Consider the following 222,500-nt stretch of genomic DNA (forward strand, 5'->3'; position numbering starts at 1 on the left):
CTTTGCGTGAATGTTGCAAGGAGTAAAGTAATGCATGTTTAGTGAAAGGAGACGGAATTACTTGATTTTGCAGCACCCCTCGGAGTGTGTAGGCCAATTATAGGAATAGGATATAGTTGTGAATTAAGCTAGGGAAGGGGTAAAATGGTAGAGAAATTAAATATATAGGAACAGCTCTGTCCAAGTAAGGGAGAGGAAGAAAGTAGAAGTGGAACTGCTATCATCATCAGCTATTTTAGTCTATTCAAGCTGATGCCTTGTCAGTGTTTGCCAGACCTCTCCTGACTGGCTGGCTTCTCTTACTCTTATGTCTGTCAATAACACATGCTCTTGTGCTCCATGTTTGTGTTATTTGCCATGGCACACTTCTTGTAAAAATATAGCACCGAGTTCAACATGAAGTCTCGGTAAATCTCATGCCATATTTAGCCCCAGCAGACTGATAGAATTTTTTCCAGCATGATTTCCATCATATATATATATATATATATATATATATATATATATATATATATATATATATATATATATATATATATATATATATATATATATATATATATATATATATATATATATATATATATATATATATATATATATATATATATATATATATATATATATATATATATATATATATATATATATATATATATATATATATATATATATATATATATATATATATATATACATACATATATATAAGACCATACATATTAATAAGATGGGCTAATACGAGTAATGAAGAGGTGTATAGCTGTGAGAGAATGACTAAAGAATAATTCATTCAGATAGTTAGCGAGAAAGCAATATGTTAATCTTGGGAATCTTGCAATAAAGAAGTTCCATTTATTCACCAAGAGGCAAACATAATTTTCAATCCCATTTATAGGGAAGCAAAATTAATTTAATTATTCAGTATTGTCAGAGCATGCATTTAGATTGCTACCAGAAATTTCTTTGCACTGCTGTTGAAAACATACTAATCATTCCAAGTCATTTCCATCTTTACCTTTTCCCCTCATGGACGCCAATCCTGCATGATCCAGTGCTTCATTAAACACTTTCCTCATGCGTACTTTACATCATCCATTCGCCTTGACGACACCTTCAGACTATACTTACCTTCCCTTTTCTCTTGTTCTGATGTTCCAAAACCAATTCATCACAGTGTCTATTTCTTTACTTTTCTTTTGTCATGTTGAAGTGAGATAAAAATCTTTAACACCATTATTCCTTGCCATAAGCTCAGTTGACATATTGTTGGAGATCCTAAGTGTCATGGAATTGCAAATAACTATCATCCTACTGTTATAAAGAATTCTAGTGAATGGAGTCGCCTCTTGAAAGGATGATGTTATCTCTGAGACAAGGTTTTTGAATAGGCCACCCATGCACCACGTAAAAAATTGAGCAGATAATAATCAGGATTACTGTTTACCAAACAAGAGTATTTTCAAGATATTTTTATTATAATCTGACTGTAACAAAATATACAAGTCATATCTAAATGCATTCCTAGACCTAGATAATTGCCAAATTATAAATATTAACTTATGAGACATGGCATCTAACTCTCCTCATTCTTGTTGTCAGTTCTTATAAGCAGCTTTATCACGTAAGTATTTATATTTACATTTCTCCTCAGTTAAAAACACATGGTTGTGCAGCCCATTGACAAGTTTTATAATTGTATGTACTGTTTGGTGTTGAAACTCCATTTCTACAAGCCACTGATATACTTTTAACGTGTATCCATATTCAAGAAATATCATCCTTAATAACTTTTAAACTCCTGTGTGTGCATGATTGTATTTTAGATGTTCCTTTTATTTTGAGTTTTCCATTTGCTGAACAGAATGAAGGCTCACATCCCAACAAGAAAGAGTAGTGTGGCAGCCTAGCAAGCTGTCAGTGACCCCTCCAGAAGAAAAGACAAAACTGGCTACTGGCAAGGAGAATCGTCGAATGGATCCAGAGAATGGGAAAATAAGAGGTGATGTGTACTGCATGTTTTGATGTAGCTGGAAGAAGGAATAGTAGAGAAAGGAGATGATTTCAAGAGAGGGAGGTTGGATATCAAAGACTTACTCAGTACAAGGTGTGATGGTAGGAATAAGTTTGATTTTAGTTGAAGTATTTGACATTCAGTTTGTGCAGGAATGGATGAAATGTACACTAGGAAGGGTTACAGGGAGGGGTGGCATTTTCAGTATCCCTTAGAGTGTGTATGACAGACCTGAAAGATAGTGTTACACTAACTTCTTCAATGACATACTAAAATGTATGATTAAGATTTTAGTAAACATCATCAAACAAAGGAAAGACAGATCATCGGGGGTCATCTAAATTTTTCTTTTTTGGGGAAAGTTTGAGTAGAGCCAATCACACAACAATCTGTCTTATTGTGATGGTTGCCTGTACAGTACCCTCTCAAGTTTCACGCTCGCTTCATTCCGAAGGTATAACACTAAACTTGAGGTACTGATAACACTGAAAAAGCGCTCATCTGTTCCGACCCGTGGAGATTTTTTTTTTTTTTTCATGTAGGCTATGGTGCCGGTAGACTATCCATCTGGGCCTGATGGTCGGCCCCAAGCCCGTCATGGCGCAGGTAACTGTTTATAGTGGCGTCATTATAATTGGCTCATGCTGCCCCTCGGAGCTCACTTTTTTCCTCCTTTACTCCCTTGTTATCTCAAAATACGTACCTTGGAAGAAAATAGGAAGAGAGAACAGGTCGTTTTAAAGACACAGATGAAGCCTTACGATTGGCTGAGCTCTGAAAACACGCTTGTGATTTGCTGGGAGTCCGATGACGTCATCGCCGGCGCTCACCAAGTCAGCGGCCTCACTGCCTTAAGGCCACACTGGCCGTTTTCCTCTATCCGTTGTGGCTATTGTCAACGCCTGTGCGCCCATCCAGGAGTGAGTTGTCGATTGTCCGTAACCTGGTGTCACATTGGGCCTTATTCTTCCCACCGCGTTGGCGGCAGCTTGGGCAACCGCCAAATCCCACTATTCCGGGTGTGCGTCACACACGGCCAAGGTCGGTTGCCCGTATCCACATGCACTTGGGTAATGGCAGCACAAGCCGCGACAGCCCTTACTTTAGCAGACGACGCCATGTTGAAACAGGGCATGTGCTTTGTTTATGTTGTGGATGTGGATACGGGTAACCAACCTTGGCCGTGTGTGACGCACACCAGGAAAAGTTGGATTTGCCAATTGGCCTAGCTGGTGCCAACATGGTGGGAAGAAAAAAAGCCCTGTGTGATACCAGCTTACGGATAACCGTGAACTCGCTCCCGGTTGGGCATACAGGCGTTGCCCATAGCCCCAACGGTTGGACGAAAACGGCCATTGTGACACCGCCTTAATGCAGTGAAGCCGCTGATAGGGTGAGCGTCGGCGATGACGTCATCAAACTCCCAGTGAATCACAAGCGAGTTTTCATAACTGCCAGCCAATCGTAAGGTAGCCGCCTTCAACTGCGGCTTCAAAACGACTGTGTGTGTGGTTCGTTATGAGCCTCTCTCCACAAAGTTTGGAGGAAAACGTCCAGTGTGATACTGCTACCTTTAAAGGTAGCGTGCGTGACGCGGATGGTAAGTAGACGTGACCCGTACGTGTCAAAGCAGCGCGAAACTCGGGGTGATAAGAATTTAGGACTAACCGCAAAACTCGGATACCGCGAAACTCGAGAGGTACTGTACTTTGTAAATGCAGTTTAACTTTTAAGTATTTAAGTCTGGAATGTTTATAAGCCTTTTCTGCAACTAAAAGCAAATGCTGACTTACAATGTGCTGATGATTCTTTGGGGTACTAAGTAACTTAAGAGTATATTGCACATAGTCTAGACTGTCACAATCAATAAATGGCAGCATACACCGGGGTATGCATTGCCTCACCTACCCTACATTTCTATTCCCAAGGATTCCTCCAAGCAAGTTTTCATGCAGGCACCTTTCTGATACCAAGTATCTCCCAACAAGATCCAGTGATTTTCTCTTTTCTACTATTCTCTCGGCCCCACACGTCCTCTGCGTGTACCAAAACACATAAGAATTTAATCAAGACAAGGAGAGGGTATTCGCCGGCTGCCTGGGATTGAGAACCCACGACCAGCGTGACAGGAGAGCCACTCCTTACCGAGTCAGCCAAAGAAGTACCCCACTCGCCAAGTGGGTTATGGGAGGCTCCCTTGTCAGGCCTAGTCGCCGCACTACAATAGGTGCCCCCTTGACCTCTTCATTAAAGGTTGTCCCTTACAGAAACAACCAGACAGGGTCGGCTTCTGGGTAGCGTTCCACATGCCCAAAAGGCACATATTACCAAAAGCATCAATATGCTTCAAGTCAATATTTTGTTTGTCTCCCAGCTATAGAGTAAGAGCACAACTGACTGGGCAATCGCAATCTTTGTCCTTCTACTTAGGTATTCACTGTACCATGTTGAATGAGTGAGTGAGCTAATTTCTTGGTAGTCTTCTTGACATGACCTGCCTTTATTCTGCCCTACACTACCTAGGTATGTGAAATTTTCCAAGATTTCAATGTCCTTGCCACACACATTAAGAAAATGTATTGGTTCATCAAGTAAGCCTCCAAACTGGCCCAGGAGCCCTTAGTCTCAATGGTGGTGGTACTTCAGGAGCCACCAGCAAAAACAAGGTCAATGACTTTGGTCTGCCTTATACCCAGTCCATGCAAATGCTAAAAGGTGATGGCACAGGGTCACAGCCCTGTCCCACTCTCATGTTCATATGAACAGAGTTGGATACCACTCCACCCCCAGCACACACTTTGCAGCACTCTAAGTTCCTGAGTACAGGCACAGGACCATCAATCCTTATAGGAATCCTACAAGTCACTTGAAATCTACAAGTATCTTACGATGCACCAAATCAAATTCCTTGAGAGTGATGTAGGTTGCAAGGATCACTTGTTAAAATTCACGCTAACACTACATCACTATGCAAAGTACTCGGATATGATCATTGTCGAACCTGGAATGTAGTGTTTAAAAAACATGAAAAGAAGCATTCTATACGTCACACTAAGTGGTTTTCATACATTCCCAGATTAGCTGGTAATGGAACCAAAGTACCCTCTCCGTATTTTTCTTGTCATAAACTATAAAAATGACACCTCTCCATAACTGATGATAAAAAATGTCTATTTTAACAGAACTTAAAAGCAGGAAGATGAAAATAATGAACTGGCACATTTCATGACTTACAAAGGTTAGTCATTTCATGACTTACAAAGGTTAGTCTCTTACCAATTACTAAATAAAATTGACACCTTACAATTACCTTTGTAAACAATGCAATATGAAAAGGTACTATGATAGATGAATTCAATGATGCCCTTAACCAAAATTAAATAGGTTGTTATTATGGAAGGGGTTCCTGAAGGTGCTCTGGCTTGGTGGTTGTCTGAAGTTTGTTCTCCCACCGTGCTTGGCCACCTCGCACCTCACCAGCACCACTCCTGATGGGTTGACGTCCACCTTGAACCGTTTGTCCGGGAGGACAGTGCCGTAGTGAACACCGTCAAAGAGGTCCGTGATTGCATATCCCTCTGGGCTAGCAAGACCAAGCTCCCTCAGTGTAACAGAAATCTGCAATGAAAAGATATAATACTGAATGAGCCCATGTATTTGTGTTGTACTACTTGCCTATGGGCACACCCTTCTGCTGTAGTTCATGAAAAAGTGGCACAAACAGCATATGTATGTATATGAAAAGAGAGGCACTTCATTACTGAACAGTCTTGGATAAAAAATGATATTCAAAAATCTTTGAAAAGATTATAGAGGTAAAGAGAAGAGCTAACTTGTTTTTTATAACCTCATAAATTTTCTTTAAAATTGGTACAAATCTTGGTAGAAGATAAACAAACCAAATGATACTGAAAGCTAGAACTTATGTATAACTTAACTTCCTAAACTCAACATCCATACCATACCTCCTTAATGAGGGCAATAATATTAATAACTTGCATTAAGGAGAAAACATAATCCATAAAATGACACAGTGGTGAAACAGGAAGGCAAACACAAACTTGCCTCTGAGGGTGTTCCATCAGTCCGCCGGTTGAGAAAAGCAATGGCGTAGGAATAATGGATGCCAGAAATTGGGGTGATGGGACGGGCCCAAATCTCAATTCCTTTATCCTGAAAGAAAGAAAGTAGAACTTGAATTTCTTTTCACTAGCACAAGGAAATTAAATATTACATCAAGCCTGATATATATAAAGACTTGCCTTATAGATTCGTTTGCCCTGCAGGCCAAGTGGGTCTTGGTTCACAGCAATAACTGCTTTGTTCTGCAGGATGGCCTTATACTCTGGCCGGATTGTTCTCAGGTCCACTGACATCAGTAGAGGAGCTGCAAATATCGTCCACATGGCCATTTGGGACTTGGACTGTTCATAACTCAGTCCAAAGTTTCCTATGATCAGCTGCAAGAAAATAATTCCCCAACGTAAACGCTAAGAAGGCACTGTGCACTAAGTTCTGGAGATGGTACTAACGAAACGGCAATTCAACTTATGATGACCGGTTATTTCAGACTTAACTACAAATTTGAACACCCAATGTAAAGTCATACCATGTCAGGATCATTCCAGTGTCCTGGGCCAGCATTGGGAACTATGTCATCCTGATTGTCCCCGTAATAGTCAATGATTCGCTGAACTGATTCCCAGGAGTCCTGGATGTCATCAAAGTTTCTCCACAGGTTGCATGTGTTGATAATTGCTGTGTAGTTTGGCTGGAATGCACAAGATTTTTTAATTAATTTTTTTCCCCACACAATTATAGAATGCAGTTCATGTGCCGTTTTAAAACAAACACTTTGCTTCGGCATTCTCATATTTGTTTAAGAAAGATTTACGATACTCTGGATGCAAGGAGAAAATACTCTTAATTTGCAGGCTTAAGAAGGACAAATTTAAGCTATAACATATATGCTAGTAACATTCTTTGATGTCCAGTTCTCCCATGAAATTTCTGCAAGGAAATGGAGATGTAATAGTATATATAAGCCCACATATTAAGTAAATTTCTTAACTAGGAACCTTGTTAAACTGCAATATAGCACAAGTTAAGTACGACTGAGATACATTACAGGGTAGCCAATAACAGTAAGAGGAAAGAGCACAACTCCAAATGCATGTTATTAGATATGACGTCAGTATAATTCAGGACATTCCAGTACCCTGGCCAACAACAAATTTATCGTCTAAGTTTTTTTTTGCTGATTTAGGACAATATTGATGTGCTGAATGCAAAAATCACATTGGTTTTGCTCAATCAGGTCAACTTTTTTATCGATCGCCACATACTGTTTTTTACATTTTTACACGTACGGGTATTTTCTGTTTATATGAGGCAAAATTCTTTCTTATTTCTTTAAATAAACGAATTCTGAAGAGTTTACATGCGCCATTTTTTTACTAACTGGTATTTTTCTTTTGCAGGTGAATGAAATGGATTCGGCCAGAAGATCTTGCAAAAATAAGCCCAAAGTATTCTGCTACATCTGCGGCGAATACACCGTTGTTCCTAACAGGAATCCAGTCACAATTTTCATAAAGCATGCTTACCATGCTTATTTTGGTATGAAACTTGGGGACCAAGATAAAGCTTGGGCACCACACATGGTTTGCAAGACATGCATCAAGTATCTGTGTCATTGGACCAAGGGCAAAAAGAGTTGTCTTAAGTTTGGAATTCCCATGGTTTGGAGGGAGCCGACAAACCATGGCACTGACTGCTACTTCTGCGTTATTGATTTGACTGGGATCAACAGAAAGAACCGGAGCAGCCTCAAGTATCCTGATTTTGAATCAGCACGTAACCCTGTAGCTCATTGTGATGAAATTCCAGTACTTATATTTGAAGAACTTCCGGACATTAGTGACGAAGATTCCTCCAGTGTTGAAGAAAAGGAAGAAGAAGTGGTTCTTGACGATGATGCTCCACATCCTTTTTCCTAAAGGGAGCTAAATGATTTAGTTTGCGATCTCGGCTTGTCAAAGTCCTCTGCTGAACTGTTGGCATCCAGATTGAAGGAAAGAAAGTTCCTCTCTGACAGTGCTCGCATCACCTTCTACCACAACAGACATCAAGAGTGCCTCCATTTTTTCTCTGAAGAGAAGGACTTGGTGTACTGTACAGATATTGCGCAGCTTCTGCACAAGCTTGGAGTGCCACAGTACCAACGCAAAGATTGGAGACTGTTCATTGACAGCAGTAAGCGATCACTGAAAAGTGTTCTGCTGCACAATGGCAACCAGTTTGCCTCTGTACCCCTCGCTCACTCGACAACACTGAAGGAGAAGTATGAAGCAGTGAAGTACGTGCTGGAGAAAATTTGTTATGATCAGCATGAGTGGTTGATTTGTGTTGACCTGAAGATGGTGAGCTTTTTGTTGGGACATCAGTCTGGATTCACCAAGTACCCGTGCTTTCTGTGCATGTGGGATAGTAGGGACAAAGCTCAGCATGACACGAAGAAGGACTGGCCTGTACGGGAGGAACTGGTGCCTTGCAGAGCAAGGAGACAGGATACTCTTCCTACTGCTGCACATCAAGCTCAGCTTGATCAAACAGTTCACCAAACTTTGGACAAGGATGGTGGCTGCTTCACTTACTTGTGCCACGGTTTTCCAGGATTGAAAATGGAGAAATTGAAAGCTGGCATCTTTGACGGTCAGCAGAGCTAATGGAGTTTGAAAACTCAATGAACGAAGTAGAACTGGAAATGTGGAAGGCTTTTGTTCTTGTCGTGAAGAACTTTATTGGCAACAAGAAGGCCAGGCAGGAACTACGCAGAACTTGTCACCAATATGCTGACTGCTTTCAGAAACCTCGGATGCAACATGAGCATCAAAATGCATTACTTATTCTCACCTATGGATCGGTTTCCTGAAAATCTGGGATCAATGAGCAATGATCAGGGGAAGAGATTCCATCAGGACATAAAAGAGATGGAGACCAGGTATCAGGGACACTGGGATGCAGTCATGATGGCTGATTACTGTTGGACAACATCCCTACCGCTGAGCATTCTAGTAGTTCGAAGAAATGGAAGTTCATGCTCTGAATTTTGAACAATGATGACCTAATATCCAATTTACAATGTACTGACCTTTATCAATGTCTACTATTCAATGTACACTTATCAATTTTTGTAACATTTAATTAATGAATTGTTACAAAATTATTTTTTTATCTTAAAAACCTATTTTGGATGAGAAATATAAACAAAAATCAACCGAATGTCAAAAAAAATGTAATCAATTTAGTTAAAAGATTGGGTAACATAAAAATCGATCTAGAACAAACACCTAACCTGATTGAGAGAAACTGGTGTCATTTTCGGATTCAGCGGTGCAAATTTGTCCTAAATCAGTTGAAAAAAAACTTAATCTTTTTTTTTTTGGAACCCAGTGTTATAATTCATATAAAAATAGATGGACTATTTTTTCAACTATCACATATATTAATAATAACAGTTGTTCTCTTAACTTGTAGCAAAATTCTCTATATACCATTGTCCTTACAGCTACAGTCCTTTCCTCCTTCCACATTCCCTCTAATACATTCCAAAACTTTCCTTTCGCTGAGTAAGGGGCAATCCTTCCAGACATGCACCATCCACTTCTGCTAACCTTCAAACTCGTACATCTAAGCATGGGTCACACATTCTACCTTATAAGCTTATTTCTGTGAGTTAGTTTTTATATTTTTCAGGTCCACTATTTGTCAATATTCTGTCATTACATGGTACCACTTTCTTGGGTACCAACAACTTCAAATTTACCAGTTTGCTATTCACGTTTCCACTTGTACACATGCCATCGACCATTGACCACTTTACAATGATGGATGAGCAGCCATGTGAGCAGTGTACCACCTCTCCCTACCCATAACAGATTCATCGGGCAAACAAAGAAGTACCTAAAATATATAAGTAACCATGGTGAGGTGGATTTATCTAGGTTCATGACTGCCTGAATAGTCATCATCATTTCATTTAACGTCCGTTTTCACTCTTCCTGAGTGGTTGGACACTTTATAGCTCTCCTCCATTCTACTCTGTCTTCTGCCCGATGTTCATCCAATCCCATCAATGCCAAGTCTTCCTGTATACACCTTCTCCACATATTCCTAGGTCTGTCAACTGGTCTCCTTCCTTCTACCTCTAATCTCTCCACAACTCTTAGCACTGTATCCTCACCTGCTCTCTTTCCACGTCCAAACCATCGGTGTCTTTCCCTTCTGAGCACTATTTCCAGGTCCTCTACTCCACATCCGTTAGCTACATCTGCACTGGACACCCTATCTTGCCACCTGATCCCCACCATATACCTCAGCATTCTGCGATCACTTGCTCTCAATACCTCCATCAATTTTCTAGTTAGAGCCCATGTTTCTGCTCCATACAACATCACTGATCTAATACATGCTTGGTACACCCTTGCTCTGCTCTTTAGAGGGATGCTACAATTCACAAGCAGACTAGCCACCTCCCTCCACTTTAACCACGTTGCTGCCACTCTCACTGTCCTCTCCACTCCTGCCTTACAGTCCAGAAAATCTCCCAAATAACAGAAATGTTCTACCTCATCTAGCTTTCCTCCATTCACGTCTAGTTCATCCCTCTCAGTTTCTTGTCCTTGCTGTCTCCTTACGCAAGCTGGGCATGTAAAATTCTGCACTCCTCTTACCTTTCTGAGGCCTGAGCATCTAAGGTGGCACCACTGCCTGCAAAATGCACACAAGACAGAATTTACACCTATTCCCTTCCCACACCATCCACATGGATATTTTCCTGATTTAATCTTTTCTCTTGCTTCTTTTCCAGTCACCATATACTTTGTTTTTTCCATATTAATTTTCAAACCTCTCTCCTCCATTCCTTCCTTCCATTTATTAAACTTTTCTTTCACTTCTTCTGCTGTCTCTGCACATTTTTTTCATTTACTACCAAGTCATCTGCATACAGCAGCTCCCATGGTGCCTCTCCTCTTGCTTACTTTGTTGCCTCCTCCATTACTATTATAAACAGGAGCAGGCTAAGGGCAGATCCCTGGTGAACCCCCACTCCAATTTCGAACTCATCTGATGTTCCCACCACTGTTTTCATTCTCGATTTTGTACCTTCATATAGTCCCATCACTGATTCAACCAATCTTTCTGGTACTCTTTGCCTTCTCAATGCCCATCTTATAATTTCCCTCAGTACTCTGTCAAATGCTTTCTCAAGATCTATAAAAACATGATACAAACTCCTCCCCTTCTCCATAAACCTTTCCTGATGCCCTCTCATAGTATATATTGCTTCAGTTGTTGATCTCCCAGGGCAAAAGTCAAACTGACATTTATCAATTCTTATTATCCTTCTCAGCCTCTTCTCCAGGACTTTTTCATATACCTTCATGCCATGCTCCTGTAACCTTTTCCCCCTATGCCTGAATAGTGATCATATATACAGCACAAAGTGACAAAAATGTTGCCTGCAATCATGTCTCCTAATCCAGTTGACGCACACTACCACATCCATGTCTTGTCACTCAGTCAGCCCTTCTTACCTGCATACGAGAGTGGATCTGGTAGAAGGGCCAAGAACATGAGAACACCATTGGTCTCCCAGTCTTGTTCATAAAATAACCAAATTCAGGATAACCTGTGTAACAAATTCAGGTTGTGGTGACCCAGTATCCTGAAGTATGTACTTAGAGGCAGCAGTGCTTCTGATAGACCAACATTTTCTTTGATATTAAGTTGTCAGTGATAATGACATGAGAAGTAATAGGATAGGTCAGGAAGTGCCTAAAAGTCAAGTCTGTTTTAGATTGTCCTGTAGTTTTCCATAGTGAATCTAACCTTACCAAGACCAACTACTGTCTTTGTGAAGTTTATATGCTTATTGTGTGTAAAGTCTTGTCTTATACAGTTTCAAACCTATCATTTTGTTCTTCATTTATGATCACCTATGGTCCAGAAGTATATATAGTGAAAAAAAAATACTAGCTCCACTGAACACTTAGCCTAATGCTTCAAAGTTTCCCATGGCAGGGTTGACTCTAAACTGACTTCAAACCTAAAAAAGTACAAGATGCATCAGGTACTCCTATTCCCTAGTTATAGAAATTCTTTTTTTATTTTTCCTACTCCAAAACACTAGTTAAATCTTTAAAACAAAACCAGACCATCAGTACAGTGAGAAATATGATTTGTATGTAAATACCTGTACAAACGGCCCTATTCAGTCTCTACAAGCAGCAGTATTATGTCCTGCTCTCAACACCCGAACAACAACTAAACTTCAACACACAAACAACAACTAAACTTCAACACACAAACAACAACTAAACTTCAACACACAAACAACTAAACTTCAATTTTTCTACTCCTCATTCTCTTCATGTTTTCAGACACAAGGTCTGTTGAAAAAGTATATCAACAGAAAAACAAACCTAGCAAGTAAGCAAAGGCACCAGGGAGTGGGGAGCACAGTTAAACTGCATCAGCATACAGAAGAACATTGGCATGGACAGTCACAAACCATTCCTCATTCTATGCAACTTAAAAAAATTCCTTAAGGCAGCATGGAGCTGACCTTAAGGAAGTGATAATTTACTTGAATCTTTCCGTTGCTAAACTTGGATTGGGTCAGTGACCAAAGGATTCCTCTCATTGGATCAGAAGTAATATGACCAAACAAACAGCTCAAGCCACACTAATCAGATTATAAAGAAATCATGACCGGTCAGGAAAATGTGGTCATATTGAGGCAGCTTTTGACACACAATTGTTATTTTAAATAGCAAAAACTCCACTAGCTGAAAACATATGGAATCTGCACAACCTCAATACGTACATCAAAGTGCATAAAAAAGTCTTGGGGGCATTAACGCCTATTTTCCAGACATTAGTGAAAGTCTTGTGAAGATCCCCTTGTATAACTTTGCAACAACAAAATGTTAGTGGGAAAATGTTAGTATATATAGATAGATATATATATATATATATATATATATATATATATATATATATATATATATATATATATATATATATATATATATATATATATATATATATATATATATATATATATATATATATATATATATATATATATATATATATATATATATATATATATATATATATATATATATATATATATATATATATATATATATATATATATATATATATATATATATATAATAATAATGGGATGCCCCATTACAGAAAGGCAAGGGAGTAAGTGAAACAGGCAAACAGAGAGCCCTGAGCCACAAGGGCAGGCCCAACCACAAACTGAACAAGGAAAAAAATAGGTTGCTGTAAGCACCAGAAAAAAACAAACAGCAAATTAAAATAAAGGAAAGGCACAATATATCTCTGAAAGAATATACATGTACGTAGAAAAGAATAAATGAAAATATGCCATGATAAGGGTGGATAAGGATGGTTGCAATGCAAAATGGGCCACAAGTGAACCCAACCAGAAACTGTACCACAGTTAAGGGAAAACACTCTTTCTAGGTACCAAAACAGGTTAACAAAGAGAAAAGGTTGACACATCATTGCCACAGAAAAAGAAATAGAAAACAAAAAGCACTGAAGTAAGTGTTACTGTTAAGCCGATGAAACAGCCGCAGCAGTGCTGAGAATGGGTCAGCAGGGTCAGAATGAACAGCTTGCTCAGCGGCTCACGGCACGCTCTTCAGGCCAATTGACACCTCAGAATTTTTGAGGTTGAAGTTAAGAATAGGAAGTTTAGTTATGAAATATTAAGGATTCCTTGAGAATAGGGATCTTTAAATAGCACTGTATAGAATTGAGACTGTTAATAAGCCTGTTTGAAAAATGCATTGAGCCTTTGTATGCAGTCAAATGGGTTTGTGTCAATACAAGGACAGCTCGTAAATGCAATGCTGAAAGTGTAAGTAGACGAATCTTAACTTATTTTGTATTTATTGCTTTATAAAATTTACTTACCTTTTATTTACTGTGCATTTATATTAAAACATTTCCTCATCCACTTATTCTCACCTTCATGCGTGCTTTCAATTGGTACCAAGCCCATTCGCAAGAGTAGACCATTGGCAGGCCAGTCTTGTTCAGATAATAGCCAAACTCTGGGAATCCTGTACGACAAACGTGACTAGCGCTAGGCCAAAAATCTTACTTTTGAAGATACAAATCAAATTTCCTGTATATGTACTGACTAGTCAATGCTTTCCTTATAAAACTAAAAAATAGCACCTAAAAATAAAATGCAAAACAACAAGAAATTCATTGACCAATAGCACATCTTTTTTCTCATCAACTCTATCTGTGACAAGAAGTATTAGTGGCTTCTGATTGTGTGTGACACTAAAGAAAAAAAAACAAGTGAGGTCCAGAATGATGAATGTTACATGTAATCCAGCCATCCAGCCCACGTAAATGTCAACAGCTTCCAAAATCCAAAACAGCACAAAATCAAAATCTGGTTCACACTCCCACAACCATCAGCAATAGTGTAATTCTGATACACTAAAATCAGGGCATAAAACCAATCTAATAATGAATTTATTGATACCACTTAACCTTTCCACTTTGGCCAGCTTGAAGTGATGCATGGTTGAGAAACAACTAAATATTTAATGATTATGAGGGCAGCAAAGCAGTCTGGGGTGTGCACTAGCATGTTCCTCTCCTATCCATATACGTAGCCAGTTTTTTTTATTTTTGCACTAAAAAATCATTGTTATCAGCCATTTTTTGTTATGAAATAAACCCATTTGGGACAGCTGTCATTCAGCTCTAATGCTCCTGCAGTCAACTGACCCGAGAGTAACCTACTGATTGCCACATATCACCATGGCCTCCAATTAACTCAACTATGGGGCCATGCGCATTGGACAATACTGGCTGTACTAACTCAGTGACACTAAACATATTTGAGTGGTTGTGTTTGCCACCGGTGGCAACCACAAAATGTAGAGCTGCTCGTCATGATACCTGCCATTCAATTGTAGCTTTCACGCATAGCTGCAGTCACGCCACTATCTTAGCAGTGCGTATATACATGGCATGATGTAGAGCTGTTGACACTACACTCCCTATCCCAACACTGCCAGTCTGGGCATGAAAGTCAATGAGGGTGGTTCTAGAAAGGTAAGCAGAGCTTCAAACATACAGCGACACCACCACCAATGTTTGTGTGAAGAGCTACAAACACACATTAGAAATTTCAGCAGCGCCACCGATGCTCGTGAGTAGCACTGCTGAAGTGCTACCAACAAACCACACAGCAGCGCTTATAAGTAAGCTCGTCTGAATGGGGTGTCATTTTTGGACATTGTCACTCTCGGGAAAAGATGTGAGAAAAAACAGAGGCAAAAGACAAGCTACCATACTGATTCCCCTCCTTAATCGAAATTTCACCTAGAATAATTTCCTTGATATTCCTACCCTCTGTGCTGACTATTTGTGTATTTTCAAAGTCAGGTTTGACAATGTATTCCAACTATCAAACATTCTTCTCTGTAAAGCAAAATCCCAATGGAACACAAGCCCTAGTGGCCAACCGAGCCAACCATCATCATAATCTCACCGTTAGCCCTGAATACGTCTGGTAAACTGGCCATGAGCAGGAGTACACCATGGGACGTAGCGTCTGGTTGAGGTAATAGCCAAATAAGGGGTAGCCTGAGAGAAAAGTGGGCAGAAACATGGACATTATAGCTAAAAAAACACTCTACACACAGGTAGCACACAATATGTAGGACAGAAGTAGTAAGAGGAGTTAAGGTTTGCTGTGCTTAGACTAAAGCTGAAAAACTCTACAGACTTGCAAGATTTGTCTGAAAACAAATTGGACAAAAGCTTAGCAGTTCAGACACAACAAAACATAAGAAAAGGAAAAGATGCAACAACTGAAAGAACATTTGGTGAAAAATCTATTAAACTGAATATATGAAGCCACACACAACAGCAGCAAAGTGTTGGAACAACTGTTAATCTCAAACTCCTGTATCTTGGATGCTGCGTTCCTTTAGTTACCTCTGTAATTCATTAAAATAGAGATGTGTAGAGGGCCTTGTACTTATATTCTTTGATGCATGACTTAGCAGCAATGTAGCTCATTGGAAAAAGCTACAGCTATGTAATAAAAGGTGGTATATGGGTATTTTGAAATAATTAATATCTTCCATTAGCATATATAAGTATTTCAATATCCTACACCATAGTCATAACAATAAGGCACCATATTTTCCATTTACATGCATAAGCAAAGTCAATATCCCAACATACTTAGCAGCATAAGCATATGGTGTGTGTGTGTGTGTGTGTGTGTGTGTGTGTGTGTGTGTGTGTGTGTGTGTGTGTGTGTGTGTGTGTGTGTGTGTGTGTGTGTGTGTAATTCACCTCTTGGTCTGCTGTGGGTCTCTCTTGAGACAGCCAGCCGTTTTCCTACGGAATGAGCTCAGAGCTCAGTGACCGATTTTTGGGGAGGACTGAGACCACTCACACACAACACACCGCGATAATGAGGTCATAACTCCTCATCTTACGTCGCATACCTTCTCACTGCTAGGTGAACAGGGGCACGTGAAAGAAGATAAACCCAACTTATCTTCACCCAGTCAGGGAATCGAACCCTGGTCCTTCTGGTTGTGAGGCAGACAATCTAACCACTGAGCTCTGTGTGTGTGTGTGTGTGTGTGTGTGTGTGTGTGCATGCACACAAGCAAATTTATGTGGGCAGGTTAGAATGTGGTAGGAAACAAGCAAATGAGAGCCAATATTTGAACTTTGCATCTAAATGTCAGGTTGAATTACTTATCATGAAGGGCAAACAAGAAGAGCTTCCCAGATTCCCAGAGGAATGTGTGAATCAGAAAAGATGAACAATATAAGGGAAACAAATAATTAAGAGGAATTTCACTAAAAAAGGAGGAAAGTATGAGAAGAGAATCATCTGTACAGGCTCTGAAGGACAGACACCTAGCATTCACACTGGACACTCATATACATGTCTGTTCAATGAAGAGTATTGACAAGACACTCAAATTTTTTATGCAGTCTTGATATTATTTATAAATAGGTTGAGAGTAAATGTGGACTGTATCACTTTCAGAAACACTGCTCCTTCTAGCTGCATATTATTGCATGTAAAAAATTTTAGCAAGCAAATCATAAAATAATTCAATATAAAATTTATATCATTAGAATTATTCAATAAACATTGAAATCATATTGAAGTTCATAAACTAGTAAATATTACTGATATATATATTTTGCAATATTAATGTAGCAACCCCAATCCTACATGCATGACAAACACACACACACACGTGGAGCTCACCTCGGTCCATATCTGTGGGGTGAGAGTAGCAGCCGTCCAGCTTCACGTAGTCCACCCCCCAGTCAGCAAAGGTGAGAGCATCGGTCTGCAGGTGCCCCAGGATGCCAGGGTACCCAGCACAGGTGTAGTTGCCATAGTCTTCATAAATTCCAAACTTCAGGCCTCGCTTGTGCATCTGAAATATGTGGCCGAGGTTTACTTTATGAATCATTGTGTCCCTATAGTACAATTAACTTTCATAATGGGTAAGAAAATGTGAAAAAAAAAATCTAAATAGTTTTCCACTTGTAATGTGACAAATTACTCTATTTCACTAATTATGCAATATCAGTGCTACCGAAATATTTGGTATTTAGAATAAATTTCTCATGTGTTTCAAGAAATGGTAGTGTTCATCACACTTAACAAGGCTGCCATAAGATGCTTACATATTCACTCAGTGCTGCTATGCCCGAGGGGAAACGGTGAGGGTCTGGCTGAAGGCGACCGCGGGAGTCACGGTCCCGGGCCATCCAGCAGTCGTCGAGGGAGATTAAGTTGTAGCCAGCGTCACTGTAGCCTTCGTGCACTAGGATGTCTGCCATTTGCATGAACAGGGACTCACTGGGAAGACAACAGAATATATTTGAATGACACAGGCAGGATTGAATAGAACACATACGTACACACCTTAGTGCACTATGAATAATAGTGTCTTCTCCACTAATATAAGTTCATGTCTGTATTTCAAAACTCGAACATGATTAATAAATAAGTGCACACATATATACACCTCTGTGTACTCATTAGCGATGCAAATTCGGTTGATCAGTTACATGGAAATTTTAATGGCAGGTTGTTTCTTCAGGGAACTTCCTTGATGAGAAAAATAAAGAACAAACCTGATGCAGTTGTGTGGGTCATTGACGCAGTCAGTGTTGCACCTGAACCGCTGCCACGCCAACCAGCCCATGGGCGGGGTGCGGGCCAGGCCATTCTCCAGGCACTCGACGCCCACCACAGACAACACGACACCCAACACCCACAATAAACTCCCCCTCATCCTGAAAAGAAAAAGAATTTTTTTCTTTTTTTTAAACATAGATACATATATACTATTTACAAACCCAAAGGTGCACTGTCGCGTGCTGCCTATTCAAAGGGCAGAATAAAATCTATATAAAAAAATAACTACATAAACTATAAAAAATATATATACAAAAAAAACATACAATACAAAATTCTCTCTCTCTCTCTCTCTCTCTCTCTCTCTCTCTCTCTCTCTCTCTCACACACACACACACGTAACACAGTTTGGGGAATGTTCGCCTGGGAACGGTGATGAGGTTTTCGCTGCTCTCAAAACAACAATTAGGTTTTTCCTCAATAACAGTCAGCTTTCTAAGTCCATCAATGTAATAATAGTCAGCGGCGGGCGGCAGCACCGCGGCGACGCTCACAGACACCCTGTAACAACCCGACGCTGGCATGCCATCCCCGACCCCGGGGAGGGTGACGCACACACACAAGACATGCAACAGGAGGGCCAGCACTCCTCGAGAACCATCAGAAGCAATAAAGTAATAAATGCTGGTGATAAAAACGGCCGTGGAGGGTCAGCAACATGATTCTATATTAAAAATATCACTTGTCAATTAGGTGCGCCACTTACGTCATTATCACTGCAACTATATATTAATTTTAGTATTTTCCTCATGGCTCTGAATTCACACGGTGCCATATCTTGTAAGTGTTATACAATTCTTAACCCTTAAAGTGAATTTGCATGAAAGAAAACCTTCTTTGCATAACCAAATGGCCGAGACACACGATCCGCTATTTTCCATGCTTTTTTAGGATTCTGAATATTGAAGCATCAGCGAAAAGCCTGTGTGAATCATCAAACGCACCTCTCAGATTAACCAAACAAACAAACAAACAACCAATACAGAAAAAGCGAATCGGAATTACTCACTTGCGATTCATAGGAAAAATTTATAGGTGAGTCAAGTGCTCGGGGTGAGGGGGAATAGCAGGTGTTTCTATACATATAACATCTGTCCGTACACACACACACAAGACGTGGCACTTTCCTCTTTCACGCACACACTCCCACACGGCTAAGCGGTGCGTGGCGGGGAGAGAGAGAGAGAGAGAGAGAGCCAAGGGTCGGGATGGGAGGAGGGGCTCTCGTGAGGGATGCTCAAGAAAGCTTACTCGTCCGCCACTCAGGAAAGAAAAGTGGTCAGTCTGTCGAACAGGGAAAGTGTCCAGGCCACAGACAATTACAGATTTTCCCTCTCCCCTCCTTCCCCCAACAAGAGTAGGCTACGTCACCAAATGCAGCCGTGTGATAAATGAAGTAACACTTGTTTCAACTCCCCAATAATTATCTTTCGTGTGTGTATGTGTGTGTGTGTGTGTGTAATTTTCAGGTTATATAACTTGAGTGCTTTGGGTCTTGGAGCAAATGAAGACTAGCAAAACATCTGCCTGACTCGGTAATTTCATATACAACAAAGTCCAAGCGAAATCTGGCATATCATTGGAATTTACGATAACTTATACGCTTGTCATTTCTTTAGTTTGATCCATGAATTGTTACACACTTGATGATGCTCTGTCAAAAATTAGGCAAAATACTGCAGGGGCCTCTCAATACTAAAAGAAGTAGAAATAAAAGAATATGTGGCGAATTGAAAGGTTTTAAGTTCGAGTCCCTGAGTAAAGTGTAAAAATCTAACTGGGTTCTTGTGGGCCTCGTTAGCTTAGGACTTTGGGGCAGACTGAGGAAAGCTTGTTCACTCTGCTTCATATATTAGGCTTTAAAAAGAGAATAAGTGAGGCTGTATTCCCTCTGCTTCATATATTAAGACTTCTAAGGAATAATAAAAAAAGTGAGGCTAATGCACTCCGCTTCATAAATCAAGCTAGAAATTAAAAGGTGAGGCCGTATTCCCTCTGCTTCATATATAAGGCTTCTACGGAATAAAAAAAAGTGAGATTATATGCGCTCCGCTTCATTAATCAAACTTAAAAAGAAAATAAGTGAGGCCGTATTCCCTCTGCTTCATATATAAGGCTTCAAAGAAATAAAAAAAAGTGAGATTATATGCGCTCCGCTTCATTAATCAAACTTAAAAAGAAAATAAGTGAGGCCGTATTCCCTCTGCTTCATATATAAGGCTTCTAAGGGGGGGAAAAAAAGTGAGGCTAATGCACTCCGCTTCATAAATCAAGCAAAAAAGAATAAAATAAAGTAAATCTGCATTCATTCTGCTTCATAAACAAGACAAAAAAGAATAAAAACGTGAGACTATATGCTCTGCTTCGTAAACCAAGATAAAAAGGAAAAAAAAAAGTAAGGCTATACTCATTCTGCTTCATAAACTAGGGTAAAAGGAAGAAAAATAAAAGGGGAGGCGTTTCCATGATGTGTCCGGGTGTGATGCGTGCAGGCAAGGGCGCTTCAAGGTTAGACTACGATCGTGAATAATAATAATAATAATAATAATAATAATAATAATAATAATAATAATAATAATAATAATAATAATAATAATAAACCCTTTCTAGCACAATTTCTGACTAGTATCGTCAATTAGTGTCAAAGAGGTGGTACGACTCGGTGTGGTGCGTCAAGAAGAGAGCAAATTGTTCTCATAAATCTCTCTCTCTCTCTCTCTCTCTCTCTCTCTCTCTCAACCTTATTCATTCTCTTCATCTTGTTTCTTATTTGTTTCTTTTTGCCGAGTCATTTCTTGGGCGTTTTCTTTTTTATATTTCAGTGGGTTTTTCTTTCCATCGTTTTTGTTTGTTCCTTTTAATATATACTATCTTAGTGTAATCTCTCTCTCTCTCTCTCTCTCTCTCTCTCTCTCTCTCTCTCTCTCTCTCTCTCTCTCTCTCTCTCTCTCTCTCTCGAACCACTGTCAGGGCCAAATACCTCATGACACGTCCGGGTAGGCTAACCCTCGCACCTCATGGCCTGGGAGGGAGGGAGAGAACGCCCACTAATAAACGGTAGGAAGGGGCTGTTAGTCATTCATTCGTTTGGACCCTCTGCCCTTCACCCCGCCCCTCCCCTTGAACGATGGGGATTGATGGCGGGGAGAAAGAGAGGATGTGGGACCCATGTAATGCCACAATACCCAACAGAGTACCCATTCGTCTGGTGAACAGTTATACCTCCTCTCACCTTACCTATTTTTTTTTTTTGCCAATGTATGTTGCCGTGAATATACATGATAGAGGGTGTGCTTACTATACGGCAGAATCACACGCAAGCAAAATTACAAATATATGCCACGACAAAAAAATACTACTCTTACAAATTGTTTAGTAGTAGTAGTAGCAATAGCAGTAGTAGTAATATTCGTTGTTGTTCCAAGCCTTATACAACATACTACAAAAAAGAAAGGAGGGAGCAGTGGGGAGAGGAGGGGGGGTAGTGCAGAGGCGTCCCTAGAGCTTCACACTTTCACCTGCCCGCCACGCCCCCTCTGGGATTCAAGAACGACCCCCCGTCACGCCACCACCCATGCCATGCCCTGCTGGCCGCAAAGATTAAATGTTACGGCCAGGATGATATAACTCTCGATGGATTGTTTTTTGTTTGTTTTTTACCGTTTCGCAAGCTTTTTTTTCACTTCGGCATTACGAGCGCTATTTTCATTTCTGCATTATGTAGCAACAACAAATTGGTAAGGTAAGGTCAGTCCTCGAGCAAAGGGTGGATGGGGAAAGTGCGTGTGTGTGTGTGTGTGTGTGTGTGTGTGTGTGTGTGTGTGTGTGTGTGTGTGTGTGTGTGTGTGTGTGTGTGTGTGTGTTCTTGTTTTCCGGATTTAAGAAAATGTTCTCACTTTCGGAAGTTTGCCTTTCACTGGACACGGTACGAAGGAAAGGCAAAACAAAAACAGGTTTTCGTTGGGAAACGGCGAAGCAGGAAACCCGTCTAATAAGGCACAGGTATATGGGAATTTGATTAACTGTAACAAATATCAAACTCTTATATTATTTGTTTCGTCCGTTGCTATTTACGTTTTCGCACACAAAGATGTTCGGTTATCATAAAGCTTAAAGAGAAAATATAAAACTACAAGCTCGATTTTTCCGCCTTTTCCAAAGTGAACATAAACACACACACACAGACACGATGGGTTCGATGACCGCCGGGCGAACAAGACAACCTTTATATGACGCTATCCACTGACCAACTTATGCATGCATTTGATATATATTACCAAGCTGTGATTTTAAACTCCAAATAAAACGTGGGATATTCTGTCGTGTGTGTGCCTGTGTGTGTGTGTGTGTGTGTGTGTGTGTGTGTATGAGAGAGAGAGAGCGTATGCAGTGAATGTGATCTAACAGCGGCAAAATATCGAACATTTTTGCCTTTTTTATACAACAATTGACCTTTCGCAACATTGCACTCTCTCTCTCTCTCTCTCGGTTACGTAACTTAGCATCTGTCCGCTCAGGTCAACGCGCCGATAAATAAACAATAACAATGATATGCTACATCCCATGCTCACCATCACCACCGCAGCCACTCACCACCGTCACCATTATCTCCTTCACCCATCACCATCACCTATTCCCCACCAACCAGATGACCATCACTACCTCCACATCACTCTTATTCTCATTTCCAACAACTACCCACCCTCATCACCACCACTATCACAACCACCCACTAGCAACACCTCACAACACTATCACCATCTCCACCACCCACTCCCAACACATACCTTTCCACTAATGAGCCGCCAGGTGGCATGCTAACCTAGAATTACCGACTCGCTACCGGTACTCAGGAACCAATCACATTCAAAAATAGATTAGATAAATTCATAGACAGCGATATTAGGTGGGGTTAGCTTTCCCTCTCATATCGAACACCTCCCTCCCATCCTTTCATTCCCCCTGCCTCCCTCCTCTCCCTCTATCAGCTGTTCGTTTCCCACCCCAAGCATGTGACGAAACTATATTACTATCGCTACTGCTTTCTAATTCCCTAGAGAACTTACTCACACCAGATCAACCCCCCTTGAAGATGAAAAAAAAAGAAAAAAAAGGTGAATGCTTCTGATGCAAAGGAGAGTAGTAGTAAGTGTGAACAGTTTGAAGCCTCAGTAGTAAATATTAATTAAAAACGTCTCTCTCTCTCTCTCTCTCTCTCTCTCTCTCTCTCTCTCTCTCTCTCTCTCTCTCTCTCTCTCTCTCTCTCTCTCACACACACACACACACACACACACACACATCGTGCTATATTTCGTTCTCGCCAGTACAGCACAAAGAATCTTGCTAAAAGAGGAGGAGGAGGAGGAGGAGGAAGCGTCTGATGGAGCACGCAAATGAGAACAATAAGAACTAAATGAAGACAATTAGCTTGAATATGATCATTAGGGAAAAAAAATACAAGAAAGTGTGGTGGTATAATATCCAGGTAGCCTCTAGAAAGCGAATCAAGAACCTGGACGAGAGCATGATTAAAGAAAATGAGAGGAAAGCAAAACATTATATTCTCAAGAACTCGGAAGATAATATTTGAAGCAATTGACGAAAAAAATAAAAAAATAACCTGAGAGAGAGAGAGAGAGAGAGAGAGAGAGAGAGAGAGAGAGAGAGAGAGAGAGAGAGAGAGAGAGAGAGAGAGAGAATGAAAAAACAGAGCAAGAAGGAATGAAAAAGTAAAAGAAACACTAATCAATTCTTCCTTACCTAAGTGATGACTATACAGCAGGGAGGAGGACGAGGACGAGATGACACGAGCCGATCCTGTAGCGAGAAAGGACAGCACTAGCGGGCACTCCCCATACTCTGGCACCCGGCTTGGCACTTTGGGGAGGGGGAGGAGGAAGAGAAGTAGGAGAGGGAGGACGAAGAGAAGGCAAGTCAATTACGTGCCTAACTTCACTACACCAGGAAAGAAGTTAGAGAGGCAGCAAAGTGCGTGAGAGAGAGGACGTGTGATCATGGGCGTGGGGGTGAAGGGACAAGGGAGAGGGTGGGGATAGGGAAGCCGCGTAGGTGGTGGTGGTGGTGGAGGGGGTCTTGGGTGCGGTTGCAGCTCCACAAGTCAACAACGGCCGAGTCTGTAGAAGAGAGACGTGAAAATTATGATGATGGATGTTGTTTTGAGTAAGGACGAGTCGCAGTGATGATGATTGTAGGGCGTGAGGGGAACGGGGACGAGAGAGAGAGAGAGAGAGAGAGAGAGAGAGAGAGAGAGAGAGAGAGAGAGAGAGAGAGAGAGAGAGAGAGAGAGAGAGAGAGAGAATACTGAACTTTTGTAAATAAAAAAAAAGAAAATTGTGGTAACACGAAGAACAATAACACTTAAAAATATATATAATACAGACTAATGCAACACACACACACACACACACACGCACACTTTCCCTTTTATGCACTGACAAGGCTTGACAAGGCTGTTATCATTATGCCTGGTATTGCACTGTTATTGTATGTTATACGCATGGTGTGTGTGTGTGTGTGTGTGTGTGTGTGTGTGTGTGTGTGTGTGTGTGTGTGTGTGTGTGATATTCAACAGTACCTTTTTTTTATTATGCAATGGACTGTAAAACCGAGAGAAGTCATATGCGGTCTTTTCACTCACGGCTGGACAGAAGACAGACTGACCAGGGAGGAGGAGGAGGAGGAGGAGGATAATGAGGCGTGCGTGGTGTACCTGCGGCAGGAGGGAGAAAGTAAGAGTGAACCAAAACAGAAGAAGGAGGAGGAGGAGGAGGAGGAGGGGGAGGAGGAGGCGACAGAACACCAGAGGGTAATCAGGGAAAGTCGTAAAAAATTATCACCACTCTTCGTAGCCAGCACGTGAGCCGCGACCACCACGCCTCCTCCACTGGCCTGCCCCTGCCGACACCCACGCAACCCACGCACGCACGCACGAAGCCTCCCAAACCAATGCATGTAATGTTCCTCCCAAACCCATGGACGAATTCTTGCCTCCCAGATTCAAGCACGAAATTCTTCACCAAACCATTACGCTCCAGCCCTCTATTATGTCATCTCGGCTCTCTCCTCCCCAGCCATGCATACTGAGGTCGGTATTTTAAGACCGTTTCGCGTCTCACATCAACTATTTATAAAGGTCAAAGAGCGCATCAATCGGGTTCTAATGAGTGTTTCTTTAGGTTCACGGTACAGAAGAAGGGTCAAACTACCACCAGGGTCATAAAACTACTCCTGGAAATGCCCCAAACTCCTATGAAAGCCTTGTCAAATAGGTGAACTTGGGCGCCGAAATGATTTAAAATACGGCCCTTTAAAGGCAATACAACGATCCTATGCACGTAATGTTCTTGCCCAATACATGAACGAAATCTTCCCTCCCACACTCAAGCACGCAACCTTTCACCCACACCAGTACACTCCTGTTATCCATGTGTCCTACCTGTACTCTCTCCTTCACAACCATGCATACAAAGCCTCTATCACAATCCTATGCACGTAATCTTTCTCCTAAAACTATACAAACGAACTCTTGCCCTCCACACTCAAGCACGCAGCCTTTCACCCACACCAGTACACTCCTGTTATCCATGTGTCCAACCTGTACTCTCTCCTTCACAACCATGCATACAAAGTCTCTATCACAATCCTATGCACGTAATCTTTCTCCTAAAACTATACAAACGAACTCTTGCCTTCCACACTCAAGCAAGTACTCTTTCACCCACATGCTCCAGTCCTCCATTGTGTCCTGTCTGCCCTTCTCTCTTCCCACATCCATGCATACAAAGCCTCTACAACAATCCTATGCACGTAATCTTTCTCCTAAACCTATGAACGAACTCTTGCCTTCCACACTCAAGCACGTATTCTTTCACCCACATGCTCCAGTCCTCCAATGTGTCCTGTCTGCCCTTCTCTCTTCCCACATCCATGCACACAAAGCCTCTACCACAATGCCTCCACCTGCTCCACCCTTTCACTATCAACACGCTCTCCTCCATGTGTTTGTTTGCAGTTCGGAAGCTAATCCTTTGGCTCAACGCATTTCCCCAATCGTATAAGGGAAAGCCGCAGACGTATAGCAACATCATGGAACAACAAAAGAGAAGAGAGAAAATACTGATATCACTTCCACAGAGAGTTTTAATGATAGAGCAGAGCCTCGGGGCGTGACGTCACTACCCACAGACAACAGTAGTGTGTCTGTCCGGTCTGTCAACCACTCCCTCCTTCCCCCTCTCCCTTATTCCCATGACAACTTCATTACCACTCTTGCATGCATCTCACTCGCTCACTCCCCACCTTCCCACACCATTTATATTCAATTAGCATGATTATCTTTGCTCCTCTCTCTCTCTCTCTCTCTCTCTCTCTCTCTCTCTCTCTCTCTCTCTCTCTCTCTCTCTCTCTCTCTCTCTCTCTCTCTCTCTCTCTCTCTCTCTCTCTCTCTCTCTCTCTCTCTCTCTCTCTCTCTCTCGATGAAAGTGAAAACAATGACATGACGCTATGAATTTTCTCACCTCCTCTTCCAAGTATATATTCGTCCATTCAATTTCTTCGCCAAACGCTTCTTCACTTTCTGGACGCAGCTCCCTCTAATTTTGGTCTTCGGTGGATATACTAGATTTCCTTTCTCCGAGCTCTAGGTACTATTATTATTTCTATTTGATCTCACGTTCTACTACTACAAATGTGTACACGCTATGGGCATACTAAGTTACAGACATAGCATTTAGTTTACAAAAGTCCTCCTTGAGTTAAATAGTTACCAACCATCCCACAAGAAAGTAGAGAGCCATTACCATCACTACGTATAGGAAACTAACAAATGAAAAAAGAAACATGATCACGTGGATCTAGAATAAAATCGCTCTCTAACACGTACACTGGAAGGAGAAAAACACTCGGTTGTATAATTTCTTATTGCATAGCGACCGTTCACGACTCCCGGAACACGAACGCGGACGCTAAAACACCCTTGAGGCAAGAGGAACACAACCACCAACACCACCGCCGCCGCCCCGGGCCTCCGCCAGGTGCCACGAGAGGAAAGTGAAGCTTCTACCCTCCTTCCCCTCCTCCCCTTCCTCCGTGACCACAACCACCCACGGCGCCCGACATCTGGTGGTGGTGGTGGTGGTGATGGTGACGCCCCTACCCTGGCTTACACTTTAGTATGATGGGTGTATTACTGTGTGTGTGTGTGTGTGTGTGTGTGTGTGTGTGTGTGTGTGTTGCTTCGGGTGATGGTGGTGGTGGTCGTTGGTGTATTCAGTGTTATAGCGTGTGTCAGCAACTTCCATCCCTCACCAAGACGCTCAAGCAGTATGTTCAGTAGGCACACGTCAGTCGGCTTCTGTCACCAAGGGCTCACACACTCACACACCCCACCATGCAGCTACTGTGGCGGCGAACATACGACAGCAGCAGCATATACAGCCAAAGCATCCTGTCACTACCCAGCGATGGTTACTCAACACACACACACACACACACACACACACACACATCAGATATCAACAAAGGAAGCACAATATGTCAGTTTACGTCCTTTATTGACTGTCAGTTTTCTATATAGCAATCTAGTAGTAATAACAATAATCATGACGAAAATAACAATAATGATTTTAGTGCGGATAAACCCACAATAGCAAATATAAAGCAAAATAAGGTGAAGGTCAACACACACACACACACACACACACACACACACACACACACACACACACTACATATCAACAAAGGAAGCACAACATTTCATCAGTTTACGTCCTTTGTTGACTATTATTGGCTGTCTGTTTCCTATGTAGCAATCTAATAGTAATAACAATGATCATGACAAAAATAACTAATGATTTTACTACGGATAAACCTACAATAGCGAATGTAAAGCAAAATAAGGTGAAGGTCAACACACACACACACACACACACACACACACACACACACACACACATACACACACGTGACGGCCTATTTCCTGCCTGATGACACTTTCAGTACTGACGACCTTGTATACTACCCATCCTCCTCCTCCTCCTATCACGTCCTTAACGCCCCGCCCTTCCTCTTTCCTATTCTTCTCGACGTTTGCATACACGAATAAGTTGTGTGTCACCCTGACCTGATTGTTTCCTCTTTTCTTTTACTTTCCGGTGCTTGGTTAAATTTAAGGATGAGTGACGTTATATAGCAAGACGTTAAGAATTGCTATAATTAAATACAGACAGGCATCTTGCTAAGTTTTTGTCTGTGTGTATGCTAGGGGCCAAATAGTAGCGTATTTAGTCTTATAACCAAGTTTCCCTACACTCTTATCACTGACCTTTTCCTACTTATCTCCATTCCCCGCTTCTGCTCTTGCGTCCCTCACTAACCTCCTCGTTTACCATACACTCTCGCCACAACCGGCAAGGAGAGGGCGCCATACGTTATCTTTGTACTCGAAAACCCAACACAGGGGGACGGTAAAGATAATATTGAACGGTGGAGCGTCGCCGAGCAGAGGCCAATGGCTGGGTTATCTCGTACGCTATAATACTAAAATAGGGGCGTTTAATTAAGGGGACAGCCGGCGGTAGGGGAGTTGTGGGTATGTTATGCACATTACCATAGCACTAATCAGGACTTAGGAAAGGTAGAAGAAGTGAAGAGAGGCAGTGCGGGGGTAGGAGGCGTTGGAAAGTGGTGGGTACATAATGACTAGGTATTCACTCGATCCTACGTCTGCTTTCTATACACAAAGTTGAGGGAACATTCTGCTTTCCTTACACAGAGCTGAGGGAACAGAGTCCACATTCTCAAACGCATCGAACCCCCATCACGACTACCTCCCCAGCCCACAGAGAAGAGTCACCGGGTTTTGATGAGTGATTTTTCCCGCTCATGGTGTGGATGTCCTTTAGAGCCATCACTAGGATCACAAAATGCTCCATGAATATGCCAGCAACTTCTGCGAGAGGCTTTTTGACAGGCGAACTGAGGTGCAGATACGTTTATGAATATGGGCCAGAGCTAAACAGTGGCGGGGTGAGGGCGGGGAAGAGACCACATAATTAATCTCTGACGCTTCGGCTCACAACTTACTTCCAAAGGCCACAAAGTAAATCAATTGGGTTCCCATGAGTGTTTTTCATGTTCACGGTGCAGAAGCCTTATCAAACTAACACTAGGCTCATAAAACTACCCATGGAAATACTCACAACCTCTACGAAAACCTCAGGATGTTTGTGGACCCGATGGAGTACCTCTTGTTGTCCTTAAAAACCGTGCCACCGTACTTAACAAATGTGTGTGTGTGTGTGTGTGTGTGTGTGTGTGTGTGTGTGTGTGTGTGTGTGTGTAAGCCCAGAAAGGTTTGAGAATAGGGGCCTTAAAGGAAGCATGGTTGAGTGTAGAGCATGGAAGGGTGCCAATAGGGAGGGGAAGGGACGGGTGGGTGTTCATGCATGGGGAGGGGCGGGGAGGGGCGGGGAGGGGAAGGGAGGGTGGGTAATGTAATGAATGGTATTTAGGGCGTATAGCGAGTGTTGCATCATTCTACTACGCCCGTCTTACTCTATTAAATACTCGCTTCCTATGTTTTGTTTTCTCTCTCTCTCTCTCTCTCTCTCTCTCTCTCTCTCTCTCTCTCTCTCCCCCTTTTTTCTCTATTTCATTGTTTCATTCATCCAACCATTCATTCTTTTTCTTTCTTTTCTTCTCTCTTCCATTCTTTTTTTTCTTTTCTCTTCCTTTTTCTCTTTTTTTGCTTCCTACTTCATTCGTTCACTCTCTTCCCCCCCCCCCCCCCCTCCTCACACCTCTAAAACACACCTTTCAGCCCCTAGCTCTTGGCCCTTGCAGCAACAACATCGAGTCCATCAACAACAAAAAGCAGACAAGGAACAAGAAAGTCATTCCCGCGCGATGAAACACTGGCCAGAAAAAGTAATAATCTGGAGGAACCGCCGCGGCCAGACGATCCAGTGTATTCTCCTCCTCGTCCTTTCACCATTATAAATATAGGTCCTCGCCTCGCCACCCTTCCTCCACCTCCTCACCTTTTCTTCACTTTTCCTCGCCACACTCCACAGCCACTTTCGTTACCCTCTCACCTTAACACCACCACCACCACCACCACCTAGTCCTCCTCCTCCTCCTCCTCCTCCTTCTCCTCCTCCTCCCACCTCTAATGACCTCCAGCACACCTTCGCCTTGGTGATAATTGTGATGATCAGTGAAAACAAAAGGAATTATTTTTTTTCTTTTCTACACCATTCCCCCACAAACTACGAACATGTATTGTGTAGAAAGGAGAAGGAGAAAACAAAAGTTCGAAACGCTGGAACAATACTCGCTTAAATTGGAGAAAACATACCGAATGAAAATTGTATAAGAAGACAAATGATATATATATATATATATATATATATATATATATATATATATATATATATATATATATATATATATATATATATATATATATATATATATATATATATATATATATATATATATATATATATATATATATATATATATATATATATATATATATATATATATATATATATATATATATATATATATATATATATATATATATATATATACACACACACACACACACACACACACACACACACACACACACACAGAGAGAGAGAGAGAGAGAGAGAGAGAGAGAGAGATCGAGAGAGAGAGAGAGAGAATTTTCTCAAACCAGTCACGCCTCGTCTTTGTATGCTAGCAAATATAATAATAATAATAATAATGATAATGATAATAATAATAATAATGATAATATAATAATAATATGACGACAATCTCTCTCTCTCTCTCTCTCTCTCTCTCTCTCTCTCTCTCTTTTCTGCAGTATAAGCGAGTACTTTTCATTTCCGGCCCACTTATTTCCCTTTCGCCTTTACACACACACACAAAAAGTTACTACAATCACTATTACGGCTCCAGTCACTCTTACTTCTATTACTATTACTACTAAAATTCGTACAGTTTGCTACTACTGCTACTACTACATAAACACACACACACACACACACACACACACACACAACCTTACATAACGAAAAGAAAGTCAGTCTTGCCACTACTAAATTTACCCACCGGAAACTTCCACACCCTTACCCACCCACCCTTACCTCCCCACCCATCCCCCCTTCATCCCCACCCACTACGCAATGAGGCAATACCCCCCTCCCCCTCCCTCCCTCTCACCTCTACCTTCTTACTGTCACGTCCCCCCTTCCCCCTCTCACTGCCCTCCTCCCCCTAGCTGTCACGCCCCCCCCCTCCTTTTAGACCCACCCCAACGTTGCCCCAAAACAAGGGATCATTAGTCAAATTGCGAGTAACCTTCCACCTCCCCGAACACCCTCCCCCGCCACCATCACCCCGCTCTTCACCCCAGTTCCAATTCCCACGTGACGTCCAGGTGAGGAAACACAGGTGGGTGGTGGTGATGGGTGGTGATGATAGATGATAGAAGTATAGTAGTAGAGGTAGTGGTGGTGGTAATAATGATGATGATGATGATTATTTAGGTAGTGAAGGATGTGGAATAGGTGGAGGTGGTGGTGGTGATGACAACCAAACACCAATACAGAATAAGTGGTGTTGAGGGAGACAGTGACGAAGGAGAGGTGACAGGTTACGATACCACCACCACCACTACCACCACCACCACCACTACCACCACCACCACTATCACCACCATTACGGCTCCCACCACCATTACTACAGCCATCACCGTCATCACCAAGGCAATCACAGCAACCACAACCACCGCCATCGATCAGTATAATAACAAGGCAGTGAAGGGAAAAAGGAGTACAAGGGGAGTTTTAGATTCGTCGCATCCAGAAAAAAGTACTGAAATAGTAAAAAAAAAAAAAAAAAAGTCAATCTAAACCTTTGTAAGAACTCAAACATCGGACAAAAACAATAAAAAGTAATAAAAAAACATTCGTCGCAGTTAAGTTTAAAGGAATACTTATAAATGATCCAGAAAAAAAGTATTGAAATAGTAAAAGAAATTATTCGTCACAGTAAACGTTTATAAGAACTCATATTAAAGGTGAGACAAAAACAATAGAATAAAGTAGAGGAAAAAAAAAAACATTCGCCGCAGTTAAGTTTACGAATACTTATAAATGATCCAGGAAAAAAGCATTGAAACAGTAAACCAATAAAATAATTCGTCACACTAAACATTTATAAGAACTCGTATTAAAGGTCAGACAAAACAATAAAATAAAGTAAAAAAAAAGAAGAAAAAAAACATTCATCCCGAACTCAGAAGGGTAAAAAAAATAACCAGTACATAAAATCAGTAAAAAAAAAAATTACAATAAAAAAGTCAGAAAAAAAACCTGACGAGGGAATTTCTACACAACGAGTATGATTCAGGATGACGACACGACCCGATGCATACTTCATCATTTGCATCCACAAGAATTTCCCAATGACTCTCTCTCTCTCTCTCTCTCTCTCTCTCTCTCTCTCTCTCTCTCTCTCTCTCTCTCTCTCTCTCTCTCTCTCTCTCTCTCTCTCTCTCTCTCATGCAGGTAAACTAACTCATTCTTTGACATATTACTTGACTATCATCATCATCGTCATTAGTAGTAGTAGTAGTAGTAGTAGTAGTAATAGTGAAAACAGTAGCATCACACAACATCCTCCCCCTTCCTCTCCCACGCCTCACGCCACTTCCCTCCTCCCATTCTTCTTTCCCACCTCAGCCTTACTTCCCTCCCCTTCACCCTCCCTTCTCTTCCCTTCCCATTCTTCTCCTTCCCCCTCTCCTTCAGCGTCACCATTACGTCACGTCGTCCGTCCCGTTCCGCCGCAGATCCCGCCCCCTTACCCCCCTTCCCTCTATACTGCGGCCGAGGGATTGTCAAGGTTCCGTGTGGCTTGCTGACACACACACACACACACACACACACACACACACACACACACACACACACACACACACACACACAGATTAAATAAATACGTAAATATATATGAAAAACACCAAAAAGGGACAAGAATTTTTAGTGTCAGTAGTCCAAATAACACACACACACACACACACACACACACACACACACACACACACACACACACTCAATTTAATCTTAATGATTCGATTATAATTTTTTTTTACTATGGCGCCGGTAGGTTTTCTTGAGTGGCCTGGTTGGTCGTCGGCCCCAGCCCGTCATGGCGCAGGCAGTTGCTTTATAGTGGCGCCATCTTTTCTCGGCTCATGCTGCCCCCCCGGAGCTCGTTTTTTATTTACTTGGACGGTTTTCTCTAGAGTCTGGGTTGATGAGTGGTCTTCAGGAGAGCATGTGGGTAGTCTTTAGGCCACTCGGCGGTGAATGAAAAATCCCAGGTGGTAGCAGCGGATTCGAACCCACGTCGTCCAGCATGCGGTGAATGTGAGGCCCGCACACTAACCACTCAGCCACCGGAAAAATCTCCAATATTTTTTTCTATATTTTTCTTATACCTCGAGAGAGAGAGAGAGAGAGAGAGAGAGAGAGAGAGAGAGAGAGAGAGAGAGAGAGAGAGAGAGAGAGAGCGCATTACACATTTGCATCATCTTTGCGTCTTGCAGCCTCCCTCTACCTCATCCTCCCTTACCTGTGTCAATCCACGTTGCCTAAGACACAACCTCGACCCCCTCCACCCCCTCCCTTCACCCTCAAAACCATATCCTTGGCTACCGACATCACCCTCTCCTCTTCTTGCAGTACTCGTGTATACAAGAAAAAAAAAAATACCCCAGTGGTTTTGAATTGAGGGGAATATCTGACACACACACACACACACACACACCACACAATCCCCCCCAACCCCCGCCCCACCACACACACAAACGTACTGCACGGCCTTGTCACTCGAGTAATCAAAAGGAAAGACGTTAGATATGCTACAGATCCAAGGAGGTGGCGGCGTGAAGAGTGGGCGAGCCAGGCACGGAGGTGAGGGAGGGTGCATGAGGGTGAAGAGGAAGTTGCCGAATGGCGTGTGCTCTATCGAAGTGTGTCAGGAGCATCGCGTGTTGCAGATTGTGCGCATGTGTTGGGGGAAGTGATGCAGAGATAGATAGATAGATATAGATAGGTGTAGAAAGATAAATAGATAGGTAGGGAGAATTATAGATGGATTAATAAATAGATGAGTAAAAATGCAATCATACTTCCCTTCGTTCTTTAACCTTATCGTGTCCTTGGATACTGACTGCGCCACACACACACACAGACACACATATGCACGGACACCCACCCATCCACACCCACACACAATATTCCGTTTTCATGACAACACAATCAACGACTTCCCAACGCCAACCTTCCAGCCATCACCGTGAATGCCTATAGTTCTTAGCTTTACCAAAGTGACCAACATGCAGCGGTAACGTAACCCCCAATACTTTCCTACAATACACACTAAGACGTGGTCCGGCTATACCCAATGTTACAACTTACAGGCTGGTATTACAAGACACTTTCGCTTCTCACATTATCTATTTCTAAAGGTCAAAGAGGGAGTCAATTGGGTTCTAATGAGTGTTTCTAAAGGGTTCACGGTACACTATCACCAGGGTCATAGAACTACCCCTGGAAATGCCCACAACTCCTACGAAAGCCTTGTCAAATTAGTGTTCTTGGGCGATGAAATGTCTTAAAATACGACCCTTATAATTTTTTGTTAACACAATCATAGAAACATAGACAAATCAGGTATAGGTAGTAGGCATGCGACGTTGACTCTGGTTTCTGGCTTAAGACAATTCAAAGATCTATAATCCATATGTGCACCCAGGAAATCACTCTTATTCTTTACTATATGACACAACAAAGGTTTCCGAGCGCAGTAAGCAAGTGATGTTGACTCTTGTTTCTGGCTTAAGACAATTCAAAGATCTATAATCCATATGTGCACCCAGGAAATCACTCTTATTCTTTACTATATGACACAACAAAGGTTTCCGAGCGCAGTAAGCAAGTGGTGTTGACTCTTGTTTCTGGATTAAGACACAATTCAAAGATCTATAAACCATGTCATGCGCAGCCAAGAAATTACTATCTTTATTTACTACGACACAACAACAAAGGTTTCCAAGCGCGGTAAGCAAGTGGTGTTGACTCTTGTTTCTGGATTAAGACACAATTCAAAGATCTATATAAACCATGTCATGCGCAGCCAAGAAATCACTATCATTATTTACTATGACACAACAACAAAGGTTTCCGAGCCCAGTAAAGTAATGCGGACTCGTTTCTGAATGGCTGACCACATAAGGAAATAGACAAACCATGGACGGAACGCATGTAATATGAATTATTTGCCTTATCACGACAACAGCATGGGTCTCTATACCAAACAAGCAATCTTAAGAAATCTGTCTTCGAGTGCAGTAAGCAAGCAATGTTGACTCGGCATCTGACTGGCTGAAAACACGAGGAAATATAGACAAACCAGGGACGGAGCGCACGTAATATCAACGACTTGCCTTGGCAAAACAAAAGTTCCTGAATCAAAACAAACTCCTCAGGAATATATAAATAAAATTACTGAGCGGAATAAGCACAATCTAACTAAGATATATACAAATCAGGCATCGGGCGCAATACCCAAGCAAGTATTGTTAACTGTTTTCCAATGCAATAACAATGGCTTCAGGTCCAAAACACATTTTTTAAGCAAATGGATGCAGCTTAAGGGCAAAAAAAAAAGTGTAGAAAAAAAACGCTAATCGCTACTCCTAAAAATGATAAAAGTTAAGAGTGGCCAAGAGGTTAATTTCGGGTGGAGAGGTGTCTTGATATATGGATGAATATGACAACAAATATGAATAAATCAGAAAGGGCAGCAGTAAGCAAGCGATAACGACTCCACACTGAGCCTTGTGTATCGTCACCAGGGCAACACGAAAACACGGTCAGAAGAGAAATCACAAAAAATCACGCTGCACGAAATCACGAAAGAACCACTCCGCCAGTTCTCTCGTGTCTGGATTTCCTCGCCAGTCACGGAAATAGTTGCGCAGAAAAAGAAAAAAATATTGTTCTTTAAAGACAGCAGGATGTATATATAAAGAATTGCTTCTCCTTAAACTACTCAAGCACGTGTGACAGAAGAAGTAGGTGCATGGGCGTTCATCTCTTGCCATGTCATTGGGGTGAACGTAACAAAAAATCAAACCAAAAATATTAGCTTAGGTAAAAGAAAGTCCCAAAAGACGCAACACCCCCAAGAAACGCATTTTATTCATGGCATTATATATATACACGTGACCGAAGAAGTAAGCGACTGTTCCTCTATCGCTTGTATCACTGAGAAGAAGACAATAAAACAAAATAGTAAAAAAAAAGTTTCCAAAAGACACAACACCCTCAGGAGACTCATTTTATTCTTGACGTTATTATATTTACACACGTGACCGAAGAAGTAAGCCATCGAAGAAGTAAGACATCGAAGAAGTAAGCCACTGTTCCTCTATTGCCTGTATCACTGAGAATACAATAACACAAAATAGTAGAATAAAAAAAGTTTCCAAAAGACACAACACCCTCAGTAAACTCATTTTATTCTTGATATTACATTTACACACGTGACCGAAGAAGTAAGTGACTGTTTCTCTATCGCCTGTATCACTGAGAATACAATAAAACAAAATATTAAAAAAAGGTTCCAAAAGACGCAATACCCTCCTAGAGACGCAGCGTCCACAGGAAACTTACTATTTTTTTCTTGACGTTATTCATGAGCGCGTGATCGAACACACACACACACACACACACACACACACACACACACACACACACACACACACACACACACACACACTATCGCCTGGGTTATTGGGAAGAGGGTAACACTACAAAACAAAATAAGATGGTAAAATAAAAAGGAGGCTTCCAAAGACACAGCACCAACAGGAAACTTTTTTTAAACATTATTCTCCCGCTCACTGACGCATAAACCTTAGACTTAGCGGCCCGAGTTTAGTCACTACAAGGGAACACCACAACACGCCCACTGCACCTCCGTCTCCATTACCTCGACACGCCCCCCGCGGCTGACTGCGGTGACACCAGAAAACTGCCTCAACCCAAAACCTGTACTACAAGAGCTACGGTGAAAGCATCGATCGTAGGGAGACAAAAAGAGTTGAACCTTCGTCCCAAAATGATCTGAACCACTCACAGGGCTAACTAATACATTTTCGAGTTCAGTGTGTGTGTGTGTGTGTGTGTGTGTGTAGCTAGTAAGGAGGAAGTCGGTGTGTATGTGTATTTCCAAAAGCTATCTCACCTCATCTCCTGTTCGTCACAAGGGGCCATCTGACTCGCCTAACCGCACGCACCTAATACTCATCACGCACCTGCCACACGCGGAAACAGGCGGAGTGTAAATGAGACCGCCTGACAGTCTGAGTAACTGCCCAACTACGGACGAGCCACTCACTCATACAACCCCTCCCTTCCTCCTTTTCCCCTCCCCTCCCAGCCAATCTTTACCTTTGATTGCTTGTTATGATGTTATCTCACGATTCTCACCCAACCACAGCCTCCTAGCACCAGTTATTTATAGTCGTCCGATAAAGTTCCGTCTTTTTTTTAATCGTTCCACTCACTCGTGTCGTTATCTTTTGCTTATCAAGGGTTAGGTTGTATGGGGTTGTTGTTGTTACTGCTATCATATTCTCTCTCTCTCTCTCTCTCTCTCTCTCTCTCTCTCTCACTAACTACAACAACTGACAAGAACAATAGCAACAAAACCATTCTCCTTCGCTACCACGACACAAACCATCACCTTGCCGACCATTCCACTAACAAACAACAAACAAAACCTCACCTTACAACCTAACCACGCGACTCACCTGTCTGGATTCAATCGTCCGCCACCAGGTATGACAAGCAGAATAAGTAACGCGAATGATCAGAGTCCCCAGGCAGCGGTGAGACAGAAGGAGGAGGAAGCCTTCGGGAGGTATATGTCAGTGAGTGAGGCAGCCGCAGCAATACTACAACTATCACTCGTCAAGCGAACAGAGAGCGAGAGTGAAGCACCTTCCGTCCACTACGCCAGCCACCGGCACACTGAGAGGGAGACTGACTGGGTTGGGACTTGGGAGAGCCGGAGAGGGAGGTAATGGAGAGGACGATGGCCCGGCGGAGTGGTCGTGGTTGTAGTGGAGGGAGTGCTGGAGCTGTGTAACCTTTACCGATAAGCTTCCCTTTCCGATGATTACACAACAGAAAAAAAGTAAAACAGCTACGTGACTTAGCATGAAACTTCCTCCCCGCCACGTGCTCCCTCGCCTTGGCTCACCTGAGTGTTTGTTTCTTGGCGGCTTGTTTACAGTTACGGCTGACTGCTTAGTATTCGGTGTGTGCAATTCCCCACTGTCTGACCACGCGATAGACTCGTGATCGCGAACCCTCCCCGACTGAGACCGGAATTCACTAGTGACGGATCTCTGGGTAGCCTGCGGATGAAACCTCACACCCACACCCCCCCGGGCGGCGGGACACAACCCACGACTGACACCGGACACCTAGTATTCAATCTGTAGAGTGGACAAGGGGCACGGATTAAAAGAGACTCCCCATCCGTCTCCACTTCGCCCGGGAATCGAATCCGTGACCTCCTGGTTGTGAGGTGAGCGCGCTAACCACAGCACCAATGAGAAATATCTTTTTGTGCATGTGTGTGTGTGTATCGTACTTTGCTGCACCCCACATCGAAACCACAAAGAGGAGGAGCCTTGAAGAAAGGGACAAGGCCACTCAATAAACTGAAGGCATCAAGGGCGTGACGCTTAAGGGGGAGGAGAATGGGGAGAGGGCCAAGGGGAGGAGAAGGGGGAGAGGAGGGGACAGGGGGCAGAGGGGAGGGGAGTGGAGGCAGAGGAGGGGGAGGGGAAGAATAATTACAGTTTCCTTGGCGTCTTTTCACATCCGTACACACCCCATCCTTGAAAGTAAACCAATCTAACACGAAAAATAATAAAACACTGGGGGCACCGGCAAGTGTGCAGTATATGCACCTCACTTAATACAACCAAAACTCGTGTTTGCAGAAAATCTGGGCAACAAGTGAGATTTCTTTCTTCACACGGGCGTGCATTCCGCCAGTCACGCCACGTTTTCTCATAACTTTTCCCTGGTTTGTGATGGAGCGGCAATATGTTGCTCACATTTTTTCGCTCGATTCGCTCTATTCTGAAATCAATGCACACTGGGAGCTCAGAATCATCAGTTATATCAAGGACACGACCGACAGCAAGAGAGCTTCTGTGACAAGAGCGGGTGTACCCAGTGACAGATCAGCAACTGCTTAAGTGTTGTGACTAGTTGGTGTGGCAAGTGTTGAAATCCCCGCACAACTCCGCAGTTACTAGTACTTTTACTCGTTAGCATACGTTTGTACTTTATCCCGAGTGAGCCAACATTGCATTAGCTTGGCGTGTGAAGCTAAGTGACGGGAACTACAATTATCTTTTATTCGATCAAACATAAGCTGAATGCCATTAAATCCATTGCTTTGAGAGAGAGAGAGAGAGAGAGAGAGAGAGAGAGAGAGAGAGAGAGAGAGAGAGAGAGAGAGAGAGAGAGAGAGAGAGAGAGAGAGAGAGAGAGAGAGAGAGAGAGAGAGAAGTTACAATAAGATAGTATTTAAAGGAACAAACAAAAACGATGGAAAGAAAACCCCACTGAAATATAAAAAAGAAAACACCCAAGAAAAGACTCAGCAAAAAGAAACAAATAAAAAATAAGATATAGAGAATGAATAAGGTTGAGAGAGAGAGAGAGAGAGAGAGAGAGAGAGAGCGCAAGTGAAAAGCAAAAATTGGCAAATAAAAAATAACACCGTGAATATGCAAGATATAAAAAAGAAACAAAAAATAAAGATGGAATAACAAGTGGAAAGTAAAATTGGTCAACAAATGAAGACAACAGCGTGAACAGGCGAGATCTACAACATGGCGGGTCAGGTCACTGGCTGGGAGGTTGCAAAATGACCTGCACGGCGCCCGCTCCAGGTGTGACGGTGGGAAGGAAAGTAAATTATTTCCCTGGCACACCCATGACCTCTGCCACGACGCGGGAGAAGAGAAAAAGAAACGGATAAAAAGAGGAAAAAGCAGAACGCATTACTTCACACACTCCTCCATGACTTGACCATCTCTCTCGTTGGCACATACTTTAACAACTGCATGGGAATTTTAAAAGTCATTTATTTTTCTTATTTTATTAGCTGAGAGCCCCCTTTATTATGTTTCAAGGCTCATTCTTTAACAACTGGATGGCATATTTGGGTGTAACATATTTTTTCTTATATTTTAGCTCAGAGCCACCTTTAGTATATTTCAAGGCTCATTCTTTAACAACTGGATGGGAAATTTTGAAGTAATTTATTTTTCTTAGTTTTTAGCTCAGAGCCCCCTTTAGTATGTTTCAAGGCGCATTCTTAAACAACGGGATGGGAATTTTACAAGTCATTTATTTTTCTTATTTTTTTTAGCAGAGAGCCCCCTTTATTATGTTTCAAGGCTCATTCTTTAACAACTGGATGGCATATTTGGGTGTAATTTATTGTTTCTTATATTTTAGCTCAGAGCCACCTTTGGTATGTTTCAAGGCTCATTCTTAATTAAACAACGGGATGGGAATATCCCCAACGAAAAAAAAAAAAAAAACGGGATGGGAAATTTTACGTAATTTATTATTTTTTTTCTTTTCTTAGCTGAGTGCTCCCTTTAACATGCTTCAAGGTTCATTCTTTTAATCAACCTGGATGGCATATTTGGGTGTAATTTATTATTGTTATTTTATTTTATTTTTAGCTCAGAGCCCTCTTAAGTATATTTCAAGGCTCATTCTTTAACGGCTGATTCTTTAACAACTGGATGGCATATTTGGGTGTAGTTTATTTTTCTTATTTTTTAGCTCAGAGCCCCCTTTAGTATGTTTCAAGGTTCATTCTTTTAATCAACTACATGGGAAATTTAGAAGTCCTTTATTTTTCTTATTTTTTAGCTGAGTGCCCCCTTTAGTATACTTCAAGGCTCATTCTTTAACAACTGCATGGGAATTTTAGAAGTCATTTATTTTTCTTATTTTTTAGCAGAGTCCCCCTTCAATCGATATGTTTCAAGGCTCATTCTTTAACTGGATGGGAAATTTGTAAGTCATTTATTTTCTTATTTTTTAGCAGAGTCCCCCCTTCAATTAATATGTTTCAAGGCTCATTTTTTAACAACTGGATGGCATATTTGAATGTAATTTATTTTTCTTGTTTTTAGCTCAGTGTCCCCTTTAATACGTTTCAAAAAGTCAGTCAATTAAAGAAAACACGGCTTATTTTGCGGAAGGGGGGAGGGGGACGGGGAGGGGAAGACGAGGGCGTTGTGTGATGTAATTAGGTTTGTTTTTCACCTTTCCTGAGGAGTGTCTCAAGAAGCCTTGCCTTTTACAGACACGGCAAAAAACTTTATTACACACACACACACACACACACACACACACACACACACACACACACACACACACACACACGGGCGCAACTGAAACTTACATAATGCGACAGAAACTTGAAATGAATGAATGAACAGAATAAAAATAAATTAATAAGGAAACGAAGCATATAAGGCAAGTAAAAAAATACACAAACAACAAACTGAATGGATAATAAACTAAGTAAACAAACAAATGAATAAATATATGAGTAAGGAAAACAAAAAAACAAACAAACAAAAAAAAGATAAATTAATAAAAAAAATTTAAAAAGATCTCCAGAATTCACTTTCCTTCCCATCGTCATTATTGCCCCGTCACCACAATCACCACCACCACCTCTAATTGATGTTCTCTCTTTTTTTAAGGGTGCTTCCCACCCAGCCAACCAGCACCAGGATGAATCACCACATTTCTCCAAAGCCCCTCTGGAACAAAATATTACGAAACCCTTCTTCATATTTTCTGTCATCCGCGTGCCTTCTTTTCACCAACGTCCTCTGTCACCCATACCACCCGGCCCCTATGCAAATTCCCTCTTATATTCTTACACATTCTCTCGCCATCCCACTAAGTCATACCAAGGAGGCGCCTATCCATATGGACGGTCGTCATTAGCAAGAACGAGTGATTTTGGTCATTAGCACTGGAGTTGCCACATTACCTCAATAATTACCAACTTATTACGATTATAACTACCCCATGTAACTCACCTCTCATATCCCCCATCAGCTGCCCGTATACTTAATCTAGTCCGAACGTAATTAATCTACGTCTTTCTCTCTCACGTAGATTATAATGCCTTCTATAACTAGTTTGCTCCCATAGTTAAAAATCACCTTCAAACCTAGACTCTAACTGGAACGTGACTTCCACTCCGTGTCTCTCGGTGGTCCCTCACTTCCTTCTCTCGATAACTCGCTTGCTCTCTCATGCTTGCAGTCCTTCAACGCCTCGCTGGCTCCCTCTATGACTCAAGTTCGCCGTGTGTATATAGTAATATGCTGTTTGATGACTGGCTAACACAGATTCTGCTCTCGCTGTGTCAATCGCAATTAACTTCTATCTATCCACCAGTCTCCTTAACCTCGCCACAGCTTTTTTTTTTTTTTTTTTTTTACAAACCTGCTTCCATGACCTCGCTCTCGTCTAGATAACATTAACAATAACATTTAACTGGGCTGAAAATTATGATGATGATGATGATGAATATAATAATAATAATAATAATAATAATAATAATAATAATAATAATATGTGCGATTCCTTCATTGCCTTTCCTTAACTCGTGTGTATTCCCGCGTAACCAAACACATGCAAATTTAGAGCCTGAAGGAAAAAACACTAAGCTTGCGAAACGCCTCTTATTCTGCTTCGATGGTCTCCGCATATCAAGACAAAAACATAATCAACAACAAACACTTCCACACTGCACTGGCCTTCATAACCGCTAACCATGCTGTCTGTTCCCACCACGCAACACACAAACGAGACACACAACGCCACCCCGAGCACAGTCTATAGCTCACACGAGGCACTAACGAAACAAAACCTGACTTTGTAACCTGCTGGCATCTTGACCTCGATCTAGTACACTTCCCTACGCCGCCAACTATTGAAAGCGAAGTCATTGCTGGCGTCGGTCGGTGTTTGCCTTTCTCTCCTCTCCTCTCCCTTTCAGAGCGGCTTTTTATACAACCTTCATAAACCTGTTCGATCTGACTCAGTTTTGGCCAAGCACCACGCAGCGTTCACTTGGTCTACCGGAGGGAAGGGAGTAGGTCATGAACAGTCTCTGCAGCTTCACTCTGTTCTCTCGTGCACAAGCAAGCAACGATAAACGTCTGTTGAGATTTCGGGGACTCCGGTAACTAATTTCTTGCTATCGTGTATAGAGACAAAAACGTTTCTTGAGGGTTTCAGGGCTCTGTTTTCCAGCTAATTGAAGTAAATAAAAAATACAGCTCTTTCTACACTTTTCATTCCATCTCTCACGCCCCCTCTCATCACTTTGACCTGCATAGCCTTGTATAGTGCGGTTAATGAGACATCACCCTTCTATAAAACATCTACCTTGTATTAAACCTCGAGTGAACCAATTAATGAAAAAATATTACGGAGGCTAATAACTTTCCTCCACCATATATAAAAAAAATATTACGGTGGATAACTTTCATCATATTTCTTCGTTAGTCTGCACCACGTGACTATTATATGGAAAATCACTAATAAGCTTAAGTATCAACGGCGCCGCGGAGGGAAGAGAAAGGCGTGGCGTCGCTGCACCCGCGCGCTGCCTCGCCCCCTGTAGCCATCACAGCTTGGCGGGGAGGCGGAGCAAGAAACACAACCCATCAAGTGTACCCGACGCTCCACTCACCGCCGCAGCTTCAGGGAAATGTGACCAACGTTTTGACGCTCTGACCTTTTTAATGCAGGTCAAGAATTATCTTCCCCATCTCCCTTGTCCACCTCCTCTTCGTACTCGTTCCCGCTCTCCCATTACTCATTCTAGGGTATTTTCTAAGCGTCTGGAATAAACTCATCTCACTTGGAGGGACATGAAGAGAGTGTCATCTTCCTTGCAGTATACTGGTTGACGGAAATCCGTGGAGTCAAAATGAGAGGACATCAGTAATATGGAAAATATGTAATAAGCTTATCGAAAATAATTATTAATGTATAACCTCAAATACTTTGTGTAGTTTCTTTTAAAAAAAAAAGCGCATACATAATTATTATTCGTAAGGTCAAAATAATAAGCTTGGAAAAAAAGACTGACGAAGGGGCCTCTCGACAGTGAAGCTGAAACAGACAAAGCACAGGACGAGTATTCTCGATTTCACGATTTCGCCTATCATCGATGTCCCAGCTCATGACGTCACATACGAGCGGCGTTCTAGTGATCGCTGGAGAATAATATATTTTATCCATATGAAAATACCTTTTTTTTTTTTTACGTTCGGCCTGTAGTGCCTTCTAGCATCTAGCTATAAACCTCTAACAATTTTATTGCTTCATTTTACCCAACCCTCCTTAATCCTGATGGTTCTGCAGCTGTCACATCTGTCTCTATAACTGAGCTCTTCATTCAAACTTTCTCTGAAAATTCCATTCGCGACAATTCTGGGCATATTCCTCCTAGCTACTCATGCCACCTCTGACTTCAATGCCTGTTATTAAAATTCTTAAGAATGATGTTTTCTAAGCCCTTTGTGGCTCAATCCTCAGAAAGCTAATGGACCCAATGGAGTGCCTCCTATTGTCCTTAAAAACTATTCTTCTGTGCTGACACCCTGGCTGGTCAAACTATTTTTCTCTGCTTTTCAACATGTATCTTTCTTTCCTGCTGTAAGTATGCCTACATACAACCTGTACGTAAGAAGTGACTGCTCTAAACCTACAAACTACCCTACTCCGCAGTATTCAACATCATTTAACACACGACCCTCCTAACAGGAACTAAAGGTCTCAAGGCTGAACACTACAGAACACTTAACCTCTGACCTTGCTATCATATCTAAATGGAGCAAAAGACACTTTTGTGTCCTTCAATGCCTTAAAAATTCCATTTCTCCACTTGACAACTTGACGCAATCTTCCAAACATTTATCTATTATTTTTCAATGACACAGCTGTCCCCTTCGCTATATTAAACATTCTCAGTCTATCCTAAACTTAAAATCTTCACTGAAAACTATATATCTCATCCTTTGCTAAATGTTTCCTCACAGTTAGGCATTTTGTATTGTCTCTACCAATTCTTTTCACCCTTCCAGTTGCTAACCTTATAGAAGAGCCTTGTCTGCCCTCGTATGAAGTATGCGTTTCGTGTGTGGGGGGCTACACATACACTGCCCTTTTGGACAGAGCAGAGTAAAGACTTTTAGCTTCATCAGTTCCCCTCCTCTCATTAGACTCTCTTCTACCTCTTAAATTTTGCTGCAATGCTGCATCTCTTTCTATCATCCTGCTGCTATTTTCATGGTGACTGCTCCTCTGAACTTACAAACTATATACCTCCACTCATCCTGCTGCCCCGCTCCACATGACTATCTACTCTAGCTCATCCATATTGTTTAAATCTCTTATCCAAGAGTTGACCAACATCTTCATTCTTTCATCCCTTTCACTGGCAAACTCTTGGTCTGTATTTTCTCCTGCCTATGACAAACTTTTCAATGCCAAGGTGCTTGCCTATCTATTACTCATGCACATTCACAGCCAGCTGCTGAAGTGCAAAGAACTAAGTAGTCAGGTTTCACACCTGGTAAGCCAACTAACAGTATTTAGCGCTTCGTGTACCGGTGGAGTGCTTAGATGAATTTCAACAAAGGAGTCTTATTGGATGACAAGGTAAAGTCTTTTCAAGGGAAGGCAGTGGCTGAGTGGTCAGGGTGTGGGCATGACATCCTAGAGGTTACAGGTTCAAGTCCTGCCTGCTCCCACATGCTGACAATTTTCAGTCACACCAAGGATAAAAAATGTGTTTCAGGGGGCAGCATGAGCCAAGCAAGATAGCACTACTTAATTCACTTGACTATACTATATCAGGCTGGGGCTGACAATCAGGCCCCATCAAAAGAACCCACCAGTGCCATAGGCAGAACATAAAAAAAAGTGTGGCAGGAATATGATGTCTGAAAATTTCACATACCTTTATAGAGTAATACAGAACAACAGCAAGTCTTGTCAAAAAGTCTTACAGCAGATCAGCTTGATCCACGGTGTTATGGACTCACTCAACGAGTATGTGGCGTCGTCGATACCTGTGTAGAAAGACAAAAAATTGGATCATCAACTTTATAGTTTGTGTTCACTTTCTTACTTCAAGGTTGAGACATGGACATTGAATAGTGAATTGAGACAAAATGATGCCTTTCATAGTAATTGTTTATGCAGAATAGTGAAATATTCCAGGAATGATTTTTTGTTAAATTGGCACTTACTCCACGAAACAGTATTGATGGCTATTAACTATATAGTCAGTGAATGCCAACTCCAGTTTTACAGGCACATGGCATGCTACCCAGAAGTCAACCCTGCTCATTGAGTTGTCTGTGTATGAGGCAATCCCAACTGGAGGCCACAGTTAAAGTAAAGTTTGGTGCACATGCTAAAGCTGCACATGACCTCAGTGCTCAGCTCAATGACATCTGCCCTTGAGCTAGTGGTGAGTAATAAACCATTGCCCTGGGACACAGGTAAAGTGAGACATTCAGGTTACCACATTTTTTTCCCAGGTTTCCCCAGGTATATATCTATTAATCAACTAGCCCAAAAGGGAGGATATACAGCTGTGTACACGGCGCGTTGACTGACTTGGCCGGGATTCAAACCCAGGCCTGCATAGGTATTCGTAGCTAGACATGCTGACCACTTCAGTTTTGAGTACCAAAGGGACAGACACAAAGCTCATGGATTGAACAAATAAATGAATCCTGCCATAATGTAAATGGGATGGGTGAGAGGCCTCCATATACTTGCTCAAAGAGACCCCCAGGACTGGCATTGAAGGGGAATGAGCCGCTTGCATATGCTCCCATTGAATGATTTATTATATTGAAAAATAAAAGTCTGCAACAGAAACAACTATCTGTTGAATACCACATGAAAATCTAGTGGAAAAAAAAATATCAACCAACTGGTTGTGAGCAGGGTGTAATTCTGTAACAATATTCTACCTCTGCAGCAATAAGTTACCAACACTATCACATGTAATGTAAATTAAGTAGGAAGGGAGGTATGATTTCAAAATAAGGTAAAACTCCATAATAACACCCAATACATGCCTGTGGACCAAGCCACCACCAAACCAGTGTGTTGTCACCCCACCTCATGTTAGACCAACATAACCCCACATCAACCTGCCGCCAATAAAGTAGTAACCTATCGCCATTGTGAACAGGAAAATATCGACGTTAAGAATAGTAACCCACCCCTACTAAGCACAGCACCCAGCCCACAGCCGCTACCCTAACCCATCACCGCTCAGGCAGGCGTTCAAGTCTTACTAACGAGTAACTTATGACGGAAACTGTTTACAGAGATTGTTCCAGTTAGGTTGGCGGGAATGTTATAATAGTTCGTCTGTTTCCACGAGTTCATTCAAATTCACCACACTCCAAGAGCTTACCAAGTTACCATGGCCAGACCCCGCTGCCACTGGTGTCCTGGGCTGCCTGTGTGCCCCTCCCTCCCTGCCCAGTGTCTCTCGTCCCCCAGACTAATAAGGTAGGTCTTAAATAACTGCCCACCCTGTACTCACCTGCGCCACCACCTGTCAGTGTTGTGGCCGGTGCCGTGAGGTGAGGTGACTCAGGTGAGGCAGCCCTTGGGACGGCCGTTTTCTTCCTCACTGAACTGACACTGTGCAGGGAAGGCTGGTCTAGAATAGGTAATAGGCAGGGAGGAGTGGGCTAGGAGATTGATTGATTGATTGATTGATTGATACTTTATTGTTGCAAGTAAACAACAAAGGAGAAGGGAGGAGCATGCCATCCCAACCCCCAGGCAGTACAGAGTGTGATTATACAATTAAGGATACATGTGGAAGTAGCACCAGGAAACTAAAAAGATACAATGGATTAGAGGAGGACAACGGGGCGATCTGCACGGTGCTGGGGCTGTATGGAGACAAAAAGGAAACAGAGAGGAAAATCGTAAAGCTGGCAAAAGTGTTCCTCGCGCAGTGCTGGAAGAAAGGGCACAAATGATTGAATAAGTGAAAATAAGTGACTATTTCAGTTAAGAAAGTATACGTAATACTGAAAAGGAAAGTGTGTAAATAAGAAGAAAAGAGGAACGAGAGGAGGAGGACCTATAAGAAGCGATACAGGTCAAAAGAAGAAAAAGAAGAACACACACACACACACACACACACACACACACACACACACACACTATACTCGACATAAGGCAGTCTGTCATTGAGCCTGAGTGAAGCTATATAAAATCAAACGGCCACCATTTCTACCTGCCTTTCTGCTTCACCAAATATTATATATGGTGGGAAGACAATGGCAGCTCGCATGCCAGATCTTTCAGCAGAATGACAGTGGGTACCCAAAGGTGCAGCCTCGTAAGTTTTTGACGGAAAGAGGTAACTTTGAACTATTTTGAGAGTACAAATCAAATCATTACTTCCCAGCACAAAGTTACATACAACTCTGGGCCGTATTACTAAACATTTCGTCGCCCAAGTACACAAGGCTTTCGTATATATAGACCACCTAGTCTGGACCATGGGGTCTGTGTGGTCTGATTTTCTATGTAATTCTATGTAATTCTCTCTCTCTCCCTCTCTTGTTTCTTTTATTTATTTTTTTTGTTATATAAAAGCAACATGACACGAGTATGATGTCATTCCGGCTCACATTGTCAAAACTATTCTTGAGCTCCTGCCTGTTTACTGAGGCTGCTCTGTCCTCGGTGTCATGTATATTATAACGCCTTTACATTGGTAAAAATAAAAATAAAAGAGCATGGACGATTCAGTCATTTATTCAATAATGTACAAAACTCTTAATTAAATCCATAAAGAATGTACAATGTGCAGATTTTGCTTACCAACTAATTTGACACTAAGGTATAGACTAAATAACAAAACATTATGTTAATCTAGAGTTGAATTCCTTGAGCATATTTAAATATGTTGTTTTGTCAATGGAAGATCAGCATGAAGTGTGTGTGTGTAGGGGGGGGGTCCGGCCAGCTGACAGCCATAATGCATATACAGTGGCGTTCCTGAGGGGGGGGGCGAGGGGGGGCTGTTTGAAATCGCCCCCCGGGCCCCAAAGTGAGGGGGGCCCCAAAATGCGAAATTTAACCATTGCTGCTATGGCAGGAGGACAAGCTAAATTCAGTGGCCCCAAAATGGTCAAGGGCCCCATTTATATTTGGACCCGAAAGACAAATTTGGGTCTCACTAAAGGGCCCCAATTTTCAATTTTGTAAACAAAAAAATTTACAAGTGCCTTTAAAATGATTCTACAATTGCTCATATTCTAAAAAATTTCCCGGGGTGGGGGGGTGGGGGCTAACAGCACCCCACTAAACCCCGCAGCTGCTTTGGCTCATTGTGCTCGCCTCTCACCCCATAAGAGGGGCCCCAAATGGGAATGAGCCCCCCGGGCCCCAAAATGTCTAGGAACGCCCCTGTGCATATACACATTTACCCCAACAACCGGTCAGCCCATCACCAACGCTGGGTGACAGGCCGTGGCTGCTTCTCACGATGGTGGGCTCCGAGAGGATGGACTTGGTGCAGACCAGTGAGCTCTATTATATTAGAGATCAGTGGTGCAGGCCAGTGCTAAGTAAACCTCTACAAAGGAAGGCACCTCACCCCTTGGCCCTTGAGTTGATGCCGTGACGATACAAGTCCGAATACAGTTTTGGCAGAGACTTCCAACTTTCTGAGGGGCTATATATCATTAATGAGGCTCTGGGCTATGAACTCATAGCTTTGTACAAAACAGTATGGAAAGGAGAGGGTTAAAAGTTGTTGCTTATTATATCCTATAACCCGCAATCATGTGCATCATGAACAATGGATGTAAAGTCAATTAAATTGCCATCTAAACGTTCAGAAAGAACACTCTCTTCCCTATCCCACACTTTCACTGCTGACTCTCTCTGGACGAGCCTTTCAGCGCCACTCGGCAGTACCCACAAAGGGGGCACAACACCTGTCTGGCTCAGGCTTAAGCCTCACACCCTGTATTTCCTGTTTTTAGTACTCCTGATTACTATAGTTTACTCATAAAGCTCAACTAACATTTAATTTACATTCAATATAGGAATGGTAGCTGATCTTATTAGTATTTTATAATCTAAACCTATTTGTCAAGTTTCCAGAACAAAAATAAATTAATCAATAAATATGAAACTACAACGCAGCCGTCGTAACTACCCAAAAGTTTTCATAAGTTACTTTTAAGAAACTAAATGACTTTAAAGATGATCTGTTAAGCGCTGATTAACACACACACACACACACACACACACACACACACTACAACTAAGTACAGCCCAGTATACAGTGAGTGAGCCAATGGACAGAGGCTCCTACGTACATGCTGCGCCATTCACATGCAGAAGGAAATTAAATGAAATCACTTAAAATTATGAAAATTCTTAAATGAAAATTATTTGAAGACTGTTCCGTCATTGAAGCTATTCATAAGCTGTCTCTTATCTGTTTGGTAACATGAAATTTTGAATACTGAATGAATTTGTAATGTTCTAAGAATTCAGGGCATTTGACGCATGCTTGTTGAGCGCTCGAGCATGTTGTTTATGACCTTAATGCAGGATTGCAACAATAAGATGTATTTTTTGTTCGCAATCTGCTTATGACCCGTAACGTTATTTGTTGTGAACCTAAACCAAGTTGGTTATGGCCCTAAAATGTATTGCCTACGACCATGAACAAGTTATAACATACTGCCGAAGACGTGTATGCTGTGAACGCTTCGCCGCCACAAGGGAGGACACGGGCAGGTGAGGTAAGGCTGCGTGACTGAAGCATGTCAAGTGCTACCAACAATTAAATATATAATAAATAAATAAATAAATATATAAATAAAACATGGAAGACAATGACATTATTGTAGCTAACTGTGTGTGTGTGTGTGTGTGTGTGTGTGTGTGTGTGTGTGTAACTGAGATATATATATATATATATATATATATATATATATATATATATATATATATATATATATATATATATATATATATATATATATATATATATATATATATATATATATATATATATATATATATATATATATATATATATATATATATATATATATATATATATATATATATATATATATATATATATATATATATATATATATAAATATATATATATATATATATATATATATATTCCACACGTCATAGGTGAATTTGAACACAGTAAATAAATACAACAGGGACATACGCATATAGTAACCACAACAACAATAACAAACATGTGATTACATTAAATAATACATGTAACGCGTCATAACAATAATGCGTGAGACACTTCATGGCTTCCGTTAATATAAGTTGCCATATTGATAGTTTCTTCTCTGAAAGAAAATCACACAAGCTCTTCACCTGGATGCAACTTTTCTCCAGAGTTAAAACAAATGCGGAAATATAGTTATATACATAGGCAACGGCAATCCCATCTACACACACACACACACACACACACACACACACACACACACACACACACACACACACACGTAAACAAGGGACCACCATTCAGCACAGCGGGTCGCCGGGCGGTGTGTGGCAGACAAGAGGCACCACCAAAGAAATCACGGACGATCACTACAAATATGCTAATATAACAATAGCAATGACAGCAGTTTCCTAAATAATTCATGCTAAAAACATTGATATCAACATGAAAAGGCAAAAGGATCTCCCTGGCGATCGCCAACACTCAACTCTCACTCATTTGAATCTCACACGCCCTCCGACACCTCTCTCCCACATGCCACCTCACGCTGACACTCCTTTAATTACTTGTATCTGTTCCCGTGGCCACGATCACCACCCACAAGGCCAGCATGCGGCGGCTCATCGGTTCCCAGGTGTCGCTGCGTTCGCTCATGCGTAAGGGATCGGCGTAGGCACCCCCCAGTCTGCTTTGATCATGTCCGCGGCCTTCTCGGCGATCATGATGACGGGGGCGTTGGTGTTGCCCGTGGTGACCAGCGGCATGATGGAGGCGTCGATCACCCTCAGGCCCTTGACATTGCGCACCCTGCAGGAGGAAGGGAGTGTGAGGACAAGAACAGCAGCAGCATTAGCCATATTATTAGTTTTGTTAATACCATCATAATCATTACCACGTCTATGGCATATATAACCTGATCTCCTTCCCTCTCTGCCTCTCTCACCCCACCCCCCCAACACACACGCATGCACGCACTTGAGGGTATGATCCACCACGCTGAGCTTGTCGGAGGCGGGGCCCATTTTGCATGTCCCTGTGGGGTGGTAGGTGGTACCGGTGAGGGCGCGGGCGAAGCACTCAAGGTAGGGGTCGCTGAGGGGCTTGAATTCCTCGCACCCGGGGAGGATGACGTCGTGGAAGCGAGCCTCGAAGTCTTTTTTCAGAGCAGGCATCTCCGCGAGCTTGAGGGCCATCTTCATTCCTGCGGCGGGAGGGAGAAATGAGTGGGAGGATTGAGTGGGAGGGTTGAGTGGGAAGAATGAGTGGGAGGAATGAATCGGAGGAATGAGTGAGTGGGAGGAGTGAGTGGGAAGGAGACTGCGGGTTGGGAAAAACGAAGTGACGGTGACCTGCCTGTGGAAATCTTATTTACGGGTAAGAAAGTGTAGAGCGTTTTGTTTTTGCTTATTTACTCACTTATTTCTCTGTCTGTCTATTCATCTATTTATGTCTAGTATCCATTCACTCATTTGCCTTTATTCTTATTTTCGTTTTTCCTCTGCAGGGACAAGGATAAACAAAAGTACTACTGCAAGAGAAGAAGAAAAAGTCGCTCTATCCCACTCCTTTTCGTATCTTAGTTATATTAACGACTCTGTGTGAGAGGAAAGAACAAGAAAGTAGATCCTCGCTCACCCCCCAGGAAGGCTCTCATGTCGTCGGGGTGTTCGAAGAAGTTGGCGTCGATGATGGGGTGGTCGTAGGGGTTAGAGGAGGCCAGGGTCACGCTGCCTTTGCTCTTCGGCCTGGTGAGGAACAGCCCGACGGAGAAGCCTTCCCGCATCCCCAAGTGCCGGAAGTAGTCGTTATAGAACTGGAAATGGAATAAACAGATGTAAAGAAGCACACATAGACACGAACACTCTCTCTCTCTCTCTCTCTCTCTCTCTCTCTCTCTCTCTCTCTCTCTCTCTCTCTCTCTCTCTCTCTCTCTCTCTCTCTCTCTCTCTCTCTCTCTCTCTCTCTCTCTCTCTGTACTTAATGGAATAAAGCATTCTGATTCTGATTCTGATTCTCTCTCTCTCTCGCAGAAGTTATTTCAATAATAGAGTCGTCGAGCACTGGAATAGACTCCCGCTGTCAGTAGATAGCTCACAGAGTATCAATAGCTTTAAGTCTTCATTAGATAATTACTTCAGGGATATAGGATTTTCCTGACCCTTTTCGTATTTTCAGGCACACTGCAGCACGGCTCCAACCTGAAAACTTTGTGTTAATAATTTTCCCCGCAGCTTAGGTCACCAGTAGCGTCAATTAAGGGTAGTAATTTCCTCTTATTTCTCTCTTTACTGTAAAATTCCCATGTCCCTTTCTTCCTTAAAGGCACATGGTGCTCTCTTCTAACTATTTCCTGCCGGCACGTTGACGGAGGGAGAGGTGGGTGGTGAGGAGCCTTCATCTATTCTATTCTGTCCTACTACATGTAGATTACTAGTAGTAGCGGTAGTAGACAGACACCCTCGCCATAGACCGCCAGGTCTTCTGGTGACTGTTCTTCCTATGTATTCCAATGTATTCCTTCGCTGACGTGCTTTGTATGGATGAGGGTCTTGAAACAGAGCGGGTTTTCTAACTACACCGAATAAACAAAAGTAATACGTTCTTAACAAAAGTAATCAACATGTCTACTTTCTAAACAAAAGGAATCAACATATATACGTAACTAAACACATGACCCCCCCACCCCACACACACACACACACACGCACACATAAACCCTTACCCTCTTGTCGATACCAAGCACGTAGGAGGTAATGAGGCCGTAGTCGTTGCCAACAGTGAAAGGCGTGAAGGCAAGCTGGACTTCTGGCCAGTTCGGATCGCCTTGCTCAGCGTAGGGCCACGCATACGCCTCCACGGAGATGCTCCCGGTCAGGCGGCCTGCGGAGGAAGGTACGGTGAAACAACGGAGAAAGGGAGGGTCGAGGAAAGGTTTCTAGTATGGTCTGAAATATGCGGGGGAATGAAATGAAGAGAGAAGAGGGGGCATACGGAGGAAGGAGAGTAATGAATGGCCGAAATGGTTAAACAACGATAGAGGGGAGATGAAAGGCGAGATTAATAATAATGATGAGGTCTGATATGCGTGGAAGAATGGTGGCACGAGAGAGGAGAAAACTAAATGGCAAAAGGTCACAGATAAAGAAAGAGAACTAAGAAATGGCTGAGGACTTGACCGGATGACCTCATGGAAGGTTAAGGACGACAGCAAAGATATAGAGGAAAGAGGTCAGTGAAATTTGCGAGATATAAGAAAGAAGGAAAGAGGAAGACTCATCCAATCACACCCATGTCGTGCGAGTCACCGCTCAATAAAAAGAAAAAGAGCCTCGTCATGAAAAGAAAAACACGGTGATTGAGTTTAACAGACACGTTGAGAGATAAATTAATAGAAATTAGATAACAAACGAGTCCTACTGAACAATGTCTCGAAAGGCTATAGAGTGGACTGGCTTCTGAGAACATTGTAATATATTAGGGTACCACCACCAGGGTCAGCTACATCATTGCTGACTGCGGGAGACAGGAGCTCGCGATGGATGTGTTGTGTAAAAAACCCCACCTCCTGGCCATATTTTTAAACATTTTAGAGCGAAGGGACACTCATTTGACAAGGCTTTCGTAGGAGTTGGGTGTCTATCCATGAGTAGTTTTATGGGAAGCGTTTAAGGCCATATTTTTAAACATTTTAGAGCGAAGGGACACTCATTTGACAAGGCTTTCGTAGGAGTTGGGTGTCTTTCCATGAGTAGTTTAAGCGGGAAAAGTTTACATATTTTAAACATTTTAGAGCGAAGAGGACTCATTTGACACAAGCTTTTCAGGAGTTGGGTGTCTATCCATGAGTAGTTTTATGGGAAGCGTTTAAGGCCATATTTTTAAACATTTTAGAGCGAAGGGACACTCATTTGACAAGGCTTTCGTAAGAGCTGGGTGCCTATCCATGAGTAGTTTTATGACCCTGGTGGTAGTTTGGCAAATCTATTGTATCTTGAAAGTGAAAAAAACACTCATGAAAACTCGATTACTCTCATTTTACACCTTGAAAATAGCTGATGTAAGAAAATAGCTGATGAAAGAAAATAGCTGATGTAAGAAAATAGCTGATGAAAGAAAATAGCTGATGTAAGAAAATAGCTGATGAAAGAAAATAGCTGATGTAAGAAAATAGCTGATGAAAGAAAATAGCTGTGGAAGAAGCGGAAGCGTTTGAAAATACCGGTTTAAATGTCTGAAATCTATGAATAAGTAGTTTTACGTATAGATAGATAAATCGATAGATAGATAGAGCGAGAGAAAGAGAGGAGATGAATCATTGAAGAAAGTAAAACAATGTGCCCGTTACTAAAATCTACACGTAATGTTAGGTCAAAAAATCCGCTTGAGAGAGAGAGAGAGAGGACCCGAACCAAACAGCAAAATAAAATAAAACGAGTTCGTAACCAATGTATACTTATGTCACTCAAAAAAAAAAAAAAATATCCGCTGTCTTTCCTCCCCACGCTATTTTCTCCCCCGATCACTGACTTTTCACGCGAGGAAGACTGACAACCCACGGCCCAGGGGGAAACTACTATCATTACTCGCAAACCCAAAGCTGCAGGAACCCGACAAGTCACGACTTCGCTATCAGTTCATGCCGTGAACTTTTATGCACCTCCAGGAAGTTGAATTATTTCCCAGCTGGCAACACTGCACGCACGCTCCTTGGACCACTCACGCAGGACCCATATTTGCAAACATTTCGGGTTCACACACCTTCATTTGATAAGGCTTTCTCAGAGGTTGTGTAGTATGAGTAGTTTTATGAGCCTAGGGGCAGTTTGACATGGCCTCTGCACATTGAAAAAACACTCATGAGGACCCGACTGATATCCTTTGTGACCTTTGGAAATAGTTTGTTGTGAGAGTCGAAAGCGTCACAGAATACGCATCCAGGTTACTAGTCCTTGAGGGGGTGGGGGGGAAGGTGAGTTTTCAGTCTGTTCAGCGACCTTATAACACGGAAGCCAAGAAGAACAGTTAAATGAGATGAACAGGCGAAGAATGAAGGATGCGAGGTGACCATCAATTCACGCTACGAGTCATGTTTTTAGGCGTTTAGCGATCTTATGACACGAGAGCCAAGGAAAAACAGTTGAGAAAGATGAATCGGCGAAGAAAGAAGGATGCGAGGTGACGACTAATCCAGGTTTCATGTGCTCAAGAGTCGCGATTTCCGTTTCCCGTTAGTTGAGCGACCTTATTGTCAAACGCAAGTTAAGAAGAACAATGAAAACGGATGAATAAGCGATCAAAAAGAATGCGAGGTGACGATTTATCCAGGTAACGAGTGCTCAAGATTCGCAATTTCCGTTTTCCGTTAGTTGAGCGACCTTATTGTCAAACGCAAGTTAAGAAGAACAATGAAAACGGATGAATAAGCTATCAGAAAGAATGCGAGGTGACGATTTATCCAGGTAACGGGTGCTCAAGAGTCGCAATTTCCGTTTTCCGTTAGTTGAGCGACCTTATTATCACACCCAAGTTGAAAAAAAATGAATAAGCGATCTAAAAAAATGCAAGGTGACGATTTACCCATCCGAAACTGACACACTCTCGCTTTGGCCTCGTGTTCTACTTTTTTTTAGAGGAGCAGCACCTGACGAACTTATTTTTTTGGTTGTTTGGTTTTGCCCTGGAGCTGCTTCCTCTGCTGTAAAAAAATAAAAGGTTACGGGTGTTTTTATCCAGTTTAGCCAGTTTTTAACACGCATATCTAGATAAAACTAGGAAACGAGATGACAGTCGAGGGTGAAAGGAGGACGATAGGCGAGGGCTGATCCGTTCAAGCTGCCCCATTACTCCATCACTCCCCTCATGAACTTGCTCCCACGGAAATGCTATAACTGAGTGAGGCCACGCGTTAAAGGACTTGGTGGTATTCATAACTTTCACTTTGATAAGTTAATATAGTTTTTTTTTCTGCTTATTCTTTCTCATTATCTCTAACACCCAAAAATAAAAATAAATTTGGCTGTATTCAAACAAAGGAATAAAGACTGTAGGAGGGCTTTATCTCTCTCTCTCTCTCTCTCTCTCTCTCTCTCTCTCTCTCTCTCTCTCTCTCTCTCTCTCTCTCTCTCTCTCTCTCTCTCTCTCTCTCTCTCTTTGTCTTTGTCTATTTATCTATCTATCTATCTATTTGAGTCTACATGATTTTTTTTTTGAGTGTGTGCGCAAGTCTCTCTTTGTCTCCGTGTTTATCATATTAAGTAAGACGCAACACATTCATCATTCAATTAATCATTCAGTTAATCATCCCGATCAATAAATATACCAAACACTTGATTTGATATTACTGTCCATCTTTCTGTCATCGATGCCATAGAAATAATAACGATAATAGCAAGAAACACTATCAATAATAATAAAACAATCGCGACAACAGCAGAGCAGAAACTAGAAGCGGGGGGCAACAAAAATCAACATCACATCAATAGTCGAAAAAATAATTATACCAAACCACTGACACTCTAGCAAAAGTAATAGTGGGAAAAAATAGTAGTAAAAAATGATCAGAAAAACGAGTTCAAACTTGCTGATTCGCTCTTTCTTAGAACTGGACAAACTAGAAACCGAATTGATGTGGTCTATAATGCTTACTGATACAAATAAATGCACATAGGTATCCGTGTGTGTGTGTGTGTGTGTGTGTGTGTGTGTGTGTGTGTGTGTGTGTGTGTGTCTCTCTCTCTCTCTCTCTCTCTCTCTCTCTCTCTCTCTCTCTCTCTCTCTCTCTCTCTCTCTCTCTCTCTCTCTCTCTCTCTCTCTCTCTCTCTCTCTCTCTCTCTCCTTCTATTCAACCAGTTATCTCTCCCTTTTCCTCTCCGTCCTCTTTGTCTTGAACCCCGCGGTCTGTTCATCCCACATAAACCTCTCCTCCTTTCACCCGAAGCACGGTAAAACTCGTAGAGAAAGCTAGCCATAGAGTCTGACCTCCCCGTCCAGTTTGGTAATAGAGAGGTTGCAGATTCTTCGCTTGTCTACCCGCAACAAAAACCAACACTCGCGCGGACACCCACTCAACGCCCTTTTATCCTACATACTCCTGTTTAAATCCTCCTCCTTCGCCCACTCACCACCTCCACTCACACACACACATATTCAAAGTTCACTCCTGTATCACCTCACTTCTCCAATCTCCTCCCTCTCTGCCTCCTCCTCCTCTTCCATCTCTCTCTCTCTCTCTCTCTCTCTCTCTCTCTCTCTCTCCGACTCCCCTCCTACGCACTCATGTTTAAATCCTTCTCCTGACCCTGCATTCGCCCACTCATGATCCCCACTCACACACATATTCAGAGTTCACTCCTGTAACACCTTCTAACCTCTCAACTCTCCTCCCTCTCTTCCGCTTCCTCTTTTTCTCTCTCTACCCTCCGACTCTCCCTCTTCCTCCCAGCCACGCCGTCGCCCACTGACTCGTCACCCAGTTCATTAGAAGTGGAACAGGAAACAAAGAAAAAAAATAATATACATCTCTTAGGTTTTCCAGGTGGCTGTGTGTGTGTGTCAGTGTCAGTGTGTGTGTGTGTGTGTGTGTGTCTCCCCTACGCTTTCTTCGACACCCCAACCCACCCGTTTTAGATGGAAATGCTCGATGCTAACACTGAAGAAGAAGAAGAAGAAAAAAAAAAAGAGAAAATAAACCGGATAAAGATAAGGGGAAAACTATACACCCGTAGAACAATTTTTTTTCTCTTTCTCTCTCTCTCTCTTTTCGCACATAAAACCTTACATATATTTCTTATAGAGAGAGAGAGAGAGAGAGAGAGAGAGAGAGATCTTTCAGAGAGAGAGAGAGAGAGAGAGAGAGAGAGAGAGAGAGAGAGAGAGAGAGAGAGAGAGAGAGAGAGAGAGAGAGAGAGAGAGAGAGAGAGAGAGAGAGAGAGAGAGAGAGAGAGAGAAAGGTAAAAAAAGTATGGAGAGTTTCTGAAGAGGAATATTAGAGACTCATGACTAATCTTTTTCAGTTCCGTCACCATCATCCATTCAAGGGGCGTCATCAAAGGTGCAATTCTTGTCAGCATCGATAAAAATATCTTGCCGGTCTGACGTGCGGAGCCAATCGAGAAATCTAATCTTCCTTTCGCGATGGTGAAAGAAAATGGAGATTAATGGGATTTAAAGAAAGTTTCACCCATGATGCTACTACTAACACTACTACTATATACTGCTGCTCTTCCTCCTCCTCCTCCTTCTCCTCCTCCTCCTCCTCCTCCTTCTCGTCCTCTTCTTCCTCTACTTCCTCCTACTCGTCTTCCGCCTCCTTCTCCTCCTCCTTCTCCTTCTACTTCTTCTCCTCTTCCTCCTCCTCCTTTTACTACTACTACTACTACTACTACTACTACTACTACTACTACTACTACTACTACTACTGCAACTATTACTCTTACTACTTTTTTATTTTTTACTACGACGGGCCTCCATCCATTAGAGTTGCGTTGTGAGCGGTATCTTTTCTCATATCCTTTCACGCAGCAATTCTTTGACCTACTACTATCCAACATCCTGCACCCCGAGGCAACTCATTTACAGGCCACCCTAAAAAGAAAAAAAACTCAACAGGTGAACAATGAAAGAAAAAAGAATAAAAAAAATGATGAGCGTAATTTGCAGGGCGAGCGTCCGGAGTGGAAAAAATGCAAAGGTAACCACGAAGGCACGAGGGCAGAGCTTGACTTCAGGAAAGGAACCGCAAAGAAAGTGTGAGCCAAGACAAGGAAGTGGGGTGGACCAGGGCGGGCTGACGGACGGACTGACCCAGGCGACCCTCATCTAATACGCGGAGAAAGCAAAGGGCAAGGAAGGCAGGAATGTGACAGAGGAAGAGAAGAGAAGGGGAAACAAAAAGAGTGCATGCGTATAACTGGTGGTGGAGATGACCATTGCAGATCTACGAAAGAGGGTAATGGTGGTGACTTTTGCATACTCGTGAGAACTAATGGAAAAATTATACAGCTGATAAGATAAGAGAGAGAGAGAGAGAGAGAGAGAGAGAGAGAGAGAGAGAGAGAGAGAGAGAGAGAGAGAGAGAGAGAGAGAGAGAGAGAGAGAGAGAGAGAGAGAGAGAGAGAGAGAGAGAGAGAGAGAGAGCGTGTGCGTGTGCGTGTGCGTGTATGTGTGTGTGTGTGTGTGTGTGTGTGTGTGAACGTGCACGTGCGTGTGTGTATGTATTCTCGCGATAATAGCCGGGGAAAATGTTAATAGGCCAGAAGTGTGAAAGCCAGAGAACTTGCGTATAAAAATCAACTCCAACACGGACGCCAAGACCAAATAGGGACCGGGACCAGAGGCGTGTTTAATGTCACGCGCCGCCAATGGACTTCACAAACACCCGCCACCGTGACGAAAGAGGGAGAAAAATAAACTCCAAGTGATGTTAGTCTGTGTGTATAGTAATGATACTATTAATAAAAAAATATTAGTAATAATGAAAAGAAGAAAGAGGAGAAGAAGAAGAAGAAGAAAAAGAAGAAGAAGAAGAAGAAGAAGAAGAAGAAGAAGAAGAAGAAGAAGAAGAAGAAGAAGAAGAAGAAGAAGAAAAAGAAGAAGAAGAAGAAGAAGAAGAAGAAGCGGATAAAAAAGAAGACGAAGAAGGAGAAAACAAGAACTAAAAGAAGAAGAACAAGAACAACAAAAAGAAGTAGAGGAAGAACAAGAACAAGGCGAACAAGATGAAAAAAAAGAAGATAAAGAAGACAAAAAAGATATATATGCATGTATGAATGAATGAATGTACGAGTATGTATATATGCATGTATGAATATATGTATGTATGTATGTGAATGTGTGCTGTATCAGGCTTCAACAGGACCAAAGTACTACCGAACTCTACGTTATAAGTGGTAGTCGTTTTTATTCCCCTCCCTCGGTCCGCTGTTTTCACCACAAGTGTGACTCGTGCGTAAGACGTGACTTTACAAACCAGCTGCCGCGTTTCCCGACGGTTCACTTTTTCTTCTTGTTTTTTTATTTCTTTTCACACTTTCCCGATACGTATGTTCTTCTTCAGCCATCACCCCCAGTATCAAGGTCTCTTTTTCGTATTTAATTGACTAGAACACATATATAGACGACCTGGTTGGCTGAGTTTTAGTGGGAGTGGTATAAGACATTGTAGCTTTTTTTTTTTTTTGTCTTTCTCTCTCTATTAATCCTTTTTTTACTTCCCAAACCATGTCTTTTAACCCCTCACGTCAGATTGCAGTCTCATCTGATTTACCCAACTGCCGAGTGTTTCTTTTACTGTGTTTTTAAAAGTAGCATTCACCTCCCTTCTCGTGTTTACCGTTTGGCCGAAATTTTATGGTGCAGTGAAAACCTCGAAATGTGCACCACTGAATTCCGGGAGTCGAGGTCAGGCCTTTAGAATAGCAGTCAGAGCAGCATACCAACTGAGGCACTGATGAGCTAAAGGGTCACCGTGCTCGTCAGCGGCCCAGTTGGTATGCCGCCCTGACTCTGGTGGCCGCGTTAATTTCCCGGCCCTCAGGTGTGTACATTTCTGAAGAACGTTTGGAAATACTTGATGAACCTTCCGTTTTACTGCCAAAAGCGAAAGTAAGTACACTGTGGATTTTATTGCTCACTGTTGTTGGCGAGAGGCTATGTAACGAGACAAATGTACGTGTTTGTCTCCATAAATCCAGACATAAAAAAATGCCCTTAAACAACCACGACTTTTTAGACGGAAAAAAGGATACAGGAGAGACAACACAAAACGGAAATAAACATGAAAATATCTAAAAAATACGAATGAATAAATACATAAATAAATGAACAAATCCACATCAACTGATATACAAGAGCGTGTTTCACCCAAAGCTTTCTACTAAAGACAGACAGACAGACAGACAGACAGACAGACAGAGAGAGAGAGAGAGAGAGAGAGAGAGAGAGAGAGAGAGAGAGAGAGAGAGAGAGAGAGAGAGAGAGAGAGAGAGAGAGAGAGAGAGAGAGAGAGAGAGAGAGAGAATGTCTGTGCGAAATTTTAATTAAAAGTCAGATCAAGTCACGCATTCTCGAACGAAATGAATACTAGACCTAGACAAGTTCGGCAACAATTAATAATTTCTTTTTCCGTTGTTTTTGCGACACGACAGATGGTCATGACTCGTCTGGCCTGGCGAAGATATTTCAAGGGGACATGGTGGACGCGAGTTGGGTCATACAAGAGCTGGTTTCGACTGCGGGTGCTGGAGAGAGCGAGCCACGGAAACGCGATGACCAGCAGGTTTAGGGAAGAGCTGTCGAGAGGCGGGGCGTGCAGGACTGGGTGTGGGGTCATCTTTTAACCTTGTGTGGCAGTAGAGTGCAAAAGGCGAGACACCAGATGACGGCAGAGAATATCAGCTTGAGGGTAGAGATGGCCCTTACGTGTGTGTGGTAGTGGTAGGGTTGACAATATTACTACTACCGCTGATGCGATTACTATTACTACTGATACTACTACGGACAACATATATTACTCCTCTTCTTCCTTTTTTTCTCGTCCTGCTGATCTTCTTTTGCCACTACCGCCATCACCACCACAGCCACTACTCACCTTCTCTGTTGTACACGTAGTCGTAGATGACGTCCGGGTTGGCGGAGTGGAGGATGTGGAAGGAGGAGTTCCGGCGCGTGGTGAAGGGGAAGCCGGTGAGGTAAGGGTGGTCGTTGAGGTTCTTTCCCACGCCGGGGAGATCCACTAAGACGGGGACCTGCAAGAATGAGGAGGAGGAGGAAAAGGAGGAGGAGGAGGAGGAGGAGGAGAGGAGGGAAGACAAATAAGGGAGAATAAATAAGGTGATTAGACAAGTGAATAAAGAAAATATAGAAAATTAATTAAAAAGAACATGTGGATAAAAAATAAAAATAAAGTAGGGATGAATCAGGCGTCTAACTATTTTTTTATAACTAATAACTAGCTAACTAACTACATAAATTACCTATCTATTATTTTACAGCAAGGGGGGCAGCTCAAGGGCAAAAAACAAAAAGAGAAAATTATCAAATATAGTTACTAAGTAATAAATTAAAAACTAGCTGAATACCAAATAACTGATAAAATAGCTGCTCAGACTACGTAACTACCAAATTAACTCATCAAACTACTCCACGGCACTAACAATATTTCCTTCAGATTAACACAGCAAACTAGCTCCCCCCCTTATCCCATTCCCTGGATATTACTGGCTGATCAACAAGCAGGTCACGCCTCCTCTCCATCCCAGGCCGCATGTGATTGGTGGATGCGGGGACAAGTTAAATTTTACTGGTGGCTGCAGGGCTGGAGTGGGAGGGGCTTAATTATCAGGTTAGTATGAACAGAGCACAGTGCCTTCACATACCCCCTGTGAGTTGAGGTGGGCTGCGGGTCCAATGCCAGACAACATGAGGATCTGAGGAGAAGCAATCGCACCGCCCGCAAGCAAAACCTCCCTTCGTGCGTACACACTCTTCATCTGCAAGGGTTTAAGCGGGTGATGATGGTGGTCGTGGTGATGGTGGTGGTGGGGGGGGGGGGGGGCAGTGATGGTGGTGATAGTGGCAATGTGGAAATGATGAGAGTGGGAGTAGTGCTGGTAGTGATGATAGTAGTAGTAGTAGTAGTAGTAGTAGTAGTAGTAGTAGTAGTTTGCAGTGTGTGTGTGTGTGTGTGTGTGTGTGTGTGTGTGTGTGTGTGTGTGCATGACTTGGCAAATTTTTATATCAATGTTAATAATATCTTCTTTTGGATGAGTTGATCAGTTTATAATTTCGCAAGATAATTTTTTTGGTAAATTTTATTTTCTTCAAGTGCTTGTTGTTATTGCTGTTGTTGTAATTATTGTTGTTGTTGTTGTTGTTGTTGGTGGTGGTGGTATCTTTATAATTGAACTCAATCTTCCTCCTCCTCATACTTATTTTGCTCCTACAATTATTTTCTTGTTCTTCTTGTTCTTCTTCTTGTTCTTCTTATTGTCCTTCTCTTCTTCTTCTTCTTCTTCTTCTTCTTCTTCTTCTTCTTCTTCTTCTTCTTCTTCTTTGTTGTAGTCTTTTCTACTTGTATTTTGGGTGCATTTACAGAGAAAAAGTTAGGTGTAGGAGAAGGAAAAGGAAGAGAAGGACCAGGACGAGGACGAGGAAATGTCAAGCTGTGGAATGAACAGGTAATCAAGGAGAGAGAGGAATGTGAGTGAGCTACAAGTGGATGAGTTGATATGCAAAGGTGTGTGGTGGTGGTGGTGGTGATGGTGTAGCCTTTACCTTTTAAATAGTACAAGGGTAAAAAAAATCATGAACAATTACCCTAAACACGTCCAGGAACGCTATAATTCTGTATTCTTACGACTTACATTAAAGGCTATAAATATACTTAATTAAATGCCACACAAAAAGAACCGCTTCATTTTGGACACATTCCGAAACCTAATTATTACTTTTGTCCTATTTACAATTAACTTAGAAGGTTTTTAGGGGACGGTCAAAGTTGAAAGGTATAAGCAGAGACGAGTAAATGCTACAGAACTAGGGCAGCAAAGGCGTAAAAAGTCGTGATGTAGTGCGATAATTGTCAAGGTCGAACATTCATGCTCTACTCAAATAGCGAATTCGACACATCTGAGTTTAGAATACTTTCACTAAATAAAAACTGAAGACAATCATTAGTCCCTCGCCCTGACCTTCTTGGAGCACGAAGCAGCAGTGAAAGTAAACTGGCACAGGGACCTTCAAAAACACTGCCTTCCTCTGTTAGCCCGTACTTACCAAGCATATGAACCTGATTTGCTGTAAGTACACGTATTAGGTGCAAACGGGTCCATTAGGCTGCCGTGGGTCTGCTCTTTCCCTCTTAGTAGCAGGACACACGGTTAAGGAGGATGACATAACTAGCAAAGAAGGAGAACAGTAAAGAACATTGCTATGAGAGAGAACTAAGAACAGAGAGAGAGAGAGAGAGAGAGAGAGAGAGAGAGAGAGATACATACATACAGACAGACAGACAGACAGACAGAGAGAAAGAGAGTGCTTGCTAATAACGAGTCTGCCTGCTGGAGTGATCTGACCTATTTCTCGGGAAGTTTTGTGGCCGACAGACTGACCTGGAACTCTTGCTGTAGACCGGTAAGGTGATGCGCAATTAATTCCTCTCTCAACAAGGTAACGAACGAAGATATTTTTGATCACTATATATTTTTCGAGGAGGCGAAGTAAAAAGAAAATGATAAGAAGAGGAGGAGGAGGAAGAGAAGGAGAAGAGAAGGAGTCATATGAAGAAGAGAAGAGAAGGAGGAGGAGTCATAAGAGAAGAGAAGGAGGAGAAGGAGAAGAGGAGATAGAGGAAAAGGAGGAGGACTTACCTTCTTCTGGTGTTGGAATCTGACCCCTATGGCCCGCCTGTTACCGTCAAAAATGATCTGCGAGAGAGAGTGAGTGAGTGTGAGTGAGAGAGACATAAAAGGGGCGAAGCACATATAAAAAAAAACAACACGTGAAGTTAAAAAACATGATCTAAAAACAACAAGGCAACCACAATCATCTTGCCTAACCTCAAAATTACACCGCATCTAAAGGTTAACTTGCAGGAGGTGAATTAAATCTGTCTCAAGGGCGTTTCAAGAGTCTCAGAAGAGTGTTGGTCATTGTTGTAGTCGTAACGAAGGACGATGGCAATAATAGATGGCAGTGAGGGAAGGTATAGTGACGGGGGGGGGGATGAGTAATGGTGAAGAGGGTGGTGATGTTTGAGTTATGGTGATGGTAGGTGCAAGGTGGTAATGGGGGGTCGCAAGGCCGAATAATGATGTTAGAGGTTTGTGATGACGTAAATGGGTGACGGTGGTGTAAATATTATTGATGGCATACAGGTGTTGACAAGGGGGAATGGTAATGGTGGTGGTGGTGGTGGTGGTGAGTAATTGGAGCAAACTGAGCTACGATATTATTGAGTCCTAGTTTGTGGTGGTGGTGGTGGTGATGGTGAATGGTGGGACTTGTGAGGTGGGGCAGACTGGGCTACGATATAATTGAGTCATAGTTTCTTGAGAGCGGCCTTCATTGTGTTTTTTTTTTTGTGTGTGTGTGTGTGTGTGTGTGTGTGTGTGTGTGTGTGTGTGTGTGTGTGTGTGTGTGTTTGTGAGTGCGTCTGGGTTCTGGATACGGGAGGTGGGAGGGCAGGGTCGCGTTGGCATTCGCGTCGGGAGAAACTTTCAATAGCCAGGTTTTTCTTTAGAGTTTTTCGGTGAACTTTCTAATTTCTGGTTTCGTTAGGTAACAGAGGAATTCATTACGACACGAGAATGACCGATGTGACGTCCCATGCGATAATAAGCGTGAGTTCCTTTGTTGAATGGAGGAAACACTCACACATGTGCTTGATATCCTTCCCTTTCTGCTTGGGCGGGCTAACAGAGGCGATGAGTATTACTATTATCATGTCCTTCGCTCAAACAAGTTCTCGATAAATCAGGTCACCTTCACATTTACTGGAGGTTCGAAGAAGTTTACTTTTCATAATAAATGGGGACAAGAGAGACTCGACAAGCAAGGTATAAATAAGTAACCTCGTTCCTTTTCTTCCTATTATGCACGGCGACATTATAGAAAAGAAAAAATAACTTTCTCGCTACCTGAGGATTATTTTTTACCTTTTATGATAGCAACATGATGGCCCGTGCATTATAATAACCTTTAACTAAAACTTTCTTGCATATTCATCAGTGCTTATCTTTGCTGTTGGAGAGAAAGCAGGAGACGAGGGAGTAAACAACCCTCTGTTTGATCATGTTCTCCTCCAAAAACTTCCGCATATATTCATCAGGATTTCTTCTTACTCTTAGGGAGAAAGCACGAGGGAGTGACCATGAAACAAGCCTTTGAAATATAGCGTCCCACTATCATCTGATCCTCGCAATGTAAAAACGTTTCTCTTTTTCGCTGTCCCTCTTAGAGAACGCACGAGGGAGTGGCCACAATCCTTTGCAAAATATCCTACTCATATTAATTTTGTTCCTTGCAATGTGTAAATGCTTCTCTTATTTTCATGTCAAAGAGAAAGCTAGAGGAAGGGGCAACAAGACAGTTCTTTCCATTATAACTTCCCACTCCTATCTAATCATCGCATTCATCATCGCTTCTCTTGTTATAGTGATAGACAGAAAGCACGAGGGAGTCGAAACAATCCTTTGCAATGTAACGTCCCACTCTTATCTGATCCTCGCAATGTATAAACGTTACTCTTTTTCGCTGTCCCTCTTAGAGAAAGCACGAGGGAGTGGCCACAATCCTTTGAAATATTATATCCTACTCTTATCTGATCTTTGCAATCTATAAATGCTTCTCTTATTTTCATGTCAAAGAGAAAGCTCGAGGAAGGGGCAACAAGACATTTTTTTTCCATTATAACTTCCCACTCCTATCTAACCATCGCATTCATCATCACTTCTCTTTTTATAGTGATAGACAGAAAGCACGAGGGAGTGACCATGAAACAAGCCTTTGAAATATAGCGTCCCACTCTCATCTGATCCTCGCAATGTAAAAACGTTTCTCTTTTTCGATGTCCCTCTTAGAGAAAGCACGAGGGAGTGGCCACAATCCTTTGAAATATTATATCCTACTCTTATCTGATCTTTGCAATCTATAAATGCTTCTCTTATTTTCATGTCAAAGAGAAAGCTAGAGGAAGGGGTAACAAGACAGTTCTTTCCATTATAACTTCCCACTCCTATCTAACCATCGCATTCATCATCGCTTCTCTTTTTATAGTGATAGACAGAAAGCACGAGGGAGTGACCATGAAACAAGCCTTTGAAATATAGCGTCCCACTCTCATCTGATCCTCGCAATGTATAAACGTTACTCTTTTTCGCTGTCCCTCTTAGAGAAAGCACGAGGGAGTGGCCACAATCCTTTGAAATATTATATCCTACTCTTATCTGATCTTTGCAATCTATAAATGCTTCTCTTATTTTCATGTCAAAGAGAAAGCTCGAGGAAGGGGCAACAAGACATTTTTTTTCCATTATAACTTCCCACTCCTATCTAGTCATCGCATACGTCATCGCTTCTCTTTTTATAGTCATAGACATAAAGCAGGAGGGAGTGACCACAAGAAAATCCTTAGCATTATATATAATATCCTACTCTTACCTGTTCCTTGCAATGTAGAAATGTTTATCTTTTTTTTCCTTGTGTGAGAGAGAAAGCTCATTAAAACATTCCTTCCCATCTAATCCTCGGACTGTATGAACACTTCCCTTTTTTTTGTTCTGAGTTATGAGAGAAAGCTCGAGGAAGGGGCAACAAGACAGTTCTTTCCATTATAACTTCCGACTCCATCTAATCCTTACATTCATCAACGCTTCTTTTATTTTTTTACTGTGTTAGAGAGAAAGCACGAGGGAGTGACCACAAGACAATCATTTCCAATATAACATCCCATTCCTCTCTGTTCCTTGTAATATATAAATTCTTCTCTTTTTCCTTGTGTGAGAGAGAAAACTCATTAAAACATCCCTTCCATCTAATCCTCGCACAGTATGAACACTTCCCTTTTTTTGTCCTGAGTGATGAGAGAAAGCTCGAGGGAGAGGCCACAAGACAATCCTCTTCATCATAACATCCATGGAGGTAGCCAGGAAGGATGGAGGGGCCAGGATCCGCGCGGTTTGAAGCTAGCGAACTGTCAGTCAGCCATAGTATGATAAGTAGGAATCTATTGTCAGTTAGCACAAATGGCCCCAGTTTGACATTTCAGAAGGGTGGAACATGGGGGCAGGCTGGGGTAGTTTGGTAGGATGAGGTACTGACAACATTGCGGCGGCCGAGGTTAACAAAACTGGCTTAATTTGACTAACATTTAACAGTACAACAGGCGCGGCTCCCGGTCCCTCCATCCTTCCTACCTTCCATTATAACATCCCACTTCCATCTCTAATACTTGCACTATATGAACGCTTGTCTTCCTTCACTGTTAAAGAGAAAGCACGAGGGAGGGGAGAGAAGATAAATCATAAAAATAAAAAATAAATCCCATCCGTAACATTTTATACATTTCCCAACGCTTGTCTTTCCGCTGAGGGATGAAGAGAAAGCAACATAAAAGACGATCTCCGCATGATAATATATACCAGTCTTAACATATTTTCCTTTGCTCATGTTAGATAGAAAGAAAACAAGAGATAGTGGCAAGAGAGTCCCTTTCCTAACATTTGATCTTGTATGTATTATCTCTTCTCTTTCCTGTCAGAGAAAATAAAGAGAAGGCAGAGGAGGACACAGGGCGATCTCACTCCACAAACGTTTTCTCCAACATTTCGAGAATCACTGACTTTCATACCGTAGGAAAATTTTGCCAGGAAATAGCGCAGTGCATTTCTCTTTTTTTCTTTTCTTTTTTTCTCTCTCACTTTTTTTCTCTCTTTCTTTCTCAATTTGATTTTTTGATTGTTTGTTTCTTTCCTTCTTTCTATCTCTTGTTTTCTTTTCTTTTTTTGCCTACTTTTTTTCTTTTCTTTTTCCCTTTCTTCCTTTTTTTCTTTCCTTCCTTTCTTTCTTTCTTTCTTTCTTTCTTTCTTTCTTTCTTTCTTTCTTCCTCCCTTCCTTTTTTCTTTCCTTCTTTCTTTTTTCCCCTCTCTTTTCTTTATTTTTTCAATTAATTTATTTAGAGAGAAATATAAAGCGAGAATAAATGAACGAATGCATGAATGAAGGAATATATGAATAAATGAATAAATAAATGAATGAATGTATGTATGAATGCATGGAAAGAGGAGGAGGACACACCCACCTTGGTCACGTGGGCGTTGAGGACCACGTGCAGGTTAGGGCGGTAGGCGTTGGGCTTGATGTAGGCCTCGGCCGTCGACCACCTGATGCCGTTCCTCACAGACAGATCAACAATGGAGAAGCCTGGCGAGGGGAGGAGGTAGTGGCAAGTTAGTTTGTGGTGGGTGGGTGGGGGGTGGGGGGGGGGAGGCATGTGGGGATGTCTGCGTGTACATGTGTGCGTGTGTGTATACGTGTGTTTGTGTGTGGTGGCCGCCTAACCTCAGAGTAACCCCGTTTTGAGCATTGTTCCCTTTTACCAGCAGAGAATATTAACAGGATGACTAAGGCTTTTATTTATTTCTATTATCGAAGAGGAACGCCATCATTATTATTCCTACAACTCCTACTACTACTACTACTACTACTACTACCACTACTACTACTACTACTACTACTACTACTTTTACGGCGAAGGAAGTAGGCCAAGGGCAAAATTAATCGCAAGCCAACAACGCGCCGCTCCTTCACACACAAAAACTGGATATAAAAAAATTCTAGTTACCAAATATAACCACAGAGGCATCTCGATACGCCCCTTTTGAAAGAGTTTATGCTCAGTGGCGGTATTTGTCATCGTCACCGCCATCGTAGTAGTAGAGGCAGAAGCAGAAACAAAAACATCAGCAGTAGAAGTGTCGGCGCGTGGTAACACCTGACCCGTTCTCACCTATTTGATCAGGGTCGCTGGGGTCCACCTTGCCGTAGCCTATCTGCTCTCCCGCCTTCATGAAGCCGCCCACCACAGGGGTCGTCCACTTCTTGTTCTCCACCGTCAAGGGTCCCCCGAAGCCGTGGAAGGCCGCTTTAGGGGGGGAGACAAGAATTTAGAGAAATGTAGTAGGGAGTTGGAGAAAGGAGGAAGGAAGGACAGAGGATGAGAGGTGAAAAATACGAAAAGGGAAATTAGTTACCGGAAAAAGATTGGCGGGGTGGAGAGGAACACGAATAGAACAGTGAGAACAGTGAACGAATAGAATAGACGAAAGATGTGGCAGAGGTAGAGAACATGTGAGAAAAGTTAGCGGGGAGAGAGAAGAGGCAGTTGGTGTTGAAATCAAAGGAGCCAGGAAAGGAACAGAGAAAGGACAAAAGGTTAGTGGGTTAGAAGTAGCGTGGGAGAGAAAGACTGTAACCATGAAGGAGGAAAAGGTGAGAGGGACGGAAGGTAACAGGATAAAAGGACTGAGGAGTTGGTAAAAGATAAGGATGAGTGTGAAGTGGAAGAGGATAAGAAGACGAGTAGGAAGAAAGAAAGAGATAAGTAAATGTTAGAGGGCAAGGACAGAGGAGAGAGGAAGAAGAACACTTGGAAGAGAAAGGAGAAACTGAGAAGAGAATAATAAAGAAACAAAGAGAAAGAATAAAGAAAAAACGTCGCTATAAAATGGAAGAATGAAAAAGAAAGTTACATATAAATAAAGAAATTGAAGGCTTATAGGAGAAAAGAAAATAAGACAGAAAACAAAGAAAGAAGAATAAGAGAAACGTGGGGGTACTGAAGGAATATAGAAGAAAAACAATAGATATGATAAAAGAAAGAAACAGAAAAGACTGGTGGGACATTAAAGGCTTACAGGAGAAAAGACTTTAAGTAGAAAAAAAAGGGGTGGAACATGAGAAAAAAAAAATAGTAGGTCAAGGATGGAGACAGACGCAACAAAATAACAAGAAGAAAAACAGGAAAAGGAGAAAGAGAAGGGAAGAAACGAGTGAGAGAGTTATGCAGGGGATTACACGCCAAGAAAAAGACAAAAAAGAAAGCTAAGAGAAAAGAGGGAAAGTCTTTATAAAACACTTTCAATGAGTACAATTTGGAGGTAAGTACTGAGTGAACATGAACAAGTTTGGACCGACATAAAAAAAAATAGAAACCTCAAACCTTAAAAATCATAAAAATAACTTACCATGACTTGAAAAAAAAAAAAAACATCCACCTGTCTAGAAATATACACACGAAAAATCAAGAAAGAAAGAATGAAAGGAAAACAAGAAAAAAAGAATAAAGAAAAGAAAAAAGATAAAAAAAGGATAAAAACAAAAGAAAATCAAAACATCAGTATTCTCCGCGCCGACCACTCTCTCCCTGACCTCACAAAAACAAGCAACAGACAATAAATTAAGTGTTGTGCTATTTTTATTTATCGATATTTGCGTTTCTACACCATCTCTCTCTCTCTCTCTCTCTCTCTCTCTCTCTCTCTCTCTCTCTCTCGGCCTATCTATCTATCTATCTATCTCCTCACACACGTCTGTCCTTTTCTTTATCCTGTATTTTCGGAGAGTTCTAACGCCAAATCTTCTCCCCCTGACCTTACAAGACAAGCAACTAGCAATAAATAAGGCTTCATATTTGTTTATTATTCGCGTCTCTACAGATTTTCATGCCCCCCTTCCTCCCTTCCTCTCACTCCCTCTCTCACGCACACACCTGTCCTCGGGGTCGTCTCGCCGCGGTAGTCCTCCAGCTTCTTGAAGTATGGCTCCACCGAGTTGTAGTCCCAGCCGGGGTTGCCCATGTCCGCCCAGTTGTCGTAGTCCCGTCTGTTGCCTCGCACCCAGAACAAGGAGTTGATGACCGACGAGCCTCCGATGGCGAATCCTCTCGGGTAGGGTATGCGCTGCAGGGTGGAGGGAAGGAGAGAGGGAGGGAGGAAGGGAATTATTTTTTTTTTTATCGAGGCTTGGTAAAGTGGAAAGGTCGTAAGAATAGGTGCAGTGGGAAGGAAGAAAGAGATAGATAGATAGATAGAGAGAGAGAGAGAGAGAGAGAGAGAGAGAGAGAGAGAGAGAGAGAGAGAGAGAGAGAGAGAGAGAGAGAGAGAGAGAGAGAGAGAGAGAGAGAGAGAGAGACAGGATGGGAAGGAATACTTATTTTAAGCTGAGGGAAGGAGGAAAAAAAGAGGGAGGCAGGGAGGGTAGAAGGAATTATCTTACGCATCGGTGGTTGGTGAGGTGGCGAGGTTAGGTGAGGGAGGAGCAAGGTGCAGGTTAAAGGAAAAAAAAAAAGGGAGGCAGGGAGAAACGGGAGGAGAAGTTATTTTTTGCATCGGTGGTTGTCAAAGTGCTAAGGTAAGATAAGGAAGGAAGTATATGTAGGGGGAAAGGGAAGAAGAAAGAGAGGGAGGGAGGGAAAAGGGAAGGAGGGAGGGAGGGAGTACTTATGTATGTGCGGCTAGTTGGGTTTGTTTGGGTAATGCAAGGAAGGTAAAGAGAAAGTTAAGTAAGTAAGGCTTGTTATGGTAAGGTAAGGAAAGTAAGGTAAGCTGTGATGAGGAGGAACGTGTGGGTGGAGGATGTTGTTACAGGAGGAGTGAAAATGAATGATGACGATGATGAGGAGGAGGAGAAGGAGGAGGAGGAGGAGGAGGATGAAACCAGTTGCGTTGACGAAGAATGGGTGGGTAAGTGTTTGTGGCGAGGGGGGAAGAGGGTTTTGGTATGTGGCTATGAATGAAAGTTAATGAATAGAAGATGCATAGTACATGAATGAAGCTAATGATGATATTGTTGATGTTTTTGAGAAGAGAGATAAACAGAGATAAATAGAGACAGACAAAGAGATAAGCAGACAACAACACAGGGACTACAAGAAATGAAGAGAAAGAGAGAAAAGTAGGTATACAGAGAGAGAGAGAGAGAGAGAGAGAGAGAGAGAGAGAGAGAGAGAGAGAGAGAGAGAGAGAGAGAGAGAGAGAGACGCCACAAGAGGGAGAGGAGGGGGGTGCAAATATGTATACGGTCCACAGAGTAATGAGGGAATGAAAAAGAAAGTTAAAAGAATGGGGTCAAAGGAACAGAGGGGAGAGAGAGAGAGAGAGTGGTGGGCAGGGAGGGAAGACGCGGGAGGTATGAGACATATGTTTTCGGGGGGGGAAAGCCAGACGCACACACACAGGGAGAGGGGACAAAAAAAAAAAGAGAGAGAGAGAAAGGTCAGCTCGTGCACATAAAACAGCATTAAGTTTTGGAGGTTTTAAGAGAGAAAGATAGATAGATAGAAAGATAGATAGATAAATATATATATATATATATATATATATATATATATATATATATATATAGAGAGAGAGAGAGAGAGAGAGAGAGAGAGAAGGGAAAATGGGGAAAACAGACACATTGATATGCAGACAGACAGGCAGACAGACAGACAGACAGATAGGGTTGAGGCTGAGATAAGAGGAGAGGAAAGTGGGCAGAATCAACACAAAAAAGAGACAAGACGAAAACTCCAATCTGAGCAAAGAACAAATACTGCCTTCTTCTGCTCATGATTACTCTCTCTCTCTCTCTCTCTCTCTCTCTCTCTCTCTCTCTCTCTCTCTCTCTCTCTCTCTCTCTCTAATTCTTCCTCTCTTTTCTCCGTCTCTTCCGTTACTCATTTCCTCTTTCTCACCTGCCGCAATTTTTTACTCATAATTCCTTTTTTTTTTAAGCTGCCTAAACGTATTTACATTTACATTTGCATTCAGTTTTATCTTTCCTCAAGTTTATTGCCTCAACCGTCGTTTACCATTTATCAGCTTTTTTTTCTTTACATCCTGCTTTCTTTTAACCTTACATTCTCCTCCTCCATGACCTCCCTTACCCACCTTTGTTTTTCCTTCTCCTGGTCATCTCTTCGTCGCCTCTTCACCCCTCTAAGATACTCACCCTGCCATATAAGTCCTTGAACCCGTTTTTATTGGCTCAGTGTAATAAGCATGTAGCACCCTAAATCCCTACCTCTCCAATACTTCCTTTACCTTTTCCTCTTCTTGCTTCACCTTCAGTAAGTACCGAAAATTTCAGTCAGTAAGTGATATAAAGGCTTTTTTTTCCCCCGGCTCTGTGTAAAACTACCCCGCCTTTCCTTACTTCTGTACTTCACTTTTTCCTTTTCTTCTGCCTCACCGCCCTCTAAGAATGCCTACAATGCCTGTAAATGATAAGGCGTTTTCTCCAGTTCAGTGTTGAAATTACCTGCTGGCCTCCTTCCCCACTTCTACACTCCCCTTTCATCTTCTTGTCTTTCGCCGTCTCACCCTTTCAAAACACTTACGTTGCCTGAAAATGCTGTGAAGGCGTTTTTCTCCGGCTCAGTGTAATAGTTCCAGTCCGCATCGCCTCGTAACAGCAGCTGATTGTAACCCGGCACGACACTCTCCGGCGGCGGCTTCCCTCCAGCCTCCAGCAGCAGCACCTTCCACCCCGGCACCTCCGACAGCCTCGCCGCCAAGACACATCCGGCAGACCCGCCGCCGACTGAAACAGAGAGGCGTGGTGCTGACTGGCGTGATGATGACCGCCTCGCTGACTGATTGTTTGACCCACTAACTTACTACCCATTGAATCTTGACCCACTGCCTTGCTGACTGACTGATTGGCTGCCTTAATGCCTAGACTAACTGGGTCAAATAAAGACGCCGTGTTTGTTGATCTATACAAATATTAGTACTAGTAAAAGTTCTTAATTTTATTCCCAGATAAATATGTGTCAACGTGTGTGAAGGAAATGCCACTGACTAATGACACTGCTTGGTAAGGGAGACACGGAAAGTGATTGACCACACACTGAATATAATACGAGACGCCTCTTGGCCTCTGATAATGTGAAAGCAAGACACATGTGAGAAAGAGCAAGGGAAATAAATATTTGAATTGATAATAGTATTCCTAACTTAAACAGAAAAATGGTATCTGCAAACAAGACGAAGAAAACATTAAAAAAAATCAATTAATGGTCTTGCAATACCCTTTAGCCTGACGACAGATATGTAAGTCGAAAAACAGGCATCAACAACAAGAAAACGAATCCTTTACTAATCACATAACTAAAGTGAAAAAGAATACTACGAACAATAAAAATCCCGCTCAATCGAAACAAAGAAGAATCAAGACGCCAGAGACCGGACCAAGGGCGCCACTTACTGATAATAAAGTCGTACTGCTGCAGGAGCTTGCCGCCGGCGTCGTAGTCGTGGTGGGAGGCCTCGCGGACCAGCGCCACGATCAGTATTCTCAGCAGGGCCAGCGGGATGGCACGGAGCAGACGCATGTGGGTGCCTACAAAATCCATCTTTCCTTTCTCGTCAGGGCAGGCGCGTGTAGCTCTAAGTCAAGGTTTTCTTCTTCACCACGTGCTTCGTAGTTTTCTTGGTCGTACGAGCCTTGCTTCAGTGTTTCCAGCGAGTGGATGTAATGGCAAGCAATGACGAAGGTGAATTAATTGCCCTATTTATTATTAAGATCACCGGTCAACTTGTACTTTCCCACTCAGTAAGTTTGCTATTCAGTTCACTCGTCAAACAATAATTTATCACTCAGTAGGTAAAGTGTACCTTCGCACTCGGTAGGCAGTTCACTGGTCACTCAGTCTTTTAGTCATCCACTTTTATCACTGCGTCATTAATCAGAGGAGCCTCCGGGCATGACACTCGGTTCTTGACATTGTTTCTGTGCGGTACACCCTATATCACAATCCAGTGGGCTGCGTCAGGTCTGAAACGGATAAAAAAAAATCATGATAATATTACAGAATTAAAGCACTGAGAAAACTAAAGAAAATGCAGACCAGTGACAATAGGAATACTGGGAGCAAAGAGAAGCAAACCTACACATGACATGATCCGAAGGCGATGAAACAAGTTGAGTGACTTCATCGATCGTGCGGCGACAGGTCAAAGGTCAAGGATGAAGGGAGAGTGGGCTGAAAGGTCAAGGGAGGGTGAAGAGGAGTAGAAGGAGGAGGAGGAGGAGGAGGAGGAGGACGAGGAGGAGGAGGAGGAGGAGGAGGAGGAAGAAGAAGAAGAAGAAGAAGAAGAAGAAGAAGAACAACAACAACAACAACAACAACAACAACAACAACAACAACAACAACAACAACAACAACAATAAAAAGATATAGAAGTATAATAAAGTATTGTGGATGATGGTGATGATGATGATGATGATGATGATGATGATAATGATGAAGAAGAAAAAGAAAAAAAAAAGAAACAAGGGAATTAGTGGAAAATGTAAGGTTCTCTGTTGCCTTCAATTACATGGCAAATATTGTTCTTGCTTGCTTGCTTGATGATGATGATGATGATGATGACGCCAATTTTGACCAGTCTGCCCATCGCCTTTCTCCCTCTATTTTTCTATCCATCGCTGAGTACAATAATTATTAGGACCATCCCTGATTCAAGTTCCCACTATTTGCTCACTACCTAAGGCTGCGTTAAAATTACTCTTCTCTCGCATTTTCATCTATGCACATATCTTCAACAATAGTGTCAACAACTTAATATTTTGGGCCACAAGGAAAGAAGCAATGTCATATTTAGTCATTAGCGGTGTGTGTGTGTGTGTGTGTGTGTGTGTGTGTGTGTGTGTGTGTGTGTGTGTGTGTGTGTGTGTGTGTGTAAGCATTGCAATCTTTCACCGTCTCTTATTTCAGTCAGACGATAAATTTACACCACCATTCCTTCTCTTCTTCAGTTTGAAGCTCCTCTTCTTTCACACACACACACACACACACACACACACACACACACACACACACAGGAACCTTCTCTATCATACGTCTTCATTATTTCCTTTTCCTTACTTTCTGGCATTTCCAATTTCCACAGAAGTCCACACATACACACCTTTGCTATCATATGTCTTCATCAATCCCTTTCCCTTCCACTACTCCCCTGCCCCTTACCCTCCCTACACGCACAAACACACACACCCCTGACCCATCACACACCACACCTCTCCCTTACTCTCTCTAGATCAGTGATTCCAAAACTTTTTTGCATTACGCCCCCTAATGATTTCTAAGAAATCGTCACGCCCCCACATCCCTCGTTCATATATATATATATATATATATATATATATATATATATATATATATATATATATATATATATATATATATATATATATATATATATATATATATATGTAGGTAGGAATAACCCCTCACGCAATTACTCCTTAAATGACACTCCTTTAAGCAGGTCTGGACGTGAGAGAGACTTAGGAGTCCTAGTGACCGCTGACCTCCGTCCTAGGGCTCAATGCATTCAGGCTAAAAATCGGGCAAACAGAGTACTTGGTTTCATCTCAAGGAGCGTAAGCAATAGGAGCGCTGAAGTCATCCTCGAACTTTACTTAGCACTAGTTAGACCTCATCTCGATTATGCAGTTCAGTTCTGGTTATCCTACTATAGAATGGATATCAAGATGTTAGAATCTGTGCAGAGGAGAATGACAAAGATGATTCAGGGGGTGAGAAACTTGCCTTATGAAGACAGGCTGAAGCATTTAAATCTACACTCTTTAGAAAGGCGAAGGTTGCGAGGAGACTTGATCGAAGTCTATAAATGGATGAAGGGCTTTAATAAAGGGGATGTCAATAAGATTTTGATAGTAAAAGAGCCAGGTAGGACGCGTACCAATGGTTTTAAGTTAGACAAATTCAAATTCAACAAAGACATAGGCAAGAATTGGTTCACCAATAGAGTGGTGAACGAATGGAACAGGCTTGGGAGCCATGTTGTGGGTGCCAATACCATAGATACATTCAAGAAGAGGTTAGATAAAGCCATGGATGGTGAGGTAAGGTGGGGTTGAATGTACAGGAGCTGCCTTGTATAGGCCGACCGGCCTCTTGCGTTACGTTCTTATGTTCTTAACTCATGTGAGGATGATTCAAACAGTGTCACTCCTTCATGTGTGTGTGTGTGTGTGTGTGTGTGTGTGTGTGTGTGTGTGTGTGTGTGTGTGTGTGTGTGTGTGTGTGTGTGTGTGTGTGTGTGTGTGTGTGTGTGTGTGTGTGTGTGTGAAGAATAGAATATATGAGTTTTGTGTGTGTGTGTGTGTGTGTGTGTGTGTGTGTGTGTGTGTGTGTGTGTGTGTGTGTGTGTGTGTGTGTGTGTGTGTGTGTGTGTGTGTGTGTGTGTGTGTGTGTGTGTGTGTGTGTGTGTGTGTGTGTGTGTGTGTGTGTGTGTGTGTGTGTGTGTGTCCTTTTCTCTTCCTTTCTAGCACTTTCTCCCTCCATGGAAGTCCCCACACCCACCTTTAGGTCCACACGTCTTCGTCAATCTCACCCTTTCCACTGTTTCCCTTCCCCTCACCCTTCCCACACACACAAACACACCAACACCCCTGACCCACCACGCACCACACCTCTCACTCACTCTACTTCATACATTCTCACTCTCTTTCCCTCCACGGCCTGTCAGTTTACTTACTCCCTGCTCTTCATTCTAACAAGCGCCTCTTCCTTCCTTTCCGAGCCTTACACACCCAGATATCATCCATTCAGCCACATCCCTGACCTCTTTCCTGCCTATATTCATCACATGTACTCCGCTTTCCAATCAATACGTGACAAGCGGGAAAAGTGTCATTCGGTGCAAAGAACCTGTTGTCGCTGAGGTGTAAAGGGAAATGAGAGCAATATAAAAGCTTTCCCAGTGCTTATTTAAGGCGAGAAAGCGAACTTACACACCTTTTACCACAGCTATCACCTCCCTCCATTCGGTGCAAAGATCCTGTTGTCGATGAAGTGTAAAGGGCAATGAGAGCAATATAAATGCTTTCCCAGTGCTCATTAAGGGCGAGAAAGCGGACCTACACACCTATTACCACAGCTATCACCTCCCTCCATCCGGTGCAAAGACCCTGATTTCAATGTAGTGTAGAGGAAAATGACAGCAATATAAGGGCTTTCCCGGTGCTTATTTAAGGCGAGAAAGCGGACCTCCACACCCTTTTCCACAACGACCATCATTACAATCACCTCCACTGCTGCTACTCCTACTACTGCTACTACTACCACCACTACTACGTCGAGGGGAGCGGTAGTGGTGGTGGTGGTGGTTTATGAAGGCGGTTGATGGGGTTCGGTATCCGTGTCTTCGGGGCTGTCACGATACGCCTTTGGGAAGCTTTCTTATTGGTGGATATTTAGTTGTCTCGTTGTGGTTCCGGTGATAAGTTAGTAGAATGTATGTGTGTGTGGGGGGGGTGGGGGGTGGAAAGGGGGCGTATGTGTGTGTGTGTGTGGGGGGGGGCGTATGTGTATGGGTGGGGGGAGGGGTATGTGGATTGGCGCGTTTTCTATTGGTTTTGAAAATAGGTAAGGGTCGCATTCCTCTTTCTCCTTCTCCCACTTCCTCCTCCTCTAACTCCTGTTCCTCCTTCCTCTCCCCTGCTCTCCACCTCCACTGCCTGCTCCTTGTCCATTTCCTCCTCCTCTAACTCCTGTTCCTCCTTCCTCTCCCCTGCTCTCCACCTCCACCGCCTGCTCCTTGTCCACTTCCTACTCCTCTAACTCCTGTTCCTCCTTTCTCTTCCCTGCTCTCCACCTCCACCGCCTGCTCCTTGTCCACTTCCTACTCGCCCCTCTCGTCACTGTCATCATATCATTATTACCATTATTGCTGTTGGGACATTTTTGCAGGTTGAAAAGAAAGTGAAAGGATACACGGCTGCCACGAGGGGAATACATTCTCAACCATTATATTCTCACTCCATTGCATGAGTTTCCTGACCCCTTTTTCCATTATTATTATCATTATTATTATTATTATTATTATTATTATTATTATTATTATTATTATTATTATTATTATTATTATTATTATTACTACTACTACTACTATTATTATTATTTGAAGTAGTAGTAGTAGTAGTAGTAGTAGTAGTAGTAGTAGTAGCACTGTTGATATATGTATTATTATCACTGTCATGTTCTCTCTCTCTCTCTCTCTCTCTCTCTCTCTCTCTCTCTCTCTCCCATATAAGCAGAAAACAGTGCCTTTAGGTATGGTTAATTAGCAAAGAGAAAGAATCAGTTAGCGAACAAAAGTTAAAACACTTCGGCAAATAAGATGTTTTGTTGACGCACTTCCCTTTCCTCATCTCCTCCCTTCCTTTCCCTACCCTTCTAACTGCATACTCGCCATTCGCTCACTTCTGCTGCATTCACTTTCAGGCTCATTTATTCTTCCTCTACACGCTTCCCTTACCCCCTTCAGAGGTAGTTAAAATCGCAAATAAATTAGTTGGGTTCATCGGACGAGTCTTAATTAAAAATAAATCGTAAAAAGTAATATTAAAACTGTATAGTTCACTGGTTCGACCCCATCTAGAGTACTGTGTACAGTTTTGCTCTCCCTATTACAGAACGGATTCAACGGAGAGTAACAAAAATTATTCCTAGGTTGAGAAATTTATCTTATGAACAAAGACTTAAAGAAGTTAATTTATTTAGCCTATCAAAACGAAGAATGCGAGGCGATCTGATAGAAGTGTTTAAAATGTTTAAAAGATTCAGTGATATTAATGCGGAAGATTACTTTACAATTGATCAATCAAATGGAACAAGAAGTAATAATAATTTCAAGATAAGTAGTAAAAGATTTTCGTCGCACGAAGCCAAAAACTTCTTCAATCAAGTCGTTAATGTTTGGAATTCTGTACCCTGTGATGTCGTTGATAATACAACAGTTACGACCTTTAAGAATAGATTAGACAAGTATTTTGAATTCAACCAGCAACTAAGATATTACTCATTGTCGTAATAACGTTAAGTTCTTTCGAATACTGGTGTCCTTGTCCGTTTTTATCGCCCGGTTAGTGGTAGCATTAATGGTAGTTCTTTCCTCTTTCCTACATAATTTCCATGCAGTTTTTCCATGCTGCATGGTTCTTTTTCCTTTCCTGCCATCTTTGGCTGGAGGGATGGGGGGTGGGGAGGAGCCTTCGCCTTTGCTGTCCTTCATCTTCCACCTTTGATTAGATAGTTAGTGTAGCTTGTCACAAACAGCCTCGTAAGGACCATCAAGTCTGCTGTTGTTCGTTCTTCCTTTGTGTTCCTTTGTGTTCTTCTTTCCTCCTTCCATTCTCATTCTTTTCTCCCTTCCACGCATTCCCCTTCTTCCTCCTTCCTTTCTCCCTCAATCTTTCCTCCCTTCTACATATTCCCTTTCTTCCTCCCTCCTTTCACCCTCATTCTTTCCTCCCTTCCACACATTCCCCTTCCTTCTCTCTCCTTCCACTCTCATTCTTTCTTCCTTTACATAGATTCACCTTCCTTCTCTCTCCTTCCACTCTCATTCTTTCCTCCCTTCCACACATTCCCCTTCCTTCTCTCTCCTTCGATTCTCATTCTTTTCTCCGTTACACAACAGATTCCCCTTCCTCCACCCTCCTTGTCTCTCCTCCCCTCTCTCTCTCCCTCTTTCCATTCTCGAGCTTGTTTTCCTTCCACACACATTCTTTCCACTTTCTGCCTCCCCTTCTTTCCAAATATCATTCCAGCAACTTTATTTTTTTTCTCGTCCAAACTCTTCATTTTCTACTTTATGTACACTCTGACTTTCTTCTCTCCTCCTCTCTCATCTTTTCCTTCTCCTCCGTCTAATTCTCATCCTTCCACTTTCCTTCCTTTATTCACGTTCCTCCTCAGATTACTTTCATTTCCCTGTCTCTATTTCATCATTCACTCACTCACTTCTGTTCTCTTCTTTTCTACGCTTCAAAATTCTCTTGCTGACTCCGTTCTGCTCTCCCTCTCATCTCCTATTCCACGCGCACTTTGCTCTCCTTAGCGTTGTCTTGGCTTTCTCCTCCTCTACGTTTCGTCTCTCACTGTCTCTTCTCTTCCCTTGCTTCCCCCCTCCACGCCGTCCTCCTCCGCCCTCCCACTTCCAGTAGCTTCATACACCGCAATTCTCTCAGATCCTTACACACTCGACCCCCCAAAAAACTTGTCGTCTGGTACACCGAAAAAAAGTTATCCAGGTGATGTTACGCGATACTCCCAGGCCTGACCACAAGACGAAATACATAAAATAATTCCTTCTGTCTCGTCGTGACTCGCTGCCAATTGGATAGACATATGACGGAAAAAAAAGGTAAAAAAAAGCGAAAGCACGATTTGGCCTTGGAAGGGAGAAGGAAAGGAAGAGGAGAGAGGCTGGCAGGGAGGACGAGAGGGAGAGTGGAAAGGTGAGGCTGTTGCGAGATGTAACATGAGATTGAAAGTTGGAAAATGAAGTAGAAAACGAAAAAAATAAAAAGATCAGTAATTTGAGTCGTACCGAAAAAACTTGCGATTCGAGATAAATTAAAAAAAAAAAGTCAAGGTGTCATTAATATCAAATTTCTAATGATGATTTTAATAATTCTTCTCCAGTAAGGTGGCGATGTGAAGCAGAAAATGAGGCAAATTCGAATGTGAACACTTTTACTTAACAAAAAAAAAAAAAATGACGTCAAGGTGTTACACAGGTTAATGGGAGGTCATTAGTTTAATCACATTTACTAGAAAATGTACAAAACAAGAAAAAGGTTAAGGGAATGGAAAAGGTCACTTGATAATAGCTGGATAATGATAGCATACAGAAAGAGAGATAGGTGTGTGTGTGTGTGTGTGTGTGTGTGTGTGTGTGTGTGTGTGTGTGTGAGAGAGAGAGAGAGAGAGAGAGAGAGAGAGAGAGAGAGAGAGAGAGAGAGAGAGAGAGAGAGAGAATAACAAAGGTCTCACTTCAGGGCTTTCATCTTTTGCTTCCTTCCTGCTCGTTAGCTTTCATGCAGCGAAGGAAGGAGGAGGAGGAGGAGGAGGAGGAAGACGAAGACATGGACAGGGAGGAGGAGGAGGAGGAGGAGGAGGACGAAGACATGGACAGGGAGGAGGAGGAGGAGGAGGAGGAGGAGGAGGAGGAGGAGGAGGAGGAGGAGGAGGAGGAGGAGGAGGAGGAGGAGGACATGGACAGGGAGGAGGAGGAGAAGGAGAAAAGGACGAGAATAAACGGAAGGAGAGGAGAAAAAAAAAGAGAGAACGGAAAGAAAAAAGAGAGGATAAAAGAAGAGAAAGGAGGAAGTAGAGAAGGAAGGATAAATAAAAGAATAAGAAACAAGCAAAAGACGAAGAACAACAAGAAGAAAGGACATGACGGAATGGAAAAAGAAGCAAGGGAAAATAACGAAGATGGAAAGTGTCAAAAAAAGAAAAAAGGAAACATAAGAAGGAGTCAGACGTTCGTTTACCTCCGTTTAACACATAACAGTGAACGAGATGCAACGTAGCTGTTTGACAAGCCTTTAGCGGGGCAACGTTTTCTCTCGCCCTCCCCCTCTCCCCCTCCCTCTCTCTCGTACGTAAGAAGAACGAGGAAGAGACGAGAGGTGAGCAGGTGAAGAGAGAATGAGGAGAAACCCGAGAGAAAGTAAACAGATGACAGAGACGACAATGAACGAATGAGAGCGAAACGGAAATGAGGTGACCACAACGATACGAGAGAGAGAGAGAGAGAGAGAGAGAGAGAGAGAGAGAGAGAGAGAGAGAGAGAGAGAGAGAGAGAGAGAGAGAGAGAGAGAGAGAGAGAGAGAGAGAGAGAGAGAGAGAAAAGGAGAGAGAAAAGGAGAGAGTAGACCCTACCTTGGTGTTCCCCTTTCCATCTTTGTCTTTTCTATGGATTACTAAGATTTACAGTCTCTCTCGCCCTCTTCTTTTTTTTACTCCCTCTGTGTGTGTGTGTGTGTGTGTGTGTGTGTGTGTGTGTGTGTGTGTGTGTGTGTGTGTGTGTGTGTGTGTGTGTGTGTGTGTGTGTGTAGCCGCGCGTGCATGTCTCTGAATACGTGGACAAACACACATAAAGACCTTCGCTCCACAACTCTATTACGAGAATTTTCCTGTTTTTTTTTCTTCATCCCGTTACCAAATTTCGTTACTCAACTCCGCGCCGCCCCTCACCGCCATCCATGTCCACCCTCCACCTCCAACCCTCCACCTCACTCACTCCCTTCTTCACTCCCTCTCTCCACCCATCCCCGTCCCCTTCTCTCATTTTTTACTCTCCCTTCCTTCCCGTTCCGCTCCTCCCTGTCCATCCTTGCGGTTACCTCATCCCCACCCTGACCTACTTATTACCTCCGTGACGGGCAGGTGTCTGTCTTTCTCACGTAACACTCAGGTGAGCTACAGGTGAGTCAGTGAGTCGTGACATGCTGAGGGATAATGTGTGTCATATTATTATTACTATTATTCTTGTTATTATGCTTTTACTCGTCATTATCTTCAGACTTTATTATTATTCCACTGCAGAATAAAGGCATTTCCCAACGTTCTCCATCACTCTTTGTCTGAGGTCAGTGTACTCCATCCTAATTATATAAATGCTGTTACTAATATTACTCCTTCTCCTACTACTATTACTACTACTACTACTTCTACTACTCCTACTACTACTACTACTACAACGACTACAATTATCAATCTTATGACTCGCATCACTATTAATATAATCAATTAGAAGGTGGATTCTTCGTGTCATTACATAGCTGTGTCTTGAGGGTGTTGAGGAGAAGATACCGGTTTGGAAAGCGGAGCGTTAAGCAGGGGAGGGCGGCACAACCGGCTGGGGCTGTGTTACCTACGCTGCGTTCATTACAGGAGGCTATGACTGTGGGAAGCAAGCACGCACACACACACACACACACACACACACACACACACACACTCTCTCTCTCTCTCTCTCTCTCTCTCTCTCTCTCTCTCTCTCTCTCTCTCTCTCTCTCTCTCTCTCTCTCTCTCTCTCTCTCTCTCTCTCTCTCTCTCTCTGCTGAAATCTCTAATCGTATCCGTGACTAAACTTTTTTTCTCTCTCCAAAAAGGGAAGGTGAGGGATGGGAAGATTGGAAGAGAAGGGGGGAGTGAGAAGGAGGAGTAGGAGGAGGAGGAGGAGTAGGAGGAGGAGGAGGAGTAGGAGGATTTAGAAGAGGAGAAGGGTAAGTAGTGAAGGGATGGAGAAATTACTGAGAATCTTTAAAAATTATCTGCCTCTTCTGACATATTAACGGCCTTGGCAAAAAAAACGAGTTAGGAAGAGGAGGAAGAGTCCACGCAAACTTGTATGAGAAAGGAAAATGAATAAGAAACGGGGACAGGGAGGAAGGTGGGGCAGGGGGACAGGGGACAGGGAAGCAGGGGTACAAGGGGGAGCAGCACGGGTGTGGAAAGGGAAGGTTTATTATCTGGGGGCAAGGAAAGCGAGTTCCGTGCACCAAGACGGGTCGTGTTCCTGTGTCCACGCGGAGCGGCTCACGCAGAACGAGCATCGCCAGACAATATCCGACACCTGACGCGTTCCACATGCCTGCCAGGGGTCTTGCTACGAGTCAGTGCTCATTCCTATACTCGGTGCTCTTTGTCTCCGTACTCTTTGTCTTTCTGTCTCTGTTTCTCTCTCATTATCTGTCTCTGTCTTTCTGTCTCTGTTCCTCTCTCATTATCTCTCTAATCTTTTCACGTATCCGCTGACCATTGACCGTGTTCTCCTTTCCTGTTATTATCGCTTAAGTGGCTTTTCTTTTCCCCGGCCTCTTGCAGACTCACGTTCTTATGTTCTTATGTTTTGTCCCTTCTTCCCTGCCGTCCTTCTTCCTTTTCCTCAATCCACCAGTGACCCAAACTTTCCTTCCCGCTCCCTTACTCCCATTACTGATCCCCTTCCCTCCTTTCCTTTCCTTATGTTCCACCGTGCATTTAGTATTTTCCCGCAACACTCCTCTTTCTCCTCGCTCTCTTCAAGTCAGGAACTTCCCCTCGCCCTTACCCCTTCCCCAGCCGTGACCTCCTTCTACCTTCCTACTGGTGTCTTCCCCCCCATTTTTCCACAGCCCCACCACCCTACTACCCGGTCCCCTGTCCTCCCCGGGGTTCTAACCATCTGTGTCGTTCCCGCCCACCTTCACCCCAAGCGGATACAGACGCGGCTGGCACGAAGATGACGTCAGTTACTTCATTAACAAGGGATATTGAGAGAGAGAGAGAGAGAGAGAGAGAGAGAGAGAGAGAGAGAGAGAGAGAGAGAGAGAGAGAGAGAGTGTGTGTGTGTGTGTGTGTGTGTGTGTGTGTGTGTGTGTGTGTGTGTGTGTGTGTGTGTGTGTGTGTGTGTGTGTGTGTGTGTGTGTGTGTTTAAGGATCTTCCCTCCCCATACATAGCCCGAGCGAGAGGATGGAGGCTAACGGTCCTTCAGTCAGACGAAAGATAAACGGCAATGTTGGCAAAATTAGAAGAGGCATTGTTATGACTAGTTCGTAGGGATGACTTTCTCTTCCTGTCTGTCTATCTATCGTTCTGTCTGCCTCCCGAGCTATCCTAAATTTTGATCAGGGAAACTGCACGGCGTCACATTATCTCAAGCAACTTCGGGCACTCACAAACGTGTTTCGAGGCCACTTTCACTGTTCTGACTCTCTACACACTTCCTACACACACACACACACACACACACACACACACACACACACACACACATCCCTTACCCTCGACACTGCTAGATCAAGACCTCTCTCCTTTTATGAAACACTTATTATGCTGCTCATACTCTTTTCCCCCCACACATTCTTCCTCCCTTCAACACACTTTTGTCCTCGTCACCGCTTTACACAACTAACTACCTACTCTTCCCTGCTATTAGGCTGTTTTTATTCGCTTGTCCCTGCGCATTCTCCTCCAACACTCATATGCCTATTTTCTCTTCACTACCAGTACAAGACTTCTATTTACCATCACACACACTTTCAAGATGTTAATATTCTTTTCTCCCTCTCATGAACATATATCTACCTCCTTAACACCAACACAATACGTTTCTCACCAGCCTAATCTTTATGTATGTGTCAAGGAAATCATCTGAAGGTCAACCAGTTCAATGAGTCCAGCTTAGGATCACACACCACAAGAACAGCATCCCATTACTTATACAAATCCGTAACAGCGAATCCAAACCAATGTATACGCTAAGATAGTATCCACACCATGCCTTCTAAACACACGGGGCTGTAAAATAGGCACCACAAAATTAGGCACTCAGATAAAGAAAAAGCAAGAGAAGATAAGGAAAAAAAATAACTGTAGCCAAGGATTGCAGTAAAGAAAAAAAGTAGCAGGGAAAGTTGTCGACACGAGCTTAGCAACGGCAGGTGTCTCGCTCTTTTTAGCGGCGTATCTTTTTGCGTTTGTTTTGTTTTTTGCACCTCGTCTTAATTCTGGTCGTCGTAACTATCAGCTAAGAGAATGCAAGTTAGCTCAGGGAAAGTGTTGTTAATATTAGTGGTGGTGGTGGTGGTGGTGATGGTGGTGATGGTGGTCATGTCCCCTGTGCTATCTTACAGGAATACGGATTTCTCCAAGGACCATACAAGCGTCCTTACTTGCTCTCTTTTAAGCATGTCACCGTCCCCTCTACCCTCACGTAATCCCTTTCATCATTATGCCTCGATAAATCCTACTCTAAATTCTTCACCTTCATCCCTCTCCATCTATCCCACTTAATCCCTTTTCCCTCCTGGCTCCAACTACCATACTTTGGGTTCCTCCATCTATATCCATCCATCTGTAATCTATACCCTTCCCCCTACCCTCAAAAACTATCAATACACAACATGCCCCCTTTTTTTTAGGAACGCGAGGAGTGAGAAGGGCAGAGAGGAAGGAAAAGGTGCCGGGAATGGTGAAGGAAAGTTGAAGGGGAAAAGCAGGTGGGTTGTCTCTATTTACCCACTCTTAGACTTCATGTTTTCTTCCCATCCCCTGTCTACCCCTTTCTCTCTCCCTTCCCCTCTCAACCCACTCACCTCCTCCATGACTAACCCCACTCCATTTTACCTGCTTCATCCCTCCTCCCTTTTCCTCAACCCCCTCAACTCTAATCAATTTTACCTTATTCATCCCTCCTCCTCCCTACCTTTCAAACCCCTCAGCCACTCACCCCCACTCCATTTTACCTCCTTCATCCCTCCTCCCTTTTCCTCAACCCCCTCAACTCTAATCAATTTTGCCTTATTCATCCCTCCTCCTCCCTTCCTTTCAAACCCCTCAGCCACTCACCCCCACTCCATTTTACCTCCTTCATCCCTCCTCCCTTTTCCTCAACCCCCTCAACTCTAATCAATTTTACCTTATTCATCCCTCCTCCTCCCTTCCTTTCAAACCCCTTAACCACTCACCCCTACTCCATTTTACCTCCTTCATCCCTCCTCCTCAACCCCTCATTTATTATATCCTCCTCCTCCTCACCTCCTCAACCCCCCTGCCCACTCACCCCTACTCCATTTTACCTCCTTCATCCCTCCTCCCTTTTCCTCAACCCCCTCAACTCTAATCAATTTTGCCTTATTCATCCCTCCTCCTCCCTTCCTTTCAAACCCCTCAGCCAGTCCCCCCCACTCCATTTTACCTCCTTCATCCATCCTCCCTTTCTCTTAACCCTCTCAGTCCCATTACGTTCCATCTGCCTCCTTTCTCCCTCCTTTCCTACTGCCCTAGAATACCAGCCGCGAAATTCTTGTTATCTGTGTACGACCTATTTTTTTTTTATGGTTGATTAGCACATTTTTGGGGTCCATCTATAGCCCTACACCTGTCCGCCCTGCTGCCGCTCCCCCCCACCCCCCCACCCCCCGAGGCTCACCTGGATTTCTCTGGTGTCTGGTTCATCTCACGGGTCCTTATGTTACCGTCCCAATTCTCTCTTTTTTCTCTCTCTCTCTCTCTCTCTCTCTCTCTCTCTCTCTCTCTCTCTCTCTCTCTCTCTCTCTCTCTCTCTCTCTCTCTCTCTCTCTCTCTCTCTCTCTCTCTCTCCGCCCATCCCCCTCCCCCTCCTCCCGGCATTAACAAGAAAGCTCAGGGCGAACCATTGAAACACGTAGTGAAAATTTGTCTCTTCGATTTTCACTCCTTTCTCTGCGCCACTCCGTCAGTTTTTTCTCTTCCCTTCTCGCGAGTGGCCGGAAGAGGATCTCGTTGTTCCTACACGTCACTTTGCGATCACTCATGCAGGTCAACGGAAGTCAACTCGCCTCACTGCGTCATCTCTATAAACGTCACTCACACACACACACACACACACACACACACACACACACACACACACACACACACACACACACACACACACACACGTTTCCCCCCTCTCCCCTTTTCTCTCTTTCGCCGGACATGTCCCACTCGCTCTCGCTCTCCCTAACAAATATTTGACCACACCACAATTTCGGAGGAGAAAGTGGAGGTATTTTCTCTCCTTCCCTCCCTCCCTCCCTCCAACCCATACTATCTCCTTTCCTTCTTCCCTCGCTTCCGGCCACTCCCTCCCTCTCAGGTAGATCAGGTGTACATACGCCAGCTTTCGTAATTTGAAGTATTACCTGTAATGTTAGGGTCCGTGGGGCTTTTGTCTCTGTGTTTGTTTGTTTGTTCGTTTATGTCGGTCTTTCTTTGCCTGTATCTATGATCTGTCTGTTTAGTTAGATATTTTTGTCCGTCTTGCTGCTGGTATTTTCTAAGGATGTCTGCCAGGAGTAAATAGACTCAACCCCACGTGACCTACCTATCTTCAGCCCTATTGCGTGTACCTCTTGGGCCACACTAGCTCTCTACCGTCTGTTGTCGCTCGCTGCCTCTCTGCGGGGCGTGCGTGCCGGCGAGGCGGGGAAGAGCATGTCAGGTATCTTATTTGTTGCACCCCACGTTTGTTGAATGACACACACACACACACACACGCATCGAACGTTAACTTGAGCGTGACGTACTACTAAAAGGGAGTTTACTTTTTTCCTCCATGTAATATGATAGCTTTACACTGGTTCTTTATTGGTGCACATGGTAAAATCTTAAAGGGAAAATTATGGCTGTAACACTGTGAAATTCTTCCTATAAAATACTACAATCTGCGCATTTGTAGAAAGCACTTTGCAGAGTTTTTAGCTTCCAGGAGTTAGATGAACACTGACATATATAATATCAGTTATTAAATTCACTCAGTTAAAGTAAAGAGACAGTCTACTTAACGAACCCAGGTTTTACCAGAAAAAAAATAACAAAATCGTGGGAATAAACAATTGCAAAATCTCACGTTCATCAACATCCAGGAAAATAAGAACGCGATCATTACCTTGCTAATAATGTACTGCGACACGAAAGTAATTACGAGGTGCAGAGCGGGGAGGTGTTAATTCTACTTTATGTTTGCTTCCGCATTCCAAACATACGATCCCCTTCCCCGTGGGCGTCCGGGTGTTCCCACGCGGCTAATTAAACGCCGCCGCCCCGCCTCGGGTACGGAAGTAGCTGTACGAGGCGGGAAAAAGAGAGGAAAGGAAAGGAGAAGCAAAATAAAGCAATGAAAGTGACGGATGTGTGCTAATGTGAGATGAGAGAGAGAGAGAGAGAGAGAGAGAGAGAAAACTGTGACGTCGTCCTACTTAGAGAAAATGAAAAGCAGATGTAATTAATCAAGTGTAATTAGTAATCGTCGGGCATGAATTAAAAATAAGAAGTGAGAAAGGTTAAGGTTTTGCTACACGCTATGGAAAAAGCCTTTCCCCCCTTTAGACTCACCCCCGGCTATAGCTAAGGGTACGAACAAAACTAAAACTCGTGTTATCATGAGGAAAGGAAAACAGTGTTTCTGAATATTTTGAAAACCAATGTTGTTGAGAAGAAGAAAAAACGCGATGATGAACGAAGCAAAAACAATAACAAAAGGAAGAACAAGAAAAACAACAAGAAAAACAAGAGCCAGAGAACATGAAACAGAAGAAAAAGAAGCATACGAAAAAAGATTTAAGGTGATCCTAAATAACAACATTACATTACAATATAAAAAAAACGGAAAAAAAAGGAAATCGAGAGATGAACCGTATAGGGTAGCGGCACTATAACCCGTTAATGGCAGCCCCGCGAAGAAAGCTCTGTCGGAATGCCTCCCTTAATAATCGGGCCGCAACATTAATCTTTTCACTCGATTCGTTTCACTTCTCGCACGCGTCCAACCCACACATGCGCGCGAGTTTCTCCCGTATCGACAACTCGGGTCTCAAAATATCTTCTTCTTCCTCTTCTTCATCCTTCCTCTCTCTCCTTGTTCTTGTTCTTGTTCTTCTTTTTCTTTTTCTACGTCTTCTTTTTTTACGCCTTCTTCTTCTTCTTCTTCTTCTTTTTCTACGTCTTCTTCTTCTCTCTCTTCTTGTTCTTGTTCTTGTTCTTGTTCTTCTTCTTAATCTTCTTCTTCTTCTTCTTCTTCTTCTTCTTCTTCTTCTTCTCTGTTGCTGACTCACTTCTGCTCACTCTCAACATTTGATTTCCTATTTTCTTTCACTATTATTGATGTGTATTGTTAGTATTATTTAGCACAACAGTAAATCTTCTTTTACTTCCTGACCTCTATTTTCATCTTATCATTCTTGTTTTTTTTATTGTTCTTATTCTTGTTTTTGTTCCTGTTCTTCTCGTAATTGTTATTGTTTCTCTCTCTAACTATCTACTTATCTGTCTGTCTATCTGCCTGTCTGTCTGTCTGTGCGCCCCTCTCTCTTGACTCTACATGCTTTGGGTACCGTGGACTGTTTGGGTAGTCGCTGACATCACTTTCGTTTTTTCTCCACTTCGTTGTCCATATTAATTTATCAGTCACATCGCTACCACAATCTCCTTTTCCTCGTCGTCCTCTTTTTCTTCTTCTTCCTTCTCCTTTTCCTTCTCCGCCTCCTCAGCGTTCTTCATTCTATTCCTCCTCCTCCTCATCTCTTTGTCTTTTTTTTCTGTGACCATCTCACCAAAACCTGAATGAAAATCCGGAATAATTTGTACGCTACCACTCTTTACTCACCCTACTTCCCTTTCCCGCTCTCTCTCGCTCTCTTCCCCCACCCTACTTCCCTCCTTTCTACTTTCATGGGTCCCTCTTTTTCTCCTACTCTTGCCTCGCCACTCCCCGAACCGACTCATAAGTGAACCAGGGCGCCCCGGCCACCTTGCCTCCCTTCCTTCCCTCGTCTGTGTCCGTTAAACTCTCCCTTCTCGTGTTAACTCTCTCCCACTCACTCACACATACACACACTCTCTCTCTCTCTCTCTCTCTCTCTCTCTCTCTCTCTCTCTCTCTCTCTCTCTCTCTCTCTCTCTCTCTCTCTCTCTCTCTCTCTCTCTCTCTCTCTCTCTCTCTCTCTCTCTCTCTCTCTCTCTCTCTCTCTCGTTCTTGCATTGCATAACACAAACAAACGCAACCTCCCTTGCCTCGCCTCTTTCCTCCATGCCTCAGTACTCCCATCCCCTTTCTCCCTTTTCACTCCCACACTCCCGTCATCCCTTCCCTTCGAGGACCATTCCAGAACCTTTCCTCCCATTACTCTCTCCCATCGCTCTCCTCTCTCCCCCTCCGGGCAAGGTGTGACCTGCATTTTGCCCGGTGCAGTTAACTCGAGCCCAGACGGGGTGACTCTGCAGTGTCAGGGTCTCTAAAGGTTGCAAGGCCAGGCAGATTACCTGACACAATTATTCGAGCCGTTTGGTCTTGTGCTTGGCAGCAGGTAACATGATAATCTACTGCTTGCGTTCAGAGAAGAGTGACTGCGCGTATATATATATATATATATATATATATATATATATATATATATATATATATATATATATATATATATATATATATATATATATATATATATATATATATATATATATATATATATATATATATATATATATATATATATATATATATATATATATATATATATATATATATATATATATATATATATATATATATATATATATATATATATATATATATATATATATATATATATATATATATATATATATATATATATATATATATATATATATATATATATATATATATATATATATATATATATATATATATATATATATATATATATATATATAGAGAGAGAGAGAGAGAGAGAGAGAGAGAGATATTACTGTTAAAACATGTCACAAATGAGGCAACTAAAAACTTGCTACAGCTTTCAACAATGACTTGCAAAACCAAAACTGCTTTTTGTAAATTATTGAAAAAAGAACAATTAGAATCTGAAAAAGAACAAGAACAAAAGCCACAAGCGCAAGAGGAACAATGACAAGAACAAGAAGAAAAAGAAAGAAAGAAAAAAATGATAATAGTAAGAAGAAGAAGAAGAAGAAGAAGAAAAAAAAAGAAGAAGAAAGAGGAGAAGAAGAAGAAGAAGAAGAAGAAGAAGAAGAAGAAGAAGAAGAAGAAGAAGAAGAAAAAAAAAAAAGTCAAGCTCGTCAAAACTTAATATAAACAAACTCACCAAAACTAAATCAATAACCTTCAAACCAATGTATTGAGTACGCACGTCAGCAATATTGAAAATGAAAATGATGATCTAAGAAAAAGATACTCTCTAAGATTTCATGATTAGGTAAGTCACTCGATCATTTATCATTCACTCGCCTGGACTTCAAACGCCTCGATGCCGGGAAGGGAAATACCACGTTCTCTTACTCTCGATTCCCTTGACACGAGGACGAAGGGAGTCCCGCTACATACTCCAGGACTCACAAACATCATACGCGAGACAAATGAGCTATTTCCTGCGGCGTTAACAGAGAGAGAGAGAGAGAGAGAGAGAGAGAGAGAGAGAGAGAGAGAGAGAGAGAGAGAGAGAGAGAGAGAGAGAGAGAGAGAGAGAGAGAGAGAGAGAGAGAGAGAGAGAGAGAGAGAGAGAGAGAGAGAGAGAGAGAGAGAGAGAGAGAGAGAGAGAGAGAGAGAGAGAGAGAGAGAGAGAGAGAGAGAGAGAGAGAGAGAGAGAGAGAGAGAGAGAGAGAGAGAGAGAGAGAGAGAGAGAGAGAGAGAGAGAGAGAGAGAGAGAGAGAGAGAGAGAGAGAGAGAGAGAGAGAGAGAGAGAGAGAGAGAGAGAGAGAGAGAGAGAGAGAGAGAGAGAGAGAGAGAGAGAGAGAGAGAGAGAGAGAGAGAGAGAGAGAGAGAGAGAGAGAGAGAGAGAGAGAGAGAGAGAGAGAGAGAGAGAGAGAGAGAGAGAGAGAGAGAGAGAGAGAGAGAGAATATGTACATGCACTCTGACCTTCCCTCCTTGCCTCCTAGCCTTCCTGTCCTGTGTAAGTGTCCTATCTCCTTTCAGCTGCCAACCTTTATCTCGTATCAGAAATTTCCCTTATGCTAATACACAGGCTTCGTAACATCGTGAAGACTGAAGTATTCTCAGAGGAAGCGGTGATAGATTGTGAGGACGGGCGGCAGTGTATATAATTAGCCGGAGCGCCTTGAGAGCATAATGGGAGTCTGGACCCATTGTCACGACCCCGAGACGAGATGTGAGGCAACATTGCGTCACTCTCAAGGATGTCCCCATACTGTGACGTGTGATGCCGCTGATGCTGCTACTGCTGACAACATCACAGCTATTTCAACTACCGCTACAAGTATCATTATCACCGGCTACTACTACCACTACTAATACTACTGTTGCTGTTACTACTACTACCCCCCCCCCCCACACACACACACACGCACACACATAAACTTCTCCACGTGTTCTCCCCCCGGGCTGGACCACTCCTGACAGCCGCCTCGGTGTGATTGCTATTTACAAACACTCAGGTGAAGGAAAGGTCGCTGCGAGGGCTCTGGGTTTTCCCTGGGTATTAATTAACTGACTGACCTTCTTTGCCTTCTGGTCGCGTCGCTGCGCCTAGTATGGTTATCAGCTGACTACGAGGACGTGTGTATAATATTATATCTTTCCTTTATATTGCTTATGCTGTTCATGACATACGAAATTTTAGATAAAAGAACAAAGCAACTGAACTAAGGCGAGAAGCGGAATGTATGAATAAGTAAACAGAATAAATTAATAAATAAATATGTAAATAAATAAAACCCTTTCCTTTCTATCGCTTGTAAAGTTTATGGCACGCGAATTTAAAGATAAAAGAAAAGTGAACAAGTAAATGTTACAGAATGGATGAACAAGTAAATAAATAAATATAATGTAAATAAATAAGGGAATGCTTTCGGAAGGCAAAACATTGAGACAAGAGAGTATAAATAAAACACGATACAGCAAACTGAATTCAAAGAGAGACTCAATTCAATTTTCTTACGCTTACACTAGGAAGAAAAAAATGAACGAGACGAGCAGCGCAAATTACAGCATGGAGACAATAGTGACTGACACGAAAAAAATCAAAACTTTCACCAACGTGCGCCTGAAGTCAATCGAAATATTTGTTCGCCAATATTGGGGTTTCATCACGGGCGAGCAAAAGGCCACTAGACGCCGGGCACCCTCCAAGGTGACTAACGAAAGACGAAAGATTCACAGAAGCACAGGATCTAGGGCAGTTACAAAATAGTCTCTTTTTACGAAACAGTGAACAGACACCTTAATAAGAGAGAGGTAAATAAGTATAGAGATAATTAGATAGACAGATATAGAGATAGTTGACAAAAAACGAGAGAATACCAGAAACACACGATCTAGAGGAGTTACAAAATAGTCTCTTTTTACGAAACAGTGAACAGACACCTTAATAAGAGAGAGGTAAATAGGTATAGAGATAATTAGATAGACAGATATAGAGATAGTTGACAAAAAAACGAGAGAATACCAGAAACACAAGATCTAGAGCAGTTACAAAATAGTCGCTTTATACGAAACAGTGAACAGAAACACCTTAATAATAATAGAGAGGTAAATAGGTACAGAGATAATTAGATAGACAGATATAGAGATAGTTGACAAAAAACGAGAGAATACCAGAAGCACACGATCTAGAGCAGTTACAAAATAGTCGCTTTATACGAAACAGTGAACAGAGACACCTTAGTAATAAAGAGAGGTAAATAGGTACAGAGATAATTAGATAGACAGATATAGAGATAGTTGACAAAAAACGAGAGAACACCAGAAACACATGATTTAGAGCAGTTGCAAAATAGTCGCTTTATACGAAACAGTGAACAGAGACACCTTAATAATAGAGAGGTAAATAGGTACAGAGATAATTAGATAGACAGATATAGAGATAGTTGACAAAAAACGAGAGAATACCAGAAACACACGATCTAGAGCAGTTGCAAAATAGTCGCTTTATACGAAACAGTGAACAGAAACACCTTAATAATAGAGAGGTAAATAGGTATAGAGATAATTAGATAGACAGATATAGAGATAGTTGACAAAAAACGAGAGAATACCAGAAACACACGATCTAGAGCAGTTGCAAAATAGTCTCTTTATACGAAACAGTGAACAGAGATACCTTAATAATAAAGAGAAATAGACAGGTGCAGAGATAGTTAGATGGATAGATATAGAGATAGCTGACAAAAGACGAATCACAGAAGAACACGATCTAGAAAAGTTACAATACAGTCAAGTTATACGAAACAGTGAACAGAGACAGCTTGACGATAGAGATGAATAGATAGATAAATGGAAGAAAAGACAGATAGATCGATAGAGAAAGAATTGAGGGAAATGACATATATGAAACAGTGAACAGAGACTTAGTAATACAGAGAGACAGATAAATACAGAGATAGATAGATAGTTGGATAGACATAGATAGAAAGAGTTAGGGCGAGGATTCATGACCTTGGTGGCTCGTTAACTTTCTGACCCTGTTAAGAATGAGTGAAAATGAGGTCTGGGTCTGGGTCGGTATTCTCAGAAGCTTTCGCCTATCACAACAACAAATTCAAAAGGCCGATAGGGAGATCAATCGAGGTCTAATGAGTCTTTTCCCACATTCATGGCACAAAGGAATGATCAAACTACCACCAGGGTCACAAAACTACCCCTGGAAATGCCCACAACTCCTACGAAAGCCTTGTCAAATGTGTGTTCCCGCGCGCCGTAAAATTTGAGAACACGGATCCTGGCTGGTCACTTTCCGCTCATCTCCAGTGTTGCCAGATTATCGTACTCATCGCATTTCATTTTCGTCGTTGCTGACCGATAACTATAACAACAAAGAACGAAAAACATCAATATTCAACAATTTTAGCACTAACTTTGATTTTCTCACGTTACTTGTGTAGGTACGAGAGTTTGAGGCATAAAAATGATAGATATGTGGTTAATACGATAATTTGGCAACGCTGCTCATCTCTCTCCCCTCTGGTCTTCCTTCCCCTGAGACATGACACGCTTCACTCCTCCGCCGCTGTTGCTGTCTAGGCTTTCTTCACCGCCGGGCTCGTGCGCTTCTCTTTAACATGAGTATTAGCGTGACTTGTTCTTGTTCCTATTTCTTTTTTTTTTTCGTCTTTTCCTTCGTGTGTACGTTATTTTGGTTTCTATTTCAGTTTTTGCTCGTTTTCGTTTCCTCCTATTTTTAGTTGTGGTCGTGTAGACTTGTTTTTTTTTCTTCTTATTCCTGTTCTTCTTCGTGTGTACGTTATTCTGATTCGTATTTCTTATTCGTATTAATATAATATACTTGTTCTATTCCTGTTACTGTTACGAATTGTTGTTGGTAGTGCTGTCATTGTTTATCATTATCGTCTTTACTACTACTACTACTACTACTACTACTACTACTACTACTACTACTAATAATAATAATAATAATAATAATAATAATAATAATAATAATAATAATAATAATAATAATAATAATAATAATAATAATAATAATAATAATAATGATAATAATAATATTACTACCACTTCTACTACTACTACTACTACTATAACTACTACTCATCATTTCTACCCCGTGCGACATGAGGATGAACAACAGAAACAGACTCCCGAATTTAACTGCACTTGTATTACGCTCGTTACCCATGGCGCCTTTTTCACTTAACACTCGCTGACGGAACAATTTTAGTCTCACACTCCGTTGCCCTTCCGCGTGGAGATGTGCCAAAAACCAGTGAATCATCGTGCATCGTGTTGGGTGCTAAACGAATCACTGTCACTCGCTCACCGCGGCACAAGGGAAGGTCTTCGCAGCTCGGGAGTCGCTCAGCACGCCGGTTTATGTACACACTCCATTTCACCCCGGTAGTCGTGAGGGTGCCGCGGCCCTGCTAACCACCGCTCTTATAGATGTTCACGCCTCGCCTCCGTAAACACACACACACACACACACACACACACACACACACACACACACACACACACACACACACACGTGGTTGAGGGGCTATAAACTTACATAGGTCCGTTGTTTGCTTGTCATGAATATGTAAACACGGATTCGCATCTCTCGTCCACTCACTTGTTTACCCAACTGATGAACACTGTGTACAAAAAGCGCACGGAAGACCACAAACCATAAACTTAAAGATAAGACTTAACAAAATAAAGGAGGTTCAAAGCACAACATACACAAGGAGGAAGCGCAGGGCGGCGGGTGTCTTGGGAGCGTTGCGGGGCTCGGACTGACGTGCAAGAGTGAGATCGAAGCAAGAGAGAGCACCAAGAGGGGGCCGTCCGCTGTACCAGGCGTGTGACCCACAGTGAGGTTGAAGCCACACTGAAAGGGAGATCGAGTAAAGTTCTGCAACAACTCTCCCCTGACTCCCTCCTCGCCGCCTCCTCCTCCTCCTCCTCCTCCTCCACCTGTGCTGCTGCTCTCCAAGACCCGACCTTGCCGTAGTCAACAAAGCCGACGCAGCATAGGCGGCGGCGTCTCTGGCCTACAGTGTCCCATGTGTACATTGTCTCATTGCCTCTCGTTAACATGACCTACATACTCCAAGGCACTGCAACCGGACTCAGGCTTATGGGAGCACTGGCAGAACACGGTCACCTGCATTTAAGACACCGCTCATCTTCACTCACCCGGAAAGACTTCGGGAAAAAAATGAAAGAAAGTGACATCATTCACACTTTTCCTCTGGCTGCCTCGTTTGTCCTGTCCAATCAAGGCACATCACCCCCGCCGGCCCACGCCCCTGCCGGCCGCCCCGCCCTGCCGCTCCCCTCCCTGTGCCACTCAACGCAGCAGGAGGCAGCATGACCTAGCTCCTACTTTATCTCTCTTTATGTTCTCTCGTGTCCGGGTGGAAAGAGGTCTAAGGGTTTCACTTTTTTTTGGCTATGGTCGGCTGGCCACTAAAACATCCAGGCGCGGCACTGTATAGGCGGCACTGCTCAACCTCCGCGTGGTTACGGTGACATCAGCCGAATTTCCGGTTTTTAATTTTTAGTTCGAGCCGGCGGTACTGCTACGCGTCTAGGCTCTCGTTTTTTGGGGGTATTTTCGTGAATTTTATGCAGCTGTGAGTTGATTATTTATCTATTATTTTCCTACCTTTTATTTAATCATTCTTCATTAGCAAACGCACAATATGTGTGTGTGTGTGTGTGTGTGTGTGTGTGTGTGTGTGTGTGTGTGTGTGTGTGTGTGTGTGTGTGTGTGTGTGTGTGTGTGAGAGAGGGACTCTGAATTGATTACTGATTTACTTATTTGCCAATTTACATTTTATTATTTTTTTAACGTAATTATTATTTATTAGCGCGTGGACACACACACACACACACACACACACACACACACACACACACACACACACACACACACACACACACACTAGCTTTGAGCTTAATACATAACAAAAAACACTAACACTATTAATAAGAAAACATCAGTATCCCACGTTAAAAATAATATCCTTACGCCATTGGAATCAAGCGTGACAACAAATTACAACCTTCTCCGTACTCTACTCTCTTCTTTTATTAACCCTACGCATCAAACCAGAAAAGCACTATGAAAAGGAGATACGAAAAAAATCGCTACCGCATGTGACTCCACCGCGTGAGCCACTAAACCGCTTATTACTGCTCGTTCATTGGCCTACTCCTCCACCGCGTCGTTCTCTCCCCTGTCCCATCTTCCTCTCTTCCTCATCTATAGCCTCTTCCTCTTCCCTTTTGCACCTGCAGCGGTCGGTTTTATGTCCTTTCCATGCTCCTCTCCCTCCCGTGTCAAGGTGGGATGATATGCGACAGAGCCAGAGCCGAGGAAGTTAATATGATCGTGGTATTTGAGTGTCTTCATAGCCTACGTGAGTGTGTCTGCGTGCAGCCATGGCGCGACCCAACCCGTGGCCGCATTGTGAAAGTTATCTGGGTGTTCCTGTCTCTCTCTCTCTCTCTCTCTCTCTCTCTCTCTCTCTCTCTCTCTCTCTCTCTCTCTGTCTGTCTGTCTGTCTGTCTGTCTGTCTGTCTGTCTGTCTGTCTGTCTGTCTGTCTGTCTGTCTGTCTCTGTCTGTCTCTCTCTCTCTCTCTCTCTCTCTCTCTCTCTCTCTCTCTCTCTCTCTCTCTCTCTCTCTCTCTCTCTCTCTCTCTCTCTCTCTCTCTCTCTCTCTCTCTCTCTCTCTCTCTCTCTCTTTTTTTATACGCCCTCCTTTTCTCTCGCTTTACTCTCCCTCACTTTCACTTCACACCGTTATCTCTCTCTCCCCGCTCTCTCTCTCTCTCTCTCTCTCTCTCTCTCTCTCTCTCTCTCTCTCTCTCTCTCTCTCTCTCTCTCTCTCTCTCTCTCTCTCTCTCTCTCTCTCTCTTATACTCACTCCTTTTCTCTCGCTTTACTCTCCCTCGCTTTCACTTCACATATCTCTCTCTCTCTCTCTCTCTCTCTCTCTCTCTCTCTCTCTCTCTCTCTCTCTCTCTCTCTCTCTCTCTCTCTCTCTCTCTCTCTCTCTCTCTCTCTAAAGTAATTAAACACTCCATTCCCGTTGTCAAGGATTGCATCACACGGATCTAACTTCTCCTACAGGAAATCACATGCAGAAGGACTGGTGAGGATGAAGGACTCTCTCTCCCTTTCTATTTCCCTCTCCCCCTCCCTCTTTCTATCTCTCACTCTCCTCCACCTCTCCACTTTATCCCCTTTCCATTCTTCCATGACCGGTTATTGAAGATTGAAAAGCGTTGAGGAGAGAGAGGGAGGGAGGGAGGCAGGAGGGAGTAGGCCTGGCTGAATATCTCGACCGACTGACCAACTAACAGAGAGGTATAAAAAAGAATTGTAGTATTAGATGGTGTTTTAACTCATTCTTCGTTTTTTTATTAGTGTTTTTTTTGTGGGGGGGGGGGGGTGCAAGTGTGTGTGTGTGTGTGTGTGTGTGTGTGTGTGTGTGTGTGTGTGTGTGTGTGTGTGTGTGTGTGTGTGTGTGTGTGTGTGTGTGTGAGAGTCAGTGTGTGTGTGTGTGTGTGTGTGTGTGTGTGTGTGTGTGTGTGTGTGTGTGTGTGTGTGTATCAGTCTCTCTCTCTCTCTCTCTCTCTCTCTCTCTCTCTCTCTCTCTCTCTCTCTCTCTCTCTCTCTCTCTCTCTCTCTCTCTCTCTCTCTCTCTCTCTCTCTCTCTCTCTCTCTCTCACACACACACACACACACACACACACACACACACACACACACACACACACATCAGGTACACAACGAGATAAACAAAGAATATAAATAATAATGAGGAGATTCTTCATGTGCCCACACTCTCTCTTTGGCACCCAAGAGGGAAAGCAAGACCAGTTGGAAGGTGAGCAACTTCAACGGAAATATTCTCCTAAACGTAATATATTCTAACGAACAAGATGATGCAATGTCTTGTGGTCTGGGAAAACAAAAATGAAAGCATCTCCTTAAACCGATATCAAGAGAGGCACAGTAAGAGGAGGAGGAGGAGGAGGAGGAGGAGGAGGAGCAGGAGGATGGGGGGGGGAAGAAGAGAAGTGAAAAGTCCGAGAATAAAGAAAACTGGAGAGAAAATGAAAAGAGAAAAAAAAGAGGCAATGAAACGACCTGAGTAATTTTTTCCCCCTTGGCGCGGCGGCGGGCATCGCTTTGCCTGCTGCTTAGCCTTCCTACCATGTTACTAGGACTATGTTATGGCATGATGATGATACACTTGCTCCTTCAATTACAGCGTTCACGCAATGTTGTCTGAGCCGGAAGAGTCGTTCGGCAGGGGCTGGTGTGACACAAACCCCGATTGGCTCCCCGCCAGCCATTTCGAGCCCGTGAGAGGGTGACAGAATGCGATTCTCAATCTGGTTTGTGTAAAGGAATGTCAAAGCTTTCTGGCATGGGAAGAAACAACTTTCCGGTAACGGTGTCACAGCGAATGGTTCCATCCTAGAGGGCTTTTGGAACTCTGACAAAGTTTGTTTTCATTGTATCAACTGAAGGAAGGCAGTTCAGAGTGTCTTATCCGCAAATATTTCTTAATCTGCCGACTCGTTCTTCAGGTGTAAGCCGCTTTGCCACAAAAACGGAGAAGTAAAAACAAAAAGCACCTGCTGGGACATATATGTAATAGGGAGTAAACCAGACACGCAGCAGCCTGGCCGTACTCATTGACCTGAGGAGGCTTTGGAAACCTGTTTGTCCACCTCTTGTTATCTAAGCTGTGCTACATTCCCTTTACATGCTGCTTGCTTCATGAAGGCACTATAACTATGTCTTGCTTTCGTGCCAGAGGCGAGAAAGAAGAGCAGCGTCCTGAGGCCCGACACCCGGACCTGTGTGTCAGCGACCTCTCGGTAAGGTTAGGTCATGAGAACTTGGACACCTTCATTCGCCTTGAACTTGAAACAATCATGGTCTGCCACCTGATTCTGGAGATAAAAAAATAAAAAATAAAAAATAAACTGGTGGACTGTAAGAAATGCTTGGGGAATATTTCTATCATCGTCAATTATGGTACCGATTAAGAAATACGTTTTGTGCCAGTCATGGTGGACGTAAACCTTGTTCCTGAAGTGTCAGAGTGAATTTTCTTCGGTGTACCTGAGACACGAAAGCAACCATCGGATTAGCTGTGGCCAGTCACTACTAGCAAGAGCGGCTATACTCTTCCAACCGCCCGCCCGTCTGTGCCACATCGAGGGGCGAGTATTCGGGCCGCCGCGCGTGACCTGTCTCGGGAAGGAGGGAAGGTTTGGGGCGGTTTTTTCCCCCTTTTTGTATTCTCGTCCGTGTGCGTTGTATTTGATGGAGAGGGGCTACTTTTGAATCTCTCTCTCTCTCTCTCTCTCTCTCTCTCTCTCTCTCTCTCTCTCTCTCTCTCTCTCTCTCTGTGAATGTGTTTGTTTATTTTTACATCTCTCTCTCTCTCTCTCTCTCTCTCTCTCTCTCTCTCTCTCTCTCTCTCTCTCTCTCTCTCTCTCTCTCTCTCTCTCTCTCTCTCCATTGCTTAATCTCAGGGACTAATGTGTTCGTGCATCTCACTAAGAAGAAGAAGAAGCATTTTTAATAAACGTGCAGTAATTATTTTCCTTATTCGAAAATATGTACTTGAGAAACTACAATGGAATGAAAACCAAAGCAAAAAAAAAATAATAATAATAATAATGATAAGCATCCTCTATGGCAATTCTTTTCTTCCTTTATTACGATGGGTCCATTTATTAGTTACTATTTTATTTATTTTGCTTGTTCTTTCTTCCTTCCCTTCTTTTCTTCATCGTGACTGCAGTAGTTCATTACTCTAACATGCATTCCAAACTATAAAAAAAGAAAAAGTAAAAAACATAAGTCGAAAGAACTTTCTCAACATTTTTTTTTTGGGGGGGTCTCATAGATTAGTGCAAGTTAAGGTCTACTTTCGTCTTGGCAGTCTATTTATATTTCCCTCGCCAAAGGCATTGCAACGTTGCTTCCTATTAATCCAATACGTTTACTTCACATATAGTAGCGTTGGGGCGTCGTGAGCCTAACTTAGACCTAGGTTCGAGTCTCACCGAAGGACGCCGACAATTTTCAACTATCGCCGTGCGGCCCAGATCTTCAGTCAACCCGAACTTATGTGACTTCCTTCAAGTGGAGCACCGGGGGGCACGGCACGGAACGGCCACTATAAATAAAATTCGCCTGCGCCACTAACGGGTCCTCAGGGTTTGTACTTCCAGTGGAAAGAAGAATTATTCAGGAGGAGGGAAAGAAGGAAGAAAACAGCTCGGGGTGGTTGAGTGCGCTGCGTTACTCATCCAGACAGGCCTGCCCCTACCCATAATAATATGTATAAAATGATATTCAGTATGACAATATGCATATAAAATTCCCTCGTTTAATCAGGCTTTCCTCGGAACACAGAGATGCAAAGGAGAAAAGGTGGCACGCGATACGACCGGCAAAGTATTCTGGCCGCGCAAAAAGAATGATCGGGTCTCTCGGCCGATTCCGATCACTGGGTGTGGCACGCTTGCTGCTGATTCTAATTCTACTTAATCAGTTGGTTAGCTACGTATTATTTTTTTCTGCGGAGTTCAACTCAAGCAATTCGGCCACTCATGTATCCAGACCCACACTGGGAGAAGTGGAACAAAGCCCATGTAGTGAAAGCCCTAATCTGAAACGTGACAAACAAAGACTACGAGCAATGAGGGAAGCGTCAAGAAATCATAACTGCGCCAATATACACACACATGGTACATACATATATTACTGTGATGCTTTTCGTCAGCCTCTCTTCATCGGTGACTTGAAAACACTAATCATCAATGTCATCAACTATCACATGACCAGTAAGTTTCATTGAGATTCATTATGAAAGTTTGCTGAGGAAACACCTGAAAAACCGCCGTCACCCTCTCACTCCCCTCCACGTGTCCTCATTTCTCCCTTTCTTTCACCTTAACTGCTATTTACTCTCCTTCATCGTTCTCCGTCTTTTTTTTTCACAATCTTGTCTCGCCGTCTCCCTCAATGATACCTTGCCTTTCTCTCATTGGCCTCCATCACGCGCCCTCCCATGGCAAGCGTGGGGCATGGTTGACGCAGGGACAGGAAGGGCATGGCACGAGGCAGGTGAAGGAAACGGAAATGGAAGGTAATGGAAGGTAAAAGTATGGGGTGATGGGACGGTGAGGGAAGACGGGGAGGGAGAGGGCAGACGGGATGATGAGGACGAGGGGGTGAGGGAGGGGAGAACGAGAGAGCTAGTGAAGAGAGACGGGAAGATAAAGAGAAGTGAGGGTGAGGGAGGTTAAAAGAGGCGACAAGGCTTGATAAATCGATCAGGTTCATCATCAAATTCCGAAAAACGTATCAGATCAGTTTTCCAATCCAGGCGTGGACGGGAATCACCTTAACTTCTTATCCTTCTAGCTTCAGCCTTAAATATGCCAACTAACTGGATATAAACAGGCACGTTATGGTTTGCCTGGAGCTACGACCTTGTATAAAAAAGTGTGGTCATTGTCGGTTTCCCTTTCACCCTAATCCCTCCCATACATGTCTGAAAAAAAGCGCCTCGCAATGGTGGGAGTGTGAGAACAGGAGGGCCACGCGTCAGCAGCCACTTTAGACCATCACGCACACAAAAAAAGGATGTCAGGGAGGGTGGCCGGGGAAAGATGACGGGCGAAAATATGGGGTTCCCTTCTAGAGGCTGGTGGGGAGGGGAGGCGGAGGAAACGAGTCCATCTTTCTAAACGTCTCGGGCTCCCACTACGACTATTTCCCAAGGCCATAGAGAAGATTAACCACAGAGAAGATTAGCCACAGAGATTAACCACAGAGAAGATTAACCACAGAGAAGATTAGCCACAGAGATTAACCACAGAGAAGATTAACCACAGAGAAGATTAGCTACAGAGAAGATTAACCACAGAGAAGATTAACCACAGAGAAGATTAGCCACAGAGAAGATTAACCGAGTTTTTATGGGTGCCTGTCCAGTCCAAGATGCAGAAGTCGTGTAAAACTATCACCGGGATCACAAGAGAGTCCATGAAAAAGCTAAGTAACTTCTACGAGCGGCTTTTGAATTTATCAGGCGAAGTGAGGGGACGATACCTTTAAAAATACGGGCTGGCAGGGACCTAAGAGAGTTTGAAACGAAGCCCAGCAGGTTACGATGTGTTTCCTCTGCGGGTAACGGAAACATATTCGTCACCCTCACAAAATAATTGCCTAAGTAATTTTTCATAGATTTCCAGGTTTTTGTCAACATCATTTTCATCATGTGACGCCCAGTTTTGTATAGTTGCCTTCGTCATTCAGGGTTTGAGTGTTCTAGAATATGCCTTTTCATTTCTGTCTAAACCTTAGGCCAAATGAGATGATGAGGGTTCTTTTCTGATTTCCTGAAAAGTAGAAAATATTGACTTAGGCGGTTTGTTTACGAAGGTGACGATATTGAGTTTGGTCTTCAACAATATTCCCGCCGGTGACATTTAATTAAAAGAACACACGCGAGCATGAGTTTTTTTTATTTTTTTTACAACAAAAGAGGCAGCTCAAAGGCACAAAAAAAGGAAACAATAATAAAAAAAAAAGCCCGCTACTCGCTGCTCCTAAAAAAGAATCAAAAGAGGTGGCCGAAAGAGAGGTCAATTTCGGGAGGAGAGGTGTCCTGATACCCTCCTCTTGAAAGAGTTCAAGTCGTAGGCAGGAAGAAATACAGATGAAGGAAGATTGTTCCAGAGTTTACCAGCGTGAGGGATGAAAGAGTGAAGATGCTGGTTAACTCTTGCATAAGGGGTTTGGACAGTATAGGGATGAGCATGAGTAGAAAGTCGTGTGCAGCGGGGCCGCGGGGCCGCGGGGCCGCGGGAGGGGGGGAGGCATGCAGTTAGCAAGTTCAGAAGAGCAGTCAGCGTGGAAATATCGATAGAAGATAGAAAGAGAGGCAACATTGCGGCGGAAATTAAGAGGTAGAAGACTATCAGTATGAGGAGGAGAGCTGATGAGACGAAGAGCCTTAGCCTCCACTCTGTCCAGAAGAGCTGTGTGAGTGGAGCCCCCCCACACATGAGATGCATACTCCATACGAGGGCGGACAAGGCCCCTGTATATGGACAGCAACTGTGCAGGGGAGAAGAACTGGCGGAGACGGTACAGAACGCCCAGCCTCGAGGAAGCTGATTTAGTAAGAGATGAGATATGAAGTTTCCAGTTGAGTGGTCAGCCAACTCAAGTTTTCTCGAGGTTCACTTCACTAAGTAATCTAAACTCTGGCCCGTCTTGCCACTCCCCCCCACCCCACCCCACCCCCCAAGCGCTTTTTTTTGTTGTTGTTATAGATGTATTACAAGAAAAAGGCCAATTTCGCTTTCATTCTTCCTTTAAGTTTTATTTATTTCCCTTATTTTCAGATAATATAAATTCGTTTCCTTCCTACTTTTTTTGTCATCCACATCTTGCAGTTGTTCTGGTCTTCCACCTATTTATTATTTTCCCACAGTGTTGATACAATTTTGAGTTTCAGATTGTCATATTCACATAATTAAAAAAAAATTTCACTCCCATTTTTTCGCCTTACAAGTTTAGGATGTTTTAGTAAATAACACTATTAAACAGCTCCCATTGTGTATCATCACACTAATCCTGCACTGCAATTCTTTTCTCTTTTTTACGAGGTCCATAGCGAAGAAGTGGATCTCGCGTGATATATAGATTTGAGTCTCGATAAAACTGCACGAATACACCTCACAACTCTCTGTATCGTAGGTCTGAATTGATAGCATTTCTGCAGTAATATAGCAATGTAGAACCTCCGGCTCAACCTCCTGCACGTTTCACAATATCTGCAGAGCATGAGGAACAAGTGGAATTCAGATCTGCAGTTTTTTTTTTTTTCCATCACCATCTTTTGCACGGTCCCTGACTCAAGAGCTTTCGCATAAAATGCTTGCAGGGTCGTATGAGACCTTAACGAAAAATTCGTGTGCACAGCAAAAATATCCTCCTCTCGCTTCGCAGTCAAACACACCTTGGCACATATGACAGGGCGCCCTCACCCGGGAACCAGGTGTCATCTCATTACACAGGCGGACCTGGCTGGCCTGGCCCCTGTGTACGTGAGGGTGGCAGTGTACCCGTGGGCCACCTTGACCGTTTTGTGAATAATATTTATCTTACACTGTTTACATACGGAAAGCTGATGAAAAGTCCATCGTCGATTTCGTAAAGTTAATATTTGTTTAAAACACGTATTTTAACGTTCTTCCGTACTGTTTGAACAAAGGCAGGCCAACTGATTTTATTTATTTTTCAACAACTGGCTGTCCCATGATATGTTGATTAACTTGGTTACACGAGAACATGTTACCGCACTCGTGTCTGCATATTTACTTTCATCACATACTATTCACAGTCCCTTTAATTTTCACTTGTGCTATCCGTCACTCCTTTTCTGGGGTTGCCTTCACAACATTACGCCCGTGAGTTTCCGCTTCGTAAGCAGAGCAAGGTTGGCGCCTGTTTGCTCTGCTGCCCTGCCATGAATCGGCTGCTGGAGGGCAAACGAAGCCGCCCCACTGTGCTACATTTTCTAAAATAGTCTGGCAACTTTGTAATCATCGGGCGTTCAGACATGTTGCACGTTTTAAGAGTAACTAGATTTCACGCATGATTTCCGCATATTTAAATATACACAATGTGATATTTTAACTGAATAACTTTTTCTCTAAGAATACCAGGTTAACTTTCCAGACCTACATCATCTCCACAAAATTGAAACTTAAACTATGATTCGAACAAAAGCAATACAAACGGTAAGCGAACATGAACAAACAGTTAAGAAGGTTGTGCCAATAAGGCTTCGCGGACGCCCTGCCGACAGTAAATACGTCTTTCTTCGCTCTCAGGTACGGTTTGGGAGGCTACATTCCTTCCTACACTTCCCACCTGAGCGGCAGGCCGCAGGGTGGGCGTGGTGCAGGTCAAGGGGTTGCCAGGTAACGCAGAGGTGCTTGTATCTACAGGTTAGAGGCGCAAGGTCAAGGTGCTACAGGGTCAGGCGGGAACGTACTGCATACATGCGTGAAACTCGTTTGTTTGGTGAAAGTCACGAAGAAAGTGAGCCACAAAACTTGGAATTCGTGTGTGTAGGTGTGTGTGTGTGTGTGTGTGTGTGTGTGTATTTACCTATATGTAGTCTACCGGGCCCGAGCTAAGCTCTAATAGTCCCGTCTCCATATCTACATTTATCCAGCCTTTCCTTCATTTGTTGGACACTGCTCCCCTCTACCACCTCTTCCCACAAGCTGTTCCATGTGTTAACACTTCTATGTGGAAAACTATACTTTTCAAGTCACTCAAACAGGTTCCTTTATTAAGTTTCTTTCCATGCCCTCTCAGCTCCTGTGTTCTCGCAGTTGAGATCATCTCTATCCACCTCATCAAACTTATTTACCAACTTATACAGCGTGATCAGATCTCCTCTCTCCCTTCTTTGTTCCAGTGTCGTCAATTTCATCTCCTTCAATCTGTCTTCATACGTCATATTCGAGAGTTCTGAGACCATTTTAGTTGCAAATCTCTGTATCCTTCCAACTTTGATATATTTCTTTTTGCGAGGCGACCATACAACTGCAGCATATTCAAGTTTTGGTCTTATCAATGTTGTTATTTTCTTCATCATTTCTTTGGCCATAAAATGGAATGATACCCTTATATTTTGCATCATCCTGTGTGTGTGTGTGTGTGTGTGTGTGTGTCAGAAGGTTGGTTTCTTCTTGACTGGCAGTCTAATGGTGAGTTTCTTCACCCTGCACGTATAGGCAACAACTCTAGCGTGCAAACACTTTCCATTTTACCCAAACGCAAACAACGCCTTCCATAGCGACCCCCTTTGATGCACAACCTACTTGGAACATGATCAGGATGAAATGGACTGGGAACGCATAACTTATCACATTTCCAGTATTACCATAAAACATAACTTACTCTCACTTAAATACCCAATGCAGTATTACAGATGTCTGGTGAATCTAACAATTATATTTTCTAAGTATTCTCATTTCAGCTTAAGACTTACTCTACAGTCTCTTATGAAACATATGAGCCCATCCGACAGCTTTCCTTCCACTCTTTTTACCTTCATTACAATGCCTTATAATTAGCTTTCAGTATTCTGACTATGCTACCTTGAGGCCATGTCCACATATATAATCACACTTTCTTTTCCTGACAATTTTCTGCAGTCATTCTGAAATTGAACATCTGATTGGTGCTACTGCTCATTAACAGAACTTTTTGTCTTCAGCTATTTGGGTATGACTGGATAGACGGATGCCATATGGGTAGCTAAAATACTTCAATCACTTGGCAAATTATTAATAACAATGAGCAACTTCTTCATAACATGTTACTAGCTCAGTTTCAGCCTATGTGCCAGAGTTTACAATTCAATGAGCATATTCTTCAACCATTTTTTTGTGCCACTACCAATTTTCCCATTCATTTATCTTCAAATCAATTGAAATATGGAGTGTATTTCCAGATGACTGTTTCTCATGTTGGCATTTTGAGAATTTTAAAGCAAAAGTCAACACCCAGCAGTTAACTCATGAAACATTGTTTTTGTCATCTCCTTTTTCATATTTACTGTCACTGTCTGTCTACTTTCAAATCTGTGTCTTCTCATTAAATGGACTTTGTTTGGGTTTGTATAATTTTTTTTTTTTTATGTTTCCTTGATGTCCTTTTATGGCTCTCCATAACAGTAATAATAATGATAAGCATTCAGAACTCAGGTGTCAAAAATGCATCAAACCTCAATTTCCCCCAGCACAGCATTAATGGAGCAAATAAAGTCAACAATGTTGGGCTTCATTAAAAGTAATTTCTCATTCAAGAATCACCAAGGCTGAGCAACAGGGTCTGTATGGTTTGAATATCTATGGAAATCACACCCATGCACACTCAGGAAGGGAAACACAGTCCCCATCTGACACCCAGAACTCTTCAATGCTGGGTGGACAGGGGCATGGATGAAAGGAGGCTGCCCCTCTCTCTCAACTCCACCTGAGAATTGAACCCAGGACCCCATGGGTGAGCTGAGTGCACTAACCACTACACTACAGGGCATGTTATATGTATGTGTGTGATATGATGATGATGACAAACTACATTTTCAGATTTACGTACATTCTGCTTTTTACTACTAAATAATGTTGCAAATGCACCTTCTGTGTAAAACTGTGGTTAAATTATGGGACATACTAAAAATACTAAATGCTGGAGGGAAAACTCACAAGACTATTATATTCACTGTATTTTTTAACAATATAAATGCATATACATCAACATCGTATTTACACCACTGAGAAACACACACACACACACACACACACACACACACACTTGCCAACACTACCCATTGTGACCAATTTGCAAAAATGTAAAATTAATGTCCCCCAAGCTGCTGTCTGAATATTTTCTTCCTGAAAAAAAATAAAAAAATAAAAAATAAAGTTTTAAGAAATAAATAAGCTACATGGAAAACTTTTCACGTGCCAACTTACAGAAATATATTATAAAGCAAATTTTGATCAAGTTTGTCTCTCAGTACCAAACAGGACCAGAACACAGTAGATTTGGGAGGAAAATACTTGATTCTCTTCTCTCTCTCTCTCTCTCATGAACGTATGCACACATGCACACATGCATGTGTGTGTGTGTGCGCGCGCACACACACACACACACACACACACACAGTATACATCCAAGCAGAAAGAAGGGAGGGTGGGCTTTGAAATAAAAAAAGTAAATGAATAGGACTGTACATGGGCATACATTAAGAGGAAAATAGCAAAGAAATATTATCCATGACTTTTCCTTTTGCACAAGGTCACTTTGGATACTGCTAGCTAATGAATTTTGACAAATGAGCTCTAAAATCTATTATATCCCTCATAAAACACTGCATTAGGTAATAATACTCTTGTTCACCACAATTTGGTATAAAACTTAAGCATCTGTATTGCTGCAAGGAGTCATGTTTGACTTCCTGCACCCAATATTCACTATCACTTGCCTTTGTTTCATGGCTTCAGGTCAGGTGCAGATTACATGTAAAGGTGAGTGTAGTATGGCCTTCCCACATCAGGATCTTGGTGCCTAAGAGCCACACTGGAGCCAAACCCACAGCAACTCAGCCTAAGTGCCTGGACACCCACCACCAATACACCACCACTGACTAGTAGGTCCTGGGACTGGCAGTGGAGATCCAAACTTTTCCTGACAGAATGAAATTACACAACCGAGTGCTAATAATGCCTTTTATGTGTAAGGAAAATGAGTATTTCGATCATTTGATAAAACATGACCAATAAGAAAGAATTTCACATAAGCATATTTTTTTATCACAATGTAGCTCCTTGCAAATAAAAAGCTGTTTGAAACCAGCCATATTAAGTTCCTAAAACAAAGCCAAAACTGAATAAATAAATTTGAATTTTATGTTCCTAATATATACAGTTTTCAATCATACACACTTGATTATCAAATTAAGACATCAGTATCAAAATCTTCACATTGAGGCATTCCAAGTTTATGAGTAATGGCAGTTGCCCGTCTAACCCTATCAACAAGTTTCCTTTTCAGTGAGTCGTGCACAAGGAAGCCCTACTTTCCATCCCTCTTTTCCCTGGTCTTTGTGCCATTAGGGCAATATGGAGTATTTATTGGTTTTCTGATCAGCCACAACTATGAACTAAGGAAGTGACTTTTCATCTGGAAATAATTATAAGACTATCTTTCATCATAAACATGAACAGCAGCAGCACAGACAACCAGCACTAAAAGAGGTTAAACTACATGGGTTAACTTTTTACTTCCCTAGAGAGCAATACTCAAAAGTATAAAAAATATAAATCAAGTAAAAAAATTACAACATAAATTTAACATATAAGATGACACATGGATATAACATAAATGTATGATTTCCATGGGCAATGTCAGACTTTATTCTGACAGAAAAAAGAACACTTGGTGAACTAAGCAACCACACTCACGGAAACGGCCTTAACCTAAAATACAGTTCTGCTTTCACCCTTAGTGCATTCATAACAAATAAGAAAAGCAATTGTGCTATTCAATGCATTGGTTATCTATAAAACTTAGAAAAATGTGTTTCTTATGCATCAAGGAAAAGACAAACAGGTCAAGAGTGAAAAATGAACTGATTAAAGGTCAGGTTGCTGCTCAGAAGGATAGGATGATGAGTGCAGCCGCTGCTTGGGTACCAACATAACTGAGCTTCAAGTGGCACTAATAGAATACAATAAAAAAAATGGTACTCATACCCAATAATATAATTACAAGACTACAAAAGTTTGGGAGTAAAAAATAGCAAAATAAGGGGAAAATCTATCATACCATGACTAGCATTAAGAAACTCTATGAGTCTCTGACCTCAGAATTCGAATTAGTCCATGTCTTTCACATCACTAGATCTTACGAGTATTCAAAATAACTAGTTTTATATAGTCAGCAAGTTTAGATTATCAAAATTTGGTAATGTACATTAGAAATGAGATTATCCCTGTGATGCTCACCTTGTGGCCAGATACAACTCTCATCTAATTCACGATGTCCTTCCTAAACTCCTAATATCCAATGAGAAGCTTTTGCTGGTAGTGACAATAACAATCACTACAAGGTACAGCATTACTGAAACTAAACCTCCTCAGCTAGGTTAACTGCTGCAACAGTGAGGAAACACCCAATGTGAGTAGCTGGGAAACTTCACTCATTCTGTGGATAGTCAGATTAGCTCTTAATAACACTGCTTCTCAAACACACTGTTATGCTCTCCTGGTCCATTAAAATTGGTTTGTACACAGCAATGGTGAGAACAGCAAGAAATGTATGCTGACAATGATGCACAGGTAAATCATCTCTAGAAAATAAACCACAAACACCTATGATAAGCAAGTAGTTAACAACATTTATAGAGTAACCATGTGACTCACACACATATTTACAATGAGACAGTTTTTAACACCATAGATCTTTATCATCCCACCTCTAAAGTTATACCTGGGAAAATACTGTACTTTGATAGAAATATTAAATGGAAATGTAAGAAAGCCAATAACAATGAAGAAACCTGTACAAGATGTTACTCATAATGTTCATGTGCTTTGCACTACTACAAAATATATAACCCAAAACTTGTACAATATATAAAAACATACACATACGAATATGAACATAAAAATGCGCAAATAGTATGACAACCATGCATCTAGATGAAAAACATTAGGAAACCAAAACTAAGTACAAGAGATATGACTAAAGGATTTTTTTTTCATAGGACATTATACCACCACGGTTTATGTGCAAACCTTAGGTGGTCTTAGAGCCACATGCAATGACAGCTGCTGTCTTGGGTGCATCCCTTCCATGACTATATGAATCGAACACAAAGAGGCGCTCTCCTTCACTTGGATACCTGCAATTACTCTACAAGGGGAGAATGTGAGAGGAGATCAATCTGAAGTAATTTGAAAAGAGTACGGTCATGGTGATCAGCACATACTTATCAAAAAATGTCTACCTTGGGTGGAAATACATTTCATAGTACTCTTACAAAACTTATTAGTTTTAACAAGTTGACTAGCCTGATTGTTAACAAAATCTTATTTGGTAGCTTTGAGATGTTGCTTAAAATAGTGACATAAGCCTCATTACTGACACCTTCAAAATGCTTTGTGGTGCAAAATGAAAATACTGTACATTTTACATGAATGACTTGCGAGTGGTCATTTGATGGAAAAAGTTTAGTAATGGGAACTCCAGAGAGCTTGAGGGTGATTGAGGCATAGGTCACACTGTCACTTTTGATGGAAAAAAAAAAAAAAAAAAAAAAAAAAAAAGTGCACACAAAACAATTTTCACTTCATAAATTTATAAATTCCTTGGTTTCCAAAGTCTTAAGCAAAGTGCTATGAATGAAACCTTTTAGTGCATAATATGAAAAAATATCAACATTCATATAAAGACCATCAGTTACTGCCAAATAATTGAAAGGTTCACTGCTGGTTGATTGCAAATTCATGTGAATCAATTAAGATTACATACAAAATACATCACTACCTCCACTTCTAGCCTTTACCAGTAGCTTTTACACTGCTTAAAGTAGAGAAGCTTAATGCAAATTTCCAGTGGAAAAATGAACAAGACACTCACACACATAAACAATGTAGGATCATTCAACGAACACATCATTAAAGAATTTTCTTCAGCTTTCATATCCAGCTTCAAATGGACTCTAAGGAGGCCTCCCTAAGAGCTACATAAACCCTCCTGCAGCCTTGAAAAGAAAAAGAAAGGAAAAAAAATCACTGCTATATCCATTTCCTAATTTTTCTTTATATGCAACTGAAATAAACACAGAATATGGAAAAGTTTTTTTGTAGATCAGTGTTTGGTAAATGTTTGGTCCCCTATACTTCATGCTTAACAAAAGTTCCATATATGTAACCAACACACACACACACACACACACACACACACACACCTACAAGCACATGCATGCACGCTTGCACACACACACACACACACACACACACACATTGGTAATAAACAAGACACTCAGTATTTACAAACAAAAACATTGACAAATCTAACTTTTGGAGCATTTAACTAAAATGATCATTATTGCTTCTACTGTGAATAATGTGGTGTACTTTGATGACAATTACATGAACAGACTGAAGAAAACACAATCATAATAATGATGAGGAACCCGATTTAGATATCTTGCACTTGATAATCATTGGTAAATAAAATAGACAAGAGAGAGAAACTGATCTTCCACAAAGCTAGAAAATGGGATCTTACAGGTGAGGCTTCACCTCTTCACTGCAGACATGACTGAATGTTTTCAATCCACTCTTTGGCTGCCTGTCCATCTGATGCGCAGAAGTTGTACAGTCGTCGCTTTGTCTGGAGCTGGAAAGAGAACACACCTATTAACAAGCGATAATCAAAACAATGACCTATCATTATTATTTTTTTTTTACAGCAAAGGAAGCAGCACAAGGGGAAAAATATCAGAAGAAAAAAAAAGCCCACTAATCACCGCCCCTTTAAAAAAGAGTTTAGAAGAGTGGCCAAACGAGAGGTCAATTTCGGAAGGAGAGGTGTCTTGATATTCTCCTCTTGAAAGAGGTCAAGTTGTAGGCAAAAGGAAATACAGACAAAGGAAGACTGTTACAGAGTTTACCAGTGTAAAGGATGAAAGAGTGAAGATGCTGGTTAACTCTTGCATAAGGGATTTGGACAGTACAGGGATGAGCAAGAGTAGAAAGTCATATGCAGATCCACAGGAGGTGGGGAGGCATGCAGTTAGCAAGTTCAAGAGGGCAGTCAGGATGACAATATTGATAGAAGATAGAAAGAGATGCAACATAGCGGCAGAAGTTTTTCTACATCAAAGCACATCGGACTCACATCAAAGAAAGCCCTCTCATCCACCTTCTTGGGGGCACCCTGCGTAGGGGTGGAGGGCACAACAGCCACCACATCAGACAGTTCTGAGGAGTTGAGGAAAATTTACATAAAAACAATTACAAGTTAAATTCTGCCCACAACTACCAGTCCATAATGTATGCTACACCTTGGATTGACATTATATTTATTGATAAATTTTGATTATTTGTATAACCACAACACTTCTAAAAGAAGTAACACTTTGACCCTTATTGTCTGAACATCCTATTTCCTACAAAGATGGAAGGATGACTCACCAATGATGCCTTTGAAGTGAGAGTCTTCCATGCCCACACTGTCATAATACCTCAGTTGATGCTTCACACTATCCAGGACAAACCATCTCTGCTTCCAGTTCTTGAGAAGAGAGCCACGCTTCCAAAGGGAGCCCTCATGTGTGCGATTTTCAGCCACATTAGAGGAGAACTGCTCATAGTACTGGTGGGATGTCGTCTGCAGGGAAGTGACACCTGAAAATGATAAAATGTCATGTCTTTGAAGATACCCAATAAACCTGATTTAACTATAGCCCAATCAGTCGTCATACTGATATACCCCAGTAATAAGACTTTATTAGAAAGTGAACTTTTTTTGTTGTTGTTGATATTCTCTTTTAAATTGCTGCCTGTCTGGTTTGATACCCTTAAACTAACCTACCTACAACCTGAATAGTCATCACAGTCATCACAGATTGATATCTGATGTGATAATACATATGTTAAAATATGAATTTCACCTGATCCCACTGATGTTGTGTCAAGACTGGTTGGCTTTGTGCTTGTTTGTATGCTGACTCCAGACTCACGAACACTCTTGAACCTTGTGCAATTCTTGGGCACAGATTCGATACACTTCTCATGGCAGTTGTATCCACAGTCCATGCATCTCATTCCAGTCTGGAAAAACAACATGACAACATATTGAAGTCAGAATACAGGATATTATATTCCTAAACTCTGAATTTGGTAAAAATAAATCAACTAAAAGCCAATACGCTTCGAGCATGACGTCTGTGATAGCAGTATTTGAGTCACTCTGATGAAAGGAATGATTTCGTGATGAAGAAGTACTTGCAACTTTTCATACTCTGTCCTTAATATTATGTTTCACCCTTAAAATATTATGCTCTTGTACCCCAGTCTTCACCTTGAGAGGCCCCCAGAGAAGAGATGTGCAGTGGTCGCAGTAGGAGGGTGTGGTGTAGTTGTACTTTTCAAAGCGGTGAGGGTGAGAGTAGCAGCCCTGAGGTGTGTCTCCACCTCCACCCCCTCCACTCCCACTGGTCTTTCCTCGAATCAAGATTTCAATTGTGCTGCGCTTGTGAACACTGCGCCCGTGATGCCGTACCATCTGGGTGGTCATGGACACTTGCCGCTGCAGGAAAAAGGACACAAACTTTAGAAAAATTAAATTATATAGTGTACCATGACCTCCTTGGTGGATGAGGTTAAAGATTTTTAAGTTTCTTGAATGAGCTTATGCTAAGGCATATTTAGCTGAGACATTGTAATGAACACAAAAAGAGTGAACAGGATGATGAGCAGGAAGAACTGGAGGATCTTATACGATAGCCTTCTGTCATGTAAATTATTTGATATTTCTCTAAGTTACATGATAACTACCAAGGCTGGCCTTTTGGACTCATGATGACAATGACTGATGCATAGGATGGGAATTGGTCAGACAGGTCTATTTTCTGTGTGAGAAATAAGGGTACAGCTCATGTGTGTGTAGTGACATATTAATGCTTCAACATGGAAAGATGAAACTTTTTGCACCATTTCATCATCTAGTCTATTTTAGCTTGCATATCCATGGAGAGTATCAAGACACCGCTCCTTTTGAAACTGACTTCATTCTGGACTCATTTTTTTTCCTTTATTGGAGCATTGACCAGCAGGGTTTTTTGTTTTTTGCCCTGGAGCTGCTGCCTCCCTTACTGTAAAGAAAAAAAAATCAATAATGCAAAGAGAATCTTATGTAGATACTGGTTTTGAACTAAGGCTTACAGTGAGTTGCTCAGGAGGTGGCAGCTCCAGCTTGTCCCAATGCACATTCCATTTCTGCGGGAGATGGCCCAGCTCCAGCTCAAGGTGGCGCAGTTCCTCAAGCTGTGCAGAGAAGGCATCCGGCTGCACGCCCCACACACAGTCATACCTGTTAAGAGTTGGTTCACTTCTCTATAGTACATTCAAGGAAACTTTGTATTTAACGTCTTTTATAAGTGTTTGTTACTGAACGTATAATTTGTGAAATTTCACTAACCCTCCATACAATATAATACCATCCATGTTATATCTTGATACAAACTCCAAATTACTGACCCACTTAAGACAATTCTACGCTGAGAGGTGTTGGTGGTGCCATCAGCGGCCTCTGCTTCCTCCTCTTGCTGGCGGTCGAGGCTCCGCACCTCTGGGTCATAGGAGGGTCCATGTCGCAGCTCCTCCCCCAGCAGGTAGCTCCATAACTGCAGGGCACTTACCTCTTTCACAGGCCGTAGCACCTTGTACAGAGAAACAAATTAGTTATTCAGCTAAAAAGTAAAGCTTACAATAAATGAAACAGGTATACACACCCACTACTTTAAAATTAATTTTAATATTTGAACACTCTTCAACCCAAGCTTGTCCCATCCTTCAATACTCAAAGTGACACTAAAATGCCACATTCTTTCATTATCCTTCCATCAACATTTTAGAATATCTCAGGAACTACAGATCCATCTTTCATATTTTTTCATACACTGTACATATATTTACTAGAGTAAAACCTGAGCATTGAAAACCCAATGTTCATATTTACCGTTGAATCGCTGATTCTATCGCCCATGTAAAGGAAATTATGAAAGACTGAAGATCGTCCGCTGAGCTTCTCTATATAATCAAAAACAGATTGTCCCAGGTGACCTGAGGATCCTGGTGACCCTATGCGACCTCCTGTTGGGAAAGCATCATAGAGCCTTTGCGTTGATTTTACTATATTCATTTGTGTATATTTAATGTATATGCATATTTATATAATATCAAATAAAAGCACTGCAAATTGAAGATCTTTTATTTCATTGGTCAATTCAATGGGGATGAAAAAAATGAGCGTTTATTTTCAAGAGAAACTTAAGCTATAACAGAGTATGTACCTCCAGGGTAAATGTCATCGTCCTGTGATGATTCAAGGCCCTTGTGGTGGCGGGAAAGTGAGCCTCTCTTGTCTTCCTCTGTCATGATGCCCAGCTCTGCCCTCTCCAACTCAGAGTCACTCAGGAAGGTTCGAAACCGAGCAGACACATAGTGGTAGGCCAGGAAACGGAGGTAGTACTCATTGAACTCAAAGGACAATGGAAACTGGCGTTGGATCTGTGGAAAGGGTTTACTGTAAATCCATGTCTGGGTATAGATGGTTAGCAGTGTCAGTCTCTTGTATTTGGAAGTTCCTTTTATGAAGAACCTGTGTGGTTAGACAAGAATGAACAGAAACACCTTCCATGAATCTTCCCTTAAAAGATATTCACATAGGTAAGAAAATGGATTGCTGCAAGACTGATGAGAGAAGAAGAGAATGAGAGTTATCATTTGAAATGTGAATGGTAAGAGATTAATTTTCATGGATAATCATAATGTTTTTGACAAAGGGTGTTTGTTGAATAAAACCTCTTGCCCAGGTTGGTCCTGGAAATGGGTTTGGACAATCATGAAGTGAAACAAATCAATTTATTTAATGAATAATCTTTTGGAATTCTCCACCACTCTTCCTTGTGGGGAGCAGTAATTCTGTAGACTTTTTTTCCCATTTGTCTGCCCTTGACTAATTCCTCCGATATAAAAAAAGGAAAAACGGAATAATATGGAATAATACAGTTCATGGATCACTGAGGCAATGTTCTATCGCAATACAGTCAGTTCCTCACCTGATGCACAGTATCCAGAAATTGCAAGAAAATTGGAGCAAATCCACTTGTTTGAGATCCTTGTAGCAAATTTGAACGGTGATTGAATCTGTGGCCAAAGGCAAGCCATTCCTTCTCCACCAACACACGGAAGCCTTCAATAGTGCGGTAGTATGGGTCTAGGCACAGCTGGGCTATACTGGTTACCTGGGGATGAAAATTAAAACATTAAAAAAAAAAATAATAATAATAATAAAAAAAAAGAAAAAAGGATGATATACACACCTGCCATACACATTCACTGACACAGAAGTCATGCAAGGTTTCAGTCATCTATCTACAGCCCTGACATCCTGTTCCCATTGGACACTGACTCCTGCAGGCAGCCGCAGCAAAAGAACATTCAGTTTTCACCATTTATACAAATAACTTTTGCTACATTAACATCACCACAAATCCAAAAATTCATGTAAACATTAAATTAATGAAAGAAATCTAAGTAACAGCTGTGAGGCAGTAGCAAATAATAGATGATACTGATGATGAGTTGAAGCTGTCAAGGTGAATCTTACCTGAGCAGTGAAGTCCCAGCCATCCTCCAGCAGCACCATGACAGAGGCACCTAACAGGTCAATGAGGTCCACTACTGCTCCAGCCACTTGCAGTAAAGATTCAATCTGGTTCAACCATTCACTGCTCTCAATAGCTCTGGAAAATTAATACATAGTTACCTTGATAGTGCAAATTATTTTATATCATTACTACTAGATAGGAGATATCTAACACACTGGTAAAAAGACAGTAAAATAGTAGATTTAGTTAAGTTTTAGTAGATTTTAGTTAAGTTTTAGTAAATTTTAGTTTAGTTTTAGTAGATTTAGTTAAGTTTTAGTGGATTTTAGTTGATTTAGTTAAGTTTTAGTAGATTTTAGTTAAGTTTTAGTAGATTTTAGTTAAGTTTTAGTAGATTTTAGTTAAATAAATACTGTGATACAAAGGAAAGTGGTGGTGACAACAAAGTGCCAGTGAAACCCACAAAAGAAACTGGTTGAGGGTAAAATCTAGCCAAAGGCTTTGTTCTTTATCAAGGTGTTATTACTATTGATTCATTGGTTAGTGGAAGAAGTAGTAATGGACTTGGGTTACTGGGGATTAAAGATCCAATTTACTTCAGATTTTAGGGTAATCTTATGCAGAGAAAATACCCTTAAGCTAACATTTTAATGGACACATTGGAGGTCTTCTTTTATGCCGTAAAATATTATAGTGAAGATGTAATAAAAGCCACCAAATGTACTGTCTTCCACTTCCACTCTACTACAAAAACTCAATAACTACCTGAAGAAGGTCTGCTCTTGCTCAGCAGCAGGTGTGGAAGGTATGCAGGCTCTCATCAACTTTTTGAAGGATGATTTTATCTGTCGCACTTCAGTGTACTCCACAGGGATGAATTCTGTCTTGTGATATGCATCGGCTTTGATGCCCTGGTACACCAACATGTGAATTAAATTAGACTTAAAATTGATTCGAGTTCAGATTATTGAAATGAAAAACATCTTTATCAACACACTAATAAAGGTTGTTCAATAAAGGCAACCACTTTTCTTAACCCTTTCAATGCTAAATACTTACAGATAAGACTAGCGTGACTTGCCGGTGGTGATAAATCCTCGCTGCGAGCGCCAGTCGCACAAAAATTTCCCCCGTATGAGTGTTCCAACACTATTTCTCACCCCCACAGCATTGCCAATTCAGTGGGTTTTCCACTAAATTTGGTGGAAAATCATATCAGTCAAGCACAGTAAAGCGCTGAAAATCTACGGACGAGTAACTGGTGGATGTTGTTGTCCAATATTGTGGCATTTTTGCATAGCTTCACCAAACACCTGACTGATTTTTTGACCAAATAGTTGTAAAGTTTGCAGTTGGCAATACTACCCTGCCAAAACCCCATCAAGAGATCTACTCAGTGGTTGCCTCAATATGGGTGACCGTCGCGCCCGCACGAATGTACGTCTTTATAGGCAACACACCACGAACGCGCCCATACGTTTGCAGAAGCTAACATAACATCTTGTAGATCTTGGCCTCCTCTTTCCAATGGAGTTTTTGTTTTTAGCTGTGATGAATAGTTTTTGAGATTCAGCGGTTAAAAGAGCGAGCACAAGTGTCACTTGCTGAATGTGCCTGTACATTCGCAGAAGATTACATAAATGAATCTTATAGATCTTGGCCACCTCTTTCCAATGGTGTTTTTGTTTTTTAGCTGTGATGAATAGTTTTTGAGATACAGAGGTTAAAAGAGCGAGCACTAGCGTGGTGGTGCTAAAAGCTCGCTGCAATCGCCAGTCGCACTCTCAGGCAACACCCCCTCAACGTGCTTATACGTTCGCAAGAGAGGCTTACATTACCAAATCTAATAGATCGTGGCCTCCTCTTTCCAATGGTGTTTTTGTTTTTTAGCTGTGATGAATAGTTTTTGAGATACAGCGGTTAAAAGAGACCCCCCTCCCCCCGCTGGGCTGCCCGAGTGCGCCTGGGGGGATAGTCTCGTTGCGAGTGATTAGCAATGAAAGGGTTAAAAGATGCTGAGATACTACTTTTAGCTACCACCCCTTGTGAAAATTTCCATTACAATGTTTATACTTGAAACTATCAAACAGACAGAATCCCTGCATTAAAATTAAGATATATGAACACATTAAGACTATAATGAGGTATCATCCTTTTGACCCCAAATGCTTAGAGCCAGTTATATAATTTTATCATATTCTAACCAAAAACAATATTTGAAAAAACACCTATTTAATATACATACTATGGCATTATCAAATGAAAATCTGATTGAAACTGTTGACTGTAATTAAAGCTTTATAAGAGAAAAATATACTTTGGGAATATTTCATTTTATCCATTTCATCACTGGATAAATAGTACTGAAAAACTTTTCATATAAATGAGAATTACAGACTACAATTTTTCACTGCACAGATACACACCTTTATTTGTGTCTTTTCACCAAATACATAGAGTGCAGCCTTGTGGAATGACTGAACAGCTTCTGAGCCTGTGTCGGAGGAGTCCACAGAGAGTCTTGGCCCCGTGCTGATACTGGAACGAAGGGCAGGGGTGGATGTGGGGTAGTGGCGGAGGGTCCCAAGGGTCCCTCCAGCACCACCCCCGGATAGAGCACCAGGCCTGGAACCCCGCATGGAGCCCCAGCGCCCCATCCTGCCAGTGCCCTTGCCCCCGCTTGTCCTGATAAAATGGGCATGGGATAGTGAGTAGAGGTGAGCAGCAGGCCACCTGGAGACCTGACTGAGTGAATGGCTGCCCAGGTGTGAGGTTTGGGAAGAGGAGACTTTGGTGGAAGTGAACATGCTGTGTGCTGTACTGTGCTGTGGTGCTAATCTGTGCCTCCTTGTGTGTCTTTGCAACATAGAGAGAGGAGTGGTCAAGGTGCTTGTGCCCAGTGGAAGATAAAAAGCATGAGGACATCTACTACTCTAACACCAGTAAAGCAGCTATAAAAAGAAACCAGTATGGAAAGGGTGGGTTATAAAATGAGTGTTTTATTCAAAGTGAAAAAAAAAAGAAAATAAAAAAGGAAATATTACAAGAAAAGAATGAGGTAAACCTTTTCAAGTTCTGTATTGTTTAGTCGTAGTCGTTCCTTGAGCCATTTAAGTTTAGGTTGCAAAGCATGCCAGATTTGTTGTGAAAGAACCTACAAAGACATTTCAGCAATTCAATATAGAGGAGAAACTTCCCACGCTAAGCAATATTAATAACTGCCGGAGTAAGTCAATAAGCCTCAAGTGAACAGTAATGACTTGGAGAGAAGGTGCTTGGTAAAGGGCTAATAAGGTACTCTCAGAATGTTTATATCAAAGGGATGTGGATTTAGGAAGCCCGTAATATTTCACTTTTGTAGCGTAAGGAAAGCAAGGGAATGCTTCTACAAAACAGAAGGTTAAGGTTTAGGAATGAGCCCTCTATTTCATCATCATCTGCCAAGTAAAAAAAAAAAAAAAATAAAATAAAAAAATAAAAAAATAAAAAAAGGCATGATGATGACATCTTCCAACACTGAAAAGTATATCACCATTATTCACTTTACTGATAAGTGCAAAGAAATTCACTTGAAACAATGCTAAATATTAGTCCCGAAAATGTGTGCATATTAAAAAAAGACACATGAGTTGCAAGGAATAAGGGAGACAGAGAAAGCAAAGTTGACCTGCTGGGGGTCAGACCAGTCTAGGGGCCTTAAGTCACTGTCAGTCTAGGAACAAGAGGTGGTACATTGAAGGGAAGGCCTAAGGTGCTGCTTCAAAACTATCTGAAAAACCTTGCTGGCAAGAATATATCAAAGAAAACCATTACATTTCTTCAAACATCCAGCTTATGTAAAAATAGTATGACAAATTCACTGAAGAAATAAAACTAAACATAGCTCAGATATACATTATATGCAAGCAAAAAAATCTATAATTTGTAATAAATAATAGTTGAGAAACACACACAAGGCTTCAATACATTCTCTATGCAAGGTTCTACAGACTAGGTGCTTTTGGGGTCACAGGCATCAATCAACATGCACTGGCAACAATGCTGAGACTGTACCTCTAATTATTTTCCCGGATGATAGATGATTACTTGAAAAATTTACACGTAGGGCTACATGGTTTCTATAGCATAATTGGGGACCATGATCAAAATCATGTATTTTTTGAAAACCGTTTTAAGTACGATTTGATCAAATCAGAGACACAGTACAGCACAGGTGGCATGCATAACATAAACATAACACGTAAAGTAATGGCCTCAGTAACTTCACATAGACAATAACTTGCAAACATAGACTAAATAATTGTTCATGCACATTTTGATGCGATAGAGACCAACTGATCATGGAAAAGTAATGATCATGAGAAAGTAATGAAAATGATATCAATTATGGTAGGTCTAAGGTGCCAACTATCACATCACACCGAACAAAAGAAAAAGCTACACCATGCCAGTACTCAGTCAGTGCTCAACAAATCGTTAGTCTACAAATGTTACATGTTGGAATGGTTACTAGCCAAGAATATTATTAGCAATGTCATTAATGAAATAACTATGCAAAATATATACAAAATACATCAAAGCAGAGACACACTTACAAGCTGGAGTTAAACAGGACACAGTACACAAGGAGCTCTGAGACAACACTACAAAAATAAAGGAAACACTACCTTCATGCACCATGCTTGCTAGGCTGCACTGCATCAGGGGCAACCGTGGTGGGGCTCCTCAGGCCTCAAGACCCAAGAAGAGCCCCACCAGGCACCACCAACAGCTGCCACCAATGTTGTTTATGGCTGAAGCTTACGGTCATGCCTCCAGATCTCAATCACTATGAGTGGGACTCTGAGAACACGGCAATGCTGCCTCCTGACAGTTACCTAGAACCCTGCTGGAGCCATGACTCTTGTCTTGTATGTATGAAATGTATTTATTTGGAGACTTTCAAATATACCTGAATTACAGCTGGAGCACGTATTTCACATAAACTTTATCTCCATATTCTCTATTACCAACACATAGCCCAATTAGAACAATTATTTTAAGGTAAATGTTTCATAACTCTGTGACAATCTTTGTTAAAACATTGGCAAACTACAAATCATATTTATTGATCATAATTATTGAAGTATTGAAGGTTTCACTTTCACTTGATGAAAGGAAATTCTTTCTACTCCTTAAAAGGTTTGTCTACTACCGTGTGTGATTGCATGACCTTATGTCTGCAATACAGTATGATAGTTTTTGAATAACCAAATACAGAGGAATATTCTAATGGCAGTATTAACCATCAGGCTATAAGTTCAACTAGCTCTGTTGGTTTCAGGCTCCTGCAAGCATGAGGTACTATTGCTTCCATACTGTCATTCAGGTTAGATTAGTATGTGTTATGAATTCAACATTACGCACTTACTCTGTCACGTTGAGGGAAGAAGCAGAAGTGTTATGGCAACACTACTTGAGCCTGTGTGGTTGAAGGGCCACACTATGGGGTTAAAAAGTCCACTGGTGTACTGGAAGAGACCAATGACCACTTACCGTAAGGTGTTCATGGCCTTTGAAAGGGGATTTGTTTTCCTGCCAACTTCAGGAGTGAGTGTAGGGTAGGAGGGGTGGTAAGGCGGGACCTCCAGAGTGGCTCCCCCTGCAGCCAGCACCAGTGAGTTGATAGACAGAGAGGAGTCGGTGAGTCGCCAGGAAGACCCGTCACGCAGGACAGATAGAGGTGTGGACTGGACAACTGCAGATAAGTACTTTTCTTGCTCCACTGAATAGGACACTTCACTGGTGTTTCCTAAGTGAATGAGAAACAGTTCATTGCTACCACATGGCAGTTCATGTGAAGCCTACTCATCTTCATCATAAGCTATTATTGGTTCCCTGCAAGAAGAAAGCTCGGACCTTCCAAAAAACAAACAGGTCTGTAGAAATCAGACAAACTCTCGTGGGTACTATTGTGTGAATAAAGTGGTCACATCATCAAACCATACCATCCAAACAATAGTCAAATACATATATATTACCAATAGTAGGTTAGGTTTTCAAAATAGTATACATGTGAGAACAATAATACAGTACCACTGCAAATGAATCATTAAAGCATTCATAGATGACCCTATTTTAATGATCACCATTTTAAGAACCTGAGTTATGAAAACTATATATCATTAAAAGTACCAGTAGTTGTGGAGGGTCCTTTCAACATACTCATGACGCTCATGGTGTGGAAGCCAGCACCTCGAAGCAGGAGAGCTTTGGTGCGTGGGTGCCGCCAGGTGATGACTGGCAGCCGGTTGTGGCGGTAACAGCGCGCTAGGCGGTGGAGGCTTTCATCCCCGGTGGGAGAGGGTACAGACAGCAGGGCTGGGTAGCTGAGGAGGGATTAGAGTTTTACTTTTACTGCTTCAAAAGAAAACTTAATCTGCAACTGTGATGACAGGCTGCAGTATTATGTGAGAGTAGCCCTGCGCAAAACAGACTTGTTGCTGTGAATTTATTTATAATTCTATTGACACACTTGTCCTCTTTCACAGATAGGGTACATAGAATTTATCAGAAAATGCGAGGGGTGAGCGAAAAGACAAGAGGGCTGCTACTGCTGCATCAAATATTAATTCCTCTTATGGCTCAGCTGTTCATTTAGGCCCTAGTCTAACAATTCTGAGAGTGAGATAACATAGAACTAATGCTGCATGATCACCATTCCAGTCTCAGCATGACCATAGAATAAGTAACAAGAATGGAGAACATAGCAAAGATGTGGAAACAACATCTCATCATTTGAGCATATTGCTGGGTACTAGGATAAGGTTGGCCGGCCATATCCAGTGTGGGGAAACTTTGGAGGCAACTCACAAGGCCATCTAGTAGTTCCCTACCCTTCACATTAAGACTGTATATTCACTTGGTACCATTTTAATGCTTCGTTTCATCTTTTAAAGGTCCTAAATAACTTATAGCCACTGTCATGAAATTTGTTCCAAGAATTCAAATGCAGTCAGCTGAACTTGAGGCCATCATTCATACCTGCAACATTTAACTCAGGACTCTACCTGGATGTTTTCTGCAAAATCTCAATAATATAAGAAAATCAGAATTATATTACGGAAAATGGGTATATAGTTTAACTTACCGGTATTATGTCACTGGTATATAATGATGCAAAACAATGAGTTTAAACACCCCTTTCTGGGATAAAAGGAGACAAAAACCTCATGATCAAATTTAATGACCTTACCTTCGACAGAGTTGATAGTTTATGTTGCAAGAAGTGATCCTGAACTCAGACTTGTTCCTTGGAGTTACGGTGGCGGTGGAGGTGCCCAGACTGCCGAGGCTCAGCCGCATGTAGTCCTTGTGGTAGCTTCGCTCAGACAATTTCTCTAAAGTCTTGTTGTCTACCTCCCGCACCCCCACCAACCCTGCCACCGACAGCTGCCCAGTGGACCCGTTGCTCAGCCCTGACGCCTCAAGCTCATCGACAACTGGAGATGTAAATTGCAGTAAATAGTCAACTCTTTTTTTTCATACTAATGCATCTGTGTACCAGCTTTTAAAAATGATCAACTGAAACACTTGTCCATTCTAATTCAAGCAAATATTTAAAAGGATATTCAGTGCACTTGCTAATTTAAGGAGTTGACATCTCCAAAAGTTTGCTAGAAACTAATGAACATTAAAAATTCTTGAAAAATCACAGGATCTTATCTTAAAATTCATCATTAATGTCAAACACTCATACAAAAATACATCTTTTTAATGGTGGACGATGCAACAGTTAATGCCAATCATGTATATATCAACACCAAAAAAACTTAGAAGTGGCAAATCCAAACCAGTATAACTGAAATAATAAACAAACTAAGTGATGCTAAACTATATTAAGAGGCCATATACAAAAGACATTAGGACTCAGGTACAAGCTGCAAAGGGAACACCAAAGAGAGGCTGATAATGTATTGCCAAACCGTAAACAGACTGCCTTAGTGTGGCACACATCCACAGCTTAAATTTTACTTCTTGGATGACAAAACATTATTGAACAAACTGGAAATGAAAACCAAACAACAAAAAATTTCATTGCATTATTTTTAAGACATTTCATTTCTTTAGTGCTGTCAAATGAAAACATTCTTAAGGGCAGGGTGTTTTTGCATTCACATTCACTAAATCACAGTGCTTACTTGAACAAAATAAACACTGAGATAATTCTATATTTATGGTAGAATTTAGTGCAAATTCAGATATTGCTAGAGAAAGACTGACACCTACCTGTTACTGCAATAACATGAAACAACCATTAATGTCAGTTTGTGTGTGTGGCAAGGATAACACCAAGTAGCCACTAACTGAACATCTAAGTAAGCTGATTCATAAACACCAGGCACAAACTAGCCTATGCCATTGCTATCAACATTAGTATATGCTGGTGTCATGATCACCCAAAATTTTCGGCATTTTGCATTCTTAAATCATAATTTTGACAAAACTCATGGCACTTCTTCTGTGGCCCCCTACTAAATGTACTTAAGTTCATATATTACATATGAAACAAATATACCATCCAAATTATTTTATGAATGTGATATTTTTATTATGGTTATAGGTTTAATGTCCAATCAGTTTTTAATCACATCCTGAAATAAAGTCATATCTTAATGTCTGGGGAGAATATATTAATACTTTGCATGGACTTCATCTATCTCCATTGCTAGGACACTCAGGAAGCTCCTCTATGGAGAAGTGCAGGGTGATCAGAGCCTCTCATCACAGGGGCAACAAAGAGCAACATCTACATTAGCACCAGCAGCACTCACTGGGGGACAGTCTACCTCCACAGTCCAATTCCTCTGAGCTGCGACTCACAGGCGATGTAATGCGCAGCAGCTTACACTGGCCTTTGTTACTGGTACCTAGGAAGCCATACCGTGCACTTGAGCCTTTCACCCAAGAATAAAGACATTGCTTGAGAAAGTTCCAGTTTGGCACCAACAGGACTACACATGTCAATAGATTATACTGAATGGAAGTTCGGTTCAATTGAGGTAAGAAAGGAGAGGCATTTACAACACCTCTGGTTATGATATGTCTGTTAAAGGGTCTTTGATCATCTCTTCAAGACACAGGTGCTGTTTGTTTAAGTTTAGAGGACAGATTAAGAAAGAAAACAATGAACATAAGCAATGATATCTATCAAAATAACTGTGCCCTTACTATGAAGTTTCTTCCTGAATCTGCCTTTGATGACTTGGTATAGTTTTAATGCAATTATGGTAATCTATAACCATTAGAGGATATAGGCAAACCAAGCAGAGATAGCTCAAGTACCAATGGCTAGAAAATAAAATGCTAGGAAAAATCAATGTATGATGGAGAAACGGATTATACAGAACAAGTTATTTGATCACAAATTCCTATTTATGTTTTACTTAAAGGCAACGTTTGAGGTGCCCCAAGCTGAATTGAGGCACGCAACACATGAGTCAGATCAGTGATAGCACCTGTCTTGTATTGCTTAACAGTTCAGGCATTTTGAGGGTGGCATTAAGGTAATTTTTTCCACACAAAACTCAATGAAAAGTTATGAAAACAGATGCAAAGCCAAACTTTGAGCAGAACTGAGGCACACAACAGTTAGTGCATGACAGATCAAGGAAACACAACCCTCCCAGCCAATCCAAGTACAGAGCAGACTTCAATGTTCCTCCTCTGACGGCAGTTACAAGTTGGATTCAATCAAACTCACAAGAAGTATCAGCCTCATTTTTGCTAACGCTGATTCAAAGGAAAGACATCCAACAACAATGACAACCCAACTTCAATCTCATTTTCTCAATTTCTTTTGCATTTCCCTTTTCTTACTTCAGCATGGAGCACCAAAATCTTTCTTGCTTTTTACTGAATAACTTAAATGGTGTCACTTCTAGCAGTAAAAGATGTGTAAAAACAGAATAGGAAAAAAATTGAATGATCACATAAAAAAAGGTCACATATAGAGTTAAAAGAACTTGCATGACTGTAGAGAGAAGAGCATGAAAAAAAATGGGTGACTCATGAAACGGAGCTCATAGAATCAATGATAGATTTGTGTTGAATATGTGGTTCACAATGGTACCTCTAGTATACCTCTACACACTTTATAAAGCACCATGCAGTAGAAGTGAGAGCTGTTGCAAAAACTGTGGTGCCAGCCACTGAATGGTGCACACAGGACAGTTTTACACATTTAATGAGATAATAGTACTTCTGATTATTGTCCAAGCCCCATCCCGGTGTAAGATACAGCAATAGCTATAGTGATCATCGTTATTTTCTCAAATAAACATAAATATACACAGTATCTGCAAGTTCAAAAAGTACTTGGTTAGTGTGAAAGTAGTGAGGCACATGTTGCTGGTACTTACTGGAGAGGTCATCGTCGAGGGGCAAGTCTTCATTACTGAGGTCCATGTTAGCCACCTGGGCAAGACTCATGCGGCCAGGCGAGGTCATTGACTTGTTGTTGCTGGGAAAGACGTATTTGTGCCTCTTTCCAGCTTTGCTTGGCTTCAGGCCGGCTGCCTTGGCTGTTTTCATCAAAGTCTTCTTCGCAAAACCACTAAAAAGTGAAACCACATTGTAGAAGGGAAAATGGAAGGTAATATCTTCTATGTCATAAACTAAGGTGATCATAACTCATAACTCTTTTTGTTACTGTTGATATATAAAGAGGACTACTACTCACCGGAGAGTACCATAACCAGGTTTGTCCTTCTGTTGCCTGCTGGGTGTCTGGGGAACATGACTGTGGCCCACAAAGGCAAACAAATGCAGGATGGTTGGTGGGTGTCGCAGGCGGTTGATCAATTTCCTCATTGCTTCTATGCTTTCCTGTGGAACTTCTTCGTCAAAGGCCACTTTGATGAGCTGGAAATAAAAGGCTCACATAACAACAAAAAGGCAAAATATTACTCTCAGACTGTGGATGTAAACTGATTAAAATAGGTAGTCATAAAATATACACTGTCAATCTACATCTCTGGCACCCCAGCCTGTCACTGGAACTTCCTCTAGCAGGATAATCATGGCAAAAGTCTTCTAGCACTCTCTCTCAACACATTCAATCCTTTGCCTGCCTACTCAGTTTCTCTGATACTCATTAATGCAGACACAAATACACATAAAAACACATACAAATGAACATAAACAAAATATATATAGCAAGAGCATCATCCTGTCATTAAACATGTCAATACTTTCAACTAGCAATGTCCTATGTAATATATGTACGATGTACAGCCTCAAAACTAGGATATGTCTTGCCTGGAAGGTGTTGGACCTGATCTGGAGTCCCTCATTGAGCCACTGGTCCATGGGTCCCGGATGCTGGTTGGCTGGGACACGCTTCTCCCGGGTGATGGATGACACAGGCATTGACCGAACCACAACCTGCTCACAGGCTACAAACAAATATGCTGCTCAGCCACTCCATATAGCACTGGCATAATATACAAATTGAATTGACATCCCTTACCTATATACAACAGATTTACGAAGAAAATGGAAAACCCACCCCACAAAATATTATGAGGAAATATAGCCCACAGTACAGAGCACCAAAAATATAAAACCCAAGCCTGCGTACCATATGGGTCAATGGGAAGACCCTTGAAGATAAGCCTGTAATTGGTGAGGAAGAGTGCACCCTCTGCAGGCAACAGGATGGGGCCTCCCACGTGTCCTCCAGTGGACTCCTCCCGACCATCAGGCAGCAGGTACACCCTCAGGCCTTCGTACACCACCTCCTCTCCCGGCACCAGTGAGGGCAGCAGAATCTTGGGCTAAAGGAGAGAGATGAGACAATTACTTATGATTTCCAGCCCACTGATTAGATGATACAAAGACTGGATAAATATTGTTCATAGTAACAGTAATACCCAGCATATAAATGATGTTCACAAATAATCCAGACTAAATGCCTGCAAACATAATTTTCGATGTATTCTTTACAAATAGGGCAACAATTTTCAGTAATCAAAATTGCCTTTTAAGCATACATGACATTCTTAGCAACTATTCACATATTTATACTCATGGATTTTCTTCATTTCCCAAACAAAATTTCCCAACATTCTTAAACAATGAGAAACATCAGTCATCATGTCCACAAAGAAATAAACAAGACAAAACATCCACAAACAGATGACTGATCAAGGACAGGAACTACACATCTGAATATTATAGAAATACAATCCCACATGAAGAAGCCCGTGTGCATAACAGACTTCCAAGACACAAACACCCCAGCCACTGCATGTGGAGCCCCACCAACAACTCAGCCCAAGCACCAGCATGTGGCCTCTCCTGACACTCACCTGGCCATACACAATCTCTGTGTACCTGGGGTCAGGCTCATATGTGCCATCTATAGTCTGCCTATATGCATCACGTCTGATGAATATTGATGACTAGGGGACCAAAACCAAACACATTAATACATGCACACAGAACTTCAATGTAAGTAAAATGTTAATTTCCTCACAAAATAAATTTTTCTTTAAATAATGAAAAAAAAAATGCTTTAATTATCAACTCAACTGAATATATGCAAAAAACAAATCTACTGCCTACTAATTTGCCAATAGATGTGTTTTTCACTAAGAAATAAAACCGGACCATGTTAAGATTTGCTTGATTTCTTTTGGTGGACACAGGGAGAACAAGCACCACAACACCCACCTTCTGAATTGGTGGCAGCCTTTTGGACTCCTTATACACAGCATCCAGTGTCTCCACATGCATGGCCACCACCCCAGGTATCATCTGGTGGAGGGACTTGATGTGCTCCTCTGTTGTGGAAAATATTAATTCAAAGAAGTATTCAAATGACAATTCTGTTGATACTTTTAATCAGTATTCAGAGTATCAACATGTATCCCCACTAGCAGTAATAACACCTGTATTTTGTTTTCCACAAATAACAGGCAACCAATCTGTGGCAACACTTTGCCTCTTTGAATAATTTGCACTCTCATGATGATTTTTTTTTTTTTAACATTAGGTGATTAAAATCAAGAAGCCTGGTTAGGGTTCAAAAGGAGCCCAACTTCTTTTCCCATGATATTATTGTCCCAGTTGCAAGCTCCTGGCCATGTGGTCATGAGGTGGGCATTGTATCAGGGGATGTCCAGAATCATACCTTTCAGCTATATTCAATCTTATGCTGTCTATTCCACTTGTCTCTATGCTTTCCTAAGTTATCAATAACATCCTGAAGGTGTTTTAATCTTACCTGTAACATTGCCCTCTGTGCAGACCTTGTCCACAAACCTGGACACAAAGCGCACCACACTTGTCTCCCTGTCACTCTGCTCTTGGTCTTCAAAGCCTGACTCGGCATCAAGACTATCACTCTCTGCCATGCTAGAACAAGATATTAGTTTGATATTACTAAGCAAACAGTTCATAAGTTGCATTGCATATATAATATTCTTGCTAACAAATATTTTATCTAAGATTGACAAGAACCTCATTAGTTACGATACTGCCACTGCGCAAAGTAAGGAGGGAGTGTTTGGATAGAGAGAGATGGAAACTCTTCTGCTGTGGTCATCCCCTGGTGGGAGCTCCTAGGAGCAGGCATCAAAGATGAATGAATGAAAAAAGATTGACGAGAATCAATTTATAAAACTGAAAAATGTTGAAGAATATGGCAGTTACCTGTTTGTTATACTGTTGCTGGCATTATCTCGTTCATTGTATGTTCGTCGATGCACGGCTGCGTTGATGTCTAAAGGTATCCTGAGGTACACCATCCTGTTAGCGTAGTGAATGGCCTGTGAGTACAGCGTTGACTCCTCCTGTTCCACCAGTTCTCGCTGCTTTTCTGTAGGACATGGTAGGATTATGGGCTTAACCCTTCAATAATAAGTGTTTATAAAAGGGATACAGCATTAACAACCTATTGTCAGTCTCTCAGTGTTATGTATTCTTACCTATAGTCTTAGAATTATATATCAGCAACAATTTTCTACATCATTCACCAAAATGAGTAAAGGTGAAAACTACAATCCTCATTACATCACTTAATTCTGAGAACAGACTGTAAAGTGCTAACTCCAGGCTTGGATGGTGAAGGGAAAGATACAATGACGGTACTGTATATAGTGTCAGAGTAATTCAGGACTAATGAGGGAAGTAAAGAAGCAAACACTGAGAAGATGCTGCACAGCTTCACTTGATAGATTAGTCCTGTTAAGTGTCATTATTGACAACTAAACTTTGATAACATCATGTAATGTCAATTTCAGTGAACCTTCTACTTCTCAGAAAGGTAAGAGGAAGCCCTGGGACTGATGGCATTGGTGAAAGAAAGTGTAAGAAAGGCAGTAGCAGGAGTAGTTTCCTGCATGTTGTGAGGATTCTGCAGGCGAACTTTGCAAAAAAAATCCTATATCAATCATATCCATTATTTTTTCATGGCATAAAAAAAATATATATAGTGTTGACAGATTTGAAAACGAAAATACAAATAAACTTTCCTTGATACAAAACACAAGCAAAAGGTTGGAAAGAAAACAAATGCAAATGGAGAAGATTTTTTGAGGGTGTATCCATCTTTCCTCTACCATGGTGCTTAGTTTCAGTTGCAAAGTGCAAGATTTATGCACGGTGGCAGGGTCTTTATATATTCCCAGTGCCAACATTTGTTTGCTTCATGCATGGACCTCACTAGTGGACTAAAAAAATCTTGTTGTGTCATTTCTTTACAATTATAACATAACTAATTTACTATCATAGAAAATTAACCCTTAGACGACGGAAGTATTCAAAGAGCAGCTCCCCCAAATCGAATTGTCTATATACAGTCACTGCTGAACTTAGGACCATAGCAAAAATATAGTTACACTGCATAGTACATGTTATAACTATCATCTATATATAGAGTCTAATGCAATCTGTAAGTCTTGTTATATTTCTGCCACACAAAACTGACTGACTGGATTTTGGACCGTCTATATCTAGCTCCACCACCGTTTAAGGGTTATTATCTATTTGGCAACTAGTGAAACTGACCATGCCTGTAGCCTTGCCCTGGTAACTAGTCCAAAATAAGTTTAGGTCTGAAATACAAACTTTAAAATCTTACTGGGGTCTATATTGGGCCACAATCTCATCTGCTCCGCTGCAATCTCCAGAGCCGACGGTTCATGCGCCCGAAGGTACGGTAATCTCCCGTCTTTCCATAGGTTTGCATCTGAGATCTGAAGGTTAAGAAATCATAATGCTATTGACATCAATATTGAGAAACTTAAAAATTTAAGAAAATAATTAAAATTAAATCAGGAAAAAACATCTCATTACTGTTATATGATGAGGTGATTAACTCTGTATAAATTGTAATACACAACTCTTATAGTACTTTCACTTCAGTGATTTATACACTATCATATATACGTATGCCTATACTACCATATTTGAGGTCATATAAGGCATGCTCTTTTTCCCTTAATGTCTGAAAATCCCCCAACTTTTTAAATGCCAATGGACAGGGTCAATGGCAGGCTTTGGATTGCCTGGAAGCAGTGGTTTGACACTGAGGTATATACCTCACAAAACTGACTCCCAGATTTCATTAACTAATTAACCTAAAGCATCAAATGATATTTTCCACCCTAGCACAAAAGACACTCATCCCTCAGGATCCTTACATCTTTGGGGTTGTTGGGGCTGAGAGTGGGGTCCTTCATGGCAGAAGTGTCTGAGGTGATTGAGGTTCTACTTGTCTGCTGGGTACGTTCTTGATATAAGCTCTTGATCTCTCTCTGTACATCCTGGTAGAAAGATGCTTCCCAGAATTGCTGATTGCCCCAAACAGTGTGATCCTGAAAGTACAGAATAAAAATTATATTTCTTCTTCAGTAATAGAAGGGAATGAACAAAGAAATGGTACTTGGGGATCAAGAAGCAGTATCATGGTCATGGTATAAATTTTTCTTTTCCTTTTATTCACTGATAACTGTGCATAAGCATTGTAAATCTGAGAGATATAACCATAAAATAGAATATCTGTACCTGTATGCAGGTGTAAGCAAACTGTATGACTCCAGTGCAAAGTTTCCGACAAAAGGCTGAGGAGAGAGGGAGCAAAGCTGCTGCAACACCGTACTCATCTAAGGGAGAGTCATCCTGGAAAGAAAATTGCAAATGAAAATATCCTCCACACTTCCTAACCTCATCATTGCTTCAACATTTGGATAGTAGTAACATATTTTAGGTTTTAGAAAGGACTTCATTCAGATAACTCACTCCCTGGTCAACTATTCTTTGGGTCAATTAACATGCTCGTCATATTCCATAACTTAAAAAAAAAAGGGGGGGGGGGGGGGGCACTTAAATTGGTTACTACATAACTGGCATTGCTCAGCCTTGTTTCATTACAATATCTGGCTGTCAAGAACAAATATACAAATTACAATTTTCCCAACCATATACAAGATTACAATGCATGTAGTGGGGTACCAAAGCTCACCTGTAGCGCACAGTTCATGAGCCGCACCACAAGATCAAACTGTTGGTGTTCTAGCACTGCCCTGTTACCCTGCACGTGATGACTCAACTCAGTACACAGGGCAAGCCGTGCTGCTTTGCTCTTCAGTGCCCGTAACACCGCAGGAAATGTCTTTCTTGCATCACTTATCTTGTTCTCAAATATACAGTTTACACAGTTCCTCATTACCTGAAACATTATTTCAGTTAACAATTCATTCATGACACACAGTACAGTCTGAATATACAATCTAAAACTTCTGATTACCTGAAACATCACTTAATATATTATTCACGATATGCAATACACTCCATCATAAGAAAAAAATCTTACGATATTAAAATAAGCCATGCATACTTACTTCTAGCCTTCTTGCAGAGCTGGATACTACTCCTCTGCCTGACTGCAAACTAGAAATGTGGGGGCCCATGGGCACTATTCTGGGCTGGCCTGCCTTCTGGGGAAGCCTGTAATGTTACCAGAGTCAGAATGCAGCTTGGTACCGTATGAAGTTTCTTGATTTCAGAAGGATTTCACTTATTAAAAATAATTCTTTATCCATATATATTTCTGAATAGGGTCATTTTGTTAGGCAAAATTTCATATGTAAGCATTTAGTTATGAAAGACCCATTGTATTTAAAATTAGGAGACTGAGTTTGTAAGATAAAATTTCATAGCATATTTAGATTTTGAGGGATAATAAATAAGGCTGAGAAAGTGTATAGAAAGAAAATTAAGTTACAAACAAAGCTATTTTCCTTATTTCCTTTCCTCTAGGAACATTTTGCCTTCACCTGCAACAGAACAGTTATACTTGCTTCATTTTCTTAGATGTGCCTTCATCAATGATATTCTGGACCTGCAGAACATCAATGTGAGGGAAGACTGGCTGGTGGATGCGAGTGAATGATCCCTCTGTTGGTTTGGGTATCTTGGGGACAAACGGCTGTGGGTTTGGGTTTTCATTGTTGTACAACTGTTGAGCAAGTTCCTGAAGAAGCAAAGGGACATATTTTTAAGATAAATTATCATCAGCAATCAATATCAAAGCTTTGAAAAGAAAAAAATAAATACTAAAAAGTATCCAAGCAATATGTTTTTGATGGGAGGAACAAATACTGGTCTTTACACTTTCACTTTCATATCACATTTTGCAGTTTTAAATTATGCATCAATACCTCAATTCTAAATGCCCATACATAGCAAGGGAGCCCTCAATTTGTCATCACTAGTTTAGATTTTCAAATGCAGTTGCTAAGTTCCCCTGGCAAATTAATAGATCAACTAATCTACAGGCATTTTATTTGTTTTGAGAAGTTTGAACTTTTGATTTCACTTAACATTAATAGAAAGGGATTAATATGATTATCAGGCATACTTAGACATTAGGAGGCTTACTGCTTCGTAGATAGTCTTACCTGAATGTTTTCGAGCAATTTTCTACTATCGTGCTGCTCCTGCCGTAGCTGATCTCCGATGCCTGCATACAGATCATCCCACAGGTCACACACCCGCCAGGGAGGCCCACGCTCCGTCACAAAGGTGGTGAAGAACATGCAGTCGAGCACTTTTCCTACATACTCATTGTCCACCATTCCCCTGTTGCCCAGGAATGATGCCTGAGGGATAAAAGAAATAATAGATATTGTCTACCCAAACCAGTCTTAAATCTTCATCTTAATAAGAATATGTGATATCAAAGCAGTAGGATATATCTGAACCTGTCTCAATAAGTAGAACATCATAAAAAAGCAAAAATCCAAAAAATAAATAGCAGAGGGCCAGTACCTAATCAATTAAGTGATTTAAGGAGCTCTTATCTGGTACCCCAAGTCACTGTAAGCGTGTAGACTACATGTGTAGATTATATGTTTACCCAATCTAAATGAGAACTGCTTTTTGGAAGTGTCAATTTCTGTGTTGATATCCATATTTGTACATCTCCACAAGATCCCTATGGCAGTGGACATGACAGAATTCTCATTTTTTACTTCATATCTATAATTTACCCATGTTTCATTATTTTTGCTGTTATATCATCAATTCCAAGTCATTCCTACTTGAAATTCTTTACTGCATCCTCAACATCCACCCTCTCCATCTTCACCTGTGGATATGGTCATCATACATTAAGTTGCTCATATCTGGCCACTTCTGCTCTCCATCCAAGACTTTCCTCTGCACATTCAATAGCTTGCCAGCCAACTCGTTCTCAAATATGAATCAACACTTTTCATAAATTTTACTGGCGGCCTCCCCATAATACCATTTCCCTCACTCTTGCACTCATACAATTGCTTCACAAAATCCCCCTCATTCATTCTTATCATCTCCAAACCATTTTAAAGTACCAATCTTCACTTCACCCACTCAACCATTCTACAATCAACTCCCTTTGTTGTTGCACCCACACTAAACTCTGAGATGCACCCTCACTGAATTCTCCAAAACATCTTGACACATCACATGTTCACCTTAAGTTGATGATGTATCGTACATGTAGGTGTGTTTGGATATGTTTCTAGATTCCATTTTGGGGTACTGGAGCTTTTGTTAATTTTTCTCTTACTTTCCACAAATCGTACTTTTTTTTCATTAAGTTCCTCATGATGGATGGCTGCTGCTGTACCTACCTTGTGAAAAGTGATTACTGGCTTGGAGTGTATCCTGATGAGGGTGAGGCAGGAACGATACCCTTGCAGCAGCTCGGCAAACATCCTCATGAACACTGCCCTGATCTCCTTGTCTACCATGACGTGTGGGGTGGCCCGGATGCCAGCGCTTGATGGGAATGCATTATCTGCAAGGCTGAGATCAGGATGCAGCACCTGAAGGAAGCAATATTAACCTAGTAAGTTTCTAAATCTGTTGGAAAGTAACAGGTTGTCTCATACACTGTCAGCAACATGTGATTCTAAAGAAGTCAAAATACTGGGATTCTTTGGTGCCTGAGTGATACCGGATTTGCAGAATAATTTGCAGTAGAGTTCCTTAATGACTTTAAACCACTGGCTAAGTTTGGCAACAACAAAATCTATTATTCCAACCTACTTATGAAGCATTCTGACACTACTTTCACCATTTTCACAAAAATACTAAAACTTTCACATTTATATACTAAGGAGTATACCCCAAAAATTCTGGCACACCTTTGAGAGTGCAGCATGTGTCTGTGACCAGAACGGCTCAGGCAGCAAGGACAGTGTGAGGCTTTCAGGCACACGGATTGCACCCCCATCCAGGTCAGCCACAATGACATCCATCTGTAAAGAATGAGCTGTACCAGTAAACAGTTCAGATGCCTAAAACTCATCCCACAAATAAAAGACACTGCAACAAGTTGGGAAAATTGTGTACATATAAGGTCATACTATTAATAATGCAGAGATGGATAAGCAGGAGGTTGTTATCATTTACAAACCTATGCTCAATTTGAAAATTTACTTGGGTTTTCAGCCTTAAAAACTGTTACCTCAGACATTGATATCATTTATAATCACAAAATCTTCAATGATTTAAGATATCCTATGAGAAATGCCGAACAGTCCACCGATATGGTTTTGTTTAACAATCTTTCCCTACAACACGTAACACATTAGCATTCTTGTATTAACTTTTCCATTCCTAAATTCCTAAAAAAATATTTCATCATATCCAAATGTTTTTTTTTATCCTTTATACAAAACATGTTTTTTCCTCACCGTGATCACAAACATCCTGGACTATATTATACCTTCATGAGTCACTTTGTGTTCAGAGAAGAGTAAGGTCAAAATGGAAACCAACAGGGACTTACTAGTTCAGCAATTTCATGTTGGTGTGCAGAATGAACCCCCATGATGAAGGGAGTAGGAGTAGAAAGAACCTCAACCAGAGAGGCAGGAAGGATTGGAATGTAAACATGAGAGTACCTGCAAGGAAATTATTCAATTTCAGTAAACTCCAAGTGCAAATTAGCTTGTTACAATTCATCAAAACTGAGTTACATCACTCAATAATTTAATATCATTGAAAAATATCATCCTGGAGAGTGAACTTACTTAAAAGGGTAGAGGAGTGCTTCAAGTGCATGACAAGACTCAGTCAGTCGACAGTAAGACTGACTGTGAAGCAGAATCTTGTGCTCGGTTAAGGCAGCACAGAATATCACCAACACGTTCTTGATGCCTGATTGAAAAAACAGAAATGATTAGCACATATGAAACAATAATGATGAAAAGCAAGGTATGTAATATGCCATCTCTATTCAACCTTATCAATAACAAACAAAAAATACTGAAACTAAATGAATAGCATATATGTATAAATAAAACTCGTTGCAGAGTATCTAATATTTTGAAAACTGTGGCAAGTTTAACAAAGATTGTCATTCTAAAGAAGAACAATAATTCCTATTTTTGAGATATATATTTACTCTAAAGAAAACTTATAGAGGGAGAAACTCACCCAGCTGATTGAAGAGGCTCAGAACGGTGGTGCTGGTGACAGGGAGGGTGGGGGAGGCTGGGGGCTGCAGGGCCTGTCTGTCTCCAGCACCAATACTGAATCGAACCTGAGGAAGTGTAAGAACCACCAGGGTAACCAATTAAGTCAAAACACTGCATATCAATTTATATTTGGTGAACACAACACATTTCCAAAATTAGAAAAGATCTATTCTCAAACTGTTGCCACAACCCATGATTTAAGATGCTCATAAAGATAGCCAAAATGCAATAGGTGAATATGAAAATAATGCATTCAGGCTTTCCATCCACATCACTCAAAATAGAAGCATCCTGAAACAAGTGTGCACTGCTCCTTAGTGTCCAGGCATCAGCACATGAAGCACGGCCCCACACTTGCCTGGAGTCCTCCCGGCGGGGGCACCTGCACGTAGCCCACCATGTTCCCAATGAGGGTTTCCATGCTCACCCCAAGTCCCTCCATGTACACTGTGTACACAATGCCCATACAGTTCTGGAAAGGGAAAAGAATTCTAAATAATTATTCATCCATACCCAAATAATTCAATAATTGCTATGGGATGTATATATGGATTAAAAATTATAAGATTTTTCTCATATGAATCATTATTTCCATTTTTATGTCAGCTGCTCCCCTTTCATGGAGTTAGATGTTCAATGACTCTCACTGTCATCACTTTTGTTGGAACGGTAGTTTTAGTGCCTTTGATGCCCTTCCCATTTATCCAGGCTTGGGACCAGCTTAGTTGGGCTGACTTGCCCTCCATATAATTGTATTTGTAAAGACTAAAGGAAAAGAATGCAGCACTCCTGGACAGATTTACCCTAAATGTTTCGAAGTAGTTGAGGTGAGAGATGAGGACGAGGCACTTGGGGGCATACATGATGGAGTGGTGGGTGATGATAGGCACCTGCGGCACCACACCCCGCACCCCACTACTGCTGAGCTCCAGCCCATCGTCCTCCTGGAGGATAAAAAGTTATTCACACTCACCAAGACACAAATACAAGGAGAGTGCCATTCGTGACTTATAAACATAGCATGATGTAGGATTTGGTATACAGTCACTCAGTACTTTTATAACACAACATATTTCTTATCATATACAGGAATTTTTAACAGAACATAATAGCTCAATAACCAAATACAATATAAGAATCTTCATTTATAATTATGCTCCACATTATAATACAAAATATATGTATATGACTGTCAAAGAAGTACAGTTAGTACACATTTTCATTAATTCTTCACCTATAAAAAAAATTTAAATGCCTTCCACAATGATAAAAACTTTTGCATGGGACATCACAAATTTCTGATCCCTTTACCTCATCTGTGGGTTTACTGGGAGTGATAGACACAGCCTCATTAAAGCACAGCACCGCACAATAGTGGCGATTGGCATCTATGTCTGTCAGCACTGAGACAAAAAACTTTGGCTCTTGGCGGTCTGTTGATAGTGCCCAACCTTGTGGCTGACAGAACTGTGAAAAAAAGACAGCATTACAATAGTAGAAAAAGTTTTAATCTCGATGCACATCAGTTCCTCCTGAAGGATGGGAGTAAGACTGAGGTTGTTGCAAAAACACTTACTTCAGCCCCTTCCTTACACAGCATCAACAGTTGCTCTGAGCTACTTGTTCTACAGCTTCTATTGAATTCATCCACTACTTTTTGCTGCTCATTCTCACTAGGCAAACTTGACAGTCTCATCCAGATACAAAAAAATACATTCGGAATAAATCAAATTATAAAAGTACATATCAACTCCGGTTAACTTACAAATCATTTTAATTTTATACACACAACAGGATTCATTTATACAAAATTTTTACTCTATGGTAGTTCAAAAAGAGACGGAAAACTGACCAGCTCAAGCCCCTCAGTGAAAGGTGTGTCTGGCCAATCTCGTTCAGGAAACCGCTGGATAATTTTGCCGCAGCTGATTCCATTACCTAGAAGTACAGGACGGTGAAAGAACAACAGGAAGCAACAATCTAATCAGCCACATGCCACTGCTCTACACACAACAAAGAAAACAATGCAATAACATGTGGTGCTACCTTGGGTTTATATACGGTCTATGTATTAATATGCCTAGATGCCATATTCCATACGGGAACTCCCACTGAGGGAATAGACATGCCAGAAAATTTTTCCAGTTCTCCCACGTCTTACATTCCCTTCATGTAATACTCACATCATCGTCATTATCATTATCAACTTCCGATCATCATCATCTTCATTATCGACTTCCATTTAATGCCAAATTTTCCCACGATCTCTTATCAAGTTAGACAACTGATGATATGACATTAACGCCATTCAACTTTGTATGTAGCTAGCTTTTTTTATTCTTTTTTGGCCTCAGATGCTCTTCCTGACAGGCAACCCTAGTTTTTAGCTGAGGACCTAGGTGGATTACCTATCATGACTGACGGGCCTCACCTGCCCAGGTTCATAATCAGTGTTGTCCTTCTCCTAGATGGATTGCCTACCATAGCTATGAGCCCAACCTGCCTGAGTTGGATTAGTGAAGTGGCAGGGCCACTCAGAATATGAATTCTATTACTTTACAACTCTATTTCAAAATGAGTAACTTCCAAACATCCAACCTGGAGCATTTTTTTTCATCTTCTGACAGTGTTCTCTTGTACAGCACTAAGATCTTAAGTTCAAAAATGGCTTCCTTTCCATTTCTTACTTGTCCCTCTATTATTTTGTAAGACACTATGTTAAGCTCCTTCATGGTAAAAGGGTTGGTATGCCTAGCTTCGAATCAGTGGGCCTTGGTTCAATATTTGGCCCAGGCAGTCAGTGTGCAGCCCATCCAGCACTTCATCCTCCCTCCTCAGGCTGGTCAGTAAAGGGTACTTGGAAAGGTAACTGGTAACCTGGATATCACACAAGCCCTGTATCCAGGGAGTAATGGGTTAATTCCTGTGACAAGCTCAAGGGACAATATAACGGAAATGAGCACAGAGGCCACGCACAGCTACTACAGCAGGTGCCCCCAACTTTACCTTAACCTTCTCATTTAGTAATGTAATGAAAACAGGCCCAATCCTTTTAAATTTCCTTGATATTCTAGTCTATCGTGTTCCCAGATTGCCGTAATTTTTTGGCTCTTCTCTGTACTGTCTCAAAGTTGTTGCTGTCCAGCCTTGAAGTCAAAAGTTTCCATATTCTAGAATTAGTCATATAGTTGCATAGTAGAGCCTTGTTAATGACTGACCATATAAATGGGCAAAGGTTATGACACCCAAGATTTGATTACATTTTTTAACCATGGATGAAACATGTTTATGGAATTTAATTTGTTGTCAACCAAGACCCCTAGATCCTTCCCCTACTTCAGTCACTATCATTCTTTCTTTAAAAATATTAAGATATCAACAGTGCACATAAAGTTGGGGGCATATATTATGGCTCCACGTGACCACAGTGCTCATCTACATCTCCTTGGCTGTTGAGCCTCTGGTGAGTAAGACCCCTCTACTCATAGACACAGGGCAAGTGTAGCATATGGGTTATCTCAGCATGTCTTCCCCAGGCTTCCCTTGTGCAAATAAAATCAGACTAATCACACATACACTAAGTCCAGTTATCTATAAGACAAGATTACAAAGTGATCCTACAGCTACTTGCAATGTACTGATAAGATACTAATAAATACAATGACTGACAGTGTGGCTTGGGATAAATTTCTAGAGAGAAAGAAGTTTGATACATGGGTTGGGTTACTTGGGTATGATGTTAGGCACTGCTTGGTTGGGCATTTTTTAATCATATTTCACGAGATATTTTTTCTTACATATGCATAAACACTTGCCAGGTGGTGTCCATAAGCACCAGTATGAAACCTAAAGACTATAGTCAGATACAAATATGAAGTCCGTCTTGGTGAGGCCCGAGCCTCTCTACGATGCTGCCGCAACACTTCCAATACATCAATTTCATGTGTCAGCTATTTACCATTTGAAATTATGTAGGTATTCAATAATTTGTATACATTAAATAAGTTTAGAAAGGACTATGAATGTGTCACTTTTTAGAATAATAGCAATGAATTGTATAAATTCCATAACACGTGACATTGTTGCTTTCCAAGTTGTCAGCAATCAGGGACGCCATGTCACCTCCTTCACCTCCATGCTCAATGACAGCTACTCCAACGGCTATCCTTACTCCAAAGGCTAGCCAGGAGACTCCCTGAGCAGGCCCTGCCCAATCAGACTTCATAGCTGTATCTGACTATTGTACCATGAATCAAAAAAAAAAAATATATATATATATATAGTATATAAAAAAAAAATAAAAAAAATAAAAAAAAAAATCTAAATTAGAGCGAATATAATGCGTATTTGCCTCATAACTCCTTTTTTTCCCATATTTTTTGTCCTCCAATAGTTCCACACTAATGCTCTCTCGCTTATCTATACCAATATTTTTCTGCTTCACTACTGCTCTTCTATACCTCCTTCCCTTTTTATGTACCACTGCAATAGAAGATTACTGAAGCTCACCCCTTCGCTGTCCATCAGTCATGTAGGAGTTGATCAATATCTTGATACTCTAAACTGGTAAGTACTGGAACTGCCTTTCATTTGTTTTTTTGCCTTAGGATACCTCTAATTCTTTTGAGAAGTGGAATATCATAATATCTCTGGCCATCATCTGCCTTAATAATTTCTGGAATGACAACTTTCATTTCATTTCTATCACCAGTGTCTGATTCTATTTTTCCTTTCTTCTATATGGAGGCTTATTCTATCTTCAACTGCCATAAAATGTTAAACAAATCATGCTTGTTAACTCAGGAGTAGCACATATAAAAAAATGCAGCATGAAACACGTTCCTTAAGGTCAGCAGCTTCATGTCAACACTGCCTTGCAATGTCATGCCACAGGAGTTCCTTGACACCTCTTTCCCTTTATATCTCGAGGTACTTTATTAAGTACCACATGTCTACTCTCTTCACCTGCTAGACATATTACTTTGATTATGAGTGAGCATTTCATATCATGCTGTTTTATTATCACTATGGGCACTCATTTCTGGCATTGTGGTATTTAAGAGTTGATTTCACCTTCTTGGCATGAAAGTAAAAGGTTGAGCAATCAGGTCATACACACCCGGCCTTATACAATAACATCACCAGTTGTGGAGAAAATGTGCCATCTCCTAAGTTATATTTCGCCAGTATCATTCAAAACTAATGAAATAACCCTCCCCGCCCCCCCCAAAAAAAGGAAGACCATAGGTGACCACTGATATCACCTTTATAGGCATAGTACTCTTGTTAACAATATAATAAGTCTTTTAACCTCACCCCCAAGACAGTATTATTTTTCAATGATTCCAATGAGGTACACAGTCTCCTAACAAACACAAGATCTACGTCAGGGAATGATTTAAAGTCACAGAATCAAGGTTTTAGTGGCATTTTCTCCCCGTCCACTGGTGATGGTATGGGATAAGGGCAGGAGTGACAGGTGATGGCCAGGGATGGGATGACAGGCAAGCAGGGTAGGAGAGATAGCCAGGGATGAGATATTAGGTAAGAGGGTCAAAGCAGGACAGGTGATGGGTGGCATGGGATAGCAGATAAGGACGAGGCAGGACAGGTGATAGCTAGGTAATGGGATAGTAGGTGAGGAGGTCAGGGTAATGGATAGCTGGAATGGGATATCAGGCTGGGTCAGGGCAGGATAGGGATGGCCAGGGATGGGATATCAGGTGGACAGGTCAGGGATGGGATATCAGGCAGGAAGGTCAGGGAAGGGCAGGACAGGACAGGCAGGGCAGGTCAGGACAGGCAGGAATGGCAGGATAAGGGACAGAATGACAGGTGTGCAAGGGGGCAGAGCAGGACAAGGGCTACCTGGGATGGGATATCAGGTGGTCAGGTCAGGGCAAGACAGGTGATAGGCAGGGACAGGATATCAGGTCAAGGCAGGACAGGTAATGGTCAGAGTGAGGTGCCAGGTAAACAGGTCAGGTCAGGACAGGTGTGATGCCCGGCCCTCCCAGGTGTGGCAGCAGCGGGCCGTCTGGTGGGTGACTCGGCCCACGCCCACACGCACTCCCCGCCCATGCATCCTCCTGTGGGCGTGGGTGAGGGCGTGTGGGCGTGTGGGCTGACCCGTGAGGTGGAAACCCAGATGACAGGACCCCCCCAATTACCCCCCCCCCCCCACTCCCCTCCCCTCCCCAGCAGCCGCCCATCCCTCCACGCCCACCCCGGCCTCCCACCCCTCCCGAGGCTCCTTACGGTCATTCGCGTGGTCGTATCCAACGATGGCGAAATAATCCGCTAGTCTCGACATTATTAGCCTTCCGTGAGAGGGCAAATCACCAGTATATGGGCGAGCATCCTCCTTCCCTTCACACAGCCATGTTAGACACTGGGTTGCCACACGCTCCTTCCCTCCAGGACCTCGGTTGCTGCATGTCGCCAAGCCTCATTTTCCCTCTTTTATTCATGTCTACGGCTTTGAATGGGTTGCCGTGGCCTTTTCCGGTTGTGTCTTTTCCTTTAATCGTGTGGTAGAGTAATTTCTCCCGTTGATTTTCCGGTTTTCAGCACCCCGCCACTGGTAAATGGGCGGTTGATGGGTCATTTTTTCTTCTTTTATCACCTCTATATAGCTTTGTATGGCTTAATTACCTTGGCCTTTTTTCTGCTTTTTTTTCCTTTTCTTGTGTTGTTGAGTAATTTTTTTTCCCATAGATTATCCAGTTATCAACACACCGCCTCCTTTCAAGACCTCATGAAGTTGCTGAATGTCGCCAAACCTTATTTTCCCTCTTTTATTTACGTCTACAGCTTTGAATGGCTTATCTTGGCCTTTTCCTTCACTTTCCTTCTTTATTTCGTAACGCTTATTCATTTCTCTCATATATTTTCCATTTTTCAACACCCCGCCACTGATGATGAGGGAGGGGAGGGGGGGTGATGGGCCCCCACCACCCGCCCTTCAGTCAGTCCTCGAAATGCCTTTAGTTAATTCGGACGGAACTTATTTTTTGTGTTCATGTCTTCTAATTCGGACTTTAATGAAACAGTATTCCTCCGTGTTACTTCCTTACCCATATTCGCTGTTACCTCATTTTAACGGCATACAGTTCGGCATTATCATCATCATCAGCAGCAGCTATTACCCTTTCCCAACGTCCTCCTCGGCTCTCGGCAAATACTCTCATTCCCCATTTTGACCTAGTTTTGTGTCTTCTCTGGCCTCTAAATTATATGAGCTGTCACAGTTATTTTAGTCTATCTTTTATCAGTTCTACGCATGACCTGATTAAAGTAGATCTCTTATTTTTTGTTACCAAGATATCTTCATTCAGGATTAGTCTGCTGAAGGGGCGTAGCCAGGAATATATTTCAGAGGGGGAGAGGATAAGAATGAATAACAATGAGTCAGTGGAAAACACGCTGTACTTAACCATGTACGTTGATGTGTACTTAAATTTGCACATCTTACTTATCACTTATTACAACAAAAAAATTTCCTGGCTTCGCTACTGGTCTGTTGTCTAATCAATCATGCTCCCCCACATCCTGTCCCTCCATGATAGAACTACGCATCAGCCATCACCTCTTAAACAAATGATTTCGGTGCCTATAGGTGAGGTTGACAAGCAAGGTGATTCATGGCATGAGCATTTGTTGAGATGCATGATCACACGGTAACAGCCTGCTTGTGGGCTATACTGAACAAGAATATCGGATAGTGTAGTATCTTTATAGTTGCCTACAAAGTTTTCACTTTGTGACAAATTCTTTTGGGATGACCACATCTTATAAGCAATAAAAACTTCATTTTGCCTCAGAAGAGTCACACACTCCAGCCTGAAATGAGAAATAGAAAAGGCCGCCATCACGAAACTTATCTATATACTACCCTACAGAACCAAATAGGCGTGGTGTAAAAGAAGTAGTAAAAGTAGTAGTAGTAGTAGTAGGAGGAGGAGGAGGAGTAATAACCCCCACACGGAGCAATGCCACAACCCTCTCAGTTCACATAGCTTCGTTGCACCAGTGTTAAGATTGCTTGAATCCCTGATAAGCACGTCTAACCTTCGTAAAGAAATCTTAAAGTAAGTTTCCTCTCTCTCTCTCTCTCTCTCTCTCTCTCTCTCTCTCTCTCTCTCCTACAGAAGGTAAAGTCGTCAAGCACACAGAGGGGTGAGTACAATACGCGCCCAGCCCAGCGTGCCGCGTGGTGCTCCCCAAACACCTGTCCCGCCTGGGTCCCGCCCTTCCCGAGGCGTGGCGAGGCGCCCCTCTGTCCCCGCGCACAGAGGTGAGCAGGAGCACGCCAGACACAGCGACACCTGCAACCACTCGGCCTGGGAAGCAGAGCGACAGTTTGGTTTGAACAGGAAGGAGGACCAGAACCCCGGAAACAGTAGCCAGGGACTGGGGGAGTACCTACAGCGAGAATACAGTACGTGCGTCCTGCCAACTGATCTTTATTTATGAGTGTCTATATATGAGTGTCTCCTTCCTAGTCCGTTCTGCTCGCTGCACAATGGGCGGTAAAGTGTGCTAATGCAGTTATGACACCCAGTCCTGTAATTTCAGCGGCGAAATTTCCACCTTAATTAAGTTTGCATAAGTTGGGAGCAATGATTTCACACAGGGTTCACTAACACTATCATTAATGCACTAATTGGGTCACAAAAACCTGTGCATGTGCGATACAGAAAATCACATGTATGGACGCACATGTGAAAGTAGCATACACATCAGAATTTTCCCATTTAAATTATCCGAATACTAAAAAAAAGCTTCAAATTTGTAGTTATATCAACAACTATAATCAGCATACGCATTGTTATTTACTTGGTTCACTGGACGCACCAAACTGTTACGTCGCTTCTGCATCACCCGCCTCTGTAGCCTTGTGAGCGCTCCTGCCTGTCTCTGCCTGCCCCCCTCCGTGCCGCCAGCGTGGGCCAGGCGATTAGCGGAGGTAATATTTCAGCATCACACGCCCGGCTCGTGAGTCCGCAGCCCGATGACGGGATAACTGGGTCACTTGCTCAAATTTGGCTTGTCAACAAACCATCCTCATTTTTTTTTTGTTGTTGTTGCTGTTGTTAATTAAATGTGGCCACCGGAGATAAATAACGGTCGATTTATCTAATCTCCCACTAGTTAACATATTTACATGATCGAATAAACTGTTGGATATTTGAAATATTTCCCTTCGTTTCAGGAGTGTCTATACATGTCCCGAAGTTATGGTCTTCGTTATGTGCAAGCAACACTAATTCATCTGTATCAAATCCCACGTCAAGAGAATGAAACGAAATGATCGAGCCACTCACGGTGCAGCACCAGGGCCATGGCACTGCACGTGTTAGTATGCAGGAATGCGGTTATCTGTTATCAATGATTGCCGCCCACCGCTGTGACACGCCCTGCTCCTGAACGCCCCTTCCCATTTATATAAGAGAGAGAGAGAGAGAGAGAGAGAGAGAGAGAGAGAGAGAGAGAGAGAGTCCTGTTTATCCTGTTTAAATAAATGGAATAGTTTTGCCCCTGTGACTGATATAAACAACACTTTGACGTACCAGCTTTAAATTACCGGACTTTAATCAATGTATACGCACATAAAGATTGATTTACGGTCACAGTGTCGTGGAAATGGGAAACGCACACACGGGGCTGGACGGGCGGCATATTAATTTTATAACTTCTTCACCTTTTCCTTTGACGTTCGTTCACAGTCTACCGCCGCCGACAGCCCTCCCCCTCCCCCCCTCCCTTCCCATACACACACCTGCATATCACAAGGGAAGATGAGAGACCATTGTTTTCTCTCTCTCTCTCTCTTTTCAGGTCTTTTTAAATTTTTCCTTTCCGCCTAATGGAGTGGTCAACTGTCAGGTCAAATAAATTGGCACAGCCATTGCTTAATCTCAGGGACTAATGTGTTCGTGCATCTCACTAAGAAAGATACGAGGAGGAAGGGAATGTCGATGCACGGCCGTTTCCTGGACCATCCAAAAAAACTACGGCAGATGAAGACGCGAAAATAGTGGCAGTGTTCGCCGAAGACCCGTTTGTGAAAAGTTACGAAATTCAGGGCAGCTTACAACTGCCAGTCTCGACCAGAACGGTGAGGAGAAGACTTAATGAAGCAGGGCTTCTTAATACAAAAAAGAAGTTCTTGAGAGACACCAACAAGCAACAACGTTTGAAGTTTGCTCAACAATGTGTTGATGCAGTTGGATCAGACATCAGATCAGACGTCAGATCAAACGTCAGACCAGAGATCAGACATCAGGTAACCATGGGAGGGTGAGCTATTGGATCCAGTATGACCAATTCAAGGTAAGACACTTTAGTTCGTTTTGAAATGATAATCATAATCGATGACGATGGATATGCATGCGTGTTTTGGTCGTAACTTTGTTTCCGTAATATTTCAGAAGATGAAATGTCTTTACGTTCATATATTTATCATATCGTGTAACAATATAAGAAAATGTTAATAAATTGTTTTCTTTGTGGGTTACAATATAGCCATTTATGTTTACTGAACAAGGTAAGTTGTTCTTTCACTATTCTTATTAGCTTCGTACACTTTTCTCATTCTGAAAGGTAAGAGGTCAACTTGAGCCATGCGGGAAGGAGCTGCCACTGGACATATGTATATGTATATGTGTATATGTGCTACGCTACTCGGGACTTGGATACACTATGGAGGAAACCACATGTAATATACAATATGTTGCCTCCGTCCCACAACGCCTCCAACTTCTCTTGTCATGGATTAGAGTCGAGGATGGACTAAATATTAAGCTGAGCCTGAGATAGCTTTATTAATTTATATGTACGTAATAAGTAATTTATAAATTCAGCCCTGTATTATTATGTATTATGTAACTTAGCAGAGAAAAGAGAGAGAGAGAGAGAGAGAGAGAGAGAGAGAGAGAGATCATTATTGCTGTCCTCTGGGAATAACCTCACTCCCTCTTCATGGAGAAAGGGATGGGAGGGGCTGTTGGCTGTTTAGGATGAGGAGGGACGGGAACAGGAGTGAGGTGGGAATGAAGGGTGAAATGGTATAAAAAAAAAATATCGAGCCCAACCCTGCCTGTCCAGTCTCCCATGTCCATTACACGCCATTTCATACTGCCTTTGCATAATTTGTATCGATGTAAAATTAGTAAAAGATACCAGTAATTAATTTCTACTTTTTCTCCTGCCTATTATTACAGCTGGTTGTATCTTTCAGTCACTACTGTAAAAAAGAAAAAGAAAGCATGAACAATGTAATATGATCCAGAGAGAGAGAGAGAGAGAGAGAGAGAGAGAGAGAGAGAGAGAGAGAGAGAGAGAATGCATAGTCCTCTTTTTTTCCTTCCGTTCCTCTTTCCTCTCCCCTCGCCCGTCCAGTGCATCCCAAAGCCTCGCTCATATGCGTCTATTGGACATGAATCACCCCCACGCAACCACGAGCCGGCTCCCGCAACTACCCCAAGGACACACACACACACACACACGCACACACAACCGGTTTCACGACTCTAGCCACCCTGGACACGAAAAGTTAGTTTGACCAGTTTTTTTTTTCTTTCAGCGCTCGATCCTTTCCCATGGTTGCCTTGGCGAGGAAACATTTTAGCAAGATATTATTGAAGTGTTACAGTGGTGAAGGCGAGAATGTGAGTAGTAGTAGTAGTAGTAGTAGTAGTAGTAGTAGTAGTAGTAGTAGTAGTAGTAGTCCCTCCATGATTATGTGTCGGGAAAATAAACATGGGTGGAGGTATCATTTATGTAGTAGTAGTAGTAGTAGTAGTAGTAGTAGTAGTGGTAGTAGTAGTAGTAGTAATTCTGATAATAACAGTAGAAATTGTTGTTGCTGCTGCTACTACTAATACTCCATCTTTGTCTCTCACACACACACACACACACACACACACACACACACACGCACACACACTTTTTACTTCAGTTGTATTTTTTTTCCTTGCCTTCCTTCTTTCAGTTTCCTGCCATCTTTTCCCTCCCTCCTCCTCCTCCCCCCCTCCTATCTTTCCCCCCCTCCCGTCCTCCCGCCTAATGAGGGTTCGGACCTCCGCCACTTCTCCCCCACTGCTCCGCCTTCACCTCATTTGACACTATAAAAAAAAATAGTAATCCCCAATTTGTTTGTTTCAATTCTTACTGAAACATCATTTTACCATAGTTTCCCCTGTGCCTCTCGCTGATTTCCTTTCTACATTCAGTAACAACATAAGAAAGAGAAAGGGAAAGATAAACAAAGAAAGAATAAGTAATAAAGAGAGAGAGAGAGAGAGAGAGAGAGAGAGAGAGAGAGAAGACAGGAGGAAAAAAGATAGAGAAAACAAGAGAGTAAAAAAAAGAGAAAGAAAAAGAAGTGAAAAAAAAGAGAAAAGAAAGGATGAAAGACAAATAAAGAAATAAAGATAAAGAAAAAAAGAAAGAAAAAAACAGAAAAAAGAGAAAGAAAGAGAAAAAAATGAGTAATGAAGTAATAAAAAGAAACAAAGATAGAAAGAAAGAAATAATGAGAGAAAGAACGAAAGAAAGAAAGAAGAGAGAAAGAAAGAAAATGAGAAAGGAAGAATCAGAATGAAAAATATATACATAGACAGAGACAGGAAGAGAAAAGAAAGAAAGAGAGGGAAAGATAGAAAGAAAAAGAAAGAGAAAAAGAGAGGAAAAAAAGAAAGAGAAGGAGAGGAAGAAAGAAAGAGAAAGAAATAATTGGAAAGAAAGAAAGATCTTCGATTCCCTTCTTAATCCACACTCCTCCTATTGTCTCCTGGGATGTGCAGGTGTGTGTAGGAAGCATGGAGGCAGAGGAGGGAAGGGTCGCGGTGACAGGCTCAGAGCGAACTTCAAGGGAAAGCCTGAGGAAGTGGGAATCTCCCTTCTGACCGGCCAAAAGTGTTCAAGTGACAACGGCCCCGACACTACTACTACTACTACTACTACTACTACTACTACTACTACTACTACTACTACTACTACTAATAATAATAATAATAATAATAATAATAATAAATAAAAAAATAGATTCTTAAACCCACCCCAAAAGACTGTATATCATCATCCAGCCCATAGCGTTAAGTGGCTATGGAGAGTAAGGGAGAGAGAGGGTGGAAGAGGCGGGCAGGCGTGGTGGTGGTGGCAGGCGTCGAGTAATATAAACACTCGAGTGGTTGGCGCCCCACGGGAAAAACGAGGCGGACTGGCGGGGGGACAGCAGAGTTGCAGCTTGAGACAGAGTATCGCATTTCCGGAAGGCAAAGAATCTTGTAGTGCTGCTCGCTTAAGCTGGCGAATGCGGGGGAAGGAAGGGAGGGCGGGCGGGAGGAGGGTAAGCACAGGCCGGAGTGAAGGACAAAGCATTAATTCTCCGTCGGTGAGTCATCCTCGGAGCCTCACAAAGACGTGTTATGAGGCTCACCCACGCCTCCTCCCGGGCCTCGCACAGTACCGCCGCTCCCGCTACTCTGCACACCCACTGGGCTCCTCGTCCTCGACCTTGCTACTACTGCCTGAAGCGACTCTCGGCTCCCGTCTGTAGCCGCCCCGCCGCCCCAGCTGTCCGTGGTGGCCTAACGAGGGCCATTATTTCCCAAGGCTCTCCGCTGTTATGCACACTATTTACCACATGCCTCTCAAATCAACTGCATGTATGGCGTCTTTCACTGTGAAACAAGTAAGACAAGTTTCAGCGATTAAACTGAGGAAATAAAAGCGACTGATTGCCGTTCGTATAGATTGTGACGAGAGGAAAAATACAACAACAACAATAATAATAATAATAATAATAATAATAATAATAATAATAATAATAATAATAATAATAATGACGCTTAGGAAAACTTAGAGCGTTGCGTCACTGCTCATTTCTGTCACTTCTGTGGTGGCTAAGAACTCCTTACCCCGGAACAGAGAGTAAATGTGACATCCGGGTTACCTCAGTTTACCCTTCGCAGGTTTTCCCAGGTACACATGAATTTTTCTCCACCAACCCTGATTGAAACGGGACTTTAAAAAAAGAAGCGTGCTAAACTGCAAACCAATGACGAGAATAATAATAACAATAACAACAACGACTACATTCATAATATGCAAGCTGCACATTGTGAGGTTTTAGGAAGGGGAGGGAGAGCGGCATATCGTTTTGACAAACTATCGGGTAACCAGTGGGCGGCGGGGCGGGCAGTGCATAGGGTGTCTGTCTGTCTCGCCTGGCGGAACGCGCATATGACGCACGCCCTTCCAAGGGGCTCTCGAGGCAGGAAGTGAGTAAGTGACTCGAATGTATCAGAGGCGAGGAGGCGGCCGCTGTGACCAAGAGCCTCGCGAGTGACGCCTCTGAGGATTATTGTACTACCGCAGGAATGTACGCGTGAACGGCGCCATTGTGCAACAGGGAAATGAATGGAAGAAAAAAAAAATCAGACAGAGCATTCAGTAGATTGTCCTTCTCCTCCCCCTTCTCATATTGCACCCTTGCACAGGTGTGTTTAGTGCACCTGGCTTGGTATGTGTCACCAGCGGCCACCTGGAAGACGGGGAGTGTATTCTGTTGTCTATGTTTCTGGGAAGAGCCAGTGGAGGGTGAGGGGAGCGGCGGCCCGTCCCTTCCTCACTTCGCCCACCGCCACCACCATTGCTATACGTCCTTGCGAGTTGCGGTTGTGTTGGAGTGTGGGGAAGGAGGGAGTGGCGACAAGCGAGGCGTCACGGCCTTCCTTTAAATTATCACAATTTGAGAAAATGTACGACGTGCACTTGAAGTCAGTCATGCTGAAGTAGGCGTCTCCCGCCCTCGCCTTGACCTTCCCAGTGGCGATGCCCGCGTTATTAAATCTTCATTTTGGGCCTGACGACTCATGCAGCAAACGTTATGTAGTAATCGAGTTTTCAATTGTAGTTTATGAAGTCAGGGTGCTGTAAACGACTATCCTTGCGTGTTGCATATACGAAACCCGGCAACAGCAATCGTGTACATCACGGGTCGTGGAGACAACACCGGGTGGGGGAGGAGGAAGAGCAGGAGGACAAGGAGGAAGGGAGGGAACAGGGAGTAGAGGAGTGGGGGGAGGAGGAAATCAGTTTTTCCCGGAAGCTTGCAACACTGACTGCTCACTCTCGGCACTTCACCTCTTTTTCTGGCGGTGAGAGACGCAGTGGCGAGGCTGTGATCAACGTCCTCCGAGGGGGAAGACAAAGGAAACAAAAACAAAGCTAGACGTAGACAACAAAAACATTGGTTGATACACAAAGAAACTAAACCCATCCCAAGGAATTCCAATGTCAGAAGGTTTCTTTCATCCCCTTATGTAAACCAACAAAACCTTGAACCAAGAAAAAGAGGATCAAGAGGAGGAGGGTGACACTATACTATTCATTCTGCCAAAAAACGAAAAGTAAAAAAATAAATAATGGATGAGTCTTGCACAGTTTCTTGCAAGACTGAGCCGAGAAAAAGAAGATCAGAAGGGGAAAGATGAGTTAGTTGACACTGGTATTTATTCTGCCAAAAAAAAAAAAAGGGGGGGAAATTTAAAGAAGAGTGCACAGTCTTCCTAGTGTGTTTTTAGCAGGAGACACAGGTGCACTTCCGCGCTTAACATAGAGATGACGTCAAACCCACCTCCGTTTCACCATAAGCTCAAACAGAAGGTAGATTATCCTAGCCTTCCAACACACACACACACACATCGATAGCCTACATTCACACCCCTTCGTTTGCTTGCCTATATTCACGAATCAAACACGCATCGAGCTGAAGGGAGCGTTGGGCAGCAGCTGGGTTTGTTGTTGATAGACAGAAAATATACAGGATTGAGCGAGTTAGGCCAAGCGAGGGAGGGCTGTGGGCGGTGAGGGGGAGGCGATGGAATTTAAGCCATTCTCCGGAGCCTTCGTGTGTGTGTGTGTGTGTGTGTGTGTGTGTGTGACGGGTCGTTATGTAGGGGATGCGTGTGACATTGAAACAAGAGAGAGAGAGAGAGAGAGAGAGAGAGAGAGAGAGAGAGAGAGAGAGAGAGAGAGAGAACAACTTATAGCGTGTGGTTTGCCTTACGAAATCCTATGTTGAGGAAGCTTCATGATTTATGGCGTGTGTGTGTGTGTGTGTGTGTGTGTGTGTGTGTGTGATAGACAGAGAGAGAGAGAGAGAGAGAGAGAGAGAGAGAGAGAGAGAGAGAGAGAGAGAGAGAGAGAGGGAGAGAATATAAAACCAAACTCCCCTTTACCCCGTCCCTCCCTCCCTCCCTCCCCACCGACCACCCCTCTCTCTCTCTCTCTCTCTTCTCCATCTTACTACCTACCAAACTTACAAAGAGAATGAAATAAACTAATAAAAATACAAAGCGATAGAAAGGTCACATACCACAGTCACTTGAAGTACTTTAGCCTTGCCTTCAATACACACACACACACACACACACACACACTTGTCCGAGAAAGGAAGCATTTCTCCTCACGCTCTTAAGTACGATAATAAATGCAACTTCATCTTCTTCGTTCATAAAAGAGGAAGAGATTGTATGGATGGAGGGTAAAACCCGTCTATAACCCGTCTATAAAGTATACCATTTTATCACTAGTAGGTGCTGGTGATGCTGATGATCTGTGTGTGTGTGTGTGTGTGTGTGTGTGTGTGTGTAGGCCTAACAGTTAAGGACTTTTATAAATCTGTAGTGCTATCTGTGGCTGGGTTGGGTCTCTTCGTTGTTGTTGTTGCTGTTGTTGTTGATGATTTGGTGTCACGCAGGGATGGAGTTTCAAGGCGTGAGTAAGTGTAGTAGTAGTAGTAGTAGTAGTAGTAGTAGTAGTAGTAGAAGAAGAGGGAGAAGAAGAAAAAAAGAAAAAGAAGAAGAAAGAGAAAGAGGAAGAAGAAGAAAGAGAAAGAGGAAGAAAAGGAGAGAAGTTAAAGGCCAAGAGAACACGTAATACAGGGAAAGGAGAGGAGGAGGAGGCACGCACGTGGTTTAAATCATGAGCAACTAAGCTACTAATAAGATTATGTGTATAGTGTGGGCGACACGAGAGAGAGAGAGAGAGAGAGAGAGAGAGAGAGAGAGAGAGAGAGATTAACTTTCCTCGTGTGCATCTATACCTACCTCACGTAAAAGACCAATGATCGTCCACTTCTGACCATCCCTCATATTTTCTGTTTACTCTTTACATGTCAACCTATCTGGCTTTTAAAGAGTAGAGGGAAGGGTTTTCTGTACCAGGCTCACTATTCATCGCTATCACAGGCCTGTTAGAGTAGAGGGGGATCCAGTTACAGGCGAGAACCGAGAGCCACGACCCCGTTACAGAGGAAGAACGCTGCTCCGGATAACGCCGCGCCAGGGGCTCTCAGACGCCTCAGCCAAGAGTGAAAGAGCCACGCCCTTAGCCACTGCCCCGCCAGACCCGAGGCTCCTGCTCGATTTTTATTTTTATTTTTTACCAGCAAATGAAAACTTGTGAAGAGAGATTGGTTACGATTTTTTTCTGTACTACTACTACTACTGCTACGGCTACTACTACTACTACTACTACTACTACTACTACTACTACTACCTCTACTACTACTACTACTACTTCTTTTCTTCTTCTTCTAACTTAAATGACAACTACTACAGCTATAAAAATGAATAATACAAAATAATAATAACTATTTGAGTCGATCCACTCCACCACCGCCACCATAACCACAAGCCCAAAATACTCCCCACAACCACCATAAAAAAACAAAAAAAAACAGCGACTGTAACGGGATGGACGAACTTGGTGTCTCCGTTTCAAGGCGTCACCACACCCCTCACACGTCTACCTCACATCCCTTGCACCTCTCCCTCACACCTCTCCTTCGCACCCTCACACGAATCCCACACACCCCTCACACCCATTCATAACGCCCCCTTCTATACCCTCCCTCGCACCTCACACGTCTCCTTCACACCCGTCACCCCCATCCATAAAATCCCTCACACATTTTCCCCCTACCTCTCTCTCTCGCACCTCTCCCTCACACCCTCCTCAGTCCACACCGCTCCACACTCAGGCAGCGGCTATTTTCTCGCTCGCTCGCCGCGGGAATCACGAGCAATGCCGCGCCGAGGAACAGCGGATTCACGGCACTAATACGACTTCCAAATATGTTGTTTATCTTCGTGTAACTCAAAATCGCTCAATCTCCAAAACGTCGGGCTAGTGTTGTTAGGTGAAGGGTTGGGGGGAAATCAGCTGCTTCTATTATTCACCGAACGTTCATCCCAGTGTTATTCTAAAATCGGCCATTCGTGAAAAGAGGTAATTAAGGTATCGAAGGGGTGGAACAGGCAGGGGTGGAAGGTAAGGGAAAGTACTGAACGCGTGCATACCTCATCACTCAAAAGTTACGTTCATATACATTATGCGCGCACCGTTCCTGTCGCCATCACGAGCTTCCTTCAAGGTCAGTGTAACGTTTCACTGACCTTGGCTCCAGGCTTAGAGAAAAAAAGAATAGTAGTAGTAGGTGGAGAAGTAGGAGGAGGAGGAGGAAAGAGAAGAAAAAGGAGAAGAAGAAGAAGAAGAAAAGAAGAAAAGAAGAAGAAGAAGAAGAAGAAAGTCTTAACCGCCCCTCCCTGCCATCACTACCAGTCGTTCTGTGAGATAACGCAGCAGGAACAGCGGCAACGAATGATAAATATTGAGGCAAAATGTAAATAAACACAGCCTAACTATGTCGGCTGAAGAAACACCAGCAGCAGGCGAGGCCGGCCTTCATTCATTACTCAGGCTGAAGGAACGGCCGGGCTGGCGGCGCGAAGAACGACCCCCTCACAAGCAAGCCCCCCCCCCCCCCCCTTCCGAGTGTTTGCCGCCGCCTCGTCCCTTCTCCGAACGATTAAACAGTTTACAGAGGGAGAACTTAATGGGCTCTATAATTATTCAGGGTCCTTGGTCATTTATTTCCGTGCACTATCGATGCCCAGGAGGCAGCAGACACGAACTTAAAACCAAAAGAATCTTAATGAAATGTTGTGTAGAAGGGACAGTGATATTCCAACACACACATACACACACACACACACACACACACACACACACACACGCACACACACACAGCAATATACATAAATATATTATATATATATATATATATATATATATATATATATATATATATATATATATATATATATATATATATATATATATATATATATATATATATATATATATATATATATATATATATATATATATATATATATATATATGAATGAAACAGTGAATGGTAAGTAAGTGTATTGATCAACACGCACACAAATTAAGGAAGAGTTAATTTAATGGTCCATGAGGTAATCAACAGAGCACGTGTGGCGCCGCCCAGGGCACGAGGAGGGGCGGACTTGAGCACCAGCCAGCAGGAGGCTGCCGTCACCTGGGCCCAGCAGGCCAAGGGCACGAGGCACCAGCATGTTGCTACGCTAAAACTCTTATTGAAAAGAATGGTAAATAATTATTTTGGATTTATATTCATCATGTTCTGCTAGGCTTCCATTCAACAAACACGAGAGTACAGGTAGGATAAAGGTAGAGGCAGATATAAATTATATGAAAATTAAACTTTTTTTTTTTAGTGCATTTTTCCCCTTCTCTCCAAGTCTAGATTTATATTATTACTACATTCTTTCGCGTAGTTTCTCGAATTTCCCCAACCCAATTTTTGTTATTTATATTTTGCTTCGGCGAATCTGACTTACCACAAATTCCTCAGTCTTACCTCGAGAAAGCAGTAAAAGCGACAAGCAGCAGCAGGGAAGAAATAAATGTCACTGTCATCTTGAGTGTCACGCGTCTGGTGAGAGAGAGAGAGAGAGAGAGAGAGAGAGAGAGAGAGAGAGAGAGAGAGAAGAATGTGTGTGTGTGTGTGTGTGTGTGTGTGTGTGTGTGTGTGTGTGTGTGTGTGTGTGTGTGTGTGTGCTTCCGCGGCGCCGTGTAAGTGTTGAGGTGGTGGTGGAACGTTCCTTCGACCATCCTGTTATCTGTTTATGTTTAGTGTTTTGGCAGAGGTAAGCGAGACTTTTTACCCGACACTATCTCGCCCCTTTCTCTCTCTCTCTCTCTCTCTCTCTCTCTCTCTCTCTCTCTCTCTCTCTCTCTCTCTCCCCATGGTAAATAGCCTCAAAGCATTTTCCATATCGATACAAAACATCAACCTAATCTATAACCTCAAATGACACGAATAATCACTATGTCATAAATAATTACCTAATCAACTCCTAATTAAATGTTCTCCTACATCCCAAAAATAACCTAAACTCTTCCGCCTTCATTACAACGCCCCTAAGCAGAAGCATCGGCAGCCCTCCCAACGTCCAAACCCGACGGCTTGTTTATCCCTCGGCGGAACAAGCTGGGCCAGTGTAAATACAGCGGCCCCGTGACGTCAGGCGAGGAGGGCCGAGAGTGCCTGACGGAAGGAGGGAGGCTGGTGAAGGCGGCGGCACAGATCCTTCGCAACTCATTCTGGCTCGTCCTTCTCCTCCCCCTCCTCCTCCTCCTCTTTCTCTAATTTTCATCGTCATTTCCCTCCTTTCTTGCTTGCTTTCTTCTTCTTCTTCTTCCCCACGTTTTCTCTTTCTTTATCTCCCTCCTCCTCCTCCTCCTCCTCTTTCTCCTCCTCCTCCTTGTCCTCCTCCTCCTGCTCATCCAAACTAGCGTCAACAGGCTGATCGTATGCGCAACTTAGCCTTGAGTGTTCCTGGTGGTGTTGAAATGAGGAAAAGTGTTGCATAGAGAACAAGGGTGGACAAACTGAAGCGTGAAAGTATTGACGCTATTTTTTTTATTTCTTTTTATGGGGATAAATAGACTACCATTAATTTTTTCTCATCATCATTGGCCAACAGCCAAAACTGTTCTGGTCAGTTCCCAATAATTGGTAACCCATTTTGTTCTCAGCGTTTTGAGCTAAACCTCATTTATCCCAGTAACCTTGGCGCAATACCCCATGAGCCCATTTTTGGTTGAATAAAAAGATATTAAAAATTTCAAGCTACAGAAATATACATGTAAACAACTCTGCAACCAGAACAGTGGACATTAAAAGTGGTTATGAACTTGATTTTTGCGGTTGGAGAACCAATTACTCCTTTCATGCTGCAAGTCCACCAGCAGTGTCCCGCCCATGTGGCAACTGTGTGACAGCTGAATGCATCGCCTATGCGATACTTTTACTGGAACGTGCTCGTTATATCCCGTTAGTAGCACTGCATGCACCCTGCTTAATAGAAAAACAACAACTTCAGTAACATTCTAAACGGTAAACGTAGGTATTGCAAGGCATACACTGGAAGGTTAACTGCAATGGAATTGAAAACTTTATATGAAGGGAAAATAATACGTGTATGTATTATGCATAAATTATAAGTTATCATGAAAGGAAAACAAAAACAACAATAAAATAACGAACAAAAGAGTACTTAAGCAGATTTTATAACTCTAAGTATTGTCCTACTTTTCTTAGCAAATTATTTTCTATGACATCCATGGCTCGCAAAGCCTAGACGTGGTCCCAGAAACTATAAATCATATTCAAAATCTACAGGTTCACGATAGTTAGAATCACGCCAAAATATATCAAGACCCTAAAACTTTGTACATTTTATTAACCATTTTTTTCATTATTCACGGTGAACACGGCTGAGAGCACGGCGTGGCGAGCGGAAGCTGACCTCTGAACCTTAGCTGCCCAGAATACCTGAACGGATCTTGAATTGTACAAAATGCGAAAGGTTGACCGAGATCAGAGTTTGCGATGTGGCGGGGCGGGAAACACCAAGGCCTTGGACACACACACACACACACACACACACTTACATCTCTATAGGAAATTGTGTGGAAAGGTTTATCTAACATCATTTGCATCACACGTTGGAAGGATGTACTACGCAAGTTACCAACGAGTATGTGACGTAATGGCAGAGAGAGAGAGAGAGAGAGAGAGAGAGAGAGAGAGAGAGAGAGAGAGAGAGAGAGAGAGAGGGTGGATGGGTGGGTGGGTGGTGGGTGCATGGAGGCATATCTTGATAAAACCGCCCCGCCCTTTCTCCACAATCGCTCCCCTGCCCGTCTGAACTTTAAAGAGAAGCGTCTGCCGGGTGTGTGTGTATGTGTGTGTGTGGAGGGCGCGGCAACACCCAGCCAGCGCGGCGAGACGAGGCAATGCGAGGTGGGGGGAGTCACACCCTCAGGAGGATAAAAAGCTCCTGACCGCTCACTTCTCCAGAAGTATTTTAATCATCTTTGTTAAGCGGCATTCAAGAAAAGGAAATAACAACAGCAACAAGAACAGCAACAAAAAAATCTCATGCATGTAATATAAACCCATTGCCCTAAACGTTAGCTGACCTTGAGTAATATAACACACACACACACACACACACACACAAATAAAAAGAGGGAAGACGTTTCTCTGGGCGGTGGCTGAGTTGGCAGTTTTCCCGGGCACGACACGCACGCACGTAACACACTCACGAGCTCTCCTTGTGGACCATTACCGTGCCGGCGGCTGGGCAGGCGGGCAGACAGGCAGGCAGGTGGGCAGGGAGGCATACAGGTCGGGGTGAGGAAAAGACGGAGAGTCGCGGGAGTCACAGCTGAGAGGGACAAAAGTGTGATAGCAACAATTAACAGCGTGCGTATCGAACTGCAGTTATAAAATACGACTCTGTAAAGAATGGGAAAGGACGAAAGGAATGAAAAAAGAAGCGCCGAGAGAAGGATCTATAAGCGAATAAAGAAAGGAGTTGCAGCAGCTCACTCGGGCAGGCGTCAACCACCCCAGCAATTGTCCCGCCGATTTAACTTACAAGCCAGAGCATCCACCTCCTTTCTCTCTCTCTCTCTCTCTCTCTCTCTCTCTCTCTCTCTCTCTCTCTCTCTCTTCATTTCCGCCCAAGAGGGATAATCGGTCTTCCTGTAATTACGGTTTTTCCGGCCTAGACTCCGGCGGTCACAGGTAAAAGATTAAAAGTTATGGGAAACAGAGAGAGAGAGAGAGAGAGAGAGAGAGAGAGAGAGAGAGAGAGAGAGAGAGAGAGAATGTTCTGCCAGTGTAGCTTTTATTATATTATTAACCCAAACGCCGATTTCGAAACTTTACCAAAGTGAAATAATTTATTTTAAGCAACATCATTCTGTAGTGAGTACTCTCTCTCTCTCTCTCTCTCTCTCTCTCTCTCTCTTGCTCGCTCGCGCGCGTGACTGCGTGCGTGCGTGCAGGTGTGTGTGTGTGTGTGTGTGTGTGTGTGTGTGTGTTAGACCAACTGAGAGAGAGAGAGAGAGAGAGAGAGAGAGAGAGAGAGAGGGGTGGTGGTAGCGAGAAAAGAGAAATGGCAAAAGAATTACAATGATCAGCAATATTTTGAACAGTAATTGCCACGAAGAGCCACTAATTACAAGTGAGTTACAACCGTCACACCGCCTGAACACCTCTACTTCCCTCTTCCATGCACGCAGGCCACCTACACTTGCATATATATAAATACCACAACCACGCCCGTCTGTTACTTTCCCCAAACTTGTCACATCCTCACCCACGTCCCCGCACCCACGCACCGCTCCTCCCACAAAGGCTGACTGACGGCGGAGACAAAACCAGCGTCTCCTTCCTTTACTATTATCAACGGGTCATGTTAAATCACATACATACGAGTACACCCGAAGTAGGCAATGGTGCAATCGGAATAGCGGTCAAATTGTAGAAGAAAGCTGCCAATAATGTTATGTAGATGTTTCTGAATGTGTTGTGCTGGCATGTCGGACAACGGAGGGGCTTGTCCAGGGTCGTTCAGCAGCAGCCCCGCTCGCCCCCGCAGTCCCGTCAGGATGCGGGCCACTTCACTGGTGGTCTTGGTATGCTGAAAAATGTACAGCTGTGGATGCTCCGTCCACTTATGTTAATCTTATAGTGTATGTGTTTATCAAATAAACAAAAACATGCCCGCAAGTTTGTTAATTGAAATATATTTTTTAGGTTGTGTCCTTCATATCGGTGTTACTGCCCTCCAAAGCTCTGCGCCTTGAAGCCATTCCCAGGTTGGTCCATTTTTTCTTCAACAGCAAGTCTGCATCAAACATAAATGATAATCTTTTATGAACCTTGATTGATAACTATTGTTTCTCGAGGTGGTCGGTTTATCGTTTACCCACAGTCTCCCCGTATGGACACACACGTCTTCTATGGTCCCCAGAGTTGTGCATGGCAGGGGAGACGCAACTGGTCTCTCAACGACTGGCGCGGATGGCAGACTTCGACGAATGGTAAGTAAAAGTAAAACTGGGGGCATACGCCATAGCTGCCACACCATAGTGGCCCCGGTGCTCATTTCCGTTGCGGTGGGTAAGAACCCATTACCGCGGGTCACGGCAGATGTCATATCCGCGGTTACCATATCTATACCTTCCCCAGGTTTTCCAAGTTAGTTACCCATTTATCGGTTAGCCCGAAGTGGGGGATGAACAGCTACACGCCGACTGCCCGGACCAGGATTCAAACACTGGCCCGCGGACTCATAGCTAACCATGCTAACCAGTAACCACCATAATGTACGTGACTATGATATAGGAGAAATCACTTTATCATACTGGAGTCTAGAAACGAAATAATATAGCATAGTGATATCCCTTAGACACCTTGATTGAAACCCTGGTGAACACGCACTCATAAAATCATATTACCTATGCTAGAAAGTGTCAGCATTCACTAACTTAATTCTGCAAATAATTCTCACATTGGTTATTTCTCCTTTCAGGCACATCTCCGATCTCATATACCATCTCTGCTAAACAACAATGAACCCTATGAAGAACTTGTAACGACTGCAAAAGAAAATAGAGGAAATGATCAATTCCACAGAAAACCTCTGCAGAGGCCAAGAACAGACCCAACCCCACTCACACTTCCGGACATCATCCTGGGGCGCGTGGCCAGAAGGCTCGTGGCGCGGGTAAACCTTGAGGAGCTTGTGGCGACAGAGTGGCAAAGCTTTCTTATGGAACAGCTGCAACGTCGCGTCCTTGGTAATGCAGAGAGGCCGTCAATAACAGACTGGAATGGTGAATCCCGCCACCAAAAGATAAACAAACGGAAAGTCTTTTCGGGGACAACGCCTGAAATTCTGAACATTAGAGGCTTGAATCCCTCCCCAGTGTTTGGCGCTGGGGATCCAGAGCTGGAGGAGGAGGAAGGTAGAGGTTTGTGGTTGGAGGGGAGCACTGACACGAACAACTATGCACAACCGTCTCAGAGCGATATTAAGACGTTCAGCTTCCATAAATTCGTCCACAACAATCGACCAAGTCACTGGGAAGGAGGAGGAGTTACGTTGGCTCGGGGACTGGAATTCCTCACTGACATGGACAAGAGCCTCAAGGTGCCATCTGAACACCTAACGCTGCCGTCTCAGCACCCCAAGGATGACTCAGGTAACTGGGGCGACAGGACCTTCGTGGACACTGGCTTGAAGGAGGGGATAGAGGGCCAGCATCCACCCTTCGAGGTGCGACTTGGTTTTTCCGTTCCTGTCAACCAAACCTCATCCCTCAAGTTCCTTAATATCATGCAGCTAAACGACTATAGAGCCCCTCTCCTCGACACCCCCAAACCACTTGTCGAAACAGATCTAGAGACAGGCTTTGGGCCCGCGTCTTCCACCTCCCAGGTTAATCACTTCCCCGTAAACTCGCAACACGAAGTCACGGGTCACCCCTTACTAGACACAAGCACGATGTCACTGAGCGCAAACCCCACTGTTCAAAGTAATAACGAGAGTCCAGCCTCCTCCTCTGTCGGCTTTAACGAAGCCATGCACCAGTTACGTCAAACTTTCAGGATACAAACAGACAAGACCTTCAGCAGCGAAGCATCTCCCGACGTATCAAGCAAAAGCAACAAAAACTTTATTGGTCTTTCTCAGATCAAAGATGGTGGAGCCGAGACGGCCCATATTAATCCTAATTTATTTTCCTCGGTAAACACCGGTTCTGAACTAAATGAAGCCTTTGATGTTTCAACAGAGCATATGACTCCAGAATTTAAGCTCCGGCATCCCCCCATTCCATCGACATCCCTTACTGTACCGCCGATAGAGGAGAGAGCACATATCACTGAGCCACAGCACGGCATCAACCATTCACCGTCACATCCAGGCCAGTCCGAGAACAGAGGGGACCCTCACGAAGGCACACATATGAACAATCCTGGAGGGTCCAAACCAAGTTCGCATTTCTTTGCTACGAATACTCAAGACCCTAAAGTCGACTCCACCTCAAGTGCTGAAGTGAACAGCAACTGGAATAAAGACGAGGAAACTATCTTGTTTCTAAATCTCGGAAACACTATGCAGATCGAGGGAAACAGTGATGAGTATCGACTAGAGAGGGCGAAACAAGATCATAAACTTCATGATGCAATAACAACTGAGCATGGAGAAGTAACCTATCAGTCAAACGACGGGGAAGATCAGAGAAAAAATATACAGACTGAAGAAATTAAAAAGTTCAGAGGAGAAAATGGCCTGAACAGCAAGGAAAGCGAAGGTGCAGGAGGAGGCACACACACTTCACAGTTCAAAGAGATATACTTGGAGAACATTCCAGATGACTTGAGGTACTACACAATAAATAATGAGAAGATAACAGATCACCAACACGTCAGAGAGAGGAAGGGACCACTGTGGGGGTCTGGCATGGATACTGGCGACAAGGATATCATGGGAGGACACGAGATGGTAGGCTTTCATCGGAGAAAAGGAGAGTCAAGTGTTAGAAGGAACAACAATGACGTAGCAATGATGAAAGACTTTAAGCCCAGCCCGCAGGTGTGTGGAGAAAACCCGTCAGCAGCCATTCCTGTCGTGGTGGCTCCGAGGCTTCAGGAGGAACGCGAAAAGGAGGGTGGAAGATAAGCATAACATCGAAGACTCACTATCAGGAACCTGTGTGAGAACTGTGATAGCCTGACCTGACTTGTGAGGAGTGCCTGTGGGTGTTGGAAAAGGAGAACGAGTCATGATACGCACATACTAAAAAGGAAAGTAGTAATAATATGATTGATTGATTGATAGTTTTTTGTTGCAAGTAAACAACAAAGGAGAAGGGAGGATGGAAAACTCACAATCATAATCTTACGTAAGCACTGTGTTAGTCTCCCAGTACTGTGATAAATGAATGTAGTTGTGGGAGAAGAATGTCATGAAGTGTATCGAAAGGCAAGATGGAAATCACAGCATATGGAAGACCAGCTATCAATACCTTTGAAAATAGCGTTAGTCTCCAGCTGTGAAGAATGAGTGTTGGTGCGGGGAAGGTGAATGGCTTTAAAATGAGGCGCATATAGACCAGGAAGTTGGGAATCATGAAATAGTATGTGAGTGTGTGTGTGTGTGTGTGTGTGTGTGTGTGTGTGTGTGTGTGTGTGTTGCTATATAACATTAACACTTTCTGTACATGTAATCATAACCTTTTAATCCGTATGTCATGACTTGACAAACAAGCTTATTACACTGAATTCTTTTTACAACACTAAGACCAGTGGGAACAAATCTAACTGTCTGACTTTCAATAAAATATAGCGCAAGTAAACATTGTAATGATAGTAAGTAGGCTTTTTTGAAAAGCGCCATTATCATATTACTTTCCTAAAATAAAAGTTTGCAAATGCATTATTTCGCTATCCAAATCATACATATTCTTTCTCTATGGCAGTAAATAATTTAATATATATAATGAGTGGCAGTAGTAATAGTAGTAATAGTAGTCGTAGTAGTAGTAGTGGTAGTAGTAGTAGTAGTGGTAGTAGTAGTAGTAGTATGGCTTGATGTTTTTTTTTTTTTTTTTTTTACAGCAAAGGAGACGGCACAAGGGCAACAAAAAGAGTGTAGGAAAAAAGCCGGCTACTCACCGCTCCCACAACAGACAAAAGTAAAGAGTGGCCAAAAGAGAGGTCAATTTCGGGTGGAGAGGTGACTTGATACACTCTTCTTGAAAGAGGTCAAGTCATAGGTAGGAGGAAATGCAGACGAAGGAAGGCTGTTCCAGAGTTTACCAGTGTAAGGGATTAAAGAGTGAAGATGCTGGTTAACTCTTGCATAAGGGGTTTGGACAATATAGGGATGAGCTAGAGTGGACAGTCGATTGCAGCGGGGCCACGGGAGAGGGGAGGCATGCAGTTAGCAAGTTCAGAAGAGCAGTCAGCGTGAAAATATCGATAGAAGATAGAAAGGGAGGCAACATGGCGGCGGAATTTAAGAGGTAGAAGACTATTAGTAAGAGAAGGAGAGTTGGTGAGTGTTGAGAAGGTCTTCTGTTGAAAGAAGTTGAATCATGCAGAATTATTAAAAATTGCAATATTTGTTTTTTGGGGGGCAAGTGACCAGGTGCCCCCCCTGGATCCACTATATACTTTCCTTGTCCGCTATGTTGCCTCTCATTCTATCTTATTTCTTCTATCAGTATTTCCCCAATGCAGGTACCTCAGGCTGGGGAAGACGGAAGTTAAACTGTGGCAATGTCGGACTTCACGCTGGCCCGTGTCCCGGGGTAATTCCCGGGGTTCTTCCTACCACGGGCTCAAATGGCTGATCACAGAGTTATAGAGTACTATAACTCTGTGAGGCCAATGCGACAAAGATGAACTCAGTAGCCACGTGCAGTTATAGCGTATGCACCCAACTTTACCTTTTACTTTTGTTGAATCCTCTAGCTACTATAGTAGGGAGTCTAGGCGGGCTCCTCAACTGGCGGCCCGCGGTCCGAATCCGAACTTTCTGAAACTCCCAGAGGTTGAAAAATATAGTTAAATAACATGGTCCTGGCGATGTATTCTTGCAAGTGTATTTCCTCGACTGACTGTAGGGCCTGCAGTCAGTCCAGGAAATATACACTTGCAAGCAAACATGGCCAGAACCTTCATGTTATTTAATTATATTTTTTCTACCCCTGAGCCTGGGGTCCAGTTACAACATTTATCCGGACCTCTGCATACATTTGAACTTGTCTAACTTGCCCTTTGCTTATAATAGTTGAGTAGTCCTGCTCCTAGTGATACTGAGACTGATAGGGATATATATGTGACGTACGTGCAAGGAACCTATAGCTATACCAGTGACACATATACCAAGACCGTCGATCCTCACTATAGGCCTACTGTTGGTGGGCTTGCATGTTCTCCCCGTTCACCCTAGCTACGCACTCTGCTTGTTGTAAAGTGAAAACGCCTCCATTTCATTCATTCCCCGGCTGACTCCTCCGGCCCTCAACCCTGACCTTGGCGTGTCTTATCTCCTGTCATCATTCAGCTGTCTCACTCTTTAACACTTGAAAAGCGTTACAATGACTGATGTAGCGGCGATGCGAGATAGACTACTCTAGGGTTATGGCTAGGATGTAATTCAGTAGATCAGCGTAGTAGGAGTAGTAAGAAAACCCTTCTTTTTATTGCTGTCATGTGCTTCTATGAGTGACAGTTCGTGTGCAAAATATGAATGGGCACCTCGGAGTCAGCTGATCCCGCGTAACAGCTAATGCTTACACAATCAAGTCGCTTCATAGGTATTTTACTTGTTAAGACATATCCCCAAAAACACTTCTTGTCATCGTTATTCATATGCAAGCAATATAAAAAGAGTGGCAGCTATGAGTGTAAAAGCGTAAGTGGCACCTCTGCGGGTCAGCTGATCTCGTGCACTCTTACACATTCAGTCACTGCAACGGTGCCTTACTCATCACCTTGGCTCACGCTGCAAAAAAGCCTTCATTAGCCGTGCAGCACAGTGAGCCGGGTAATTACACATGTCCTCAAAGACTGCTGGAACGAAGGAATGCGCTACAGTGACACCATGAGCACGTGGATCTAATAATAATGGAGGGATTTATCACGATGGCCTAAGGACTTGGGGGTTCCTCCTGCACCTGGCTGATTATTACTGATGTTGCCTATCCACGAGAGGTCACCATGTCCATCAACGCCCTGCCATTCGAGGTGAGTGTGAAGGGAAAGACTAATTAACTGCTTTGCTCACACTGGTCTGTCACGGCAGCTTGGGTACAAAATCGTGCAATTCACTACATCTATCACCAGAAAAACATGAACCACGTCAGAAAATCGTTGGTTGGGTGAAACCGTAAATTGTCCTCCTTTTTTGGCCCCTGAATGCAGTGCAGCAACAAATGACTTCCTGAAAATATAAGAGGGTTGAGGGGGGCAAAGCCCCCCTGTAAGGGGAGGTCATGGTGGGCAAAGTCCCCCATTAACTAGATCATGGGGGTGAAGCCCTTCCATCAAGTAGGTTATGCGATGGGGCTGGGTCCATTATGTGGTCCAGTGATAATGGGGGGCAGTGGTGGGCGCATGTCAGGCATTGAAAAGTCAATCATTTGGTGATTTCTAGAAAAAAAATTCTATCATAATAACAGTGAAGCAGTGTCTCAAAATTAGGAGGCTACCCTCTCTTCAATAATCACTGAAAGATTTTGGTATATCAGGATTATATCAGTGTAGGTATCAAAGTACCATGCACATTTTGCGGGTCAGCATCATATTTTCAGGAAGTCCTTTGTTGCTGCACTGCATTCAGGGGCCAAAAAAGGATCCATACTGTAAGTATTAACTTCGCAAGAGGTGGCTACCCTTTCGTCGATATTATCCGATCTTTCTACTACAGGCTGTCTGTACCCACGCATTATTATTCTGCCACACTCATTCACTGGACATATTCACCCATCCTCTCTTCCCCCATCCAAATCTTACTGTATCATGCCAATATTCTTGAGCAGATCATTATACCACCCCTTCCTTCCCTCCTCCTTTACCAGTTCCTGCCCATACCTTTCTTCCTCCTAATCTATGTCCTCCAGCAACTCATTTTCATACCTCAGCACACCACATCTTTTCAGGTGTTTCAAAAATAACTAAATTGTCTACCTTCCCTTCACGAATGATCTTAATTTTCTCTCTTCCATTCTTCCTCCATTATATTCACATTCACCCTTATAAGCTTCTCCCTCCTTCTCCACCTCCTCTTTTATGCAGAAATCAAAGCCTTTTCATATCAAATGGTGCCCTTCATGTTAGGGATCATTTTAAAATTAGGTCAATTTTGACCCCCTTCCCTTCTTGACATGCTTTGTAACACCAAATAGTATTTCCTATCATATCTTATACTCAAAACCTTTAATTATGTTATTTTTTGTAAACTAAAATGTAATAAAAGTCTATTGCAATATGTTTACTATCTTTTATGATTTTTAAGCACATCTCTCAAGAAACATGAGAAAACAATATCTGAAAGTTATGTAATACATGGCTGCACCCCTCCATCACACCCATAGCACTTCACCATACCCCCACCCTCCTTTAGGCATTGTATATTTTTTGAAGTGCCTCTTATGAAAATTAATTCTTGGAACATGTGAAAAATAAATGCACAACAGACAGGAAAAAATGATGTGGAACATCAACATTATTTGTTTGTCATTCTTATGAATCTCTAGACACTGGTCAACCTATTCTCATACCTGGGAGTGAGTGACCTGCTGGTGGTCTCCTGTGTGTCCCGGCTATGGAGGGAGGCGGCGTCCATCCTGCTGGCGGAGCGGGTCACCATCATGGTAACAGATGATGCCACGCCAGCAGTGGAAACCTTCCAGGACTCCACTGTCCCATATCGCAACTGGGTGTTCAAGGTTAGATAACTCATTAATTATTGTAATAAATTTCATTACACTAATACTGTACTGGCATATTTAATAACGGAAAGTGTAGTTTCATCAAAATTGGATGGCAGTGATTAAGGAATATGTATTAATAAATCATCACAGTGAACTATAATTCTTGGCTGTTGCTTGATATGTAACAACAGAGTTTTTGCCAAAAAGTCAATAATCTAAAGCTACACTCCATAGCATACCATTGTAGGAATATTGTGGAGCCATTTGCTGTTGAAACTGTTTGGGAGAAAAATTATTCATTCTGATTTATGGAACCATCATTCTGTAAGCACTGCAGGTTATGTTAGCCCTGTTTTGTTTGCTTTTTCAGATAATTTTATCTTATAATCAGTTTATACAATTAATCACCCACATAACAGATAGGAATACTTCTTGCCATGCACTTGATTTTACAAGTAAAATGAGTTTGGCACATATCTTAAAACAGTGGAATTTTATCTTAGATCTATACCTATATGTATTCACTCTTTAAGATATATACTTGTTTCTTGAATTCATTTACATTACTTTCAGGTAGACATACAACTCAAATAATTTTAATATATGTGTAGGTATATGAAACCATTTTATTATGAATATAAGTTATGACTTTTCATGAATGTTAGCATCTTGAGGTTATAGAGTTCATAATTTCACATACACTATCACAGTCAGGTGAGCAGGAAAGGGGTTGGCCACCCTCTAAGTTTCATGCAAGGTGTCATAATCCATATTTCATGACTTTTACTTGAGTAGCACAATACTTTTCATTTTGAACAAGGCCTTGCTTTTTCCAGGAGGTGGATCTGTGTGCGTGTGGGGTGTGGGGGGAGTGGTGGTTGAGGGTGGGCAGTGAGGTTCAGTCCCTTAGTCTCCACAGTACTGGCATGGGTCAGGCTGAGTTTACTAGGCTCCTGACGCCTTGCAAGAAACTCCGAGTCCTCAACCTTAATGGCTCACGAAGTCTCTTTCAGGAGGGTCAGTGTGTTTGTCGGCCACATGTTGTATTAATGTCCTCAGCATTGCACTTGTCTTCCTTAGATCACACATAGTTTACTCATATATTAAATTGCTAGGCTTCAGGATTTTACAAATGCATGCAACTATAAGTCCTTGATTTCACATGACATAATGGAAGGAAACAGATATCTCATTCTCTGGTGCTCTGAAACAAATGTGGAGGGAACAAGCTCCTCACATCTACTCTTTGGGGGTTTTCAATTTGACCCTTTCTGAGGAGCACTTTGCTGCCCTCTTGTCCTACTGTTGTCGGCTGCGCTCCCTCTACATTGGCTCCCGACACTTGTTCAGGTCGGGTAAGTTGGGTGGCATCAAGGACTCCCTCAGTAGTCCCAAGGGTTGACAGCTTGGGAAACAGTGGTTCAGATTTGAGAACTATTATTAAACAAGCTGTAGAGCACTTTTAATATGCATGCTTTACATAATTGTCCCTTCCTTTACTGCAAAGATGGGTATTAGTTACACATGCTAGCCCTTCTTATACTAACCTATGCCCTTTCTGGCCTGAATCCTCAAAAAGTCTTTGACCCAATGAAGTTCCTCCTATCATTCCTGCTCTGACATCATGCCTAGTCACACTATGTTGCCTAAAAAGACCTAGGACCCAATCAAGTTTCTCCTATCATTCTTACTCTGACATCATGCCTAGTCAAACTATTTCACCTCTGCCTTTCTACATCTATTTTTCCTTCCTGCTGTGAGTATACTTACCTACAACCTGTGCCTGAGAAAGGTGACCACTCTAACCTTTCAAAATTTCACTTTCTTCTCTAGTCTTTCTTAAGCTTTTTAAGCCACTATTAACAGGAAATTTCTTAAGCAGGTATCATCTTCCAATCTTCTGATCAACAGTACAAATTCCACAAAAGGCATTCTATTTTTTTATGATCTTCTTGCCTTCAAAACTGATTCCTCTTCATCCTCTTCTGGCAATCACCTTAGACCTTTGACAGAGTCTGGCCCACATCTCTGCTTTCTAAGATACCTCCTATGCATTCTATCCCCCTCTCTGTACTTTCATCTCCAGTTTTCTTTGAGGCTGATCTACTCCTGCTGTGGTAGAGGATCACTGTTTTACCCCTAAACCTATCAACAGTGGTGTTCTGCAGGGCTTTCTTGTATGTACCTCTGACTCTCTTCTTTTGTTCATGAATGATTTTTTTCCAAACAAACTGTTTTATCCACTCTTGTGCCAATGACCAAACAACTCAACATGTTTAAACAAGCATCCCACCCAAAGGGAAATATAGAACTGAATGCTAAACCTCTAATCTTGCTATTATATCAAAATGGGGTGGAGGGAAGTGCAGGAACAGTGCTTAGTAGTCTTTTTAAAATTTATAGTGCCCTTGAGATGCCTCCTTTACTGTCAAAAAAGTGTATTACTGGTATAATATAGCTTTCTTGTGAGTAGAGAGGGATTACTGTAATACAAATATATATATTCTCCACAACATCATCATCTCATTCATCTACCATTCCTTTCCCTTTTCTAGCCTTCTGTACCTTGTATAATAACCATATTTACTGTAGTGATGCTTTGCAGGAGGTTGACCTGACACTGAGAGGTCCCTTTGGTGAGCTATGGGAGAGGGCCTCAGGGGCTGTGCAGAGTCTGAGGCTCGGGGGTGTGGGGGTCAGCCCAAGGGACTTTGTGTGCTTGTTGCAACAGTGTAGTTCCCTAGAAGACCTTTGGCTAGATGACATGGCTCACCTCCTTATGCCAGGTATATCCTTGTATTCCTCACAGATTTGTTGCTTATTTTCACTTCAAGCTAAATACACCATGCCTGGATATTTGTAAATTTTCTGTGCATGGTAATTATAGTAATTCTTCATGATTCATAATTTCAAGGGTTTGCCTCTTTGGTCATTCTTGCAACTTTTTTCTCATTACTATATTCTACCTTGACCTGTTAACTGGCAATATAACTTTGAAGCACTATCAATAGTACATAATTTAGGCTATAATTTTAATTGTTGCTTGCATATTATATAATGATTATGTTGTTACTTGTCATTTTTTCTGAAAAATATATACTTTCTATGGTAAATGATGTTTTCAAGATATTTCAGGTACTCTGCTCAGCAACCCAGAAGACATCAAGGTGTTATCTGCCTCTCTACGCAAAGTGACTCGCCTTCACTTGGCTTGCTCCCGCTACCTTACTGACACTCTCTTCAGCCGCATCATCTCTGTGGTAGGTCCTCTCAGGAAACTCTCTCTGGCTGGTTGTCAGATCTCCTTCCATGAGGCCATTCACAAGAGATTTTACCCTGAAGATGGCAGGGTGACTATTTCAGATCATGTGCTCACCTTTAAGCAAATACTGAAATACATTGAGGAGAAAGCTACTACCTTGAAGGAGATCAGTCTTGGCCGCACGTTAGTTGACAGCGAGGGCATCTACCACCTCTCCAAAGTGCCGAAGCTTCAGCTGGAGTCGGTGCACTTGATGTCCTGTGACCAGATGACCAAGAGTGGGATCCAGCTCCTGTGTGAGAACCAGAAGACCATCACAGATTTAGATCTGAGCCTGTGTTCGCGTCTTACAGACTACGCCGTGCTGGCCATCTGTCAGCACCTGCCACACCTCAAGAAGTTAAACCTGAGAAGATGTCTAGGCATCACAGAGGTATTGGGCTGTTCATTGTTGCATGGGTTCTGAGTATGCATAAGAGTGGTAATGGTGGTGACATCTGTTTCTTACAAATGATATATATTTGAACTATAACTGGTGATGATGGATATTATTTCAATTATTCTATATATGTTTATCTGTTCTGACATCTCCTCCAAAGATTTCTGTCATTGTGGTGGTCGGGTTAGAGGAGTCTGTACTTTGGTGTGTCCAAGCTTCGTATCTGCTAAATAGACGGCTTCACCAAGGTGAGATTCATGGTGCCTTCCAGAGGAATTGATGTCATGTTCAATCATTTGCAGAATGGCATCAGAAACCTGAGTCAGTTGAAGTGTTTGGAGGAGCTCAATATTTCTCACTTGGAGTCTGTCGGCTCAGACAGTGTGGAAGAGGCAATAGGCAAGGAAGTGCGGCCCAGCCTGTACCTCCTTAACTTGGCATCATTGTCCCTTGAGTGGAGAGTGATTGCCAACCTGGCCACTGTGGCACCCAACCTGACACACCTTGATATTTCTATGTGTGTGTCAGGTGTGAATGACAGGAGTATACAGGTGAGTCACTGTGTTTTAATATGGTGTAGTTAAATCATATTTACGTAACAATGCAAAAGAGCTAAATTTCCATTTCCATTTTTACATTGTATTAATATTTTTTAAGTTTATTTCTGTTCATTATTTAATTGTGAGAGGGAGAAATGATAAAGAAAGTATATATTTTCATTGCAGGCTATATGTAAGTCATTGAAAAAGCTTCACATTCTCAACATGAATGGGTGCACTGTTGTGTCAGACATTGGCTTGGCTGGACATGGCCTTGGGCAAAATGACCCCTCAGCGCAGGGAACGGGTCTGTCTCTCGAGAGCCTTGGTCTTAGGGATCCAGGTAAACAGCCTTCTATTGTCCTGATATCTATGGGTGTCCTTAAGGATACTGATTTTCATACATGACATCTTCTCTTTCCTATTTTAATATGAGTATTATTTTTAAGACCTCCAGATTACTATTTTCATGTTGTGTTATGCATAATGCCTAATTATTTTGTGCCCTTACAACAGCAGCAGAGGTTGAATTGTATACCTTTACTTCCCCTATCATAATGGCTTAAAAGTAATGTGGTTGGTAATGTGAGGCATTAAATTAAAAAAAATTCCAATTTCAGATCCTCTTAAGATCACGTTGGGTTCAAGAGCAGAACAGACCATACGCCAGGAGGCTGAAGTTACCAAATATTTATGTGAAAATGTGCAGCAGATCGCTTCTTCTGAGTACGGCTTGTCAAGTCTCAAGGGTATGCTTCCTCATAAATTTAGCTGACAAGAAAAATAATTATTAACAACTTAATTTTTTATTCATAAGTAAGAACCATTTATTTTTAGGTATAGGTATTATCATAAATCTCAACAAAGGATGATTTGGAGACAGAACCTTATGAATGTAACTCGCTTCCTGTATACCACAACTAGGTAAATACACACACATACACAGAAATGCTCTGTAGTGTGGTGATTAATATGCTTGCCTCACTACTGAAAGGTCCCAGGTTTGATTCCTGGGTGAGTGGAGACAGATGGGCAGTCTCCTATAATCCATGCCCCTTGTCCACCCAACAGTGATTGGGCGCTGGATATCAGTCAAGGTTGTCTCCTGCCTCTCAGAGAGGATTGCATCTTGGCTTTGCCAACCTGGCTTGCTCAAGCCCAAAAGATTTTTTTTGCCAACAAGGAGCAGATACTGTCTCTTCTTGAGCAGGGGGATGGAGTGTGTGGTATGTTAGGTCCCAGCTGTGTTTATTGAGTGACTAATGAATGCCAAAGCTCTCTCCAGGAAGGTACGTGCTGCTGATCGTGAGTCCAACACATGATCAGACCATGAGTGAATTACACACACACACACACACACACACACACACACACACACACACACACACACACACACACACATGAGTGACAGACACAATACAGGAGAGGGATGGATGGGTGGATTGCGTGTACTTGGACCTGAAGAAGGCTTTTGACAAAGTTCCACATACAAGACTACTTTGGAAACTGGAAAATAAAGGAGGATTGAAAGGGAAAATGAAGAACTGGATGGAAAGTTACTTAAGGGGAAGAGAGATGAGAACAGTGGTAAACGACATGAAATCGGAATGGAGAATTGTAGATAGTGGATTGCCTCAAGGATCGGTATTGGCACCAATACTTTTCCTGGTATATATAAATGATGTGCCAGAGAAAATAAGCAGTTATATGAGCCTGTTTGCAGACAATGCAAAACTGCTGAGACATATAAAAAACAGTAAAGACTATGAAATTTTGCAAGAGGACCTGAATAAGATTTGGGACTGGAGTATGAAATGGGAGATGGAGTTCATTGTGAAGAAATGTCATAAATAATGGAAATGGGAAAGAGTGAAGGGAGATGAAAATGGACATATAGAATGGGAGATGGAGAAATATTAAAAAAAGTTCAAGAAGAGAGAGATCTGGGAGTGACAATACAGAATAATCAACAGCCTGAGAGTCATGTCAATAGGGCACTCGGTGATACATATAGAATGGTAAGAAATATAGGATTAGCATTTTACTACATGGATAAGGATATGATGAAAAAGATAATAACCACTATGATTAGACCAAAATTGGAATATGCAGAAACGGTGTGGTCTCCCCATAAGAAGAAACACCTAAAAAAAACTAGAAAGAATACAAAGGATGGCAACGAAAATGGTTCCAGAACTGGAGGGATTGTCATATGAAGAAAGGTTAAAGGAAATGGACCTACCAACACTGAAACAAAGAAGAGAAAAGGGAGACCTAATATAAATTTATAAATTATTGATTAAAATGGAAGAAGTAGACAATGAGGAGTTACTACTTAGAGAAGGAAGAAACGTCAGCAACACACGAGGGCACAGTAAAAAGTTGAGGAAAGGAAAATGCTTGAGAGACATGAAGAAATATAGCTTCCCGCAAAGAAATATAGAGGTTTGGAACAGACTAAGTGAGGATGTAGTATTGGCGAAGAGTGTGCACAACTTTAAGGAAAAGCTGGACAAATACAGATATGGAGACGGGAACACACGAGCATAAGCCCAGGCACTGTAAAACTACAACTAGGTAAATACAACTAGGTTAATACATGCACATGTACACAGAACTCTGCATTGCGGTACAGAGCTCTGTTATGTAGTGGTTAGTGCGCTTGCCTCACAACCAAGAGGTCCTGGTTTTGATTTCTGGGTGAAGTGGAGACGGATGGGCAGTTTCCTTAATCCCTGCCCCCAGTCCACCCAGCAGTGAATGGGTGCTGGGTGTTAGTTAGGAGTTATGTCCTGCTTCCTGTGTGTGTGTGGGTGTGGACCTGATCACACCACTTAATTTTCCACAGCATTACTAAGGTACAATAAATTCCAATGTGTTCCTCCCTCAGGATTGTGGAAGCTAAATCTGTGTGGATGTAAGAGGGTAACAAACATCACTTTGGTCCATGCTCTCAAGCTAAGGGAACTACGATACCTCGACCTCTCCTACTGCCAAGGGGTCAGTGTTTTTTCTTTAAAAATGCTTTTTTCCTTCATTCTTCATGTGTATCTAAGCAGACAACACAAAAATGTATACTATAGTGAAACTGCAGATTTTTTTTCTTCATAGACATACCATTATTATTTGTTGATTTATGTATTTCTTTTCATTTGTGTATATACCTTTTTATGTGAGGAAACTGGACCTTTGGATTAAGTACATGCCTCCACTACAGGTAGGGGAAGAGGGGCTGCAGGCTATGGCCCAAAACTGCCCCAGCCTTGAAGTGTTGATGCTGGCTGAGTGTGGCCAGACCAGTGATCAGGTGGTCCTTGTCATCGTTCACTTCCTCAAACGCATCAAGACATTAGACCTTCAGGTAAGATGGTAACACTAATGCTGCTGTCTATGATACATACAGCTATCATACTTTTTATTTGAACGCCATACAATCCAGCAAGGTGGATTAGCATTAAAGTGTTTTCTAAAGAATATGTGTAATCCATTTCTCTGTTCAAAGGAAAGGGCAGTACTTTGTAGTGCAGGAAGTACAGAGGCAGTGAAGCATTACTGATATAATTGATTTGGTAGGGACACATAGTGTTGTGTACCATCACCTACCATGGACTAAGTTTTGTGAAAAGAGTGATATATAAACTTTATAATATGATTCTTAGGTATATAAGAGTATGCAATGAAGCTTAGCCTGACTACACATTTTAGCTAATTCATCATGTTCTCAGAGCTGCACTAAGCTGACAGATGATGCGCTGGACAGCCTGAGTAGCTGCCTCACCTTACAATACCTGGATGTGAGTAATTGCTTCCGGATGAGCTTGGAGAAGGTGAGGGTGGTCCAGGCCAAGAATCCAAGGCTTTTCAACCTGCACTACCGGGGCATCAAGGAGAAGGACCTTGACAACTGTTTGGGTGAGCTGCCTCGCCTTCCAGCCCCACGCATCCCTCCACCTCCGCCTCTCTTCAAACTGAGAAAAAAGAGATTTCTGCGTAGATAGTGATGATTGTTGCTAGTGCTTTTGATTGTCTTTGCCCCTGACTTCTATGTAACACACTGGACAGTTAGTTCATTTTCACCCTTATACTGTGTCTATCCTTCCAGTATTGTGAGTGAGTGAGTGACAGTGGGAGCGGATGGATGTTCTGTTTGTGCACTCCTGAACTGCTGACTTGACAATGGCGAGCAGCAGGAGCAGGACTCTGAGAGACATGTGTTGCGTCTGTGAAGACTATTCAGGCGATAAGTGGATTGCATGCTGTTTGTGCCCTAAGTGGTGTCATGTGAAGTGTGCTCATCTGACAGGGGTCAAGCAGGATAATATACCCAAAATAAACTGGGTGTGTTCACCATGCTTACACAAGGCATCTTTAGCAACCAACATTGTGGCAAAATTGGATGAATTTAAGCAAGAATTATCTAAAAAAATATTAGTTATGAAAAATGAAGTTGAAACTCGGGCACTCAGTGTGAAAGAGAAATTGGGCGAGGTGGCGTATGTGCTTATCGAGGATTTTTATTGAGGCTAACATCATAATTGTTGACGGCCCCTGCGGAGCACTGTGCTGACAGTGGAGTGGGGCCTGAAACCTCATCAACGGTAAATGGTATTATTGCTTTACCCTTTCAGCAGTGGTAGTTGTGTGAGAGCTCTAATATCCCTACGCATTGTTACAGCTTTTTCTCAGGTCTCTAACTGTGAATCAGATATGTTAAAGGAGAGAGAAATATGCTAAAATTCTTGTGGCCATTTGTTTATATGATCAAAATGGTCAATACTGTCCAGTTTTTGTTGGGATTGTTGTCCGAATTAGTAGTATTTTTTTCCCTACAAACAATATACATATATATTTTAGCCAAGGACAATTCATGGTGCTGTATATTTGAAATCCAGACCTCGGACCTTAGATTGGCTGTGAGATTGATGAGTTTGATACGAGTTGTAAGATATTATTAAAAGCTATGAGAGAAGCTTCAAACCAAGAGATGTTGAAGTTAACCAAATACTGATTCATTGGGAGACCACCATTTGGTTGAATTGATAGAATAGATAAATTAACAAGAGATGTGAGGTATATAAACAGGAGAAATTATAGATTAAAATAAGTTTAGTAAAGAATTCCCCCCAATGTACCATATAGTTCTGCCAGGGTTACAAGACAGCACTACCTCTCTCATCAAGAAGCTACTGTTTGAGTTGGGAGTGAACTCCCAACCTCTTGATGGCAAGCCAAGCATCATACCCACTGAGGCACTTGGCCCCCAGATTTAGCTATGTTCACCCTCTTGAATGGAGCTCTGGATGAAATAGAGTATCAGAGATGTACATGAACAAATATATATCATAGTTGTAGTGGCGATCCTACGATCATGGCCAGTATTTGGAAGTAAGATAGTATTACTTGAATAATGTGTGTGGATACATGATTTTGTAATGTGGCCCATTTCAGTGGCCAGTCTTTCTTTCTCCAAGAACAACTTTTTCCTTTTTGTTTAGGCCTGACTCCTTGCCTTGCCTCTACAAGAAATTATAACAATGGCAGTACACTTGGACTAGTCCTTATTTCAAATTTAGTGTGGGCAGCTACTTCCCTCTTGCCCTCCTAGTTACAGGCCTGCTTAGGCATGATTATTTATAATTTATTTATTTAATTTTATCAGTAGCTGATGTATGAAAGCACCCTGACTAAATTACAGCAAAAGTACACACTGTATTGTCTGAATTCATGATAATTTGAAGTGTGAAAGGTTTGAAATATTGTGTACTATGCTTGAGCTGCTATACATATATTTTTTTTTTTCATGTCTTGAAGGACCAGAAAATGATGACCAAAAATTGGATGCCTCTGGAACACAAACATAATTTAAGTAAATAAGGAATGGAGTATTTATTTGTTATGAAATGGTTTGTTTGTTTCTCAGTGGAAACATCATTGATTTACTCTATTACTGAGGTTGCTAAGCAAGTTTTAATATGTTAGGAACAAATAAGACAAAGATTTTATTGATAATCTTAAATACTGTTCTAGGGAACAAAACCTTGCAGGTTACACTTAAGAACTTTCTAGTCTCTTTCTCGGAAACAAAAGGAGATATTCATACATTATCCTGATAACAAGAGAGTTTATATTATATATTACTAATATAGATAACAGTATACTGACATGATTAAATTTACAAAAAAATGTACTTCAATACTCATAAATAATATGCCAAACATGTGGCGCATGGCAACACAATATGAGAAGGGTTTCATGACTGACAAGATAGTTATAAGGAAATCAGCAGCAGTGCAATTTATCAGCAATGATAATTTATCTAGAGAAGCACAGCAGACTGAAGTTAGATGGAAGATGTGTGTAGGCAAAGAAATTATATGCTAAGAGTATGAAAAATGAAGTATCTTTGGTACCCTGGGAACAATATGTGACTGGGGAGCAAAAACAGGTAACTGAATCTGTTGTCCACTCCGTCAAGAAGGAACTTGGCCATTAGGAGACAAGTTAGCAGACACCAGCCATTAGGAAGCAGTGCCATTCAAAGCCACACCTGAATTTGACACTAGGAGGCAACTCCTTACAAAGAACTTCCATGGAATACAGAGCATGAGATGTATGTAGATAAAGTATGCAGAATATATCAATACCTCCTCATGATTTGATCTCAGGATTAAGCTTGGCAATTATTTTGTAATGAAACCAGTGATGGGTACATAGTGAAGTAGTCAACTGATTGTTACTTTCCTGCCAAATTTCCTGGGTAACCTATGCAATCCTGGTAACAAGATTAACTTTCTTACTTCTCTTTACTGCAGGAGTTCCCAACCTGCAGTGCCTACACCCCCATGTAGGGTGAGATGATATGCTTTGTACTACTTTCAAACATGATGCTGTTCAACCATTCAAAAGGCAGTTTTGTGGAGGGGGCTGTCTTAAAAAGAAAAAAGTATGTTGAGTTTAGATGTAAATATATTACATCATTGGAAAAAAATGAATGAAAAATTTTATCAAATTTTTTAAGTATGTTATGAGGAAAGTCATGATGAAACTTGAATATAATGAATTGCTTGTTGAGTAAAATAATAAAGAAGACTTGCTAAAATAAAATAAAAAAGTTCAGTTGATTATGTAAGATGTCATGTTTCAAAACTGTGTTGGTAACCGTAAATATTTTACTTGAAACTGCCATTTGAGATCAACAAATATCTTTTTTTATACATCCCCTCCAGTGTAAAGTCTAAATGTTTATGATGTGCCTGGGCTGTGGTCTATGAAATATCAATGTTGGTAATAGGAATGTGAGTAGTTAAAAATAATCTATATATAAAGAATAATAACGACAATGTGTATACATGGTAATTAGCCTGATTAATGTACAGAGAATAGTAATTCTAAAGGTTGGAATACAGAGTATTAGTATTACTTAAATTATTTGGGAAAAAATGTGAATGTATAGTAATTTGGGGAATTAAAATACAAAAGGTAAAAAAAATTGTTTATCATTGCAGGAAATAAACTGGTCTCCCTTTTGGAACTTATCCCCTTTTGATCTCTCTCTCTCTCTCTCTCTCTCTCTCTCTCTCTCTCTGGTTGTGGTTTTGTTTACAGGAGCTGCCCGTGTATGACGAGTGATCTCTTGCAGATTCCTTACGTTGCAATACTCTTATGCTCTTATGAGACAAAGAATGTTGGGATTTTACTAACAAAATTTCTTTATTTAATAATAAATTCAATAGTATCTACAAAACAGGTGAAATAAGATATTGAGTGTATTTTCGGTCTCAAGTGCGCTAAAGATATTGCTCTAGTAAAAGACTGGCAGCAGTGTGGGGAATAGAACGAAAAGAGGAAGGCGGGGATCACTTTGTTCAATAAAGTGATCCGTACCATCCAAGATAATATGGTTTAAGGCCTTAAAAACACAAAAACAGGTTACAATGGCGCACACACATTGCAGGAACAGCCTCCGCTAAAGAGTTCACCGGTCAGAGAGCCTCATTTCTGAGACTCGTGTTTACCTACAGCTTTTCAAAATAATGTTTCAAGCACCCACATGAAATCCTCCCCATTCTTTCTCAGTCGGACGTTGCCTCTGTATCGCCGCGACCTTTCTTTTTTTTTCATTGGGATGCAGATCCTTCGACGTATCCATAGATGTGCCTCAGGACACATGAATCTGGCTGCACCACGGCTGGCCAGTCACCTTAATCCTACAAGATGATATTCAGGTGAGGGCGGAACCCTCGATCACGAATCCTTCTTCCTTGACTATTTTCAACGGGCTGGGGCCAGATCAGGGTTAGCCGCTCCCTGCTGGCCCCTCGTAGGGTTGCAGAGGCCCTAGGGAAGGACTCACCAGATTCCAGGGTTATGCCACCCTAGGGAAGGTAATTAGTGAACATAAATATACTGGTTTTGCTTGTCACTCAATACACTGCTGCCCCGAGGGACCACTTTATCATCTGTGTGGCTGACGGGTGCACCGCCGAGCACCGCCTCCTTCGCCGGAGTAATCACGCAGGGGAGGAAGCCCGCCCACCGCCGCCCGACACCAGCATCAACATTCATGCCTTAATTCCTTGCATTGTGAATGGCCATTTTTATCATGCCGAAAACAGCGGTGCCGCCACTCGAATTACCCATCATAACCATGCAGGCGCCGGCCGGGCCAAGGCGCCCAGCCCTCGCCTCGTGAGTCTGCCAAGCGCTAACCCTGCGGTGGGGAAACGCAAGGCTGGAAACGCTGTGCTCCCCTCCGCTGGGTTACGCCTCTGTCGCCCGGCTATCGAGTTAATAGGCGCGTGCTACCTCAATTTCTGAATTTTCAAAAGCTATAGTTCAAGATCACGAGAGCTTGGGCTTTTCCGCGGCTTGGTATGGGCGTCCCCTTCACCTCCTCGCCATTCCTCCGCCTCGTCGCTCATGCAAGGGAAGGAACGACAGTTTTGGGGGAGGATATCACCGTGTGTGCTGGCTCTGACTCGCTGCTCTTTTCACGCCCCACGTTTTCCCTCCTTCCCACCACCCTGAGCCCTGCGGCGCCACGGGGAATATGAATTACTCGAGAAGCCACGCCGACCTTGGCGAAACGGACCATGATTTGTGTGAGGCGAGCGAAAAACAAGGGGAGCAGGAAGGCGATCTGTTAATTGCCAAGTCATACCATCTGAGAGCAAATTGAGCGTGTTATGCATCCTCCCTCCCTCCTTTTTCCCCTCCAGATGAAGAAACTCCACCTTCCCTGCCTCCCTCCATTCCTCCTCCTGCCCATCCTCCTTCTCCTCCTTCTCCACCTCCTCTTCCATTTCTCACGATAGGTATTTCCAAAGGCCACATCGAGTTCACAACTTCTCATCACCGTTTTTTGTATATTCATGATGCAGAGCCTCGTCAAACCAGTACTGCACTAACCGAATCTTTAATGAGGAAACTGAAAAGTGTCCAAAGAGGAGTGGAATGATCAACACAATAGGAATCATTAAAGTGGACAAGAAAAAAAAAAACCTGCAAATAGATAAGAGAAAAAAATAAATAGATGACACAATAAAGAGAATTAAAATCAAGAAATGGCAAAGTTCAGGACATAATTATTGATGGACAACAGGTGGAGTGGGAAATACCACAGTGGGAAATACATACAAGAGGACCCAAGTGAAAGTCATATTTCAGATGGTGTGGTGAAATTAAGAAGTATAGGGAATATTTACACCGAGACTTAAAATTCGAGGCACAGGACAAACCAATGGAAGGAAACGTTTGGAGAGACCTATGACATGCAGGAAAGCGGCACAGGGCAAGCCGGGTGATGATTTTTTCCCTTTAAAATAATGGAGACACTTCAAGGTCCGCTAATTCTACCACCATTTGGAGTGACAATTATCTAGAGTATAGCCAAATTTTATGTAATCCTCTAGAGTAATTGAATGTATAAATCAACAAATAGACAGGTAGACAGAGACAGACATGGGTAGAGAGATAGATAGAATGACAGATAGACAGATAAATAGATAGATACAAACTTTAGTAAATAGACATGTATGCAAAGATTGATACAAAACAAAAGTAAATATATCTGTCGAAGTTTGAATGCACACAGTTTATGGGAGTCCGTGCGGAAAGAGCATTAAAAAAAATAAATAGCTATCATTTTTCTTTTCGGTCTGACTGGACGAAAAAAAAAAAAATGGGAAACCGATAGATAAAAACTGGGAAACCAATCGCCAAAACGCCTAACAATACCTATAACCCTGATGGCCTTCCGCCCCACGTCACCGCCACCGCCACCACCATCACGCCGGAAGGACCATCACCTCCACCACCACCACCACCACCAACACCACTATTTCCCGTATAGCACCACCGTAACCTCCACTACCACTACCAATACTGTTATCCACCTACACCACCAACACTAACACCACTACCAACACCACTATTTCCCGTATAGCACCACCGTAACCTCCACTATCACTACCAATACCTTACCATCAACACCACCACCACTAACACCACTACCATCACCACCACTATCAACACCAACTCCGCTAACCAGGATCAGTATCATCACCACTATCCCCAGCATCACCACCACCATCTCCATCACACCAACACCCATTCAGTCACCGCCTCTACCCCCACCGTCATCACCATCGCCAACAAAGACAACAAAAGTTCACTATCATGACCACTATCACCACCACCACCATCATCCTTTCCATATCACCAACAGGCAGTCCTCCACCACCACCACAATACAAACATATCACCCCTACTCATCACCATTTCTTTAATTATAACACTGCCAACACTACCACCATCACCACTAACACCATCACCACCAACAAGAACAACAAAAAATCTAGCGCAGTTCCTCTCCACCACCCCTTACACCTTCCCCCCAACCACCACCCCCTCCACCACCACCACCACCCCAACTTTTCCTGTCTCAAGTAAGTCAATTAAGGAAGGAGCGAGCATTCAAATCTGCTTGCTAATTAATCTAGAAACTCATTAGAGACGCTAATTAATTCGTCTGTTAAGTCATTTAAAGCGCAGCGAGAGAGAAGGGCGGCAGCGGGGCGGGGCCAGAGGGGCGACGAGAATGCCTGGATGTGGAGGGATTTTCGCCTTTACGTGGGTGTTGAGGGTTGGCACTGTGTTGCTCCGGTGTCCTCAATTAAGAGCCTGTCACAATGGTACGGTTCTCAGGGGCTAAACTACCTATTATCATATTCAAGAGTATGTGTGTGTGTGTGTGTGTGTGTGAAGGAAGAGAGAGAGAGAGAGAGAGAGAGAGAGAGAGAGAGAGAGAGAGAGAGAGAGAGAGAGAGAGAGAGAGAGAGAGAGAGAGAAATATGGAGGTAAAGATAAACGTTTGGGGTGATATATATGCATTCAGTTTAATAACAATATATACCTCGCCATTTTTTATCTTCCTATCTATCTATCTATCTATCTATTTATATTCCCGTCAATCTATTTATCAATGTGTAAATGCAAGAGGAATAAAAAAAAGACAAAAAATATATCAGATCTCCATCTTTTTTTTAATTTTTTTTTTTTACTGGAGAGATGGAGAGAGAAGAGAAGGACGAAGAAGAGGAGGAAGAGGAGGAGACATGAGAGGTGTGAGGCGGAGGAGGAGGAGAAGCAGAGAGTCACTCCACAAGACAAGGAGAAGTAGTGTTGAAGGGAGAAGAGGAGGAGGAGGAGGAGGAGGAGGAGGAACGGACACGTCAGCGGAAGGAAGAATGAAGAGGACAGAATGGAGCATGAAAAGAGGAGAAAATCTGATGAATAAGTAAAAGAAAAAGAATTTGAGGAAAGGAGGAAATGAATGTTATAAGAGAGGGGCAGAGAAATGAGCGCAGACAAATAAAGAGGAAAAAGAAGGAAAAGAAAGAAAATATAGGAGTAAGATGGAAGGACTGAAGGAAGAAAGGAAGGAAGAAAGGAAGAACAGAATGAGAGGAAGGAAATTAATAAAAAAACAGGAATAGAAATAAGAAAACGAAAGAAAAAGAATAGAGGAAGTAATGAAATAGAGAATAAACGACGAGGAGATAGGAAAAAATAAAATAGAGAGAAAGAGAAAGGAGAAGCAAAAAATGAGGTAAAGAAAAAAAATGGAAGAACGGAGAGACGAATCGATGAATGAATGGATGGAACGGAAACGGAGAGAATAAAAAAAATAAATGAAAACGGAATGAAAAGCGAAGAGAGGAAGAGGGAGAAGAAGAAAGGGCCAGCCACTCTAATAATCACTCGCCTCCATCACAGCCACTCAGCGGGCGGGCATTCGCGACTCCATGAATATTCAGCATTCTAATTGGTCCTCATAAAGGGATCTCGATAATGCGCCAATCAGCAGCCTCCATTCAGATGACGCAAGCATACCCGACCGTGTTGACTGGCTGATAGAGGGGAAAAATAAGTAAAATTATATATGGCTCGCTTCCCACATTTACCACAAACTTGGAAATATATATAAAAGTCTCCCGTGGTTGTTGCATTAAACTACTTACTTACTTTTCGTCCCATAACAAAAGAAAAACCCGACTTTGTTTATATTTCACTCGGCGTATTGTCGTGAAAAAAAAAGAGAAAAGAGTAAAAAAAAAAAAAAAAAGGAATTGCTTTAAAATATTTTTCCCATCACAGTGAAAATGGATTCCGTCGGTTTAGGGAGAAAAAAGAAAAAAAAGAAAAACTGGACAACAAAACCAAAACAAATTCTCGCAATACCCGGCCCTCTAAAAAAAAAAGAGAAAAAAGAAAAAAAGGAAAGCCATTTTGCAGAATAAAACGTGGTAAAAAAACAAACGCACAGCGGCGGGCGAGCGAACGGGCGAACGGGCTGGTGAAGGCACAGAGAGAGAGAGAGAGAGAGAGAGAGAGAGAGAGAGAGAGAGAGATTGGGCGCTCGTCTCTGCAATATATACCACCACCAACCCACCCATCCAATCCCCCATCCTCCCACCCAGCGCCCCCATCCCTGACAGACCCCAATCCCCGTTCTCCCTTTCCACTAATCCACTCCCATTCATCCGCTGCCCATCCACAACAACCCTGGGCTATAAGCGACGTGAAGTGGAGGGCCGGCAGAGGGCGTGAGGGAGGACTGGCAATAAAGGATCCAATACGATAGACAAATGAATCAAAACAACGCAGATCACCAATGGTCGCCTGACAAATTGATCGCGTATTGTCGCCCGTATTGTTATTGGGAGCGGAAGGGAGGAAAGGGAGGGAGGAAGGGGGTGGAGGGGTGGTCGGGAAGGGAACAAGTGGGGGAGAATGATGGAGGAGAGAGAGAGAGAGAGAGAGAGAGAGAGAGAGAGAGAGAGAGAGAGAGAGAGAGAGAGAGAGAGAGAGAGAGAGAGAGAGAGAGAGAGAGAGAGAGACTACGTATATTCAAAGATAAAAAACAAACAAACAAACAGCCATCTAACTTAACTAAGAAACTGCCGTCAGCGTTTCCCTTCTTCACACAGAGTAATAAACAAACAAATAAAATATAAACAAATAGAAAAAGATAAACGTAAACGCATAAGAATTGGAGTAAAGTAAACCATTTAACAACATTCAAACAAAGAAAGGCAACAATTAAAATGCATAAATACGAATTAATAAGTTGATCACCACCCCCTCCAACAACAACAACAACAACAACTCAGGCTCTACAATACAACACACGTTCAAGCCAAATATACACTCGTCTACCCTCCATTTAGCTCCACTCCACTAATGGCCTTCACATACAGCCGTATATATACACTTTTTTCCCGTAGTCTCCCCCTACCTCCCACCCTCTCCTCCTGAACCCCTATGCCTGGCCCCCTCCAGCACACCCTCCCTCCCTCCTTCCCCCTCCTTGTAACCTTCGCACAGGCACAGAGTCAGGCCAACACAAAAGCCCTTCAGTAAAGTCCTCATAAAGTGTACTGGAATATAACAACAAAATTAACAGTATAAACGTCAGCAACAATAATAACAAAATAAAAACAAAAACAACAGGACAGAAGGAGTGCCAAAGAGCATTACTGACATTACCAAACAAGTCCGGTATTTTTTTTTATAAGAAATGTGATGTGACTGTACTGCTTGAAAGAGACGAGAGGAAAGGTTAATCAATTATAGTGTTAGGTAGGGTAATCTGCTACTCCTGTTGTTACTTATGCCACCACTACTACTACTACTACTACTACTACTACTACTACTACTACTGCTACTATTACTACTGGAATATGACTACCATCCGCTGACCTTTCAAGCCTCCGAAAAGAGAGATGAAGAAAATTGTCATAAGAAATCCATCACCGTCATCACCATCATCACCACCACCACCACTACAGCATCACCCCCAACAATACGAGTCCCCATTCCCATTCCTAAAGTTTTCCTCCCCACCCACGTCACATCAACAATCTTTACCCTTTTCCTCCTGCTCATCCCAACCCCCGCCCGCCCACTCCCGCCCACGCCACGTCCCCGTCAGCGGCAAGGAGGTGGCTGTGTCGTTGGAGGAGGTAGAGGTGTCAGAGGAAGAGGAGGAGGAGAAGGAGGAGGGTGAGGAGGAGGAAGGACAGGAGGAGGAGGGCAGGTTAGGGTGACACGACGGTAAATATGCAAAGCGGCAATTCGAACGAGCGCGGAAATTTAATAGAAGATTCGGCAGCGTGAAATTCCGACGATCAAACTTGTGAAATAGAGTTTGAAAAATCATTAAAGAGTTAGATGAGAAATGCGTCAAGTGGTCGGAGCGGGCCGGGCCTCCCTCCCGCCCTGCAGCACGGCCCTCGCAGCCCTGGCGCGGCACGGGCGGGGGAGCTCTGCGGCACCGCGTGGCCTGGCACTGTCTTGGTCCCGAGGGAGTGGCGTGGTGGCTGGCGGCAGATGTTTAGATTATGCTACGTGATGGCGTGATTGCTGACGAGGCGACGGTGAGACGACACACACACACACACACACACACACACACACACACACGATCAGAGGAAGTGATGGTTGCGTTGCGTCTATATTTTTCCTCACCAATCCCGCGATATATTTGAGTGCGAAATATTATATTCAAATGTACATTATTTCCCTTATTTATCTGTTCCTCGCGATAGACAACTAACTAACCGCTTACACCTCACTCTAGCACCTCACCCACCTCGCCCTACCCAACGAAACACAATAGGTAAAGTTCCACCTCGCTTTACTCAACAAAACACAACGCTGGTCGGCTTCCGTGTCTCGTTCCAACATTACGCCTCGCCGCCTCATTACAGCGTGGCGCGACACTCTCTGAAAAATAGTGGTTTAGTAAAGTCATAATTACGACACAGCTAATGGCCGTACCTGCTGCACGCGAGCGGCGGTGCGGTTTAGAATAACAGTTGGTGACTTTCATATTACTACAGCTTTTTTTCATCTGTTTCTCTTTAGGTGAGGGGAAAAAACGTTGATCTGTGGCTGATGAGGTTGGCGATAAAGATTAGTATATGTGCAACTGTTGGAGGAGGTAGGGGTGTCAGAGGAAGAGGAGGAGGAGGAGGAGGGGGAGGTTAGTGATCGTTATTAAGGTAGAATATAACAGTCATGAATTCTTGGGTGTCTGACTGCCCATTTACATTACCTAGTTTTTTTTTTTTATAGGATTTTACAGTAAAGGAAGCAGCTCAAGAGGAAAAATAAATGAGAAAAAAGCCCACTAACCATTGCCCTTATGCTAGATGCTAAATAGGAATAAAAGTGATACAGAGCTTTAACCAAACAGTGTTACCTTTTGTTAGTCTGTAGGAAACGGGTACGAACTTAAATCAAAGGGTTTCTAACATTACTTCGTTGCTTCTTACACGACATCACATCGACCCCCCGGCGCACTGTCCTGGCTAGTGCGTGTCAATCAAGGCGTTAGGTGCTTCGATTAATCTAGAACAAGAGCATTATGAGAAAGAGACGGCATCACTATTGCTTAAACTTTATCCGTATCAGGTGTAAGCTCAAGAATGGCTCTGTCGTAGGCTTTGAGGATTTACAGTGAAGCTCGTTACAGGCTGAGTGACCGTCTTGCGTGTGTGTGTGTGTGTGTGTGTGTGTGTGTGTGTGTGTGTGTGTGTGTGTGTGTGATGCGACCCATTATACTTAACGACCTTTCCTTCCTCTGAGTGTAATATTGTTTTCCTTCCGAGTCTGTGCGCCTCTTCCTCTCTCCTTCTCCATTATTATTATTATTATTATTATTATTATTATTATTATTATTATTATTATTATTATTATTATTATTATTATTGTTACTACTACTACTACTACTACTACTACTACTACTACTACTACTACTACTACCACTACCACTACTACTACTACTACTACTACTACTACTACCACCACTATTGCCGTCTCAGTATACACGGAATCCCATAAACTTCAAAATCCGGACAAAAAACTAATCTCATTTAACTCGGAAGAAAGATAAAGCACTGCGTTTTAACACTGCATTATTTCACCTCGGCGAAACACTTTTCTCGTGACTAAATTTGTGCGTAGTTGTAAGGGTTTATTTCGGCATTTATTTACGTATTTATTTGTTCAGTTATATTTTGTTACTTACATGATTACATACCTGGCAGCCCTTTTCATCCTCCTCACCAGCAACAATCATTTGCCTCCATCACACTACCACAGTAACCACAACCACTGCAACCATCACCATCATCACTATCATCTCTACCTCTACCATTTCATCATCACTATGGGGAAGGCGGTGGCAGAGTGGTCAGCGTGCGGGCGTGGCGAGTCAGAGGACCAAGTTTCGAGTCCCACTGATACACGCTGGCAATTTTCAACCACATGCTGCCCAGGTCTTCAATCAACCCTAACTGCAGCGACTTCGTTCAAGTGGAGCACCGGGGGACAGCATGGACCAAGCAATAGTCATACTTCACGGCAGCTCTATAAATTAAATTCGCCTGCGCCAGTAACGGGCTGGGGTTGCCCAAGAGGCCCCTCAAGACAACCTACCGGCGCTTTAGGCAGCACTTATAATAAACATCAACTCTACCACTAAATCTTCTATTACAGTGATCACCACCACCATCACCACCACAACCACCACCCCCATCATGATCATCTCAATTACAACCATCTTTTATTTTCACCACCACCTCCACCACCACTCACCAGTCTCTACCACCATCACCACCACCACCAGTCTCTACCACCACCACCACCACCACCACTCACCAGTCTCTACCACCACCACCACTCACCAGTCTCTACCACCACCACCACCACCACCACCACCAGTCTCTACCACCACCACCACCACCACTCACCAGTCTCTACCACCACCACCACCACCACCACCACCAGTCTCTACCACCACCACCCCCACCACCAGTCTCCACCACCACCACCACCACCACCAGTCCCCACCACCACCACCACCACCACCACCAGTCTCCACCACCACCACCACCACCACCACCAGTCTCTACACCACCACCACCACCACCACCACCACCAGTCTCTACCACCACCACCACCACCAGTCTCACCACCACCACCACCACCACCACCACCACCAGTCTCCACCACCACCACCACCACCACCACCACCAGTCTCCACCACCACCACCACCAGTCTCTACCACCACCACCACCACCACCCACACGTCTCTACCTCCACCACCACCACCACCACCACCACCACTCACCAGTCTCTACCACCACCACCACCACCACTCTAACCACCACCACCACCACCACCACTCACCAGTCTCTACCACCACCACCACCACCACTCACCAGTCTCTACCACCACCACCACCACCACCACTCACCAGTCTCTACCACCACCACCACCACCACCACTCACCAGTCTCTACCACCACCACCACCACCACCACTCACCAGTCTCTACCACCACCACCACCACCACTCACCAGTCTCTACCACCACCACCACCACCACCACCACCAGTCTCTACCACCACCACCACCACCACCACTCACCAGTCTCTACCACCACCACCACCCCCACTCTAACCATCACCACCACCACCACTCACCAGTCTCTACCACCACCACCACCACTCTAACCACCACCACCACCGCCACTCCTATCATCGCAATTTTCGCCTCAACGCAACACAAAACGGAGTAAGACAAAGGCGCAAAATGAATTCCCGAGCGAGTGAAAATAAAAATGAATAAATTAATTACGTGATAAATAAATAAATAATAAACTGGCTGAATACATATAATATACATATACATGATACATCAGCCTCCGGGAACACGATAACAAACAAAACAAACAACACACACAAAAAAAAGATGGAGAAAAAATAGTGTATTGTTCTATTATCATTATTGTTATTATTATTGTTGTTGTTGTTGTTGTTGTTGTTGTTGTTGTTGTTGTTGTTGTTGTTGTTGTTACCGCCACTTCTGCCACTACCAATACTATTCGTCCGTCTACAAACACATACATACATACATACATACATACATACACATATACATATACATAACATACGAGAAAGTAGATTCGCATATTTAGGTGAACAATACAATTTACAATGAAACTTGCCTCCCTCCCTCCCTCCCCCTCTCCCTCTTGCTTCTTCTTCCTTCCCTCCCTCCAACCCCCTCCCCTGCCATTCTTCCTCCCCTCCCCTCCCCCTCCCCCCCTCTTCTCCCCGCCGCCGCAGATAATAAGCTGCCGCTGTTCATCGTAATATATTCATGAAACAACCTAATTTTCTCTCCTAACATGAATAATTATCATCAAGTAAGCTAAGTCAAAGAGGACGGCGAGGAGAGAGAGAGAGAGAGAGAGAGAGAGAGAGAGAGAGAGAGAGAGAGAGAGAGAGAGAGAATGTATGATAGCCTACTAACTAAATAAATATAATAAGTAACGCAAAGTCAAAAGAAAAGACGAAGAAAATGGGAAAACATGTAAATAAAATAAAAATAAAAGTATTTATCAACCTGCGTAATACCACCAGTCGCTCTTCCCTTCCTTCTCCCTATTCCTCCTTTCTTCCTCTATTCTTTCCTCCCTTCCTTCCTTCCTTCCGCCAAGAGCTTAATAGAGGATAACACAACGTCGCCTAATCCTCTCTCTCTCTCTCTCTCTCTCTCTCTCTCTCTCTCTCTCTCTCTCTCTCTCTCTCTCTCTCTCTCGCTCCTTCCACTCGGCGCCCATCAAATAATATCGCAGGATTATACCTTGATATTTCCTGATCACCTCTTATTGGACTCACCGCCCCTGCCAGACACCGCGGCCAGAAACACGATGTATCCACCCTTTTCACCCTCGCCCCGCACCTACCCCGCAGTCTCGAGCACGGAAGGTGACGGGAAAAACCTCCGCCGACACGTGAGGTGCGGCGGCGACTCGATGGAGGAGGCGGAAAGGCTGCAAAAGAGGGAAATAAAGGAAAAGGGCGACCGCGCGCTGGCAACGGCCGGCGTATTGGTCCATGTATGTAAACTGTGCACCGCCTGTTCGCACCTCGCTTTGGTGGGATGGATATATTCGCGTGCTGGCCTCTCCCTGCACCCTGACCTCTCCTCTACCTCTCCTACACCTCTCTGAACCCTAAACTAACCCTCCGTCTCCCTCCCGTACTCTACATCCTACCGGGTCCACTTTTAGCGGCCCTGGGAGCAAATAAGTGTTGGTGGCACGCTAAAATAAGCCGAGGCGGGGACGGACAAGTTTAGGAAAGTTATTAATTTGAGAATAGTCCAAGTTTTGATCCGAAAATCAATTATATGAAGATGACAGACACAGATGGTCCGGGTTAAAAGCAGACGAAGGAGAAACACACATGATCACGGACGAAAAGACGAGACAACGAGGCGAAGACTGACAAAAACGTGTTCTAGGCGTAATAGCTGCGACGAGAGAGAGAGAGAGAGAGAGAGAGAGAGAGAGAGAGAGAGAGAGAGAGAGCAATCATTAACATACAAAAAAAAATCTACGGGGAAAGTAATGCAGATAAAGGAAATATCATTGTATCTCTGACTTTCAAATATAAAGGAGAAAAAATATATTACTAATCAATAAGGTAAGTAATATCTACAACCATTTAGCTTTAGCATAATCGCCAACTCCATTATCATCATCATTAGCATCAGCATCTCCAGCCGTCACAAGTCCACTGCAGGTCTAAATCTTTCCCATCGTTCTTATCTCTCTCTCTGATGGTGGCGTATACTCCATCCTGCCCCGGCAAAGGCTCTAATTCCATCTCTCCGCCTGGCCCTGTGTCTGCTCTGACTTCCACAATTAGTGGGTTGTCACTCTCTTGCTTAGGTTGTCCATCCGTTATCAGTTCTACGCATAACGACCTGACCAAGTCCATTTCCATTTCTTAATTGTCATGAAGTATTTTCAACCTTTGTCTGCTCCCTAACCCTTGATGGCCGCTTCCTCTCTCCGTGTTATACTCAGTTTTTTTCCTCTCTGTTCGTCTTTGTACGCTTCTTAGTTTTCTCTCTAAATCTTTTGCGAGGCGCCAAGTTTCTAAACCACATGTCAGGACTGGCTGAATGCATTGCCTGTGCACCATTCTCTGCAGGACGGCGGGAGGTTTCTATTCATGACGTGAAGTTTTTACCAGAAGCGCTTCATCTCATTCAGCTTTCCTGATTCCTTTTCCGTGGGTTGAACATAAGAACATAAGAACATAAGGAGTCTGCAAGAAGCCGGTTGGCCTATACATGGCAGCTCCTGTACACTCAACCCCACCTTACCTCACCATCCATGGCTTTATCTAACCTCTTCTTGAATGTATCTATGGTATTGGCACCCACAACATGGCTCCCAAGCCACTTCCATTCGTCCACCACTCTATTGGTGAACCAATTCTTGCCTATGTCTTTGTTGAATCTAAATTGGTCTAACTTAAAACCATTGCCACGCGTCCTATATCTGGCTCTTTTACTCTCAAAATCTTATTGACATCCCCTTTATTAAAGCCCTTCATCCATTTATAGACTTCGATCAAGTCTCCTCGCAACCTTCGCCTTCCTAGAGAGTGTAGATTTAAATGCTTCAGCCTGTCTTCATAAGGCAAGTTTCTCACCCCCTGAATCATCTTTGTCATCCTCCTCTGCACAGATTCTAACATCTTGATATCCATTCTATAGTAGGGGGACCAGAACTGAACTGCATAATCGAGATGAGGTCTAACTAGTGCTAAGTAAAGTTTGAGGATGACTTCAGCGCTCCTATTGCTTATGCTCCTTGAGATGAAACCCAGTACTCTGTTGGCCCGATTTTTAGCCTGAATGCATTGAGCCCTAGGACGGAGGTCAGCGCTCACTAGGACTTCTAAGTCTATCTCACGCCTAGACCTGCTTAGAGGAGTGTCACTTAAGGTAGATTTTCTTCTTTCTCTGTCACTAAAACTTCATTCGTTTTATTGCCGGGCAGAATCTCCACTGTTTTCTCTGTTCGTTCTAGTACCAGAGGTCCATCGCTATTTACTGTAGCATTCCTACTCTCCACAGATGTCATCGTAATGCTTTCCTGTGAAGGTAGTTTTTCTTCCTTCTCTGTCACTAAAACTTCATTCGTCTTATTGCCGGGCAGAATCTCCGTTGTTTTCTCTATTCGTTCTACTTTCTGAGGCCCGTCGCTATTTTCTGTAACATTCTTACTTTCCACAGATGTCTCCTTAATGGTTTCCTATGAAGGTAGTTTTTCTTCTTTCTCTGTCACTAAAACTTCATTCGTCTTATTGCCGGGCAGAATCTCCGTCGTTTTCTCTGTTCGTTCTACTTTCTGAGGCCCATCGCTATTTTCTGTAACATTCTTACTTTCCACAGATGTCTTCTTAATGGTTTCTTGTGAAGGTGTTTTTTCTTCTTTCTCTGTTACAACAATTTCATTCGTTTTATTGCCGGGCAGAATCTCCACTGTTTTCTCTGTTCGTTCTAGTACCAGAGGTTCATCGCCCTTTTCTGTAGCATTCATCGTATTGCTTTCCTGTGAAGGTAGTTTTTCTTCCTTCTCTGTCACTAAAACTTCATTCGTCTTATTGCCGGGCAGAATCTCCGTTGTTTTCTCTGTTCGTTCTACTTTCTGAGGCCCGTCGCTATTTTCTGTAGCATCCATCGTAATGCTTTCCTGTGAAGGCAGTTTTTCTGCTTTCTCTGTCACTAACATTTCATTCGTCTTATTGCCGGGAAGAATCTCAATGGTTTTCTCTGTCCGTTCTACTTTCTGAGGTCCATCGCACTCATCCGTATCATTCCTACTCTCCACACATGTTTCCCTAATAGTTTCCTCTAAAGGTAGTTTTTCTTCTTTCTCTGTTGCTAATATTTCATTCGTTTTATTGCCGGGAAGAATCTCAATGGTTTTCTCTGTTCGTTCTACTTTCAGAGATCCATTGCCCTTCTCTGCAAAATTCTTACTCTCCACAAATATCTCCTTGATGGTTTCCTGTGAAGGTAGTTTTTCTTCTTTCTCCGATACGAAAACTTCATTCGTTTTATTGCCAGGCAGAATCTCCACTGTTTTTTCTGTACGTTCTACCTTCTGAGGCCTGTTGCTATTTTTTGTAACATTTTTACTTTCCACAGATGTCTCCATAATGGTTTCCTGTGAAGGTAGTTTTTCTTCTTTCTCTGTCACTAAAACTTCATTCGTTTTATTGCCGGGCAAAATCTCCACTGTTTTCTCTGTTCGTTCTACTTTCTGAGGTCTGTCGCTCTTTCCTGAGGCACTAAATGTAGTTTCTGTTTTGTTTCTACCTTGTTCATCCGCCCCTACCTTTGGAACAAGAAGAGCTGCGGCTTTATCGTCCTTCGGCTTTTCTTCAGTGGCATTGGTAAGGGGCTGTATTGTTGCTTCCTTCTTTGTAACAACTTCCTCGTGTATTTCATTACCCTCTTCGTCCGTGATCTTTTTCACGTCCACCGTCTGTGTTAGGGACCCGTTGTGTGGAGTGTTTTGCGTCAGAGTTTCGGTCTCTGTGACAGATTTTTCGCCACTTTCTTTACCTTCCTCATCAATAACAACCTGTGTTTCCGTAGTCTTTGATACATTTCCGTGGGGCTTTACGTCAGTTTCTGTAGTCTTTTCAACGACTGTCTTGTTGCCGGTTACATGCCCCGTTTCATCTGTATCATCAAAGACTTTCCTTTCCACGGTCTTCATGGTGTCATTAGGGCCATTTTCCACCTCTTCGTCACCTTTTCCCCAAGGCTCCTCGGCGGCCTTTTCCAGGCCAGTGGAGGCCGCCTACAAGGATGCTTAACGTTACTCCACTATTTACGATAACACGAAATTAACAGCATAAATACAGAGAATAACGTTAGGGAGATTTGAGATGTCTGTAAACGCCATTAAAAAGACTAACACGAAAACAAAGACAACACAGCAGATTAGCAGACTCTTGAACAGCATAAAAATAAGAAAATAACGTTAGAGAGATTCGAGATGCCTAGAGGGATGTTTGCACTAATTGATTGTCCAAGATATATTTATTCCTCTACTCTATCGTATTTCGTTTTTAATTAGTACGTTAATTGTCTTGCCAACTGGTTATTAAACATTACCTTTGATTTCTTCATATCAAAAGATTGATATGAATCGCCAATCCCTGACACGAGTAATTAATCATTTTAACATTGGCAACGCCATGGGTTGGTACAACACTAGACTGTTGCTCTTCTCTGCATTATTATTATTATTATTATTATTATTATTATTATTATTATTATTATTATTATTATTATTATTAGTTACTATCCTTGCATGTCAGAGCCGGAATTCATTACATTTCACCATTAGCATTATTGTTATCGTTATATATATCATCATTACCTACGCTCGCTGCAGACCCGAGGTTGAAGTCAACAAGTAGAACAAGTAGAAGTGAGGCTGTCACAACAACGTCAGACGAGCATGTAGCTGCTTCCTGGGCCGTGCCGGGCCGCCTCGACAAGCCTTCAATCGCAAACACAACATTATGTCTTGGCTGACAGCGGCGAGGCTCGAGTCTTAACGTCTGTGCTGCCAAGACTATACTCGTCTGTTAAATCCTTGTGCCATGATAGCCTCATCAACTGTTCAGTATATCATGAATATACAAACTATGCCAGGAAATGAAAAGATAAGTTAGGGAGAAAAATCAAAACATAAGGTATATGTGAAACAAAGAAAAATAAACGTTAAAGGCTATAAGATAAAAATAAAAGTTACTTATGCCACATGGAAGGAGAAAACATGCTGTGAATTAACAAAGATGAACTATTATCAAATAAAGAGAGATAAACTACTCAGAAAATGAAGGACTGTGAAGTACAGAGAAAATTATAGAGCTAAGTGATGCGTTGAAGTCATAGGAGCTAAAATATGCAGCAAAAAAGGAAATACAAACGAGAAAATGGAATTAAGAAGGAAAAAAAAACATGTAGAAAATATGGAAATACAAATAGCAAAGGAAAAAAGGAATCAATCATTCATGAAAAAGTAACGAAAATTTCTTGTCGTTGATCACATTGTTTTATTTCTCAAAGGATAATATTTTCCCAGTTAACGAGTACAGTAATTGGTGTTAAGTGTTTAGCCAGCCACTTGAACTCTCATATCAACCGCCATATATTCCAAGACCTCTTGATTAAATCCGATTAAATCTAATTAATTAACGACCAGTCCTTTGTATTCTGATGACAATTTAATTACCGATTACTAACATAACATTCCCACCACTCACGGATCCACTTCTCACTTAATTAGAAACCTTCTCTCCTCCCTGACACCTTTTTAACGTAAATACTCGTTAATCACAATACAATTAACATCAGCTGTCTCTTTCGTCGGCCAATACCATAACCATATATCAGATAACATCATAATCTACACAAGTGGACAGACACCTTAAACAATGGCATCTAAGCCGATATAGGAGGATTTTCTTTATAACTTCATGTTCGTAAATCAAATATAATTAACAAGTATTTCTATTTCTTTCATGTGGGCTATCCGTGTCTATCCCTAACATCACTACCGCCACAATGAGACCCACACCTCACACAATCGCATATGAAATTGATTTCTATACAATACTTCAGCTACATGCATCAGCTATTTACATTACCTAACTTATCCTGGCCTTTAAAGTAACAAAATCGCTATCACAACCACCACCGCAGATGCCTCAAACACAACCACTCAAACTGACCTCTTTATATTTACAACTAACTTCGCCTTTTTCCTTCACCAGCATGGCCTTTCTGCGTCCCGGCCTAACACTACTACCACCAACACCACCACGACCACAAAAAAACAGGCGCCGCTAACACAACCACCTGTAAATAACCACTTAATACGCTGTGTGCCGCCCCTCGCCCGCACAGCCTCCGCCGCAGCCTCGTCTCACCTCGCAGAAAAACAACATTATCTTCCAAGCGTTGCCTCGTCCAGCCCCAATGACGCTAAGTGGTGGCCGGGGTGCTGGGCTAAAAAGGGGAGAGCCAGAAAACTTGCATAGCTCTCTTCTTCCTCACTCTCCTCCTCCTCCTCCTCCTCCTCCTCCTCCTCCTCCTGCTCTTCCACCTCCTCCCATAAGATTAATTGGGGTTAATGTGGGACTATTTGCTGTTTTGAGAGTCCGATGGAAAGGCAAACTGGCGGCATAAGGCCCACCGACGTCCGACTTCGGCTACATCGCTCCATGACAGCCTGGAGAGCAACACGGCCCACTGGTTACATTTCTCTCCTACGAAACTCAAAATGACACTTAAGATAATGACTAAAAACCGACAGTCAGTTCCAGAATCGCTGCGAGCGGCTAGATTCATTAAACTACTCATTTGGTTCCTGGAAAGAGGCAGCGGGAGGGCGTGAGGGCAGGAAGGAGGGAAGGCCAGGTGACATGGACGCGTTCGGACAGGGCCAAATGTCAACACGGCGGCCCGGTGAGGGAACCAAAAGCGAAAGAAATTTGAGACGTTTCGGACGGGAAATTGTGGCGGGAAATTGTTTCACTCACTCGCTGCGTATGTAGATGAGGGGCGTCGAGTGTTAGGTGTCACTCGGCGAGGGGCTGCGGGACGGCCCGGCGGAGTGGGCCATAAAAAGACGTATTTACCGCGGCGCCGTGTGAGCATTAAGATGGTGGTACCTCCCTCCCGTGCCCCTCCTATGCCTCCTACACCCCCAACACCCCTCCTCTACCCCGGTACACCCGTCCTACCCACCTCCCCAACCCCCAGAAAAAAGACACACAAAAGGATTTACCATTATAGAGGTTTCCAGACTGCAGAGGGTGTGTGTGTGTGTGTGTGTGGTGTGTGTGTGTGTGTGTGTGTGTGAGAGAGAGAGAGAGAGAGAGAGAGAGAGAGAGAGAGAGAGAGAGAGAGAGAGAGAGAGAGAGAGTATATATACGTGTAGAGCACATGTTCGTCTGTCTCCAAGTATGACTTCTATTAATATGTCTCTCTCTCTCTCTCTCTCTCTCTTGATATATTCACGACAGTAACACAGTAACAACTCAAAATGAACAGCACTACCCTAACTACAGGATCGTACCTCATCACTCCTCATCCCTCCTCCAACACCTCCTCCCCCCCCCCCCCAAAAAAAAAAAAAAAAAAAGAGGATGGGAAGAGAAAGAAGAAATGATGAATGAAGTGAAGTATTAAACAGTGCAATATAAACTACACTAACTACACGAGCCAGCCCCATCACTCCCCATCCTTCCTCATCCTCTGACACCCCTTTCCCCCCTAAAAAAAAGGATGGGAAGAGAAAGAAGAAACGTCGAATCAAATAAAATGTTAAACAGCGTAATACCAGGGAAATAATAGAAATGTCCAGCGAAAATGGCGTAAATTATTGCGTTGCAGACTGGTTTTATATTTTCTTCTTGTAATTTCCCTTTCTCTTACCCATTCCTCTCCTCCCATTGCTCCTCTTTCCTTATCTTTCCTTACCTATTCACCTATCAACCTCTCTCTCTCTCTCTCTCTCTCTCTCTCTCTCTCTCTCTCTCTCTCTCTCTCTCTCTCTCTCTCTCTCTCTCTCTCTCTCTCACTTCCTCTCATCCTCTTTACTACTCTTATCCTTATACCATCACCTCCTCCTCCTCCTCCTCCTCCTCTTCCTCCTCCTCCTCCTCCTCCTCCTCCTCCTCCTCCTCGCCAAGTGCCTCTACAGCCTTTGCGGGATAAGGCAAGAGAAAAAAATGTTTGCCTGCTTTATGCGTAGTCATGAGGCTCCGTTTACAGTGTGTGTGTGTGTGTGTGTGTGTGTGAGTTGCTTATTTGTTTCGTTCTGTCTGTCTCTGTGTCTGCGTAAGTGTGTCTGTCTGTCCGTCTCTCTCTCATATAATCTCCTCCCCCCTCAGATGAACAGGAAGATAAAGGAGAGAGAGAAGAAGGAGGAGGAGGAGGAGGAGGAGGAGGAGGAGGAGGAGGAGAGGGAAGTGGAGGAGGAGTCAATCTGAAGGAACGAAAGTGTATTGAGAGGGAAAAAAAAGGAGAGAGAGAGAGAGAGAGAGAGAGAGAGAGAGAGAGATGGGGGGGGGGGGGAGGTACAGGGGCGAGGAGGGGAGCCAGTAATGGATGGCCTCGTCTGCGTCTGACACCCAGATGGACGTTATGACTACCGCTGTTATACACTTCTAAACTCAATTATCACCAATATTACTTCTTCCCTCCATCTCTCTCTCTCTCTCTCTCTCTCTCTCTCTCTCTCTCTCTCTCTCTCTCTCTCTCTCTCTCTCTCTCTCTCTCTCTCTCTCTGTGTGTGTGTGTGTGTGTGTGTGTGTGTGTGTGTGTGTGTGTGTGTGTGTGTGTGTGTGTGTGTGTGTGTGTTATGTCTGGATCGTCGGAGGCGTGTATGTATGTGTGCGATCGATTTATTAATGTACTTTTTCTTCCGTCATTTATATTATCTTTCTCGCTCGCTCCGGATTGGATTTTATATTCGAGTTTCGTTTCGTTTATTGTTGTGTTCCGTCTCACTTTCTCTCTCTCTCTATCTATCTTTTGATCTCTCTTATCCATTCCACACGTTATTTCAATTCTTTTTCCTTTCTCTGCGTGTTGTTTTTCATTTTCTATGTCCCCTTTTCACCCAACTTTCCCTCCTTTGTCTCCCTCCCTCTTTGTCCATCTTTCTTTCTCTTTCTTACTTATTCCATACTTTATTTGTCCTTTTCCCATTCTCTGTGCACTAATTCCCACTCTCTATGTTCTCTTTCCTCTACCTCCATACCTTCCCTTACCTTACCTACCTTCCTCTCTCCTCCCTTCCTCCCCTCCCCCTCACCTCCCCTCTACCCACACCGTCATTACATCACACCTGTAATTTATGTCCACAGGTGAACGGGTTGGCTGAAGCGATAAAAGTGACAAATTAATTACCTCAATATTGTCAGGTCGAGCAGTTTTGGCACGTAATTATTCTTTTTTTTGGTCAGAATAATCGCGTAAATATTTCCAATCAACGACGATTTATGTGCGACTCTCCAATGACAACGGCCATGTATTTTCCCTACGCCATAACCAGGGCGGCGAGCGGCGGCGGATAATAATAATAATAATAATGATGATGACGTCGGTGTAGCGCGCGCTCAGTCGGCGATCAGATTTTTCCCTCTCCCTTCATCCTCGCCGCCGCCCAGAGTGAACAGACCCGCTTATTAATACACACGGCGGTAATTGATGTTTTTCTTTGTGTAAGGCGGACTTTTCACCCTAAAATGACTGGCTGAAATCCTATATACGCCTTACATTCACGCCCTCCTGGATATATATGCCTCCTCTCCCTCTCCCTGCCATTTTCGCTGCTCCCCCTTTTCCTCTCTCTCGCCCTCTCTTCTTTCTCCCCTTCCCCTTCCCTCACTCTTTCCCTCCCTGCACCATTCCCAGGGTCAAATTATTATCATTTATTTTTCGGAAATTATGGAAATCGATCACTGTAAAAGTGCCGAATGTGTCAAAAACTTTTGTCGGCCGATGATGGAATGATCGGGGCGGGGCTGACCAGGCGGCGGCGGCGCGAGGCATTGGTACACAAATTGTTCCTGTGTGTGTGTGTGTGTGTGTGTGTGTGTGTGTGTGTGTGTGTGTGTGTGTGTGTGTGTGTGTGTGTGCAAGAGAGAGATTCACGCATAACGTCTAGCCTTTGGACATAATCAACATTACATCAAGAGTATCAAGAGCGAAAATCGACGTACCTTAAGGCCAGAGATGAAGAGAGTTAGGTGTCAAATGCGGCCGTCTGCTCCATATTGCGCATTCCCTGCAAGAAAAGGAAATAAATACCCAGCAATAAACATACAATCAATTAAATAAAATATACTCGCACATATATTATAGACGTTATAAAATTTCATCACCCAGCAAGAGTTTTGGTTTCTCTCTTCATCCTTGGTCTGGGTTCGTGACTATCGCCTGTTTGTGAAGAAAAAAATCACATTTAACATTCTTTACATTCATCATTTGAGTAGCGGGCTTTCTTATTGTTGCTTCCTTTTTTTGTGCCCTTGTGCTGTCTCCTTTGCTGTAAACACATAGGACCGTATTACTAAACATTTCGTCGTCCAAGATCACCTATTTGACAAGGCTTTCATAGGAGTTTGGGACATTTCCAGGAGTAGTTTTATGACCCTGGTGGTAGTCGGACCCTCCTTCTGTATCGTGAATCTAAAGAAACACTCATTAGAACCCGATTGATCCCCTCTTTGACCTTTAGAAATAGTTGATATGAGAAGCGAGTGTGTCTTATAATGCCGACCATAGACATCCCGAGAGATACACTCAGCACCTTAAAACTACGACATCGCAACTCATTCTCATTCCAATATCCTTTTAATTAATTGACGTCAAACAGCACAATGCCATTAACACCGACAACACTGTGTTATTAGCATCATCAGAACGCTAATCTGTTAACATCCGGAACCCTTTGTTAGGATCAGACTCCTTCATGACCACCGATCGTTCCGCGTCAGTGTTGGTATTCTCAGACGCTTCCGCCGCCTATCACATGAACTATTACCAATGGACAAAAAGGAAATTGGGTTCTAATGAGTGTTTTTAGGTTCAAAGCACAGAAGAAGGGTCAAACTACCGCCTGGGTCATAAAACTACCCCTGGAAATGCACACAAATCCTACGAAAGCCATGTTAAATAAATGTATGTATTCAGGGGCAGTAAGTAACGTTTTTTTTTTTTTTTCATTATTGTTTTTTTTTTTTTTTTTTACGCCCTTGCACTGTCTCCGCTGCTGTAAAAAAAAAAAAAATTTGCATGTGTGCCGAAAGGTTTACGAACATGGTCAATGACTCCTTCTCTATCGTACGTCCGTTTTATGAAGATCGGAATCGTTCATGAGCATCATTTCCTCCCTTTATTGAGATCAGACTCCTTCATAACTATCGTACGTCAGTTTGATCAAGATCGGAATCCTTCATGACCATTGCTACGTCCCTCTATTAAGATCAAACTCCTTTATCAGCCTCCCCCATCTCTCCCTCCCTATTGTTAACACCGCGGCCCTTTATTAACATCGCGGCCGGGGCTTCATACAACCAGATGCCGCGCAAGACGCCCATAGCAAATGCGGACGATCGCGCGCGTGTCTGTTAACTCTTAATTAAAACTGTCGTAAGAGTTGCTAGGTTCCTTGTCTTACTGTCTGTCCGTCCGTTTATGTATCCGTCTGTCTATCTATTCGTCTGTCTATCCGTCCGTCTGTCGATATTTCCGTTCGTCCTTCTGTTCGTCACCGTCCAAGATATAACAATTCATTTTTTCCTCTTCGTTCTCTTCCATTTCATTCTCCTTTCATTATCCTTCTGTATTGATCCCAAGACCTGATTGCCGCTTGCTTCGGATGATGGATAAAAAGGAAAAAAAGAAAAGAAGGAAGAGGAGGAGGATGAAGAGAAAGAGGAGGAAGAGGAGAAGGAGGAAGAAGGAGGAGGCAGATGAGAAAGGAAAGAGAAGATGGAAAAAATAAGAGAAACGGACAAAGATGGATACTCAAGGATGGATTGCGGTCATTCACACTGGATTTCAACGTCTATCTGTGCGATATCCGACTGCCTAAGTGTCTGTGTGCTTTTATGATTGCCTGAATCTGTCTGTCTGTCTGCCTCTGTCTGTCTGGGTTCCGAGAAACAAGGGAGATAAGAGCAAATGCGAATAAAAAGATAAAACGAAAAGCAAGGCAATCTGTTCGGTAATAATATTTTTCCCGGACTTTATGGCGTTCGCATGCGGGCCGCTGATAAACATTGGTAATTGGGGAAGGGTATTTAGCATCAAAAGTGTTGCCGGGGATCTAGGAGGAAAAAAAAAGGGGGGGGAATAGTAAATGAAAAAAAAAGTTATTGCTCCGCTGGCCGCCATGAAACGAACGCGACTTTTATCGAGGGCAGTGAACGTTATTCGAAATTTAATTGGCAGATAATTACTTGCGGGGGAAAAGAAAGGATATTCATTAATGGCCTGTTTGCGCCGCTGAGGCCTCCACCAACCCTGTAGGAGAGAGAGAGAGAGAGAGAAAGTGAAGTCAGCGGGATATAAAAAGCTTTGTGTGTGCTGTATGCCGTGTGTGCGTGTGTGCGTGTCGGGGTTGGGGGGAGGGGGTCGAGGATGCTGCTGCTTATTCTGCCAGATTTTTTTTTGCTATCATGATTAATATTTTTCATGATCATGTGATGAGCGTCTGGGTGTAAAAATGATGAGCGTGTAAGGTCTGGCTGGCTTTTATCTACCGTCTCTCTCTCTCTCTCTCTCTCTCTCTCTCTCTCTCTCTCTCTCTCTCTCCGGCGTACACAAACTAGAAAAGAAACACCACACATCCACAAAATTCCAGGTGTGCAAAGTTCACCTGCCCAACAAATGAACCGATCATGTTCCTACTTTTCCCGCACCGCTATGCTCTTCACCGCCTTCTTTTTTCCTCCTCTTCTTTCTTTTTCTGTTACCCTCTTTTACCCTCCGATCTTTTATCACTGGTTATTTTTTTTTTCTCTTCGTAGCTTCATCGCTCGCCACCTCAGCAGCACCGGCGATATCTGACTGCATTGCCGCTCCTCCTCTGCCCTATATTTACCCTCCTTCCTCCCTCTTCCCTTCCTTCCCCTTTTCTACCTCCTTTCCCATTCTCCCTCCTCCTCCGTTTCCCCTTCCTTCCCCTTTTCTACCTCCCTTCCCATTGGCCATTTTCCTCCGTTTCCCCTTCCTTCCCCTTTTCTACCTCCCTTCCCATTCACCCTTCTCCTCCGTTTCCCCTTCCTTCCCCTTTTCTACCTCCCCTTCCATTCACCCTCCTCCCTTTCCCCTTCATTCCCCCTCTCTACCTCCATTCCCTATGACTTCCCCAGCCATTGCTCATCCTCTCTCCCCCTCCCTTCTTTGCTCTATACTGCATATGCTTCCTATTCAATCCTCTTTCCCTTATACAGATTCTTTATGATGGTTTTCTTTTCCTTCCCGGACTCTCATTTCTCTTTTTTCTTCTTATTCTTTGTTCTCTTATGTTCTTTTGCTCACTTTTTCACTTCATTTCCCTCATACAGATTCTTTATGGCAATTTTCTTTTCCTTCTCCGACTCGTTTATCTCCTTTCTTATAATTTTTCGTTCCCTTATGTTCTTTCGTTCTCTTTTCATTTCTTTTACGTTATGCAGATTCTTCATAGCGATTTACTTTTCCCTCCGTGACTCTTTTATCTCCTTTCTCATTTTTCTCTCTCTTCCGTTCTTTCCTCTTTTCTCATTCTCTCTCTAATATATCTCCCTTCCCGGACACCTTTTCTTCCCTCCACACTCATAGTCATAACCCTTCTTCGTCTTCTCTCCCATATTTTCATTCGTTCTCTTTCTTTCTTTTCTCTATCTTCCCTCCCACTTATTATCACTTCTGTTCTGCCTCTCCTTGTCCAATAAAACCCTACATACCCAACCTTTCTTTTCACATCTCACTCCATTTCCCTATATACACGCACGCACTCTCACGCGCAAGCAACATAAATCAACGCAACACACACACACTTTCCCTCTCTATTATGGCAGGCCGACGCACTTGTATTTCGGCATCTTTTCTCCCTCGCCGGCACCATTTTCAGGTCCTATTTCTCTCCCTATTTCAGTCTCATTACGTGCGCTTCAGAAACACGTGCCTAGGGTTTGATTAGGAGAGAGAGAGAGAGAGAGAGAGAGAGAGAGAGAGAGAGAGAGAGAGAGAGAGAGAGAGAGAGCAGGGCAAGGTAATGATTCTAGGTTTATTCCCTTCGTTTCCTTGGGGAGAAAATATCCGAGGAAGATCTTAACCCTTGACTTGCCTTTGGCCGCGGGGCGTGAAAAGTGATAATTACCTTCCATGGGGTGTTGTAGGGGGGAGGAGGAGGAGGAGGAGGAGGAGGAGGAGGAGGAGGAGGAGGAGGAGGAGGAGGAGGAGGAGGTATAGGAAGAGTAAAAGAGGTTCAGAAGGGAAGAGAGAAGGAAGAGAGAGAGAGAGAGAGAGAGAGAGAGAGAGACGCGGTAAACATTTAACTTTACACGACTAAAGTCAGTCAGTCAGTCAGCCACACGGTCGGTGCATTTATTCCCGGCGGTTTTTAAGTATCTGTCTGTGAGCCGTCAGTCGCCGTTCACTCCTCGGCGCCGCCATAAAACTGTCCTCTCATATACAATCATAAAGTAATCATTTTCTTCTTCATCTGCCAGTCAGCCGCTCTGCTCCCTCTCGCTCACCGCGGATCGACTGCAATGCGGGTCAAACTGTCTCTTTTTCTTTCCTGTCTATGTTCACTTGAAAGCGCGTCTCTCTCTCTCTCTCTCTCTCTCTCTCTCTCTCTCTCTCTCTCTCTCTCTCTCTCTCTCTCTCTCTTATCCATTCCATATACAATCATAGTTCTTTTTCCCATTTTCTCTACGTTATTTCCTACTTCCTGTGTTAATTTCCCACAATCTGTGTTTGTACTTTCCCTTACCTTCCTTCCTTCTTTCCTCCTCCTCCCTCTCCTCCCCTTCTCCCAATCCCTTCTTTTCCCTATCTCTCTTTCTCTCTCTCTTACCTATTCTATACGTTATTTCAGTTCTTTTCCCTCTTTCTTCACCTGCTGCAGACTCCTCATTGGGTTCCCTCAAGCACCCTCGCTCCGATTCCCGCTTAAAGGATAACTGTTTTTACTCCCCGAACTCGCTTTATCATCCTTCCATAATTATAACACACCAAGCGCTCCTGTAATGTTCTTGAGTTTTATCCATCCTCGTGTTTTATTATTTCTCTTGCTTTATTATTCCTCTTAAAACGGAAATAAATCTGTTTGATGCGCGCACGATTATACGATTCATTAACACGTCTTTCACTAGTAGATGGAATATTTTTACCCCCCAACGCTCATTTGAACATATATTCATGACATTAACTCTCTCTTTTCTAATATTCTTAACACAATAATTGTTCTCCTTTAAAAGAATGAGAAGGCTATATTATTGTACATCGCTGTCATTTATCACTATCGCTATCGCTACACATCTTATCATTTATCACTATCGCTCATCTAACCATATTATTGTTTTCCTAGCTTTATACATTGTCTCTATGGTATATAACTGTCATTTATCACTTTCAATACACAACTAACCATGTAATTGTTTTCCTAGCTTTATACATTGCCTCTAATATAATCTTAAGAGGGCGCTTAGACTCAACACTTTCATATCCGTCACTTGATCACTTTCTTTTCCTGAGGCAGAGCTAAGATCCATCCCCACAAGCAGGACACTTAAAAGGGTCATATTCTTCAACATTTCGGCGTCCAGGTACAACACATATTTCACAAGGCTTTCGTAGATTTTTTTTTTTTTTAGCATTTCCAGGGGTACTTTTATGACTCTGGTGGTAGTGTGACCATTCTTGTGTAACGCGATAATGAAAACCACACTCATTAAAACCCGATTAATCTCCTTTTCGGCTTCTGGAAATAGTTCATGTGGGAGGTGGAGGCGTCTGAGAGCACCGACACTTGTAGCACACTTATACACATCAGTACTACAAGAAGAATCATATATAGTTGATCCGGGAGGAGGAAAGGGAAAACGCCGAGCGAGAGAGAGCAAGAGAAAGAACCAAAGAGAAAGAAAACCCTTCGTGTGCGCGGCGAGAATCGATATAACACGAATGGCAGTGTTATATCGGAGGCTTAGTAGAGTTGATGGCCGGCCCAGTCGCGCGCTTATTGCACTAAAAAAGCCTTCTGGTGTCCGAGCCAAACGCGAGCTGGTCTGATGGATGGCGCAGACCGGGAGGAGGAGGAGGAGGAGGAGGCTACAGGGGAGGCATTGGGACAGGGGGTAGAAGGGTAGCCATAGGTAGGGAAGACCAACGGGGGAAGGAGGTAATGGGAAGAGATGGGGGAGCCGCAGGACAAGGAAGGGGAGGAAAAAGGGATGGAGAGGTGGCTATTAGGAGGGAGGATGGGTAGGGAAGGGGGTTGGAAGGGGTTGCAGCAGATCGAGAAATCAGAGGTACTGGGGAGGCAGAAGCATGTATTGTATAGGTATGTAGGAGTACAGGAAAATATGAAATAATAAGAAAAAAAGAAGCATGAATGATCCGTAGTGATGATTGGGAAAAGATGTAAGGAAGTAAGAAAAGACGAAAACAGGGAATAAAGAAAGAAAAGAAGAAATGAAATGAAGAAAGGGAGGGTCACGGCAGGAGACAGAATAGGAGGAGAAGGGAACGTAGAGAAACGAGGAAGTATGAGGGATTCTTATACTAATGATCGGGAAAAGAAAGACGAAAACAAAGAACAACGAATGGAAAGAAGATATGAAAGAAGGGAAGGGTGGATGGGGTCACGGCAGGAGCTAGTATAGGAGGCGGAGGCGAAGGGAAAGGGTAGAAGGAGGAGGAGGAGGGTAAGGGGTGGGAGGAACGAGGCAAGCTGGAAGGAAGGAAAGACGAAAACAAGGGATAAAGAAAAGAAAAGATATTAAATGAAGGAAGGGTGGATGGGGTCACGGCACGAGCTAGTATAGGAGGAGGAGACGGGAAAGGGCAGGAAGAGGACGAGGAGGAGGGTGGGAGGGACGAGGCAAGCTGGTTAGTGTGAAAATTCCACTCGTGTGCCCCGGGTCGCTGGTTCCCGTGAAAAGTGAACCACAAATCACCACTCCGGCAAATGAACATGTCTCGCGCCCTCACCCTGCCGCTGCTGCCTCCCCCACCTCCTCGCCCCTCTCCCTCTGGTCTCTCACTCTTAGCGGAGGAGGACTGGAGGAGGTGGTAGGTAGCGTCTGGACCCCCCTCTTATCCCTCCATCCTCTCTCTCCTCCCTCCTCCCCTTAGTATTATTAGTATGTGGAGGGAGAAGACTGTTTTATTGTAGCCATTTGGAAGCCTTTATGAGTCCGTCCATCTCGCGCCGGCTGCAAGCGATCGCCCTGCGTCTTACATACATACGAGCTAATTAACGCCAATCTTTGCTCGCGGCCAGCCAGTCGGTGCGCGCGCTGCATGTGGAGCTGACCAATTACAGGCCATCCCTCAACGCGGCTGCAGTTTACTTGGTTGGGTGGTGGTGGTGGTGTGTATGGTTTGACGAATGGTTGTTTTTGTGTGTGTTGGTGTTTTTGGGGTGTGTGTTTGTGTGTTTGTTTTGCTTTAGGGTGGATGTGTGTGTGGGGGTGCTGATAGGAAGGGGAAGTGTGTTTGTGTGTTTGTGTTTGTGTTTATTTGTGTGTGTGTGTGTGTGTGTGTGTGTGTGTGTGTGTGTGTGTGTGTGTGTGTGTGTGTGTTATTAATGGTTGGGGTTTTTTCAGAGGGAAATAGACGATATGTAATGTATGACCAACAACTACACACACACACACACACACACACACACACACACACACACACACACACTCTGAGCTCGCGTACAAAAAAGGGAAAAGTTGCGAACATTTTTACACGTACAGTAAATGTCTTTTTTCCACATGTAAACGGTTTAGCACAAAAGAAAAAAATCCATATAAAAAAGCTGAAAAAATGCGGATCACACGCAAAAAAGGGGGCACAAAAAATACATAAAAATACTAATTCCTCCCCCTGAAAAAATAAACAAACCGGAGACAGGTAGACAGACAGACAGGAAGACAGGGAGACAGATGGAGACAGGCACGCAGAGACCCATGACGAGTACCCCCCCAAAAAAAAAAGAAATAAAAAAACAAAAACTAACAAAAAAACAGACAGATAAATATAGACAAACAGAAATACATACGTTCTACCATTCAGACGGAGATACAGACAGACAGAAGGACAAACAAACCAGCGAACTAGCAAGACAGACAGACGGAGACAGACTAGAGGACAGCCAACCAACACAGACAGATAGACAGACAGCCACTTAGCCAGTCAACCGTTTCTCTAGACACACACAGACAGCCAGAACAACCAGAAAACTGTCATCCATTCATCCGTCGACTCACCCATCCCGCCATCCAGACACGAAGAGAGACAGTCAGATAGATAGAAAAAAAGACAGACAAACAGGCAAACAGACAGACAGACATACAGACACATGACGTATGGCAATAGAGGCAGCATAACAAATGTGGACAAATCGTAGCCATAACCTGGATGTAAAAGTGAAGATTCTGAGCACGAGACGAGACTTGCTGAGACGGTGTTTGTGTGTGTGTGTGTGTGTGTGTGTGTGTGTGTGTGTGTGTGTGTGTGTGTGTGTGTGTGTGTGTGTGTGTGTTATTTTTCTTTTGGTATCTTTGTCGTTTTCTGCCTTTTGTCTGTGTCTTTACCTCACTGTCTGTCTCTATCTCTGTCTGTCTGTCTGTCTGCCTGTCGATTTTTCAATTTGTTTGTCTCTGACCCTCTGTCTTCATTCAGATATTCCACTTGAATATCAAACCCAAATATGAAACCTAAATATATTCCACTCACTAAAATTACTCTCTCTCTCTCTCTCTCTCTCTCTCTCTCTCTCTCTCTCTCTCTCTCTCTCTCTCTCTCTCTCTCTCTCTCTCCCTCTCTCTCAACTTCTCTCCCCCTCTCTTTCCGCATTTTCCACACACACACACACACACACACACACACACACACACACACACACACACACACACACACACACACGGGGGTATTAATATCGAGGCAGCCTGTGTAGAGATTTGACTTTCAGATTGGTGAGGTGTGAGACGGCAGCTTCCTCATGAAACATTCACTGCTTCCTCCTCCTCCTCTTCCTCCTCCTCCTCTTCTTCCTCCACTTCCTCCTCTTCATCCTTCCTCTCTTTCCCTTTTTCTGTCACTTTCTCCTTTTTATTTTCCTGCTTGTCATCTCTGTGTTCTTCCTTTCTCTTGTCCTTCTTCCTTGTTTCTCTTTTTATTCCCCTTCCTTCATTTCCCTTTCATCCTCAAACCACTAACTATCGTCCAACTCTGCATATCCTCCTCCCTTCCTTCCTCTACCTTCCCCTCTTTGCCTCATCTCTTACACTTTATATTCCCTTCCTTTGGTTTCCTATCCTCCTTTTACCTCTTCGCACCTTATCATTCTTCCCATGGTATACCTTTTATTCTAAATCACAAACTACCATCCAATTTTGCATCTCCTCCTCCTACCTTCCCCTCTTTGCCTCATCTCGTACACTCCACTCCTCGTATTCCTTTCCTTCCGTTTCATATCCTCCTCTCACCTCTTCACGCCCCATCATTCCATCCTTCCTTCTTTCATGGTACCTCTGTGTCTGTGTTACTTTACCGTACCATTCCCTCATGGTTTGCCCTCGAGACACAGGTTGGGTTTTCCACATGGTCGCCGTGCAGCCATGCATGTGGAGAAACTGCATGGGGAGGAATAAACGACGAAAATACACGATAAAAACTGAATGAATGAACTGAATGATGGTGAATATAGCGTAAAAAAAATTACTATCTGAATGAATGAATTGAAAAGTGGTGAATAAAGATAAAAAGCAGACTAATTGAATGATTTAGCGCCCCTTTATCATTTTATCGGTCATTTTTTTAAATCCAGGTGGTAGCCATGTTGTTTGCGTGCGGGCGCGACTCCCAAGAGAACGCAGGCTCGCGCCCCGCCCGCCGCTACAAACAAGCTGGTAGTTTTTCAGTCATCGCCGAGTGGCCTAAATCTACCCACATGCTGTCCTGAAGACCATCCATCAACCTGGACTCCAGGTTCTCTCTAAAAATGAGGATCAAAGATGAGTTCCGGGGGGCAGCATCAGTCAAATAAGATGGCACCATTATAAATACTTCCCTGCGCCAGAACGGGTTGGGGCCGACCACCAGGCCCCACCAAAAAAGCCTACTGGCACCACGGACGAAACGTAACAAAAAGAAGTTTTAATCAGTTTTCCAAAATGTCTAATGGGTTCTTTCTCATCCCATGCCACATCTTTCTACTAAGTTTCTTGAACACTGGGCCAGTAGTTTTACTGCGTAATCTTACTAACAGACAAAACATAAACCAAACCATCAATAAAAACAAGCAAAATCCAAAACATAACCCTCTTGGCTTCTTGGGGAAGGTAACACCACCACCACCACCTTCACCACACCATCTAACCACCACCGCCAACACCAGCACCGTCATTCCTGATTATCGGGTCTCGACACTGAATAGCAAGAGCCGATAGTATAACTCCACGTCCGGCCGATAGCCACGCGCCAGCACACCCCGCTGCCCGAGGCGGCGAGTGGCTGGGGTCCCGTGACGCAACGCGGCCCCGAGGAGGCGATTGGGCTAGGGCGAGGAGCGAGCGGACAGCTGTTATCGGCAGGCGGCAAGGAGGTGATGGCCGTGTCATTCACTCGGGAGGCGCCGCAGAGTTCGGACCGTTCACTTGGAGCTCCTGGTTTTCGTTCGTTCGTTCGATCGTTCTTTCTATCTATTGATCTGTCTAAATTTGTCTCTTTTTCTCTTTCTCGTCCTTTTTAGAGGGATAAATGTTTACAATTTATATTGAACGGCACTCGACCGTTGGCATTACCTTCTTTTCTAATGTTGTTTCCATGACTAGCTGTTTGAGGGATACGAAAATGATTACGTTCTGAAGGAAAAGTGACTTGTTCCTTTTCTCTTCTCATACTCTTATTCAGGTTAACTTTCTCCAAAATTCGGTTGTCTCCCTTGGATCATATGAATTTTAGTGTTTTCTTTTTTTCCTGTACATCTTTTCCCCCTACATATTGCAGTACTTTAACTTTCCCTACTTATTTATCCATGTGATTTTATTTTCTAGGATGTTTCGCTCTTCTGATACGTTCCTTCTTAATTTTCTCTCGTTCGCGAGTATTCGTTTTTAAATGATTTCCTTCGACTTCTCAAGAAAATCTTATCACACTTATCTCCTCATTCCATTCCACATTAGCATATATAGCTTTCTTTTGCCATTTTCTGTGATTTTCACATAAGATTTATCCTATCCCTTTTCATATTCCATTTTCATTGTAACCCCTAACAAATTTCAGGATGACTTGTGAACCTTTTATAAATCCTGATCGAGAAAATCCGATAAATTTGTCGTTATCATAATCATCTTCATCATCATTGTCATCATTATTGCCGTCATACTTCATCAAGATATTGAGTCCAGGGTCCTTTTTTTGTCATAAACTGAGATTTGGACACACACACACACACACACACACACACACACACACACACACACACACACACACACACACACACACACACACACACACACACACACACACACACACACATAGCCAGCACAGTACACATGCATTCACACACACCACAACCCCTACCCCCACCCCCCCACATGCTCATACACAAACATACATAACCAACCCAACACTTACACACTCACACACCTGCATTCAAACAAACAACCCAACACTCCCCCAGGAGACATACGAGCAACTCAACCAATTCCTCCCCTCCCCAAACACCCACACCCCGTACCCCTAACACCCACACCCACATCCACACCCACACTCAGCCCACGCAGCCCAGCACACAGCGCAACACAGGCCAACACGGGAACAGCACATAACTCGGGCCGGGAGTCTGGGGAGCGTGTGATGAAAAAATATCGGGTCGTTAGGGAACATTTGCATGGCCAATGAGAGTGCTCGTGGAGGGCATTAGGCCAGCGCCGCCAAGGTTCCCGCCGCCGCGCACAGGGTTGGGGGGGGGGGAAGGGAGGGGCAAAAGAGGAGGAGAGGAGAGGAGAGAAGAGGAGAAGAGAGAAGAGAAGAGAGAATAGAATAAAGGAGAGGAGATGAGAGCAGAGAATATGACGAGAAAAAAATGAGAAGTGATGAAAGAAGACGAAAGGCGAGGGGATGACGCGAAGGAGGGGAGTGGAAAGGGGAAGAAGGACAAGGAGAAGGAAGAAGAGGCAACTGGAAAGGCCCAGAGAAAGGAAAAAGAGAGGAGGAGGAGGAGGAAGACGAGGAGGAGGAGGAGGAGGAGGAGGAGGAGGAGGAGGAGGAGGAGGAGGAGGAGGAGGAGGAGAAGGAGGAGGAGGAGGAGAAGGAGGAGGAAGAGAAATATAAACATGCATGGAAACAGCTTGATCAGGCAGCAAAAAGTTTATTGGCTAAAAACAAGTCTCCCCGCTTTAGTGAGTTCCTGCCTTACAAACCCTTGCAGCTAGGATCGGCTGAGGACAAGAAGGTGAGTGGCTCCGCCTTGCCGAAGGAGGCTGTTTATCTATCACATATATGTATATATATATATATATATATATATATATATATATATATATATATATATATATATATATATATATATATATATATATATATATATATATATATATATATATATATATATATATATATATATATATATATATATATATATATATATATATATATATATATATATATATATATATATATATATATATATATATATATATATATATATATATATATATATATATATATATATATATATATATATATATATATATATATATATATATATATATATATATATATATATATATATATATATCCAGAATCCTTACAGTGAAACTGATTCTGATTTTTTTTTTAACGGCGAGTTGATTTCAAGAATCAAACGAGGTTGTTCTTGAGGCTCTGCAGAGAACATTCTGTGTTCTCGTTTTCGAATTCACAAATTTGTTCCACAGGCGTTCCCTGATGCACATAAAGTTGCTTATTGATTCACGCAAATTTATTCCTGAAAAAATCAAGAGCGTAAACAAGTGTTCCACATGAGTATTTTATGGGCGGCTGAAGGTCATAAATTTTGAGGGGAAAAAGGTTATGTTCTTGAAACTTTAAATCAGGACTTGTACATGAACTTAAGCTATACTAAGTATTGATTTGTTTATGCATGAGCAGGATGGGGCTCAGCTTCCTACACGAAGAGGAAGAGGATATGATGAAAAGGATGAAAAATGGATGAAAAAGGTTTTTGGAATATGAAAAGTAAAATTTTGGTACGTGCCACTCATGTGTCGGATGAATAATAAGTACAATGGCTGTTGATAGCAAATGTCTCGTGATGGTGAGTGAGCTTTGTGTGCTGACTGTATTGAAAAGAGCCAACAGTCATAATTTATTTCGTCATATTTAAAGCACTTCCTGTACGCACGTACGATACCGTTCAATTAGCTCCTGTCGCAACAGCGTACCTGTCAAGGCTATTTTTAAATTAGTTGAATGTTATCGAACTCACGACTTTGTCAGGTTGAGAATGAGGATACGAAGGATGAGGAGCACACGGAAGAAAATAAAGAGGAGAAGGAGGAAAAAACAGGAAAGGATGGAAATGCGAGACTTACCAAGAAATGTTTAAGTAAATATGCAAACCAATTCTTCACATGACAAATGAAAAGCATCACATTGACGTGTGTGTGTGTGTGTGTGTGTGTGTGTGTGTGTGTGTGTGTGTGTGTGTGTGTGTGTGTGTGTGTGTGTGTGTGTGTGTGTGTGTGTGTGTGTGTGTGATGTTTTCATGGAAGCCAGTCAGTGTTTCAGTTATTAAATGTGCCAAATAAATTTTTGTTCATCACGGTGAATCCAATTCATTTAAAACAAATATGACTATACAAATAAACACACGCACCCGCTCTCACACACACACACACACACACACACACACACACACACACACACACACACACACACACACTGCAACAAGAAGAGCGGTTCGGCCTAAAATATTAATTTCCCCAAAACACATTACAAAAACCTTAATTAATAATCTCCATACTTTTTTTCTGTTTAGATTTTGTGATTTTTTTTACTCCGGGTCAAATTTTTAAACTTTATGAGAATTTTATGAAGGAACAAAAAACAAGGGAGATTTTTGTTGCACATTGTGAAGAATTGTGGTTATTTATTTTCCATTTACTTCATA

General features: G+C 42.5%; 5 protein-coding genes across 17 annotated transcripts; 2 read left to right on the top strand and 3 right to left on the bottom strand.

Annotated features, from left to right (window-relative positions):
- Nucleotides 1–1,457: 1,457 nt before the first annotated feature.
- LOC127007411 (alpha-N-acetylgalactosaminidase-like) lies at nucleotides 1,458–48,233 on the bottom strand. Of its 6 annotated transcripts, none has more exons than XM_050878391.1 (11): nucleotides 48,153–48,233; nucleotides 46,542–46,653; nucleotides 24,102–24,475; nucleotides 18,278–18,439; nucleotides 17,825–17,999; nucleotides 17,397–17,571; nucleotides 15,642–15,736; nucleotides 6,624–6,785; nucleotides 6,277–6,474; nucleotides 6,080–6,187; nucleotides 1,458–5,632 (listed from the first exon to the last, which is right to left on the bottom strand). In XM_050878391.1, exons 4-11 carry the CDS (start codon nucleotides 18,436–18,438, stop codon nucleotides 5,381–5,383), a joined length of 1,326 nt encoding a protein of 441 aa, XP_050734348.1. In that variant the 5' UTR covers nucleotide 18,439; nucleotides 24,102–24,475; nucleotides 46,542–46,653; nucleotides 48,153–48,233; the 3' UTR covers nucleotides 1,458–5,380. The 6 variants fall into 6 exon arrangements, with proteins under 6 accessions (XP_050734348.1, XP_050734350.1, XP_050734346.1 ...); XM_050878393.1 differs by lacking the exon at nucleotides 48,153–48,233 and adding an exon at nucleotides 48,021–48,069; XM_050878389.1 differs by lacking the exons at nucleotides 15,642–15,736; nucleotides 46,542–46,653; nucleotides 48,153–48,233 and adding exons at nucleotides 11,614–11,708; nucleotides 38,245–38,484.
- A 3,560-nt stretch (nucleotides 48,234–51,793) lies between these two features.
- Nucleotides 51,794–100,710, bottom strand: LOC127007412 (glucose dehydrogenase [FAD, quinone]-like). The gene is made up of 13 exons (XM_050878396.1): nucleotides 99,859–100,710; nucleotides 76,602–77,171; nucleotides 75,733–75,935; nucleotides 73,123–73,312; nucleotides 71,362–71,496; nucleotides 70,654–70,775; nucleotides 66,224–66,280; nucleotides 64,232–64,345; nucleotides 63,445–63,601; nucleotides 54,580–54,737; nucleotides 53,493–53,670; nucleotides 52,833–53,058; nucleotides 51,794–52,664 (listed from the first exon to the last, which is right to left on the bottom strand). The coding sequence occupies exons 2-13, from the start codon at nucleotides 76,747–76,749 to the stop codon at nucleotides 52,508–52,510; spliced, it is 1,845 nt and encodes a 614-aa protein (XP_050734353.1). The 5' UTR covers nucleotides 76,750–77,171; nucleotides 99,859–100,710; the 3' UTR covers nucleotides 51,794–52,507.
- Nucleotides 100,711–112,464: 11,754 nt separating this feature from the next.
- LOC127007413 (myotubularin-related protein 13-like) lies at nucleotides 112,465–149,592 on the bottom strand. 7 transcript variants are annotated; one of them, XM_050878398.1, is made up of 43 exons: nucleotides 149,438–149,592; nucleotides 145,032–145,117; nucleotides 144,491–144,646; nucleotides 143,983–144,123; nucleotides 143,538–143,651; nucleotides 143,139–143,244; nucleotides 142,733–142,859; nucleotides 142,489–142,603; nucleotides 141,842–141,955; nucleotides 141,326–141,520; nucleotides 140,111–140,311; nucleotides 139,511–139,683; nucleotides 139,052–139,157; nucleotides 138,673–138,879; nucleotides 138,216–138,329; nucleotides 137,852–138,025; nucleotides 137,290–137,404; nucleotides 135,861–136,026; nucleotides 135,433–135,563; nucleotides 134,880–134,989; nucleotides 134,516–134,608; nucleotides 133,786–133,981; nucleotides 133,464–133,600; nucleotides 132,886–133,067; nucleotides 132,566–132,759; nucleotides 130,979–131,101; nucleotides 129,400–129,646; nucleotides 128,340–128,533; nucleotides 127,701–127,956; nucleotides 124,592–124,850; nucleotides 122,931–123,076; nucleotides 122,165–122,300; nucleotides 121,614–121,799; nucleotides 120,846–121,062; nucleotides 120,512–120,645; nucleotides 120,031–120,212; nucleotides 119,716–119,863; nucleotides 118,853–119,080; nucleotides 118,443–118,602; nucleotides 117,964–118,176; nucleotides 117,668–117,750; nucleotides 117,056–117,166; nucleotides 112,465–116,525 (listed from the first exon to the last, which is right to left on the bottom strand). In XM_050878398.1, the coding sequence occupies exons 1-42, from the start codon at nucleotides 149,490–149,492 to the stop codon at nucleotides 117,074–117,076; spliced, it is 6,513 nt and encodes a 2,170-aa protein (XP_050734355.1). In that variant the 5' UTR covers nucleotides 149,493–149,592; the 3' UTR covers nucleotides 112,465–116,525; nucleotides 117,056–117,073. The 7 variants fall into 7 exon arrangements, with proteins under 7 accessions (XP_050734355.1, XP_050734357.1, XP_050734360.1 ...); XM_050878400.1 differs by having other exon boundaries at nucleotides 112,465–117,166; nucleotides 128,370–128,533; XM_050878403.1 differs by having other exon boundaries at nucleotides 112,465–117,166; nucleotides 124,592–124,703.
- A 16,958-nt stretch (nucleotides 149,593–166,550) lies between these two features.
- LOC127007578 (uncharacterized) lies at nucleotides 166,551–170,850 on the top strand. Its single transcript, XM_050878742.1, has 4 exons — nucleotides 166,551–167,080; nucleotides 167,202–167,263; nucleotides 167,380–167,488; nucleotides 167,980–170,850. Exons 1-4 carry the CDS (start codon nucleotides 166,967–166,969, stop codon nucleotides 170,131–170,133), a joined length of 2,439 nt encoding a protein of 812 aa, XP_050734699.1. The 5' UTR covers nucleotides 166,551–166,966; the 3' UTR covers nucleotides 170,134–170,850.
- A 2,034-nt stretch (nucleotides 170,851–172,884) lies between these two features.
- LOC127007414 (F-box/LRR-repeat protein 14-like) lies at nucleotides 172,885–186,624 on the top strand. 2 transcript variants are annotated; one of them, XM_050878406.1, is made up of 11 exons: nucleotides 172,885–173,207; nucleotides 174,719–174,910; nucleotides 177,501–177,681; nucleotides 178,031–178,590; nucleotides 178,899–179,147; nucleotides 179,322–179,478; nucleotides 179,756–179,884; nucleotides 182,026–182,135; nucleotides 182,353–182,496; nucleotides 182,861–183,047; nucleotides 183,238–186,624. In XM_050878406.1, exons 1-11 carry the CDS (start codon nucleotides 173,181–173,183, stop codon nucleotides 183,243–183,245), a joined length of 1,944 nt encoding a protein of 647 aa, XP_050734363.1. In that variant the 5' UTR covers nucleotides 172,885–173,180; the 3' UTR covers nucleotides 183,246–186,624. The 2 variants fall into 2 exon arrangements, with proteins under 2 accessions (XP_050734363.1, XP_050734361.1); XM_050878404.1 differs by having other exon boundaries at nucleotides 172,888–173,207; nucleotides 182,861–186,624.
- The last annotated feature ends 35,876 nt before the right edge of the window (nucleotides 186,625–222,500 follow it).

The sequence above is a fragment of the Eriocheir sinensis genome, chromosome 35, assembly GCF_024679095.1.
Source record: "Eriocheir sinensis breed Jianghai 21 chromosome 35, ASM2467909v1, whole genome shotgun sequence".
In the NCBI taxonomy this organism is placed as follows: domain Eukaryota; kingdom Metazoa; phylum Arthropoda; class Malacostraca; order Decapoda; family Varunidae; genus Eriocheir; species Eriocheir sinensis.

What these genes read in the sequence shown, in the direction of transcription:
- LOC127007413 (XM_050878398.1), bottom strand. Translation starts at nt 149,492, where the DNA reads ATGTCGAGACTAGCGGATTATTTCGCCATCGTTGGATACGACCACGCG. An exon ending in AACATGAAATTGCTGAACTA is followed by an intron (nt 141,956 to 142,488) that starts GTAAGTCCCTGT and finishes CATTCTTTACAG; the next exon opens with ATGGATGTCATTGTGGCTGA. An exon ending in CAGAGATTGTGTATGGCCAG is followed by an intron (nt 133,982 to 134,515) that starts GTGAGTGTCAGG and finishes TCTCTCCTTTAG; the next exon opens with CCCAAGATTCTGCTGCCCTC.
- LOC127007578 (XM_050878742.1), top strand. Translation starts at nt 166,967, where the DNA reads ATGTGTTGTGCTGGCATGTCGGACAACGGAGGGGCTTGTCCAGGGTCG. An exon ending in CGCCTTGAAGCCATTCCCAG is followed by an intron (nt 167,264 to 167,379) that starts GTTGGTCCATTT and finishes GTTTACCCACAG; the next exon opens with TCTCCCCGTATGGACACACA. An exon ending in ATGGCAGACTTCGACGAATG is followed by an intron (nt 167,489 to 167,979) that starts GTAAGTAAAAGT and finishes TTCTCCTTTCAG; the next exon opens with GCACATCTCCGATCTCATAT.
- LOC127007411 (XM_050878391.1), bottom strand. Translation starts at nt 18,438, where the DNA reads ATGAGGGGGAGTTTATTGTGGGTGTTGGGTGTCGTGTTGTCTGTGGTG. An exon ending in GACCCACACAACTGCATCAG is followed by an intron (nt 18,000 to 18,277) that starts GTTTGTTCTTTA and finishes TTGTCTTCCCAG; the next exon opens with TGAGTCCCTGTTCATGCAAA. An exon ending in AGGGCAAACGAATCTATAAG is followed by an intron (nt 6,188 to 6,276) that starts GCAAGTCTTTAT and finishes TCTTTCTTTCAG; the next exon opens with GATAAAGGAATTGAGATTTG.
- LOC127007412 (XM_050878396.1), bottom strand. Translation starts at nt 76,749, where the DNA reads ATGGATTTTGTAGGCACCCACATGCGTCTGCTCCGTGCCATCCCGCTG. An exon ending in TCACAGCATTTTCAGGCAAC is followed by an intron (nt 73,313 to 75,732) that starts GTAAGTGTTTTG and finishes TCCACCCTGCAG; the next exon opens with CGCATACCCTACCCGAGAGG. An exon ending in TCAACGCCCACGTGACCAAG is followed by an intron (nt 66,281 to 70,653) that starts GTGGGTGTGTCC and finishes TCTCTCTCGCAG; the next exon opens with ATCATTTTTGACGGTAACAG.
- LOC127007414 (XM_050878404.1), top strand. Translation starts at nt 173,181, where the DNA reads ATGTCCATCAACGCCCTGCCATTCGAG. An exon ending in GGCTCACCTCCTTATGCCAG is followed by an intron (nt 177,682 to 178,030) that starts GTATATCCTTGT and finishes AAGATATTTCAG; the next exon opens with GTACTCTGCTCAGCAACCCA. An exon ending in TGAATGACAGGAGTATACAG is followed by an intron (nt 179,148 to 179,321) that starts GTGAGTCACTGT and finishes TTTTCATTGCAG; the next exon opens with GCTATATGTAAGTCATTGAA.